General features: G+C 37.5%; 1 protein-coding gene and 1 pseudogene across 6 annotated transcripts; one reads left to right on the top strand and one right to left on the bottom strand.

Annotated features, from left to right (window-relative positions):
* The first annotated feature begins 85,348 nt into the window (after nt 1–85,348).
* On the top strand, nt 85,349–85,987 carry LOC123951520 (annotated as a pseudogene).
* A 53,986-nt stretch (nt 85,988–139,973) lies between these two features.
* On the bottom strand, nt 139,974–269,539 carry SNX13 (sorting nexin 13). Of its 6 annotated transcripts, none has more exons than XM_046020531.1 (27): nt 268,221–268,348; nt 246,680–246,810; nt 224,152–224,264; nt 220,278–220,380; nt 218,887–218,976; nt 217,928–218,049; nt 203,396–203,517; nt 203,208–203,309; nt 201,805–201,893; nt 196,341–196,424; nt 192,698–192,836; nt 192,233–192,321; nt 187,714–187,813; nt 186,341–186,534; nt 179,222–179,326; nt 178,466–178,598; nt 173,756–173,793; nt 169,302–169,371; nt 164,362–164,534; nt 159,124–159,231; nt 157,124–157,234; nt 153,082–153,243; nt 151,474–151,545; nt 148,895–149,040; nt 148,583–148,651; nt 146,790–146,902; nt 139,974–143,487 (listed from the first exon to the last, which is right to left on the bottom strand). In XM_046020531.1, exons 2-27 carry the CDS (start codon nt 246,701–246,703, stop codon nt 143,240–143,242), a joined length of 2,919 nt encoding a protein of 972 aa, XP_045876487.1. In that variant the 5' UTR covers nt 246,704–246,810; nt 268,221–268,348; the 3' UTR covers nt 139,974–143,239. The 6 variants fall into 6 exon arrangements, 5 of the variants coding, with proteins under 5 accessions (XP_045876487.1, XP_045876486.1, XP_045876482.1 ...); XM_046020530.1 differs by lacking the exon at nt 268,221–268,348 and adding an exon at nt 249,660–249,790; XM_046020526.1 differs by lacking the exon at nt 246,680–246,810 and having other exon boundaries at nt 268,221–269,536.
* Nucleotides 269,540–288,358: the final 18,819 nt, after the last annotated feature.

Genomic DNA, 288,358 nt, shown 5'->3' with positions numbered 1-288,358 from the left:
ATGCAGAACTTCTAAATGTTGACACATTTTATTACACAATATTAGAAAATCATGTTCACTGATAGCACCACTGATCTCATCAGAAAAGGTTTTAAAAACTGAGATGCTGTTAAGTTCATGGTGGCAGATACCTATTTTCCCAAATCCAGATTTTTTGTTTGAAAACTCAAACTCTGTAACTGGTAATAAATACTGTGTTTTTTTTTCCTTGAAGTCATTAGCTAATTTTCAAGGAAATGTATGCCGAATGTTTGGAAAGACAAAGCTTGTCACTCATTTTTTCAAGTAAAAACAGTGTTTAGTTCAACTTAAAATTCAAACATCACACAAGTGCTTTCTCTTGAGAGAAGAGATTTTCATATGCTTAAGTATTTATGCATACCTATTTCATTACATAAAATATTAAAAGGACATGTACTCAACAGGGACGATGAAAGTGATTATTTGCAGGGCTTCTCCAAGGACATTCTTAACTGAAACTACCATTTTTTGTTTTGTTTTGTCGCAACTGCAAGTCTGTGACAAATGTGATGATTCTTGGTACGGTTGGACGTCAGAGCCTTGATTCATGCTGGGTTACCAGTAGTTCCACCCACCAGCACACTGCTATCATCAATGCAAATGCAAATGAGGCAAAGGATACCCTAAAATTATGAAAACAGCTTTGACTTCCCAGACTCCCTGAGAGGGCCTCAGGAACATCCAGGTGTCTGCAGAAACACACTTGGAGTAGTAGTGCACTGGCCTTCTGTCCGTGTCAGTGCAGATGACATTCCCTAGAGGAAAGGAGGGAAGCTTACGTTCAAGACACTTTCCTTTTAAGTAAGTGACCAAAATATTTGAAATCTTACATTCCATGAGTGAGAACTTAGTTCCTTGGCCTTAGCTAGCTGCAGGGTGGATGAGGAAAAAGTAGTCTCTAACTAAGCAGCCATATTTTATGGAAGAGCGAGAGAACAGATTTGGGCACGTTAACAGTCACCACACTCACCCCATTCATCTCTGAGCGGGTCACGTGAAAGGACAGTCCTGCTAGAGGGCCTGCAGTCAATTGACGATAAAGGTACTTCTGCTTCGTGCCTGGCCACAGAGTGTAACGCTGGTCAGGGGGCCCCTGGAGATCAGGGGACAGGAGCAGAGGAGTGGCTGCAGTCATCAGTCCTGTGGCCAGATGGACGGAGCACCAGGAAAACCATCCTCAAGAGAGCTCCCAAGCATCAGTCAGGAGAGGATCACTACAGAAACACAGAAAAGGAAGCAGCAGTGAGAACAGAAGGACCCGTGAGGCAAAAAAAGAGGGCAGGTCATCTGCAGGTTTTGGTGAGCAGATTGCGGGGAATCCAGCAACCCCTGCACCGAGTTAAGAGCCCCGGCTTACAGCAGCATCCCTAATGGGGCTGGGCCAGAAACTGGCTGTTCTGTGACTCTTCTGTGACCTCACTTTGTCCCCAGGCTGGAGCAGTGGGGGAGCCTGGGTAGTTTTACGCTGTTTTCATGGCTCTACTTGATGGAAACCTATTCCTGTTTGGGAGCTGCGTCCAAGATTTTTATTTGTTCCCCTCTCAATAGCAACAAGAACAGCAGGCAAGAGCCAACTCTGCAGAAAATATGCTGTGCTGCAGAAAACAGACACGAACTTAGGGCACAAAGGTAAAGAAAACAGAGGTAAAGGTAACTCTGGTCACGGAGAACGAAATCCTGATTCCAGCAAGCATACTGGAAGCCAAGACGAAACTGACGTTGCAAAGCTCGGTAAAGGGGAAATACGGAACCGAAAGCTTTCAGCTGCTGTGCCTTATCTGATACGCCGGCAAATGTACACAAAGACAAATGGAAAGGACTGGAAGGTGTTCATTTTGAGATCAAATCCAGGTCAATCAAGAGACCACAGGTCCTTGACCTTCACTCCGTCAGCAGCCAACAGAAAGTCTATCAATACCTGATAGAAGGGGTTTATGACAAAACAGTTGTCCGAAAATCATCCTCATTCATGTTTTTCCCCACTACCTCCTTCAACCCTTCTGTTTTTCCCCCTGCTGTGAATCTCTGTCCTACAAAGGAAAGCAGTTTCTAAGCACATTATTTTGATATATTAGTTAAGGGACATAGAGACAAAAAATAAAAAGACTAGAAATGAAAGACATCAGAACCAAGGAGACGAGAAGGAAAATATTTGCCAACTTCAAGGGTTTCTGTATTCCCTGTGACTGGACATGAATTTAGAGTCCAAGACTTTTGGCAGCCTGTGCAAAAAGGCAAACATGATGTCTGACATGGTTCTCACTGTAAGAAAAGAGGAAGCAATACTGCTGTTGGCTCTCAGTTCTTGAATTTCTCCTCTGAGTCCTTTGATGAGGGCCAGTAAGTTACATAATGGACCTTCCCTTCAGTAACAGTTCTGTGATCCATGCGGATGGATGCCTATTTAAACATAAACCTTTGATTTAGGTTACTCATCTTTGGGCAGATTTTCCAAGAACCTATGAAAGTGTAACAAATGTCACATAAAATGAACTATGTGTGGCTTTTAAATTCTGCCAGTGGACCTCCAGGAAGTCTGACCCGGGAACACCTGTCAATGTTGGAAGGACCCATCTACCTTGGTCGGGAAAGGCTATCTCTGAATGAATCAGAAAGTCTAGTCACATCACAAATGTCCTGAGCCTCTAGGACAGATACTAGATTTTACATGATAGGCCTTAACATAAAGTTCTGACTCTGCACAGCAGTTCCTGTGCTATTGGTCACTTAACTTCTCGGTACTGCAATGCCCTCATTTTCACATGAGTCATAAGGCAGCTGCCGTTTTCTGAGGCCCTACTCTGTGCTGGCCACTATTTCATATCTGTTTTCCCAGCTGCTTAGAAGTTCCATGAGGGAAAAGACAGTATTTCTTATGCTCACTCTTGGATTTCCATCATCTAAAAACATAGGTCTGGCACATAGTGGAGGCTTAATAAAAAACTGTTTTAAATGACCAAATTCCCAGTGTCATAACAACCCTGCAAAGCAAGCATAATTCCTATTTTATGATTGAAGAACTCGAGGCTCAGCAAGTTTAAGTGATGTCCAGAAAGTCACAGAGCTGGTTAAAATAGAGTAGCCTCTCCAGCCCCCGAGCCTGCTTTAGTCCCACAAGGCTGCAGCAACGCAAATAGACCAGAGCATGTTCCAAGGCTCGTCTGGCTCAATCATGCAATGGTTCCCCACAACTGGTAGGCAGCCAAAACCCTTTAGCACAAGGGTGCCTGTTGCAGAAAGAGTTCCTGCTTAATGAAATTCCTCAGGGATTTTCACTACATCAAACCCAGTGGGCATGGTAGTGAATGGGGGAGGGATAAGAAGGAGACTTATTCCTCTATCCATGCCATGAGCTCCCTCCATCTCCCACCGCCCCCTTTCCCACTGGCTACCCAATACCTGCATGTGGCCCATACAGAGAAACTGGGGGGTCTGCAATGGCCTCTGCTGTTCTCCACAGGCACGAAGCAATGCATCCAGTACCAGACAGGAGGGGAAAAAGAACAGTGGAGGGAAAAAGAGCAGTAAATAGAGAGGCAAAGGCAACAGAGGGTTGGGAAAGAGACAGAGAAATGAGGTAGGAGACATCAGACCATGCCAGCACCAAGACTGCACTGTTAATAATAATCATAATAATAATGGTAACAACAATAATATTTATGGAACATTTACTACAGGCTATTACTTTGCTAAATGCATTGCATGTGTTATCGTTCATGTACTCACAAATATTCGAGAGACAAGATCCCTGACAAGTATCTGATTCATGTACTCACAAATATTCGAGAGACAAGATCCCTGACAAGGCTGACAGTATGAGTTAACAAAATATCTAGTAGGTGAGAAGGCAAGTGCCAAAGATGAAAATGAAGAGGGGAGAAGAATGGTGCTTGTCCGGTGGGAGCGAAGAGAAGCAGCTTTAGCTCGGTGTTCAGACATGGCCTTCTGAGAGGGGACATTTGAGAAAGACTACAGAGACAGCAGCAGCAGCTCTGCTCATGCTCAGGCATTTCTGGAACATTTTAAGGCCCCCAAAATATTTATTCTGTTTTGAGCCAGTTATGTCTTTTCTCATTTGTTTTTTCTATTCTCATCTCGTACTGTATTTTATGTCTGAGGCAGAAGGGATTATCAAGTGGGAGCCACCTGGATCATTTTGAGGGGTGTCGTCAGTTCCCTGTACCAAACGGAAAGGGACGACACGCTTATCCAAGTGGAGCAAACCTACCTGAAGTGTGGAAGTCTTGTCCTGAGAAGGAAAGACCAGCGGGTGGTAGTGTTCTTCTATATTTCCTCCCGCTGCTCTCACACAACTTAATACAGGCAGCTTCAGAACGTGACGGGGAAAGCAGAAGGCATTGCCTCAGACAGTCAATCCCACTTGATTACATCATGAAAAGATCATCTGAATCACCTTATTGCACTTGGAATCCTGTTCAAATGGTTGGAAGGCTTTGCATAAAATTGTGGGCTGGTTACCACATTAGCATAGTTCTGGGCCTTTCCCAAAAAAAATCACAGACACCACAGCACGTCCTCGCCACAGGAACAGTAGGCACTAGGGAGATTTGTGAGGACAGAGTGGGAAAGAGAGGGGGAAACTGACTCGTGCTTCCGCTGATTTTATTAAAGAGTACATTATTCAGGAGGCTGAAGAGAGCAAGTTGGACAGACAAGGCTGGAGAGCCTTGAAAACACTATGAAAACAAGGCAGGCCGACACCAAACAGCAGAGCATGAGACAGACAGAAAAGGTATCAATTTACATATACAAATATAAATATTGTAACATAGATGGATGGATGGAGAGAAGCACACACATTCATGCACAAATGAGCCCTAAAAAGAAATCCTTTGCTTACAAGTGCCTTTGAACCAGTAAATGAAAGAGTCGGTAAAGCAGGGAGTGGAAAACTCAGCAAGGAAGTACTGCAAGAGGAAGCTTCTCCCTGCCCTCCCCGGGGCGAAGCTGGCTCAGACCGGCTCAGGAGAGCTGGGGATACGCATCTCTTCCTCAGCCCACAGCTCCACTCAGGCCGTGAACAGAGTATTTACACCATGGAAATCACCAAATGCTCCGGATCAGTGTCAGGGCCTTGTGGGGTTTTATTCCCTCGCTGAGAGCATAGCCCAATGGGAGGGAGAGGCTGCTCTGGATAAACGGGGTTTTCTGTGTGACCACTCAGAGGCGAGAAGGAGAGAAGTCATTCCTTCATGCATAAAAATATGCAAAAAGTGTAAAACAAATACTCTGATGGTAAAGGTGTTCTAGGGAATAGAGTGCCAAAATATTTTAAGACAGGAGCATCCCATTTTGGTAAAGGAGATTCCAAAACTCTGGTTAAACACGGATTCTCTTGATTTCATGAAACAGAATGAGGATCAAGCAAGCCAGCTCTAGAAGCCTCACAAAACTTGGCTTACCCCGAGACTTACGTCATAAAGTCAAGGTCAGTTTTCCATCTTAAACTTAATTTTAAAGTCCCCTTTCATCCCAGAAGGTAGGAAAAGTGAAAAAAAATATGTATATAAGAAATCAGGTTAATCCAACAGTTTAGCCATATACATATCACTGTCTAAATTACCAATAAAACCAACAAATGCTCCCTAATTATCCTACTTATTCTCTCTCATCAAAGATCAAAGCTTTCATCAAAACTGGAAGACTAAAATGGAACAGCGTGGAGCGAAAGGACAAAGAACCACAAGAAAACAAATCTCCACGTTCCTAGCTCAGAAATTCGCAAGCTGACAGAATTCATGCAAGTCCTGAAGACATATTAAATCTGACATCGCTCACTACTGAAATTGTAAACTTTCTAATAAGTAACTTGGAGCAGGAGGAGAGTTTCTGTTTATCTGCCCTCATCTATGCGGAACACCAAAGGCCTTGCCTGTGTTCTTCCAGGCTGCTTCAACAAAATCCCTCTCCCGAATTCCTGTAACCCGAATAGTAACAAACTGATACCAAATAGGGAAAATGATAGTTCTTCACTGAGGGAGAGATTGCCTTTGTGGTATCTGCATTCATTCCTTCTGTAGGCATAGATTTCCTTGAGTTGTTAGTCAAAAGGCATTATTATAATACAGAATAATAGCTAAAAAAGAAAGTTTTAGGAGACAGATCTAGGTTGTTTTTTTTTTTCTTGCTCTACCACTCGCTAGCATTGTGACTTCGGACAAGGTCCTTAGAGGATTTATCTTCCCCCTCCGTATTAGTGGGGATAATAAAACCTAACTTCATAGCTGCAGGAAAGATGCAATGAGGGACTGTATGTTAAGCAATTGATTCAGGGCTTGGCCTAGAACAAACCCTCCATAAATGTCAGCTATTACAACTCTCTCAGTGAATCTCCTTCTAATCCTATCAGCAGATTAGCTGACACAGGTTGATGCCTGTGGATACTGAGCATTTCCAGCTCCCACCCTCACCTCCGCTACCCAGGCACACTTCTCCTCCTCAATGTCGTGTGGTCACTTGTTCATGTTCTCAAAACTGCAAATTCTAATCACACTTATTATTTTAATTAGGTATAATCAATTAAATTTTATGTAAACCAACACAATATGAGTGGAAAAAGACAGTTGTGTAACATTGCTATAAAAACTAAAATAGTAGCTTTCAAAATACTCAAAAGTGCAAGCTAGTAGGAAAAAGTACTGCTAATATATGAGGTATGGATGAGTTGACCAGGAATACTGGGTAATTTTTTTTTTTTAAATGCTTCAAAGACATATTCCAAAGGTTACTTAAAAAGTATTGCCAAATTAAAAAAAAAAAGTATTGCCAAATTATCCTTCCACATAAAAATGAGTAACTAGCAAGATACAATGGGAAAAAGATACTCTCTTCAACAAACGGTGTTAGGAAAACTGGACAGCTACATGCACAGAATGAAACTGGATGACTTTCTTTCACCATACACAAAAATAAACTCAAAACGGATGAAAGACCTAAATGTGAGACTGGAAACCATACAAATCCTAGATGAGAAGACAAGCAGTAACCTCTTTGACATCAGCCATAGCAACTTTTTTCTAGATGTCTCCTGAGGCAAGGAAATAAAGCAAAAATAAACTATTGAGACTACATCAAAATAAGAAATTTTTGCACACAAAGGAAACAATCAGCAAAATTAAAAACCAACTTTCAGAATGGGAGAAATTATTGCAAATGACATATCTGATAAAGGGTTAGCATCCAAAATATACAAAGAACTGATATAATTTAATACCTTCCCCCCAAAAAAACAATTAAAAAATGGGCAAAAGACATGAACAGGCATTTCCTCAAAGAAAACACCCAGACTGCCAACAGAAACATGAAAAGATGCTCACACACTCATTATTACAGAAATATGAATCAAAACCACAATGAAATATCACTTCACACCTGTCAGAATGCCTAACATCAACAACATAAGAAATGACAAGTATTTAGAGGATGTGGAGAAAAAGGAACCCACTTACACTTGGTAGGAATGCAAACTGATGTAGCCATTGTGGAAAACAGTATGGAGGTTCTTCAAAAAATTAAAAATAGAAATACTCTATGACCCAGTAATAACACTACTAGAAATTTACTTAAAAACAAACAAACAAACAAAAAACGGGGCACCTGAGTGGCTTAGTTGATTAAACATCTGACTTCTGCTCAGGTTATGATCTTGGTACTGGGATCGACCCCTGCATTGGGCTCCCCACTAAACAAGGAGTCTGCCTGTCCCTTTCTCTCTGCCCTTCCCCTTGCTCATGCTTTCTCTCTCTCTCTCAAATAAAAACTTCAAAAAATAATAAAATAAAATTTGTTTTAAAAAATACAAAAACACTAATTCAAAAGGATACATGCATCCCTATGTTTATTGCATCATTATTTTTAATAGCCAGACTATGGAAGCATACCAGGGGCCCATCAATAGATGAATGGATAAAGAAGATGTGGTAATATATAAACAAAGGAATATTATTCAGCCATAAAAAGAGTGAAATCTTGCCATTTGCAATGACATAGATGGAGCTAGAGTATAATGCTAAGCAAACTAAGTCACTCAGAGACAGACAATGATCTCACTTATATGTGGAACTTAAGAAACAAAGCAACTGAGCAAAGGGAAAAAAGAGAGAAGCAAACCAAGACACAGACTCTTAACTCTAGAGAACAAACTGATAGTTACCATAGAGGAGATGGGGGTGGGGGATGGATTAAACAGGTGATGACAATTATAGAATACACCTATCATGATAAAAAAATAATAAGATACAATAAGTATCATAAATCCTCCCTCCTCTTATACATGAATAAATAGAAATAGAGGGTACATTGAATGTGTGTGTGTGTGTGTGTGTGTGTGTACACGTACACAAATGTTGAATAAATGAATAAGGTGAAAGAATGTGATCAAGGTTTAGGAAAGAGGGACTACTAAGCAAACAGAGGAGACATGGTGTAACTTTCTTCTGTGCTCTAGTTCAAAGTCTTTAGGCAAGTCACATAACCTAAAATGGAGAGAAAAAAAAACCAAAAGTAAAAGGCATGGATTTGAATAAGAATCTTCCAGGGACCTTTCTGACCCAATGACTCTTGGTATAATAGGTTTTCAGATAATATAATGATGCACACACACACACACACACAAAGAGAAGCTTGGTGTCCTGTGCAGATGAAACTAGTGATCAGGGAATGGATATTCACAACAAGCTCCTCAATTTGCTGATATGAGTGCAACAAACACCCAAAGGATACTGGATCCCTGAGCAGGAATGACTGGGACAAAGCCAAAGCCCTGACCTAAACCTGCTATTGAGCCACAACATGGCCAGGCCACCTCACCTGTCTTGCTACTTCCATGCCATTATGGTGAATTTAAGGACTTCAAAGAGATCTAGACCTTTGACTCTGATCTAATTTACTTAGATGTATGTATATATGACTGGTGTTCAGCAAAAGCATTTATAATCTCAGTGTGAGCCAACATATCCCAGATACAGCAGCAACTCTTGGCCAATTTCTTCTTTGAGCCATCAAAAAATTAAAATTAAAATTTTGTAAAAATCACTCTAAGAGCCCACCTTTTTCTGTCTTTGCCTTGGTATAACCAACAGAAAGGAACGATGATTTTTCAAATGTTAGGTTACTGCCATTTGGTAGAGATTATCCTCTGGGCCCACTAACCAATGCCTCAAGGCACTGGGCATCCTACCAAAAAAAATGAGATTCAATACATTAAGATCAATTTGTTAATTTTTAATGAGGCCTCAAAATTCTCTAATAAACTACTTAATCATTTTAAGAATGTATTGCTGCTGCTTCACTATTCCTATCTCCTGTGCATGGAAAAGCTAACTTTCTTTTAATCATTTCCATTCTTCCTTTTATCCTTGAGCCTAAAATAATTCTCTGTTATTACCATCACCAACCAAAGCAGCCCATAAAACTGAAGATCAAATATAATGAAAGAGCATTAAACAGCATGGCAGGATTTTCAAAGCAACTAGATTCTTTGACTCTATTTACAAAAAAAAAAAAAAAAATGTTAATTCACAGTTTTAACACAGGGAGTTAATATAGTGTAAGTCTTCCTCTTTGGAAGTAATGCTTTAAATCGTGAAGAATTTTGCACACTATCACAGTTCCAATGAGTTAGATTATATTACAAAACCTTACTTGAATAGATACTTTTCTTAATCAGCTAAACTTTAGATGTTAGAGTGAAGTTTAGCAAAATAGAAACATAAACATTAGAGTGAAGTTTAGCAAAATGAGAGGGAAAGAGTTTTAAAGCACACTGTTGAAAAAGCGATCTGAGTTCATGAGGTCAACATGCCGTGGGTGCTTTGTTCACTGGGTGGTCCCACTGCTTTGCCCAGTGCCAGCCAGGCACATAAGAGGTGCTCAATAGATATCTTTTTTTAATAAATGCTTTAAAGGAGATTTATTCTTTCCTAACAGTCAAGAAAATATGCAGGAAGTAAAATGGAGAAAGAAACAGCACAGATGAAGGCAATACCAAACCTACAACTACTAAACATGAAACTACCAGACACGAAACCACACCTCCCCTGGAATAAAGCCAAGGCTTGCACATCTGATAAGAGTACACATGACCCACAGAATCAGAGTCAGGCTTGTTCTAGTTCATAGCAGCACCATCTTTCTAAACAGAGAAATACACATTCCTAGTCCAGAGAGGTCTATAACTTAAAGTGAGATGTAGCATTTTCATTAGCTATTGAACATTAAATATTTGGACAGTAAAATCTCTTTCTCTAAAAATCCAAAAAAAAAAAAAAAGGAAGGGAAAAAAAGCTAAAACTAGGCCTATTTCCACAGTAGCAAATATTTACAAAAGTATTTTCACTGAAAGAGCCATTTTAAGGAACAATGTGGGGCTCATGACAATAGTTCTCAAAATCGTCCCTGCTAGGATGTTTGCTCACAAAGACAGAGTCAACACCTACCCATTTGCTTGTTTCCTCTGCACCTAGAGTGGTAGAATAAGCAATGGAACTAGAAGTGGATTCAAATCCCAGCTCTACCTCTTTCCAAGCATAAAATGAAAGTCTGAGTCTAAGTTTCCTCCTCAGTAAATTAAAATAGCCCCTCCTTCATAGGGTATTATGATGATTCAGACCCAGGAACCTGGATTTCACACAAGCAGGTGAAATGGTGCTCACTCAGATTGTCTACGTAGATACTTTTCTGAAAAACACTGCCTTTATCCCAAACTTCTGGTCCAAAGGAGGAAACTGAGCCCCAAGTAGGATCAAATGACTTACTAAAAGACCTTGAATTACTTTGAGGAAGCCTTGGGAGCTGGGGTGGGGGCTACAAAGAACAGAAGGAGGAGTGCCAACAGCCGAGCAGCAGAAGGGTTCTTTGGCTTCCTATAGATAATGTAGAATCTATTTTCATAGAATCAACATACCATTTCCTTACCAATCCATACATACGATTATTTTTAAGTAAATTCTAGCAATGGAATTGCTAGATTGCAGAATATGCATTTTTGAAGGCTTTTTGATGTATATGTTTACCAAAACTGTTTTCTAGAAGACTATGCCAATTTATACTTCTACCAGCAGTAAGAAAGAAGAGGGGGTTCACTTCAACATTCCACCAAATAATGGCTCAGGACATAACAGAGTGCTTCCTGGGACTCCAGCTAGATGTGCAGTGTTCTGCAGTATCGTGTGCGGAATGTTACTTGGGCACAGCATTTTGGTTTTTTTTTTTTTTTTTTTAAAGATTTTATTTATTTATTTGACAGAGAGATTTCAAGTAGGCAGAGAGGCAGGCAGAGAGAGAGAGGAGGAAGCAGGCTCCCTGCTGAGCAGAGAGCCCGATGTGGGGCTCGATCCCAGGACCCTGGGACCATGACCTGAGCCGAAGGCAGAGGCTTTAACCCACTGAGCCACCCAGGCGCCCCATCAGCATTTTGGTTTTGATACAGACCAACAGTTGCATCTTGAGTTTAGATATATATATATTTTTTGTCAGTTGGTCACATCCTTAATCCTTGCTACCGATTTGGAATGAAACTAGATTACTTCTTAAGAACTGTGGTTTCATGTAAGATGAAACCACCAAATCTTGTTTCCAGGAGAAGCAAATTAAAAATGTTGATCTGGATGATAAGCCTTAGTCAGTTCTACCACGTGAGCCAGAAGAGAGCCCAAACTCAACATAAAAGCCAATGGAAATGGGAAAATAACCAATTCCAAAGCCTAAAATGCATGAGCCAAACATCAGAATTTAACCATTTTACATATTTATACCCAACGCTTGCCAGAGAGGGAAATGTTATGTTTATTCAGTCTGCTTGTGGTTTTTTGCCAATATCCATCACCCAAAATACAGCAATTCAGCATTTTCTGCAACTTCTATGTATAGCACTTGATATAGAACCATCCAAATCAGTGCTACTCAAACTCTGGCATGTACACAAATCACCCAGTGATCTGGTTAAAATGCAAATACTGATTCAGTATGTCTGGGAAGGTTCCTCACATCGTGCATTTCCAACAAACTTCTAGGTCACACTGAAGCTGCCGGTTCCTGAATCATACCCTGAATAGCAAGAATCAACACTAAATGCACTAAGGAAATATGAAAGACATCATCCGTCTATCCCTTAAACCAATGGTTGTACCCCAGTACACTAGTATGACTCTCTCCATGAAAAGCAAAGTGATAGCATTAGAGCAAGCTCTTGGACTTAAAACCACCCACATGAACCGCAGCCAGTATTATCAATAACCCAACAATGACTTACTGATGGACCTGTGTTTCCCATAAGAAATTGTTAATGCATGTGTTGGGGCAGTTAAAAAAAAAAAAAATCAGGAACCAATGCTTTAAGTGTTTGTCTGCAATGACATCAGAAATCTACTCATCTCTGTGCCTGTTCAGTCCATTCCAGAAGGGAAGCCCCTCAGGTTGGTATAAACACAACTCAGCAAAGTCAGCCACCACGTAACTGGGATGGAGCACAACATGAGATCATGGACCCTCCTACGTACTGACGTTCATGTGCAATGTAGAGTGTCTCTGGCTTTTCAAGTAGCACAGGGATATTTGGTCAGAAAGAAGCAATTTCCTAGTTAATGCAGTTGATAATTGAACCATCCAAAGTCATTTAAACAAAGAGTTCTAGAATTATCTTCAGTGATCCCAGGAGTCACATTAAATTCCCAAAACAAAATTAATTTTTTTTTAATTTATTTGACAGACAGAGATCACAAGTAGGCAGAGAGGCAGGAAGGGAGAGAGGGGGAAAGCAGGCACCCCGCTGAGCAGAGCCCGATGTGGGGCTCGATCCCATGACCCCGGGATCATGACCTGAGCTGAAGGCAGAGGCTTTAACCTACTGAGCCACTCAGGTGCCCCAAAATTAATTTTTAAGATAGGTATGTTTCAGCCAAGTTTTAGAAGAAAAGAGGATGTTACAAAACTGCCACAAGAAATGACAACAATTTTTTAAAACTATTATTTTAGGTATAGTTATTTAGTAACTTCTTAGAAGCATTGAACATTAGCAGATTATAGAAACAAACAAACCAAGTCACTAACTAAAGACATGCACTATTTCTACACAGGTTCACTGACGGATTCAATTTGCAAAGTGACATTAAACTGTAACCATGCAAGTGACAAAGTTCTATTTCCAATAATCAAAGAAAACTTGAAGCAGTAAATTTTACTAGATAACTTTACCAGATAACTAGATAATCAAATTTAGTATAGTATAGTATAGTTTCAAAGTGATATTTTTAAATATGAACTATGAACACTGTCATTAAAGTAATAACCACAGACAGCATGTGTTGCTATCATATGGTTGTACTTGAGAAGAGTTCCTTATCTCCAGGTTTGACCTCACATAGAATCCTTTCTAAAATGCCCCTTTAGGGTTCCTTTCTGAGCCTGTTGCATATTTTTTGGATTTCCTGAATGGAATGGAATCCTTTGAGAATGGTTTGCAATTCTGAAAACAGCCAAAAGTCATTTGAAACCAAAGATAATGAACAAGGCAGGACAACACTGTTTGGAGAAAACAAAAGTAACTGGGACTGATTTTCTTTTGTGGCCAGTAAATGGGTTCTGAGGACATCGTGAAGCTGGAGCTCCAGAAATGATTGGAGCCACAGAAATGTCATTCAAATAGCATCACATTGTGATGACTTGGAAAGCTAACACATATTTTAAAGGTTATTTTGTTGAAAATTGGCTCACTGTTTGTAATGTGGTGTCAACACATCCACAGGGGTCCACAGACGGATTTCAGTGGGTCATGAAATTCCTGCAATTGCATATAAAATGTGAGGCATGCATGCTCTTTGTGCTTTTTTTAATAGAAGAAAAATCTTTATGCTCTCAGATCTTCAAAAATTTTCATAACTGGCAAAAAGTCATGTTGGGACATTAGACAGATATGTGGGCTCGGGCTGTCCACTTACCTTAAGCAAGTTACATTGTCTAAGCTTCAGTTATCTCTCCTGTAAAATGGAGATAATACCTACCACAAAGATTGTCATGAGAGGGACACCCAGTTGGCTCAACTGTTTGTGTGTCTGCCTTTAGTTCAGGTCATGATCCTAGGGCTCTGGGATCAAGTCCATGTTGGGCTCCTTGCTCAGTGGGGAGCCTGCTTCTGCCGCTCTCCCTGCTTGTTCTCTCTCTCTCTCTCTCTCTTGTTCTGTGTCAAATAAAGAAATAAAAATCCTAAAAAAAAAAAAAAAAAAAGGTTTGTCATGAGAATTAAAGTGAACATAACGTGAGACACACAGTAATAACTTAATAAATGGTCATCTTATTGATATGTAATTATTTAGCAACCATGTGACAATCTCTCAAGTGTCCGAACATACAATATGGCCTCAACTCTATTTGTTCCATTACATCCTTCCCTCAAGGCTCAGAGGAAGATGGTATCATTTTCTACACCAAGCCCCCAATCTATCTTGTTCCTTTATTGTTCTTCTTGCATTTTATTTCCTGTTGCTTCCTCCAGCACCTTCCATTTCTCTGCCTCCACTCCTTCCTTCTCTCTAGTCCAGCTTGCCATTTTCACAAAATCCTCTCTTGATCTTCTAGCCATAATTTTATACCCCTTTTTCCTTTTCCTCTTTCTCTTTGACATGCGGTCTGCTCCCATAGTCCCAGTCCTTAACACTCAAATAACCATGATTCTGCACATGAATGAAAATGAACTCATTGAGGTCATCAGTGACATCCCCAGGAGCTGACTTCTGTGGCAAGAGCCAGTTGTGAAAAGAAGATGGTGAGCCGCTGGAATGAGGTACAGTGGACAGTGTCCAGGATACAGAGACAGAGATCTATTACATATCTCCCTGATAAAATATTCTCAACTCCCCAGTTTTATTTGTGGAACCAAGCCATGTCTATCTTAACTAGACTGTGTGATGTTCTTTGCCAACCAAACAGCATGACATGCACACCAGAGATGAACAGATATCCAGAAAGAGATGGCTTCAAAGGGTTCTAAATGACTTCAAGCAGTCTATTCTCAGTCCTCAGCCTCTGCAGTCTCTCATGGCATGTGGTGGTATCAGCTGTGTCTTCACCTCCATAACATTATTATCTCCCCTGTCATCTGGACACATCCGCTTGAATACAGTACCAACTAAGACTCACAATTTCAATAGCTAACTCTTGTCCCCCCACCCCAAAATTGTTCTTCTACCCCACCTTCTAGAGTTTCCATTTTGCATTGGTGTTATCACCCATCAAGTTTCCTACCATAAAAAAAATCTGACCCTAGGGAAGAGTTGCACATCACAGAAGAGGGATTCCAATAAGGAGTGACCAGCAGCATATCCCTGCCCCCAGCTAGCCCACATCCTCTCTCCTCAGCTTAATCCAAAACTGGCCCAGAAAAGTGACATTCCTTGGTGCATGCAAATGCAATCTTCTTACTTGGGGATTGGGTCTTGTCCTGAAGACCCAGGCATCTTGAGGCTGAGAGTAATTAAACTTAGAAAAGTTCCAACGATGGTGAGGGGGAAATCTCCAATATAATTAAAATCAGGGTTTTAACAGTGCTATACATAAATATTCTAATAATGCTATCCATGTTCATAAGCAAATTAGAGCTTCAAAAGACCATTTTATCTCATTCTATTTTATGTATCTGTTATATATATTCGTATATGCTAAATATGTATGAATATATTATCTACATATATCTATATGAAGTTATTTACTAGTCAAAGATTTATTGAGCAACTTCTACGCTCAAGTTATGTTTCTAGGCAAATGGAATTCCACAGATGACTAAAACACAATCTCTGTCCTAGGGAAGTTCATTACTAAAGGACACAAACATATAAGCAAATATTTGTGACAATATCAGCTACAGTAGCTAATCCCTGTGCACTTGCTATTTGCTAGACACCGCTAAGTGCTTTGCATGGATATTTTTACTTAATTGCTCATGATAATACTGTAGGTAGATACAATTATAGATGAAGAAACAGAGGCTCTAGAAACACTAAGTACCTTGTCCAAGCCTAAATTGGCAAAGGGTTCAAACCCACATCTGTCTAATCTGGAATGCAAACTCCGAACGAGCACATTTTCTGGCATCCAAAATGCCGGAGGAACAAAGTGACAAGGAGAATGCCAGGGTCAGGGAGGAAGTGGGGTTGATCTTACTCCACAGCCAGGCATGGCTTACAGAGAAAAGGGAAGTTGACTGAGTCCATACAGCCTAAGAAATAAGAGGAAGCAGGGAACTCCCAGTTATAAAAGAAATAAGTTACTAGGATAAAAAGTACAGCAAAAGAAATGCAGTCAATAATATTATAATAACTTTGTATGGTAGCAGATGGCAACTACACTTATCATGGTGAATATTTCATAATGTATATAGTTGTGAAATCACTATGTTGCACACACAAAAATAATATAATATTGTGTATCAACTATAATTTGGTATAAAAGAAGAAGAAGTAGTAGTAGTAGTAGGTAGCAGGGATCCTGCCAAAATCAGAGTCCAAGTTCTGGGAATTATTCTTATCAATCACCCCAAGCAGCTCAGATAAAAGATACAGTGGGCCCATGGTGACTCCCCTGCCACCCTTTGTAGTTCTCAGTTACGTTCACCAGAACTTAGACATTCTTTATCTGGGTTGTCATTTCTATTTGTCACTACAGTATGAGTCATGGTTGCCCCATAGTGCTCCTTGGAAAAGGAAATGCGGGCCACGCCCATTTCACACTGATCTGAAGCAGGGCAAGCAACAATCAAGGATAGTTATGTAACCCAAATCTCTACTCCCTTATACCTGCCTTATAAAACTGTACTTAGAGAAAATATAATTATCAGATATTTTGAGCTCTTTCAAAAGGGCATGATGAATACCTACTATCATTTGTGTACTTATCATAAACACGTTTTGTCCAATGACTTCTTATAAAAGGTGCTCCAAGTTCTTTATCCATTTAGACTTTCAAAAGCTGTTTCCTGAGGGTCTATCCTGTGCCTGGCACTGGTTTAGGCACTGGGGATATAGCTACGAACACACACACACACACACTAAATATCTGGCCTCAGAAAGCTTACATACTTGCAAGTATAGTTGGATAAAACATAAAAGTTTAGCTTAATAAAGGAACTAGTCCTAGCAACTAATTCCATGGTGTGGTAAAGAGGAAAAAATATATATAATTTTTCTTACAAACAGAACTTCAGAATGACTTGGTGAATGGATGACATTATTTCTAAATTATCAGTTTTTTGTATAAAAATAATAGACTTTTTACTTAAAGAAAAAGTCAAGCAATACAGAACATCACAGAAAAAGCAGTAAATCACCCCAATCCCTCTTCCCAGATTAACCCATCAGGGAACACTATTCCAGACATTCTGGGCAGCTGCAGAGATAGAAAGAATGCTATATGATTAGGATCACACTATACATATGATTTAAAAATATATAATTTTAAAAATTATAATGGAAATAAAAATAGAAATTGGAGTAAAAAGCTAAAGGAACTATTGAATTTCAAGTAAGTATTCTTATTGTTTTGTTTTGGGTTTTTTTTTTGAAGATTTATGAATTTATTTGAGAGAGAGTTGGGGGGAGGGGCAAGGGAGAGGGAGAGAATCTTCAGCAGACTCCATGCTGGGTACAGAGTTCACAACAGAGCTCTATCTCACAACCCTGAGATCATGACCTGAAACCAAGAGTCAGACGCTCAACCTACTGAGCCACCCAGGCACCCCTTAAGTGAGTGTTCTTAACGGACAGGAACACTAAAACATTCATCAAAGAAAAGGCTGAAAAACACAAAAGTTCATGGGGAAAAAAAAAAAGGGAAAAAAAAAATTCATGGGAGGCCAGAGGGAGGGATAATGGCTGAGGAAGGGAAATCAAGAGCAGTCCGTTCTCAGGGGACAGCCAATTCTCAGGCCCTAAACAGGCTTGAATTGGAGTCCAGTATTTTCAGATCTTGTAATTACTTAAGAAGATCCAGAAACATGGATTTTGTGTAAAACCTGATTTTTTAAAGGTTCCTTATATGACCTTTTAGAAGATTCATTATACGACTTTTAAAAAGTCATATTAAAAAATTGCTATCCATTGCCTTGCCTTACACTTCTGACTCTCTAACCTCAATGCAAAAACTAAGCAGTTTTAATGCCTTGTATTTTTCCATGTATTTGTCTCCACATTTCTAAAAATTGCCTGTCTGCTGGTATTTCTTGACTTACCAACTTTAAGTATAATCTATTCAATTCTTATTATGAAAGCTAACTATCAGTGTCCTTACCTCTCCCACCTTGTTTTTGTTTAAATTACCATGACTGCTTAAACTGTTCACTGTTAACCCAAGTGGTAATTATTTCATTCATGCACCACTTTTATTTTTCCAGAAAGCAACACTTCAGGAAAATTTGTTTTGCTTAGTTTTCTTCTATGTAACTGTATCTAATTCTTCCCTCACCCTCAAACCGCCTCTCAAAACATCTTCTAGGTAGTCAAATATATCAGTCTATCTGATCCCATGGTTACCACCTGGATATTTCCATCCTGAAGCACTCTTTTTCATACGCTGTGTACTGTTTTCTCTAGATATGTTTCTTTTTTTTTTTAAGATTTTATTTATTTATTTGACAGACAGAGATCACAAGTAGGCAGAGAGGCAGGCAGAGAGAAAGAGGAGGAAGCAGGCTTCTCTCTAAGCAGAGAGCCCAATGCGGGGCTCGATCCCAGGACCCTGGGATCACGACCTGAGCCGAAGGCAGAGGCTTTAACCCACTGAGCCACCCAGGCGCCCCATCTCTAGATATGTTTCTTAAAGCCTCAATAATGCCTCAGTAACCTTCTTGTGATGTAAGGAAAGAAAAAAATTATACTTTCTTAAGAATTATTATTTAAATAAATATTTTTAAATATTGGCAGCCTTTGTTCCATTAGAATTAAGTGAGGTGTTCTTGCTGTTGTGTTTGTGGTTTGTTTGTTTTTGCTGAAACAATTCTACTGGACCCTTCATCACTCTTTTTTTTTCCCCCCCATTTTATTTATTTTTTCAGCGTAACAGTATTCATTCTTTTTGCACAACACCCAGTGCTCCATGCAAAACGTGCCCTCCCCATTACCCACCACCTGTTCCCCCAACCTCCCACCCCCCCTTCATCACTCTTAATCATATCTAATGGTTCAGTTATAGTAAGAAACCACTCTCTGATTTCAATATTTTTCTCAAAGGTGGCTCATTTTAGGGATTCAGTTTTTTAAGAGAAAGAAGCAAATGCTTGATATTTATTTTATTTTCCATATGAGTTTTGCTTCCTTCATGTGCATAAGTATTTTTGATGTCTAAGGCTTTTTACAGCAGAGTTTAGCTCCCTGACATTCAGTTCAAACATTTTGCAAAGGTGGCTGTGTATATGTGTTTGTGTACCTTCTGAGGAACAGGCCTGTGGTTTTCATCAAATCAAATTCTTAGAGCAGTTCTTAATGCCAAGAGGCTAAAACCTCCGCTTTGTAGAATAGATGTGCTTGCGATTTAGAGAATCGAAATAATAAAGTTAGAAGGGACCAGAAGAAACCATCTGGCAGTTCAGCAATTAAACCATCCAAAAGATAGAGTGAATTACTGTTTCTGGAAGTGGCTCATCCATGACTAAAGGGCACAGTTTTCACCTGTCAGAACCACTAGGCTTCAAGTCTGCTCCCCGACCACAGAGCACGGTTAGGTTCTCTGATGGAGAAGACTCTATTGTTCTTATTACAAAGCTTACCAGGCCTCCTTACAGCTTAAGGTTGTTGAAAATGATTACGGGGAAACTGAACAGGGTCTGAAAAATGTGCCTAGTTCAATTTACCTTGGTTGATCTTAATAAAAGAAATCCACCAAATAGGTTCTTCTGTCAACCAACTCGGTGAGCACCCCCCATGACACAGGTCGCACAAGTTACAGCACGCACAGACAGGCATCTCTTAACTGCACCCAAAGCTGGGTTTCTCGGAAGTGTGTGAGATTGTGAAAAATGCCCTGAACAGGAGGCAGAATATTTGGAGTCAGTCTTGTTCTGCTTTAAATTCACCATGTCCCTCACATGTGATATGAGGGAATTTAAGAGTAAGGAACCAGTCATCTTTCTGAGTACTCACAGTGAGTCAGGAAATTCGATACAGATACAGGTACATAGATACAATTAAGTTCAGTTGTGTTGGTATGATCTATTATTATCTTCATTTTGCAGAATAAACACCAAAGGCTCAGAGAGATAAAATAACTTATTCAAGATTACATAAGTATCAAGTCACAGAGCTGAAATGCTAATGAACCCCTCATTTTTAAAAATTAATAAACTGTATATGAAAAGTTTCAGTTTCACAGCAATATTGAGTGGAAAGTACAAAGAATTCCCATCTACTCCCAGTCCACACTATCAACATCTCCCAACACTGTTTTTTTTTTTTTAAACACAAAAGCCAGGCATTCGTTGCACCCTCCCCCCTCATAATTCTAAGATTCTAAACCCATTCCGAACCCATTCACACAGCACCGAATGTGTTACAGGAACATCACACTTAAAAGGCCCCATTATTAATCTTTTTTAAGCAGATGTTTTTGTAAAGTGAATTATTGATAACATTAATAACATACCAACATTGAGATTAACTGAATGTAATTGTATCTATGTACCTGTATCTGTATCGAATTTCCTAACTCATTGTGAGTACTCAGAAAGATGACTGGTTCCTTACCCTTAGATTCCCTCATATCACGTGTGAGGGACATGGTGAATTTAAAGCAGAACAAGACTGACTCCAAATATTCTGCCTCCTGTTCAGGGCATTTTTCACAATCTCACACACTTCCGAGAAACCCAGCTTTGTGTGCAGTTAAGAGATGCCTGTCTGTGCATGTTATAACTTACGCGACAAGCAAAGGAAGGAAGACAGAGAGGCAAACCAAGACATAAGACTATTGACTACAGAGAAGAAACTGATGGTTACCAAAGAGGAGTGGGTGGGAGAAATGGGTAAAATCAGTGATGCAGATTAAAGAATACACTTATCAGGATGAAAAAAATAATAAAAGGAATGTTTGGTCAAGTCGTGGACTTAAAACTTCAAAAAGAGGGGCACCTGGCTGGCACAGCTGGTTGAGCATTCAACTCTTGGTTTCAGCTTGGATCATGATTTCATTATCTCAGGGTCATGAGATCGAGCCCTGTACCTGGCTCCCTGCTCTGTGTGGAGTCTGCTTGGGATTCTCTCTCCCTCTCCTTCCATCCCTCCCGCCCATGCCCTCTCTCTCCCTACCTCCTTCTCTCTCTCAAGTAAAAAAATATATATTAAAAAACAAAACTTCAAAATATAAAATGATTGGTAACTTTAGAAGATTCAGGTCGTTAATCTCTCAAGCTTCAGTTTCCTCACCTGTATTGCCCAGGGGGCCCATGAGAGCTAAAGACAAGGTACGTGAGTTGCTGAGCTTGGTGAGTTGGTACCTATGCAGTCTAGGTGCCTTGGAGGCTATCGTGGCTAATACTGTGTCTACTGCTGCAGAAGTCCGACTTCTCTCCTTTTTAAGCTGGAGGTAGCCAGAGTTGTATTGGTGGAAGGTGGTACCAGAGTGCCTGTAATCCTTCAGATAAAAAAAGAAAGAAAGGAAGAAAGAAAGAAAAGAAACATATGTAGATTCATCTTGACCTTCATTACATTTTTCCCTGAGAATTTACTTTCCTTTCTTGGAACAACAGTATTTCAAGTTAAAAAGAAAATCTATGTGAGGCTCCTCTGAGAAGCAGAGTGGCCTGGTCAGCCACAGCTTTGTATCTGAAACCCATGTTTCATTTATCAGCGTCCTATCTTTTCAAACACATTAAAATCACGTGGTAAGAATTCGATCTAATCTAAATGGGGAAATCCCAGGGCACCTGGGTGGCTCGTTAGGCATCTGCCTTTGGCTTGGGTCATGATCCTGGAGTCCTGGGATCGAGCCCCGCATTGGGCTTCCTGCTTGGCGGGAAGCCTGCTTCTCCCTCTCCCACTCCTCCTGCTATGTTCCCTCTCTTGTTGTGTCTCTCTCTGTCAAATAAATAAACACAATCTTTTACAATATTTTAAAAAAAAAATTTTTTTTTAAATGGGGAAATCCCGTAGGACAAGATTAAAAATAATAGAACCAAAATGTAGACTACTTGGGGCTCTATTATCACCTCAAGTGCTAACTGTGATCTAGAAATTCAGTCCATCTTTGCCCTATTTTCTTCATCAACAAAGTGGATTACCAATGTACCTATTAGAATCAGAGTACCTAAAATATAACAAATGGATTCTAGATGTCACTCAGTTTGACTTTTTTCCCCTCAAAACAAGGTTCAAAAACCCTGAAAGGAATTCCTAAGGAAGAAAATGCAACTAAGGTTTAATTTTTCTCCACAGAATTTTTAAAAATTCTGTCCACATTCCTAAGCATAGAAGAATGAGGTCTTAAACTGAAGTGTGGGAGCCAAGATCACCCAATGAGGCAGAACTAGGTCGAGAACCAAATTCCCTAACACCCAGCTCAGCACCCTTTCCAGTATGTAGAGCTGATTGACTTGCAAAATAGTTGTTAGAAGCTAAGGCTCATTCCCCCCTCCACCACCCCGCCCCAGACTATCTAGGGTCATTATGTTTGAGGCTGGAACAAAGTCCAGGAACACCAAATCCAGCTCCAGCAACTCACCCAGAAGCAGAAAATAAGGGGCTCTCTGCCAAGATTATGTAAGATCTCACCCCAAAGCAGTATCCCACTGACAGAGAAAGGCAGCAGTCAGAATCTTGGCATGTGGCCATGACGCTCAAAGATCAATCCCATTTTCAAATATGCCTAAAGTTGCTCAGGGAATTCTCCCCAGATGCTTAAATTCAGCAATGGAAAAAGTCTTTAAGTTACATGGAAGTAATTATTCTTACCCTCTTAGAAAATGTTGCCTTCTTTGAAATATGAATTAACATATACCCACTATAATTAAATTTCTCTGATGGACAATGAATGTAATTGGAATTTGGTTTTCCATTTGCTCTGTTTATCACTGGATATACTTACTCTGCTGAGTATTTCTCCAAATTGTCGTTTTTAAGCTGATTACACCAATTTCCTTTATAAAAGGAAATGTTTGGAAGGGGGAAAAGTTTTAATTTAAAATGGCTAGGAAGGAGGGGCATCCTGGATGTCTCAATCAGTTGAGCATCTGACTCTTGGTTTGGGCACAGGTCATGATCTCAGGGTTGTAGGATTGAGCTTCCACCCCATTGGGGCTCTGCACTCAGTGGGGAGTCTGCCTGAAGATTCTCTCCCTCTGCTCCTCTTCTGACAAGTGCTGGCTCTCTCTCTAAAAATCAATCATTTTTAAAAATGGTTAGAAGGGTTTGCATAGATCTAAACTTTAATCATCAATACTTATAATTATTCTATTTAATTTAACTAGTAATGTAAATGAGCAAATACCTTCCTAGTAGAATCCAAAAGAAACCTAAGTGCAATGAACTACACTCCAAGAAGCACTATTTCAACTTCTAAGCTAGCTATATGCTTTTCTCCCCTTTCTCTCCCTCCTTCCCTCTTCTCTTCATTCCCGTTGCCATCTCCATCACTGTCACCTCAAAGACTCAAAAAGAATTTTATCCTCTGAAAGACAGTGCCTTCCCACCTTAGGATTGTTTTAAATATGAACAACTCTATTATTAAATTTGATGGAAGTAAACTACAAAAAGATTCTTTTGTCATCACTATCATCAGTAATTTTCAAAATTTTACTAGTGCGTAAGGTTAGAATTGTGCAGGTACCTATTTTCAACAATTTGAGAAATTAAATTAAATTAAATTGTGTAGTATGGCTTTAAAAAGTGGACTGTCCCTCCCAAAGTCCAGAAAACTCCATGTGTCAGGATACTGTATTTTAAATCATAAGACCAGACTAATACAAAACACTCTAACCCAACAGCACAAGAATCTATGTTCTTCTTAAGTGTACATAGAGCATTCTCTAGGATAGTTGATATATTAGATCACAAAACAAGTCTTAACAGACTGAAGGTTGAAATCACATCAAGTACCTTTTCTTACCACAATGGTATGAAACTGTTAAACATCAATAACAGGAGGAAAGCTGGAAGATTCACAAGTACATTGAAATGAAACAACACACAATGAGTCAAAGGAGAAATCAACCAATGAGTCAAAGGAGAAATCAAAAGAAAAATTTTTTAAAAAGTCTAGAAACAAATGAAAATAAAGACATAGCATACCAAAACTTGTGGAATGTAGCAAAAGTATTTCTGAAAAAACTCTGTAGTGATAAACATTTACATTAAGAAAAAAGAAAGATCTCAGGTAAACAACTTAAACTTATACTTCAATGAACTAGAAATAGAGGAATAAACTAAGTTCAAAATTTGCAGAAAGACGGAAAAACAAAGATCAGAACAGAAATAAGTGAAAGAAAGACCAGAGAGACGTCTGGATGGCTCAGTCAGTTAGGTCTCCAACTTTTGCCCAGCTCAGGTCATGGTCTTAGGGTGGCAAGAAATGAGGACTGCACCAGGCTCCATGCTCAGCAGGGGGTCTGATAGAGACTCTCTCTCTCCCCCTCTACCCGCCCCCTCTCTCTCTCTCTCTCTCTCAAATAAATCTTTTTTAAAAATTTATTCTTTAAAAAAGACCAGGAAAACAACGACAACAACAAAAATCAATGAAACTAAGAGCTGCTTCTTTGGGAAAAAAATATCAAAATTAACAAACCCTTCACTAGGCTAAAGAAAAAGGAGAGAAGACTCAAATAAATAAGAAATCAAAGAGGAAACATTACAAATAATAACATGGAAACACAAAAATCATTAAGAAAGTCCTATGTACAATTACAGACCAACAAATTGGACACCCTAAAACAAATGTATAAACTCCTAGAAAAGAAAACCTATGGAATGGAAAAATGTATTTGTAAATCATCTACTGACAGGGATTAATATCAAAATACCTAAGGAACTCATACAACTCAAAAGCAAAAACAACCAGATTGAAAAACAGGCAGGATCTAAATACACATCTTCCCAAGGACATACAAATGCCCAAGAACATGGAAAGAAGCTCGAGGAGTGCCTGGGTGGCTCACTGGGTTAAGCTTCTGCCTTTGGCTCAGGTCATGATCTCAGGGTCCTGGGATGGAGCCCCACGTCAGGCTCTCTGCTCAGTGGGGAGCCTGCTTCCCCTCTCTCTCTGCCTGCCTGTCTACCTACCTGTGATTTCTCTGTCAAATAAATAAATAAATAATCTTTTAAAATTAAAAAAAAGGAAGCTCAAAATCATTAATTATTAGGGAAATGCAAATCAAAACCATAGTAAGATCACCTCATACTTGTTAGGATGGCTATTATCAAAAATCACAAGAGATAATAAATGCTGGTGAGGATGTGGGGAGAGAGGAACCCTGTACACTCCTGAACAGAGATCTGCACACCTATGTTCACTGCAGCACTATTTATAAGAGCCAAGACATGGAAACAACCTAAGTGTCTGTTGATGGATAAATGGATAAAGAAAATATAATGTGTATACACAGACATACATATACAATGGAATATTATTAAGCCATAAAAAAGATGGGAATCCTGTTATTTGCAGCAACATGGATGAACCTGCGAGGCATTAAGGTAAGTGACATAAGCCAGAAGTCAGACAGGGAAAGACAAATCCTGTACGGTATCACTTATACGTATAGATGCATGTCACTTACATCTAAAAAAGTTGAACTTACAGAAACAAAGAGTAGAATGGTGTGCCTGGGGCTGGGGGTGGGAAGAACAGAGATATTGATCAATGGATACAAACGTCCAGTTCTAAGATGAGTATGTTCTGGGGTTTAATGTACAGCATGGTGACCACAGTTAATAATACTGTACTGTATACTTGCAATTTGCTGAGAGTAAAGAAGCATTCTCACTATAAACAACAACAAAGTTACTAAGTAAGGTCATGGGTATGTCAGCTAACTTAGTTATTTCACAATGTGTATGCATATTATATTATATATTATATATTATGCATATTATATTATATCATTATGTCGTACGCTTTAGATACATACCATTTGCCAATTATACCTCAATAAAACTGGAAAAAGATGATTACTTGTGGAAAGTATTAGATGGAAACTAATGAGAATTCATTAGTTTAAATGACTGACATTCATTTACGTTTATAGCAGATAAGTCACTATGGCTGGGCCTCCCTTGTGAAAACTTTTCCACCTACATTTGATATTCATGAAAGAAGTCAGGCAGTTTGCCCGACTCTCGCCTTTTTTTTTTTTTCTCAGTAAGAATCAGCATGTTCTCTCTTTTATGCCCATTTGTATTTTCCCACTGGGGGTCTAGAATCATTGAGGCTGCTTCATTTTAAATCCCAGCTCCCTTGATAACTATCTATGCGCCTCAGCAACTCTCTCCTCCCCCAGGCCCTTCTGTACCACAGAGAGCCCAGCCAAGCCTTAAGCTGAACTAGGAAAGGCATGGGTGCAAAGCTGGGGTTCTTTGTTCTCTAAATTATACCAAAGGAAAACAATTCTCCCACATTATGGGGAGGCAGGCAAGAATCCCAGGAGTCTCTACATTTTTATAAAAACCCCACCCCAGTGAGACTAGAATGTATTGAATCCAGTACCCAAAACACATCACTGCTACACGCAACAATTCTACTCGCTCTTTTTTAAAAAACTTGCTAAACAAATCTGACTTACAATGACATCTGCTGGGAGCTTTGGGCACTGGAAGCAGGGAAGAAAGGCCAAATATCTGATATTAACAGCACGGCCCAGAGAGAAAGGAACTTTAACAGTGTCAAAAGTCACTGTCTTAAAAGATCTTTCAAATTGGGAACTGTATTGTGAAAAACAATAATAAAATAAAATAAACCTCAGGTGAACCCCTAATAAACACCAGATGTTGCGCTGTGAAACTAAACCCGAAACGTGAGTTAACATTCTTAAACAGTGTCATCCCGCTTTTCAACATCCTTCTAGAAAGAGAAGGATGAAACACATGGCATTCCTAGATGCACTTATGCTTCGGGGAGTTTTTCAGAGCAGAAGCTTCAACTTCTCAAAGCTGAAACTTCATATTCTTTCAAAAATATCAAAATACTAATTTAGCTTGATTATTCTTTATATTTAAGGGAAAGCTGCTACAAAGACATCCTCAAGTCTGTCTGAGCATCTTTCTCCTAACCTCAGGCTTGAATTCCAGTTGAGGGTGTGGCCAAGGTTTGGAGTAGAAGGACCACTGTGCTCATGAATCTTCCAGCAAGCCACTGACATGTCCAGCGGATTTATTTTCAAGGAGAGACGATGATGCATAAGTCAAGAGTTTCGCTCCCCAAGTAACCTGAGCTTTAAAGGAGCACACCGTTGGGGTGGAGTCTCTTAGCATTCCCTTCCCCGTGGATAGGATAGAATTATAGGAGTTCACAGATGAATCAGGAAGACGAAAGGCATTATTACATGGACAAGTTATAATTCTACTTAACCTCCACCACTAAGACATATTAACATTAGATTCAATTAACCTAAGTATTAAAGTCCAATCTCCAGCTGGCACTCAGTCAAAAGAGTCTTATAACCAGACAGAACCTTTCATTGTTCATTAAGGAAAATTCAAATTGATCTTACTGTATTTGAAATTATTTTTCCCTGTTTTGTTCCTAGTAATAATTGAGACCATTCTTTGACATTTTGATTAAAATGACTGCGGTGAGATTTAAACTAAGTGATTGGAGAGGGAATTAAAAGAAGAAATTTCTAAACTTATTAACATAGCACTCTTGGGTTTCCAAAGAGAATTTTATAAAAATTACAAGCGAAATTGGACAGATATTCTGAGAAAAAGCCCCTGAGTCATAAGAAAATCCCATCCCACGGTCTTTTACTCAGGCTTTAAAAGTTGGCACTTTGGATCTGTGATGTTCCGATAAGTCTACCTGTCAATTTCACTTTCATATTTAAGGACGTGAAGAAATAGTATTGAATCTAATAGAGTCTGAAGGCTTTGCTTCTAGCAAGATTCAAGTTATTCCCACATGATTGACATGGGGCCAAAAACATAAAGGATTAGTATATATTCTAAACTCCCTTTTTTTTTTTTTTCCATAAATTGAGCTCATTTTGAGGCAAGTCTCCATAAGAGCAAAGACCGTGTCCAGCTTCATTCGGTGCTGTATTCCCAATGCCTGCCCACAAATGTTTCTGGAAATGTACACGAAGACTATTCATATGAAGTAGCTACTTCCATACTTTCCAGTCACTTTGTAAACTTGGGACCTGACAAGTCTGCCTCTGAAAGCAAATTCTTCCAAGCCTTTTCTGACTCTCATTGCTTCTCCATCCTGCTCTAAGATCTCCATTCCAGCATTCCACCCCAGCTAGTGTGAGTCACTCTCAGATCACTCTGGTAGCAGAAGGAGTCCTCTGATTTTTACATATCCATCTGCTGCCTTGAGCCAAAGGCCTATGCTGACTGAATCCTTCAGCATCAGGACTCTGGGAGTGAAAGAACAGGGGTGAGGAGTGACGGGAGCCATTGAATGGGAGGGAAGACTAATGAAAGAGCCACTAAGCAAAGATTCCCTCATGAGGTAATTTTTGAAATGTTTCTTTAAAGATAAGTAGGGGCATGATGGGAGGAAGCCAGGATCTTTGTCTTTTGAACCTGTGCCAAATACTACTCTATATGTATAGAAACATTAAAAATTTTCAAATATTATGCATAATGGGAAAAAAGACAAGTAAAAGAGATTTACAGTCAAGGCATATGGGTGGCTCATTCAGCTGAACATCTGATTCTTGATTTCTGCTCACCTCATGATCTTAGAGTCGTGAGAATGAGTGCTATGTTGGACTCCACGCTCAGCAGAAAATATGACTGAGTTTCTCTCCCTCACCCTCTTCCTCTCCTTTGTTCACACACACTCTCTCTCTCTCTCAAATAAATAAATCTTTTTTTTTTTAAGATTTTATTTCATTTATTTGACAGAGAGAGAGATCACAAGTAGGCAGAGAGGCAGGCAGAGAGAGAGGGGGAAGCAGGCTCCCTGCGGAGCAGAGAGAGCCTGACACGGGGCTCGATCTCAGGAATAAATCTTTTTTTAAAGAACTTTATAGTTAATTATACTTGTTTTTCTTACCTGCTTATTCACAAACCTCAAATATCTGAGTGGTGGTCTGCTTGTTATACAAACAACAAACTAGTGTGACTATACACTCGCTAAGTTGAAAAAGTTTCTGCCCACGGACATAATAAAAAACTCATTAATGCTACATCTGGATGTTTCTGCTGACCATTTAAATAAGCAGACAATTTGATCAAAGTTATTTTGCAATTGTGGAAACAGTTGTTTTATGCCCTTTTCTAAATGATATGGCCCTTCCTCAAACAGAAATTGTCCAAATAATCTGCAAAGAAAATAACTTCCTTTTGGCAACTTCTATACATGCTTATCAGATCAGTCCTCCTATTCCCCAGCCAGCACCCTATAACAAGCCCTGTCTTCTTGCTTTGTATTATGCCACAGCCCTGACTTCCCACTTCTGAACACCCTACCAAAATAAAATGTTAGCACTTTACTCCTGTGAACACACAAAAACACTGCAATGGTTCCTAAGCTTCTGCAACTTCAAGCTACTTCCCAGACCTCAATCCATTCTGTGCAATTTTCCACTCCACTATGTTCCATTATATATGCTTTGCTTGATTAACACACTGTCCCTACCCTCGTCACTTCATTCATTCATTCAGCTCACTCAGAATTCTCTGTGCCCTCCTCCACTACCCACTCAGATTCCACCCAGACTTCAAGATTCTCCTTAAGATTCTCCTTAAGCTTCAAGATTCTCCTTAAGCACCCAGATTTCAAGATTCTCCTTAAGCTGTATACTTCAAATGTTAAAGATCTCTCTTGCCCTTCTCACTGGCATAAAGGATGATTACAAATGCCTACTCATCAAATGCAGAAGCCAATCATAAAACAGGGAAATGAATAGTTTTAATCATATTAATCAAATTAAAATAATCATATTAATCAAATTAATATGATTTCTGTTCAGGCAATCTAGCTTAAATTAGTACCCAAAAACAGGCAATCAGCACTTTTCCCTGTTAGTATAACTCAGATTCTCAAAATTAACTGCTTTTCAAACTTGATGAGAAGACCTACATAAAAATGGAGGTCTGGACTTCTCCCTAAGATCATGGTTCAGAGGGTCTGGATAAAACATAGTTTCAAGTAAGTAGCTCCACGGATATTTCTGACATCCACTCACATTCAGGACATTGCTTTTCCAAGGGAGATCCCAGCTCAGCGCCTATCAGTTGACACACGAATGACTCCACAAGGAATCAAAGAAGCCATACAAACTATAGGAAATTTGGGATTGATCTACAGATTAAACAAAAAAACAAAAAGCTTCGCCTTTACAAGCCAAATTCAGCAAACCCTACGTAAGTGATCCAGTAATTCAGAATAATTCCTGGGCTGCCAAATTTACACAAATTGTCAATTGGGGCCAGAGGTTCTCTACCATGACTGTGCCTAGAATAATGTGGAGACAAATGTAGGTATATATTGGGGCAGCTGGGTGGATCTTGATCTTAGCTCAGGTCTTAATCTCAGGGTTGTGAGTTCAAGCCCCACACTGGGCTCTCCAATGGGTATGGAACCTAGTTTTAAAAAATGTAGGTACGTATCAACCCACTGAATCAGGAACTCTGGGAATGGGACGTTGGGATGTATATTTTCTTAGATTTCCTGGCCATTCTTTGAAGCAAAAGATTTTGGGAAACTCTTAGGCATTCCAAATTAGTATCTTTATTTCCTTTAAACTAGTTAGATCTTGCCTTAAAAGAGCTGTCTGGTACATAAGTCTCATCCCCATTCCACTAGAGCTTCCGGATATGAGTTCTTCCCAACAGCATTCCAAAAATCCATATTTGGAGCATTAACAACATAAGGAAGTAATAACAGATTGCTGTGGAAAAAGACAAAAATTTGGTTTTGGTTAGCTGATATTCTTTCATCTTTACATTGGCCATTACAATAACTGCTTAACTAAGTCATTGGTATGGCATGAGTATTTGTATGTTGTTCTGAAATCTTTCCATTGGCCATGACTCTGGGATATATACCATTCCTCCTGCCTAGAGACAACCTTATGTTTTTGCTGTACAGAAGACCAAAACACACACACACACACACACACACACACACAGCTGACAGGTTAACTTTAGGTGCTTCATCGAGTAAATATCTTAACTGAATACTCAAATCATGAGCCATCCTCTCTTTAAATACACTTCAACACGGGTTTGTTTTTTTTTCAATTGCAAAAATCACCATTATGAAATTTTCCTTTGTATTGGAACACAGTAGATATTTTGATGTACATCAGTGAAAAAAGAGAGTGTTTGCCGGTTTGTATTTTGCCCCTATTATATAAAATTGGAAATGGAGATTGTGGCCTTGATGAAAACTTGGAAATTCCAGTAAGTAGAATTAGTCATACTTTTTGTGTACCAGGGTTAGATTTCAAACAGCAAGTAAAAGTTCCCTGAGCTACTAGTAGAAGCAAACATTCTCAAATTAAAATAAAAAAGAAGGACTACACATGCTTGCAAGAGCCCAAGAGAGGATGAGTAACATTTGACATTTGAAAGGCTGGAATGTGAGCAAACGGGCTTTCTCCCAGAGGAGAAACTTCTCACCGAGTACTTGGCCTGTTGTGGTATCTAGCTTTCTGTGAAACAGCAAGCCTAAAATCTTCAGGAAGAAGGCAAACTAATGAAACCATTTGGCTTAACTCCTCATAGCCTGGGAACCGCTGTAATCAAATCAAGAAACACTAACCAACGGAGTTTTAAATTATACCGTGGTCAGAGTAAGGGGATGGGCATCAACTGTAACAACTTGGTGACAAGCCTGGGGCTCCTCCAGCTGCCTCACCCACTTGCTCACTTGAGTGTCTTGGGACTTTTTCCCTCCACTCTTAAATAAATAAATAAATAAATAAATAATCTCATTGTTTGAGAGGTAATATTTGGATCTCCTTTGTTTTGTACATTGGGAGAGTTACCATTTTAACTGTAGCAAAATTTTTCATTATTAAAAAAAGAGCAAGTAGGTAAAAGGATGAGTGAGGCATCAAAAAATCCATGCTGTCACCCACATAATTCAGAGACAGACAGAGAGGCAGAGAGAGAAATAGGGTAGGTCTTGGAAGTCATAAATATTTAAGTAAAAGAAGATCTATACATGTTCCATACATTTTATAATGTCACAGAGCAGTGAAATATAAAATCATTCTGCTGCAGTATGATATTAAGTTTCTTAAATGCCAATGGCAAAATTTAGAGTATTTATGTGTTCTTCTTTCAAACCACCTATACACTCCAAATAATCTTTTTTGAAGCTGTCAAATCCCCTCACAATTCACACAGAAAATGCAAGTCTTAGTTACTTCTTCCAAATCCCTCACGATCAGATGAACACAAAAATAATAAGCTTTTAGTAAACCTGTGGCTAGGCCTGCTGCTTTGCCCTATCTGTCCAGTTTAGGTGACATTTGTATCCGTCCAGAAACTGGATAACAATGACTAATAACCCACCCAATCTAACCAGCTACCAGTGTCCAAGGAGTTTCATGGTGGCCTACTGTTCTTCGCATGCTTCTTACTCCAACCAATGGTCAGTCTATAATGTGTAGTTCTGCACAGACTCTTATATTAATTTGCTAGGGCTGCCATAACAAAGCACCAAACATAAGGTGGTTTAAACAACAGAAATGTATTGCCTCACAGTTGTGGAGGCTAGAAATCTGAGACCAAGGCATTGGCAGAGTTGGTTCCTTCTGAGCACTGTGACAGAAGGATTTCTTCTGGGCCTTTTTCCTTGCTATGTAGATTGCCCCTCTTCTCCTTATGTCTCTTCACAATATCTCCACTTTATATATACCTCTTTGTCCAAATTTTCCCTTTTGATCAGGTCACCAGTCATATTAGACTAGGGCCTATCCTAATGACTTCACTTTAACTTGATTCCTTCTGGAAAGAAGTTATCTCCAAATAAGAACACAAGCTGGTGTACTGGGGATTACAACTCTGGGGATTAAATTTGAGAGCCAAAATCCAACCCATAACAATCTACTCTCCAACATTACATGGTAAACACTAATGTCAGCAGTTAGGGGTGATCTGCACTGTGAGAAGTAAGGAAGGCAAACCCACTGGGCCATGTGTCATCTCAATCACACATTTTGAAAAAAGCTCATAAAATAATCCTTATAAGCAAGGATCCTGTAATGCTAAATAAAATTCATTGCAATCTGGTTGCTCATAAAACACCTTTCTCATAAATACATGTGAAGCGTTCTCTATTATATGAAATTATGAAAAAGTAAAACTAAAACCACAACAGGCAATTATCTGTAAATAAAACACCTTTGATTTTCTTTAATATTCTTCTGTGGAGGTAACTACCAAGCCTAATTCACCATTTTGAGCATTTAACAGTGAGACAACAATATAGTCTTGTCACCTCTATCAGAGTTCCCCAAATCCTCCATTCTTTCTGGCAGTCAAAAGCACAGATTCAACAACCAACAACATTCACATGTCCTTAGTGAGGACATTTTCCTCACAAAGAGTTGGACTACATTCCTGCTGAAAGAGCCCAACCCCAGGTCAAAGAGATTGGGTCACTTACTGTGCTTGATTATGCTACAGAGAACAAGACTGAAGTCTCCCCTAAGAAACATCTCACCTTGGGACAGAACTCAATTGAGCCTATGAGGAAAAGGATATATCCTTGCATAGACTACAGACTATAAGAGAAAGTCTTCCCTTTAAAACAAAAACAAACAAAACAAAAACACAGCCAACCCTAAAAAAACAAAACTCGAAGAGATAGACCTAGAATGCTCTGTTCGAAAAATGAAGTCAACACAAGTGTCCCAAGATTTCCAGATGCACAGTCCCAAACATCATTTAAAACACAAAGAATTCATCTTTAGCTGAGACCTCACAATGAAAATGTAATTGCTGCTACCTGAGTCTTGAGTCTGCTCTCCTTGGCTAATCCAATTAGAAATGTATAAAGTTAACCACATAAGTCATATAGGTTAAAAATGATCGAAATATTACAAATTTTATGTGACTCAACCTAATTCTTGGCTTCATTGATTGACTCAACCCTTCTATATATCCTTTATGAAGTGGCTTAAATTGCCGGGTCCCTATAATTGAAGTACATAAAGTCTGTAAGAGGAGAGTTTTTAATACAGTTAGGAAAAAACTACTTTTGGTTATAAGGAAGTAACAGGGTCTGAAATTATCCTTCCACTGTAAACAACCAGACAGCAGAACCAAAAATACGGGATAACTATTTTCAGACACTGGGCAACAAGCAACAGAGAACTGTGATCTCAGAAAGAAAAAAATAAATGAAGTGAGTCCCATGTTTGTCCAGACAACAGCCTAAAGGCAATTTCTGAAGTGCTCAGCAGGGAGCAGATATCCAAACTACAATCCCACCCAGTGGAAGTGACGGAGATCAGAATTCAAGAGGCCATGGCTGCTGTAATGCGCATGCTGGAATACCTACAAACAAAGGAGCTCTCCAGAGAAAGAGCTCTAGGAATCTGAATAGAATCTATGATGGAATAACAATATGCACTTATGTGCTATAAGGCAGGACAAAAAACAACATCAAAGGAAAGAAAATGTACTGAAGAGTTATAAGTTAAACAATTTCTGAAATTCACATAAGTCCAAGAAACTTCCCATAAGTACAGAGTACAGACACTTCATAGACTACATGGTAGTTTATACAGTAGAGACCACTGACGGGCCACACCTTAGAAGTGTGTTTAAATTAGTTCTCGTAAAAAGACTACTATAGATTTGCCTTTAAAAACTTTACAGAGGGGTGCCTGGGTGCCTCATATTAAGTGTTTGCCTTAGGCTCAGGTCATGATGCTGGGATCCTGGGATAGAGCCCTACACTGGGCTCCTTGCTCAGTTGGGAGTCTGCTTCTCCCCCTCCCTCTGCTGGCAGCTACACCTGCTTGTGCTTGCAATCTATCTCCTTCTCTCTCTCTCAAATAAATAAATAGAATCTTTAAAAAAAAAAAAAAAAAAACTCTTAAAAAAGACTCAAAGAGGTAAACCTGGTCTATAATCTGATCGAAACAAAAATTACTAGACATAAAAAGGCAGGAAAATATGAACCATAACTAAGAAAAAAAAATTAGTAGAAACAGATGAAAAATATCTGAAATCAAATTTTATTAGATGGGGGGCACCTGGGTGGCTCAGTGGTTTAAGCCTCTGCCTTCGGCTCAGGTCATGATCTCAGGGTCCTGGGATCGAGCCCCACATCGGGCTCTCTGCTCAGTGGGGAGCCTGTTTCTCCCTCTCTCTCTGCCTGACTCTCTGCCTACTTGTGACATCTCTCTCTGTCAAATAAATAAATAAAATATAAAAAAAAAATTTTATTAGATGGAATAAACAGCAGTTTAAACACTACTTGAGAAAAGATGAGTGAATTTGAAGATAGCAGTAGAAACTAATAAAAAGAATGGAGAAAAAATACTGGAAAAAAATGAATAGAACTTCAGTGATCTATGTTACAATATCAAGAGATTTAACGCAAATGTAATTGGAGTTCCTAAAGAAAAAGGAAGATGGAAAAAAAAAAAAAGAAAAAGGAAGATGAATGGAAAGAACATTTGAAGAAATAATGGTTGAAAATATTCCAAAATTGATAAAAAGCTATAAAGTCACAGATTTCAGAGGTTCAACAAACCCCAACAAGGAAAAATATAAATAAAATCACACTAAAGGACAACATAATCAAATTTTCTTTTTTTATTTTTAATATTTTACTTATTCATTTCATGGGAACAGAGAGAGAGAGCAGGGAGGAGGAGGTAGAAGGAGAATCTGAAGTAGACTGCACTGAGCACAGAGCCCAAAGTGGAGCTTAATCCCCCAACCAAGAGATCATGATCTGAGCCAAAACCAGGAGTTAGATGTTTACCCTACTGAGCCACCCAGGCACACCATCATAATCAAATTTCTTAAAACCATCAATAGCACTGGGTGTTGTGCAAAAAGAATGAATACTGTTACGCTGAAAAAATAAATAAAGTGGAAAAAAAAATGACAAAAAAAAAAAAACCATCAATAATGAGAAAATCTCTAAAAATAACCTGAGGGGAAAAGACACATTAAATACAAAGAACAAATATAAGAATACCACAGACATTTCATCAGAAACTATCAAGCTAGACAATAATAAAGGAGTACTGAAAGAATAAGCAAAAATATCCACAAGAAGCAAAAACTTAGATAAACAAGACTACAACAAACTTGAAAACTTTTTCTCATCAAAGGACAGAACTAACAGGGTGAAGAGGTAACCTACAAAATGTAGAAAATATATGCAAATTGCATATCTGATAAGGGTTTAATATCCATAATATATAAAGAAGTACAGCTCAACAATAAAAATCAAATAACTCAATTAAAAAATAAGAAAAGCCTTGAATAGACATTTCTCCAAAGATGACATATAAATGGCCAAAAGCATAAGAGCAGATGCTCAAATCCCTGCTGGTCAGAGAAATACAAATCCAAATCACAATGAGATATTACCTCAAACCCATTAGGATGGCTGTTACTCAACAAAACAAAACAAAAAGAAAGTAAGTGTTGGTGGGTATGTGAGAAAGTTGGACCCCTTGTGTCCTGTTGATAAGATTTTAAAATGATGCAATCAGTATGAAATACAATATGATAGTCCCTCAAAAAATAAATAAAATAAAAAAGAACTTCCATACGATCCACTAACCCTATCTCTGGGTATAAATCCAAATGAACTGAAATCAGGGTCTCAAAGAGAAATTTCCATTTGCACAATTATGTTCATAGCAGCATTATTTATAATAACCATGAGATATAAGCAACTCAAATGTCCACGGAAAAATAAATGAATAACCCAAAGGTGGTATACACGTACAGTAGGATAGGATACTATGCTCTCTCAAAAAAGGAAGGAAATTCTGCAATATGGTACAATATGGACAAACCTTAAGACTTTATGCTTGTAAACAAGCCAGCCACAAAAGGACAAACACTTTATGATTCAATTTATATAAGATATGTAAAGTGGTCAAATTCATAGAAATGGAAAGCAAAATTGGCGTGGGTCTAAGCGGAGAAGGAAAACAGGAAAGAGGAAACTCTTATTTCATGGGTATAGCATTTAAGATTTGCAAGATGAGAAAGTTCTGGAGATATGTTTTTGTAAAAATGTAAATATAATTAACATTGTTGAATTATACACTTAAAAATAGTTAGGACAGTAAATCTTATAACACGTATTTTTACCCAAAAAAAAGAAAATGTTTTAAAGAGTAAACAAATATTAATCTAGAATTCTACTCCCTGTGAAAATTTCTTTAAAAATTAAGGCCATATAATAAGGCTTTTCTTGAAAAACAAAAGCTGAGAGAATCAACACCTAACCTACAGACCTACAGTAAAGGAAACATTAAAAGACTGTTTTTCAGGCAGAAGCAAAATGACACCAGCAGAAACTGGGATCCAAACAAAGGAGAAGACTGGCAGAAACAGTAAATATATGGGTAAATAAAAAGCTCTTGTTTCTCATTTGTTAATTTTTGAAAAAATAATTGCCCATTTAAATAATTGCCCTTTAAAGCAAAAACAATAATAGTGTATTTTAGAGTCTTTAACACATGTAAAAATAAAGTTTATGACAACAGTAGCATCCAGGATGGGAAAGGGAAATAATAGTATACTAATAAAAGAGTCATAAATTACATGTGAAGAAATATAATATTACTTGAAATTCAACTGTGCTAAATTAAAAAGGTGTATTACAAGTCCCAGAAAAGTTTCTAAAAATATACAAGTGGTATAAGTAACAAGATAATGATAGTACAGAAAAAATTAAATTCTAAAACATGCTCAATTAATCCAAAAGAAGGCAGAAAAGTGGGGAAGAAGAACAGATAGTAAAGTTTAAAAAGCAAATAACAAAATGGTAAATTTAAAACCAGTCATATTGCCATTTATATTAAATGTAAATGATCTAAACACTAATTAAAAGGCAGAGATTATCAGGCTAGATAAAAAAGCAACAGTCAACTACATGGTACTAAGAAATTCCTTTAAAATATAAAGATATAGATGGTGTAAAATAAAAGGAGGGAAATAAAGCTACAATGCAGAACTACCTACAGGAAAACTGGAATTTCTGTATTAATATTAAAATGGCTGTCACTGGCTCCATTAGCCAAGTATCACCAAGGCTTTTGCCTCATTCTGTTTTATTAGTGTAATTTTGCATACTTACCTGCCTCTATTCATACAACTAGTTAGCCTGGCCCAGTCCCTAAACTTCTATGCTGAGTTTCTTATCTCCTGATGGATTTCACTTTGAATCAGAACACATGCCACTGCAGGGTCCTGTAAGGCCATTCTGCCTTGTCAGGGTCACATGTCTTCTTGGTTAAAAACAGAAGCAAGCCCACATTGAGTCAAAACCTCCATCTGTACCAAAGCATTCTTCTTCACTAACCCTGGTTATTGAGCTCTAGATCAAAATCCATGTGGCTTTCCCCTGGGTAGCATCTAAGTGCTGCCATACTGTGTAGAAAGAGGCTGCAGCAGGAATTAGCTTCTGCTTCCACCCCCACAGAAACACATGGAAGACACATGGAAAGACAGAAGGGCTCCATCCTTTGCCCAGGACTGCTCAAATTCTCTGCCCAGGAAAACTGACATCAGCATTAACTTTTGGAATGAACATTCTTTAAAACTAAGCTATTTCTATTATTGTGTCCACACTGGTGATCATGATTTACTTATGTCTGTATAGCATGTTGTATTTTTTTAATATTTTCAGATAGTTTACCCTTTCCGGAGTCCTCTTCAGATCAAGGCTATACAGACCGATTGCCAGGGTTTAAATACATAGTCTATCATATATTAGCTATGTAAACTTCAGCTAGTGATTTAAACTCTTTAAACTTCAGTTTTGTGGTAGGTGAGCAGACTTTCAATTAAAAGTAGAAAAATGAGGGGCACCTGGGTGGCTCAGTGGGTTAAAGCCTCTGCCTTCAGCTCGGGTCATGGTCCCAGGGTCCTGGGATCAAGCCCCATATCAGGCTCCCTGCTCAGTGGGGAGCTTGCTTCCTCCTCTCTCTCTCTCTGTCTGTCTCTCTGCCTACTTGTAATCTGTCTGTCAAACAAATAAATAAATTTTTTTTTAAAAAGTAGAAAAATGAAACCTAGAGGTATTATACAAGGTGCAAAACTCACAGACAGAATACATCATGGATTAGAACTCCAAGATTTTCCATGTATTTTGCATCACTTCTCACCACCTCCACTGCTACTACTCTAGCATCATCTCTTGCTTAATTTGTTGGGTAACTTTTGAAATGTCTGGCTATGATCTCTACCTCCTAATAGTCACAACTTTGTACAATCTAGTCCCCTTGAGTGTGTGCTGGACTTAATGACTTATTTCTAACAAATATAATGTTATAAAACTAGGGGATATCACTTTAGAAATTAGATCTTAAAAAACTATGACTTTCATTTCTTCCTCTCTCTCTCTCTCTCTTTCTCTCTCACTCTAACTCTTCTTACTTGTTTGCTCTCCTGGAGAGGATCATACGACCAAGGAACTGAGGGTGTTCCCTGACCAGTATCTAGAGAGGAATCGAAGACCACACAGTCCAACAACCCACAGGAAACTGACTTCCCTGTGAGTAAACTTGGAAATGAATCCTCTCCTAATCAAGCCTTGAATTGATCATTTGATTGCATTCTTATGAGAGACCCTAAGCCAGAAGACCCAACTTAGCCAAATTCTGACAAAGAGAAACTGTGAGATATTAAATATTTGTTATTTTAAGCTACCTGGGTTGGGGGTAACTTGTACACAGTATAACTAAGACACCTAAATTACTATAATAGCCTTATAATTGGTGTCTTACTTGTACTCTTAACTGTCCAGAGTACACTCAGACTTATCCTTTAAACAAGCCTGATCAAGTTATTCCCCAGCTCAAAATACTGCAATGGCTGTATTTTCTTTTTCTTTTCTTTTTTTTTTAAGATTTTATTTATTTATTTGACAGGGAGAGATCACAAGCAGCAGAGAGGCAGGCAGAGAGAGAGAGGAAGGGAAGCAGGCTCTCCGCTGAGCAGAGAGCCCGATGCGGGACTCGATCCCAGGACCCTGAGATCATGACCCGAGCCGAAGGCAGCGGCTCAACCCACTGAGCCACCCAGGCGCCCAATGGCTGTATTTTCTTTTAGAGTCAAAGTCTTTACATAACCTAAAAGATCCTACAATTCCCCTCTGTTCTAACCTCAAGGCCTTTTCTCACTCACTTGTGCCCCAGCCCCATAGGCCTCTGAGCTGTTCTTCACACATGCTGGGTATGTTCACACACTGGCCTTTGCATTGGCTATTGCCTTTCCCTGAAATGCTCTTCCCCCATATATCCGCACAACTAAGTCTTTTGCATCCTTCAAACATTTGATCAAATGTCACCCTCTCAGTGGAGGCCTAATCTATCATACTATAAATTGCCATATTATCTTCCACCTCATTCCTAATTTCTCTTTCCCCTTACTACCTTGTTCTAGCCATAGCACTCATCACCTAACATAGTGCATATTTTACTTATTATGTCTACGGGCTATTGGCTATTTCCTTCACAAAAATGCAGGCTCCAAGAGGGAATAAATACCTTTCTTCTGTTTTGCTGCAAATGAGTAATGAACTACACTGCTCTCAGTAATGATCTAGGAGCTCATTTCAGTACAAGGTCACTATAACCCCCCTTTAGCATGTAAAAATAGTGAATATGGACTCAAATCAGGTACATTACTCTTTATAATTACTCTTCATATAACATCATAATTTTCAAGCTATTTCAAGATTTTATAGTGCCAAAATTTATAGAGTCTATGGTGATATAAATCATGCTTGCTATAACTACCTCTCCAAGGGGATTTTATCACTGCACCAGAACTTCAGATTAAAAGGATAAAGGCGGCTTAAAAAACAAAAACACTGATATAAACTAAAAGCATGAATTACCATGCTTATTAATTTATTAATTTTATTATTAATTTTCCTTATTAGATGTATTAAGCAAAATAAAAGCTCACAAACTCCTATATGAGAACATGTGATAAAGAAATTAGTATTGGGGGCTGCCTTTATATTTATCTATAACTCAATTATTAAGCTCAAATTAAATTTCTTTGTTCAGGGGTGCCTGGGTGGCTCAGTGGATTAAGCCACTGCCTTCGGCTCAGGTCATGATCTCAGGGTCCTGGGATTGAGCCCCGCATCAGGCTCTCTGCTCCACAGGGAGCTGCTTCCTCCTCTCTCTCTGCCTGCCTCTCTGCCTGCTTGTGATCTCTCTCTCCGTCAAATAAATAAATAAAATCTTTAAAAAAAAAAAAATTTCTTTGTTCAGCTTCTATGAGTATAGATTACACCTTGATCCTAAAACCAGTATCCCTGGTAACAGAAGCAGGATTCAGCTTGACAGATATCCCCAAATAAAGGACTTTTTTATTCTGCTCATTTTCTTTCTAGTGGAAAGGCCTTCAGTGGCGAACAACCTGATTCCTAAAGCAACCTTTGTGTCCAAATAGGAGTTCTATATGCTGCCCCCAAGTATGCAAAGTACAATGATCCCCCGCCATGTGCATTAATAGGCTGCAAAGCTTAATAGTCCCAACTAAAGCAACAACTTTGTGCTTCGACACTTGAAACCTGGATGCCAAGTAACTACACCTCCACCTACTTTTTTTCCCCACTTAGGTGCACAGGCCTGCACACGTACATACATGCATACACACACACACACACACACACACACACACCTTGAAGAAATGTTCTTTACTGACACTCAACTCTCACAATTTAACAGCTGTGTGGTAAAAACAGAGAACAAAGGAAATTAATGTTGCATACTGGACTTTTTGAAGGCTCATGCAAATGCTTTCTGGGTCCAGCCATAGTAATTAAACATACACACACATACTCTCTCTCTCTCTCTCTCACACACACACACATCTCAAAGCATATTGTTTGACAAAATAAGTTGAAGGCTTGTCCCCAGAGAGAGCTATTCATGAAGGACATCAAATGAACACAGCATGAGTCAATAGACTCCAAACATTTCCTGGGATAAACAACTTGTGGGGTCCTGTGATGAGATCCAGGACACTGATCTGGGAACATACTGGCATGGCCAATGCCGCCAGCTCAGAGGACCATCAGAGGAATGAGTTACCTGGATGTGTGGGCAGATCTGCTCTGAGAGGCTTCTCTGAGTGCTGATTCACAAAGGTGAATCCACAGCAGCCGCCGGCCCTAGCAGTGAGGGAAGGGTAGACAGAAGATAAAAGGGGAAGCACAGGCATGAGGGATAGGAATAATCTCCATGTTATCCTTGCAAACAACAAATCATACCTAATTCCTTGAAAAAAAAAAAAACAAAAAAAAACACTCTCTGTAATTTGCCACAGCCTTGTCTCATTCTTTGACAGCAGACGCTCCTGAAGGGGACAGGAATTTCATGGTTCAGAGGGACATTCATCTATTCAAAAAACATTTACTGAGAGCCTACTATGTGTTAGGGGCAGGGAGCGTAGCAGGAAACAAGGCAGTCATCTTTCCTTGGTAAGCGGTAGGTGCAAATGCTGAAGCCAGTCAGCTTCGGTCCGAATCATGGCCTTCCCACTTACCAGCGGTGTGAGTTTTGGGAGATTGGCCTAATTCTTCTAAGCTTTAGTTTCCCCATTTATAAAATGAGGATTGAAATATTACTTATTTCCCAGGGCTATTGTGAGGAGCAAGCAATATAAATATCAAATGCTTTAGAAGACTGTCAGACCCAGTAGTAAATGTAAGCTTCTGTCAACTATTACTGCCACAACAGTCACTTTGCTAGGTGCTAGGTGTACAGAAGGGAACAAAGCACACGGTTCCCTGCCATTAGGAATTTTATGTTTTATTGGGAATGATAGGCAATAGACAAATAATCAAGTAAATATATAGTTGATCAGATAATAGCAAGTAATATGGATAAGAACTCACGAAATGAAATGAACATACACTGAGGATAAAAGAAGGAAAACATAATTAATACAAAGCACTTTCTTCTCTCTAACACACCAGACCCATAACCTAAAAAAGCAGAGCGGATTCATCCCACTCTGGCTTCTTTCTTTATACAGAAGCAAATCACCCCCTTGGAAGGCATCTCTGCTAAATCCTAGAGGCTTCTAAGAGTTGAGAGTATTTCTATTATTTATTTTCCCTTTGAAGATGATTATTTTTGTGCCTTTCAGCATCTCCAACTGTAAATCTACTTGGTATCCTAGCAATTTCAAGGACTCCAGCCTAAAAAGTAGTACGCAAATCAAAGAGTCAGACACAATTTTTTTCTTTTGACTTTACTCATGCTAAAAGGTTTGAAAACACTAGGATCAATGAACACTACATACACACATAGCCACACGCCCTTGAAAAGATACAAGATTGTATGTTACTCTGACTTTGCAAGAAAGAGTACACAAAGTGGATTCAAGTTGACAAGGAAAACCAAGATGCATTCTACATCTCATTGCTCTATCAATATAATTCTCAGAGATTGTATTTAAGTGATTTCCAAAATTATATTAATTATTCAGTGGAAGCCTGAAGGGCAAGGAGAACCTACCAGTCATAGTTTTATTTACCCTCAGCACCTGCTTGTTTGCTCAGGGTTTATTTAAACTCATAATCATGTCTCCTGCGATGGAGGATTTAGGTTGTTCTGCGGTCACATGTGGAAAATGTTACATATCCACATCAAATGTGAATGTGGTCTCCCTTAGTAGAAACTGATGCAGTAAACCATGTTGATCCTGTAGGCATATAAGATTTAACTCTACTGGGAGTCCTCAAAAAAAAAAAAAAAAAAAATTCCACAGAGAGGGAAGAGTTACTTACACCTTTAAGAGCCGTTTGTAATCACTGCTCATCAAAAACAAAAACAAAAAAAAAAAAAACCCAAAGAACAAAACTTAAAAAGCAAAAGAATAAAACATATTGATTTGCAATATTATTTTAGTCCAATAGGTTGTTTTCATTTATCCATCCAAGAACAATAAGAGAAACCCACAACATCTGTTAAAAACTGAGAATCTCTAAAAACCACAAAACAAGTAACAAAAGAGCAATAAATACATATCTATCAATAATTACTTTGAAATGTAAATGGACTAAATGTTCCCATCAAAAGACATTGGGTGGATTATAACAAAACAAAACAAAATAAAACAAAACAAAACAAGAAACACATAGGGCACATTAAAAAAAAAAAAGGCAAGATCTAACTATATGCTGCCTACAAGAGACTCATTTTTAGATCTAGACACCTGCAGACTGAAAGTGAGGGGATGGAGAAACATTAATCATACAAATGGATGTCAAAAAAAAAAAAAACCTGGGGTAGCCATGCTTACATGGGAAACACTAGGCTTTAAAACAAAAACTATAACAAAGGACAAAGAAGGACACTATAAATCAGTAAGAGGACAATCCAGCAAGAAGATAAAGGAACTGTAAATATTTATGCACCCAAAATGAGAGCACCCAAATACATAGTCAGTAACAAATATAAAGGAAATAATCAATAGTAATACAATTAATAGTTGGGGACTTTAATACCCCATTATATCAATGGACAGATCATCCAAAGAGAAGATCAACGAGGAAACAGTGGCTTTGAATGACAACTGGACCAGATGGATTTAACAGATAAATTCAGAATATTCCATCCTACCAAGAGCAGAATACACAATCTTTTTGAGTACATGAAACACTTTCCAAAAAGATCACATATTAGCCCACAAAACAAGTCTCAACAAAATCAAAAAGACTGAAGTCCTACCATGCATCTTTTGTGAACACAATGCTATGAAATTAGAAATTAATCATGAGAAAAAAATCTGGAAAGACCACAAATACATAGAGGTTAAATAACGTGCTACTAAACAATGAATCTGGAATTCAAAGAAGAAATAAAAAATTACAAGGAAACAAACAAAAATGAAAACAACATTCCAAAACCTTCAGGTTGTATGTAGCAAAGGCTGTTCTAAGAGGGAATGTTACAGCAATACAGGCCGACCTCAAAAAGCAAGAAAAATTTCAAACAACCTAATCTTACACCTAAAAGAGCTAGGAAAAGAAGGAAAAAACAAAACCCCAAACCAACAGAAGAAATGAAATAATAAAGATTACAGCATAAGTAAATGATATAGAACCAAGGGAAAACACACACACACACACACACACACACACACACACAATAAAACAGACCAATGAAACCAGGGACTGGTTCTTTGAAAAAGGCAACAAAATTGATATGCTTCTAGTCAGACAGAGAGAGAAAAGACCCAAATAAACAAAATCACAAATGAAGGAGGAGAAATAACAACTAGCATCACAGAAATACAATTTTAAGAGAAAATTGTATGCCAACAAATTGGACAACCTAGAAGAAATAGAAAAATTCCTAGAAACATAAACTACCAAAACTGAAGCAGAAAGAAATAGAAAATTCAAATAGACCAATTACCAGCAATGAAATTGAATCAGTAATCAAAAAACTTCCAATAAACAAAAGTCCAGGACCAGATGGCTTCACAGGTGAATTCTACCAAACACTTACTGAAGAGTTAGCCCAATTCTTGTCAAACCATGCAAAAAACAGAGGAGGAAGGAAAACTTTCAAATATGTTCTCTAAGGCCAGTGATCACCCTTATAACCAGTAAGTCACCACAAAAAAAAAAAAAAAAAAAAGGGTGGGGGGGAACCACAGGCCAATATCTTTCATGAACATATATGCAAAAATCCTCAGCAAAATGCTAGCAAACCAAACCCAACAATATGTTAAAAAAAAATCATTCAGCACAATCAAGAGGGATTTATTCCTGGGATGCAGAGGTAGTTCAATATTCACAAATCAGTCAATGATACATCACATCAATAAGAGAAAAGATAAAAACCATATGATCATTTCAATAGATGCAGAAAAAGCATTTGACAAAGTACCACATCCACTCATGATAAAAACTTTCAACAAAGTAGGTCTAGAGGGAGCATACTTCAACATAATAAAGGCCTTACATGAAAAACCCACAGCTAACAAATAATAGTAAAAAAATTAGATCTTTTCCCCTAAGGTCAGGAACAAGACAAGGATGTCCACTCTCACCACTTTCATTTGGCCTAGTACTGGAATCCTAGCCACAGCAATCAGACAACAAAAAGAAATAAAAGACATCCAAATTGGTAAAAAGTAGAACTTTCACTATTTGCAAATGGCATGATACTAAACATAGTATATAAAGACTCCACCAAAAAACTGCTAGAAGTGATAAATTCAGTAGTGTTGCAGGATACAAAATGAATATACAGAAACCCATTGCATTCCTATACAGTAATTATGAAGTAGCAGGAAGAGAAATTAAGAAAACAATTCCATTTACATTTGCACCAAAAATAATAAGACACCTAGGAATAAACCTAACCAAAGACATCAAATAAATACCTGTACTCTGAAAACTATAAAACATGAATGAAAGAACATCAAGACCGTGTCAAGAAACAGAAAGACATTCCATGTTCATGGACTAAAAGAACAAATACTGTTAAAATATCTGTATTACCCAAAGCAATCTAAACATTTAATACAACCCTTATCAAAATACCAAGAGCATTTTTCACAGAACTAGAAGAAACAATCCTAAAAATTTTTTTTTAATATTTTATTAATTTGACAGAGAGAAATCACAACTAGGCAGAGAGAGAGGAGGAAGCAGGCTGCCCGCGGAGCAGAGAGCTTGATGCGGGGCTCGATCCCAGAACCCTGGGATCATGACCTGCGCCGAAGGCAGAGGTTTAACCCACTGAGCCCCCCAGGCGCCCAACAATCCTAAAATTTATATGGAACCACCAAAGACCCCAAAGAGCCAAGGCAAGCTTGAAAACAAACAAACAAAAAAAAAAAAAAAAAAAGAGAGAGAGAGAGATAAAAAAGAAAGAAAGAAAAACTAGAGGTATCACAATTCCACACTTCCAAGTTAGATTACAAAGCCATAGTAATCAAAACAGTATGGCACTGACATAAAAATAGACATGCAGATCAAGAAAACATAATAGGAAACCCAGAAATAAACCCACAATTCATGATCCATTAACCTGCAACAACGGAGGCAAGAATATGTAATGTGAAAAGGTCTCTGCAACAAACGGAGTTGGGAAAACTGGACAGCTACATGCAAAAGAATAAAACGGAACCACTTCCTTTCACCACACACAAAATAAACTCAAAATGGATAAAAGACCTAAATGTGAGACTTGAATTCATAAAAATCCTAGATGAGAACACAAGCAATGATTTCTCTGACATTGGCTATAGCAGTTTCTTTCTAGGTATGTCTCCTGAGGCAAGAGAAATAAAAGCAAAAATGAACTGTCAGGACTACATTAAGATAAAACACTTCTTTACAGTGAAGGAAATAATCGACAAAACTAAAAGGCAACCTACTGAATGGGAGAATATATTTGCAAATGACATATGAGAAAAAAGGTTAATATCCAAGACATATAAAGAACTTTAACAACTTAACACCCCAAAAAACAAATAATCCAATTTAAAAATGGGCAGAAGAAAAGAATAGACATTCTTTCTTTCTTCAAAGAAGACAGGATGGCCAACAGACACATGAAAAGATGCTCAACATCACCCATCATCAGGGAAATGCAAATCAAAACCACAAATGAGATATCATCTCTCTCTGGCTAATATCAAAAACACAAGAAACAACAAGTGTTGGTAAGGATGTAGAGAAAAAGGAACCCTCTTGCATCATTGATGGGAATGCAAACTGGGGCAGCCTCTGTGGAAAACAGAATGGAGTTTCCTCAAAAAGCTAAAAATAGAACTATTCAATAATCCAGTAATTGTACTACTGAATACTCACTCAAAAAAATACAAAAACACTAATTCAAAGGGATACATGAACCCTTATGTTTATTGCAGCATTATTTACAAATCATGGAAGCAGCCCAAGTGTCCAATGACAGAGAACAGATAAAGAAGACTTGGCGTATATACATGCTGGATTATTAGTCAGCCATGAAAAAGAATGAAATCCTCCCATTTGCAACAAAATGGATGGATCTAGAGAGTACAATCCTAAGCAAATAAGTGAATTAAAGAAAGACAAACATCGTTATGATTTCACTCATGTGGAACTGAAAAAACAAAACCAACAAGCAAAGGAAAAGAGAGAGAGAGAGAAAAACCAAGAAACAGACTCTTAACTCTAGACATCAAACTGATGGTTGCCGGAGAGGAGGGGCAGGGGGACGGGTGAAACACATGAGGGGGATTAAGAGTACACTTACCATGATGAGCTCTGAGCAATGTACAGACTTGCTGAATCACTATCCTGTACATCTAAAACTAACATTTTATGTTAATTATACTGGAATTAAAATTCAAAACTTAAAAAAAAAAAAACACAGTGTAAATAAAGGTAAACCACACATGGAGGGAAAAAATAACAACTGAGAATCTCAAAGTTCCCTTTGTGTTGTTGGGACATGAGCAAAAAGGATTCATTCCTTGATACAAGGCAGTCCGCAGGGGCCTGTGACCCAAGTGGTCACACAGCATGCCTCACTCAAAAGGGCTCAGCAGTGGCATTTAATGTTCTTTGGTCACCAACTTGAATTTTTTTTTTTAATATTTTATTTATTTGACAGAGAAATCACAACTAGACAGAGAGGCAGGCAGAGAGTGAGGAGGAAGCAGGCTCCATGCGGAGCAGAGAGCCCGATGCGGGGCTTGATCCCAGGACCCTGGGATCATGACCTGAGCCGAAGGCAGAGGCTTTAACTCACTGAGCCACCCAGGTGCCCCCACCAACTTGAATTTCTTAAATTTAGCTTTTAATTTGCTCCAGGACTTGGAACCTCACCTCACATGCAGTCTCCAGGGGTTCCCATCCCTAACATGGGAGATGTTCCGCAGAAGGATGAATATCAGTCTCTTCCAGAATCACTGTTACCCTTTGCCAACCCCTGAATTAAAAACCCCATTGCTATCACCGCCCCCCGCCTAACTTCTTTGGAGTCTGGTTAAAGGAGCCATGGGGCAGCTGAGACAAGGGGAGCAGCAAAGGCCAAGGCTGCTGTGACTTACGTCGCCTGAGCCAACTGTGGGGGCAGGTGCGTTACTGACCCGTCTCAAGTAAGGACATAGTCATTAATGCTTCAGTACATCTGAGCCTAGCTGGGAGCGAGGCAAGACAGTCACACCAAGCACTTAGAAGACCCTTTCCCCAAAACCACAAACCCTGGGAGAACCTTGTGCTATTTATGTTTCCCTGACTATCACAACTGAGTTGAGGTAAAATCCAGCCAAGGAGAATTCAAAATGTTTCCCCAACACTTTCTAGTTAAATGCAAAGGCAGAGAATCAAAAAGGAAGGAGAAGGGTGTCAAACAATAAAAGGGAAAACAGAACAGTTCTAAAAGAGAAGTTTCCTCTTTCTCAAAGCTTGATGTTTGGACACCTCCTTCAGTTTACCTGGGGTAGGGGTAGGAGGGCCTCAGGGAAGGACGCTTCCTAAAAATCCAGATTCCCTCAGCGTCAAGCCCCCCAGAGGTCTGACTCCCCTGTGCGGAATCTGCATTGTCAAAGCAGTTTGCCTCAGCCACCCCTTTTCACCCCATCCCTCAAACTTTTTTTTTTTTTTCCATCCCTCAAACTTTTGACACAGGAAGGTCTTGGACCATACCTTGAGAAATATAATACAAAAAAACAAGGCTCCAAATTCCTAGCCTTTTTTTTTTTTTTTTTTAGAAGAACCACCGTTAAACTTCAACTCTTCTAAAATCCAACTAATGGTTCTTTAACACCTGTTGTGTGCTAAGGCCAAGTGTGGGAAGATGAATTGGTCCTTTTTGGTAGGATATCAGAGTTGAGGAAAGAAAAACAGCCAGGTAAACAACATCTGCCACACACTCTAAATGTGTACACGCTGTTGCCATTTGTGACGATGTGGATGGAACTAGAGGGTATCATGCTTAATGAAATAAGTCAATCAGAGAAAGACAACTATCATATGATCTCCCTGATATGAGGATGTAGAGATGCAACATGGGGGGTTAGGGGGATAGGAGAAGAATAAATGAAACAGGATGGGACTGGGAGGGAGACAAACCATAAGTGACTCTTAATCTCACAAAACAAACTGAGGGTTGCTGGGGGGAGGGGGGTTGGGAGAGGGGGAGGGGGGTTATGGACATTGGGGATGGTATGTGCTATGGTGAGTGCTGTGAAGTGTGTAAACCTGGCGATTCACAGACCTGTACCCCTGGGGATAAAAATACATTATATGTTTAAAAAAAATAAGAAATAAATAAAAAATTTAAATGTGTACACGCTGAAAATGTTGAACACTGTTGTTGATTTTACACCATGATACCACAGAGTAGAACAACCTATTTTCTCACGATGATAGCAGCTGCCACAGATGAAGTTCCCGCCACATGCCAAGCATGGAGATTGACACTTTTCAAACAGTAACTAGCCAACAAGCTTGCACAGTTAGTTTTCATGCCCACTCTTTACATGTTTGGAAACCGGCTCAGAGGATTTAAGTAACATGGTGTAAGATCTCGAAGTGAGTCAGGAGCAGAGGTGGGCTGTGGGTCTAAGATCTGCCTCATGCTAAAAATTGTTTCCCTTCTAGAGAAGCCACTCGTTACATTTTTTACTTTTTTTTTTTTTAGTTTACAGTGTATTTTCAATTACAATATTCTCATTTCAACAGTAAAACATATTTTTTTTAGTCCCCTCTTGCTGATGAGAAAACTGAATTTCTTAGAGGTTAAGGAAGATGCCCATGAAACATGACAGGTTGAACTTGAAACCATAACTTTATAAAATGGACGGTATTCCCGAGACACCGTATATAATTGATCACCTGAGTTATGCTTGGTTAAAACAAAGCAAAAAATGACCCAGAGTCTCTGTGGTCCACAAGCACAAGGGTTCAGTTCTTGCTCACGTGAATGTTGGTTGCAGACAGGTTTCGGCTGAGCTCCCCATCTCCTTCATTCCAGGACAACCCTTAAGCCGAGAAGCGAGTGCGGCTCTCTCCTGACAAAGGAGAGAAGCAATGGTGGCCAGTGTAAGCTTCTGTCCGGAAGTGACCACTTCTCATCTCAAAGGACAAAGCAAGTCACGTGGCCACGCTGCTGTTCGGGTACTACTGAGAAGTGTGATACTTTGTTTCTGAATCTAAGCACTTCTTTAACCAAATTTCTTTCAGGCCCTGAGGCAGCGTCATTCTCTGACACCTGCAGGAACATTCACTGTTAAATTTCATGGCCTCCAGACACAGGATATCAAAGACAGAGGATAAGAGGTGTGGCCAAGAGTTTCTCTAGAGCCTCACTAGTGTTAATCACGAGACAACAGGTTGAGGTTTGTGGGTTGCCCTCTGGCCGGGACAGAGGTACTGGCAGCCTCTTTGAGAACTTTGTGTTTGTACGTGTCTTTGCAGGGTTAGTACAGATAGTAGTACAGATAGTAGTATGAAACCAAGTACCGATAATTGCCTAAATCAGCACCTTTCAACACTAACTTCTGGGTGGGCAGCCAGTCCTAGAGGGCATCCTAAGTAATCCATCACTAATAACAAAGGAACAGAGCATTCAATAAATTGGCATTTTTAAGTAAACATGAATAAGCTTAAAGCTATTCTTTGAACACCAGCATGCTGATTCACTTGTACTCTGCTGTTTTCTTGAACAGGAAAGGATGGGTGGGGTTAGGCTACTTCCTAAAGAATTGTGTTTCACCATGATTATCCGCAAGGGTGTACATCACACCTGTGAACTTCAATTTACACATGTGTTGCGAAGGAAAAACAGGTTGAAAACCTCTTACCTAAACCACAACCACATTGATCACTTCTCTATCACTGCAAATAATTCCATGTGTGTTCTCGCTAGCTAAACCATAAGTATCCCAAGAACAAGAACTGTATTTCTCCTTTTCCTTGTCTCCTCCCGGCTTAGACTGATATGATTAGAAGAAATCATCACTTAGCACAAGTAGGAACTCTTTTCCCTATTAAGAGCCGCTGATGCACAAAAGGAAAACAACATAATGAGGAGAAGAGAGCCATGAAAAAATGTATTGGGATATGGAGAAACAGAACAGCACTTCATCCATTAATTTTCCAAGTTATAAACAGAGCTAAATGAAAAGGTGAGAATATCCCCTTCCTCTCATTGAGGTCCTGAAACAGAATGCACTTATGAACAATTACAGTAGAACTTATGGACTTGAGAATGAGCTGTAGCAAAGCTGATTCGGTCAGAAGAAATAAAGTTGGCAGCCTCTCATGATCTGCTTCTTTTCCCATCTTGAGGCAGCACTGGCGGCAGACAATAAGAACCCCACCCCCACCCCACCCCCAGTAATATTTGTGGTCAGGAATTCTGGGGAGCAAAGGAGTAAAAGGCTTCCACCATTCCTAACATCAGCCCCAAGCTGAAACTTCAAAAACAGAAGAAAGGAATTACTTGTTTAATGACCAGAATAAATCGTACCTCTCTTGATTTCAACTCAAGTGTTTTCAGGGCTACAAATTTACAAAAAGCTTGGGGATACAGAAAAAGCATAAGCATATTTTAGATATTCGGTTCCTTATTTAAAACATAAAATTGTGAGAAATCTGAGTTCCCATCAAGGATGGTAGCTACTCTTGAGCAAATGAGGAAACAAAAGGGCTTTCATCTACTTTAAAAAGTCAGACAAGCCTCTGAAATCCTCCTCAAAACAAAATCTTGATCTAGATCCTGCTATCATTTTTCCCTTTGAAGTCAGTAGGAATTAAATCTCAAAGATACACAAAGCAGGAAAATACCAGTATTCAGAGCTCTTACAGAAACAACCGAGCTTCAGACAGCCTTGACCAGGAACAGAAAGTAGATAAACGATTCAAACACAGACTCATTTCCGCAAGACATGGCCTTCTGTTTCATTTTTACATTTATTTATATGCTGTGTGATTGACTCTGTGAAATACGCGAATCAGATATAGCCCTGTCTTTTTTTTAAGTAAACAGTATCTCCAATGTTAAATCCTTCCTAAAGGCTTTGCCAACAGTAGCACCTCTAGTAAGTGAAAAGATATGTGTAATTGAAAAATAAGTATGATTTCTAGAGTAAAAAAGCTGTCTGATTCTCCCAAGAGAATCAATTTCATATAGATCATTGCAAGCAGGATCAATGCCTAAAATTCATTCAGAATGGCAGAGGGCTTAGTTTTCCTGGGAGGAAACGGATTCTCACCTTAAGAAGGACAGACCGCCACTTGAACGAAGGAAGAAACACTCATGCATTGGTGGGTACTTACACTAGGCGAAGCAACACTTTCCAATTTATTTCAATCAAGAAATATCCCCTTTTCTCTTTTAGCCTGTACCTTTCTGTCTCCTCTCTCGGAGTTTGGTTGTCATGGAAGCTAAACCCTGATTTATACCAGTTCTTTAAAAAAAAACTTTATGACCCTTTCCATAAATCATCAAACGAACTAGAAGTGAGGGTGGTTTGAGATACACAGAAGAGACATGGTTAGCTAACTGCTCCCTTTCCCCAGCTAGACCCTACACTGTGAAACTGCGCCTAAGGCTGGGACCAGGTGGGTCAGTCACAGGCAGTGGGACAGGGAAGGTCAGAATCACAGTGTGGAAGACGAGTGCTTGTAGGTGAAGCTCAGGGGTGTCCCACGCACCCTTCACTGTTACAGGCCCTACATGCACAGGAAACCGCTAATCCTCTCAGGCAGCCTGGTAGGCAAAGTAATCCCCTGCATTTTAGAGCTGAGGAGCCTAGAGTGTCGGTAAATTGCTTGCCCATGTTTGCTTGTTTTCTGACGACTTATCTCTTCACATTCAAATCCCCTATCATGAGCCACCATTTTTGTTCAAGATGCTATTTAAGAAGAATACCGCTGAAAAGATAAATAATAGACTGATCACAGCAGTTCCCTTAGGACTGGGGAGCAGGGAACCTGGAGAACAAGGGTGTGTGAGGATAGAGGAGAAAAGGAGACATACTCTTCACTTCATGCTCTTTTGTACGTTAAATATTTTTTTTGACCTTGTACAGTCAATCTTCCTTATTCATGAATTCCCTATTTGCAGATTTGCCTACTGGCTCAGATTCATTTGCAACACTAAAATCAATACGCAGGTGCGTTAGGAAGGGTTAAGAACTCTGCCTGTAAAATTAATCAATATTTTACCTTTTCTTTTTTACTTCCATTTCCAGTCTTAGTAGTTTTCCTTTTAAGACAAGTTTTGAAAAGAAACAGAATACCCCTGCCATGCTGTAACTATAGTACACAATGGCTCCAGCTGCTGGAGGCTGGGGGGTGGGGGCGGAATCCAGTCACCTGGGTGCCAAGATGGCGCCTCCCACTGGCTGCTTTCAGTGAGGCAAGGATACCAAGGCAGGCCCCGCTTCTGGGAGACAGGGAACTGCTCTGACAGCGACTCTGGTGATAGTACTTCCCCCATGGCCTTCCAGAACCTTCCTTAAATGGCATGGTCTCTGGGCACTTCCACGGACCTTCCCTCCCTCTCTCCTTGTCTCTGCATGACAACTGCTTCTCAATCTCAGACCTCATCCAGCTTCCTCCCCATTTCTCTCCTGAGGTGGCTGCCTAATATAAATCCTAGAATATTTAATCCCATCCTGGCTTCTGCTTCTCAAACAGCACTAACAAAGCAAATTTTAACTGTTTCTTCAAAGTTCCTGAGTTACAGGCAAAAAACTGGGGAGGCTACGCTGGGGGCTCTTCCCTCAGCCAGACTGGCTCACTGCCCACACAAGTCTACTTTCAAGACAGAAGGCCACCAAGATTTTGATTCAAGTCTTGGATAAATTACAGGTTACTGTACATTTCGGACTGCATGCTTAATTAAAACCTTTAAAAAGCACATGTAAATGAATGTTAAATCTACAAATGCCAAGGATCTATTCTACTGAGATCTATAAAGTACTCCAGATACCTCAAAAATACCAGTGAGTTTGAAAGGTCTTGGTAGCTCCCCTCTACCTGGATGCTCCTTCCTGTGTGTTCCACCTGGTGGATTTCCACTTCTTCTTTAAAGGCCAATTTAAGGGGCGCCTGGATAGCTCAATCCGTTAAAAATCTGCCTTCAGCTCAGGTCATGATCCCGGAGTCTCCGGAGTGACCCCCACATGGGACTCCCTGCTCGCAGGGAGTCTGCTTCTCCCTCTGCCCTTCACCCTACTGGTACTCTCTTGTGTTCTCTCTCTCTCCAATGGATAAATTTTTCTTTTTTAAATCTTACAAAAAAATAATAAAGGGCAACTTAAATTTTACCTCATGTAGGAAACCCACCTTGATTTCCTCTGGCCAAAATACCTCCCTGAACGCTGTGTTTCTTTAAGGATTTGTACCTGACTTTAATGAAATACCTACCAATTGGGACTTTTTCAGGTGCCAGTAATTAATGGCTGACTAAAAGTGGCTGAAACAATTGGGAAATTATTACCACGATCACCTCAAAGAACAAGAATGCTGGAGAAAGTCAGTGGTGTGGCTGTTCTTGCAGTTCTACAGTGTCAACGAAGACCAATGCCCTGTCCATCTGTCCCTCTGATCATCCCCAAGATTGTCATTCCAGCCTAACCACCTGCACCTAAAAAAACACAATCAGAGGCAGGAAGAGAAGGAGAGGCATTCTACCCACTTGTCTCTGGTATTTGATGAGTGAGGAAACCCTTTCCAGGAGTCCCCCCAAGATTCTGGCATCTGTCTCATTGGCCAGAATATGGTCACATGGCCATTCCAACCAATCCTAGCAGAGAGGACTGGGATTACATGATTGTTTAAGCCAATAATGATTCCTCTTTTGAATGGAGCATATCCTCTTTGAAGGTATCACTGTCTCCTACCCTAAATTTATCTTTTTTAAAATCAAGGCCCTGTTAGTAGGGGAAATAGAAAAAGCAGCTGCTGAGCAAAGAGCTCCAGGGTCTGGTTTACAACCAACTCCGAGGTGCTGGATGCCTTCACCACACTCTCAGGTTCTTGGAGGGGAGGAATGCTGTCTTGTTCTTTGCATCATCCGTAACTGACCCACAGTAGCATTCAGTAAATGAACATATGAAATGTTCCTTTGTTTGGTGAAAATAAATGCAGCCCATTTAAGAAAAACTATAAGAATGCTAGAAAAATATGCTTACAAAATAAAACACTAGATAAACCTTCCATCACCTCTCCTAAAAGATTAATAGGAATGCCACTGCAGTTGTACAGAGTCATAGACGGAGGCTAAAGAGGACAGAGAACCAAGATGAAGAGATGCCATGAACATTCTGACTCTAGTCCGTAGTTCCAAGTCCCAGATCCCTCAGCTCTCTGACTTCTCCAAATACGGGTTTAGTATCTCACTCAGGGACACAACTATTTAAATAGTGGCCACAGAATACATGACACCCTGAGAGGTGCTCATGCTAGATGAAAGGCCACAGACAATCACAACCAAAAGAGGGGGTCTTGATGTTCCATATGATCCACTACTCACCAGAAATTTCTGGAAGTTCTTGGACATCAGAGGTTATTAACTGACATTGAATCTTTCTGTGTCAGGTCCCCTGAAACAATTCTGATGACATTCACCTGGTAGTTGTCTCAGCAATTCCATGGTTAGGTTCTCAAAATGATAGGTCTTATGAATTAGGGGGACACAAAGGGAGGAAAGGGATACATAAGGACAGCCAAGTTTCTAGCTTGAGCAACTGAGAGGATGGGAAACGGGGACAGATCTGTAGAAAATCCTCTGCCTCTTTGCTCTGCCTGCAAAGAACCCATGCCTCTCTCACTTGGCTCAAGTCTGGGCTCCAAGGAACCTCCAAGGGAAAAGACTTCCCTGACTTCGCCTAAAATGTGAAAACCATCATCTCCCATCCCCTCACACTGCTTTATTTTTCTTCAAAAGGTGGCTGTCTCATTTACTCTTCTCCTATCCCCCTACCCCCCCATGTTGCTTCTCCATGTCCTCATATCAGGGAGATCATATGATAGTTGTCTTTCTCCGATTGACTTATTTCACTAAGCATGATACGCTCTAGTTCCATCCACGTCGTCGCAAATGGCATGATTTCATTTCTTTTGATGGCTGCATAGTATTCCATTGTGTATATATACCACATCTTCTTTATCCATTCATCTGTTGATGGACATCTAGGTTCTTTCCATAGTCTGGATTGGGAGAGGGGGAGCGGGCTATGGACATTGGGGAGGGGACACCAACCATAAGAGACTATGTACTCTGAAAAACAACCTGAGGGTTTTGAAGGGTCAGGGGTGGGAGGTTGGGGGAACAGGTGGTGGGTAATGGGGAGGGCACGTTTTGCATGGAGCACTGGGTGTTGTGCAAAAAGAATGAATACTGTTACACTGAAAAAATAAATAAAATGAAAAAAAAAAAAAAAAAAAGGTGGCTGTCCTCCACCACAAAAATGCAAGTTCCATGAAAGGAGGAACAGTATTTGTGTGGTTCACTCCTGAATGTCTGGAGCCCGATGTGTCTGACACAGTCGGGCACAAACTCAATGACAAGCTCAGTTTGAGAAATGTTGAATTTTAGGTTTCTGCAGGACCACCTACAGGACTTACTGGTAGTTCAGTGAAAAAAGAAAATAGGAATCTGCGGCTCCAAAGGAAAAGCTGGACTCCAGCCAGCAGTGGTGGAGTCGCCAGCATGGCAATGACCAGAGCTGAGAAGGGGGCGTAGTGAGTGGGGCCCTCCCAAGGGGAGACATGAGAGTGAAAAGAAAGCCAAGGATGGGTTCCCAGGACCGTGTGCATGTGAGGAAGAACAGGAAACAGAAGAGCGTGGAGAGCAATGGAAAGAGAACCATGAGGTGTTGATGCCATAAAAGCCAGAAGGGAGGGGCGCCTGGGTGGCTCAGTGGGTTAAGCCGCTGCCTTCGGCTTGGGTCTTGATCTCAGAGTCCTGAGATCGAGTCCCGCATCGGGCTCTCTGCTCGGCGGGGGGCCTGCTTCCCTCTCTCTCTCTGCCTACTTGTGATCTCTTTCTGTCAGGTAAATAAATAAAATCTTTAAAAAAAAAAAAAAAAGCCAGAAGGGAAACAGTTTCAAGATCTAGTTAACAAGGTCAAGAATACAGAAGAGCCCAGAGGGGAAGGAGAGAAAATGTTCTGTTTCTATAACCTCTCTTCTCTTTCTCTCTCTCTCTCTCTCTCTCTCTCTCTGTAAAAAATCTAATGAAAAAAGACAAGACTGGAGAAGCAAGGCATTTTTTTCCTTTAACCATAATGCCAAAGAACCAACAATTTCTTCACGAGGAAATTTGTTCTACTTCTCATTAAAGTTCCAGCCTAAGTATTACTATGTTTCACAAATAGACATCCACCCACAGATATGTGTAACACACACACACACACACACACACACACACACACATACACAGAAGGGGCAGAAGCAGCCTAAAACGATTAATCCTAATTAATCTATGTTCCAAGTCAAGAGCCATTTTAGTTCTTGGTCAGTGCTTCCAGGATCCCAGACAAAAAAGTCTGAAGGAAAAACCTGGATAACATTCCTGACTCCACAAGCCTCCCAAGGCCAGCATTCAGAGCGTCTGATTCATAACTCCCAGAAGATATGACCAATCCAGCACTTGTCTTTGCAAAAGCCAAAACTCTTTTCTCAGAGTGCATATCACGTGACCTCAGCTGCCCTGGAGCGGACAGGCTGGGAGCGCGGGGGGGGGGGGGGGGGGGGGGATACTAAAATATATCTCAGAGTTCACCAAGCCCAAGGGACACTGGGGAAGAACCAGACTTGCCCCTGAAAGCACAGCCTCCCATTTGGGGTGCAGAGAGGGAGTGAAGCCTGAGAGAATGAGGGCTGGCCAGAGCGGCTGCAGACCGAATCCCCTCCCCAGCAGAGGGCTTCCCCCAGACTTTGTTTCCCACTGGTGACCACGAGAAAGGAGAGAAGGGGACCATCATTTCGGCCTGTGACATACCTTCGGGTCCACAGCGGTTCTCAGGCGTGCTGCACCTAACGAGCCTTGTAAACTTGTCCAGAAAAAGGACCCAACTAGCAGGTCGTGTCTCAGCTCTCAGGGGATTCCAACGTGCAACCAAATTTAGAACTTTAATGCAACCGTCTGGCCTAGAAGCACGGCTAGGAGGATAGCCGCCAGACTCCGTTAGCCCAGACTCCCCAGAGGAGGTCGGTGGTCCGGGACAGTGCAGGGAGACGGCCGACCCCGAGGTCAGCTGTGCCAGCGGCCGCACTTCCGCCTGGCGCAGGACTTCCAGGAAGGAAACTGGACACTTCCGCGGGTGCTGCTGCGGGCAACCGAGCTCTCCCCAGCAGAACACAGAGTTTCCGATCCATTCCGAAGAGAGGTTTTGCGTTGTCGAGAAGGTGGTCACTGTTCTAGAAAGCCTTACCATTTAGAGTCGGCCCCCTACCAGCAGGACCGGCATCTTCGGGAGACTTAGTAGAAGCTCAGAATGGAAGACCCCACCCCAGACCGGCCCCAAACTCTAAACCCAGCTAGACGGCACAGAATGTATGGAAATTCTTACTGCTGCGTTAAAACAGACACAGGAGAGGAAGAAATACTCATAAACTGACAAGCCTTTGAGAAAGACTGGAGTAAAGAAGGAAAGAAACCAAAAACATACCTGTCAAAGAGGGGGAAAGTAATAAAGCCTTGGTTCATCTGAGACTGATTTTTGTTCATTTTAGTCTTGTTTTATGATTACAACTAAAAAGTAGCCAAATTTGGTAAGGATTTCTTAAAAGGTTCAGGAGCAAAACTGAATAAGCAACCAAAATCTTAAGTTTGGGGGGGAAAATAGGGATTTCTCTGAATCAGGAACCAAAGGCTATCAATCCAATAATTAGTTCGGTGCATCTAAAGGATTTTCCCCAGGTCCGCATTTTCTCAGGTTCAAAGTGATACATTTAAAGTGAATCATAATCACCATCTCCTCTTGCTCATAATATGACCATTCGAAGATCTTGAAATAAAGTATCCCATCACAATGGAAGTAGTTTCGAGGTGGACACGGGCTTCAGGATTATTTCACCACTAGGTGGCAATGTTGATCCAAAAATGATAGAACCAACGTAAAGCTCTGCACTGTACTTCCCCGCTGGTTTAAATTTGTCTTTCAAGAGTTAGAACATCTGAAAAAGTTAGAAATTGCATTACTATGCCGTGAAGACCAAGAACTGAAACGTGTGGACTTGGAAAATCATCAATGCAGAAACAACTGGAGGAGAAAACAAAGGGGCTGCGTGAGGTCATCTAACAGGCTGGGCCCAGGAATTCACTGAGCTCAAACAGAAGGGTTCTTGATCCTGCTAATGCCCCATGGAGACTACTCACCCTGTAGTACTGAATGCTAATATTTTCCCCTTACCTGATACCTTGAGAGGGCCCATAGGAAACACAGACCATGAGCTCCTACTGCAGGCAAGCAAATCACGCATCAGAATTTTTCTGACTTGTCCTATACCCGATTCTTAGTCTATTATCTTCAATGGCTGGCTTTTCCCTGTGGACTTCTCACTTCGCTGTGCCCTAGAACTTAGGACCTCTGTTCCCCTCTAGGAATCTGTGCTACTGACCTCTCAGCCTCACCTGGATGCCGTCTCCTGGGCCTTAGAAAAATTCGACCCTATCTCAGACGACGCTTGCATCCTCTCCACATCCCACTCCTGCCAAATCTTGCCTCAACTTAAAACTCCATACAAGATGTTACGAGCAAAGAATCATTGACTGTTGGCACTAGAAGTCAGGGTGTCATTACATCAGTCCTTTTCATTTTTCAAGAGAAAGTAAGGAGAGAGGGACAGCAATAATCTTACTATTCCACAAATTTCAGGCAAACGTGGATTTATTTTCTCATAATAAAGTTTCTGACATGGGCGGCTCTGCAGATAGTTGATTTGATGACTCAGCAACACTATCGGAGGAGCTGGGGGAGCTCCCTTCACTTTCTCTACTCTGTGTCTCCCCTTGCCCCCATGTTGGTTAAGATACCTTTGTGGTACCAAGAAAGCTGTCTCAGCCCCAGACACTTTAGCATCACACACTGAAGTCCAAAAGCCTCGGTTTCCCCTGCACAGCTCTGACCAAATATGAAGACCACCTTCACAGAAACCCACCAGCAGCTTTGCCTTCACAATCTGCTCGCCAGAATTGGGTCACCTGCCTAATCCTCTATGAGTCACTGCTGAGGGAATAGAAACACCATAGCTGACTTTTACGAATCAGAATCTGACTCACAAGGAGGAGGCGTGGGCACTGGAGAAAAAAAAATTAGGGTACTGCCAGCAGGTAAGAAATGGAAAGCGCATCTTGGGCCAGTCAACCAGCACAGACGGCCATATCAAAGGAGTGTAACCAGACACTAGAATATTCATGTACTTGGGAAATGCCAGAGATCAGAAAACAAGAACATCCAGGCAACTCAGAGTCACAGAAGACTCCTTTCCCATAGGGCATAAAGTCTCACCATGATTTTCACTGGTCAGTGGATAGGAAGCTCGTGGCCTCTATTCCTTCTCACATCACCTCCTCAGCATCAGCGTACTTGGAGGTATATGTGTCACTGTTCACTTGTCAAGCTACTCTGAGCAGCAGTTTCTCACAAAGAACCAAATAAGGATGGGAGGTGAAAGGTAAGCTCCTGATTTATCATATGTGGATTCACGCACAAAGACTGAGCAAGCATTATTCACTTATAAAATTTACATTCCATCAGTCTGTGATTATAAAAACTCCCCCCGCCCCCCGCAACTGAACTGAGAAGCATCAGGACTGAACAGAAGCCCTGCTGCAACGTTCTCTAATCCAGTGGTCCTCACACTTAGATGTGCGTCAAAGTATGTGGAGGGTGGTTGGAACACAGATGGCGGGGCTTCAACTCCTAGAGTTTCTGATGTAGGAGGACTGGGATAGGGCCCAGGAGTTTGCATTTCTAACAAGCTCCAGGAATGCCAGTGCTGCTGGCCCCAAGACCACACTTTAAGGACCACAGTTCTAGGCAAGTGTGAGAGACTCTGAAACTTCATGGAGGCTAGAATTGCCACAGTCTTTGCTGGAAACAATTTCTGGAAACTTCCTAAATCCTAAAGGCTGCCATATGAACTAGCTTGCTCACAGAGTTAATGTACTTTCAGTGTATTGCAAAGATATTTCATCTGTATCTGGGGGATCCTAAACCTTGGGTACTCTTCTAACTCACACACACACACACACACACACACACACAGGTATTCTTTATTAACTAAAGAAAATATTTACTGAATGTTTTATATGCCACACACTGTGCTAGGCTTTTCTAGAGGAAATAACATACATATAGGCCCTTCCCAAAAAGCTTTATATGACATCAGAGATCACAACCATGTTCACACTTGTAATTACACAGGTAACCACAGTGCAAGCTGGTGATGAAAGCCATGGGCGGGACGGGTTGGGGGTGGGGGGGTTGCAAAGAAAGATGGAATTTGGATGAAGAAATGACATTTTTAGCACAGGGGGATAAGAGAAGAGTTCAAGAAAAGATGTGATACCCAGGATGGACCTTCAAAAAAATGGGTCGAATTAGGACCCAGGCAAAGAGGCAAAGGCCATTTTGAAGTGTAAGCATGAGTCAAAGAACAAAAAATCATCAAGTGTATAAGAAAAGTAAGCAGCTCATTATTTCTGGGGTGAAGACGCCTGCAGATAAGTTAGGTAGAAAAGTGTTGGAAAGCCTTTCAATACCAGGGTAAGGGAGTGACTAAAAGTTTTAAAGCAGGGAACTGAGGAACTAAGGAACACTACCTGAGCAGTGGTACAGGAAGGACCCATGGCAGGGGGGAAGGACGTGGAGCTAGTTGGGAGCTAGCTACTTTTAAAATATAATCCAGACTCGGGGTGCCTGGGTGGCTCAGTCGGTTAAGCATCTGCCTTTGGCTCAGGTCATGATCTCCATGTTCTGAGATCGAGTCCTGCATCAGGCATCCTGCTCAGCAGGGAGTCTGCTTCTCTCTCTCCCTCTCACTCTGCCTTTCCCCACTGCTCATTCTCTCTCTCTCTCTCTCTCTCTCAAATTAATAATCCAGATACAAGATTAAATCAAGAGCTCAACTGGGGGTGCCTGGGTATCACAGCCCGTTAAGCCTCCGTCTCTTGGTTTAGGCTCAGGTCATGATCTCAGGGTAGTGAAAGCAAGCCCCACGTTGGGCTTCTTGTTCAGCACACAGAGTCTGCTTCAGTTTCCCTCTCCCTCTGCCCCTTCCCACAGCGTGCTTGCACGCATGCACTCTCTTTCTAAAATAAATAAATGAATAAATCTTTTTTTAAAAAAGTTCAATTGATAATTTCCCTTGAGATAGACAAAAAGTCATTCAATGCACCATATCTATTTTTAGATGAAAAAAATTCATGCAAAAAGTCTAAGTGATTCATACAAGCAAGCAAATCCAAGACTGCAATTCCTCTCTCACACACACACACCCACACACACAAAAGACATTTAATCAGGGCCATAATAACATAAAAAACACAACGTATCAGTAATTAAAACCTCATTGCATTCTAAAGGAAATCACATATGTAATGTACTTCTTTAAACATCAAGTCAAATGAACTAGTCGTGACTTTCTTTTTTAAAAAAAAAAGATTTTTATTCATGTGAGAGAATAAGAACACAACCAGGAGGAGTGGCAGGCAGAGGGAGAAGCAGGCTCCCTGCTGAGCAAAGAGTCTGATGCGGGGCTCCATCCCAGGACCCTGGGATCATGACCGGAGCCAAAGGCAGATGCTTAACCAACTGAGTCACCCAGGAGCCCCTAGTTCTGACATTCTTATGGTGACATTGCCATGAATCAGAAATTTCATACTGTCACTCTATAAGTAACTATATCTTTATTTTAGTAGCTAAATATTTATTTTAGCATATAATGAAAACAATATAGCTCATCAGGCCCAATAATTCATAAATTTTTAAAAAATATGTTTAGTTTCAAAAGACAAGCCAACTAAAGAAATTATTAAGTAGATATTAGTAGGATCATCCTATCAGATGCCAGCTGTTCCAGACCTCTGTTCATCAGATCTTTGACACCTCTGAGGGTATCAGACGTGCCCTAAAGCAATAGTTGGAAATGATCGTTTCATCTCCTACTGAGATGCAGATTACCGAAAACAGGGATTCCAACTGAGGACAGTGGAGGGCATTTTTTTATTAGAAACAAATGCTGCTGCATAACACCAACAGTCCACTGACCTTTGCCACCAAAAATTCCTCAAAATGAAAGCCCTTCGTTGGTCTTCTTATGAGAACATCCTGTGTATTAGTCAGTTAATAAAATACTATAGACTGGGGGTGCCTGGGTGGCTCAGTTGTTAAGTGTCTGTCTTCAGCTCGGGTCTTGATCCCAGGGTTCTGGAATCGAGCCCCGCATCGTGCTCCCTGCTCTGCGAGAAGCCTCCTTCTCTTTTTTCCACTCCCCCTGCTTGTGTTCCTTCTCTCACTGTGTCTCTCTCTGTCAAATAAATAAATAAAATATTTTAAACAAATACTATAGATTGGGTGGCTGAGGCAAAAGAAACTTTTTTCTTCTCACAGCTCTGGAGGCTGGAAGTCTGAGATCAGAAGCCAGTGCGGTGGGTTCTAGGGAAAGCTGTCTTCCTACTCAGACAGCCAGCTTCTCACTGTGTCCTCAAATGGCCTTTCCTTGGTGGGTGCATACAGAGCAAGAGCTCTCTCTCTCCTTTTCCTCATAAAGTCACCAATCCTGCTGGATTAGGATCCACATTTATGACCTCATTTGACCTCTGTTACCTCTTTAAAGGCTCGATCTCTAACACAGTCATGGGCAGCTGGGGTAGGACTTCAACATACAGATTTTTAGGGGACACGTTTCAGCCCAGAGCTTCTGACATAATAGCCCGGCTTTACTTTCTCAAGGACTCTGCCTGCCTTTCAACACACCCATGATTATCCACCACCTACCCAAATGAATCTGAGTACATTTTCCAGTTTACTTTTATCCACTTGGATAAAGTGAATGTAGGTGGAGAGAACTGTGCTTGGAGCCATGGGTCTCTAAATGCTCTCCGAAGAGATGTGAATCGACAGGAATTCTATGTGCCTTACAGGTGTGAATGATCTGGCCATGTTCCCCAACACTTATGTATCAGGGGCGGCCATGACGTTCAGAGAACACACGGAGATTTCCCATTTCTTCCTAGATTACAAACAAACCGTTCAAACTCAGTGAAATTTTGTTGACAATGGCAGTCACTGCAGCCTGTCCTCAGATGTCCATGCTACTCTGCCCCCATAAATTCAATCCATTGAAATTATTTTCTTGTTGAAGCAAGAAAAAACCACATCTTCCAACGTTCCATTGCATTCATGCCGTGCTCAGGTTTGGGGCTGTCTTGGCAATTTCACTTCTCTTTAATTATACCTTAGTCCTACTTAATTTATTCTCCAGCCTTTTTCTTTTTTTTTTTTTAAAGATTTTATTTATTTATTTGACAGAGAGAGATCACAAGTAGGCAGAGAGGCAGGCAGAGAGAGAATGAGAGGGAAGCAGGCTCCTCGTGGAGCAGAGAGCCCGATGCGGGACTCGATCCCAGGACCCTGAGATCATGACCTGAGCCGAAGGCAGCAGCTTAAACCACTGAGCCACCCAGGCGCCCTCTCCAGCCTTTTTCAAAGAGGGCATATTTCTCTGCTAATGTATAAGTAGTTCAGCACTGGCTGAAGGTTTAGGGGCCCACTAGTGTTGTTTGGGTGGTTTGCTGGATTTTAAGGTCAGATGGCTCTGCCCTTTGTTTCTATGACCTCAGAAGAATATCAAAAAAGGTGGACTGCTTTGAGCTCTAAGTCGCACAATACCCAACGAATAATGGCTTAAGCAAAAGAAAATAAATTATCTCATGTGCGCCTAAGATTCTTTGGGCCTCTTCCTTGTGGTACCCATAATCAATTCTGGCCTTAGATTCTCTTTTCATAGCTAAAAAATATTGCTTGAAGGCTGTTATATTGAAGTCACTATGCTGGGACTTTCTGGAACAAACACACACATAGGTCCTATCTAAAAGGTCTGATACGACAGAGCAGAGCAAACACAGAGACAGAGAACTTCACAGAATGATTACAGTAAGAACCATAAAAGAAGTGCAGATATCACGTTGGGAAAATAAAGGAGATGGAATAATCACTCTATTCAGGAGGACCAGAAAAGGATTCAAAGAAGTAATCACTGCATTGAACCCAGAAATCTGAGCAGGGTTTGGACATGGCGGTGGGGGGGGGGGGGGGTAGAGTAAAGGCCACTCCAGATGGAATACAGGACATGAGCCGATGAACATCACCAAAGAGGTGTTAGGGACTTTGGGAGAAAAAGCTCCTCAGTGACACAGGTATGCGAGTTGCCTGAAGGCAAGCAGGTATCCTAAGACAGTCAGAAAAAAGAAAAAGGTGACAAAAGTCTCCCCTAGAAGTTCTCTTCCCTCTTCCCACATGTCTCATAGCCAAATACTGTGTCCTGGGGCCACCCCTGCCATACGGGAGGCTGACAAAGTGATTAAAGCTCTTCCAGGCTCCACAGTGGAGTCAGAGCAGAGGTGTGTGAGGGACTATCAATGGACGATGACGTCTGTCACACCAAGTTACTTAACCTTTCTGGACCTCTACTTCCTTCTCTGAAAGTGGCAATAATGGCACTTTCCTGGGTCTGTTACATTGGTTAAATGAAACGCCAAGCCCCTGGATGGGCCAGCATCTGGTGTGTCCCTGGAACTCAGTATGTTCCTCTTGCCTCCTAATTCCTGCTCCTTGGCTGCATCTGGTTTCCAGGCTCTGCGAATATGGAGCAGGTGGAACATTTACAGCTACAACAGGTTAACTGAGAGGAAAAGTTATTTTGCTCTCACTACATAGGGAGTCTTTTTCTTATTTTAAAAGGATGCTCAAGGCTTTCCAGTCCTTTCCGTCCCTCAGAGATTTCCTATTGCAGGGCTCAAACCAGCATTGCCCCATATCCCCACGTCAACATCCCGCCCATCACCCTACCTCATCCCTGCTGGCCTTGGATATTTATTTATGGAAAACTTCACTCACTGAGGAGAATTATGCCAGGGAGTCTGAGAAGTAGAGGGAATGGAAGGGTGGGCTTGGAGTTGAAGATGTGAGCATGTCAGAACGAACCATAAGATGTGGATGGTTTCATTTCAAGATCAAGAAAGGGGTGAGGCTTTCCTGTTCTCTGCAGTAGCTTAGTAAGACTCCTTGTCCTGTCAAAACCCATGCCCGGGCTTTGCTAAAAGGCAGTCAAGTTACTTGCCATCAAGGAACCGAATTGGGCAAGATAATTAAAATATAAGCAGTAAATACTTTAAACTTAAGAAACCATGGGGCTTCTTGAAATGCTCTAGACAATAAAGTTATCTAGGGTCTTCATATGACTCTGGGGTCAAGGTAAAGTAGATTCCAAATGACAGACATTGAAGTCCCCACCTACCTTAAAGAATAGGAATGTAGGGGGGCGCCTGGGTGGCTCAGTGGATTAAGCCGCTGCCTTCAGCTCAGGTCATGGTCTCAGGGTCCTGGGATCGAGCCCCGCATCGGGCTCTCTGCTCCGCAGGGAGCCTGCGTCCCTTCCTCTCTCTCTGCCTTCCTCTCTGCCTACTTGTGATCTCTCTGTCAAATGAATAAATAAAAAAAATAAATAAATAAAAATAAAAAATAAATAAAAAAAAGAATAGGAATGTAGGTTAAATTTTATTTAAACAAAGAGAAGCATGACATCTCTTCCACCTTGTATTATGGAGTGAAATTAATACCCCCTTCCTTTTATACATAAGAGAATACCCCCTTTAGCCCCTATGGTATAATGATTCCACAGTCCTTAAGAAATACACAGAGGTGAACTAATACTTGGGACAGCCAAATTGCTGTCATTCGTCATTAAAAGGGAAAACTTTCAATGGGACCAAGTTCATAAAGAAAAGAATTATTGTTGACATTGGTTCATTCAAGGAGGGTTCAAGGGCATGGCACTTAAATTATAATAGATTAGCCCACACTTCCTCCTCATTGTGTAGTAGTGATTACATGGATGATGAAGCTTCTGTCTGTCATCAAAATTCAAGAAGATGAGTCTTCCTCTTTTTAATTAAAGTATGATTGGCATACATGATATAATTTTAAGTTTATAGCATTCCCCTTTGATATTTGTGTATTTTGAGAAATGATCACTACAGCAAGTCTAGTTAACATCTGTCTTTATACATAGTTATAGAATTATTATTTCTTACAGTAAGTACTTTTATAATCTACTCTCTTAGCAAGTTTCAAATATACAGGACAGTATTATTAACCATGGTCACCATGTTTTACATTATATCCCCAGGACTTACTTATTTTATAACTGGAAGTTAGTACCTTTTGACTCCCTTCACTCATTTCTCACCACTCTTGCACCTGTAGAAACCACCAATCTGTTCTTAGTATCTAGGAGCTTATTTTTTTGTTTTTGTTTTTGTTTTATGAGATTCTATATAAGCAAGATCATATAGCATTTGTCTTTCTCTGACTTATCTCACTTACCATAGTGACCTCAAGTTCCCTTTATGTTGTCGCAAATGGCATTATATTATTTTTCATGGCTGAGTAATATTCTATCATGTATAAATATAGAAACATAGATACATAGGTATCATATCTTTTTTATCCATTCATCCATTGTTGGACATTTAGGTTGTTTCCCTGACTTGGCTATTGTAAGTAATGTGTAGTAAGCAAGAGGGTATATATATCTTTTTGAATTACTGTTTTCATTTTCTTTGGATAAACATGCAGAAATGGAATTGCTAATCATATAATAGTTCTATTTTTAATTTTTTGAGAAACCTCCATACTGTTTTCCAAAGTGGATGCACCAATTTACATTCCCAGCAAGAATGCACAAAGTTCCTTTTTTTTCCCACATTCTTGACAACACTTATTTCTTATCTTTTCGATAATAGCCATTCTGACTGTTATGAGGTGATATCCTGTGTTTTATCTGCATTTCTCTGATGATTAGTGATGTTGAACATCTTTTCATGTACCTGTTGGCCATATGTATGTCTTCTTTGGAAAAATGTCTATTTCAGATCCTCTGCCCATTTTTTATTTGGATTATTGGGGGGTTGTTTTGCTATGGAGGTATATGAATTCTCGATAAACTTTGGATAGTGACCCTTCCAGATATGATTCCCAAATATTTTCTCCCATTCAGTAGTTGCCTTTTCGTTTTGTTGATGGTTTTCTTTGTGCAGAAGCTTTTTAGTTTGTATACTTTTGTTTTTGTTCCCTTTGCCTTTGGTTCCCTTTTGACTTTTCTTCCCTTTGCCTCAAATTTAAAAAATTATTGCCAAGACAGATGTCAAAGAGCTTACTACCTATGTTTTCTCCTAGAAATTTCATGGTTTTAGGCCTCACATTAAAGTCTTTAATCCATTTTGAGTTTATTTTTGCGTATGGTGTAAGATAGTGGCCCAGTTTCATTCCTTTGCCTGTGGCTCTCATGTCTTCCTCACACCATTTATTGAAAAGACTTTTCTTTCCACCATTGAATATTATTGGCTCCTTTGTCAAAGATTAATTGGCCATATATGGGGTTAATCTCTGGCCTCTCTATCCTGCCCATTAATCTATGTGCCTGTTTTATGCCTATACCATCCTGTTGTGGTTAGTATAGCTTTGCAATATCATTCAAAATCAGGGAACAGGGTATGTCCAGTTTTGTTCTTCCTTCTCAGGATTGCTTTGGCTATGCAGGGTCTTCAGTGATTTTATACAGATGTTAGGATTGTTCGTCATATTTCTGTGAAAAATGCTATTGGAATTTTGATAAAGATTGTATTGAATCTATAGATTGTTTTGAGTAGTACAAACATTTTAATGATGTTAATTCTCCCAATCCATGAACCGAGAATATCTTTCTATTTATTTGTGCCCTCTTCAACTTCTTTTATCTATGTCTTACAGTTTCTAGCATACATATTCTTAACCTCCTTTATTAAATTTATTCCCGTGCATTTTATTATTTTTATGCAATTATACATGGGATTGCTTTCTTAATTTCTCTTTCTGATAGTTTGTTATTAGTATATAGTAATGCAACAAATTTGTGTATATTGATTTTGTATTCTGCAACCTCACTGAATTTGTTTATTGGTTCTAAAAGTCTTTTGCTGTGGTCTTTATGGCTGTCCATATGTATTAGAAATACTGTGTCATCTTCAAATAGTAATAATTTTACTTCTTCTTTTCCAGTTTTTTGGATGCTTTTTTGTTTTTCTTTCTTTTACTTGCCTAATTGCTCCAAGTAGTACTTCCAATACTATGTTGAATAAAAATGTAAGAGTGGGCATACTTATTTTGCTCCTTATTTCAGAGGAAAAGCTTTTACTGTCCATTATTGAGTAAGATGTTAGCTTGGGGCTCATCATAAATGACCTTTATCGTGTTGAGGTATGTTTAGAACATACCTCAACACGATAAAGGTCATTATAATACCCTCTATGCCTTCTTTGTTAAGAGTTTTTATCATAAATGAATATTGAATTTTATCAAATGCACATTTCTCATCTTTTGAGATGGTCCTGATTTTTATCCTTCATTTTGTAAATGTTATGTATCATGTTGATTCGTTTGCAGATGTTGAACCATCCTTGCATCCCTGGAAGAAATCCCACTTGGTCACGATATGTGGTCCTTCTACTGCATTGCTGAATTTGGTTTGCTAATATTTTATTGAAGATTTTTACATCTATTTCCATCAGGGTTCTTGGCCTATAATTAACTTTTCTTGTGGTGTCCTTGTCTGGTTGTCATATTAGGGTAATGCTGGTAGAAGGATTGTTATTTATTCTTAAGTGTTTGTAGAATTCATTACTGAAGCCATGTAGTCCTGGACTTTCGTTGATTTTTGATTATTGATTCAATCTCCTTATTAGTAACGGGTCTGTTAGATTATCTATTTCTTCATGATTCAGTCTTGGAAGGGTGTATGTTTCTAGGAATTCATTTATTTCTTCTAGGCTGTTCAATTTATTGGCATATAATTGTTCATTGTGGTCTCTTATTGATTTCTGATTTTATTTACTTGAATCCTCTCTCTTTTTTTCTTGATGAGTCTAGCTAAAGGTTTGTCAATTTCATTTATCTGTTCAAAGACCCAGTTCTTAGTTTTATTGATCTTTTCTATTGCCTGTTTAGTCTCTACTTTTATTTAATTCTGCTCTGATCTTTATAATAAAAAAATTCTTTCCTCTTAACTTTGAGCTTTGCCTGTTCTTTTTCTAGTTCTTTGAGATGTAAAATTGGGTTCTTCATTTGAGATTATTCTTGTTTCTTGGGATAGGCACTTATGCCTATGAACTTCCCTCTTAGAACTGCTTCTACTGCATCCCGTAAGTTTGGGTATGTTGTATTTTCTTTTTTTTTTTAAGATTTTATTTATTTATTTGACAGACAGAGATCACAAGTAGGCAGAGAGGCAGGTAGAGAGAGCAGGGAAAGCAGGCTCCCTGCTGAGCAGAGAGCCCAATGCGGGGCTGGATTCCAGGACTCTGGGATCATGACCTGAGCTGAAAGCAGAGGCTTTAACCCACTGGGCTACCCAGGAGCCCCTGTATTTTCATTTTTATTTGTCTCAAGGTATTTTTTTCTCTTTTGATTTCTTCATTAACCCATCAATTGTTCAATAACATGTTATTTAATCTCTCATATTTGTGAATTTTCCAGTTTTATTCCTTAACTGATTTCCAGTTTCATACCATTGTGGTCAGAAATGATTGATATGATTTCAATCTTGATAAGATTTCAGTCTTCAAGAAGATAAGTCTTGATTCAGTTGCTAGGACTATCATTGTCTGTTTTTTCATAGTGAAATGCCGATTACAGATTCAGCTCCTGGCTGATTTGGAACAATGGCTACACATTAAAAAGAATTGCCTCCTTTGGAGAAATATGGGTGTCAGAGTAAATCTTTTTTGCTTAAGATGTATAGGTATGTTTTAAGGTTGTCTGTTGTATGTAACTCCATGTGTCTGTTGGTATATAACTCCAAGATCTTAACCTGGAATACTTTTATTTTGGAAAGCTCTCATTTAGCTCCATTGAAAGACAGTCCCCCACAGCTCTCACTCCTGGGTCCTCTGTAAATTTCTAGAGTTGATGAAAGCACTTGTAGGGTAGAAAAATAGCATAGGGAGTGTGGTTTAGAAAGTCATTTCTGGTATTATTCTTGGCACTAAGCACCACTGGTATGGTGGATGTTCATGGTAGAATCTCTCTGGCTTTTCTCATCCTATGCACTCAGACAAGTCTGGAATCATTGATCTAACATGTCAGACTCTGCACTGTGAGGTCATTAATTCTCATTAAAGAAGCTAGCCTTCCTGAGTAGTCCTCAAAAAAGGAAGTGTTTTAAGGTAGAAAAACGAGATTCTTCTCATGATCTAAAAGCACCTCTCTCCTCTGGGTTGATGGGGAAAAGTTATGATGTACAAGGAAAAGGCAAGTCTCTCCCACCTCCCCCACAAATTCTAGCCTATTACCCTTCATTACTTGACATCTATTCACACGTCCAAATATTCTCATTCCAGACCAGTCCAGGATCTTAAGAGAAGAAGAAAGACTGGCAGTCATCTTCCTTCCAAAACAATAACAATAAAGCATACATACATAGGGCTTGATTGTACAAACTTCTCCCACACATTGATCCTCCAACAGCCCTATAATATTGTTTCTTGTGATAGTGTCTATCATAAAATTCTTATATGCCCATGTTCTTGTATGCTAAGTCTCTAGCTATTTGGCATGAGACTGTCCCCCCTTTGTGAGGACAAAGGATGCACTTGACATCATCAGAATGTATAATAACCCAAGGCGTGGGACATTCTATTCACAAGCAGTAATTTATATAAAATAAAAGAAGGGAGGGGTGGAAAGTATGCAATTGCTTCAGTCTTTGTTTTGCTGTGTGTCATGAGAGCATTTCCAAACCCACATCTCAGAGACACAAATGAAAGGGAAAGGATTTATAACAGGATACCATCACTGCAGATCAACCTGCTTACAAAAGAAGGACACAATCACATTACCCTGGGAAGAGGGAGTAAGCAGACTGTGTACCTGGAACTTCACCGTGGGTGACTCTCTCCATGTCTACTGCCCAAGATCAGTCGGTGGAGGGAAGATTTTCACTATTCCATAAGTGAAACAAGGAAGAAAAAAACTTCTTCAACAAAAGGCTGAGAAAACAGTATGGGCAATGACTGATATTAATTAATATTTCTGACTATAAAAGGGACTTTGCTTAAAAAAAAAAAACCCTTCTACCTGATGGGCATCTTTTGGAATTCCAAAACTTCTACTCATTTCTTATAAAAAGAACCTACTAATTAATTTAGGGCCTGGCAAAAAAAAAAAGTCACATTTGAGCTTTAGCCTAAATTAGTTATAAGCTCTTACATTATTTTGCAAATGAGAAAACTAAGGCTGAGAAAGTCTAGAACCTTTACTTTCTTCACAACCCTCTCTATACATCAAGGCACACACAGAAATTGGTCATTTTGGCACATTTCTTCCTTTTATCATTGACAAAGTAATATTAAATTTCTTCACAATAATGCAAATTGACTTTGGATCCAGTAGAATATTCTTACATTATGTATTTCCAGATAAAGCTCTAATTTGCAAAAGGTATGTGCACTGTTAGAAGAATCCATGGGCTTGACTCCTACAAGGTGGCCCAGCCAAAAAGGGACAAAAGTATCACAAACATGAAAAGAGCATTAGGGTCTGATGCGGACCAGCACCCTCAGGAGTCCTACTTAGAATACCCATTCCACCGCCATACCCCTCACCCTGACCATCCACATATTGGAATGAGCTCTGCACGTATTTGGATATTTGAAACATAAATTATCCCCTCCCATAGGCCATGGGCCACTTGTCCAGTATGGAGATGATTTTGCCTATCCTGGTCACTGCAGAAGTCCTGGTGGCAGAGCCCCTACTGACAGTCTACAGAGATTTGATGGGGAGCCACGGAAGCTGGTGTAGCTGCCTGTGCTCACATCCTGGGATACTGTAGACTCTGGCACGTCTGCCCTCTGTGGTGGCCTGAACAAGCCTGCTAACAGGCAAAATTGCCCTGCCTCACGGGTTCAGCTACCCACACCCTGAGCGACCCCAAGGATGGAAGAGATCAATAATTTGAAGCACTTCTTGCAACTCATCAAGCACTGGGGTTGGGAGGCTCCATTTTATGACCCACAGGTAATAAGAGGTAATTTTACAATCAGTGATTCTGATTTCTAATCCCATCCTTTCCACTGCAACATCATGCCACAAAGCTACTGAGGGTGAAGGTTAAGGTCAAAAGAGTGACAGTCTTGTCACTCAATAACAGAAGAATTGGCAAGGAAGATGAAAAGCTGAGCCTCCTTACAAATGATATGGCTCATAGCACCAATCACATCAACGTCAGAAGCATCACAGCGTCCAGAGATGTGGTCCTGCAGCAGATACCAGACGGTCACAGCCTGAGGTAGGTTTCATCACTCTCATGCCTTAGGATAGAGAGAGGATATCAAGCAGATTATATTAAGTCCACGACCAGCTAGGATTTCCTTATCCACGCTACTTCAATCTTTTCTGGGTGTCTACAGTCCCACAGACTTTATTTGGTTAATTTCATTTGTCTGTAGTTCCGAGGGAGTCACCTTCAAGTATTCTGATCTGTGAAAGGCAGCGAGGGGTCACAGGATGGACTGAGCAAAGTCTTGAGGAGTAAACAGCAATCTTTCCCCTTGGAAGATACAGGTGAGATTTGCAGGTAGCTGTCACTGAGGGCCTCACATTCTCCCTCACAAGGACAACCCTCCACCGAAGTCAGCTTACGTCCCACCAGGCTCCTTCGTGCCCAGCTGAGCAATCTCTCGGAGCTGATCCCTTTCTCCAAGGGTAGGGTGTGAGGCTCCTGCCAGGTCCAGGAGGCCCTCGAGTCCCTTCACTTAGCTTCTCATCCATTCACTTTTAGAGTTTGTTGTGGTGGCTCATGCTGCTTGGTGTTTTTATTGTTGTTGTTATTCAAATATAATTCACATGTCATTAAAGTTCACCATTTTAAAGTACCCAATTGAGTGATTTTTTTAATATATCTACAAGGTTGTACAACCGTCACTCTCTAGTCCTAGAATTTTTCATTACCCTGATAGTAATCTCTTATCCGTGAGCAGTCCCTTCTCCCATCCCCTGGCAAAAAAACAGTTCATTGCCTGTCTTTATGGATTTACCTATTCTGGGCATTTCATATGAATAGAGTAATGCAATATGTGGCCTTTTATGTCTGGCTTCTTTCATTTATGAGCATGTTTCCAAGTTCACCCATACTGTAATATCATGATCAGTACTTTATTCGCTTTTATGGTTAATTAACATTCCACTATATAGATACACCACATTTTGTTTATCCATTTAACCATTAGTGGATATTTGAGTTGGTTCCACATTTTGGCTAAGATAAATAAGGCTGTTATGAATACTCATGTGTAAGCTTTTATGTAAATAAATGTTTTCTGGGGCCCTTGGGTGACTCAGTTGTTAAGCATCTGCTTTCAGCTCAGGTCATGATCCCAGTCTCCTGGGATGGAGCCCCGCATCGTGTTCCCTGCTCGGCGGGAGGCCTGCTTCTCCCTCGCCCCCTCAACCTGCTTGTGTTCCCTCTCTCGCTGTGTCTCTGTCAGATAAATAAAATCTTTTTTAAAAATTTTAAAAATAAATGTTTTCTGATTTGTTTTTTGTTTACAAAATCTTTTTTTAATGCCCTCAATTTGAAAGTTGAGATTAATACCTAATTTTAAATTAACACCTTAATTTGAAAGTTCTTTCAAATGGAAGCCTTTATTTTCTTTTTGAGGTTTTATTTATTTATTTTAAAGAGAAAGTGTGTGAGCAGGGGAAGGCTCAGACAGAGAGGGAAAGAATCTCAAGCAGACATCATGCTGAGTGCAGAGCCCATGCCTGGCTCACTCACAGGACCCTGAGATCATGACCTGAGTTGAAACAAAAAGTTGGACAGACCCTTAACCAACTGAGCCCACCCAGCTACCCCTAAATAGAAGGCTTTAGCTCTTACATTGTACTGTCTCTACGATTATTTTGCTTCTACTATGTATCAAGTCTCAGCATTGATTTTGTTTTCTTATTCTTAAGCATCTCTAGAAACCTAACCTTCCCAGGACAATGAGGTACTTGGTACCATGTAGGCATGCATAAGAGAAGTGTATTGATGTATTTCAAAAGAGTGTTAGACTATACTTAATAATGGTCCCTCAAAGTGACACTTATTTCCATTAAACTAACTTTCAATTCTCTATTTGGGGGAAATTAACTAACCAGATGCCAACTCCTACGTTTTAAATAGACTTCTCAAGAAAACATTTAAAAAAAAATATTTTTGATCTGCTCTACAATAATCATTACACAGCCCAGTACTGAGCCAAAAGTAAGTTCAAAATAAATAATTGTGAAATAAAAACATTAATGAATGAGCGAATAAATGGACTTTCAATAGCTAGGGGGATTAAAAACTACTTTGGCAACATTTCTTTAAAAAAATGTCAATCCAACACTGGAAATTTAAAAATTGGAAAATTGTGTATTCTAGAGTAGTATTTCTTAAAAGACAAAGTATTCAGGATGAAAGAATTTTGTTGTTTTCCAGATCAATTTTGGGGACACCTGGGTGGCTCAGTCATTAAGCGTCTGCCTTAGGCTCGGGTCATGATCCCAGTGTTCTGGGATTGCGCCCCGTCGGGCTCCCTGCTTGATGGGAAGCCTGCGTCTCCCTCTCACAGTCCCCCTGCTTCTGTTCCCTCTCATGTGTCTCTCTCTGTCAAATAAACAAATAAAATTAAAAAAGAAAGAAAGAAAGAAACCTCCCTTTAAAAAAAATAAAAGATCAGTTTTGCCAATCATATTTTATTGTTCATAGGAACAACAACAACTGGACAAGTCTGCTAATTCCAGCTGTAGTTCCTTTGCCTCCTGGACCAACTCGGGCTTTCGGATGGAAGTGCCAACACTCAGGCTAGGCCCAGCTCATTAGCAATGACACACAAAATGGAAGACAAAGAGGAAAGAGAGAAGATAAGGAGGGGAAACGAAGGCAGCTAGTCTGATGTTAGGCCATGTTCCAGTGTCCCAGAAGTGTTCAGTGTCAGCTTGTTCTCTTCTGAACTTCACCTCTACGTTGTTTGGTGGCATTGGACAAATCACTTCAATTTCTATTGCCTCAGTTTCTCTGTATATAAATTTGGGCTAACATTGCACACCCTTAACAAATCCAAATAGCATTTGAGGTAAAAAGTTGGAAAGGCTCAACCTGGGCCTATAAAGTGTATTTACAGCTCCCTAGAGCAAGGCAGGTTGGAGCTAAAAGTATCATTACTTCTGTAGTTAGAAAGTCAGAATCTATCCTCCATCATGTTTTAAGACTTTGAAAGAGCTCTTTGTTTTTCTGCCTAAGCTTTGGCCCACAGGGGGAAATATTCTGTCTTTCAAAAGGTTTCTTTCATAAACAGGTCATTCTTTTTAAGTGGGTTTCACTGACTATGTTTATTAACATGTAGTAACACTTAAGGGAGGTTTCATTTGGTACTGGGAATAAAGCAGTGTGGGCAGCCTGCCACCCCTTAGCCTAAAAAGAAATATTGTCTAGAACAAGGCCCGAGGCACTGAGAGAGGCCAACACCGGCGCAGGTTGCTGCTTGGGTCTTGCGTCACTCGAACCAAGCAGTGCAAACAATGATGGGTGTCCCAGAGAGCCCTCATCCCAGACAGCGGGTGGCCAGCAGGTGAAACCTTTCTTAGTCACTGAAATGATTTCACCGGAGAGAAATCTGTGTCAATAAAGGAGATGAAGATATTTGAGTTGATAAACAGCACCAAATTTAATTCAAGAAGCTGTCTTTCCGTGTTTCTTTCTGTCTCATGTGGTTGAACTTTCCCTCCGTTATGTAAGTTAAACATCTCCATTTTTAATGTATGTCATACCTGAGTCTGTTAACTCTTCCTGTTATTTTCCTCTGATTTCACATCTCACTACTTGGTTTTTTGTTTTTGTTTTTGTTTTAAGATCTTATTTATTTATTTGACAGAGAGAGAGAGATCACAAGTAGGCAGAGAGGCAGGCGGTCTAGGGAGGAGCAGGCTCCCTGCTGAGCAGAGAGCCTGATGGGGGCTCAATCCCAGGACCCGGAGATCATGACCTGACCTGAAGGCAGAGCCTTAACCCACTGAGCCACCCAGGTGCCCCTCACTACTTGTCTTAATTTGGTCATTTTACTCCCCCTCACAAAGAATAGAAATCCTTTTGGTGAAGGCCATCTTTAGAGATTTCTGGGCCTTAATAAATCTTACTGGAGGGTCACCCATTAAATTCCTTACAAAGATAAAATCAGGTTAGAATATACCTCCAGAGCAGTCTTGCTTAAAGACAGTGAGTCAGGAAAGGCAACTTGCTGCCCGAGAGGTGTATGGGAAAAGGAAGGCAAATTACACCGGCCTACATAGTGGCAGAAGGAATGAATGGAGGTGACCAGCTGAGGAAGACTTTTCTTTCCCTCCTCTCCACAGGGACTCTGCCTCTGAGTGCTCCCGAAGACCAGCAAAGCCTAGTGCCTGAAGCAAATGTTCTGCTTTAATGTAAGGGTACGTACTGCCTGACCTCTCAAGCTTTAACACCTTCAAGCTTCATTCCAGAATAAGGCAATTTTGCCCTGTCATATGTACTCAGAAACTGACAGAAGATTTATTATTAAGCCAGGAAATTAAACTCTGACCAATATTCGGGGCAACACCCTCCCAAGGCTTGATGAAGATCTTCAGAGGTCCTGAGCGTAAAGATAATGCTTCCACGCTGCACCCCCACCCCCCATACCATATGCATTATCACTTTTTTTAAAGATCTAAACCTGGAAGAAAAAGGAATTTCAGCAAAGCTCAGACTCTTACTATGATAATACTGCAGTGCATTTCCTGAAACATCATTATTTTTTTCTATTTGTCTGTGTCTCTATCTGCTGGTGATCTAAGCACATGCTCAGTGTGTCTCTTGGGGATTTTATCCCTGCCTCCGTCCCACCTGTGTACCCACCAAACGTTTTTCACTTGTTTGGTTTGGTTATTTGTGTCACATGTTTTTCCTTTGGGATGATCACGTTTAATGTGATCTTCTCTCTCTTGAAGGAACTGTGAAGAAGCAGGAGTAGGTTTTCTAATATTTTAAATATAGAATCAATGTATTCATTTAAGGCACACTTCTTGAGCACTCCAAGGAGAATACAGGAAGTCAACCACATTTACAAGGTTAATTAATGCTGGGGTCAAAGCCACATGTGGACAAGGACATGAAAGACAAGAAGTGAGCTTTGTGAACAAGGCATGTGACTATTCAAGATGTAGAGAAAAGTACCTTCAAGGGACTGTATTAGTCTATTCAAGCAGCTATAACAAAATGCCATAGTCTAGGTGGCTTAAAGAATGGATTTTTTTTTTTTTTTTTCTCACAGTTCCGAAGACTAGCAAGTCCAAGATTGAAGGCACAGGCCAGCTCAGGTCCTGGTAGGAGCCCTCTTCCTGGCTTGTAGATGGCTGTCGGCCTGCTGTATCTTCAGAGGGTGGAGAGAAAGAGGGATCTTTCTCAGGTCTCTAATTCTAAAGTCACTAATCCCATCAGAGGGATTCAAACCCTCACGACCTCACCTAAACTTAAATTACCTCCCCAAAGCCCAACATCCTATCATTATCACACTGGGAATTAGGACTTCAACATTAGAATTTGGAGGGAAAGCAAACATCAGTCGGTAACAGGGATGGAGACAGAGAAAACACAGAACATTGAGGGACTGAAAAGAGACCCACAAGACTCAACAATGAGGTATAAAATGGAGCTCCGGTAACAATGAAGCTGGCACCATGTTAGGAGTTGTCCTCAATGCTTTCACAGCAATTTTAATTTTTTCTGAGAGGAATAGTCAACAAAAGAAGAACTTTAGGCAAGGCACAACACAGTCACTTTTGAGTTTTACAGAAATCATCCTGACCAGGTGCCTGTGAGGGTAGATCAGAAGAGAGAAGTAAGCAAGGAAAACAGTTAGGATGTCACTAAACTATCTCAGTAGAGAGTTGGCTACTACTCTTTAAGAAAACTTTGTACCAATTTTTAAAACGTCACTGAGTCACCGTTGGTAGAGGAATTAGAAGAAAGGGACTTCTCTGAGCAACACAGCCCTGCAGACACATGGCTTAGAAAAGAGCCCCTATGTGACAAGAAAGATTGCCCTTCCTCCCACAAGAGGCCAACTTCTGCCAGGTGCAGGGCTGAGTCCTGGTTGCAGCCCACTGGCCCTCTTGCCCAGGCATCCTGGCACAGAATGCAAACCACGCCGATATATGGACAGTGATGGCGGTAAGAGAGAGAATAATGGGACTGGGTACCTGAAGGACTGTGGGAGACCAAGCTGCCTAGGATAACTCTGAGTCCCTCACTTGGATTTCTGAGTACAAGCTACTGAATCTAGACTTAGCACAGTGAACTTAAGGTGACTGAGACATCCAAATAGAATATAGTACAACCATCATATGTCCATCAGATATGATCTCCTTGTACTAGCCTGTAAGGTCTATGGGAACAAAGGTTGTATTGTATTTGGGGCTGCCAAGTATGGTTGTAGAGCATTCAACTCACAGAAGTATGAGTAGCAGCTCTAGAAGTGATTCTCAGTTCACACCACCGAGTGAATAAATAAGTCGAAGGAAGCTCAGGAGAGGACTCGGCATAAAAGCTTCTACCCCTCATGAAAGATCATTGAACCAAACCCCGATTTCTGATCTAGTCACACATACATTTCAGCCAGGGCTTGTGATGTGTGTCTTTTTACCAGACTGGACACTGGGAGGTAGACGGGGAAAATGGGGTAAAGGAAGCAAATACCATCAGGCTAGGGGAACGATAACATGATCAGATTGGTAATTTTACGAACACATTACGGTCAGCTGCCTAAAAATAGAGGGGATGGGCCGAGACAAGGAAAGACATGGGGCAGAAAAACGAGAAAGCAGAAGAGGGAGAAACACTCCTATCTGTTCCATAGTTTTCATTCCCATTTTCTTCTTGGAGTAAGGAACAAACCCCTGCGGAATGCCTCGCTAGTTCCTTACTTCCCTCTTTCCACCTCCCTACAGCTTCTTCCTCCCAAACATCAGCATTTTCCAGGGGAGGGAGGATGAGGTTCAGGGAACAGATACTAGAAATGAGAGTCAAATTGGGTGGGTGAGAGTATCTCCATGTTAAATGTCCACTGTCACTATCAACAGCTGCTGCCTTTAAAGAATGACATCCCAGGGGCACTTGGGTGGCTCAGTGGGTTAAGCCTCTGCCTTCAGCTCAGGTCATGATTTCAGGGTCCTGGGATCGAGCCCCACGTCAGGCTCTCTGCTCAGCAGGGAGCCTACCTCTCCCTTTCCCTCTGCCTGCTGCGCCCCTTGCTTGTGTTTCTCTCTCTCTCTCTCTCTCTCTCTCTCTCCGTGTGTGTCAAATAAATAAATCTTAAAAAAAAAAAAAAAAAGAATGACATCCTGTCACGTCAGCAATAACCGGGCTGGACCAAGGCATAAGAGAAATCAAATCACATGCTCTGATAATATCCCGTGTTTCTCTGGACCTCTGGCTTCTCACCACAAAAAGGAGGGGCAGTATATCTAAAAGAAGCAGTCTATATCGACTTCCTTGCTTCTGGCCATCTGGTCAATTTCCTGAAGCATCCGTTACTGAGGAAGAACACAACTTGCTGTTGTTTAACTACATTCACTGGCTGACACGTGGTGAGGTTTTAGTCATCCAAGACACATTCAGTTCCTTAGGGGGTGGGGCAAGGAGGATCACGATTATTGGATCACAAGGATCCAGAATCGCCAAAGCAAACTTGAAAAAGAACAACAAAGTTGGAGGTCTCACACTACTTGATTTTGAAACTTACTGCAAATAGAAATGTTCTTTTAGGATAAAAATTGAGTATGAGGGGCTCTATGGGCCTGCGATGGGAGCCTCTGGCAGAAATTGGTGGTTCATGAAGTTTAGGTTCAGTTTTCTTATAAAGGTTCAGTTTTCTTATAAACAGAGAAACGCAAATGCAGGGAGGGGACTTGGGGAAGTGAGTCACTTTTCGAGTTTTCTCACAAGAGGGCAGTGCTGCTTAAGAGTTGTAGCCTCTGCCCCGGAAAGGCGGTGGGGGCAGACTGGCGGCAGACCCCCAATGTTTATCCCAACTTCGGTATAACTGAAGATTTTTGTTGTGTTCCGGCCCGTGTTATAAGGAAAATTTTAGCAAAGGTTACCTTTTATCTTCCCAGAAATTGACAGAGTGATCCTGAAATAATAAATAACCACATATTCTCTTGCTTAGTGAATCTCTTTTGATGACCTGCACTTTACTGGCACTTTTTGGAGGTTGGAAAAGTACATGAGAGACACATAAGTGCTTAGTACACTCAGTAGTCTTGAGACATGGAACCTATCCTTAGGGGTTAGCTAGGATATATTTAACAGACCCATATTTTATGGAACTAATTTATTTTAAATTATATAAATCTTATAAACCATGTGGACCAAGAGAAATTACTAATTAAGCTTTATGGTTATAGTGACTGAAGTCTGAAGAATAAGATGTTTTCCAAAATGCTCTTTTTGGAAATGAATGCTTTAGTGTGCCTCTATTAATATGCACCAGCCAAGAATTTCTCACCCATAACTTACTACATAGATGTGTGTGTGTGTGTGTGTGTTCTGCCTCTTCTAATGAGATTAAACACAATTTCAGAACTATGAGATCAAATCTGGAACAGTCATTAAAAAATTGCCTATGTGGCCTTAATGTTCCCTCTAAATTCTTCTTGTCACAATAATCATATTTTCTGTTAAACCAAATTTGAGAGTAAATTTCCGAGAGCTATTTTAGTCAAATTGAAAGTTCATTCTTGAACAGAAGAGAAGGTACTCACTAGCAATTAACAATCCAAAATATAAGTTAAACTAAGAAAACAACTCCAGGGGCACCTGGCTACCTCAGTTAGAGAAACACGCAACTGTCAATCTCAGGGCGATAAGTTCGAGCCCCATGTTGGGTATACAGATTATTTAAATAAATAAATAAATCTTTTTTTAAAAAAAGAAAGAAAAGAGAAAACAACTCCATTTATAATAGAATCAAAAACAAAATATTTGGGAATAAATTTAACAAAAGAATTTTTTTTTAATTGCAAGGCTTATATACCAAAACTGCAAAATATTACCAGAAATTGAAAAAGACTTTACTAGATAAAAAATGTCCCAAGTTCATGGATCAGAAGATATTAAGATCTTCTGAATTTGTTAAGGTGGCAAAACTCCACAAATTCATCTTCAGATTCACCACAATTCCTATAAAAAACCTCAGCTGGCTTTTTTGCAGAAATTGACATGCTCATACTAAAATTCATATAGACATGCAAGGGATCCAGAATCGCCAAAGCAAACTTGAAAAAGAACAAAGTTGGAGGTCTCACACTACTTGATTTTGAAACTTACTACAAAGCTACAGTAATCAGGACTGTGTGGTTTTGGCATAAGGATAGACATATAGATTAATAGAACAAAATTGAGAACCCAGAAGTATAGCCATACATTATGATGTATTTTGATTGATTTGATTTTTGACAAGGGTCCTAAGGAAATTCAATGATGGAGGAAAAATGTTTTCAACAAATGGTGCTTGGACAACTGTTATCCACATTCAAAATAAAGAATTTGGACCCTATTTCACACCATATACAAAATTAATTAAAAATTGATTAAAATGTAAGAGGTAGAACAGTATACATGCTAAAAGAAAACATAGGTATACATCTCTGTGACCCTGAATTAGGCAATGGTTTCTTTTTTTTTTTTTAAGGCAATGGTTTCTAAGATCAAATAATAACATCAAAGCAGCATAAGGCAAGGCATGAAAGCAAAAAAAAAAAAAAAAGATGCATAAATAGACAATAAAATTCTTAAAAGTTTGTACTTCAAAGGGAACTATCGAGAAAGTGAGAGAGCAACCCACAGGAGAAAAATTCATATATGAGATACCTGATAAGGATCTAATGTCCGGGGCGCCTGGGTGGCTCAGTGGGTTAAAGCCTCTGCCTTCGGCTCAGGTCATGATCCCAGGGTCCTGGGATCGAGCCCCACATTGGGCTCTCTGCTCAGCGGGGAGCCTGCTTCCTCCTCTCTCTCTGCCTGCCTCTCTGCTCACTTGTGATCTCTGTCTGTCAAATAGATAAATAAAATCTTTAAAAAAAAAAAAAGGATCTAATGTCCATAACACATAAAGCACTCTTAGAACTCAACAATTAAAAGAGAAACAATCCAAATTTTGAATGGACAAAGGTTTTGAAGGGAGATTCCTCTAAAAATATACACAAATGACCAATAAGCACATGAAAAAATGCCCAACGTGATTAGTCATTAGGAAAATGAAAATCAAAACCACAAGATACACTTCAGATCCATTAAGATGGCTGTAATAATAATTTTAAAAAAAACAATAACAGGGATGGGGTGCCGCATGACCTCACCCCCCAGGGGTGAGGGGAGTAAGGGTCCCCTATCCCGTTCGATACTTTGCCCAGCTCTCTGCCAGCCGGTGTCAGCCTGAGCTCAGCCTTCTCATCACCAGTAGTTGAAGGAGAACCCACCCCACAGACCCTAACTGGTGAGAGGGGGCCCCCATCCCCTGTCTCCAGGAGGAACCAGATACTGTGGTAGCATTTGGAGATTTCAATATACAAGACAAAGTCCCTGTCCTTATGAAGTAAATACATTCTAGTGAGGGAGACAGGCCTCAGGAAAGCAAGTTGGAGGTGAAGTATATCACATTTTTTATGACATGAGAGTTGGGATGTGCTCCACATCAGAAGAAATCGAGAAGAGAAAGAAGACTGTCATTTTTTTTTTATGTCAGAGCAGACCAAAAGTGCATCAGTGTATGAGAAGGGAAAGAAATCTTAGTCAGAGATGCTGGTGTATCCATAACTGATCCTTTCAAGCATTATTTGGGAATGCTTCTTGAAAAAGATGTCACTATGCTTTGTATGATGCAAGCTTTGAAACCAAGGAATCCGGAAAAGAGCAGTTGGTGGGTGTTTTTTGGCTTGTGCTCAAACAAGTTCCAGACCTGAGGTGGCAGTTATGGCCCTGCCTCTGTCCTTGGACCTTCGAGTTGAGAGGAGTAAGAGTCTGAGAGACACAGAGACTGCTCTGTTCCTGGTGGGAGGAGCAGACCAGGGCACCAGAACTAGCTCCTCGGAAAAGCAAAGTGATCTATGCGAGCTCCAAGGAGACAATCAAAAAGAAATTTCAAGGCATAAAACACGAATGTCAAACAAATGGGCCAGAAGACCTCAATCAGGCTTGTGTTGCCAAAAAGCCAGGTGGCCTCTCCACTGTAGCTGTTGAAGGGTGCCCTATAGACCATCGTTCAGTGCCACACACTGAAAGCTTCCATGTCTAGTGTTATCTTTTTCCTGAAGAAGAAACATATCACAATATGTTTAGGCCAGGATCTCCCTGAAGGGCCTCCCTGTCTGGTCATGTGTTAGAGTAAATTAAACAGTTTATAAATAGTGGCAAATGGTCCTAAATAAATCTAAAATCTGAAGATGTATTGGTGTGAAATTACATTCTTACTGGCTGAATGCCTGTTTTGATGAGTTGGCTTTTAGGGTTTTTGTTAAACTCATGATTTTTAATAATGCAGTTCACAACTCAGCACAAGGCCGTATGAAGAGAATTACTGCATCTTTTTCACCTCAACAGAAACTTTGTTTATTTTGCTTAGAGAATGGGTCATAATGTTGTTATAATATTTTATTCTCTTTATTCTCCATTCTCTCTTGAGCTCACCTGTACAGTGGAATTAAACCTCCTCACCACATGTAGCAGCACGAATACACTAACTACAGTAAGATGAACTCAGGTCAGCTTTGAACTCCAGTGAATGTGTGACGAGACTGCCTCAGAGCAGTGTGTGTTCTCATCAAAGAGGGCACTTGTTGGGATGAGCACTGGGTGTTATCTGTAAGTAATGAATCGCTAAATTCTACTCCCCAAACCAATATCACACTATATGTCAACTAGCTAGAACTTAAAATAAAAACTTGAGACATTAAAAAAAGAAAGAAAGAAAGAAAGAAAAGAATTATGCACACTTCTCATCAGCATCGATCTTGCAAAGCACTGTTTCCAAGTTGGAGCTCAGGAAGCAGATCACGGCAGATGCTGCGAGTTCTCCACTCGCTAGTTGAGAGATTGTTCTGAGAGCGAGAAATAAAATTATGGTGTGTCCTCTTAGAAATAAAATTATGGAGTGTCCACAGGAGAATGCATAATACCTTGTAACAACTAATAATAATGCATATTAGGGCTCCATGGCAATACACTTTGTTAATAAAATTGATAACATGGTGTATTGACAAGCTGGGTTACCTATGACAGCTTTAACTGTGTCTCCTCCAGAATTGTGTTGCTTCCGTTACAATAAGGTGTAGAAGAGGAAGGACGTTAAGTATTTTTTACTCTGGGGCCTGGGAGAATTCTTAGTTTCCTAGAGCAGGTTGTGGGTGGTATGTGGAATGGGGAGCAGCGATAATGGTTGACACCCCCAGGAAGCCACCACCTGGTGACACTTGGATGTGATTGTCTTTAACATCACAGGCATAACACGTTGAACAATATAGAGATGCACACAGTGGAACTTAGAAGTACAGTATTGGCGTTAAGCACTAAAGGAAGTATTTTTAACTTAAAAAAAAAAAGTCAATAACAAATCTAGCAAGATGTATGTCTTACATACATGCTAGGAAACAGCGCAGGAGAAAGGACTTCTGGGGGATGCCCAACCCAGACGTATCTTTTTCTCTGTGTAAAGCTGGACAGATTGATCACATCTCTATATGTCCAGCATTTGGAAGGAGCAGTGTTGTCAAGGGCCTTGGCAGAGAGTCCCTCTTCCCACAGTTCCCTGACTGATAATCCTGCAAAGTAGCAGGGACCAGCACAAACAGTAGGTATAGATGAAGTCCGGCCGATGACATCTTCCTAATGAAAACCAAAAGGTGTTTCTGCCTTTCAACATCTCCACCCATCGTGAACCAGACCTCCAGGCCTTCCTGATTAAAGAAGTTTGGCCTGGTTGAAAGGGAAGCATAAGCCGCTGCCTTCGGCTCGGGTCATGATCTCAGGGTCCTGGGATCGAGTCCCGCATCGAGCTCTCTGCTCCGCAGGGAGCCTGCTTCCCTCTCACTCTCTCTGCCTGCCTCTCTGCCTACTTGTGATCTCTGTCATAAATAAATAAAATCTTAAAAAAAAAAAAAAAAAAAAAAAGAAAGGGAAGCATGGAAGCAAATTTGAAGACAATGCAGGGTCCAGTAGGACTAGGGAAGGAATGAGAATAAAGCAAGATGGAATCCCTCTCTTAGTCTCTATCCTAAATTTTAATGGTATTTTTTTTTATTAAAGCATAGCATGTATATGGAAAAGTACATAAGTCATGCAAGTAGTTTTGATGCATTTTCTCAAATCAAATATACCACATGACCACATGCTTTTCCAACACCCCACAAGCCCCTTTCATGCCTCATCCGTTACTAGTTCTCCTCCAAAGGCGACCACAGTTCTAGTTTCTACCGTGAGCTGTCCATTTTACCTTCCTTTGAAGGTTAAGCGGAGTCCTACACACTCGTATGTGTCTGCTTCTCTTTCTCCACATTACTTTAGTGAGATTCACCCTGTTCTTCTGCATGGCAAGTTGGTCTGTCATTGAATGAACGAACTACAATGAATGTCTTCCTCGTCTGAGCATTTGCTCACTTTGGAAGAACTGAAGGTGCTTGAGCTGACCTAGACTTTTGAAAATCAGAGAGGACTCCTTCTGAAATCACCAGAAGGAAGCAGCACTGCCCTAGCAGGCTTTGGCTCCAAAGTTGGTGGATCAAAGACACATTTCCTCTCGTGTTTGGTTTCAAGGGATTTCAATACACTGGGTCATGTCGTTCCAAATGTCTTCTTTCTCTCTTTAATGCTGATATAAGATATAGTAATATCCTTTCTCCAGCCAAGATACTGGTGAATTTTGCCAAGTTCCCTCTTTTATCCATGATGTAAGTTTATCCACGTTGCTAATTTAAAAAAACAAAACAAAACAAAACAAAACACAACTTTTGGCTTTGTTGATAGTCTCTATTATACATTGCTTTTCAATTTCATTAATTACTGCTCCTTAGTTCTGTTTTCTTCTCCTTGCTTGAGTTGGGTGTCTTTTCCTAACTTTTGAGATGGATGCTTTGATCATTGATTTTTAGCCTCCTTTTTGAATTTGTTTTCTAAGTTAAGCTTTTCTTTTCATTTTCAAAACCATCCCTCTGTACCCTGTGCTCTGTGGTGCTGGGACTTTTACTGAGCACACAACATTTCTCCTTCACCTGTGGGCAAGAGTGCAAACGGGGTAGCACGGTGGAGGAAGAAGGGCGTGGCTCTCTCCTGCCCCTCCCCCAGTCCGGAAGCATCGCCTGGCAACAGCCCTTCCTCCCTACCGGCAGCACGTGAGGATTCAGTTCAGCCTCATCATCATTCCTCAGCTCATCCTGACTCCGCAGAGGACCTCTTCCAAACTTCCTGGACTAAAACCCCAATCTCTTCCCTTGTCCTCTTAGCCCCAGGAGGCTGTTTCCTGCAGTTACCAGCTCTATGTTTCCTAAGTGTCCTTTTTTAGCTTCCTCTTGCTTAAATATACCTTATATTCATTTCTTTCTGCTAAAATCATTGATTTGGTTTGTCTTCTGACTCCATTCTGCCTGTAGTTGTCCGAAAGCACATGGAACAAAGAAGTGAAACCTATTCAAAAGTGGACACAAAATCTCATTTTCCCCTCTCCCCCAAATTGCTTTTCCTCCTCTGTCCTATATCTTGGTGGAGAAGCAACCAAGTCAAAAATCTAGGAGATTTTTCCTAATTATTCCCCCTCCCCTCTCCCCCCCTTTAGCCTCTGTAGCCAATCTGCCAAAAAATTCCATGGCTCCTGCCAGTTAAGTATCTGACTCTTGATTTCAGTCATGATGATGGTGGAGTCATGAGATGAAGCTCCGTGTGGGGCTCCGGGCTCAGTGTGGAATTGGCTTGAAATTCTCTCTCTCCCTCTCCCTCTGCTCCTGCCCACCATGTGCATGCTCACTCTCTATCTCTCTCTCTCTCAAATAAATGAATAAATATTTTTCTTTTTCCATTTATTTATTTATTTATTTAAGTTCCATTGCTTCTGACCCTTATGTATTTCCCTGGGATTTTCTTCCCTCCTTTCCATTTTCCCTGCCACCACTTTAATTCAGGCTTGAGTCATTTCTCACCAGGCCCATTTAACTAGTCTCCTAGCCTGCAGTTTTCCTACACACCGATCCCTATCCTGCTACCAAAATCATCTTCCAGAGAGGCAAAACTGCTGTCTCTTAAACATTTCAGGGGCTCCTGGCTGGCTCAGTCAGTTAAGTGTCTGACTCTTAATTTCAGCTCAGGTCATGATCTCTGGGTCGTGAGAGCAAGACCCAAGTCAGGCTCTGTGCTGAGTGGGCAGCCTGCTTGAGATTCTCTCTCGCCCCCTCCCCTGGCCCCTTCCACACCCCTCCACCCACACTCCTCTCTCTCTTAAAAAAAAAAAAAGAAGCCACTTTGGAGCCACCCATTGCTGCAGGGTAAAGCCCAAATGCTCAGTAATACACTGATCTTTTAGCCCTTTGTGGGCTGATCTTTGCCCATTCACCCAGCTTCGTCTGTCACAAATCCCCGCCTTCCAGGAGCACAGCTTGTCCCTCCTACCCAGTCCCCTGCACACACACACTGTCTCCCGGGATGCCTGCCTCATTGGGCTGTGAACATTTCAAGATGAAAAGATACAGCTTATCCATCACCACCCACACAACTTGGCAATGAGGGCATTCAGTAAGCTTCCATGAAATGAGAAAGCAACATTCCATGTTTCTATATAGTTTTCATATTCATACTTCTGGATATTTAGCTATACTAGTTGTGATGGTTAATTTTAGGTGTCAGCTTGACTAGGCTATAGTACCCAGATATTTGGTCAAATATCATTTTCAATATTTATGTGAGAATATTTTTTTAAGACTTCATTTATTCTTTTGACAGAGAGAGAGAGCGCGCGAGAGCACAAGCAGGGGGAGGGGCAGGCAGAGGGAGAATTAAGCTCTTCACTGAGCAAGGAGCCTGATGCGGAACTTGATCCCAGGACCCTGGGATCATGACTGAAGACAAGCTGAAGGCAGACACTTAACCAACTGAGCCACCAAGGCACCCCTATGTTAGAGTATTTTTTAGATGATATTAACATTTAAATCAGTAGACTTTGAGTAAAGCACGTTGCTCTCCATATGTGGGGTGGGCCTCATCCAATCCATAGACAACATTAATTTAAAAAACAAAAAAACAAAAAAAAAACGAACAAAAACAACAAAAAAACTCTTCCCAGAAAAGGAGAGAATTCTGCCAGCAGACTACCTCTGGACTCAAACCGCAAATTTTCTCTAGCTTGTTGACCTAGTCTGCAGAATTTCGACTTGAAACCCAGTCACGTGAGCAAAGTGAGCCAATCTCTTAAAATAAATCTCTCCTTACACACACACACACACACACACACACACACACACACACCTTGGGTTCTATTTCTCTGGAGAATACTAATACACTGGTTTTGTATTTGGGGTTTGTTTGCCATCATAAATACAACTAAATATTGATCATTTTCTCTCAAGGCATTATTTAGCATTAATATCTAGGACTATGTTTCAATTCAAAGGGATAAAAGCTGCAGTGGTTTTTAACAAATATTTTCTAATTTCCAACCAAAAAAGGTTATACCAATATATAATGCTTCAGTATTGTATAAATGTTATATTGGTTCCCACAGTGTTTTCCACATATTTCACATTTTAATTTATGATTATTTCTTCTCTAGGTAGACTGTGGCTCTGTACATTTATTTATTGGGTATGCTTCCTATTAAATACATTGTTTATATATCATTTGCCCAATTGTCCCTGGAGTTTCAGAAGTGTAATAGGATTTTTTCACTTCAACATTAGTTCGGACAGGATCATCACTGTAATCAACAGATCTAAATGCGTCCTGGTTCAAGACTGTGAGGAACCGTGCTTTCGTATGCGGGTCCGCCTCTATACAATTGTCAGGAACCCGGGCTGCAGAGGCTCAGCTATCTTTGCTCTGTAAACTCCAAAAGTTGCCCTGGGACACATCCCCATCCCAGTCAAGCAAGAAGAGAGAAAGAGAGGAATGTTCATGGAAGAACTGGTTTAGGCCCAGCCTGGAAATGGAGCTCTTATCTCCACCCTCAACCCATTTGGTAAACTCATCATTTGGCCAACTCAGTCAGAGGTTCTGGGAAATGCGGCGCAGCTGTGTACTTAGGAAAGCGAGGATAACACGGATTGTGGGGAGCAACCAGCAGTCAGGGCCACAGTGTGGAACCTGCTGGGCCCAGCGTTAAGAATGTGGACTCTGAAGTCAGACCCCCATCTGACTATCATATCAAGCAAGGTATTTAAACTTTCTGATTCTGAGTCTTTTCTTTTTTTTTTCCATTTTTCAAATCTGGCCATAAAGATAAGGACCTTGTAGGGCAGTTGTAAGGATTAAATTAGACAAGTATGTGCAAGTTCCTGGCAAACAGTACGTTTGTAATACATATAGGATTCCTTCCATAATTTTTTGTCATGTTTTTGGTGTGTGCTTATATTTTGATCTTTTTGTCATTTGCATTCATGTTCTTTGGTTTGGGGATGGATATAAAAATATGGGTTTTATGAAATTTTAAGTCCTCTTGCAATTTGCGATTTCTTGTAGTATTTCCAGGAGTTTCAAGCTGTAATTCCCCCATTGTTGAGGACAATGTCTGCTCTGTACCTTCAGTTTGCCTATGGTCTGAGTTTGTATTTTCTTCTTACGTTCTCCCGTACTGCAAGTTCTGGAACAGCCCCTAACCCTTTCCAGTGTCAAATTCCAAAAATCAAAACTGTGAAACAGGACGTGTGTCTTTCCTTCCAGCCTACTTTCTGTCAGTCTTTTCCTCCTTTTTTTCTTCCTTTGAGAGTTTCTTGTCTTCCCTGTCCCACTTCTGAGGGCCCTCTAGATCTCTCCTCCCCACCGACATTTACTCTCAGCAAAACAGCTCAATTACATAAAAAGCTGTCAGAGATTTAAGCAGTGATATGGGTCTTTGGTGGAAAACAATCACCTGGGGGCTGATTGAAATGTAAATCCTCAAAACTCTGATTCAGATGGTCTTGGTACAAATCTGCATTTTAACGAGGACCCTAGGTGACTTTAAAACAGATACTCCCACACTTAGAAAAAGTGGCTTAACTCCTTGCAGAGACATTTACACATAAGGATCCTAAACTACAGAGGAGAAAAAGCCACAATAACATAATTTCAGGCCCCTACCAATGAATAAGAAAGCTCTTCTGGAGAGAGTGTAGGTTTCCTGGCACCCTCAAAATTGCACGTATTTGTCTTTATACTTACTGGTACTGTAATCACCTTTTTCTCCTACAGGTAAAAATAAATACTCACCGGTCTGTGGTCTTATCAGAATCAAACCACCGGTTTTCCAATCAATTGCCCCATGAGCCGTGTGATTTAGTGTCTAAGAAGCCTAATGTGATACGTGATTAGACCTCTCTGACTGCTTTGTGAGGTGCTATTCTTACAGCCGAGGGGTGGGGGGCGGGTGGGGGAATCAAGTAGAAATAGCAAGTTCTATTTCTAACTGTGCCTCTCTCTGAAAGCTCCAACCACTTCAGTCATACTGTGGAGGGCTCTAATAATTTTTCTCATTCTTAAGATGTTGCTTTCACTGTGTTGCTTCTAAAAGAAAATGCAGATACTGACATAACACCCACTTTATTTCTCACCACAAAAGAATTCTATTTCCCCAACCTCTTTAGTGGGTTGAGTAGGTAAAAGAGAAAACCTTTTAGGACACACGGTGAGTGTGACGATGGACTTGTAAGGCCTCACAGGGTCAAGTGACAGGAGCGGCTTCGTGTAGTCCCTGCCGCCTTTCACCCCACTGATTGCCATTTCAAGCATCCCCCTACAGAGGCGTGATCTTCAAAGCACCGAGAGGAGAGAACAGTCATGTTAATAAAATTCCAGCGTGGACGAGAGTGCTCAGGGCACTGAGGCCTGTGCCTCTGACAGAGGAAAGAAAGACTGAAGGCCAAAATCCTACGGGACATAAATATTCTGCTAAGGACCTTCTAAGACATCTAGAACAGAATTATTAGTGGCTCCGTTTGATCATCAAATGAAACAGTGTCATCAATCAAGAAGATGAAAGACAGTTTTCATCCAGAGGACGGAAAAGTCTTCCAACATCTGGTCTGGGAAAGGTTCAGTGGCGTGAGTGTAATTCGGGTATCCTACTGGAAAGGGGGATTGAAGGATTTGCAGTAGGTGCTTGTCTTTTCTCAAGATACAGGGATTGATGACCAGATAGGATGGCTAATGACTCAACCAGAGTGCAGTATTATTCAGCCTGACTGGCAGAAATCCCTCTGAGGCTAGCCTTTGTCCCATGTTGTTCAAGTTATTAAATTAAATTAGAAAATAGCACCTACTTTTCCTTAAAAAGGAGTACCTGCATTTCCCTCCTCCCCACTCCACTTTTTTTTTTTAATTTAAATTGTGGCAAAATACACATAACATAAAATTTACCATCTTAACTGTTGTGAAGTGTGTAGTTCACAAGCATTAAATAAGTTACATTATCGGACCTCCCTGCCTCCACTTATTCTTAACTTAATTAAGCAAACTACTGCACTAATCCAGGACGAAAGAGAGGGTCCCGATAATTGTGAAAGATGGTGTCTCTGGCTCTATCTCCACCTGTCATCCTAGGACTAATAGAACCCTTGGAATGCCTTCCCTTACCCATTCCCCCCCCAAACACACGCACGCACGCACACAGGCACGCGTGTGCGCCCCACTATGTAATGACTTCTGGAGCCCCAGAGAAGTATCTGACAGTATGGTTACCACTTGTTCTGTGTTCTGTCACTGCCAGAACTGCTGGTAGCAGAGTTTCCAGCCCACCAAAGCAACGCCACAATGTTCCTTCCTCCTATCACACAGTTCCCCAAACACCGCACTTTCAAATCCCTAGCGGCTCAGTGAGATTTTCTGCAAAGGCTCTCCCTTTCTGTTCTGCTCAAAGCCCCTTCTCAGGAACTCAGCTCCATGGGCTGGGCCAGAGGAGACTCCAAAGGAGAGTTATCATGTTCTCCTCAGTTCCACCCTCCACTCCAAAGCCTGAGCCTTGTTCAAGACCAGGTCTGGGTCTCGAGTCTCTCATTAGTTAGGACAAGTACCTTTTTTCTCCTGCAAATAAGCACTTCAGAAACCTGCTGCCGCAACATTAAGCATCTCCAGACATGTCGAAAGCCAAGGAGATACAAGCTAAGGCTCAAACTTGGATCTCCACTCTACTTCCCTACCGTAGGCTGGCGGTCTCTGATCTGTAGGGATGTGCGTCTAGAGTTGCTCTAGAATTCAAGCTACACTGTCAGCATGGCTTGACACTCATAGTGACGTACTGGCTAGCCACGGAGAAAAGAAAGTGAACCCTTCCATGCTTTCCAGTTCTTAAATAAACAAAGACTTGGAAGAGTCACCATACCACATCACATCGAACTCTGAAGCTCGTACTCATTTCTCACTGCTGCTTGGCAAACTCCAACAACCACCAGAGTAAAAATAGTACGATGGAGAAGGTATAGAAAATGCTTATGTTGTCAAACTGGGTCATATTGCTCTCTTGCTACAGCAACAATAAAAATGCCTTATGCTTATTCAGACAGTGTGTGGATAGGCACAGTTTAATTTAGAGGTTCACAGCAACCATTGTCAAGTCTATAGGGTAAATACCATCACCTCCATTTTACAGATGAAAAGCTGTTCAGCAACAGTCTGAGGGAAAATGGCTGATGAGCAGCACAGCAAGGGCGATTGCCATCTCTTGAACCCTGTAAAATTATGACAACGTCTCAATGGGAAATGTGAGGAAAGGCAAATGGATCCCCAGATTATTCCACTCTTCTCGACCTCCCATTTCCCACCCACCTTGGCCAGCTCATTTCCAACACTGACAGTTTGCCCCAGCTATCCCTCACAGATGCAAGGCCTGAGGCATATTTATGAGCGTCACAGAGAATGAAGTCGGTGGAAGAATTTCAACAAAGGTATGAGCTTAGGTTTCTCCTCAAGAAGCTATTGAGATCTGACCAGTAAGTCCTCACTTCTGAAGAACAGCAACTTTCAGAATTAAAGCAACTGCAGTAACAGGCCATGTGAGAACTAGTGCAAACACAAGGAAGTAACATGGCGGGGGGGGGGCAATTTGTTTTTGAGACTTCTGGGCTGGAGCAAGACCAAGTCACCAAATTCTTCTAGTAGTTTTCTTTAATAATTTACTAGAAAACTCTAATTTGTAATGATAACAGAGGCTCTTGCCATCTGATACAATGTAAGAAAGCAGCCTGGATGAATCGTACGTGCTACCGAGCTGAAAAACCTGTTTAATGCAACAGCATAGACTCTCCATCCACATGCCCCGATGATAAGTGGGTCAGATTGTCCCCACTACTTAACTCTGCCATTTTAAACCAGGAAACTTTAAACCAGTTTTTACCTTACCATGTACTCTTTGCTTACTCAGCCATGTGGTCAGTGACTACCATCACCAAAGAGATGTAAAGAATGAAATTGACAAATCAATTTGTCATCTAATCCTGAACGACAGAATAATCCTGAAGGATACTGTTTAAAATCTTCTTATAGATTAGAAGAGAAAGAAATACAAATTGCAAGTTAATTATCAAATTATTAATAAATATTTCTAAAAGGAATAATCACACTATTTTAAATGCTGTTGAGATTTTAAAAAGCACTGTGAAAACAGCAAATTTGGTTTTGATGAAAACCTGACAGAACAATAATATCTTTGTGACAATGAAATTTTTTTTTAAACCGATCTGAGAAACATAAAAACATAATTGACATTGGCTGCACACAGTAAATTTATTGACTTACAGTTGATAGAAAAGTCATTTAGAGATGAGAGAATTGAATTTTATAGAGATAAGGGCCATAAAGAAGAAAGTTCTAGGAGTCATTTGTTAGGTAAAAAAAGGTAAAGTCCAAAAGAGTATATGTAGAATCCTACCTATTTGTAAGACAATACAAAGAATAGGAAAATATCTAGTTTTTTATGGTTGGAGTACCTGGGTGGCTCAGTCACTCAAGTGTTTGCCTCTGGCTCAGGTCATAAGCTCAGGGTTCTGAGATCGAGTCCCACATCTTGTGCCTTGCTCTTTGGGGAGTCTGCTTCTCCCTCTCCCTCTGCTATTCATCCAGCTCCTTTTCTCTCTCTCACTCTCTCTCTCTCTCTCAAATAAATAAAGTATTTAAAAAAAACAGAAAATATCTAGTTTTTGCTTATATGAGACACAGGAAATATAAATCAGTTAACAAAGGTAGTTACCAGTAGCAATAGGTAGGACTCCCCATTACGCTCTACCCCACAGGAGATAGGAAAAGAGCAAAACTATGCTGCAGGTAAATTGTTTTTTTAGTCTGACTTTTATACCAATCAATGTTTTACATATCCAATGAATACAATTAAATCAGAAATGATAGAAAAAGTAAACTCTAAAACTAAATATAATGAGAAACTAATAATCCTAAGTGTATATTTAATTAATAACATAATCATACACAGAAAATAAGTAATTCATGTATTAGAAAACAGTATTGTGGGATATATTCTGGAAACGAAATATATCCAAAACAAAAAAATCCAAAGTAATCTCAAACTACTTAGTAGTTTTGTCACTACTGGTGTTGTAATTCTGAAATACTGCAGGTTGGAGTAAAGGAGCAAATATAGCGTTGTTGTTAGGAACCAGTAGTTTCACTGTGAGAGAGAGGAAATATAAAATGGAATGGGACAAAGCAAGGAAAACTCATATGTTGTTGAATTAAATTGGAAATAACAATACAAATTATTCTTTTTTTTTTTTTTTTTAAATTATCCTGGCTCTATCCATTGAAAAGGCCTAGATCTTGATTTCTGTATACATTCTCCAGGAAAAGGGAAGCCAGGACCGTTTGGAGACATAATTGATTCCAGGGCTGGGATGAGCCTGGAACGACTCCAGCAAGGAAGCTCTCAAACTTTAACAGGACACTGGCTGTCGAAGGGGCACACACTGGCTAAACTAACTGGGAACGATGTCGGCGTCTAAAAGCCATGCTGGTCATGGATTTTAAAACATTGAACAGAGCGGTTCTGATGACACTCCTGGGCTCTTGAAAGGAGTCAGTGTCATAAAGAAAAGAGGGAGGCAGGGGGATTGTTCTAGATTGAGAAAGACGCAGAATGACCCAAGATTTGGAGAGGCAAGTATTTAAAGAACATGCCAACAGGCACAGAGGAATCAGCCCACCATAAAAACAAACAAACAAGCAAACAAAAAACCACAAATGCATCAAAGGAAAAAACATAAAACTTCTCAAGATTACCAAGTTGACACTAGTCTCCTCATGGTGGAAAAACAGCAATTTTTTTATAATTAACATACTAAAAAAGGTTGTGAAATATATTCCAATGTTAGCACTGTAAAAGTTGAGGATACATTTACCTTTGCTAGGGATGTTAGGCCTATGGCAAATGTCCAAATTTACTTCAGTTTTTTTTAGGGCCAGAAACATACAGGGGTGACCTAGTTACTTTTGTCTACCCCAGAGTACAAAGTGCTTTTCCTTCTGTGATGGCGTATGTGAGGCATAACAGTGGAAGAGTATCCACTCTTGAAGCTGATTGAAACTCAGACCAAAAAATGAAAAACAAAAACAAAAAAAACTACAAAGAACAAGTTGGGGATGATTTGAAAAAATTCAGTATGAACTTTATTAATTGACACCATTGAATTCATGTTGATCAAATCACTTCCCCCTTCTTAACTATAAGCCCAATTCAACTAATTTGTTGGGTTTTGTAGAATAATGTTCTCAGGATAGATAAATACTTAGGGATGAAGTACTGAAATTTTGCATTCTACTCTCAGTGGTTTGGGGAAAGGAAAATGTGTGAAAGATCTAGAACTGTGGTAAAATTTAATGAGCTTATGAAAGGAGTATAAGAGCATTTGTTTTACTCTTCCTCCAACTTTTCTGTGGGTAAAAACATTTTCATAAAAAAGAAAGAAAGAAATGGAGTCCCCCCCCCACAAAAAAAAAACCCTATAATGGCAATGGGTTAAAAAAAAAAAATTGACCTGGGTTAAAACAAAATGGTGAATCAATCAAATTTTTATTATAAACTTTCCATAGAAGAGAACTGATCCTAGTGAATATGATTTAATAAAAGAAAAATAGTAAGAAAAATCAGCAAGGGTTTCAGTATGCTAAATAAAAAAATTTTGATCAAGTAATGTAACTGAAAGACGTTTGTGAAAAGTCTCCAATGTTGGTCCAGTTCCATTAAAATGAAGGCATCAGCCATTTGCTAAGACAACTTCATTGTCAAATTGGGGGTGGGGAGGCCTCCAAACATGAACATATTAGTTTGGTCAACATGCTTGGTGGGGAAGAAATTTTATAAACTTATCCTGGGGATGTGGCAAATGCTATCTTTTAAAAATCTGTGCCTTGGGGAAATGGAATTGCTAGGTCAGGTGGCTATGGCCAGGCAATGAGTAAGAAATCAATTTGGGAGAAAGCAGAGGGTAGCCTGGAAGATGGGGCTCACCAGAAGTTACTGGAGAAAAGAGATGGTCATAGCCTTTCACTTAATTCCCTGGAAGAGAAAGTCAACATGGGTCAGCTGCCCGCCAATCTTCCACACACAATGTTTCAGGAATCCTGCTTACAAATCAGGTTTCATATGTTCAAGTACTATTCTCATTCAATCCTATGATCAGAGAGGGAGGGAGGAACCAGGATTCTCACTTTACAGACGAGGAAACTGAGGCTCTTAGAAGTTAAGAAACCTGTACCAAGCTGACAAAAGGAAGGGAGTCTCCATCCTGTTATCACTTTAATTGGAATATACTTTAAAATGTAAAGTTGGAGGCCTCAAGATCCTCAAGATAAAAAGGTCATCAACATTATTCTAGACTCTGCCTTCTGTGTACTGATACTGACTAAATTCAGGAGATAGGTCTTTCTGTAAAAAAAAAAAAATTGATTTGGGGGCTCCTGGGTGGCTCAGTGGGTTAAAGCCTCTGCCTTCAGCTCAGATCATGATCTCGGGGTCCTGGGATCGAGCCCTGCATCGGGCTCTCTGCTCAGCGGGGATCCTGCTTCCTCCTCTCTCTCTCTCTCTGCCTGCCTGCGCACCTGTGATCTCTGTCTGTCAAATAAATAAAATCTTTAAAAAAAAAAATTGATTTGTACTTTTATTTTCCCGTTGCCACCAAGAAGTGGAGAAACTGAGATTTTGTTTTGCTGTTAAACAATCGCTAATAAATACATAAATCAAGTAACCAATCATTATCATTGTCCAGAAAAGGACATACTCAGAACAATAGGTATCCTGCTGGCCTTTTGATAAATGATTCAATGATCTGATAAATGATTTAACTAACTTGGAAATTATGGGGGGGTCCATATGAACTCCACGACAGCTTTCTTATAGCTTAAGCTTAAATGAGAAGCCGCGAGAAATTTTCTGGCCTGGATCATAGTGCGCAGCTGTTTGTACTTAGGAATTACCCGCAGGTCACCCCATAGAACACAGGAGGAATCGAATAATGGCACTGAGTGATATCTGCTTACCGGTATCATTCCAATCACTTAACAACACAATTATTAAAAACCATGGTCTAGGAGCACCTGGGTGGCTCAGTGGATTAAGCCGCTGCCTTCGGCTCAGGTCATGATCTCAGGGTCTTGGGATCGAGCCCCACATCGGGCTCTCCGCTCCGCAGGGAGCCTGCTTCCTCCTCTCTCTCTGCCTGCCTCTCTGCCTACTTGTGATCTCTCTCTCTGTCAAATAAATAAATAAAATCTTAAAAAAAAAAAAAAAAAAAAAACAAAAAACCATGGTCTACCTTTCCCTGGGAGGTCAAAATGGAGAGATCATATCAGTTTCTACAGTTTGAACTAGATGCAGTGCATGGGCGTACGTGCGTGCGTGCGTGCGCGTATGTGTTTCCCGGGATGGGGAGGGCCTGGGGGAGTAGGAGGATGAGGGATGGGGGCACCATATGAAATGAAGTCTGTCACTTCAAAGGGCTGTTGGTGAGCAGATGGGCGGATTTCCAGGGAAGGTCCAGGGACAGTTTGCGCTGGAAGGGAGCGGGGGCTGGAAAATCAAAAGGAGACCTGACAATCACAGGTCCCTCCCAATCTCTACCTCTCAACTGAGATTATGATGTCAGGCATTTGAAAGGGAGTGCCGGATCTTAATAAGGTCAGGAGCAGCAGACTGGGTGAGTCCCTAACGGATCTCAATCAGCTAGTTTAATGACTGCCTGGTACAGAATACATTCCTGCACAAGAAACTCAGGTAGTTCCCAAAGCCCTTTAAAGTGTTGGAGGCAACCTGTTTTTCACAGGCTTCCACCAGCTCTTTTGAAGTATCTCCAGGAGCTAAACAGCCTTTTCAGAAGGGCTCATTTAGCAATGCTCATAAAGAGTGATGAATGCTCTCCAGATTGGCCCCATTTTTTCCTCCAGCGTTTCCATCCTGGTAGAGAGGGGACAACCTCCTGCCATTTTGCCCTGGGACAAGGTCACAGTCATGCAGTGATACGGTTTTTAAATATTTCGTGTGTATATATAAATATATATATTTATAACCCAGCTTCAGTACCTCACTCTTATAAGCCTGATCTTTTTTCTTGGTTTAAAGAGAGAGAGAGAGAGAGAGAGGACCATGTTTCTAGGTTTATTTAGATGGAATTTCCCATATGCGATTTTAGCAGAATCAAGTCTTTGAACAGCCTATCTTATGCAACTCTGCCGGTATGGCAAAGGGCCTGGTGGGGAGTGTTTCCTTACACATATCAAAGGCAAAGTGATCTAGTCATTGATTCTGTAAATTCACTTTGTTAATAGAAGCAATTCTTGATGGCCCTCTGTGTTCTGATTTCTTCCTTTTGAAAGACCCTAGCCCCTAATCAATCTCAGGGAGATCCACACTATTTATGAAAAATATTGACCAGTGTAAGTTACCTTAAATGTGGGCAGAAAGATTAAAAAGTCAGTCAAGTGTTGTGTTCATGTATGTCTTATAGATCCCATTTCTAAAATTTCATTTTTTATTGACTTCTACTGTCTTTCTTTAACTAAATACATTGAAAACATCTGCAAAATGCAGTCACAGTTTTGAGGCTCCTTGGAGTAAAGACCCTCTAGGCTAAAAAGAATCCTTTTTTTTTTTTTTTTTTTTTTTTTTTTAGCTATAATCACACTTGTATGAGTAATGTAAGCCACCATCACTCAGCTTGTGCTAAAAAATCTGGACAGCTTAGTTAAAAGTAGACTTTGCTCTGGATAATATGTGTGTTTTATTACATTTCATATCTCATCCTCCATGGTTCCGTGTGTCCATCAGCGTGGTTGCGCAAAATAACAAATCCACCTGGATAAAAGTTTAAGTCATGTTCTCTCTGCTTGGATACCTAGAAATGTGAGCTTATTTGATTTAATTACAAAAGAGCAAATCAGTAAAACACTATCACCAGAAAATTTCAAGCTATGCATGCTCAATAAATTTATCCGTTGAGTTGCCAGAAAACATGCCAAGCACTCTGGCAGAAAATTCAAATACCTGATTATATTTTATTAAAACTGAAGCAAAACCAATAGGGAAAACACATCAATCACGTGTAGTGAAACCCCAACAGGGATATGGCTCACATGATAATAAAGGTAGCTCCTGGAAAATGTTTAAGACTCATTATTTGAAAAACCAGGTCTTTAGAGACAACAGGGACTGGAAACAAATCAATTCGATTACAAAGGTTTCTACTTCTGAAATGCAAGTACTATTCACTTGGTATGATTCTTAGCAAAGAAAATCAGAATAATGAGAAAGCATTACCCGATAGGTGGGTGAGGTGGTGTGACGGGGGGAGGGGCTTGGCAGGGACCACGGGTCCAGCTGTGCAGGGCAGGTGTGGGGTGGCAGTGCTCCCAGCAGCGACAGTCTAAGCAGACCATCCTGTGGCAGAATTTTGGCTGTGCTTTACCTGTCATGGTTTCTGCCCAAGTTGTTTTTCCAGCTTTCCCATAGATGCTGTCAGCCTAGATATCCTTTTAACAGATTCCATTTCTGTTTAAGTTAGCCACGCTTTCATCATTGTTTGCAACCAAGAATCCTAAAAGTACAAAATATGATCCCGGAAGAGGAGGTATGGCAAATAAGGGAATGTGAAACATGGATTTGTGTGAGTGGAAAACAGGGAAGAAATAAATGAGAACCCAGCTCCTTTTCCTAGCTGGGAAATTGGCAACTTTTCTTGTGAAGTTGTGAAGCAGCTGACAAAACAGTCGAATTTTATATCTTGTGGTGCCAAGGCTGTTGTATAAAGAGAACTAGGAAAAATGTATGATATTGGAACATATTACATAGGACTATTTCTCAAAAAAAAAAAAAAAAAAGGAAAGGAAAGAAAGAAATCTGGGCAGATGGTAGCCTATTTGAAAGCAGAGAGCTTGAACGGGATTCAACTGTTGAATTCACCAAATTCTGGACTTCCTCTTATCGGAGTTAATACACTTCCTTAATGTTATGCCAGCTTGAGTTGTCAGCTACTTTCCGTCAAATCCATCTTAATGGTCCACCCAGACAAGCTGGGCCTCATCTGCTCTGGAGGAGAGCAAGCACATGCTCTGTGTCCTGTTGCCTACAGTGGGACCAACGAAAGCCTCTCTTACAGGTGGCTCTCTCTATACACAGAGAGTTAACTAAATTTTATCTTGATCTGGAGCATCTGAGTTGTTCAGTCAGTTGAGTAGCTGTCTCTGCTTGGGTTGTGATCCCAGGGTCCTGGGATTGAGTCCCTCATTGGGCTCTCTGCTCAGCAAGGAGTCTGCTTCTCCCTCTCTCCCTCCCCCACTTGTGCACGCTCTCTCTCTCTCTCTCTCTCTCAAATAAATAGATAAAATATTTTTAAATTAATTAATTAATTTTATCTTGATTCATGTTGAGAGGCCAGGCATTCACAGGCTGGATGGTCCAGGCACACACCACCCCCCGTATCACGACTCCTACTTGCTACCTCAGATTCTCCTGGCCCCACTTGTCTCTGGGACCCCTGGCCACTCGTTTGTCATTAGCTTCCCTGGCACAAGCCAGCAGTGACTTGCCTCACGCCTGCGGCACATGGCGCTTCACTGTTCCCAGGTTCTCTACTGCGGCTGAAGCATGAGAAGCCGGGGAACTTCTTAAGGATCAGTCGTGTGCACCCTGGGTGAATGGAGTAAATATCCCATGAAGAGTTCATATCTTGGGGGGTACATCTTCAGCCGATGGGAAACGGGTGCTGTCAGATAAACTTTTCTTTTCTCCCTCCCTCAGACTTTCCTAAAATGCAGTAGTTCACATGGCCTCTGAGGAAATGGCCCCATGAGGGGGAGCACTCAGGTGCTCTGGATAACCAGCACAGCCAGCCCTGAGATGCCCTCCCTGAGCGCACCCTCTCTCCCTCTCGGGCTCATTTCCTGCTTCCCTAGGTTTGAACTCTCTAATGATGAATTCAAACAGAAGCTTCTGCCGGCTCCATTTTCCACAGAATCTCGGTTGAAATGCACCCAATATTTAAAAATAATCCCTTTTCTCCAATCGCTCTCTTAGATCGCAGCCTTGGCCCCTAATTGGCCCCTAAGTTTAAAATGTCACTACATTGTACTCAGGGTGTATCTGTCAGCTTTATGTTGAAGGTTTACATCTATCCAATAATTTAGGGGACAGCCTGGGAACCAACATGCTATTTGTTTGGGTCTAGATCCCCAGAGAGGCATTTTGTCTGCCAACACTCCCCGCATGAAGCCTTGGTGAGCCCCTTACAACGCTGTACCCCACATACCCGTTAGCCACATGAAGACTTTGTACATGTGTACCAACTCTTGAAAAGCTCTTTACTCTTCATAAAACTTCTTTCCCAGTCTTGTATACACAAGACAATTTTGATGGATTTCCCTTAAGATTTCTGATATCTCCCCAACTCCAACCCAGTGAAAGACTCTGACCTTTGAAATTAATATTAGCCTTTGAAACCCACTTCCTGACAAACTTATTTTTCTTGAGGAAATATAAATACAGTTTGAATTGGACTTATAGTGACAGACTTTATCACTGGAGGACAGTAGGTGTTCTAGAACTTCTTAACCTTTTCTGATAGTTCAGGTAACACATCTGTAAGTGCCTCAACTATCACTTTCTCTCCTCAGTAACTTCTATTTCCCCAAGAGTATCAATGAGAAAAAAGGAAGTGACTAAAGTTTATTGTCCTTTGTGTTTTAATGTAGACACTTCCTGTCCTTAGGAGAAGCAAAGCCAGAGTTAAGGTAAAATCACTTATGTTTAAAAGGGATTTTCCAGGGGCACCTGGGTGGCTCAGTCAGTTAAGGGTGCAACTCTTGATTTTGGCTCAGGTGGGATGATCTCAGGGTCATTGGATAGAGCCCTGCGTGGGGCACCTCGCTCAGCACTGAGTCTGCTTAAGATTCTCTCTCTCCCTCTCTCTGCCCCTCCACCCACTCATACTCAAATAAATAAATAAATAAATACAATCATAAAAGAGAGAAGAGGTTTTCTGGGGTACCTGGCTGGTTCAGTTAAAAATGTTTGAGACTCTTGATCTGAGGGTCATGAGTTCAAGCCCCATGGTGGGTGTAGAGATTACTTAAATAAATCAATGTTTTTTTGTGTTTTTTTTTTTTAAATTTCTTTTCAGTGTAACAGAATTCATTGTTTATGCACTATACCCAGTGCTCCATGCAATACGTGCCCTCCATAATACCCACCACCTGGTTCCCCCAACCTCCCACCCCACCCCTTCAAAACCTCAGATTGTTTTTCAGAGTCCATAGTCTCTCATGGTTCATCTCCCCTTCCACTTTCCCTCAACTCCCTTCTCCTCTCCTTCTCCCCATGTCCTTCGTGTTATTTCTTATGCTCCACAAATAAGTGAAACCATATGATAATTGACTCTCTCTGCTTGACTTATTTCGCTCAGCATAATCTCTTCCAGTCCCGTCCATGTTGCTATGAAAGTTGGGTATTTATCCTTTCTGATGGAGGCATAATATTCCATAGTGTATATGGACCACATCTTCCTTATCCATTCGTCCGTTGAAGGGCATCTTGGTTCTTTCCACAGTTTGGCGACGGTGGCCATTGCTGCTATGAACATTGGGGTACAGATGGCCCTTCTTTTCACTACATCTGTATCTTCGACAAAGCAGGAAAAAATATACAGTGGAAAAAAGACAGTCTCTTCAATAAATCAATGTTTTAAAAACGAGAGAGAGAGAGAGAGATTTTCCATACTGGAAGCACATCAGTTAGTGTGGGAAAGACTTTCCGGGCCAAAGTTTGTGTCCGTGAGGCTCCAGTGGTCCTTCTGCCAGTGCACAATTTCCCAGAGCCAGTGCTCTGGGAAATCAGGATATATCTGACTGAAACCCGAGTAGTATGCCATTTTTGCCTCACCTTCCACGTTTCTGAGCCCAAATATCACCATCAGTGATATGTCAGCAGATCTGAATTTAGAGGAAGAATCAATATCGCATTCTTGAATGTCAGGGATTAACAAAGACATTGTTTTCTCCAACAAATATTTGGACCAAATGGCTTCTTTCTAGCCAATATGTTGATGCTCCAAGTTTCTGCTAGAAATCCGTTATCCCTAAATAGCAATTTCCGTCTCTTTACAGAAAATAATCAGATACAGAAAGGGTTTAATTACTTCTATAAGAAAACAAAACTCTGGTAATCAGTCCAAGAATTCAAGGCGTGGTATGACAAAATGCTTTTTTCAAAAATGATTGGCTCAAGTTAATGGTTCAGTTTTAAAAATTGAGAGGAAGAGACTTATAAAATAGAAGCTGCACATAAAAATGTTTTAAAAATCGGGATCCTGGGATATAGAGGGGCAGAAAAGCCCCCCAGATGAGGTTGGCTGTGCTCCCAGCCACTCACTCTGTATATTTTCCTGGGTCTGAGCAAAGTGGTGATCCTTAAGCCCCAGCTGCAAACCCCATCCTCAGAGCCTGCCTGCTTAGAAAGTAGACATCGGGCTCAGAGCACAGAGCTGGCAAGTTTCTGGAGAATACACCTTTCCTCTAAAGTGCATAACAACTCCTATTCCAGATCAGGCTGTTGGGAGGATTAAATAAAATTCAAACATGTAAAACAGTAGTCACAGAGCCTGGCACAAAGTAATTCTTCAATAAATTACAACTATATTATCATTATTGGTGGGGAAAATCACAATGTTTCATTTCAGAGAATGTCCTTATTTTTACTCTTTCCTGGTCCTCATTGTATAGTTTTGGTGTCATTTGCCTCACATTCTCTATTTATATGGAACTAAGTCAGCTTATTCTTTTCTTGTTTTTCAAAGAGAGCAACTAAAGCTAAATGTTTGGACTCAAGTCTTCTTGAGGGGCCAAAGCAGGGGCTATACTAGTCCTTAATAATGTAAGCGAATGTAGTGTTTCTCAATAGAGACACGGAAAATTTTGGAAACCTGTAGACACATTTTTGGTTGTCCCAATAGCTGAGGAACTATGGCTATTTAACGTGAGACCAGGGATGCTAGAAGTCCGGCACTACGAAAAATTGTCCCATATTCCTCCAAACATTCAAATACTTCTCCAGACACTGAAGTGGATGAAAAAAACACATGTTATTCCTGCTCACAAACATCTGAGCCTAGACCTTATGGCTGTTTTAGATAAAAACACAAAATATCTATGAACATACTGCTTTGAAAACCCAGAGACTCAGAACAGAGGTTATTTACCAACTGGAAGGGTGATATTTCACTATTTTAACAACTAATTGGTCTATTTTGAGACAACCATCCATCAGCCCTGCAAATGGGCCTGTGTACTTTTATTTTTAATTGAGGAAACAATGAGTCATCAAGATTCACTGAATACTTGGGGCACCTGGGTGGCTTAGTGGGTTAAAGCCTCTATCTTCAGCTCAGGTCATGATCCTGGGGTCCTGGGATCAAGCCAGGCTCGAGCTTTCTGCTCAGCGGGGAGCCTGCTTCTCCCTCTCTCTCTCTTTCTGCCTGCCTCTCTGCCTACTTGTGATCTCTCTCTATGTCAAATAAATAAATAAAATCTTTTTAAAAAAAGATTAACTGAACATTTTACAAGACGCGCAATAATAGAGCTGGCAAAATAGAGTAAGAAGAGAACTCTTTGTAAGAAGAGTTAAGAGAAAAGTTTGGAACAATAATATTGCCACTTCAAGTTCTTTTAAACCTTATAATCAGAAAGATCATCATATAGCACCAATGATCACAAATGGGGTAAGGTACCCCATGTTGGAGAAAGGTAATCTTCCCAGGTATGGGACAAAGGGGAAAAAATCTAGACAAAATAATGTATTGCCTTCCATTTAGGAATGATACTGGTATAGGGACACCTGGGTGGCTCATTCAGTTAAGAGTCTGACTCTTGATTTCAGCTCGGGTCATGATCTCAGGGTCATGAGATGGAGCCCCAAGTCGGGCTCAGCACTGGGCATGGGGCCTGCTTGAGATCCCCTCTCTCCTTCCCCCTCTGCCTTCCCCCACCTCGCCCCACTCTTGTGTACACGAGTGTGCATGCCTTCTCTCTCTCTTAAAAAAAAAAAAAGAATAATACTGGTTTAAGAATAAGCAATAAGAGCGCCTGGGTGGCTCAGTGGGTTAAGCCGCTGCCTTCGGCTCAGGTCATGATCTCAGGGTCCTGGGATCGAGTCCTGCATTGGGCTCTCTGCTCGGCAGGGAGCCTGCTTCCCTCTCTCTCTCTCTCTGCCTGCCTGCCTCTCTATCTACTTGTGATCTCTATCAAATAAATAAAATCTTTAAAAAAAAAAAAAAGAATAAGCAATAAAAGTGAAAGATGGCAAAATTCAGTGGTGTAACAAACAATGGTCAAGTGAACATGTATCCCATGTGACAATAAGGTCTTACACTTGGGTAAGAGTATTAAGGACAAAAAGTAATTGAGAAAAAGTAATTAACTTTTTAAAATTACCGACCATGGATATAAAAGAGTTGTCAATGTTTGAAATCTTTACAACTATTTAATAGGGAAAGTATTACCTTTACCAATACAGCAATGTATGTAAAGGGTAAAGTTGCAACTATAACTGCTTAGCGATGTGGTATTAAAAGAGAAACTGAGGCATATTAAAAATTTTAAGAGTTTGAGAAAAAATCCATTTGAATCAGGCAGCCTCCAATCTTGCTGAAGAAAGGAGTGCCAAGGAGCTGTACAAAATAAAAAATGTTTATAGGCAGAAGGGGGCGGGAAGAAGGAAGTTCTATGAAGCAAAAAACTGGTTGATTACCAGTTACTTTCCTTTTGGGGAATGTAGCTGTCTCTTGGGCAGACCACCTAACTGGTGCTGAACAGGTGATTCTTGATTGATTGCTTTAAGATTCTGTTTCTGAGAGACCTGAAACTGTTGGTAAGTCTCAATTAGGTGACCTGGGGCTTAGCCTAAGCAACTTCATTTCGGGCCCGTATCTTCTTTTTTTAGCAAAATAGGTTTATAGTCGCTTTAAAAGAAGGGACAGCAAATACTTTAGCAAGTCATATATTATTCCTTGACAATTAATTGCTAAGGACTGTAGTAAGAGACTTGCTAGATCAATAGATGCTACTTGGTCTATTTATAAAATAGTGACCCCTGGGGTGCCTGGGTGGCTCAGTGGGTTAAAGCCTCTGCCTTCGGCTCAGGTCATGATCTCAGGGTCCTGGGATTGAGTCCCACATCAGGCTCTCTGCTCAGCGGGGAGCCTGCTTCCCCCTCTCTCTCTGCCTGCCTCTCTGCCTACTTGTGATCTCTCTCTGTCAAATAAATAAATAAAATCTTTAAAAATAAATAAATAAAATAAAATAGTGACCCCTTAAATGACAGGTTATTCTGTAATATGTTCAATGATATGAAGAAGAGTTTGTATATTTTATCCTACAAAAGGAAGTAAGTTGACCCTCCAAAACACACTATTTGGGTTGGGTTTTTTGGGTTGGTTTTTTTTTTTTTTTTTTTGGCTTAATATTTGGTACTACTGTTGAATACTATCTTTGATTTTTATTTTATCTAATGAGATATTAAGCAATAAAAATGAAAATATAAAATTATATGAACCCCACTAAAATATACTGTAAAGCTTAAGTAAAGTCCTTAAAATGGAAGGAAATGAGATCATTAAAGTAAAAGAAAACTTAATGGCAGTTACTAGACAAATTTAAATAATTTTAATGTAAGCCTGCCCACAGAATTTCTAGAGTTTTTTTTTTTGCAGCAACTAGAAAATGATTGGTTTTAACCATTGATTTGAAAATAGACTTCCAACTGGATGCTATTAAAAAGATTTGAGGGGCGCCTGGGTGGCTCAGTGGGTTGGAGCCTCTGCCTTTCGCTCAGGTCATGGTCCCAGGGTCCTGGGATCGAGCCCCGCATCGGGCTCTCTGCTTGGCGGGGAGCCTTCTTCCTCCTCTCTCTCTCTCTCTCTCTCTCTCTCTCTCTCTCTGCCTGCCTCTCTGCCTACTTGTGATCTCTGTCTGTCGGATGTATGGATAAAATCTTAAAAAAATAAAAAATAAAAATAAAAATAAAAAGATTTGATAATGAAATTTAAAAATCTTATAACCTCCCTGATACCATTTTCTGTGATTTACCCATTTAAGAAAAGAAACGGAATATGTTCTCCAGTATTGCCAGAAGGAATTCACTGAACCAAAAACTGACTTGGAGAGTAAAGCATAATTTAACTAAAGTAACCACAAAAGAATTAGATCCATTAAGACTTTTTTATTTATTTCTACGGAAACATCTAAATTATTTACAGCATTTCTAAGTACATATTTGGTCAAAAAAGGATTCTCTGATCAAGTGAAGCTGTTGCAAAATATCAAAGCAACACTTAGTTTGTAAAGGAAGAGAAAGGTTACTCCAGTTTTTATAGAGTTACAATGAAATATTCAATTAACAGGGGCACATGGGTGGCTCAGTCGTTAAGCAGCTGCCTTCCACTGGGGTCATGATCCCAGGGTCCTAGGATCAAACCCCACTTTGGGCTCCCTGCTCAGTGGGAGGCCTGCTTCTCCCCCTCTCACGCTCCCCCTGCTTGTGTTCCCTCTCTCGCTATCTCTCTCTCTCTCTCTGTCAAATAAATAAATAAATAAGCCTTTACAAATATCAAATTAACAGACATACAGAAAATGCTGGGATATCAGTGACTTTTATTGCTGACTATTTTTAGAATGTTTTATGCTATTGTCATATTCTTTGCAATTTCTGAAGCAATAATGATAAGCACCTCAGCTGTGAAAGTTATATTTTGCCATTATTGGTCCTTGTGTTGTCTGTTGTTTTTGGTCTTGCTCTAATATCGGGGCCGGAAGTCCGGGTCCCACTGTTTCCCCAAAGCTTCTGGTACCTCTATTTCCTTTCCAGTGCCTCCTCTAACCCCCATGACTTGTCTAAGGTCATTGTCTTCAGGGCCTTTCATCCCCCCCCCCCCCCACCATGTGTTTTTCTCACAGATAAATACATCAAAAAAATATGACCTATACCCCATTATCACATGTGAAACTGGGCTACGGCATTTGGTCAAATTTGATAGCTTTGTTATGCAAATATTCTTCTATAGTACTCTGGGTTTATTTTTTACCCTTGTTCTATGGTTATTGAGAGAGGTCTATTCCAATCCCCAACTAGAATTGTGCATTTGTCTACTTTTGTCATCCATCTTGTCAATTTGGCTTCATGTATTTGAAGCTGGGGCTATTAGATGCATACAAATTAAACATTGTACTGATACTTTTGTCATAATGAAGTGTTCTTCTCTATTTCAAAAAATACTTTTACTGAAGGCCACTTGATCTGATCTAAGCATAAATCAGCCTTATTTTTCTCTTGGCTCAAGTTGACATGGTATATCTTTTTCATCTGTTTACTTTAATTCTTCCTTTTTCTTTGTATTTCTTGAACGTAATAAAATGTTTTATTTTTCAATCTAGTCTGACAATCCTTGACTTTTACTTGGATTCCATCTATATTTAAAATAACTTGTGTAGTTAAGTTTGATTTTTTCTTTGTTTCCTATTTGGTCCATTTGTCTTATGTTTCCTTTCTTCCTTTCTGCCTTCCTTTGTATTTGTCAAATATTTTTATCATTCCTTTTCCCAGCTCTTATTTTATTATATATTATTTGACTCTGTTCTTACCAGTTATCAGAGATTATAACATGTTTCACGGACATTACTTTTATTAGTTCCCAGACAGTTCAGGAAACTTACAACACTGTGACTCCATTATTCATTCACCTTCCTGTCTTTCGTGCTATAATCCTCATGTGTTTTCATTCTTCCTTCTTTGAGCCCTCACAATGTTACTCTTTCATGCTGTAACTAATTATTTAGATTTATCCGTGTATTAGCCATAACTCGCCAATCTTCCATGCATTCACCTGGGATGATTTTTCTTTCTGAAAATTCAGTTTAGCTTTTCTTCTTTTTTTTTTTTTTTAAATATATAGTCATCCCTCACCTACATTTTCTTTCTTTTTTTTTTTAAGATTTATTTATTTATTTATTTGCCAGACAGAGATCACAAGCAGGCAGAGAGGCAGGCAGAGAGAGAGAGGGGGAAGCAGGCTCCCCGCTGAGCAGAGAGCCCGATGTGGGGCTCGATCCCAGGACCCTGGGATCATGACCCGAGCCGAAGGCAGAGACTAACCCACTGAGCCACCCAGGCGCCCCTTAGCTTTTCTAGTATGAGTCTAGTGGTAGTGGCAAATTCTCTTTGTTTTATTGCACATACATTTGTCTTGTTTTTCTTTTACTCTTTAGAACAGAGTTTAGTTTTTTCCCCTTTTTTATTGAAGCATAATTGACATGCCATATTATATTAATTTCAGGTGTGCAATATAATGAATCAGCATTTCTATACATTGTTCAGTGCTCAGCCAGATAACAGTACCTGATCCTCTTTATCTGTTTCACCGAAAGCCCACTCACCTCCCCTCTGGCAACCACCAGTTTGTTGTCTGTGTTTTAGAGCCTGGCTTTTTGTTGGTCTCTTTTTGTTTGTTTGTTTTTGTTCTGCTTAAGTTTGACATATGAGTGAAATCATATGGTATTTGTTTTTCCTTGGCTGATTTATTTCACTCAGCGTTATACTCTCTGGGTCCATCCATGCTCTTCCAAACGACAAGATCTCGTTGCTGTTAATGCATTTTCTTTTTTTTTTTTTCCCATAGATTTTATTTATTCATTTGAGAGAGCTAGAGATAGCACGAGCAGGGGTGGGGGCAAAGGGAGAGGGAAAGGGACAAGCAGCAGGGAGCCTACCTGACACGGGCTCCACGCCAAGACCCTGATATCATGAGCTGAGCCGAAGTGAGATGTTTAACCAACCAACCAACCCAGCACCCCTTTTATGCATTTTCTTTATGTGTTCATCTATGGATGGACACTTGGGTTACTTCCATATTTGGCTATTATAACTAATGCCGCAATAAACTTAAGGGTGCACATATCTTTTTGAATACGTGTTTTCATTTTCTTTGGGTAAACACCCAGTAGTGGAATACTGAATCATGTGATAATTCTACTTTTAAATTTTAAAGAAACTCTCTACTGTTTTCCACAGTGGCTGCACCAGTTTGCATTCCCACCAACAAGGCATGAGGGTTCCTCTTTCTCCACATCCTTGCCAACACTTATCTCTTGTGTTGTTGATTTTAATCATTCTGACAGGTGTCAGGTGCTATCTCACAGTGGTTTTGATTTACATTTCCTGATGGCAAGTGGTGTTGAGCATCTTTTCATGTGTCTGTTGGCCATCTGTATGTCATCCCTGGAAAAATGCCTATTCAAATCCTCTGCCCATTTTAATTGGCTTATTTGTTTTCCGGGTGTTGAGTTGTATAAATTATTTATATTATTTTGGACATCAGCCCCTTATCAAATGGATCACTTGTGAGTCTCTCCCATTCAGTAGATTGTCTTTTTGTTTTGATGATGGTTTCTTTCACTGTGCAAAAGCTTCTTATTTTGGTGTAATCCTATAGTTTATTTTTGCTTTTGTTTCCTCTCCTTGATGAGACATATCTAGAAAAATGGTTCTTTTATTTTTAAGGTTTTATTTATTTATTTGACAGAGAGAGATAGCAAGAAAGGAAACACAAGAGGGGGAGAGGGAGAGGGAAAAGCAGGCTTCCCACTGAGCAGGGAGCCTGACGTGGGGCTCCATCCCAGGATCCTGGGAACATGACCTGAGCCAAAGCCATCTGCTTAAAGACTGAGCCACCCAAGTGCCCCTAGAGAAATGTTTCAATGACCGATGTCAAAGAAATTATTGCCCATGTTTTCTTCTAGAAATTTTATGGTTGCAGATCTCAGATTTAGGTCTTCAATCCATTTTGAGTTTATTTTTTCGCATGACATAAGAAAGTGGCCCAGTTTCATTCTTTTGCATGTAGCTAACCAGTTTTTCAAGCATTATTTATTGAAGAGACTGTCTTTTCCCCACTGAGTATTCTTGTCTCCTTTGTTGTAGATTAATTGACCATATATGCATAGTTTATAAACAAATTCTCTTTGTTTTATTTTGCAAATATCTTCATTTTTGAAAGACCTATCCACTGGATTTATAGTTCTAGGTTGGTGTTGCTTTCTTTTCTTTTCTTTTTTTTAAAGATTTTATTCATTTTTTGACCAGAGAGGAAGATCACAAGTAGGCAGAGAGGCAGGGAGAGAGAGGAGGGGAAGCAGGCTCCCTGCTGATGTAGGGCTCCATCCCACAACCTGAACCGAAGGCAGAGGCTTAACCCACTGAGCCACCCAGGCACCGGTATTGCTTTCTTTTAGGACTTTAAAGCTGTTATAATTTTTCTGACTTCTATTATTTCTATGAGAATTTGTCTCCTGTGAAGGTAATGTATTTTTTTCTGCTAGCTTCTTTAAACGTTTTCTCTTCATCTGTGGTTTTTAACAGTTTTACTAGAATGTGCTGAGGTATGATTTCTTTATATTTATCCTACTTGAGGTTTATAGAGATTTTCAGTATATGGCTTGATGTCTTTTATGTGTCTCAGAGAATTCTCATCATATTTCAAATATTTTCCAATATTTGCTTTTGTCCCATTCTAGTCTCTATTTTGGAGATTACTGCTACGTGTATATTAGACGTTTTCACTGGGTCATGTATCTTCCATTTTTTTCCCCTCTTCATCTGTATATTTTCTTCTAATTTATCTTTCTGTTCACAAATCCTGTGAGATATCTAATCTGTTAAACTCAGCCATAGAGTTATTTTTAGTACTTAAATTTTTATTTTATGTTCTAGAAATCTTAGTGTTTGATGAAATTCTTCATTTTATCTATTTTATTGAATAAGCTTCAGGATAGAGTCGTAACTTTTTCTACTCTAACAGTAATGTCCACCAGGACCCACAGATATGCTTCTTCACAGAGGGCTTCCTCAGCTCTGCCTGTTTCTCTCAGGCTATCATTGTCTTTTTGACGCTCATCCTTTAAACTGAGGTTCAGGACCTCAAGCTTTAATGGTGATCTAATAAAGGTATTTCCACTCAGGGTCAAATTCAAGATCCCATCTTGCCATGTGATAAGAAGAAATAATAATCAATACTTCAGGAAGCCTGAACAATAGCAAAGATTCTATTGTCTCAGGTTAATAAGGCTATCACAATGTCGATGATAATAATATTTGTAATTTGAAATTATATTCTTATCTACTTTTACATTAATCTGTTAAAAGGTAAATGACCACGGCGCCTGCTTAGGCTTCTGCTTCTCTGGTTTTACTGTCGCTCAGGCCCAGACAAGGGGAAAGCGCAGGGTCCCATTCACATAGCTTCAGTCTCCCAGGCTCTTCTGTATTTTCTCTCAGGAGGGCCCCACCCTTAGGTGAGTCAGCTGCCTTTGGCCAGAGTTTCAGATGGAAGTCAAGTCCCCAGCGAGGCAATATGAACCAGTCTTGGTGCTCCCAACTCCTTTTTTTTTTTTTTAAGATTTTATTTATTTATTTGACAGAGAGAGATCACAAGTAGGCAGAGAGGCAGGCAGAGAGAGAGGGGGAAGCAGGCTCCCCGCTGAGCAGAGAGCCCGAAGTAGGGCTCAATCCCAGGGCCCTGAGATCATGACCCGAGCGGAAGGCAGAGGCTTTAACCCACTGAGCCACCAAGGCGCCCCCCGACTCCTTTTGAGTGCAATTCAATGATGTAAGCAGATGCCTTTACCAAGGATCCCATGAACTTAGCCTGGCATTTTTCTGAAAGAGCGAGAATCTCTCTCTAAAAAGTAGGCCACCCTAAAAACTGAATACCCCCAGCTGGGCTTCCAGTTCATGTATCTCAACATTCCCATCCATGTGAAGGGCAGTCAAGCGGCCAGCTTGTGGAGGCTCAGTGTCTGGTACACAGAGATGCAACGTTCAAAGGAAAACCCCAAGAATCCTTTCACCATAAGCAGCTTCTGTCCAGCTGGGGTGTCCACATGTGTGTGTCAGTCTGAAAAGGCCCTCTGAAGTTCATCCTCACACTGCTTTTCTTTTCTTTAAGATATAAGCAGCAGCATTTTTTTTTAAAGATCTTATTAGTTTATCAGTCAGAGAAATAGAGAGAGCACAAGCAGGAGAGTGACAGGCAGAGGGAGAAGCCAGTTCTCCACTGAGCAGGGAGCCCGATGCGGGGTTTGATCCCAGGACCCTGGGATCATGACCTGAGCTGAAGGACGCTTAACCATTGAGCCACCCAGGCGCCCCTTCCCTGACGCTGTGCTTTGGAAGGAAAGTAGGACATGCCCAGCACTGTTAATGCCACTTAACACTTTGATTTTTCAGTGTTTTCTCTCTACGGTTTCTTTGGGTTTCTTCGTTGAGTCACTACCTCCAAGTGATAATTTGTTAGTCACTGAAATTGCTAAAAGCAAGTGATCAAATAGATAGTTGAACTCCTAGCATTAACCCTTCAAAACCTAGGAAGTGCTTATTTCCGCTTCCTCTCCCCAACCCAGGCATCGCCATCAGGTTCAGAAAAGAAAAAAAAAAAAAAAAAAAATGGATCCCGAAAGCTCTGAGTCAGCAGACTCTGAAAGCCAAAGTAGTCCCTTCGGGCAGATAAAAAGGAAAAGGTTCTAATAAGTGACTGGTATATGTATGCTTTTCTGAAAAAGTTTAATTTTCACTTTTATCAAGCTGTCCAATTACAAAGATAGAAGTGGTAATAAGCCAAAAAGTTATATTATGCACAAAATCCCTTGAAATTAAAGAGACTTTTTTGCTTATTTATGGATATCCCGAGAGAATTTTATTTTCTAGAGGGAGGAATATACCTCTAAAAAAAGAATATGGGGGCGCCTGGGTGGCTCAGTGGATTAAGCCGCTGCCTTCGGCTCAGGTCATGATCTCAGGGTTCTGGGATCGAGTCCCGCGTCGGGCTCTCTGCTCTGCGGGGAGCCTGCTTCCTCCTCTCTCTCTGCCTGCCTCTCTGCCTACTTGTGATCTCTCTCTCTGTCAAATAAATAAATAAAATCTTAAAAAAAAAATAAATAAAAAAATAAAAAAAAGAATATGGATTCATCTCAACAGTGGGTGAAGGCAGATATATGTGGAGAAAAAAAGTGTCAAATACACATCTTTATATTTAAATGTGCTATCATTTAGCAGGAGATTTCTGTCAGTCTGTTCCAGGTGTCTCCTTAATCCTTAGCAAGGGTCCATTTAGCTGTGAATAAAAAAGATTTGCTCTTTCCCACCATATGATTTCACTCATGTGTGGACTTTAAGACACAAAACAAATGAACAAAGGAAAAAGAGACCAAAAAACCAGACTCCTAAATATAGAGAACAAACTGGGGGTTACTGTAATGGAGGTGGGGGGAATGGGTAAATCAAGTGAAGGGGACTGAGACCACACTTATGATGAGCACTGAACAATGTAGAGAACTGCTGAATCACTACATTGTACACCTGAAACAAATATCACACTGTATGTTAATTATACTGGAATTTAAAAAATAATTTTAAATAAACATTTTTAAAAAAGGTTTGCTCTTTCTCATTATTTCTGTTTCTCAGAGAAATGTTCAGAACATATCTCTGAGAAACAGCTCATGTTTTCAGGACCAGCTCTCATGCCATAGGAAATAAAAACCAAAATGTTTGAAAGTAAAATTTCTTCCACCTAATTTATTTTCTAGATTAATTTATCTCTCACTCTGGGTTAGAATTGAGAATTCCAGTATCATGGAGACCTCTCCCAGAATATAAGCTGAAAATATTCTGTTGAATCCCTCGAGAATAGGAAAGCAATTATTGAAACATATAGTTTGGTTTTGAAAACTTTTAGTATTTCTGTCAGTGAACGTTTGTTGGGACATTTTCAGTGGGTGTTTATTACAAAGTATAATGAGGCTTATGGAACAGCTTGTAAATTGATTCTTGCCCCACTAGAATTCTTTGCAAAGACACAGTGACAAAAAACTAATAGTTTTTCTATAAATGAAAGAATTAACTTAAAAGTTTTAAACTCTCAAATACCACAACTTTTGTTTCCAAGAACCTGGATGCATGCAAGCATCCAGAAAGCACTTACAAAATGTTTTGACAATCGTGTTTCCTGCACCGCTAAAAATTTATGGAAGAAACCAACTGTTTATGTTCATCTATTTCCTTATTAGCTTTGCAATTCACAAAGAAAAAAGATAATGACATAAACAGCAATAAAAATTTTTGTGATCTATTGATTCGGGATATGTACTTTAGGATTAGGACTGTTTTCTTCAAATAAAACAGTGACTGTTTTTAAATTGTAGAAATCAGGGGCATCTGGGTGGCTCAGAAGGTTAAGTGTCTGCCTTCAGCTCTGGTGGTCTTGATCCCAGGCCTACGATTGAGCCCTGTTTCCAGCTCCCAGCTCAGCAGGGAGCCTGCTTCTGCCTCTGCCTACCCCTCTGCCTGCTTGTGCTCTGTCTCTCTGTCAAATAAATAAATAAAATCTTTAAAATATATATTTTTTAAAAAACTGTAGAAATCAAACCAAACCCAAACTGTTTTTCTTTCATTAAAGATGAAGTCTTTCCCCCTAAAACATGGAGGTCCCCAAAATACTGGTATCAGATTTATGAGATCTCACAAATTGACAGTGTTATCCCGTAAAATTGTAAATGACTCTGTCTTCATGTAGGTAGCTCAGAGTCATATAGTCTCTGGGAAGGTGTTCATCAAAATATAAAACAATGGGGGGGGGCACCTGGGTGGCTCAGTGGGTTAAAGCCTCTGCCTTCAACTCTGGTCATGATGGGATCCTCCGGAGTTGGTCTCTCTGCTCAGCAGGGAACCTGCTTCCCCCTCCCCCTGCCTGCCTCTCTGCCTACTTGTGATCTCTGTCTGTCAAATAAATAAATAAAATCTTTAATATATATATATGTGTGTGTGTGTGTACATATATATAAAACAATGGTTTTCTTGTGGCGATTCACAGACCTGTACCCCTGGGGCTAATAATACATTATATGTTAATAAAAAAATAAAATGGTTTTCTTGTTTCAAAGTGCGGGATGAATTCCACTCAAAACTTCAAATTATCCTTGATTATTTGAATAGTTTTTAAAAGAAGACAATTTTTTCTCAATATAGTCGAAGCATGTATTGGATCTCTGAAAAGGAAAGTTTTCCTCCTCGGGCCGCTCTGGGGGTCAGCTTCCAGCTCCTAGGAGCTCTCTGCTCCCCAACAGCGCCTCTGGGACCAGAATTGCAACAACCCCCTCTAGAGCTTTTTACTGAGCGAAACCGACTTACAAGAACCTATCTGTTGTGGCCGGATTTTCTGTACTTATCTCCCCCAGCGGCCAACACGTACCAGGCAGTGATGTTCACTTTTTAACTCAGTCTGTCTGGGGTAGAGCCTCCATTTTTGTATTTTCAAATATAAACTCAGCGTACGTATCCCAGTGATGTTTTGTGCAATGGAACAAAGCCTTCTGTGCCCTGCACCTCAACGGGGCGTGTCAAAACCTTAGCAACCAATGAGTGACTTCAGCCTCCTGAGATCACTCCTCCATGAAGTCAGGAGCCAGAACCGGGTCAGGACAATCAGCCTGAGAAACCAAGCCCGACCAGTAAGCAAGCGCTCCTCCTCTGGCGGGTCTCAAACCAGAGGTCGCTTAGAAAAGTTACTTCAGGGTCTCTCTCTAGCTTGCCTTAGAGAATCAGAATATTCTGGCCAAGAATCCAGGTTGTGGAGTTGACAGACTGCTTTTGAACTGTGGCTCTATCACTGGTCCATTTGGCTTTCTGCAAACCTCAGTTACTTTATCTAGTAAATGGAAATAATACTAACTTCCTAAGATTTTTTTGAATTGACATTTATTAACCGCTTTATTGGGATTAAATTCACATAGGATACAATTCACACATTTAAAGAACACAATTCCGTGCTTTTGAATATATTTCCAGCGTTGTGGAACCATCGCCTCTGATTTCAGGACATTTTCATCACCCCAAAAAGGAACTCCATACCCATTAGCAGTCACTCCTCTCCCTGTCTTCCCTTCACCCCTGATCACACTAATCTATTTGCTATTTCTGTAGCTTTCCCTACTGGGAACATTACACGTAAATGGAATCATATATCATGTGGACTTTTGTGTCTGTTTTCTTATATTTAGTGTGTTTTTAAGGTTTATCCATGTTATGGCATGTACCAATACTTACTCCTTGTTATTGCCAAATAGTATTGCATTGTATAAATGCCACATTTTGTTTATCCATTCATCAGGTAATGGACATTTGTGTTGTTTCCAGCTTCAGGCTATCATGAACAGTGCTGCTATATAAACATTTGTGAGCAAATGCTTCTGTGGACCTATGGTTTCATCTCTCTTGGGTACATACCTAGGAGTGGAATTGCTGGGTCATATGGTAACTCTATGTTTAACATTCTGAGGAACTGCCAAATTGCTTTCCAAAGTGACTGCACCATTTTACATTCCCACAGCAGTGGATCAGGGTTTGAATTTCCTCACATCCTGGTTTGTATTTTTTGTTAAAGTCATTCCTATGAATATAAAGCAGCATCCCACCGTGGATTGGATTTGTATTTTCCTAATGACAAACAATAATGTAGATTATCTTTTCCTGTGCTGTCGGCTACTTCTGTATCTTCTTAGGAAAAATGTCTCTTCAGATCCTTTGCCCATGTTTTAATTGAGTATTTTTTTTTTTTTAGTGAGTTATAAAGATTCTTTATATATTCTGGATACAAGTCTCTTATCAGATATATGATTTGCAAATATTTTCTCCCTATGGGTTGTCTTTTCACTCTCTTGATTGTGTTCTTTGAAACAAAATACTTCTAATTTTTTCCAGTTTTGTTGAAAAATAATTGGCCTACATCATTGCATCAGTTTAAGGTATATAGCATGATAGTTGGATTTACAGATCCTGTGAAATGATTACCACAATAGGTTCAGCCAATATCCATCTTCTCACTTATAAAATAAAAAGAAAGGAAAGAAGAAAAGAAAAAAGGAAAAAGGAACTCTCCTTGTGGTGAGAACTCTATGTATAGCAGTGTTAACTATAGCCATTATGTCCGTAGTACTTCCTCATCTGATAACTGGAAGTTTGTATCTCTTGACCACCTTCCTCCATTTCCCCCTCCCCCTTACTTGGCCTTGGGTAACCACACTTCTGATCTCGTTTTCTTTGAGTCTGGATTTTGTTGTTGTTGTTGTGGTTGGTTTTTTTTAGATTCCACACATAAGAAAACACTTTTAATTTTGATGAAGCCCAATTCATCGATTTTTTTTCCCTTTGGTTTCTTGTGTTTGGGGTACTGCTGCCCAATCCAAGGTCATGAAGATTTACTCCTATGTACTATGGAATTTCAATGAAGATCACCCAAGAGAATGTATACAAATTCTGAATGTGTAATTCTCAACACAAAGTAATTATAATAATTAATATTATCATTTAGAGAATTCTGGGTCCCTCCTTCTACTCCTACCTTGTTTCTCTGGTTTCTACCCAGTGCTTCTTTCCTGGATTTTCTTCTCAGTTGTACTAGCTATCTGGCTTTGATTTCACACTCTTCCTGATACATTGCTTCTGGAAAACTCATATAACACTTAATTTGAGTCAGACTCTTGCTGAATCCAGGTTCTGGACTGTCCATGACGGGGCATCAGACAACCAGAAGAGAATCCCCTGGAAAAATCCCTATCACATCTAACATCTACCACTGACTAAACACCGGCTGGGTAGCTTCCTCCTTATATTCTCTTTTCACTGGAATAACTGTGGGCGGGAAGTGTTCGCATCCAGATTTGACAATAGAGCTAGAGCAGTTTAGGAACTGCTCCAGCATTTCTCAATATAGTAATTGATGAGCTGAGATTTGAACGAACTGTGAAGCCTGTGGTCTTTCTTTCATGCCACCAAAGCTCAATCTTTCAGGGTAACAAGAAATGTTGAAGCAGAATTAGAACTTCCTTCTTTCATTATTAGCTTTAAACAGCATTAAAATATGAACAAGAATGTGCTAAGAGAATATGTCCAGGACTTGGAAGACATTTAAAAGAACTGAAATCAAGTTCACTGGTTCCAAAGACTTACAATATAAATGACAATGCAAAACACAAGCAAGCAAGGTCCCTACCCCGAAGTCAGGTAGGAAGAATGCCTCCATGAAGTCAACATTTTCCCTTCTGAACTGGTGTGTGATGTTCATGAAGGTTAAACACTGGCTTAACTTTTAGGAAACTTGAGCCTGATCCACATACTTAAGTCATTGTGCTTACAATTCAAATATCCAACCAGGGGACAGTTAGCAGTACTTTCTCAAAACGCTATCTGATTTACAGTAACTAAAAAACCCCGTTGACATACACAGTTTACAAGGTTCACTTCTTGTGTTGTACGTTCCATGTGTCTTGACAAACATAAGAACATGTGTCCACTATAACAGTATGGTGCAGAATTGCTTGACTGTCCCCAAATCACCTGTAAACCATGTACTGAAGTGAACGTATTAATATTGGTTCACTGGTTTTAACAAATATACCACAAAAATGCAAAAAGGTAAAAATAACAGAAACAAGGTGGGAGCACTGCGGAAACTTCCTGTATTCTGCTCAATTTTTCTGTAAATCTAAAAATGTTCTGAAAGATAAAGTCTCTTAATTACAAAAAAATTAAAAAAGGAAGGAAGGAAGGGAGGGAGGAAGGACAGACTTTGATGGAGTTAAGACTCATTGTGGCAAACCACAAAGACTCAAGTTCAAATCCTGTCAGTAACACAACCTAACTGGCGGGCTGTGAACTTGCTTTCTCTAGGTTTCAATCTCTTTACATTTAAGGTGCAGAAAATAAAATCTACTTCTAAAAGTGTCCTTTTATTTATTTATTTAGTTAGTTGCCAGGCACCGCCTGCGGCAGAATCCCCCAGCACGCGTGCGCAAGCCGAGATCCCACAGCATGTCTGCACCCTGACACGCATGCATGCCTGCTGCCCGCCGTGCTGCCTTTCCAAGCAGCTCTTCACCAGAACGTAAGAAGCAGCAAGTAACAGACTTACTCTCTCACCGTGCGATCCCACATTTTCACTTTAGAATATAGCACCGTTCCCTGAAGTGCTCTCTAAGAGTCCTAAACATAAAACCTGAAGGTTATGAAGCCAGGAACATGTGCATTCTTGGGCACACAGTAATAATCACGAGAATGAACATCTCTGGGGCAGCGATGATGGGCCAGGTACGACTCCAATCCTCCACCTGCAGAGGAACTGACTGAATCCTCACAACAGTCTCATGTTGCTGATACTACTAACTGCAAACCCACTATGCAGATGAGGAAACAGAGGCCCAAAGTCATGTAACTTGAAATTGATGATAGCCAAAACTGGAAACCACAGGCAACCTGACTTCATAGACTATGTATACTCTTAAACACTGAAATACTTTTTTTGTGAAAAATCATTTATTTATTTACTTACTTACTTACTTAATTTGTCAAAGAGAGACAATAAGAGAGGGAACACAAGCACACAAGCGGGGGGGGGGGGGGGGACAGTGGGAGAGAGAGAAGCAGGCTTTTTTTTTCTCAGGGAGCCCTACTCAGGGCTAGATCCCTGGGCCCTGGGATCACAAACTGGGCTGAAGGCAGAGGTTTAAGGACTGAGTCACCCAGGTGCACCAAAAAAACATTTAAAGCAAAAGATTTGGGAGGGGGAACCCTATACATATGTACATCAATAGGGGACTGACTGGGTGAAGAAATTCCGCAAACCATGAAACACAGTCGTGAAAAAGCATAAAGAAGCTGTCACTGAGCTGAAAGACAAGATATACAATGTGTATAATGTGCTGCCTCTAGTTAAAAATAAATGTTTTTATCAAATTGATTTGGGGGAGAGCTTTGTGCTTCTGGAGTTTAGCCTTCCTATAATTTGTAAACTGGTTCTTGGTAAATTTGTCTCCATGACTATAGCTCAATAGAAATAAATGAAATAAATTAAACTCATGTGGTTGAAGTTCTATCCCTTCATAGCGCCAACATGAGAGGGTGACTCTAAGAACCAGCTGAAGGAACAGAATCATTCATTTTTCTACCATGTCCTATGTCATGCTGCTCTAGCCATATATTAAAAAAAAAAAAAAAATCCCCCAAAGCAATTTGTAAGCTCCACAATAACTCAAGAAATAGAAATGACTCTGCCAAAGAAAGTGTAGACATCTTCCAGAAAGCCTATCTCCTAACAGGTGCAAAGTCTCAAAAGAAAAATAATTGACTAAACAAATGAAGGTTAACAGGAAATAATTCCCAAAAGAATGCCCACAGGAAGAGCTATGCTTGCCTGTGCTGGGGGGTGGGGGCGGGGCGTGGTTTACAGGTGCCCTAGATGTGCTCTCTTCTTCAGAGCCCATGGTACACCAAAGCTTTTCTGGGCAAGTGAGAAGAAGTTATTTCGGCTCCCTCTCTGAGCTCCATGCTCTCCCTTACATGAGTTCTAAATAATTGCCCTCTGACACGACAGTTTTATAGAAGTTTTGGGAAGGCCTCTCTTTGAGATGCTGCCCTCAGCATTGCTGTTTCTTTCAGATCACTAGGGCAATGTTATCTGAGCACGCTTCTAACCCAGACTCCCTCTTCCCCTGGTAAACATTTTCTTTCAGAGGGTTCGGAGGCCCTCTCCATACATCCATTATGTACCCAAAAGCACATGAATTCAAGAATGAGCAGAGCTGAGGCTCCAGCTGGTCCATGCCTCAGAATGATTTTGTCCATGACAGGGCCAGAGAGCTGGTGGGTTAGTGAATGACTAACTTTAGCCATGGAAGTCTTATTCCATTGTCCTTTTTCATTTTCTTCTCCCCTCAGTGAATATTGCCTCAGTCCATGAAATAGTGCAAGTCAATCACAAGTAGGAGCAGTAATCAGGAAGGGACAAGGCTCACTACACTTAATAAAGAATTGTCTTTCCCCACAATTACTCTTCAGCAGAGGGGATTAATTAATATTCTTTATTTAAAATTTTTTTCTTTCTTATTTTTTTATAAACATATAATGTATTTTTATCCCCAGGGGTACAGGTCTGTGAATCGCCAGGTTTAAACACTTCACAGCACTCACCATAGCACACACCCTCCCCAGTGTCCATAACCCCCCTCCCCCTCTCCCAACCCCCCCTCCCCCCAGCAACCCTCAGTTTGTTTTGTGAGATTAAGAGTCACTTATAGTTTGTCTCACTCCCAATCCCATCTTGTTTCATTTATTCTTCTCCTATCCCCCTAACCCCCCATGTTGCATCTCCACGTCCTTATATCAGGGAAATCATGATAGTTGTCTTTCTCCAATTAACTTATTTCACTAAGCATGATACCCTCTAGTTCCATCCATGTTGCCGCAAATGGCAAGATTTCATTTCTTTTGATGGCTGCATAGTATTCCATTGTGTATATATACCACCTCTTCTTTATCCATTCATCTGTTGATGGACATTTAGGTTCTTTCCATAGTTTGGCTATTGTAGACATTGCTGCTATAAACATTCGGGTGCACGTGCCCCTTCGAATCACTACGTTTGTATCTTTAGGGTAAATACCCAGTAGTGCAATTGCTGGGTCATAGGGTAGTTCTATTTTCAACATTTTGAGGAACCTCCATGCTGTTTTCCAGAGTGGTTGCACCAGCTTGCATTCCCACCAACAGTGGAGGAGGGTGCCCCTTTCTCCACATCCTCGCCACCATCTGTCATTTCCTGACTTGTTAATTTTAGTCATTCTGACTGGTGTGAGGTGATATCTCATTGTGGTTTTGATTTGTATTTCCCTGATGCCGAGTGACGTGGAGCACTTTTTCATGTGTCTGTTGGCCATCTGGATGTCTTCTTTGCAAAAATGTCTGTTTATGTCCTCTGCCCATTTCTTGATTGGATTGTTTGTTCTTTGGGTGTTCAGTTTGCTAAGTTCCTTATAGATTTTGGACACTAGCCCTTTATCTGATATGTCGTTTGCAAATATTTTCTCCCATTCTGTCAGTTGTCTTTTGGTTTTGTTAACTGTTTCCTTTGCTGTGCAAAAGCTTTTGATCTTGATGAAATCCCAATAGTTCATTTTGCCCTTGCTTCCCTTGCCTTTGGCGATGTTCCTAGGAAGGTGTTGCTGCAGCTGAGGTCAAAGAGGTTGCTGCCTGTGTTCTCCTCAAGGATTTTGATGGATTCCCTTCTCACATTGAGGTCCTTCATCCATTTTGAGTCTATTTTCATGTGTGGTGTAAGGAAGTGGTCCAATTTCATTTTTCTGCATGTGGCTGTCCAATTTTCCCAGCACCATTTATTGAAGAGGCTGTCTTTTTTCCATTGGACATTCTTTCCTGCTTTGTTGAAGATTAGTTGACCATAGAGTTAAGGGTTGATTTCTGGGCTGTCTATTCTGTTCCATTGATCTATGTGTCTGTTTTTGTGCCAGTACCATGCTGTCTTGATGACAGCTTTGTAACAGAGAGTGAAGTCCAGAATTGTGATGCCACCAACTTTGGCTTTCTTTTTCAATATTCCTTTGGCTATTCGAGGTCTTTTCTGGTTCCATATAAATTTTAGGATTATTTGTTCCATTTCTTTGAAAAAAATGGATGGTATTTTGATAGGGATTGCATTAAATGTGTAGATTGCTTTAGGTAGCATAGACATTTTCACAATATTTATTCTTCCAATCCAGGAGCATGAAACATTTTTCCATTTCTTTGTGTCTTCCTCAATTTCTTTCATGAGTACTTTATAGTTTTCTGCATATAGATTCTTAGCCTCTTTGGTTAGGTTTATTCCTAGGTATCTTATAGTTTTGGGTGCAATTATAAATGGGATTGACTCCTTAATTTCTCTTTCTTCTGTCTTGTTGTTGGTGTACAGAAATGCAACTGATTTCTGTGCATTGATTTTATATCCTGATACTTTACTGAATTCCTGTACAAGTTCTAGCAGTTTTGGAGTGGAGTCTTTTGGGTTTTCCACATATAGTATCATATCATCTGCGAAGAGTGATAGTTTGACTTCTTCTTTGCTGATTTGGATGCCTTTAATTTCCTTTTGTTGTCTGATTGCTGAGGCTAGGACTTCTAGTACTATGTTGAATAGCAGTGGTGATAATGGACATCCCTGCCGTGTTCCTGACCTTAATGGAAAAGCTTTCAGTTTTTCTCCATTGAGAATGATATTTGCAGTGGGTTTTCATAGATGGTTTTTATAATATTGAGGTATGTGTCCTCTATCCCTACACTTTGAAGAGTTGTGATCAGGAAGGGATACTGTACTTTGTCAAATGCTTTCTTGGCATCTATTGAGAGTATCATATGGTTCTTGTTCATTCTTTTATTAATGTGTTGTATCACACTGATTGATTTGCAGATGTTGAACCAACCTTGCAGCCCTGGAATAAATCCCACTTGGTCGTGGTGAATAATCCTTTTAATGTACTGTTGAATCCTATTGGCTAGTATTTTGGTGAGAATTTTTGCATCTGTGTTCATCAAGGATATTGGTCTGTAGTTCTCTTTTTTGATGGGATCCTTGTCTGGTTTTGGGATCAAGGTGATGCTTGCCTCATAAAATGAGTTTAGAAGTTTTCCTTCCATTTCTATTTTTTGGAACAGTTTCAGGGAATAGGAATTAGTTCTTCTTTAAATGTTTGGTAGAATTCCCCTGGGAAGCCATCTGGCCCTTGGCTTTTGTTTGGAGATTTTTGATGACTGTTTCAATCTCCTTACTTGTTATGCGTCTGTTCAGGTTTTCTATTTCTTCCTGGTTCAGTTGTGGTAGTTTATATGTCTCTAGGAATGCATCCATTTCTTCCAGATTGTCCAATTTGTTGGCGTAGAGTTGCTCATAGTATGTTCTTATAATTGTCTGTATTTCTTTGGTGTTAGTTGTGATCTCTCCTCTTTCATTCATGATTTTATTTATTTGGGTCCTTTCTCTTTTCTTTTTGATAAGTCTGGCCAGGGGTTTATCAATCTTATTAATTCTTTCAAAGAACCAGCTCCTAGTTTCTTTGATTTGTTCTATTGTTTTTTTTGGTTTCTATTTCATTGATTCTGCTCTGATCTTTATGATTTCTCTTCTCCTGCTGGGTTTAGGATTTTTTTCTTGTTCTTTCTCCAGCTCCTTTACGCGTAGGGTTAGGTTGTGTATTTGAGACCTTTCTTGTTTCTTGAGAAAGGCTTGTACCGCTATATATTTTTCCTCTCAGGACTGCCTTTGCTGTGTCCCACAGATTTTGAACCGTTGTGTTTTCATTATCATTTGTTTCCATGAATTTTTTCAATTCTTCTTTAATTTCCTGGTTGACCCATTCATTCTTTAGAAGGATGCTGTTTAGTCTCCATGTATTTGGGTTCTTTCCAAATTTCCTCTTGTAATTGAGTTCTAGCTTCAGAGCATTGTGGTCTGAAAATATGCAGGGAATGATCCCAATCTTTTGATACCGGTTGAGACCTGATTTGTGACCCAGGATATGATCTATTCTGGAGAATGTTCCATGTGCACTAGAGAAGAATGTGTATTCTGTGGCTTTGGGATGAAATGTTCTGAATATATCTGTGATGTCCATCAGGTCCAGTGTGTCATTTAAGGCCTTTATTTCCTTGTTGATCTTTTGCTTGGATGATCTGTCCATTTCAGTGAGGGGAGTGTTAAAGTCCCCTACTATTATTGTATTATTGTTGATGTGTTTCTTTGATTTTGTTATTCATTGGTTTATATAGTTGGCTGCTCCCACATTAGGGGCATAGATATTTAAAATTGTTAGATCTTCTTGTTGGACAGACCCTTGGAGTATGATATAGTGTCCTTCCTCATCTCTTATTATAGTCTTTTGCTTAAAATTTAATTGATATAAGGATTGCCACCCCAGGTTTCTTCTGATGCCCATTAGCATGGTAAATTGTTTTCCACCCCCTCACTTTAAATCTGGAGGTGTCTTTGTGTCTAACATAAGTTTCTTGTAGGCAACATAGAGATGGGTTTTGTTTTTTTATCCATTCTGATACCCTGTGTCTTTTGATTGGGGCATTTAGCCCATTAACATTCAGGGTAACTATTTGAATTTAGTGCCATTGTATTGCCTATAAGGGGACTGTTACTGTATATTGTCTCTGTTCCTTTCTGATCTACTACTTTTAGGCTCTCCCTTTGCTTAGAGGACCCCTTTCAATATTTCCTGTAGAGCTGGTTTGGTGTTTGCAAATTCTTTCAGTTTTTGTTTGTCCTCGAAGGTTTTTATCTCTCCTTCTATTTTGAATGATAGCCTAGGTGAATATAGTATTCTTGGCTGCATGTTTTCCTCGGTTAGTGCTCTGAATATATCATGCCAGCTCTTTCTGGCCTGCCAGGTCTCTAATATTTTTACCATTGTATGTTACAGACTTCTTTTCCCAGGCTGCTTTCAGGATTTTCTCTTTGTCACTAAGACTTGTAAATTTTACTATTAGGTGCCAGGGTGTGGACCTATTCCTGTTGATTTTGAGGGGGGTTCTTTGCACCTCCTGGATTTTGACGCTTGTTCCCTTTGCCATATTAGGGAAATTCTCTCCAATAATTCTCTCCAATATATTCTGCCCCCCTCTCTCTTTCTTCTTCTTCTGGAATCCCAATTATTCTAATGTTGTTTCGTCTTATTGTGTCACTTATCTCTCGAATTCTCCCCTTGTGGTCCAGTAGCTATTCGTCCCTCTTTTGCTCAGCTTCTTTATTCTCTGTCATTTGTTCTTCTATATCACTAATTCTTTCTTCTGCCTCATTTATCCTAGCAGTGAGAGCCTCCATTTTTTATTGAACCTCATTAATAGCTTTTTTTTATTTCAACTTGGTTAGATTTTAGTTCTTTTATTTCTCCAGAAAGGGTTTTTATATCTCCAGAGAGGTTTCTCTAATATCTTCCATGCCTTTTTCGAGCCTGGCTAGAACCTTCAGAATCGTCATCTCATGACGTCATCTCATCATCATGATCTCTAGATCTGACATATTACTGATGTCTGTATTGATTAGGTCCTTAGCCTTCGGTACTGTCTCTTGTTCTTTTTTTTGTGGTGAATTTTTCTGCCTTGTCATTTTGTCCAGATAAGAGTATATGAAGGAGCAAATAAAATACTAAAAGTGTGGCAAAGACCCCGGAAAAATGCACTTTAACCAAATCAGAAGAGACCCCAAATCGTTGGGGGGGGGGAGGAGAAAGGGGATAAAAAGAGGTTCAGGAAAAAAAAGAAAAAATTAAAAAAACAAAACAAGTAAAGAAAAAATATAAAAAAGAAAGAAAATATATATATATTATATAAACTAGTTTAAAAACGTTAAAAAAGGGTAAAAGTTTTAAAAAACTTAGCAGAAGAAAAAAAAATTGAAAAAAAATTATATTAACTGCAAGACTAAAGAATCATGAGGAGAAAGCCATGAGTTCCGTGCTTTGCTTTCTCCTCCTCTGGAATTCCGCTGCTGTCCTTGGTATTGAACCTGCTTTCCTTGGTAAGTGAACTTCGTCCTGGCTGGATTTTTTGTTGATCTTCTGGCGGAGGGGCCTGTTGTAGTGACTCTCAAGTGTCTTTGCCCGAGGCGGAATTGCACCGCCCTTACCGGGGGCAGGACTAAGTAATCCGCTTGGGTTCGCTTTCGGGACCTTTTGTTCCCTGAACGCTTTCCGTAGAGTTCTGGAGGACGGGAGTGAAAATGGCATCCTCCCAGTCTCCGGCCCGGAGTAGCCGAGAGGCCGGAACCCCACTCCTCAGTGCACCCCCAGAGAACAGCACCCAATCACTCCCGTATCCGCGGCCTCTGCCCGCGGTCCGAGCTTACCCAGCCTGCGACCGGTTCAAGGTAACCCCGAGCTGAGAGCTCAGTCCTCGGCTCTGTCTCTGCAGCCGGCTTCCCCGTTCTAATACCTGCGAGCTCTGTGACATTCCAACACCCCCGATCCTTCTGTGACCCTGCGGGACCTGGGGCCATGCTGACCCCGCGTGGGCTTCACCCGGGTTTAGCCTCTGGAGAAATGTCCCTCAGTGGAACAGACTTTTAAAAGTCCTGATTTTGTGCTCCATTGCTCCGCCGCTTGCTGGGAGCCGGCCCTTCCCCCCGCGGTCTATCTTCCCGTCGTTTTGGATTCACTTCTCCGCCAGTCCTACCTTTCAGAAAGTGGTTGATTTTCTGTTTCTAGAATTGCTGTTCTTCTTCTCTTCGATCTCCCGTTGGATTTGTAGGTGTTTGCAATGTTTAGATAAGCTATCTAGCTGATCTCCTGCTATCTGATGTAGTCTCAGCCTGCTACTTCTCCACCATCTTGACTCCTCCGATTAATTAATATTCTTAAAAACTGTTTTCTATGTGCCAACTTCAGACAAGTGTAGTTTTGGTGCAATGTGTGATACTGTTGTAATAGGAACCTAGACCTGGTCTCTAATCCTCAAAATATTATTAAGAACTTGACTATAGGTGTCATTTAAATTTCCTTTTGCCTCCTTGGAGGTAACACTGATCCTTCATATAAATTTTAGGTAAAATGGAAGTTAACTGTCTCCTATATGGACACCCAGGGATGAATGAGCTTCTGTACAATATTTCTGTGCTTTAGGACAAGAGCATGAAAATATCTTGATTTCCCTTTTCCAAAGTATGATTTTATTTTTCCTGCTTTGCTTTTCCTTGTAAACTGTATTGGACTGGTATCTGCCATACTAGGCTTGCTGGTCATACCTATGACCTCTCTCAGAAGTCTTGCCCCTGATGCCTGCTAAGAGGATCAGATGTAGGCAGCCATGCTCGATACCATAAAGCACTGCTAAAGATGAATGGACCTAAAGAATGGCTCTTGACCCAACGCCAACTTCTGACATGGTTTGTCCTAAAGTCTACACCCATTAGGAATGCCCTGAGCTGTATGTTGATTGGATGAATCAATCAAATCCTCTTTCCTGGATTGAACACAAGGAAAAAAAAAGAATGGGAATAAATCCAGAAATGTAGGATACATGTTAGTCAAACTAACATATAGGTTAACTGGAGTCTGAGAAAAAGCAAAAGAACAAGAAATAAGAATATATGAAGACAGTTTTCCAAAAATAATGGAATACATAAGACCACAGATCCAAGAAGCTCCGATAAGTGTTGTAAGTAAGCAAGAAAAAAATAAAATAAAAATAAAATGCATGCACACAGGCATATGCACACACAAAAATCTAGACACAATGCAGTTAAACTGCTCTAAAGCAAAGAAAATAATCTCGAAGGCAAAAGAAAAAAAATACAAAATATATAAAAAACAAAGAATTACATCAGACTTCTCATCCAATACCATGCAAGACCAACAACAGAGTGAGGTATTTTAAAAAATCATTAATTGACTTTATTTTTACTCAAATGTAGCACTCCATATACCCACCCACATTCCACTTCACCCTCCAAGTCTGCACCCAGTTTTCCCTATTATTAACACATATCTTGCATTAGTGTTAAACAACTGTTACAAATGCTTACTGTAACATAATAATTAATGTAGTTACAATTATTACATAATGTACATTATTAATATGTATTAATAATGTAAACTATGGACTACATGCATGTAATCCATACTTTACTTTAAGGTTAACTCTTTGTATTGTATTGACACAAGCTTAATGACACGTATCCACATTTGTTTTATTAAGAACAGTTTTGCCAGGGGCGCCTGGGTGGCTCAGTGGTTTAAGTCTCTGCCTTCGGCTCAGGTCATGATCTCAGGGTCCTGGGATCGAGCCTCGCATCGGGCTCTCTGCTCAGTGGGGAGCCTGTTTCTCCCTCTCTCTCTGCCTGCCTCTTTGCCTACTTGTGACCTCTCTGTCAAATAAATAAATAAAATATTAAAAAAAAAAAAAGTGGGGCGCCTGGGTGGCTCAGTGGGTTAAAGCCTCTGCTTTCAGCTCAGGTCATGATCCCAGGATTCTGGGATCGAGCCCCACATCGGGCTCTCTGCTCTGCGGAGAGCCTGCTTCCTCCTCTCTCTCTGACAGTCTCCCTGCCTACTTGAGATTTCTGTCTGCCAAATAAATAAATAAAATCTTAAAAAAAAAAAAAAAGAATAGTTTTGCCACCCTAAAAATTCCCTTTGTTTCACCTCCCTTCCCACTTCCCAAACCCCTGACAACCACTGATCTTTTCACAGTCATGGAGCATATTTAAAGTACTGGCAGGGAAAAAAGCAAAGTCAACACACAATATGCATAGTGAAAATAACTGTTCAAAAATTAAGGTGAAGTTATGACTTTTGTATACAACAAAAACTGAGAGAACTCAAGGGCAAAAGATGTGTGCCACCACGAATGTTAAATCAAAACTTTTCAGGCGTTAGTTTTATTACTAGATAATAAGCTGGGCTGCACAAATGAAAAGCACTGTAAATGGTAAAAATGAACCTAAGTATAAAAGATATTTTTCCTTGTTTTTAATAAATTTAGGAGATATATGACAAGGTAAAGTAATTAAGAGTTTAATTGTAGGGCTTATAATAAATGTAAAAATAAAATGTATAGCAAAACAACAATAAAGGAGGAATTAGAAAAATATTGTATGATTCCTATAGAATACACAAAATAATATATCATTTCAACACAGTTGTGACGATTTGAAGTTGTATATTTTAAACTTTAAAACATTAATTATCTAGAGAGATAAGTCTAAAAGTCACTAGGAAAGATCAAATGGATTCACAAAAAGTACTCAAACCAAAAGAAGAGGAAAGGGGGAATAGAGAATAAATGGGAAAAAAATAGAAAACTAGCAAAATAATAAATTTAAATTCAACAATATTAATAATTAAAGTAAATTTAAATGGTTTAAACACCCAGATTAAATGGTAGAGATAAAAATACAAACCAACCAACCAGCAACAAAAGAGTCAACTATGCCTGGTGAACAAGAAACCTCCTAAAACAGAAGTCAATACGCTAGGGCTCATGGGCTAAGTCTAGCCTGGAGTATGTTGTTTGTTTGTTTTTTAAGGCCATCCTTGTTAATATCAAAGTTGACATCAGAACAAAGAATATCAGGAGGGATAAAGAGAAGCATTAGGCAATGATAAGTCGGTCAGTTCATCACATAGACAAGTATCTTAAATATGTACGAACAAAGCTCAATAACATGAAGCAAAACCCAACAGAATTAAAAGGAAACAGAGTCACAACTGTAACTGAGACTTTAACACTTCTTTCTCAGTAATTGAAAGACAACGCAGGAAAAGAAAAAAAAAAAAAAACCAGTAAAGATGTAAGCCTGAACACTACAAAGAATTTGACGTAGCCAACAAAGATTGAATATTCTACTACCCCATAACAACAGAATATACATTTTTTTCAAGTACACATGAAAGATCCACCAAGATAGGTCACATGCTGGTCACAAAACAAATCCCAACGAAGTTAAAAAGAACAGAAAGTATATAAAGTGTGTTCTCTAACATAAGTGGAAAGAGACTAGAGAGCAATAGCCCATCTATGGGAAATCCCCAAATATTTAGAAATTAAATGTACTTCTAAGCAACCCATGGATCAATGAAGAAATCAAATAGAGGTATCTTTTGAACTTAATGAAATAAATAGAAAGCAATCCCAAATTTATGGGATGCAACTAAAGCATATTTAGAGGGAAATTTATAGTATCAAATGAATATATTAGGAAATCATCAAAGCTTCTACTTTAAGGAACTACAAAAGGAAGAGGAAATAAACTAAAATCAAGAAAAAGGGCAGATATAAAGATAAAAACATGAAAAAATTGAAAGCAGAAAAGCAACAGAGAATATCAACGAAGCCAAAAGTAGTTCTAATAAAATTAATTCAACTCTAGCCAACCTAATTATTAAAACAAGGTCTAAGTACTGTTCTTTTATATGATAACTTATGCATGCTTTTGTTTTTTATCTTGCATCCCAGCAATCTTGACTATTAATTTAGAAAATGACTTTTTCTACCTCACCTCCTTCAGACGAGATCGGGCGCGTTCAGGGTGGTATGGCCGTAGACTACCCCACCTCCTTCAACAAGCATTTGAGTTTCCTTAGAAACTAGCAAATGTATCCACTGGATTTTCTTTTTTTACTTTGACTCTGATACTTATTTGGTTCTTTTATTTTAAGTTTACATATTAAGTCCTAGTCTATTTATGCAATCAAGATAGGACTTTCATTAAATTTAAGAATTTATAACCTAATTTATCAATTACGGAGATAAGCAAAGGTACACAAGTCTACCAGCAAACACATTTGGAAAATATTTCATACTCATGTAGTAAAAGAATTTTATCCAACTCTTAAGCAATCTAGGAAACTCTGGAGGAGTTTAATGCTACATTTCTTTCCATTTTAGTACATATGTGTATTCAGTTTTTGACACAAAGGTCTTTTTCATATCTTCCTCTTGTTCATTACGGGTTTGTTTATTCTTAAAGAAATAAGGAAAAAAATTAGGGTACTCAATGTCCTTCAGGTTGCATAAGAAGTCATGAAGCTCCTAACAAGCCAAAACTAATCTTTCAAGCTGCAGTCCCATTCTATCAAACATGCATAGTCAATGATATAAGTTACAAGAAAAAAAAAAAAGGAAAATTCTAAGTCTCAACTCTTACCCTAACACCAAGTGATATTAATTTTAATTTTTTTAGATCTTTTTATGCATTCTCCCCTATATGATGGTTAAGCTGTATTTTTGTATTAGATATCCCAAAAGTACTTAAAAATGATCAATTTTTATGCCCAATTAATTTCCAGAAGTTGAGGCAATGAAGTGGGTGAATGCTAGCCACAGATACAGTATTACAAGCAGACAATTTGTAAAAAAGACTTTTTTGTTTCCAGTTACACGTACACACACACAACTAGCAGGCTCACTTTTACAACTGCAACCTGAATCAAAAATAAGGAACAAAACTTACCAGTTCATTGTTAACAGCGTTGTAAGGAGGGAGTTCAGAGACAAGGAATGCAAGAAGCCGCTTTCTTTCCAACAGGCGTGAAAACTTTTTCTTGAAAATTTTTTTAGCTTGTAGTACTATATGAATAAGACAAACAACATGGAGGATTCTACTAGAAGAAGGAACACCTGTGGACTGGAATGTGCACATCTTAGTCCCACAGGTGGGACCAGCTATTGGCCTGACTAAAACCTATTTCTGAAATGCCAGTAAGATATCAAGAATCCCGGGGTGCCTGGGTGGCTCAGTGGGTTAAGCCTCTGCCTTCGGCTCAGGTCATGATCTCGGTGTCCTGGGATCAAACCCCGCATTGGACTATCTGCTCAGCGGGAAGCCTGCTTCCCCCTCTCTCTGACTGCCTCTCTGCCTACTTGTGATCTCTCTCTCCATCAATTAAATAAATAAATCTTAAAAAAAAAAAAAGACATCAAGAATCCCCAAGACAGGCTGACAAACAAAAAAGACAGTTGACTGCTTGATAATCAGATCAAAAAGCAAAAACCAGCTTCCCAACATTGCTCCTATCAATGGAGAAATGAAGCCGCTGTGCACTTAATCAAAACCAGAACTGACTTGACCAAGACCCAGAAAAATAACCAGAGGGAAAGAGAAAACAGTCCGCAGGGGTAGATGCTCTAATTGTGGAATGAGGTTTATCCCTGAGGGCAAAGTCAGCGGATTAGGTGAGTCACCTGGGCATCTCAGTGGGGTCCTCACCTGTCAAAGGAAAACCCGCAAGAAACAAGAGCGTCTGGGGAAGGCATTGACTTGCAAAGATTGCAAAGGGAATTTTCAGGTTCTAGAAGGACTAGCTCACAAAATAAAAAGGACAACAGTTATTTGAAAGAAAAAGATCCCACGGTATCCATGTTAGCAAGTTAATAGCCTGGTCATGACAATTTTCTCATACAATCGTTCATCTCACATCTTCAAGAAAAAAACCTCGTTTTTCTCTTTCAGGTTGCAAAATCCCTTTCTTCCCCCTCCCTCCCCTCAACTATGGGATGCTTCCTTAAATAAGACAAGGTTAAATATTTGGTTTTACTGCCCCTCCCACCCTACCTTTCCCCTCCTTTTAAGGCAGAGTTAGGCATCCCCTTCACATTCTCCCTACAAGGCAAGCCACAGATTGGTTACACGTTTGCTTAGAGAGAAGAGACTGTCTTTATGAATGAGCATAAATCAGTGGTTCTCAATTGGTGGCAATCTTTCCCCAGATATCACTGTCTTGTGACATTCTTAATTATCATAACTGGGGCTGAAGCGTAGTGCTACAGATATTACCTAATGGGTAGAACCCAAGGGTGCTGCTAAACATCCCCTCATGCACAGGACAGCTCCCACAACATATTATGCAGCCTAAAATGTCAATAGCACTCCTGAGAAGGTATGGCACAAACTAGAAACAGACCACCACTGTTGAGATTTCATCCTGAGCACTTAACCCGTTGTGAAACTGGATAAAAGACTCAATCACTCTATGCCTGAATTCTCCCATCTATCCACTGGAGAACAGTATCTATACCTCAAAAAGCTGTTTGGAGTATTACTAAATAACGGTTATGGGAATCTTCACCGGAAATACACAAATCTATTCCTCCAGCTTCTTGGATTGCACGATACATCCATATCAACATCACTTGATCTTTTTTCCCTTTTATCTACATCTGAATTCTCCCCGCTGTTTCCACCTCTAGATGTAAAGGCTTCTACATGAGAATAAATCTTACTTTCGGTGCAAATCTCTATTACTACTAGCCATTTCTTGGGATCAAGGTATATAGTTGAGGAAAACAGAGTTAACATAGTGGGTAGGACTGCTGTCCCTTGAAAGGCCTCCTTACAAGGTTAGCCCTGGTTCTCAGGTATCTGAGAACTTAATTTCAGGCTTACTATGCCTAAATTGTTTGTACAAAATGCACAACTTATGCAGAACACGTGCTTTCCTTTGGAGAGTCCAGAATTTTGGTATATACCAGGCAAAGGGTGCCTAGAGGACCTGCCCCCACTCCCAATAAAAATCAGTCTTGAAGCCATTCCCCTGGTTGCCAACGGTTCATGTGGGGTAGGATTAAGTGCCCTTGGCTTAGGGCAGAATATAAGTGTCTCCTGTAAGGGTCCACTGGGAGGTTAACTTGGAAGCTCAGGAGCTTTCCCTCAGACTTTGCCCCACGAATCCTTCCCTTTTGATCTTGTTCTTTATCTTTTTGCTGTAATAAATCTTAGTGTTGAGTAGGACTTCAGGCTCTGAGTCTGTTAGCTCTCCTAGTGAATCACCAGGGGGTGGTCTTGGGGACTTCCAATACAAAAATCCTGTTTTTTCTTCCACCTGAAGCTATGTAAAAAGTCATTATTTACCCACTTAAAACATCATGTATCATACATTTCTCATACACTGTAGATGAGTTAATTTTCATTCTATTAAATTTATTTCTTGTGAAGCACTAGGTTCTCAGCTGCTGCAATTTTTCCTAGGCCACCACAGTATCTGCCAGTACATATGGGTCAATGTCTGGCACACATTTAAAAAACTGAACAACTGAACTGAATCACATTTCTCTCTCCCTTCTACACTTCCTAGTTAATATCCTCTTAACCACACTAGCAAGATCCTCAGCAAGTTATCTTTCCCTTTCCTCATGGGACATACTATATCACTCTTACTGAGTTCATTATTATGGTACATAGGTCCAAATTCAATTCTAGTATCTGCTATACAGCCATCTGTTAATTTTTCATGTTCTCCTTTTTCCTTCAAAGACTCAACTTTCCATTGGAATGACAGGCTGAAAATAAAACTTCAAATCCCAAATCCATTGTTTTATATTCTATCTAGAGTTTATTCCCTAATTAAAAATGTTTCGCCTTTTTTCCTCTCATCTAAGTTTTCAAATCATGTTCCTTGGGAACATTATCATCAAGCTATTAATAGGTGCTGATGACAAAAAATTCTGTGGTCTGGGAAGTTAGGTAAACAAAGTTAAAACAGAACTGATTTATTACAGAACTTTTCAGAAATTTTGATAGTATCATTTGGATTGTAAAAGAATATTTTAGGGTTTGGAATAGTACATAGATTTGCATAAGTTACATAGAAGTATAAAATTACTATCCAGAAACATCTTAAAGGAACCAATATTTTACAGGATGCACTTTGACAAATACTATGCCTGTCCATAGTAGGGTAAAAGTACTCACAGCTGAAGTCTGAGAAGTCTATGGATACAAATGCAAGACTATGACCAACCAGACATAGCCACATTGTGAGTACTGAATCTATTGCCTTTAGAACTAAAACATCTAAAATATCAGGCAGACTATGAATTAAAAATAGCATCAAATAAAAACTGTCAATGGACTATTTATTATAGCTCTTTCCCTCTATGGGAAAATGACTTCATAATTTTGTGTGATAGGTAAGTATGAAGTTTCTATAACATTGTGGTCGTACATTACTTGCCCCATAAATAGAAAAATTAAATTCAAGAAGTTGTCAGTAATCACTCAACAGGTCTTCTATCGAAATGGAACTTAAATTGCTTGATTTCTAAAATGAAAAGAAAGGAAAATACATACAGATGCTAAAAATAAGACCATTGAGCAAGCACTTTTTCAAGTAATAAGAATACATCACTACTAAATAAATTCAACAAAAAGGTTTGTTAATACTTTATTAGTATTTTCTAATGGACAGAACATAACGCAAACCAAATAAAAATTTTAATCTTTTTAGTTCAATAAAAATAACTGACATTCTGATTGTTTCTTCTTTGTTAAAGGAAAGTATTGACAGAATAGTTAGGCACACAGTTGACATTTACTGTACAATGATATGCACAAGTTATCTTTTAACAACTATAATTCTAAGATGTGCTCTTTATATTTTTCCCTTGTAATACAGGAGCCATGCTCCTATAAGCAAAATTTACTATTAACAAAAGAATTTTACAAGGAGTGACAAAAAAAGACTTTTAAAACAAGTCCTTAAATAAAAGGATGCAGCAACAACGGAATGTAAGTTGTTGGGTTAAGAAGACAGTTTAAACTAGATCTCAAAACATTAAAAATTCATTTATTTTACAATTACTCAAATACACATGCATTAAATGAAAATATTGCACAAAATTAAAGTTTTAGATTGTGAAATTTATATTGTTCTTCATTTTTTAAAAATTGATACACTTTCTGGTAGCACTTAACTGTTTTTTTCCAAACACCAGCAGCACAAACTTAAACTGAGCTAACAGAAATACTCAAGAAAGTTTTTAATTTTTTTCTTTAAAAAAAATTAAGGCTAACCAAGTGCATCCATTGGTCAATGGCACAATTTTTTCAGCAACTATTCAGAATACCCTAATCAGAGGAAATGCCCAGCTAAGCACTATATTTAAATCATACAATCAATTTTTAGGTGAATGAACTGTTGTTAGTAGTGATGGTTTCTAAATAGTTTATATGTTACCTGAAAAAATCAGAAAACCCAAAGAATGATTAATTTTGAAGGTTCTTGCCTGAAGGCACCACTGACTTAAAAACACATTCAAAAAATCAAATATCAGAAGACTTAAAGCCTCTTCAGGTATGTATTTATATATGCAACGAATGCATTAAATGTAATAACTTTATTAAACATAATACACTGTACTTGACTTATGAATTAAATATTTTACACACAGCTTAACCAAGTCATTCAAAAAGTATCTCTAATTTTAGCATGACCACAGCTCTCTCTGATGTAAAACACAGATGTGCAGAGAAGATGCACAGCTGTTTACATAGACTACCATTTGATATTTCTGCTTTTGAAATATAAACTCTTTAAACAAAAATTATTTTAAAAACCCATTTACTCATATAGTTTTTGGTATGATTGCAGTTACCTTGCAGGGCTGTTATGAAAAGTTGCTATTTTGCAGGACCTTTCTTTCTTCCCCTGGTTGATGGCCAGCATTCCTCACATTATCTAGAAATGCTTTTCATATGTACACACTAGGCTCTTAAATGAATTCTTGTTTACTCTTAGACTTATTTATGTCAAAAATATACTTGAAATGGGCAAGGGTATATTTGAAAATCATTGCACTTATGGCCATGCTGATGCTTCCTACAGACGTTTCACAAATCCTCACCTTCAAAGCCTGGGGCCTGGGGAGGGATCATGGCAGGGAGACACACTGGAAAGAAAAAATATTATTTCTTCCACCAGAGTCAATAAGGATATTTTCTCATTTGCAGGTTGCAATGAAAGGGGTTTCATTTTTGTAATTCTTTAGACATGCAACATGTACTGAAAGGCGCATACTCTGAGTATGCACAACAGCATTATTAATAAATATGATTATTACTATAAAGCTTTAAAGGAAGGCTTTATTCTGTTATGAGGCTTCACTTTCTAAGCAGGATCTCAGTGAAAACAAGACAGGAACATCTTGTTCCAATCTTAAAGCTCCCAAATAACTGGGATACCTATCCTCTATCCCTTTATCTTAAGCACCCAGACGTTCTTTTAATACCAGGGTCTTGGCTCAGTGGTCTGATAAGTAGCTTCACTATTTTAAGGTTGTAGTGTTAAATATTTTTAAAACAAAAAATGCTGACATATTCAAACCCTTAGTCAATGTAAGTATTTAAAACTATGCAGAAATCCTGCATACAAGGGATATGAAGATTTCCAAGATGGACAAACAGAGAATGAGAAAACTATAAGAAATGCAGAGGCTCCAGAACTGGAAAAGGTAATTTGTTGTTGTTGGTATAAAATTATTTCAGGGACTTAAATGTATACACCAGGGGTTTTGCCAACTTGCTTTATTTAGTAGAATTTTACATTATGCAAAATATAAATAAAGCATATTTTAAAAAATATTATAGTTCTGCTTTCATTATTTATTTTCATATATATACACAGTAATAGAATTAGGAATTTGTCTGTTTACATATGACTAATAAGCTCATTTAATCCTTTGATTTGCTACTTTTGCAATCACCTAAGGTATGTCTAGATCACACAATTTAAAATGGTCACATTGCAACTTTCAATAGTGCTGTTTTAAAATTTCCATGTTTTTAAAATAACAGAATGTATTTGGCAGTTCTTTCGAGATTATACTCCCTATTGTATAATCAGTAATCTCTTAAAGAAAACAGTAATAATTTTGAAACTTAAGTGAGATCGCCACTATATGCTTCTTTTTGCACACAGAATACCAAAAGAAAACTTATGATTGAGTACCATAAGAGCAAAATAGAGCCCAAAGCACGTAAGAATCAATTAAAATTTGTTTTATACGAATGAATAACAAATCCAATCAAATACTGGTTTTGATTGGTTTTATTTTATGTCACAAAACTGTAATTAGGATAAAAGGTTACTTCATACTTTAAGGGCATCCTGTCACTTTCCCCAGACCTGAAGCAGATGTTCCAAAGATCATTCACCTGGCTAATCCACATTATATCAAAATTCTGATAAAGATCTATGAAATTATTATGCAAAAAAAAAAAAATCCCTCCAGATCATACATTGCTCAGTCTCCCAAACAAATTAGCCAGTTTATCTGTGAACCACTGTTTTGTGCTTTTCTCAGCTCTCACGTATACACTCTGGCACTGTGTCATTGCTGGAGAATGCTGATTAGTTTGAAATGGAAGAGACCAACATCATTCTTGCTTGAGAAGGGGGCAGTATCATCTCAATGTTGCAAAGATATGCACCAAATCATTTAAGACACAGAAATCTCTCTTGGTAGTGGCTGGATTATAGATGAAGATGAGAAGAACCACAGTCTAATGGATGTATTAATAATCTATTTTGAGACAGTAAAAGACTGGTGCAATATGACAGTGTATGAGTTAAGCCCCAGAAGATCTGTCCATATTATTAGTCCTGGACAAAATGAACACCAGCTTCAGAGACTGGAGTGTCACCTTTTCTGTAAAGAAGGCGCTTGAGTAGTTTGAAGTTTCTGTTTATATTTCTGTATCTGCTTTGACCGTGAATGCAGTTTGTTGAAAAGTTCACGAAATTTATACTGTGGAAATAAGGTTTCCAAAAAGCCTTCCAAGAAGACATAAACCATTCTCCTATTTAACTGGTTGTGCTGAAACATTTCAAAAACACGAAGAATACCTTTCCGTGTTGTCTCAGCCCCGATAATGTGCTTCAGTTCATCTAAATGAAGAGGGGACAAATAAATATCATTCATTACTCATATAAAGGAAACACAAGGCCTAAACTATGCTCTAAGTTTAAAGTATGGGAAGTACACAGCAGGGGAATAAATAGGAGATACTCAGTTCATGTGTCGCACCTATGCATTCTGAGATTAAAATGTCCATGTCTGCATGCATCCATCCACTTATGTGATAACAGATACTGGGGATGAGATAGCACAGGAAAAAGAAGCAGGATCTAGACTCTGAAACCCCAAATTAGAGTTACAATCCTGTCCCTTAATACCTATATGATATTTACCCACCCTGAGTTTGTTTCCTTATCTGTAAAATGGAGATTTATATTAACCAAGCCCTTATAACTAAGAATTTGGAGAGCTTTAATGAACAAATGTGAAAAGGAATCTGCAAAGGCTAAAACATTATACAAATAGTTTTATGTGTCTAATGCTCAGTGAGAAATACTGTAAGGAAATGATGCATGAAAGGTGACTAATGATCTCAAAAAGTTTGCCATAGTGATCCGAAGGGGCACGTGTACCCGAATGTTTATAGCAGCAATGTCTACAATAGCCAGACTATGGAAAGAACCTAGATGTCCATCAACAGATGAATGGATAAAGAAGATGTGGTATATATACACAATGGAATACTATGCAGCCATCAAAAGAAATGAAATCATGCCATTTGCGACGACGTGGATGGAACTAGAGCGTATCATGCTTAGTGAAATAAGTCAATCGGAGAAAGACAACTATCATATGATCTCCCTGATATGAGGACATGGAGAAGCAACATGGGGGGGGTAGGGGGATAGGAGAAGAGTAAATGATACAAGATGGGATTGGGAGGGAGACAAACCATAAATGACTCTTAATCTCACAAAACAAACTGGGGGTTGCTGGGGGGAGGTGGGATTGGGAGAGGGGGAGCGGGCTATGGACATTGGGGAGGGGAGGCGAACCATAAGAGACTATGGACTCTGAAAAACAACCTGAGGGTTTTGAAGGGTCAGGGGTGGGAGGTTGGGGCAACCTGAGGGTTTTGAAGGGTCAGGGGTGGGAGGTTGGGGGAACAGGTGGTGGGTAATGGGGAGGGCACGTTTTGCATGGAGCACTGGGTGTTGTGCAAAAAGAATGAATACTGTTACACTGAAAAAATAAATAAAATGAGAAAAAGTTTGCAATAGTAACAGTGCCACTCAAATATCCCAAGTATAAAGATGTTTAGAGAGGAGAATTCCACATGGTATATAATCAAGACAGGTTCCCTTCAAGGAAGAGATGAATGAAGGAGACTTTGCTACCTAGGCAGGTTTGACAGGCACCAACAGATGACGGATTCGCTTCGGGAGAGAGAACAACAAGCAAATGAGAACTAGTGGGAAAAACAAAGCAGGTTCAAAAAAGGGGGCACTAGAGATTAGCTTTAAATTTTAAGATTCTTTTAAAAGAAAGTAGAGAGAAGAACAAAAACAAGTGCTATAGCTATCAGAGTGAGCCCAAGTGTGGAGTTTACTCCTAGGTGACGACATGAAGTTCTAACAGATCTCTGAAGAGCACACATGCAGGACTATCCTTAATTATTTATAATCAGGGCTCCACCAGCAGTAGATACTATTTAACTGCTTTTAAAAGAAACATGTGGGGCATCTGGGTGGCTCAGTGGGTTAAAACCTCTGCCTTCGGCTCAGGTCATAATCCCAGGGTCCTGGGATTGAGCCCCACTTCGGGCTCTCTGCTCAGCGGGGAGCCTGCTTCCCCTCTCTCTCTGCCTACTTGTGATCTCTGTCTCTCAAATAAATAAATAAAATCTTTACCAAAAAAAACAAACAAACACCAAAACCACACCCAACTTCCAAAAGATTTGTTTCTACCTAGGAGTACTATGTTAATTTAAAGCAAATGGCTTATGAATTTACTCAAAGCAGGAAAGGTATTATGCAATATAAACATATATACCTTTATAGTTAGCCTCATTTCCTTTAAGTCTTCACACAAGTGTCCCCTTCTCACACAACTGCACCTCACCTGACACCTCCCTCTTCCTGCAATAATAGCTAACATACTGATCTTTATTTGTCTGCCTTCTGTGTTTCCCTAATAGAATGTAAGCTCCAAGAAGGCAAAGATTAGTGCAAGGAAAGTGTCTTGCACATAACACACTCTCAGTAAATATTTACTGAATAAATGCATTAGTTTCTTTCAGCTATATAAATCAGTCTATAGCACCATCTGGTTTATGCTAACAGTATATTAAATAATACTTAATCTTAAGTTGTCATTTATTTTTATTTTTCTAAAATGATATTTCTATGATTTGATTTCTTTCTCCAAATGCAGTAGTATAGTCTGTAGGACAGAACTAATAGCCATGTGGCAAATTCCCAACTTAACTGACAGAAGAGAGATTTTAAAATCTATGAGGAAAATAGAGTTGTAAGAAAAACAAAATTATAGAAAAAGAAATAGATACTAAATGACATTAATGAACTTCTTAAATATTCCTTTTCTACTCTATATTCATAATTAAAATGTGGAAAAGAGATAGCTAAGTATTTTCAAAGATATTCATAACTAAAGAAGGGACCAAACAACTACCCAGCCACACAAAATTGCTTTTCATATTATAGAGGACTTCTTACTGAGAGAAGTTGAAAGGGGGACAAAGTAAGTCTAAGTAAGATAGCAGTCTTCTCAAGAAATAATTCAAATTAGACCAAAAGAATGCCACTTAAGTGTATTTTCTTTGAAATCATGTCTTAATTGAGATTAATAATGGACCAATTAGTTGTTTCTACATAAAGGGATTCTTTCAAAGAGTATGTTCTCTGAAGTAGAACAAATACACTTCCTAAAAACCTAACACTTCATTGTTCTTTTATTCTTCTGTCACATATTTTATCATCAACTTTATTCTCAAAATGGTTCAAGGTAGCAAATGAAGTGGTTAAAAGCACCACTTTTCTTTTCATGATTGAAAGCAGTGGCTTTCAAGTAGCTCAGCGTGGAGCAGAAGCCCAACAGTCGCTTCCTAGCTTGAAACCTGGGGTGGCTTACTTAACCTCTTTGAGCTTCTATTTGCTCACATACAAAGCTGTCATGTTAATAGCGCCTAAGTTCTTAATACTGTTATGAGAATGAAGAATATATGAGAACTGCGTAGCAACAGTGCCTGATACATGGTCAGCCATTAAATGGTAGTTACTAAAATCAGTAGGCAACTAAACCAGCATGCTTAATGCCAAAAATTCTGAAGAACTACAAAGTAATAAGATTTTTACCAAACCTGTTCACTCACCTGGCATAATTGAAAGTAATTTAGTTTTTCCTGCAACTCTTGTTCTCATTCGAATAGCTTTATCTCTGCATGGAACAGTCTCTGCTAAAATGCCATTTGGCCAAAAGGCATCTCTATTTAAGAAAATTAAATAAATTTTGTAAAAATTTACATTTTCTAATGATGTAAGTCAGTAAAATTGTTCCAATTTTCTACAGAAAACACGAATGTAAATAGAAACTGGAAACATTTCTGAAATTTTATAGAGGTATGACATTCAACAAAGAGTAACTAAGAGCAGGGTTTAATTTTAGGTATGAAAGGATATACATAATAAAAGTACAGATGAATTCTGCCCTGGAATACCTTACAAACACTAACAAATGAAAAAGATAGCAAAATGGCATATATATAGATGATTACATCACAGCCATTTAAACTCAAGTACGCCTCTGATCTCAACGAGATTGAACATCTGATCAAATACAACCCCACAATATCCTGAATTTGGATATCTTAGAGTTAATCTTCCTCAGTTCCCTTATAAAATTAAGCCAATACAAAACAAATCCTGCACCCACAACTTCCAATTAAAATGATTACAACATTCCTCTCACATATATGTCCTATTCTCCTTCACTTCCACAGCTTGCTTGATTCCAGTTCTCCAATTCACAGGTCAAAGGCAAGAACAGAACACACTAACTAAAGTTCCACCTGGGAATTTGGTCTGAGGGAGAGAGACTTCCCAGAACAGTTGTTCTTAACTTTGACTGAACATTAGAAAAACCTGGGAGCTTTAAAAAATCTTCATGTTCAGGCCTTCTACTGATTAAGTCAGACTGTTGCGATGGGACCCAAGCATCAGTACTTTTTAAAGCTCCCCAAGTGATTCCAACATACAGCCAAGACTGAGAATCACCACTCCACAGTAAACCAAACATCATTCACTGGCCCTGAAATAGAATGTACATGCCAGGACAGGTGGTCTGACTTTTGGCAATAGTACTGTATAGTGGAGAGAAACTCAGCTTCAGATTAAACTGTTGTTCCTCACTTTCCAGCATGTGAGGTTTTGGATAAGCCACTCAACTTCTCAGTCCTCAGTTTCCACATAACAAAATGGAGACCAATCCCTATCTCATAAAATAGGGTAAAATCAGAAAGTATGCATAAAGTAGTTGGCACAGTGCCAAGCAAATAATGTTCACTATCGATAGCTCCTTTCTTGTTTCTGTTACTTCAAAGTACATGATACCATGAATATTTAAGCCTTGTTTATCTTTCACTTTTAGAAAAAAAGAGGTTTTATTTCTTGATTATGCTGTGCTTTCCTTGAAGGGACTGCATTTTATCTCAGTCCCTGGTGACTGGCAAAACACTACACAGAGAGAAGGGGTTCAGAATATTTTTGTAGGATGAACATATGAATTGGAGTATCACTGCTCTTAATTTGTGTTCTTTTCAGAGGTTCGAACAGTTATAATAATTAGTCCATAGGCAGAGACTTTTTTTTTTTAGTTTTCATTTAAAATCAAGGATTTCAATAACTTTAAAGCCACATTACTGTAGTAAAATGTGAACATCTTAAAGATTATACTTTTATACTTTTCTATTCTGGTTTTAAAGAAAAAAAGATCAAAAGGCCCAGGGAACAAATGTTTTTTATAATTCTTACAGGTCTTTTCGCTCATCAATGATGATTAAAACCAACTTTATGGTCAGGAAGAAAAGAAAAGCAGTCAAGGTTAATTAATGATAACAATGCTAAACTCTGTACTACCTGAAAGAAGTGACTGTGTCTTAAGATATACCTGAAACGTTTCACTAAGTCGGCTACTTGCTCAGGTGAGGTCATCCAATCAACATGGTCAACTATTTTTCTGAAAGTGAAGAAATTTAAATAAGTAGGGTCAAAATTTTAGAAGGTGTGTAAAATAAGCACTCCTTTCATGAAGGAATTTAATCTGTATGTAAATTACCTGTGAAAGCAACAGACTGTTTTAATGATCTTAAAAGGCCCAGAGAAGAAAATTCTCCCATAAAAGTTGAACAATCTACTTCTAGAAGGAAACGTTTAAAAGCTAAGCAAGAACAGCTCTAAGGGATAAAAAAAGAATTGATACCTATTAATAGTATCACCATATGTGGCTCTAATAAGCTGCTGAAGTAGGTTTTTGATATTCCTTCGCAACCACTGATTTCTCTCTTTTAAGTCGAATACTTCATCCATAAGAAGCAGCATTACCCTAAGTGGAATATTGTCATCCACCTGAAAAAGTATGGAAAGAAATGAAATTAACATTTATTTGAGTTACTTATCTACTATGAGTGGCTTTCACAAAATGATTGGTACTCAACTTCAGAGATCAGAGAACAAATTATACTATAGTCTTCATAACCTAACATTCCATTCTAATTTTAAAAACATATGTTTTTAACAGTCATTCTGCAAGAATGAAGAATTTCACAACCCTACAGTTCCAAAGTAGTAGTGAAAAAACTTCTCAAAGTGGATCTATGATGTCTTAGGAAAAAATAATTTGGTTCTTTTACTTTTAGTAGAGTCTGTACTGCTTTGATAGGGCAAATGCTGGCCTCGTTTGCCGATTTTCTGGAGCATCTTTTTGAAAAGAACAAAATATTCTCAACATTTCTCCTTACTTAATAGAACAAAACACAATCTACACAGAATAACATGTTTTGCTTGGTTACTGCATTGTACATACTTAGGTATTTTCAGAAAAAAAGAAGCTAAAATAAAATCCAGTATATAGCTAAGTTATTACAAAGGGGATATTTCACTATACTTTTGAAATTTTCCTTTAACTTTTAACAAGTAAAAATGTGTACACTTTTATATGGGAATATTCAATTAATAATATAAAAAATTAAAGATAACTAGAAGAGCAAAAAAAATAAAAAGGTAAAAAAAGACAACTAGAAGGCTTTGATGTAAAAAATATATATATAAAGCAAAACAAATTTAGAAATACAATAAAACTGCATATAATTGCCAGTAATTTTATAATTCTCTCATCAATAAAATATTCTTTCCAATCATTTCTTCATCCATGTTGTAATTTAAATCTTAAGAAAACAGCATGAGTTTTTTATTTTTCATTGTCATACTGTAAAAACTGATTTTCTTAGTGTACCTTCCCTTTCACATATTGAAAACTCACACGTAAACCAAACAAGGAGTGGCTGGGGTTGGTGAGGGGTCTGGCACGGCAGGGCAGAGATCAAGTTCCCTCCAGAGGCAAAATAAATACTGCTCAATTTTATGACCAAGTGTATTCATTAGTTTGGTGCAACATGATAATTATGATGTTATGGATGTTATAACAGCATAACTCATAATAAAACATTCTAAAATATTCCTTAAAAAGGAAATAACATATTATCTTTGTTTAATAGTTTATTATAAGAAAGTCAATGAAAAACCGAAGGGAGATAATTATAACTTTTAAAAAAACTGCCTAATAGAACAGTATACAAAACCCAGACCCAAATATGATAACCTAATTTGTGACAAGGGAGAAACAGTACACTTGGGAAATGGGGGCCTTCTCAGTAAATGGTGCTTGGGTCAACTGCACTCACTCCATACACAAAAATCAATCCTAGATAAATGGGAAATCCAAATTTCGGCATGATAAAACAAAAAAGATTTTTAAAGAAAATCACAGGTGATCTTTGTGACCTTGTAGTAGGCAGATTATTTATATACTTTGCACAAAAGCACACCAACTAGAAGATATTCACAATGCACAAATACTTTTATCTGACAAAGAACCACTATTCAGATTATATAAAAGCACTCTTGTTAACTGAAAAAGACAAAGACAGCCAAGCCAACAGAAAAATAGAGGAAAGAGCTAGAGACACGAGACAAGACACCCAAATGGCCGACAAACATATGGAGAGGTTCAACATTTCCACAGTTAGGAGAAAAGGAAATCCACATGAGATACAACCAGACTGGCTAAAATTTAAAAGACATAACATATTAACTATTGGCAGGCTATGGAGCATTAAAATTCTCATGCATTGCTGGCAGCAGTGTAAGCAGCACAAACACTTTGGAAAACTACTTGATAGTATCTCTTAAAACTGAATTTATGAAGAATACCTTCTAACCAAAAAATTCCATTCCTGGGTACAGACCCAACAGAAATGTATACTTATTTTTTTAATCAAAAGACATGTACCAGAATGTTCACAGTACTATTCATATTAAAACTAATAAATTATACTATATTTACAAAACAGAGTACTATAAGTCCACAAGAATGAAGGAACTACAATCACACAAAACAACATGGAAAAGTATCACATGTTCAGCAAAAAAAAAAAAAAAAAAAAGCCAAATTTAAAGGAATACATACCTTACAGTTTGATTTATATAAAGTATAAAAGCAGGGTAGAAGTCAGGATAGTGATTATCCTTGGTGGGGGAGAGGATAGTGACAGGAAGAGAGCATTAGGGGCTTTCTGGGGTATTGGTTACATTCTGTTTCTTGCTACGAGTGCTGATTACATGGACACGTTCAGTTTGTAAGAATTCATCAAACTTAACACATATATACACATAGGTATATAATAATAGTTACACATATTATACTTCATTGAACAGTTAAAAAGCTCTACCAAGTATGATTTCAATTACAGTTGAATACTACCAAAAACAAAATTAACTCACAGTATCGTCAAGCTGAGCTGAGACCCGACAATGTTCAGGATCTGAGTCAGTCTTCGGAATTAAAGGAGGCACCTAACATTTAAAAAAACAAAACAAAACAAAAAAAAAAACAGAACAAAATAAACACACTATAGCAGACAGTGAAAGAACACAATACAATAATAAATCAAAATGAGTAAAAAGCATAATAACAGCATTTAATTTGATGTTTAGAATGACATAAACAAAGTTTATATAGTATTAAAAAGTATTAACAATCTACAATTAGAAACCCAATGTTAAAGTGTGATTACCTCATTACCAAAAGATTTTTTTCCTTAAAAAAATGGACTTTTGAGTTGGAAGGGGAGCTTACTTAGTCAAACCCCTATACTTTTGAAGAACTTAAATCTAAGAAAAGTTAAATGATTTAAAAACCAAAAGATAGTAGCACAGCCAGAGAACAGAATTCCAATCTTCTTTATTTTACCATAAGGAGCTTGACAGTAAGTTAATAGACTTAAGATACTAATTAACCTGTTTTAGATAATATAAGTTATGAGGAAAATGGAGAGACCAGTGTTAGCTGATAATCATATGAAAGCACAGCAACGACCATCAAGATCACCTATTATAACTCCATCATGTTGCTGTTAAGGAAAAAGGAACCAGGAAAAGCTCAGCTGCTTCTGTACAAAGTCATATGAATGGTTATCGGCAGAACTGGCATATTGCAAAATCCTCACTTTCAGTGTTAATGTACTCCCCATGATTAGAATCAAAGATAAAGCATCAGAGAAAGTATGAGAATAAGTAGAGAAGTATGGATTATACACACATTATTTTAGGCATTGTCTCTTATGGAAATTCTCTGTGTGTGTATTTTTATATATTTATATTGTTATATATGTAACTTGTATTCTATATATTTATATATATATATACACACACACACCCATACACTTTTACATTTCCTCTTCAAACAACCTAACATAGAAAACTCTTAACAGTACAGGTTTTCTTTTATAGTCTTGATTATAATTTTAAACAAATAGGTCAAAATTTTAGAAAGTGTAAATCAGAAAGTAACAAACTACTTGGTCTGCTACCTGTATTTGCTATGTAATGAAAAGGTTTCCTATGAAAACTCTTCTATATCACTCACTTGTATATCCAAGTAAAGGATGGCCGGAGAGGCGGATGATTGTGACTTTTCCTCCCTTTGATCTCCTAGCCACTTGGTCAGGTGAAGCAGGAGATAATAGTTTTTATGTTTCCTGATGAATACTAGTATAGCCAATTTGCCCAACAGCACTTGCTTTTGTTTTAAAATTAAACGGCATTATAAAATAAAAATGGCATAACAGAATATAACAGTACAAAGGATGTTTGTTATGTTAACTGGCTTTCAAAATTCTACCACAGCAAAGCCTGAGGAGTGACTCAATTTTATAGGATCCATTTCTGTTAAGAATTCATTCTCTTTAGTTTTTTTATTCTTTATAAGACTGTGTCTAGAGAGCTTTGGACTTCTAAAAAGAAATAAGATAAATCTAAAGCAGAAGCTCAATAAATCTTAGTTGACTTAAAAATAGTTTGCTGTAGATATTACTGAAAACATCTTCTTACCTTGAAAAATGATTGCTTTATGTCTTGACCTAATCTTTCTGACATTTTGCCCATGTTGTCTGACATTTTAGTCATTCCCTCTGCCAAGCTATCAGGAAGGGATTTAACTGCATTTGAAACATTCCTCATAGAATTTCGAAGTGGATTTACAAAAGTGTCCATCTAAGAGGAAAAGATATTACACCATGACTTCAATGTATCAGACCTGTTATTTAACTGAGAAGCCTGGGAAAATACAGAGTGCAACACACATGAAAAATGGAGTAATTTTCTAGTCTATAATACCTCACTGCATTTTGAAAGTACACAACTACAGTCTTCAAAATGTCTTGTCTTAAAATTGTATCTTCACACATAAACGAATGATTAAAAAACTGAGGTAATAAGGCTATTGCTAGAAAATATAACCTTTAGCTTATATAAAAATAAAATATACTGCTAGCGATTATAAGGTTTGCCTGCCTTATTGAAGAAATAAGTTAAACAAATAAGATTTAAAAAGCAAAACATTTTCTAAAACATAAATTGGTGCAAATGTTATTAGCCGTAACATATTTCTGCTACAATGCAAGGCAGTAATAACGTAAGTATTTTGAGGAGACACTGAAAAATAAACATGCAGATAAAATAAGCAGAAATCTCAAGTAACTAACAACTAAAACTCATTGTTTTAAATAACTTTTTGCTTACATGCTCAGAATCTACAGAAGGACTGTGGAATCCTTTAGTAAGAACAGAAAAACTATAAAAAGAAATATCATCAGAAATATAAAAAGGAATAATCTCCAGAGGGATAGGAAGCATTAAAATTGACATTCTGACTGCACAAATGTCAGATAATTTCCATTAAGAAAGGGAGAAACATCTAGAAATCAAAATAGTCTGCATATGGAACTCTGAGAATTTTAATAGACAGAAACAAAGAAAAAAAGGAACACAAAATCAGTCATAAAAAACTACAAGAATATGTTCCAGAAAGTATGAGTCTCATAAGAACTAATGCAGAAACAAATTATGTTCCCTGCCAAAAAAAAAAAAGAAAAAAGAAAAAAAAGTAAAAGAAACTGAACTCCACTATTTCAGAAACATAGCATAATGTTAAGAGATGGTACCAAGTAGATAAAACTTCACTCTAATATGGTTTCATGGTTTCCATTAACAAAAACTAGAAATAAGGTTAAATAAGTACTATAATAAAAAACAAGTGAATTTGAAGATAGCTGTAAAATAACTGGGAGTTTTAGTTACTCTTTGATTAAGCTGAGTCAATAGAGCTCTAGGTATCCTTGATGGAATATGCAACATTTAGAAGGGACATTGCCAGAACAGAAGAATTCAGAGGAGATCCAAAGGACAAAAACAAGGATGACGAAGGGTCTGAAAAACTGCTGCTGGTACACAGATACAGAGATAAAAAAGTTAAAAAGATGAAGCTATCTCAGTGTGTGCATGTGCACTTGTGTGTAAAATTACGTGTGTGTGTGTGTGTGTGTGTGTGTGTAGCCTCACACTAGACATGGGGCTAAACTCTCACTGATCTTTTAAAATAACAGAACCTAAATCTGTATCATTAATTGGTTAATAATTATAAATAGTTGCCTGTGCACTATCCTAGACCTACAGAATCCATTTCTTTTCCTTTTCCTTCTTGTACTTTGTTTGCTTGTCCATTTCTGAGGGTAAAGCCCAAGCATATGTACTAAGGACAGGGAATGGGTGAACTAGAGGGATGAAAAAACCTCTACAGGTGATTCTGTTGCCTAATCCTAAAAAAAGCAGAATTTCAGAAGCATAAAGACAGAGTCCATACTATATGACAAGATTTCCACAAACAAGATTTTTCTTAAAACATGTGCTTAAAACAAAACAAAAAAAAATTGTAAATTACCAAGCAGAGGAATGAATTATGCATCACCAGCATAAGTGTACACTTGCCCTGACTTACCAAAGATGTTTTCCCTTATCACTTTAATTATGTGTATCAGTAACAACACAATGTAATTTTAACTTAAATTTAGGTCTTATGTATAGCTTAAAAAAATGCCTCACATCATGATATAAAATTGGATAGAAAGAAATTGTGAATAAAGGAAGACTGTTAGTTACTCTTCCCCGTAATTGCCCATATATTTTGAAAGGCTAGACAAATCATGTGACCAGGTTAATATACTATAAAGTATTATCAAGCTCTGATAACCACTGATAAAATATTTGCAGATGATTTCTCTAATACCTATTTAATATCCAGTGAAACATAATTAAGAAAAAATATTAAATTATAATTTAGCCAAAAAGGAAATGTAGCTGAAAATTCTTGATGTGCATAGAAATTATTTTGCCAATCTAAAAGAGGTCAAGATGACCTTGGTAATAACCAATATGATTTACAAAAAACATATATTACTATGCACATCCAGAAAGATTCAGAAGGAAATCTAGATTCCAGTGGTAATATTTTTAAAAAGCAATATACAGCTGTTTGTATATATAAAGCATATATGTACTTTACACACACACAACTACTATAGTCGACAAAAAGAAACTGTACATTCGACGTTAACATTTACCTCAAAAAAGTTGTTACTGATTTATTAGTTTATCTTAAAATTGATACAATCTTGAGAGAACACAATGTAAATATCAAAAAGATGGAACACTAGAAGGCATCTCTATTGACAAAGCATTTAGAGTTGAAATTTAAACTCAATCATTTCAATCATGGAATACAAAGAAAATACCACCACACTGTCCTCCCACCATTATGAGGCACATAATATGGAACTTGTTATTAAAACCCTCCACTTAAACATGTTAACTCAGATGTTAAAAATCTAAAACCCTAGAGTAATCATACAAAGCTCTTATGTTTAGTTCGTTCTTACTCTGTACCAGTAAGTTAATTCTTACTTATTTTATACCAATTCCTTAATACTTTTTTTTCAATTAGTCTTTTCGCGGGGGAGTGGCAGGGAAGTCACTTTTTGTATTTAATTTTCATTTTGAAATAATCTTAGACTTTTGAAAAGTTACAAAAATATACAGAGTTCCTACACACTATCCACCCAGCCCTCCCAACTGATGTTACTGCTCCTGCTATTACTGCCACTACTACTAGGAGGCAACATTTATTCTGAGTTAATGGAAGTGCCAGGTGCTGCCATACACGGACTATTACATTTAATTTGTACAATGCTGTAAAATGAGGATTAATATCTTCATTTCTTGGGAAAACTAAAGGACCAAAAGATGAAGTAACATGTTGCAGGTCACACCTAATAAATGGCAGAGCACGGATTTTTTTTTTAAACCAAAGACTAATTCCAAAGTCTGTGTTCTCACTCATTAAACTATCCTGCCCAATTTGAGCACTCTGTCATTTATTTTCTTAATCTACCACCTAATTCCAAGTTTAGGACCTATATCCCTAAAGAAATTTTAAGTAACAAAGGTTTCACTCAAGGGGCATAAATACTTTCAGGAACATAACCTATTTAACATTTTTCTTATTCACACTTCAAGTAAAAGACCTTTCCTCCCAGTAAGAAATAGCTCCTTCTCAAGTTACTGGAAAGCTTGTGACTTATCTTAGGCAAATCTTCCTCACTGCATTACTTCAAAAATTCTTTTTTCTTTCTTTTAAGCTCCTGTTAGATTTTAATCTACACGTAAAAATAGGAGTTTATACTTATTAGATCTGCTTATCAATAGTAGACTTAATAACTATAGAAGAGAAACAAGCCAAGAAGCATTTAATAAACTTTTATGGTTTTAAAAGATACAAATATAAATTTATTTTCTTTTATTTAAAAAAAATGTATGAACGGGCATCTGGGTGGCTTTGGCCTTTGGCTCAAGTCATAATCTTGGGGTTCTGGAATGGAGTACCATGTCAGGCTCCCTGCTCAGCAGGCAGTCTGCTTCTCCCTCTCCCTCTATTCTCTCTCTCTCTCATATACACACTCTCTCTCAAGGAAGTAAAATCTTTCCAAAAAAATGTACGAAAAGAGATCTATAAAGAAAACCAATGCAATGGTCTGCTTACCTTGCGAGCAAAATCTCCTTTTCCTTTACTGTAGGCTTTGTTCTCAAGGAAATCATACACATAGTGAGCCAAAGCTGGTGATGCTTTCATCATTTCAGGAGTTAAAAGTAACTAATGGGGGGGGAAAAAAAAACTTACATAGATATGGTATTGGAAATTCACTCCCATCTGTAGTTTTATCTGCTAGAAAATTAAGCATGTACAGAATTTTAATTTTGTATTTAAAAAAAATTACACAGTTTATAAATAAAGTCATCAATAATTCTACAACCATTAACAGTTTGGTGTATATTCTTCCCAGCTGCTTTTTTGACTTTCAGTGCATCTAATGTGACAGTTGTCCAAATGTATTTGCTACAGTAGTCCCCTTTCTGGGGGGATATATTCCAAACCACCCCCACCCAGTGGATTCCTGAAAACAAAGATAGTATCGAACCCTACATATACTGGTTTTTCCTACACATACATACCTGTGATGAAGTTTCATTTATAAATTAGGGACATAAGGGATTAACAACAATAATAGAACAATTATAACAATATGCTATAATAAAAGTACATGCAATATTCTGTGAATGTGTTCTCTCTCTCAAAATATCTTACTGTTCTGTATTCACCCTTTTTGTGATGATAAGAGATAAAATGCCTACGTAATTAGATGAGGTGAGGTGAATGACATATGCATTGTGACACAGCAACAGACCACTACTGACCCGACAATTTATCAGAAGGACAATCACTTGCTTCTGGACCATGGCCATGGCTGACTGTGGGTAAGTAAAACCACAGAAAGCAAAACCACAGGTAAGGTGGAGACTACTACAGTCCATTTTCAGGTTTTATAGATTATACAATGAAGATCCACTCAACTGTTATGTTATTCACATCCTAACTCTAAAGTTTTGTAGTCCACTGAGTCTTTGCTGAAACTACTCAACTCTGCTATAGCAAAATGTAATAACTATACTAGGTACTAATAAACTAAATGGATGGCTGTGTTCCCAAACTCAATAAAACATATGGTGAACTAGATTTGGTCTGTACTCTGCAATTTGCTGACCCCTAAGAGGGTGGAGTGGGGGTGGGGGGCTAAATAATGGAATATTATATACCTGGGCTAAAGCCAGGTCTACAAGATGAAAAACCTTTACAAATCATTCATTAGTATAAAAAACTATAAATTGATATTATTATTATATCTGGCATCTGGGTACGCAGGTCTAAAACAAAGTTTTTCCTGGAATAATTACTTTGCGGGTCAAGTTTTGTTATTCCACAGCAGAAATCTACATACCTAGGATACTACACGTAAGAAACAGTCCCTTGGATCTATTCTTCTTTTATTTATTTATTTATTTATTTATTTTTAATATTTTATTTAATTGACAGAGAGAAATCACAACTAGGCAGAGAGGCAGGCAGAGAGAGAGGAGGAAGCAGGCTCCCCGCGGAGCAGAGAGCCCGATGTGGGGCTCGATCCCAGGACCCTGGGATCATGACCTGAGCTGAAGGCAAAGGCTTTAACCCACTGAGCCACCCAGGCACCCCGGATCTATTCTTCTTTTGAATTATCCTGTAATTTAAAAGTCTTAGACTCATTGTGGCCCATAGGAAGCCTTTATCAGGAAATGAAAATCTGCTAGCTTTGGATACGCCGTGAAGAGCTACTACCTACCGAATTGGAAACATTTATCTGTTTAGTGTACCATAAAACACCTAGACTTTACGTGATGTGGAAGAGATATGTGTATCTGTGATATGTGTACCTGTGTGTGTGTTTTCATCTAAACCTGAAGTGACAAAATCCCTAGCACTGAGTGTCCCTTTAAGTTAGTCAATAAACAGAGAATACTCATAAATTACTGAACAGATGTGACATGCTAACGAAGTGTGGTTACTATCCCACTATTATATTAAAACATTCCTTAATAAAGAAATCTACTGTATCTGTATGATATATTAAAACAAAAATCTATGGGTAATAACAAACATGGATTTACCTGCAAATATGCATTTAAATCCTTTTTTCTTTTTTCTAAAAAATCTCTATCCATATTATTAAAAGTCTTTTTACCAGGAAGCTTCAATATGTTTGACAGATTTTCAAACTAGAAGATAAAATACATTCAATAATTTTAGTTTTTACAAAAATAGAAAAGCATTTTCCAAGAAATAATTCCTCTATATATCAAAAGCATCGTTAATAGATTATTTTGTAATATATTTTATTATATTAATCAAAAATCAGAGTATTTCCAAACATAGTTCTAATGCTACTTATTTATAAAGGAGTGTTTTCAATCAAGAATGACAAATATGTATAACTGGTAAACAAGGATGATGTCCACATGGGGTTTCATTTTAATACTCTTAATTTTGTTCAAATTTATCAACAGTAAAAGGCTTTAAAATATTTTCCTTAACACTTTGACTTGTGAATAAAGTATTAGCAAATATCTTTTTAATGAACAAAGTATTAGCAAATATATTTTTAATGATCAAAGGCCCATGAGTTCCTGGCTTAAGAAATCTAAAAAGGAAATCTTTTTTAATATTGATGACTATCAATCAGTTAATCATTGTAACAGCTAATCATTAAAAACAGAAAAAGCAAATTTCAAAATAGAGATTACAGTTTTATTACAACTCTGCATATAAACAATATAGTACAACATTGACATTTCTTCACCCACGAAACATAAGAAAAATAAACTCAGAGATTATTAAGGGAAAAAACCCTAAAAGCCATTAGTATATTTTGCATCTTTGTAAGGCCACAAACACCAAGTAAGTCTATATGCTCTAGGTCTAGTATTTACAGACTTAACATTTGGATGTACCTTCAAAGGTCCACATATATAGTAATGTGCTGTACCCTGCTAAAACACAGGTTTTAACTACACCAGCTACTAATAGTCATTTAGCTAGTGACTGTGGCTGGCTGAAAGCCTAGTAACTGAAACTTCAAGCAGCCTTCCTGTTTTTCCCATGTGATACACATCCTAAACTGAAACAAGCTTTCTAAAACCATCCTGTGTTTAAAAACATCAACAATAATGGCTCTGTAAAGAAAATTCATTCCTGGTGCACAGATTAAAGAGGAAATGAATGAAAAGGCGTAGGTTAATTTTCATCTCCAAACTGGAAGATTCTGAAAAATTATTAAACAGAATAGCAAATTCAATGGTTGCCTGGAGCTATAATGTGAATAAATTCAATGTATATTACACGTGAAAGGTAAAGGCAGTTCTTTTGCCTCAGCAAAGGCAAGAAAAACAAAAAAGGATAGTTGCAATTTACAGGGAAAATGTTATGCTGTAGCGATATTCACAAATTTGGTTGCTCACAAAAGTATTAGAATGGGCCTTCACTGAATATCAAATGTCCAGTGGAGAGTTCCTGGTTTTATGAATTAATTAAAAAAGAATCCTACCTTATGGAAATAAATTATTTTTTTCAAGGTGTCCTAAAGTTATTTAATTTGTTGGAATATTACTTTTCTATATCATCTTAAACTCCTGACTTAACTTTACAGAATACATTCTTTATTCTGCTAATACAAAGATGTTATGGACTGAAAGGTATTGCTCCAACATCATATGTTGAATCCTTAACCTCTAGTACTTCAGAATGAAGCTGTATTTGTGGATACATCCTGTAGAGAGGGGATTAATTAAGACAAAAGCCCCCAGAGTGGGCCCTTATCTAATCTGACTGGTATCCTTATGAGAGGAGGAAATCTGAACACACAAAGACACCAAGGATGTGAGCACACAAAGAAAAGGCCATGTGAAGCCAAAGAGAGAAGGGCATCCACAGGGAAAGCTAAGCAGAGATGGCTCAGGAGAAACCAAATTCACCAATACCTTGATCTTGGACTTACACGTTCCTGAATTGAAAGAAAATTATTTTTATTGTTTAACCCACTCAGTCTGTGATATTTTGTTATGGTAGCGCTAGCAAATTAACACATCAAAGGAAAATAGCAGTTTGTAATAAAACCAACAATTTATTTCAGAAACTTTAAAATATTAAACTTTGTTAATTAAAAAAATTAAATGTCAAAAAAGTTATCTTCTTACAGCCTAGATTATCAAACTCCTTTTAAAATTATCTGTAACAGAAGCATAAATGACTGACAGTTTTCTCAAATACTGTTACTATGAAAGGAAAAAATGGTGAAATTTATACTCTATATTAAACTCATTACAAGCTTGGTATTTTATTTTTTTTTTAAAGATTTTATTTATTTATTTGACAGAGACAGAGATCACAAGTAGGCAGAGAGGCAGGCAGAGAGAGAGGAGGAAGCAGGCTCCCCGCGGAGCAGAGAGCCCGATGCGGGGCTCGATCCCAGGACCCTGAGATCATGACCTGAGCCGAAGGCAGCGGCTTAATCCACTGAGCCACCCAGGCGCCCCACAAGCTTGGTATTTTAAAGATTTTATAAGTACAAGTAAAAGGTAGCCTATTCCTTGAAAGGATAATATAATTCCCTCTGCCAAAAGCTCTAGAAATTTTTTTTAAAGCATGTAAAAAAAATTAGAAATTTACCTGAACATAAGAACTAACATAAATTAAAACAAAGAGTATTTCATGTTCGCAAAGAACTCAAATATTATATATAAATCATAGACATTCCAAACTCAAAGATTTTATCTTTCTACACTAAATATGTCAGGTTTAGATTCCTAAGGCACTACTGGAAATTCAAAAAGCATGCCGAAAATTTTATGTTAGAAGGATTCAAAATTGGTTTACAGCCAGGCACATATAAACCAGGCACATAGCCAGGTATGTGTATGCACCTTAGTGCATACTTTATATTTTCTAAATCACTACTATTTTATCAGCGCTAATATATAATTGCCCCAATATAACAGTAATGCACAGTGTTCTACCAGAATATAAGCTCCTGGAAGCAAGGACTTGGTCTGTCTTGTTCACTGTTATATCCCCAGCATGAGAACAGTACCAAGCCAGAGAAAAAACTTCATACATATTTGTTAAACAAATAAATGCGTAGTTCAGGTGATTTCTAAAATAATGTCACATTTAAATTTTTTAATTATTTTCTTTCACTTTTACAAATCTTTATCCATAAAATATCAAATGAGGCTAAAAAATCTTTAAAGAGCATAAATGATTTCATATATTTAGACTGGAAAAAGTTTACATCACAAAGTTAAATAAACAAAACCTGTTTTTAAAAAACGTTAACACTTCAAGAGCTCTATGGAGGGAAACTTGTGTCACTTGTGTCAACAGTTGTACTGTTACCAACCAATGCATTACTATTGAGTCACTGCATTTTTCTTCTGCTATTTTATGAGATTTAAATTTCAAAATACAGGTAAAGCAGAGCTAAAAGGCAAATAGCCTGAGTTTTATTTACAAATGCTTACTTAGCATTTTGCTTAAAGCTACATTTTCACTCACAAACTTTCCTTTTTTAAATTCATAAGCTCTGTGAGCAATCTAAACACTTAAGTAATCACAAGCTACAGAACTTGATAGGAAACACAAAGTCAAAAGCACTGTGCCTGTACTGAGCCCTCTCAAAAATGAATTCACTTTATTAATTTCATTTAATTTTTGATGCTATATTCAAAACAAAATTTCTCTCTGAACTGTTCTATTAATAAAGTGCTTTTAAATTGTGTTCTTCACTTATATTTGTCAATATGTAAACATGATATTTACTTTCCTAGACAATTTCACATTATACCAACTTCCCATTGATTTGGAAGTAAATAGAACTACTTCTTAGCAATTCAAATTATCTTAAAGTTTGTCTTTTTTGATTAAAGTGTGAGGATGGGGAGAAAGATATACAAGCTATGAGAATTTAGCATATAAAAAGGCAATATTTTAAAAATTCAAGCAGTTATTTCTTCAATGTGGCACAGAAAATTCTTTCACCTCTGCAAAAAATCAAGCTAAACATGAAGAAACAAATCAAGAAACATGCTGATCTATTCAACAACAAAAACAGAACAGGCATGTCTAAAGTTATTTATTTCCTTGTGAATATAATTCAGAAAAGTCTTTTACTTTTTTTTTTTTTTGAAGATTTTATTTTTTATTTATTTGAGAGGGAGAGAGAGAAACAGAGAGAGAGAGAGCATGAGATGGGAGAAGGTTAGAGGGAGAAGCAGACTCCCATGAAGCTGGGAACCTGATGTGGGCCTCAATCCCAGGACTTGCAGGACTCAATCCCAGGACTGCGGGATCATGACCCGAGCCAAATGCAGTTGCTTAACCAACTGAGCTATCCAGGTGCCCTCAAAATAGTCTTTTTTATATGGGCTTCTGGAGTTCTGGAGCCAATACTAATCTGTTTTTAACCACTTTTAAGCCATTAATCCTTTATCTCACTCTATTCACAGAATACTTCAATAAGATTATCATGGTATCAACCATATTTTTTCCACTATCTTAACTGAAAAAGGTATTTTCTGATTAGTCAAATAATACAATGTCATTTCAGAGCTTCTGTCCATTCAAATGTCACTATTAATTATTATTTTTACTGGATTAATACAGTTGCATATTTAAAGACCTTGAATGAAATAAAAGATTTTCAAAAGTTAAAATAAATTTTACAGATCACATATTCCAATTCATCTGGTGATGATCTACTTTTTCAAAGTTAAAGTAAAGAAAAAAAAGTATTTAATAAAAAAGTAAAACAGAAATAATTTGTTTGCATATGTTATCTTTAAGGGTCTATATACTTCTATATAACAAAAGGGTTCTATTTAGTAAGAATTAAAAACATTATTTGGTTACTGTTAAACTTAATTTAGGTTGTGGTTTATAAAACAACTTGATGGATCAAGGTCTTAACTGTTACACTGTGGGGATAAGGATGCCATTTATAATAACTAGAGCTCTGAATTATACTGCCGAAAACACAAAGTGCCATATAGTGATCCTCCCTATTTTAAACCAAACCCAAACACATCTGCAAAGCAATATACACACACACTCAGAAATATACATTCATTTTAATTTTCCAAGGTAGACCACTGATATTTTGTCACTGGTCTACAATGCTTGGAAATGGTTAAAGATTGGTTTATTGCCTAAATGCTTGTAATAGTTCTGGCATTATAGTGATTACACAAAAATGCTTACCTTACTTTTGTTTTGGTCAGTATCCTCAGAACTATTTAGAATCAAACATCAAAATCAGGAAACAATGTAAAGCATACAAACTTTAAAAACCTCATTACCTGTTCAGTGATCCTCATATGGAAGTCATGAAAGTCACTATAACGACGATAGGTTTTCCACATCTCCTCACTGTTAAGATTGCGTCGGTGTACAGTGATAGCATATAATGCATATGTCTTGCCATGATCATTACAAACGCCTGCCACAGCATATGGGTCATAGTCAGCATATACTAGTCATTTAAAACAAAATGAAGAGGAACAAAACACACAAAAAGTAGGAAGATGAAGAACAAAAACAAACAAAAGAACATGAAATGAAGAAGAATTTGAAATGACAGACTGAGACAAAAGGATGTCACCAAAGGATAGATTCCCATCCTCTGTACTCACATTGATAAGATTTTATACACAATAACTCCATCATAAGTTTATGATGACACTACCAACCACACAGTGATATCTAATTTAGACTCTCTTCCTCAAGAGCTTGTACATATTCTTAGTTACAATACCACACTACTACCTATTATGGTATTATTCTTTAAATAGAGGAAAAGTAACAGAAACAAAATAATCTTTCATAGTAGCCTTCACCATTCAGCTGTATTTCAATTAAAATCTCTTCAACTAAACAGAAAGCAAAAGCCAAGGAATAAGATTTTATGCAGTCTTTCGACAAGTCCCTTCATTGTTTATAATATTCAAAAACTTACAAGTGTAATTCATTGTTTTTTTTTTCATTGTTTTTTGTTTCATTGTTTTGTTGTTTGTTTCTTTTTTTTTTTTTTAATTCTACAAAGAAAGAGAAATCACAAGTAGGCAGAGAGTCAGGCAGAGGGAGCAGGGAAGCAGACTCCCTGCTGAGCAGATGCAGGGCTCCATCCCAGGACCCTGAGATCATGACCTGGGCCAAAAGCAGAGGCTTTACCCACTGAGCTACCCAGCCACCCCCTGGAGATTTTTTTTAAAGGCATTTTCCTATGGACTTGTCACAAACCTCTCAAGTGTGACAAGTCCATAGGAAAATGCCTTTAAAATCTAAACCTGTTCCCATTGTGTATTAAGAGATGTACTTTGAATAATTTTCATTTCCTTTTCTATTTTTCCATTTTCTTACCTCCTCCTAGTGTTGTATTCTATTCTAGATCATTTCTTCAGGTCTCTAGCAGTTTACTGAGTCTCCACTCATCTACATCTGGTCTATTTCTTAATCCAACCACTGACCTCAATTTCAATCACAGTATTTCTTTCTATGACTGCATTTGTTTTTTTTAATAGTGTTGCATTCTTGTCTTAGGTTTTATCCTATGACTACTTTTAACATCCTCTCAGGCTAGGAGACCTTGTGGTACAAATCACTTGAAGATGGCTGACTCTAGATAGGCTTTCAATTTCTTGTGGATGACAGATACCTTTTCCAGGCATGATCTTGACATTCTTTCTTTTTTCCCCAGACACTAGGTTGTTTTCGCATTCCTCTTTCATATCAAATACCCTTTGTTAATATGGGTTTCATGTGAGGGGTTGGGTTCCAACTTCCTATGGCCTTAGTCCATACTGCCTCTTCGGAACTTGAGGAACATGAAAATGCCATCAAAATCAAGACAGCAGTGTTTATGCTCCTGTGAGCTCCTTGGCCTCAACTCCACTTCACTTCCCTAAATTTATTTTTCCTCTTGGTCTGGCACCTGTAGCTTTCTCCCTTTAGCTATTTTTATTTTACTGTTTTCACCCTTTCTATGTGCAGAAGGCAGGATTTACCATAGCACTTTTTAGACTACCATTCTGACCACAAGCATAAATTGCTCTTCTGGTTTTTTTTTTTTTAAGATTTTATTTATTTGACAGACAGAGATCACAAGCGGGCAGAGAGGCAGGCAGAGAGAGAGGTGGGGAAGCAGGCTCCCTGCTGAGCAGAGAGCCTGATGCAGGGCTCGATCCCAGGACCCTGAGATCATGACCTGAGCCGAAGGCAGAGAATTAAACCCACTGGGCCACCCAGGCACCCCAATAAATTGCTCGTGTAATAATAGATTACACTGATCCATAGTTGTGTGTGTGTGGGGGGGGGAATGGCCAAGTTTTGGAGCTAAATATTTTGTGTTTTGTGTATAATTAGGCAAAGAAGGGTTTGCATATCTTAGCAATCTTAGTAAATTATTTTAATAACATAAAAGCTTAAAAAAAGGCTAAAAATCTATACTGGCAAATGCAATTGAGACAGAAGCCTCTTTGAAGCTTTCATCAAAATTATTTTAAGATTTGTACTTTCTAAAAAAAAAAATTTTGTACTTTCTACTCAAAATTGTCCTTCATTCCCATTTAATATCAGTGTGCCTGATTCGACAAAACATAACACTAGGGACAGACTTTGGTCACCTGGCTCTAAGGCTATAACTATAAATAACACTATTTAATAGTCACTGTTCAGTTCACTTCTTCCAGTCATCCTTCTCTCAGAGACCGATGCAGAACACAATGCATAAAACTTTCATCATGTTAGAGAACCACCGCCACTCAAAACAGTTAGTGTGACAAGAGAGTAGTTTTATCTGTTGTGTTCAAGAAAGGTTTGGGGAAAGAAAATAGAAAGCAGTAGCCAATTAGGCAGCAAATCATAACCAATCAGAAGCTAACAAGAACAAGAAGAATGGGGAGAAATGTGGGGAAGAATGTAAGAAAGCTTTCTAAAAAAGAATTATCAGCTATATCTATCATAAATCAATAGGCAGAAGAGCTAGTGACTAGGGTACACACAAAACAGCATAAAGAGGTTGTGCAGAAGATAAAAAGGTAATCTTTTAAAATAGATAATGAGGTCGCATATATTGATTATGAGATGATGGTGAGATATTATTGTGGAAATATTCTGTTTTCATTAGGACAATGTTACTCATATATATACTCAGGTGATATAAACTATTTGTCACTAATCCATACTCGGATAAGGAAGAGGCCCAGAATATAAATCAAACTTCTACTAAGAACATTGCTTAATTTAGCTAATATTTTTTAAAGCAAGATTTCACAAAGAACGGAAGCAGTATGCAAGATTCCAAGGACCACTCCTTGAGAAGCCCTTCACTAGACTCTAAGTTCTACTCCCTGTAATAAAGATGTTAAGAATATAAAATCTAGACTCTCTGGAGTCCAACTGGTAAAATATTTACTGAACAAACGTATATAATGTCCACTCATATGTAATTACTAATGTTACTGTAGTAATTAATGAGTCCCATGACAACCCTATGAGATAAATATTACTATTACATTTTATGGATAAGTACAAGTAAATTGAAGTACAGAGAAGTTAAGGAACTTGTTCAAGTTCACCCAACTATTAAGTGGCAGAGCTGGGGTTTAAACTCCCAGAAATGGACAAAGTGATGCTCTTAAAACCCTATTATGCTGCCTCTTAGTATTTATACATAAGTTTGTCTGACAGAAATAATAATTTATTAAAAATGCTTAGTACAGTGCTTTCACACATTTTAACAAGCTAATAAATATTTGTTGAATCAATGGACAAAGCAGCTAGAAAAATCACAACTTTCAGAGAAAAGAAAGATCTACATAAGAAATATGGACATGAGGGGCGCCTGGGTGGCTCAGCGGGTTAAAGCCTCTGCCTTCAGCTCAGGTCATGATCCCAGGGTCCTGGGATCGAGCCCCGCATCGGGCTCTCTGCTTGGCTGGGAGCCTGCTTCCTCCTCTCTCTCTCTCTGCCTGCCTCTCTGCCTACTTGTAATCTCTATCTGTCAAATAAATAAATCTTTAAAAAAAAAAAAAAAAAGAAATATGGACATGAGTGTCTTCCTTGAGACAAAGTTTAAGGTCTTTAAGAAAGAAATAAAAGGACAAATACTAAACAATTGCAGTTTAGCAAAGACTTTAATGTTTAGAAGACAAACCAACAAAGAAAAGAGAGATTCTTAAAAAGATTTTTAAAATTTCATGAAGAAAAAGTAAAACAACTTTAACAAAAGCTAGAAAAGCAACAAAACCTCTCGTTTTATTGAGAAAGTTGCTATCTAATGACCTTTACAAGCACAGTAATGTATGCACCAACTAACTGTAAAGGATGAAAAAACAACTTAGACAGCAATTATAAATAACTTATTTCAGAAATATGGCAGGGAACACAATGCAAAATGAGACTCCAGCACCAGTGGGAAGCAAAAGAAAACAGATCTTTTTAAAAAATGCAAATTATCTTTTAAACTGTACTTCCACTACAAAATCTCCTTTTAGTTAAAACCTCAAATATAAGCACAAAACTGACCTGAGATACCTCAGTATGGTAATATTCCAAATGTAATCTGACAGATACACTCCTATAATCTAGTAATAGTGAGAGGCGGGATAAGTAAACTATCATTAATTACTACTCATGGCATTATCTAATTACCCAATGGCAATGATGGAAATTGATTTTTTTCTTACTTGACTAAACATTTTGCATGTATGCTGACTGAGTCACAACATTTTAGAGGTTTCTTACCTCATCCAAGCATTTCTTAAGCTTCTGTGAACTCCTATACCAACATTTCATTAACCCACGTACCCTAGTTTGACTTTGCATGTATAAAAAAGGTAGAGCTAAAACCTGCCCCAACCAATTTAATAAGAATTATGCAGATAATTATCAGCAAGACGCAAACAAGAAGAAGAAAAGATTAGGTTTCAAGAGTTTATTAGCAATGACAAAATGCTTAGAGTTTAAGTTTTTCAAATGTTAACAGCAACAACCTTAGAGAAAGAAGATACACAAGTACATCATACACATAGTATCACTGAACACAATAAAGAGCATGTATCAAGCCATATACACAAATAAAAATAACAGAATTTAATGAAAAACATGCTGCATAAAAAAATGTAACTTAAAAATGACTACAGATGAGAAAAATGGTTTGTAAAAATAAATGTGGAAAATAATCCAAGAGTAACAATAATTAATAATTTTTGAGTAATAATTATACCACAAAGTCTCTTACCAGTGTCTGAAATGTAAGCATGAAGTTGTACTGAGTCATCAGAAGATACATTTGAAAGGTCATCTAAAGACTTGGAAAAGAAAAAAAAAAGTTTAATTTTATAGGGAAAAAAGTGTTAAAGCATCTTGTATCATATATGCCTTACTCATCTTATCCCACATAAACTTTATATTGTTTGCATTCCTCTCCCAACAAAAATCCTCTCTATTTATACTAACAGGAGAGAGAAAATCCAGAATTAAAAAACTATAAAACAAAGTATTTCAGAAATCAACTTAGTCGATTATTTCTTCCTTCATTGCTTTTCCATATAATGACATTTGTTACTTCTCAATTATATTCAATACATGGCAAGGAAAAAAATATGGATAAAAATAATTAGACATGTTCTTAAGTTAACATTTCAATTTTTTTAATGTTGACCTACACTAGAGCTAGTTCTGTATTATTTAACATTTTAGTTAATTTAGAAATGATTTTAGATTCCTTATCTATAAAATGAGTACCAACACATGACAGGGTTACATAAGGATTAAATAAAAAGACATGTAAAATATTTAGTAAGACTATCTAACACAAAAAAATGTTGCCTGTTATGATTTCTTATTCCATGAAGTGATTCCAGAGTCTAAAACAGATTTTAAATAATTTTCAAAAATAGTTCCACAGACAAAAAATTATTAGAGTGACCCAAAATGAATCTTTATTCAACTATGGCCTTTGGGTTTAAATTTAAGACATTTTTGCCTCATATACACATACCCACACATACCTAGAAGGGCACATAATCACATAATGTTGTACAGAAAGAGTTAGTGAGTCAAATATATTTCAAATACTAATAATAACACAATATTATATACTTGGAATCACTAAGAGGGTAAATCTTAAATATTCTCAATACAAAAAGAAATGGTTATTAATTATGTGATATGATGGAGCGGTTAGCTAACCCTAAGGTGGTAACCATTTTGTAGTATCAAACCAGTATGTTGTACCTCTTCAACTTATGTAATATTTTATGTCAATTATATCTCAATAAAGCTAGAAAAAAAAAATAAACAACAAAAAAGAGTTCATTTGAAATTGCTCTCCTCAGAAAGGAATGCTTGCAAGTCTGGCCCTTGGATGACATGTGGGAATTCAGAATTAGGATAGGTTCCCCCCATTCCTTAACTGCTAAGAGTTCACTGTACCTAATAACTGTTTATACTGAACACCTGCTTTCCTTCTGGGAGTCTGCAATTTTAGTATGTACTAACTAGAGGTTTGTCTACGTGACTTGCCGTCAATGAAAACTCTGGTCACTTAGTCTCAGATGAGCTTTCCTGGTAGCAACATTTCACATGTGTTGTCAAATTCATTTCTGGAGGAATTAAGTTTGCCTAATGTAACTTTCATGGGAGAGGATTCTTGGAAACTTGTACCTGGTTTCCTCTGGACTTTGCTGCATGGCCTTTTCCCTGTGCTGATTTTGCTTTCTATTCTTTTTCTCTAATAAATCCTTTCTGTATGAGTCAGACTATGCTAAGGCCTATGAGTCCTCTAATAATCACTGAACATCAAAATGGTCTTGCGGACCTCTGACACACAGACATTATATGATTCACACGTTTCTTACACTCTAAAAACCACAGGATTTGAATGAACTTTGGGACCTAACATAATATTGTCAGTATTACTAGAAGAGTCATTTAAAGGACTTAAATGCAGCCATATATGACATAAAGCCATTTAAATTAAGGCAACTACATTCTCAAAAGAAAGTCAAAAGGTTTACTACTTAGACGGTTCATTAGGAGAAGCAAAATATGGTAACAACATATAGATAATCCAATATTTCCCTGGTCAAGTCAAGTGGACGAATCATTAAATTAAAATGGGTCTAGTCCAGGTTTCACCAGTGACACCCAATGAGACTTTAGCCAAATCAATTCTTACTTGTACCTCAATTTTCTCAATGGTACAACAGTATAATACTTGCTCTACAACTTTGTCAGTTTACAAAATGAATTATAATGCTCTGAAAAGAGAGTGCACTTATTTTTAAGTGGTCATATGACCTGTAATAAAACGTCTTGATAGAAACACAACCTTTGTTTTAATACTACTTTTATGTGAAAGATAGAAGCCTCAAGAAAATAGAATATTCTACAAAATTTAGATTGTTATCGATTATGATCTTCTAATTATAAGCTATCACAGAGAATATAAAACAATTGGGGTTTTTTTTTTTTAAGATTTTATTTATTTATTTGACAGAGAGAAGATCACAAGTAGGCAGAGAGGCAGGCAGAGAGAGAGAGGAGGAAGAAGGCTCCCTGAGGAGCAGAGAGCCGGATGCGGGGCTCGATCCCAGGATCCCGAGATCATGACCTGAGCCGAAGGCAGAGGCTTAATCCACTGAGCCACCCAGGCGCCCCAAAAACAATTGTTTTTTAAGAAGTATTTTTGTTATTATTATTAACCCTCTTCTGTAGTAACATTTCAACAGCAAAACAGTATTTATTGCTTTAAACCTTACGATCTTATGCTATGCAACACAAATTGTTAGAAAACTTTGTACCTGTATGTCTTTTTAGCACACTTAAACAATATTATTTTCATTTAATATGATGAAAAAATCCAATGAAACATCTCTTAAACATTAGTCACAGATATAAGGCAAATGTAAATATGAAGTAGACTGTAAAATTACAATTAGTGAAATAATTTCAACTGCATTCTGATTTTGAATAAGTATTACTTAGTAAAAGAAAAATGTTATTTCAAAACAAGTAGACTAATGCTGTCCTGAAATAAAATATAATTTTTATAAAGTATTCCTTCGGTTAAGATTCTTGGACTGCTTGCAAAAAAAAGAATTTTTTTTTAGCATCATGCTGAAACAAAAAAGGAAAGTTCAGATTTACTGTGATAATCCATACAACAATGACTGCAGTGCTAGAAATGCTTGAAATTTACCTGCCAGTCCCAAATAAAAAATGAGTAAATCCCCACATTAAATATCTTCTTTGCTTACTATATTGGAAAAAACTATTATGACCTATTTTACAATCTTAAAACAAAACTATTTTTTAAATGTAGCTATTCACTAAAATTTGTCTATATATTAAAAGAGAAAGAATTTGAAAGACTCCAGCTACTTAAAACCTTGAATTTAATAGATTCATGTGAGTAACAAAATACTGCAAATCACTGACCTCAAGTGTGACCTTTGTCGATCGAGAGAGACTGTGTGGTTTATATTTCTATGTGACAAAGGAATCGCTCTTATTTGAAAAAGCATTTATTCCAGATATGGAATAAAGAAAAAAAAAGTATTTGTTACTAGTGTTCAAACAGTTGTACAAGCACTACAAGTGTGACTACTTGAAATTTCGAATGAATGAAGTTTCATCACACTTGAAAACTTTCATTATAAATGAACATTATTGCTAATACTTTCTTCATGCTCTAGCAATTATTCCTTTTTGTTATAAGGTTACAGAATATAAAGAATAAATGGTAATGATACCAAATTTAGGATTTAGGAAAATATTTCAAATGTTACATCATATCTGACACAACACTACGGCTGACTGCTTCAGTGTTTTGTTACAGGCTGTACTTTGTAGAGTAATATAACACTCAATAAGGTTATTTTTTGAAATATAGTTATACAGAATACAACATAAGATAATGGACCTATAGACCATTTAGCTTTTACAAAAAGTGAAAGAAAAAGTAATGTAAATAGAATAAGAACAAAGCAAACAATCTCTCCCTAACCCCCTACAAACTCTAGACTGAAACTTTCATAGAACATATTTCTTCCTAGCAGCATTTTATGAAATAACTTATTCATTACAAGGATGGATATACAAAAGAACTGAAATGTTCACTATTTCACACTTCACTGTCAATGTATAAAAATGACAGCTTATGTTCTAAAAATGTATCATTCTTAAATTTGTAATCATAAAATAATGTTGCTTAATTTACTCTAAGGCCTTAAGCTTAAAAAAATTTTTTACAACAACCAGAACTGGTTATAGTGCATACGTTAAGAAATATCTGGGAGTTTTCAGATATCCTAATTTTATATTTCCTTTCTACATACAAAAAGAAAGACCTAATTTCAACGTAAACATTTGTATATCACAAGTTTACTATCCAACATAGTACTAACCAAAAAGTCATTTCAAAATACTACATATTGGGATTGAAAATAATGAAGTCACCTTTTTTTTTTTTTTACCAAATACAACTGAATTATGCAGGTGTAACTTAAGCCCATTTTTTAAAAATAAAAATAAATTGCAGAGACGCTTATTATGTTAATTTAACATTTAAAGTAAATAACTTCTTATTATATTAAAGGATGATCTGAGAGCTTCTAATATTTACTTATGTATATTTAGTTTTATATTTTCAAGTCACTGTGATAATTAAGTACCCATAATACTACTTACCAAATTTATGCTTCCAGTAGGAGACCCATTAAAAGACTCTGTGGGAGGAGAAATTCAAGTTAGTATATAGAAAAAAACTTTTGAAAGAGTTGTTTTACCTAAGGTTCCAACACCAAGAATGAAAAGTCACCCAAGCAAAGACATAATGAAACAGCAAAGGAAACTGTGGTATACTACTCCCCAAACACCTGCTCCCTTAAGCCTCATGTTTTTGTGAGCCACATATTTCAGAGGGGGAAAAAAAAAAAAAAAAAAAAAAAAATATATATATATATATATATATATATATATATACCTGAGTTGCTCCTACAAAACACACACCAAAAATAGACGTTCATGTACAGGAGAGCAATCATTAAATATTTTATTCTTATTGTGTCACATGAAGTTTTCTGATAAAACAAACACGAAGAAAACACTGCAGAGTGAAGTTCATTAGGAAATGTCAAGGTGTTTTTGTTAGTTCTGTCTCACTGGATTAAGAAATAATACAACTAAAATTTTTCTTTCATGTGAAGAATAAATAGATTAGTTTGTATACATAATATACCTATTATGTCCACTTATTCTTGGTAGATTTGGCTCAAAAACATTACAACCTTAGATTTGTAGATCAATATAAAACCAATAGAAAAAGATACATAAACTCCATATGCACTGCCATTTAATTAAAAAAACTAAAAATTATTTTTAGAAAGTAATGTTAAAGAGCCAAGCCGATTACACATTATTAAAATTAACGTCTTTTCCTTCGGTGTTTTATTCTATATATAAGTACACAAAGCTACCAATTAAGATGTCCCTCACTTAAAAACAGAAATGAATATATGGTGAAGCAGTAAACATATACAGCTTAACGTTAATGTATGGCTTCCAGAATTTAAGAGATTATTTATGAATCTAGATATCTAAATGGGTCTTCAAATCAGTTTCTATTACTTTTAGAAAGAAGCAGTTCGTGCTGCTTTCCAGCTTCAACAACTCTAAATGCTCAAGAACATTTCTTGGTCCCTCAGACCTAGGGTCACAAAACTAAACAGGAAATTCCACCTAGGATTACCCCCTCATTAACAGCAAAGTGATAATTAAAATGAGCAAACAGTTCTCTATCCACCTTATTCAATTATATACCTCTTACTTCCTTCTATAGTCTGCTCACCTCTTAAATCTTTCTACCAAAGACAAATCAAGTTAAAAGAGCAATCAGAAGGAAAACAAGGTGTAATTTATTTTTGTGATCAACAATAAGAAGATCCAGAAATAGAGTCTAAAATCAATCAAGGCCCACACTTAGTCAAGAATTTGATAACTGCCTATGAACATTAGAAAACAAAAGAAAGTATGATTTGATATGGCAAGAAAAATGTGAGTAAAATTAAACCAGAGAGCATTATTTAAATATTTTTAATATTTAATTATTAAATATTTATATTAATATGGTTAATCAATCAACATGGTTTTAATGAATGAGAAATACCAACTTTAAAAGTATTTAAGAACTAACTTAAAAAAGCAATACAAAGAGAAAGAGAAGGAAAAAAGGGGAGGAGAAAGAACACACATAATTACAAAAGCCATTTAGCTACCTACCTACCTACTGAAGTTTGATTAAATAGGAATGAAATTCCTTCCCCAGAAGGGGTAAAAAAAAAAACCAACCCACTGAAGGATACAATCACACATAATAAGACTTGGCCCGTTCATTTTAGGCTCACCTGTAGCCTCCATTTTTTAAAAAAAATTATCTATATAGTTAAAAACTAGATCAGACAATTATTTTAAAAATGTCTAAAAAATAAATTGTCAAGAACTTTTTTTTTTTAATTTTATTTATTTGAGAGAGAGAGAGAGAGAGAAAACGAGTGGGGGGCAGGGCACAGAAGGAGAGGGAGAAGCAGGCTCTCCATTGAGCAGGGAGCCCGACACAAGGCTTGATCCCAGGACCCTGGGATCATGACCTGAGTCGAAGGCAGATGCTTAACAGAGTAAGCGACCCAGGCACCCCAAGAAACTTAATTTTAAAGATGAAAACTGATTTTATAAAAGAAAATGTGGGGAAGGCCTATTTTTGATTAAACAATCTTATAATAACAAGAAAATCATAAGCATTACTATTTGAAAAAATCCCAGCAACTGCCTAAAACCTAAACACCAGCAAAGGCAACAAACCTGACATTTATTTATACCCATAATTCTACATACTTTTTTCAAATGGTTTCAAGAAAAGGAGTTTATACCCATCATTCTATATATTTATACCTATCATTCTACATACTTTTTTCAAATGGTTTCAAGAAAAGGAGTTAGACAATTTCTTAGTTATAAGGATTATAAAAGGTCACAAAAAAGGACAAAAAATATTAAAAAGCAATGTCCTAGAAAGATAAAAGATACATTAATGTATATGATTCCGAACTTGAATCAATAATTCCAATGTAAAGGATGACTCAGTAGCTGATACATAAGAGAAGTACATTTACTTCAGATCAAGACAAGTTGCAGAAAAAAAATTTTAATGTACTTTATGCTTTAAGTAAGTTTTGGGAAGTTTCTGATAAAAAAATTGGTTCCATTAGTTGCACAGAAGACAACGAACTAGATTGTCTAGAAAGATACAAATAAAAGTTAAAGTCAATTTACAAGACTTTGATAGAGTTCTTATACTATAGGAACAAAAACTACTGCCACAGAAAGCAATGCTACTATCATCATTTTAAACTATAGATTACTTAGAAGTTCAAACAATTGGCTGATTATGATTTAAGTTATCTCCTCTCATTCTGGGTCATATATAACACTAAGAAATCTCTAGAGTATATATATATATATATATATATATATATATATATATATAAACATAGTGTGTATATATATATATAAAACATAGTGTGTGTATATATATATACTATATAATACTAAGAAATCTCTAGATGAAATGAAAACAAAATATTTATATATTTATTTATATATTTTTTATATATAGTACACTACTTGCAAATTTCATAGCAGCTCTGTAAAAGATTTTTCAATAGAAACAGTAAATACAGATAACCCTGTACGATAAACTTGAGTTACACTGAATTTTACTCAGCACCCACAGAAGCACTCTTTAAAAAAAAAACAAACTTCTTTAATTATGCAATCAAATCCAGTTAATGGAACATTATTCCAGGTTTATAAATTAAACCAGAAAGAGTATTAATTTAAAAACTCAAAATATTAGATCAACAACCAATATAGAAGTTATTAAAACTCAAATGCAAACTCCTGTAACTGGATTTCTTAGATTATTTAAAAAGTAAACTCTTATTAATACAGACCAGGGAAAGGAGGAGGGAGAGGGGATGAGAAGAGTAGGAACCTGCTGTAACAGAGATTATTTTTTAAAACAATGCTAACTGGGGTGCCTGGGTGTCTCAGTGGTTAAGTACTTGCCTGCCTTCTGCTCAGGTCATAATCCCAGGGTCCTGGGACAGAGCCCCACATTGGGCTCCCTGCTCAGTGGGAAGCCTGCTTCCCCCTTTCCCACTTCCCCTGCTTGTGTTCCCTCTCTCACCGTATCTCTCTCTATCAAATAAATAGATAGACAGGTGGGTAGATAGATAGATAAAAATAAAGCAATGCTAACTACTTAACAGATCTATTCTATCTCCAACTCAAAGTAGTCCTGCCCATAGAGCCTATTCATAAATGATTAACATTACTCTCAAAATAATTAGTGAACTCTTGCCCACTTACTTTTTATTTCCATTGCTTATTTGAACATACCAGGAAGTTTATCACACCTTACATATTCTATTAGTTTTATAAGTACTTCTGAATTGGATCACCAGTAAAATGGTCATTGGACTTCATAATATGCAGGCCTGTGCTCTAAAGGCTGCCTCTCCCACTGTTTTAAATAACTGCTTTTATACTACTAATAAAAATTGATGTTTTAGTTTATAAATCATTCTCCTATACATAATTTCCTTTAAATCCAACAATGCTATAACAACAACTCTGAGGTAAGATATTACTATGACAAAATTATTATTCCAGATTTACAACTGAGAAAAATTAGACTTAAATTAAGTGTTTTGTCAACATCACTATACGTACTAAGTAGTAGAAGGGCAGTAAAATCTAAATATTCTGATTCTCAAAGCCTGCTTTCTTCATTATATCATACTGATAATATCCTCATTTGAAAACAACTGAAAGATTGGAATAAGTCACTCATGTAGTTTCTTCCACCTTATACTATGCAGGATTTGGAAAACAGTATTATAAAAGAGAAAAAAATTATTTTTTTTAAAAAACAGTGCTTTATATAGTTTATGGTACATTCTCAGGATCATGGCTTGTTATCTCATTTAATCTTCTCAATAATCCCGCTGTTAGTCATGAATATTATTAGTTACTAGCAAAACGGAAAATACCATAAAAAATATTTGAGTGACAAAACTCAAGAAAACATTCTTCTTATGACTTCAAGGCTTTTATAGTTATGTTTTAATCTGTTACTAAATTTTCAGCCTTTTAATTTAGTGTAGCAACTAAACTTCGTCATTCATTTATAGAGTTTTAAATATTTTACAATTTATATTGGGCTTCAAGGCATTTTTTACCTTGCTTGAAACACTTTTGGTCAACAGTATATAGGAACAGATTTATGTATACGCATGTGTGTGCGTGCACACACACACACGTGCACATATGCCACCTTACCTCCATCGCCATCATCTGATCCTCTGAAACTAGGATCTTTTAACATATCCAGCTCAGCTAACATGCGCACATAAAGTGCATTCTGTCTGAAGGAAGGATAAAATCTTTCATCTCGTAGCATCAATTCATAAACCTTGTTGAAATAAATCAAGATATTTCATCATTAATACAGATAATGCACTAATTTTCATTAATAAGATTTCAACAAAAGCTAGATGAGGTCTTGCTATAATCAATCACAGGTTCCATATTTATAAGGTGCCAGCAATAAGCCTACATCACAACTAACGATTTCTCAACTAATTTCAAAATTAACAACCCCTCTAGTACCTAAGTACATTGAAAATGGTCCCACTGCAAGGCAAGTCACACAACAGGTTATAGGTAATGTTCCAGGAACTAGTGTTCTCTAAAAAACAAGTCTACATAAAGGCTCCAGGAACACAGTAAAATAAATTTATGTCAGGCCATTTATACATCATCATTAACTCATGAAATTCTATGACTATATATCTGGCCCTTTAGTCAGATTTAAATAACAACCCAAATAAGGATTTCCTCATTTGTCATTTAAATAAACAAACAAAAGACTGGCCTACTTTTTTTCTTTTTAATGAGAAGTGTTAGTCAGTTAACTTATCTTTTTAGTTACCATTATACTTTTATGTTTCAATAACCTTTTAAAAAAATCAATTACATGCATATAAAAACACATTTTCATAAGAAACATATAATGACAAATGTTATATATAATACCTTCCTTTGAATGTCATCAAAGATTTCAGGGGTTGGATCTTCATGATTCAAAGTATCTGCTAATTTTGCTACCAAATAATCATCAACAGTAACTCTTGGAGATGCCTAACAGAGAAAAACAAAATAATGACCTTTTTGAGTTTCTAAATACAACTTAATTCTTACAGTAGAAGAATTATATAATGGATGAACCATATTATTGAAAGCAATCGGTTAAAAAAAAAAATCCTTGGTTGTAAACAACACCTTGACATTTAAGAAGGCTGAAACAAAAACAAAACCTTCTTGTCATAATGTAGTATAAAGTACACTGGGAGACAAACATGGATTTAAATCTTGACATTTGCTGAATTAGTTACCTCTCAATAGGATTCATTTCCTCAATCTGTAAAATGGAGATAATACTGCCTATGGTTATTATATAACCATATTAATATTTCACCATATTAAAAGAGATTTATCTGGGCACCTGAGTGGCTCAGTAGGTTAAACAGCTGCCTTCAGCATGATCCCAGAGTCCTGGGACTGAGCCCTGAGTCAGCTACTTGAGTCAGCTTGCCCCCCCCTCCTCCGCCTGTTCCCCTATTCACGTTCTCCCTCCCTCTGTCTACCTCAAGTAAATAAAATCTTAAAAAAATAAATATTCTAGTTTTAAAAAGCAAGCAAGTGGGGTGCCTGGGTAGCTCAGTCCTTCAACATCTTCCTTTGGTTCAGGTCATGATCCCAGACCTGGGATGGAGTCCCAATCAGCCTCCTTGCTCAGTGGGCAGCCTGCTTCTCCCTCTGCCAGCCACTCCCCTCTGCTTTCTCTCTCTGACAAATAAGTAAACAAAATCTTAAAACAACAACAAAAAAAGGGACAGGCTAATGTGTGTTCATTTGTGTAGTATGCCCAAGCTAATTCACTTAATAGCCACTACTTTTAACTGACCAGTGAGGTCTTTTGGGGAGATGAAAAAAACTTTTTACTGACTTAAAATTATTTGCAAAATTCAGTTTCCAAATTTGCTTTTATATCCCCTTCTCCACCAAGATCAATCCCAAAACATTTTTTCCACATCATGCAGTCAGTATGCTTTATTTTGGTTATTTACTCTCCCTAATCCAGGTATAAGGCTCCTTCCATCTGTCATTAAAATGATTTAGTCCTTCACCCTCTTCTATTGGCAATCTCTGAGTAATGCTGATGTTGGTACCATAATCATTCTCATTTTCATTATCTGAACTTTTAGAAAACATGATTACAATATTCATAATGTTAAAAATTTAAAAGTCCCTGGGGCGCCTGGGTGGCTCAGTGGTTTAAGCCGCTGCCTTCAGCTCAGGTCATGATCTCAGGGTTCTGGGATCGAGTCCCACATCCGGCTCTCTGCTCGGCAGGGAGCCTGCTTCCCTCTCTCTCTCTCTGACTGCCTCTCTGCCTACTTGTGATCTCTCTCTGTCAAAATAAATAAATAAAATCTTTAAAAAAAAAAATTTTAAAGTCCCATCACAATACAAAGCACAGGATACGAAAAGCAAAAGATGAATAGTTACATTCATGATAACAATGCACTTAAGCCGTACATGGAGTGCTACACAATGGAGAATTCATTACTGTCAAGAGTAAATACTGACTGCCAATAGTAGAAGGTAAAGGAAAAAAACAGCAATGACTACTAAAGGAGAGAAATCCACGCCACAGTCATCTGACACTAAAATGCTGCCTTCAGCACTGAATTCTGGAATAATGTATGGGTTTTGCATTTTTTCTCAAATCTTCTCCATCCACTGCTAAAATGTGGGACTTACAGTATCTTAGGGAAGGGCTTTCCAAGACTTAGGATGTATTTCAAAGCTTTAAAAAAATATTAACTTCAAAAACATAACAAACTCACAGTTAATTTCTCACTGGAAATAATGAAAGTCAGAAAACAATGAAATGCTATCTTTAAAATGCTCAAAAAAACCTGACTTAATAACTAATAAAAATAATTAATTTTTATTTTTCCAGTATTAACTGTAATCCATTCAACTGGACTACATATAACAGAGCTGACTCTAGAGCCTACTTTAAAAATTAACATAGAGGGGCGCCTGGGTGGCTCAGTGGGTTAAAGCCTCTGCCTTTGGCTCGGGTCATGATCTCGGGGTCCTGGGATCGAGCCCCACATCGGACTCTCCGCTCCGCAGGGAGCCTGCTTCCTCCTCTCTCTGCCTGCCTCTCTGCCTAGTTGTGATTTCTCTCTGTCAAATAAATAAAATACTTAAAAAAAAAAATTAGAAAGACTTAGATATACACCCTATAGCTGTGTTTTTAAATAGCAGAAACTCTTGAATGTGTTCAGGTAGAAATATGAACAGCAATATTCAGAGCAAAAGTACAACAGAAAAGAAAGGGAAACAAACCAAACTGCTCATAAATATTTTTGAAGGTAGGGGCGCCTGGGTGGCTCAGTGGGTTAAAGCCTCTGCCTTCGGTTCAGGTCATGATCCTGGGGTCCTGGGATCAACCCCCCCATCGGGCTCTCTGCTTAGCAGGGAGCTTGCTTCCCCCTCTGTCTCTGCCTGCCTCTCTGCCTACTTGTGATCTCTGTCTGTCAAATAAATAAATAAAATCTTTAAAAAATATTTTTGAAGGTAAACGAACTCTTGGACTTCAGTGCAAATGAATTACACTTCTATAAATCAACATGTATAAAATTCAATATAATAATCAGGGGAATAAAAGCAAGGCATATAGTCCATTCCATTTATATAAAGGTTTAAAAAAAGCTAAGCAAGATATTGCTTTAGAAAAAATGTATATAGTAAAATGGTATTGGAAAGCATGTGAATAATTACAGAAAACTGGGTTCATCAAGAAATAAGAAAACAGGCAAATGAGACAGGTAAAACAGGTGAAGAATATACTAAGGATCTTCAAAAGCACGGTACATGTTCTATTTCTTTAGCCAGATGGGATATACAAATGTGTCTGTTACATTCTTCAGAATATGCACTCTTTTAAAAGTATGATATATTTCATTTGGCAAAAATATAAGCAAATGGAGCATTTGCTCCATGAGCAAATTTCAAATAAAATTCACACTTAAAATTCAAAGACAAGGGCACCTTGTCTTAGCTTAGCCAGTTAAGCATTTGCCTATGGCTCAGGTCATGATCCCAGGTTCCTGGGACTGAGTCCCACACCAGACTCCCTGCTCAGGGGAGTGTGCTTCTCCCTCTCCTCCCTGTTCACGTTCTCTTTCACTCTCTCTCTTGCTCTCTCCCTCTCTAATAAATAAAAACAAAATCTTATTTTAAAAAGTTCAAATACAATTTCTGTGCTAGTATGTATAAATTCGAAGGTACTATATAGCATAGCCGTTACAAACACTGGAGTATGAGGAATCTTGAGGATTGCTGTGTCCATATTCATGAGCAATACTGGTTTGTAGTTTCCATGATGTCTCTGTCTGGTGTTGGTATCAGAATGACAGTTTCGTCTTGCCATTTGCAACAACGTGGGTGGAACTAGAGGGTATTATGCTGAGCGAAATAAGTCAATCAGAGAAAGACAACTATCATATGATCTCCCTGATATGAGGAAGAGGAGATGCAAAGTGGAGGGCTTGGGGGTAGGAAAAGAATAAATGAAACAAGATGGGGTCGGGAGGTAGACAAACCATAAGAGACTCTTAACCTAACAAAACAAAGGCTTGCCAGGGGCTAGGGAGAAGGTGGTGGGATTATGGACACTGGGGAGGGTATGTGCTATGGTTAGTGCTGTGAAGTGTGTAAACCTGGCGATTCACAGATCTGTACCCCTGGGGCTAATAATACATTGTATGTTAATTAAAAAATTTAAAAAAAAACAACAAAAAAAACCAGAAAGCAAAAAAAAAAAAAAAAGAAAGAAAAAGGAATGAGTTTTGCAATCTGTGTCTTCCAAAACATTTGCCCATATCATCTAAGTTGTCTAATTTGTAGTGTAAAGTTGTTTATAATATTTGCATTTAGTCTTTTTGATTTCCATAGGGTTGATGATGATGCCTTCTGTCTGATTCATGATTTTGGTACCTGTGACTTTTTTTTTTTTCTTGGCCAAGATGGCTAAAGGTTTGCCAATTTTAAAGAATCAACTTTTGCTTATATTGATTTTCATTACAGTTTTTCTGTTTTCCATTTCATGGATATCCATTCTGATCTTTCCCACTTCCTTCCTTCAGTTTTCCTTGAATTTATTTTGCTATTCCTCTTCTAGCTTAAGGTGAAAATGTAAATTGCTGTTTCAAGATCTTTCTTCTAACTAGGCATTTAAAGTGACATATTTCTCTATAAACACTGTGGTAATTGCATCCCATAAATTTTGATACACTGTGTTCTCGTTTTCATTCAATTCAAAATACCTCCTAATTTCCTTCTGATTTCTTTTGACCCAGAGACTATTTTGAAATGTGTTACTTTTTAAGAATTTATAATTTCTCAAAACTCCTTCTGTTAATTACTAATTAATTCTACTATGATAAAAGGACATACTTTTGTATGACTTCAACACTTCTAAATTCAGAGTTGTTTTATGGCCTAGCAAAGAGTCTATCTAACCTAGACAATGTTTCATGTAAGCTTGAAAATAATGTGTATTCTCTGCTGTTCTTAGGGAAAGTATTCTATAGATATGCAGGTTTTATACTGGTTTATAGTGTTCTGTAGTGGTTTATAGTGTTCTATAGTGGTTTATAGTGTTCTATAGTGTTCTTCTTTACTGTGTATCTTTGGTCATAGTCTATCTAATTGTTCTATCACTACTGAAGTCTTCAATATCCACCTGTTGTTGAATTGTCTATTTCTCTCTTCAGTTCTGTCAGGTTTTGTCCTATGTATGTGGAGGTTTTGCTGTTGTGTTTATAACTGTTTTTTTAACGGTAAATCAAGGATCAATTGACCTTTTTATCATTATAAAATGTTTTTTCTCTTAATAATTTTTGTTTTAAAATCTATTGTCTAATATTAGATAGCTACTCCAGCTCTGTTTTGGTTACTGTATGTATCGTTTATCTTTTTCCATTCTTATACTTTCAATCTTTTGTATCTTTGAATCTAGAGTATGTGTGACTTTGAGTCTTGACTTTGTCACTAGTATTTGCATGACCTTGGCAAAGTTAATTCAATTTTCTAAACATGGGCTTTTTTACCTATAACACAAGAATAGTAATATACAAAAAGATTGTTATCAAGATTAAATGAGACAAGGTTTGCAAGTAGTTCTGCCTAATATGAGTAATGAATATTCAGAAGTATTACAAAAATTATTACTGATATACGTTCGTTAGATTACTCTTTTCTGCCCATGGATGCTGCTGAGTAAGCATCATTAAAGTCTCCCCTCCCACCACCATCATGCCTGAGATAGGGTCTCCCAAAGAGCCTGAACAGATGCAGAAGCTCTTTATTGGAGGTCTGAGCTTTGAAACCGATGAGAGTCTGAGGAGCCATTCTGAGCAATGCGGAACACTTACGGACTGTGTGGTAATGAAAGCTCCAAACACCAAGTGCTCCAGAAGCTTTGGGTTTGTCACATATGCCCCTGTGGAAGAGGTGGGTGCAGCCATGAATGCAAGGCCACACAACGTGGATGGAAGAGTTGTGGAACCAAAGAGGGCTGTCTCAAGAGAAGATTTCAAAAACCTGGTGCCCACTTAACTATGAAATAGATTTTTGTTGGTGACATCAAAGACGACACGAAAGAATATCATCTAAGAGATTACTTTTGAACAATAAGGGAAAAATCAAAGAAACTGAGATCATGACTTACTGAGGCAGTGTGTACCCATCCCTCAGAACAATGTACTGACCAAACACGCTTGAACATGTACCAGCAATAGGCCTCTGGGGGATGATATACATCCTTGAAGCCCAAGCACCTGGGAATGCCTAGCCTGCTTCTTTTTTCTGTTATCTCCCCTTCTCCAGAGATCACCCGTAGTTAATTAGATGATTCCTTTAAATGGTTTACTCAATCACAGATCCTATACTGCTTGATCAGGCATATCATGCTTGCTTGTTGATTGTTATCCGTATCTAATAAGTATGGGACTGAGGAGTTGTTGTTCTTGGCAGTCTTCTCATTTGCCCACCTCTGCTCCTGTTCTCTTGAAGCTGACTTGTTTGTGCCCCATTCTTCTCCCGCGCACCTTTGGAAAGTGGCAAGTGGCCGCTGAAAAGCGGCAGCAGTGGCAAAAAGAGGAGTTCTGCTTTGTAACATTTGATGACTATGACTCTGTAGATAAGACTGTTATTCAAAAATACCATACTTTGAATGGCCACAACTGTGAAGAACGGAAAGCCCTATCTAAGCAAGAGATGGCTAGTGTTTCATCCACACAAAGAGGTCTAAGTGGTTCTGGAAACTGCTGGTGGTCATGGAGGTGGCTTTAGTGGGAATGACAACTTTGGTCATGGAGGGAACTTCAGTGGTCGAGGTGGTTTTTGGTGGCAGTTGAGGCGGTGGTGGATAAAGTGGCAGTTGGGATGGCTATCACAGATTTGGTAATGATAGAAGCAACTTTGGAGGTGGCAGAAGCTGTAATGATTTTGGCAATTACAAAAATCAATCCTCCAATTTTGGACCCATGAAAGGAGCAAATTTTGGAGGCAGAAGTTCTAGCCCCTATGGTGGTAGAGGCCAATACTTTGCTAAACCACAAAACCAAGGTGGCTATGGTGGTTCCAGCAGCAGGAATAGCTATGGCAGTGGCAGAAGGTTTTAATTACTGCCAGGAAACAGCTTAGCAGGAGAGGCAAGCCAGAGAGGTGATAGGGAAGCCACAGGTCACAACAGATTTGTGAACTGAGCCAAACACAGGGGTAGCAGGGCCTAACTGCTTCAAAGAAGACATGTTTTAGACAATACTCATCTGTATATACAAAAAGTTCAAGGACTGTATTTGTGACTAATTGTATAACAGGTTATCTTAGTTTCTGTTCTGTGGAAAGTGTAAAGCAAAGGGTTTTAATGTAGTTTTTTTTGCATCCTTGCTGTTGATTGCTAAATGTAATAGTCTGATCATGATGCTGAATAAATGTGTCTTTAAAAAATATATTATTACTAATGTTACTACCAAAGAAGATAAAAAAAACTAATCAAAACAGACTCACCTTTTCTGATAAATACTGTTCATATATTCCAACAGCAGCTGCTCTTAAGAGACCTTTGGTTTGGTTTGTTTGATGTTTTCCATCTTTCTGACGACTTAATAAAACTTCCAGTTGCTGTTGGGCTGTAACTCGGTATCCTTCCACTGTCATCCAGAAGAAGAGATGTGCTTGACCTCCAGTTTGCTGCATGTAATCTATGAAACAAAATCCATAACAACATAGATATTAATGTCACATATTTTTGGATGCATGTAGCCATACAAGTAAAGAAGGATTAAAGTTTCAAATACTTAAAACTCTACATTTTCAAACTGTTAAGCAAATGCTTAAGATGAAGAATGCTTACATCACAAATTGGTTAGGTTAAAAAGACCATAGTTATGTAGAAAACACAAATGGATGCACGCCTTTTTTTTTAAATCTCATTTTTCATGATAAAATTTCTAGGAGATAAAATTACTACAGAAGGCTTCATCAGAAAGAAACTACTTCAGGAACATTTGGCTTCTGTTCTCAATAAAGATTACTGATTATAATGTTAATATTCTTACAAATATTAAAAGTAAGGATTAGGATCTCAATAAGCCACGCATTTATGTTTTTAGTCATGAAAATAAAGAATCAGGGAGGTTTACTGAAAATGTCCTCCAGATAAAAAGCAGTTTTGATGTATCCTTGACCCTTGAACAATGCGGGTTAGATCAGGGGCACAACTCACCATGGACTCAAAAATCCATGTATAATTCCTGACTCACCAAAACCATAACTACTAATATTCGACTGTTGACTGGAAGCCTTCCCAATTATATAAACAATTAACACATACAATATTCTGTATGTACTATATTCTTAAAGTAAGCTAGAGAAGAAAATGTTAAGAGAATCATAAGGAAAACACATTTGTAATACTATACTGTATTTATCGAATACAATCTTTATAAATAAGTGAATCTGCACAGTTCAAATCCATGTTGTTCAAAGGTCAAATATAATATTAACAAAATTTGTAAATATTTATATGTATTAAAATGTTAAAAAACAAAGACCTATTCATGCACAAAATGATACAAACGTTAAAAACAATGTCTGCTGCTGATAAGGAACTCTTTCTCGAATAATTTAAATTCATACAATCTGCTAGAATTTAAATGAGCTATTTAACAAATGCATTTAGTTATAATAAGCATTTCTTTCCTTCTAAAAAAATAAATCTCTACCTCTATGATTTCCAAAAAAGGGAATACTTCAGAGAATGGGGAGTGGAGGAAAGATATATTTGGTATGCCTAATATCAGATATTTAAAGTTTAGTAATATTTACAATTATTAAAAATGTTGAGGGCTGTTTTATTTTCATAAAACGGATTTACCCACCCATAAAAAATTGTAGTGCAACATTGTCTACAAGAATGCTGTCCAAGGGGACTGTGCAAAGTTTCCCAAAGTTTGCTGCCAGTTTCACAGTATTTATTTCCTAAGAGAAAAGTAAATGCAGGTCAATATTTCATCTACTCATGCATTAGGTTAAAGATCTTTACATAGATATAAAAATGTTAAACTAAAATGGAATACAAATAAAGTTTTTTCTTTTCTTTCTCCTTCATGTGAGTTCCCAACAGTCCCAGCCTAGAGAATTTCCTAATTAAGAGCTGCTTAGTAAATACGCATTAAAAGTATGATAAGCAGGGCGCCTGGGTGGCTCCGTGGGTTAAAGCCTCTGCCTTTGGCTCAGGTCATGATCCCAGGGTCCTGGGATGGAGCCCTGCATCGGGCTCTCTGCTCAGCAGGGAGTCTACTCCTCCCCACTCCCCCCCCACCCCCGCCCCGCCTGCCTCTCTGCCTGCTTGTGATCTCTGTCTGTCAAATAAATAAATAAAATCTTTAAAAAAGTATGATAAGCATTCACTTCTTTCATTATAAAATAATTCTGAATTACTAGAATTTCAAATATTCTCTATTTCTACATATTCCAAATGAAAATGAACATTTTAGGAGCTAAAGGGGATGTCTGGAATGCTTACAATGTCCAAGAATAAATAAATCCCAACATATTCAAGTACAGACTGAAGTCTATTCACTGAGAAAACAGAAAATATCCCAAAAGAGTCATTTTTCTCCTGAGAGAGTAAAAACTCCACCATCTTTCATTAAAAATATGCTTCTTCTCAGACTACCTAAACAGTAAATTAAATTTAGTTTTCAAAATCATAAAGCAAGGTAACTACCTACACATGAAAAAACACAGAAAAACAAAACAAAACATGGGTTCAAAATTTAGACAGTCTAGAGATGCCTGGGTGGCTCAGTTAGTTAAGTATCTGTCTTCAGTTCAAGTCATAATCCCAGGGTCCTGGGATCGAACCCCACATTGGGCTCCCTGCTCAGTAAGGAGACTGCTTCTCCCTCTGCCTGCCACTCCTCCTGCTTGTGCTCTCTCTTCTCTCTGACAAATAAATAAAATCTTCAAAAAAAATTTATAGAGAATCCACATGTCAAGCACTGTGCTATGTACTTTATATACATTATTCTCCACAACAATCCTATTGGATAAATATCACCCACCTCACTTAACAGATAAAAAAAAGCTGAAATCAAAAAGACTGCCTATGATTACAGAGCTGCCAAGAATGACTCGATGTTTTCAAAGCCTGCAGCCTCTTCCATAAAACCCTAATGTTTCTGTGTCCCCAGTTTCTCTGTATTCCTAAATCCCTATCTCACAATCCTCTATTTAAAAAAGATCAGAGGCACCTGGGTGGCTCAGTCAGTTAAGGTTTCCCTTCAGCTCAAGTCATGATCCCAGGGTCCTGGGATTGAGTCCCCTGTCGGGCTCCTTGCTCAGTGGGGAGCCTGCTTCTCTCTCTACCTCTGCTCCCCTGAACCCCGCTCATGTGCTCTATCTCCCTCTTGCTCTGTTCTCTGTCAAATAAATTAATAAAATATTTTTTTAAAAAAAAGGAAAAGAAAGATCAGAAGGTTTTTCTGAAAGTTAGGGTGTCTTAATTAGGGGCAGATACTAAATTAGATGTAGTTAATACATACTGGAGAAGAAAAAGAACTTGAGAAAAGGGGAAAACTTCCTCTCTAATTAGCATTTCCCTTCATATAAATACTGTATAATAATAGATAACTGACTTAAAATGTCTAGCATAAAGCAACCTGGTGCCAGCACATGTTTTCTCCTAATTCTTCTTTCTTCAAACTTACCACCTCTTTCTTTCCCCAAAGCAGCTCCACATGTGAGATGCAGAAGAGTATTCATAGTAACTTTATTTGTAATAAAAAAGATAAACAACCTTCTAAGAATTCAAGATGAGTAGCACGGTTAAAAAACTTGATCTCTATGAAGATTCTGACTTTTCTTTCCAAGTGAACTAATTAAAAAGGTAAAGCTTGAGACTCAAAAAAGCACTGACGGGCTTCAAAACAAGGTATCTAAATTTTAAAGGGATCTGCTATCAAAAGGTGTCTAAACATTGGGGCGCCTGGGTGGCTCAGTCAGTTGAGCATCCAACTCTTGATTTCAGCTCAAGACATTTACTCTGGGTCCTGGAAGCAATTCTTTTGTTGGGCTCCACACTCTGGGGAATCTGCTTGAAGATTTTTTCTCTCCCTCTCTCTCTCAGCCCCTCCCCCTGCTCCCACTCATGTGCTCTCTTGCTCTAAAAATAAATATTCTTCTATACTGAATGTGCATGGGTATATAATTTTAAAATAGTTAACTGAAACAAAGACATATATACACATAAACTCAGCTATTAGACAAATGCAGGCCTCAAGTAATATTAGTTATAATTAATCCAGCAACTAAACTCAATATTTATAAAAATCAGTCTTCTATTCCTTAAGAAATTTAAAATTTAAATACATTTTAAAATTACAAGCCCAGAGAGTCACAATAAATTTCCAAAAGAGAAAACCAGAAAAAAAAAAAAAATTGACTATACTGAAAACTAAGGTAGTAAAAAAAGCTTTTTTCTGTTTCCAAGGCCCAAATCTCTGCTCTTGTCCAAACAGCTACCTATAATCACTGTTTCTAATTCATCTCTCTCCATTTTCTCCTGGACCAGTTCCAAGAAGGGTTTCTCTCCACTACTCCAAAATGCTATTATCAGATCACCAATATTCGCCTGGTGGCAAATCAAATGGTCAATTTTAAGTCTTCACCTTACTCAACTTACTAGCAGCCTGAGACATACCTGATCTCTTACTTCCTCAAAAACTTTCTATAATTGGCTTCTGGAATATTATACTCCTAGGTTTTCCTTCAATTTCACCAGTCACTTCTCTGTTTCTTTAGGTAGGTCTTCCACTTTGTCTTAAACTCTAGTAACTATACTGCCTCTGGACTAAGTTCTTGATTATCTTTTAACTTACACTCACTGTCTTAGGTAAGTCCATCTAGTGTCTTTACTTTAAATAAACATCTAATAATCCTGAGGACCCTCAAAGTTTAGGTCCATCACCAACCTTCCCCTTGAACTACAGTGCTTACCAGCTAGCAGGTCTATATGACTGTCAAATAAGGATCTCAAACTAAAACATCCAAAATTTGATTGTCTCTTCTAAATCTCCTCTTTCCTGTATTATCTATTTTAGTAAATAGCAACACCGTTCATACAGTCAGGCCAGAAATTCTAGGAATCCTCCTTGAGTCCTTTTTTTTTTCCCCTCACTCCATATTTAATCTATTAGCAAATCTGTTAGTACTACATCCAGTTTCTAATTACTTCCCACAATCTGCAGACATCTCATACTGGACTAAACCAATCATCTCCTAAATGATCTTTTGGTCTCCATTCTTATTCCCGCCAACTCTACCACAATTTCTAAACATTACAAAGACCCCAAGTGATTATTTTACCTCATAAGTCAGGTCATGTCACTTGCCACCACAAATCTCCAATGGATTCCCATCACAATTAGAATTTTTTAAAAATCGGGGCACCTGGGTGGCTCAGTGAGTTAAGCCTCTGCCTTTGGCTCAGGTCATGATCTCAGGGTCCTAGGATTGAGCCCTGCATCCGACTATCTGCTCAGGAGGGAGCCTGCTTCCCCCTCTCTCTCTGCCTGCCTCTCTGCCTACTTGTGATCTCTCTCTCTCTGTCAAATAAATAAATAAAAATCTTTAAAAAAAAAAAGAATTTTTAAAAAATCTTACTATGGTAAATAAAACCATGTATGATATAATCCCTAAGGTTCCTCTCCAATTTTGTTACTACTATCATCCCTTCTCATTCATTCCATACCAGCCATGCTGACCTACTCTAACTCACCAAACATCTTCCTATCTCAGGGCCTCTGCATATGATTTCACCACTGCCTGAAAGATTCTTTATTAAAAAAAAAAAATTCTCAACACTTTCTCATTATTCTATCAGATTTCTCTAAGCTCAAATGTAACCAAATCACTCAGCATCTATCTAAAACATTCTTAGACATTCTCTCTTTGTCTTACTTGTTAGTTTTTATATTTACTTATTTTTAACACGTTTTTTTAACATTATACAATAATTTATATATTGGTTTATTTTTTGACTCTTCAACTAAAATACAAGTTCTATGAAGAGAGAGCTTCTTGCCTATTAGGTCCATCTAAAATGGCATTCAATGTATAAAACTATATAAGTGTTGAATTTTTAATAAAAAATGAAAAGATGAATAAATAAACCAATAAATAAAATCTTTAATTGCTGTAGCATTTTTCAGGAAATGTTTTAATCTCTTCAGTTTTAACAAATACTTATAATACTATAATGTATAAGAGAAATTTTTTCTGCAAGTCCTTTTGTGGAGGGCCGCACTAGTTAATAATTCACATCTTGTCATTTGCTAGACATTTAAGTGAATATAAAGTATTTAAAACTAAACATTAATTTTAAATTTTACTTACTTTGCCTGACTGCAATCGCTGTATTCTTGAGTCACATACTTTCTTTACAAATAGTAAGCTATTTATTTGATTCTTGATAGTGTTGATATCTAAATACAAACAAATTGATTATGAGCTAGTGGTAATGTTATTTATGAAATACTTTAAACATGTATGTACTGTAATTTAACCTGAACAGAGCAAACACTTAAATAAAAGAAACAATCTGAAATTTTATAGTGAAATTATTTAATTAAAATTAAACCATGCCTATTATTTTTACATTAGAGATAATTACAGTATCAACAGCCTCACATTCAGAAAATTATAATGCTTTTATTCTTAACACACATTAACATAATAAGATTTAGATAAGGTGAAAATAACAATAGCATAAAATGACATTTGGGTAAATTAAAGTTTTGTTTAAAGACAAGAGTAATGATTAAAGAAGTACACATTTCTGTACTTAAATGAATAACTTACCATCACCAACTGTATCTAGAGATCGAAGATATTGTAATTCTTCTGCTGCCTTATCTCTGACTGCTTCTAACTCTCCAATATTGTCACTCAATTTAATAATGTTCATAAAGGCCTCATAGTTGCAATTAGAATCACGGATCTGAAAATAAAAGTTTAAAAAACAGGTGGGAAAAGAACTCAGTAAGGAAAAAAAGAAAAAGGAAAAATCTTCAGGGTCTACCACATGCTAGGTAGGCACAATCTTATACCAAGTGTTTATGCAGTGCTTTTAAGAAAACAAAATTAAAACCTCTATACTCATGGTCCCAAAGAAAGGCAAAGGAGTAGAAGATGAGATTAGTGGCAGTGGAAGGCCAATCTGGTAGGGTACAGTACATGTGGTAGCTTCCATTCTGAGTGGAATGAAAAGTTATTGGAGGGTTTTAAACAGAAGAGAGGTGTTCTCTGACCTAAACTGAACAGAATCAATGTGATAACATAATCAACTGTTTGTTTTTTTTTTCCCTAGCCACGTGCTGTTTAAGAACAGGAATGGGAGTTGAGAGTTGAGTTGAATTTAACCAGAGTGTGGCTTCATCAAAAATATAACAAAATGGGACACAAAAAGTACTCGAGGATATTATAAAGTGACTAGCTGCTGTGACTGCCAATAAAACTTAAGTAAAGGAGTAAGGGAAGAGATGAAAAGGCAGCAGACTTGGGATACTGTACATTCTCTATAAGGGGTTGAAGAACTGGGGACTGCATAAGTCCAGAACTGGGGAAAAACTAGCTAATAAGCACACGAAAAGATCTCAATATAATTGAGTCATCATGCATATTCAAGTTAACCACAACAAAACAGCAATGCCAAATGCTCATCAGAATGCAGAGAGATGGGGGCTCTCAACTGGTGCTAGGGAAGTGCAAAATCAGAACAAAACTTGAGAAGACTACTCGGCAATTTCTTTCACTTTATGTAAATTTTATTTCAATGATTAAAAAAAAGGTAGGTTATTAAAGACATGATTTTTCTAAGAACACATTAAGAAACAATTAAGCAGCTGTCCATTTATCTGCTCTAGTTGAAAATAAGAATATGAGGTAATCTATTCCACAGTAAGAGAGAAGACTCACTCTTAATTAGTTCGTATTTTAAAAAAAATACACATTTAGAGATGAATAATGCAAATCCATCTATATTGTTTTTAGAAATGACTTAAAAACTATCGTTGGATAACACTAACGTATTATGGAATGAAGATATGTTACTACTAGACTGCTCTAAACTTTTCCGTTCAAATAGAAATTAACCATATGGTTAGATATTAATGTAACTGAACTAAGAATAAGAACTGAGCTCATTTTAATATTTATAATATCTATGGGATACAAGGTTTTCCACAAAATTAATGTCAAAAGACTAAACAAGACAACAAAGTAGGCTAAAGGTCCTTTACTAATAAACTTTGCTCTTTTAAATATATTCTCTGATTCTATACTGCAAAATGAAATAAGGACCAATTCCTGTTCATTAAACAGAAAAAAGACCCAAGCATCATACACAATAGTAGTATTAATCCAACTTTAGGGAGAACAAGTAAACACATGGTGGTTTGAAATTCTTTTAGAGCATATTTTAAATTCTACCCCCTCAAATGTTTACACCATGTATTTAATTATATAGTTAATATAAATTCAGCAAAAGAAAAATTGAAAGCTGAAGAAAAATATATAGGAAAAAAATTATTCCTAATCCCAGGAGTCAGAGATAACCTTAACATTCTATACCTTTTCTGTACCACAAATAAGATTAAACAGTACTATATCTTGATTAAGTTTAGTATAAAACATCCATTTTATTGCGTTCTAAAAAACATTTCCTAATACCATTTACCCTTATTTTATTACTGAAATGTTTTTGAATTTTACCTCTTTACCTAGTTTTTAAAAAATTACTTTATTATATAACCAATACTTCCTATAAAGTGAAATATATAAATGAGAAAAAAGTTAAAACATTCATAATCTTTCATAATCCTACATAATCTTATTAAGATTTCAAACAGTATATATACTATCAGAATTATATAGTCATTAATAAGAATATAATTACTTATATATTTGTTTTTTAAAAAGCATTCTTTACACACACATCACCTCTGATTATCCTTTTCATATAAAAAATATAAACATCTTGGGTGCCTGAGTGACTCAGTTGGTTAAGTGTCTGCCTTCTGTCAGGACATGATCCTATGATCCTGGGGTCCCTCAGATCAAGTCCCACAACAGGCTTCCTACTTAGTGGGGAGTCTGCTACTCCCTCTGCCCCTCCCTCCCCTTATGATCTTGCTCTCTCACACTCTCTCTCAAGTAAATAAAATCTTTAAAAAAAATATATATATATATATTAGCATTTTTTCATTATTCAAGATACACTATTATCATTCTTTTTAATGGCTTCACGTATTCTATTTTATCAATATGCCATAACTTATTAAACTAATCTTCCATGTAGAACACTTAAACTGCTTTCAATTTTTTAGTTTTAAAAGCAATGTTGCCATTAATGTCCTTAAATATAAATTGTTTCAAACTTACTTATTATTACTTAAGAATAAATTTCATGAGTACAACTCCTAACCAAAGGATAAGCATTTTTAAAAAATTTTAACTAGGCAGATATGCATGCTTTTAAAGCTTTCATAGAGCCCAACAGGACACTAAAAAAATTGACAAAGGAAACGAAGAACCAGTTGTATGGCCTCCAAAAAAGGCTCTAGGAATACAAAGCTAATAAAACAATTTCTGCCTGCAGGTAACCCACAATCTGGTGGGAGAGACAAAAACTGCTGCAGTAACAACACCAAAACAATGTCAAGTTTGATAATGACTACTAGAAACAAAGAACAATAAAGTAATTCTTTCCTAAGAAAGCTAGACTGAGTTAATAGAAGACAACTGAAGAAATTCTATTTCAAGAAAATGAATCAAAGATCTAGAGGCATGTATCAAAGAACTCCCAGCAAGAGCCCATTTACAACTCTTTCTTAACTATGAGTTTACTGAGGAAAAGCATATATAATCAAACACAAAAATAATTAGACCCAGTAAACTTAGTAAGCACTAACCCTTTAATATGTCTGACAGATGAGAACACTATGACTTACAGAAAACTACCTACTTACACACACACTAAGCAACGTACAGAAACAAATCTAGAGCACACTTCCTCCCATTCTTAGTCCAGTGTTCCTTTTACCATACTTTCCTCCATTATATGGTATAAAAATGTAAAGTACATGCTATTTAAGTAGTTCAGACCACAAGCTCTGTTTAAAAGCAAATAGCAACTTTTTAAAATACTCATCATCTATACACTCAGGTAGTAAAATATCCTTTTCTTTTTAATTTAAATAAGTAGTAACAACACCAAAATTGTAACAGGATTATCTTATTAACAAACTTCTTAAAAAGAATTTGGCTAGCACATTCAACATATTAGCAAACAGAAATACTAGAAATATAAAGATTATGTTTAAACATATTTTTACCCTAATTTCTTTAATAAATTATTTCTTGATCATCCTGCTCTCTAAGTACTGTTTCTAAATTTCAAAAAAACTGTTTTAAAAACAGAGTCATAATTTTAGAAAGTACATACCATCCATATGATATATTGATTAATATAATCAGGATCACTGAGTTGATTTATTAATGGAAGAAGAATTCCTCGTGCAAGAATTTCCTGGACAAAAATTGTAAAAAACAAAAACAAATTTAACCTAATATATTTATCAAATCACTAGCATAATGTAAATAACACAATGCTGTTACTTAAGAAAGGTATGATACATGTAAAACCCGATAACCAACACAATCTTATAAAAAGATGAACTAATACACCTCAGTTAAAGTAAGCGAGATGAAGCTACCTATACCAACCTGGATATATCTCCACAATGACATCTAGATTTGAGTGGAAAAAAGCAAAAGGGTAGCTCTAGTATGTTAGCATTTACATCAATTTTTAAAAGGCAAAACATGGCACCATATGTGTTTATGAATCCTTATGTCTATATTAAAAGTATAAAAGCAAAAAACAAAAGAAAAAGATACACACCAATTTTAGAACAGTAGTTACCTTCAAGAGAGGAACAGAGCTACTATAGTAAAACATTAACATTGGTTAAATTTGGGTAGTTGGCACATAAATGACTACTGTATTATTCTCTGTACTTGTCTGTGTTTAAAATCTTTCCTAATAGAAAATAAAATAGTATGTTAATTATTCATCTTTCTCTAGAACAGATCCTCCCATTTTTTATAGCTGTTTATGTTCCTATCTACTAAAATCCTGTTCTTCCTCCCAGGACTGACTACAGAATAAAATCTCCAACCAAATCAGCCTCGATCATTTCAGCTGAGTATTTTTGTATTTTCATTTTTAAAATATACCCATGCCCTGAATTTATGGGATTTGTCACTTATCATCCTCTATGTAATTGTCAAGTTTTCTACTTCTCTAGACCGCTACCACTATCTAGAAATGTGCTGCATATGAATAACACCTGTCAAGTGATCTACTGATTTGTCAATCTTCAAAACTATTTACTCAAGGTCATATTCTTCAACATGGCAGGCATTACATAAATAGTAAAGGGATGGAAATGAAGAGTTTAGTGCTGATTCTATTAATACCACAACTTCACCCATTATTAATCTTTATTCTTTTATGCACGCTGATACATAAATCTATGAAATACCATTTCTAAAGAAAACTGGAAAGACTAAGTAACTGTACCTTTAATAGGATATTTTACTTTTCTAATTAAAGGGCCAATTTATTCCTTTTATCAAGATCTCTAACTTATCTGGTACATTTTCTGATATAATCTCATAAAAGGCAGCCTTCACTTTATTTTTCCTTTAGAGAGATACTTTATATAAACTCTACTTTTGTAAGCTGTGTAAGTCTCTGAAAACTATTACCAATGATGAATTAACATTTCCAAAAAGCACTCATGAAGGTTCCAGTAACTTTTTAAAAAAATATTTACTTTCTTTTCTTCATATCTTTTAAGTAATCTCTACACCCAATGTGGGGCTCAACCTCACAACCCCAGATTAAGAGTAGCATGTTTTACCAAGAGGTGCCAGGTACCTCTTATTATTTTTTACTTTTACTAATTAATTTATTTTTTCAGTAATCTCTACATCAAATGTGGGACGGTTCTATTAACTTTTAGAAGAATCTTCTGAGACAGCTTACAATCTCAAATTATAGAATTGTTTAGGGGTAACTGGGTGGCTCAATTGTCAGCCATCTGCCTTCAGCTCAGGTCATGATCCGATGATACGAGGGTCCTGGGATCAAGCCCTGCATCAGGTTGCCTGCCCAGTGGGAAGCCTGCTTCTCCTTCTCCCACTCCTCCTGCTTGTATTCCCTCTCTCACTGTCTCTCTCTTAAAGTAAATAAATAAAATCTTTTTTAAAAGGTGGAGGAGGGGGGCGCCTGGGAGGTTCAGTGGGTTAAAGCCTCTGCCTTCGGCTCAGGTCATGATCCCAGTGTCCTGGGATCAAGCCCCATGTCGGACTCTCTGCTCTATAGGGAGCCTGCTTCCTCCTCTCTCTCTGCCTGCCTCTCTGCCTACTTGTGATCTCTGTCTGTCAAATAAATAAATAAAATCTTTAAAAAATAAATAAATAAATAAAAAATAAAAGGTGGAGGAGGAGGAATTGTTTATTCTTTCAAGATTAGTTTTAGTCTCCAACTTCTTAAAAATTATATTATTTACATAATTCTTTCCTTCAAATTCTCTCTGGCCACATATGTTCAAATTTAAAAATGTGCTTTGTAAGGAGAAAATTCATAAACAAAACTATGTTTCTTGAAAGTTTCTTTTCAAAGTAAGAAAAAAAAGCACGTGGGGAATAACTATGAATAAATTTAGTGCTTCTCATTAGTCAATGCAATTAGTCAGTCTGTCTTAGAAAATTACATTGATCTTCTAATTTGCCTCATGAAAGGGTTTGGTTAGTCAAGATGCAATCACATGACTCAACAATTTCTATACAGGTTCTAGTGAGAGCTCTAAATATTCCAAAATAAGTAGCCATTTCCATGTAATATCTACCTTAAGACAAGCACCAGCTTGTCAAATAGGAAGGCTTAAAAGCTACAAAGTCACTGAGGCCATGAATCTTTAAATAAAAAAAGCGTGGTAATAGAAAGCAAGACAATAGCAATTACTGTAGTCAAATGCTACGATTTGTACAATTCCTATAAAAGATCCATATAAAGGAAAGAAGAACTTTTTTTTAAAGATTTTATTTATTTATTTGACAGACAGAGAGAGATCACAAGTAGGCAGAGAGGCAGGCAGAGAGAGGAGGAAGCAGGCTCTCTGCCGAGCAGAGAGCCCGATGTGGGGCTCGATCCCAGGACTCTGGGATCATGACCCCAGCCGAAGGCAGAGGCTTTAACCCACTGAGCCACCCAGGCGCCCCGAAGTAAGAACTCTTTAACCTGTTATTTAATCTGAACAAAACCATCTTTAGGAAAACTTAAATTACCAACAAAAGAAAACAGATAAAGAATTACCAAGTTAAAGCCTGATTTGCTGAATGCAGGACTCTGTGATTACACACAATCAGATTCAACCATAAAGACAGACCAATCTATAGCAAAACATATTTGCTCTTTAAATAACCCTACTTGGTTTGAATGATAACCTCATGTAACAAGGCAGATCTTCATTCATGTCTCCTAAGAATCAGCTTCATCTTCAGGAGCTGCAGTAATATGTGCACCTTCAGCAAGAAGGGCAAAAAGTTTCCCCTCATTAAAACTAATTCTCTGATGGGGTATGTGCTATGTGCCAAGCACTGTGATAACCACGAGGTACATGATGATGATACAGATAGGGCCTGTGTCCTAATGGGCCTTAGAGTACTACCAGGAAGGGGGAAGACATCAAGTAAGTAAATTATAATATTGAAATATGGTAAATGCTTTGAAGGAAAAAAAATAGTGTACTTACCTACAGCAATAGGGAATTATGAAGGGACTTTAGACTGGGTGGTCAGGGGAGGCATTTCTGAAGAAGTGGGATATGAGGGGTGAATACAACTTAGCCAAGAGAATATGGGGAATCATTTTGACCAGGAAAAAAAAAAAAAGAGTATGAGGTGGGCCCTACAGTGGGGAGAAAATGGCACTTCTGGAGAAGACAGCATAGTTGGAATACAGTGACAGCATGGCACAAAGACCAGAAAGGTAAACAAAGTCCTTGTAAACCTCTGGAAGAACTTGAGATGGGAAATAATTGCTGGATGGTCACAGCCTTTACTAGGATGGAGAGGAGACTAAAAGGCAAGACAGGACATAGAAACAAGAGTAAGATTTCCATTTTGAACATTTTAAGTTTAAAAGGGCTGTGAGCCAATCGAATGGCAGTTTCAGTGAGCAGCTAGTCAGAGGCACCTAAAGTTCAGAAGGAAAGTCTGTACTACAGATAAAAATTGGAAAGTTATTTAAAGTTATTTAAAAATTGGAAATTTTTTAATTTAAAATTTAAATTTAATTTAAAAAATTTAAATTTAAATTAAATTTTAAAAAACTTAAAAAATTGGAAAGGTATTTAAAGCCACAGGAATGGGTGAGCAAAAAGAGGGCTCAGGCCTAAAGAACTTGTAAATTTGAAAGTTAAATACAAAAGGAGTTAAAACATATAAAAATGACTAAAAAGGAGACCAAAGGAAGAGAAAAATCAGGACAGCAATGACATGGAACCCAAGCAAAGACAAAATTTCAAGAGGGAAAAGTTTGCCAGCCATGTGAAAGTTGCTGAGACACTGCCCAGTAGTGGCTGTCTACAGAACCAGGTAGACAAAGATTCTGCTGCCAAACAAATACTCAACACAAATGAGTACAGTAACTGATTAGCAGTGTCTTCCTTCAGTGGTAGATGTGAATCTAGTGATAGACATGTCAGGTATTTACCACCCTTAATAATGACTAGCCCAAATAATTGGTCTTAACAATACATCATTTATCAGATATTTCCCATTAAAACCAAGCATTTACTATTCAATTCATAGCACCACTACCCTACTTAAGAAGTGTACTGAACTCAGGTAGGTACTAAGAAATTGTTGGTATTGCTTAAATAATAACATACGAGTATAAAAGCACACCTCAGGAATCTATTTTGCTGGATGGTAGACAAAAAGATCCTAAGCTTTCATTTTCATATAAATTAGACACTCTGATCTTACCCATTCAAACAGCATAATGGTTGTACCTAGCTAGCTAGCATTTCTCAGTCATAACCAGCAATCAAAAGTATTATTCCTTTACCTCTGTACATAGAATTTTTTTAAAAAGATTTGTTTGTTTATTTGTTTATTTGACACAAAGAGAGAGGACAAGCAGAGGGAGAGGAAGAAGCAGACTCCCTGCTGAGCAGAGAGCCTGGTGCAGGACCTGATCCCAGCACCCTGAGATCATGACCTGAGCTGAAGGCAGCTGCTTAACTGAGCCACCAAGGTGCCCCTCTATATAGAATTTTACACTGATGTTTATATTGGGGGAATAAAAAGTCCAAGACTGGTCTCATCTACTTTAACTCATTTTCTAATTATAAGAAGCAGAATCATAGCTGCCTAGTTTTTTTTTTAAGTTTCTATCCAGAAGTGTTATTTTAATTAACCTAATTCCAGTAAGTTTATAGGTAAAGCTATATTAAACAAAATTTAAAAGTATCTTTGCTATAACCCCAAATCCCCGTACTGAACTCTAAGTCAAATAGTTCTCAAAGTATTGTCCAGGGATCTCGGAGGGATGGAAGGAGACAAGCACAGAGTGATATTTTCAAAAAGGAACATGATGGTGTGATGATAAAAATCAAGTAATGGAATGTGTGCCTGTATAGTCTTTTATTTCAAAATTTCTTAGTTTTAATTTATAATACAGTAAATGTTGATAAATAAAGCCCATGTGAACAAAAGCACTTTGAGGTCCTCAATAATTTTTAAGAATTTAACGGGTCCTGAAACCAAATATTTTGAGAATTACTATACAAAGTTTCTTTATAGCCATTTATTTGGTATGAGTTTAAGCTTACCCTGACAAAGTATCGCATGATCTTGTTCTGGAAATCTCCAGGAGGTAGCAATAAATATAATAAGACCTCACACAAATCCCTTAGGAATCCTAGAAATGAAAAAGCTAGCTATAACAACATTAGAAAATAAAATCTCCACCGATTTGTGATTAAAAAAACACATAACGGCAGAAATAAGTAGTTTCCCAATTATAGCAGCTTATTATTTTAATAATTAATTAGTACAAATCAGTATTGATTAATTTTTTTCATTATTCTCCAAACAGTAACAATTCATTAATCAATATTGTTTTTTATTCTGCTCAGTTTTACTGTGTTTTTTGAATCACTGAGAAACTTCGATTATCAAAGTGTTTTCTCCCAAAACAGTTATGGTTGTACCACGTATTCTACACTTCTACTACACATTATCTTTGCGTACTTACAAGCTATTTGCATATTTTAAGATATACCTGTAATCCTTCTTTCAAGAAAGAACCTCCACTATCCTGGTAGGTAATAAGAAAAGAAAAAGAATATGCTTTTCTACTTTACTACTTCCTCAATTTACATGAAAGTACTACAAATCACTGTAACTATTTCTTATACTTAGCTATTATTTCATGCCAGTGTTAATGAAATGACAATTAAAAATTCAACTGTAATGTAAATATAAAGAAAAGAAGAAAAAGGAGAGGAAGAGCACAATTTAAAAATTGAAGAGAACAATTTCCACAACTAGAACAACTTCTCTGTAGTTCATATGCTGACACTTCCTGGAAATAGAATTATATAGCTGATCCTGTTAATACAAAATGTGCCAAGTAGCAAAGACTCTTTCTGAGAGGCTACAAAACTAGGAAAAGATAACCTCCTCAGCGAAAGCTTATCCAGTCTAACCTCTCACAAAGAAAAGACAAGTCCATTCTACTCCATAAAATATATTTGAAACCATTATATTCATTCTCTTAGAATGACTCTTGAAATAGTCATTTTTAGACTAGACTATAGACTATACAATAGAAATAGTATACAATAGAAATTGTATACTCTTGAAATAGAATAGATAAATTCAAGGAGAAGATAAATTACTATATATCCTAAAAAGTAAATTTACAGTAATAAATTGTTCGTGCCTGCTCTATTTTAAAAGAAGAGAGTAATCTTTAATTACCATCTTTAAATTTTAAAGAAATTTTAAAAAATTTTAATTTTTAATTTTAAATTTTAAAAAAGAAAAAAATCTGAAAACTACTTTTAAGAGTTAAAAAATAAGATGAATAGTGACAACGTCTATACTATGCCACCCATCCTGTAAAAATAATTTCACCCTTTACCCGTATTTTGTTCCCTGGCTCTGCTAACTTGTCTCTAACCAATATGAACAGTTACTATCCTACAAAGAGTTAAACTGAGAAGAAAACCTTCTTCATCTTTGGGAGAAGTGCACACTAGATCACGGCAAACGTCCTTCTCCATTTCAACTTCAACTTCAAAGAAAGTATCCACCAGATCTTCTGCTGTACCTGCACAAAGAAAAGAATAAGACATAAAGAATGATAAAGACATATTTTAAATAAAGTCCTAATTTTCAAGGGAATAAAGGTATTACCTTTTGCTTGATCATCTTTCTCCGTTATCTTCTGTTGAGCCTTTCTGAATACTCGTAGGTGTGTGCCAAAATCATCTACAATACGTGTAGTAAAATAAGGCTGCCAGTCTATTTCTTTTGACCTTATAAAAAACACATTAGATAAAAGCATTATATAAATGTTTTTTTATTAAAAAGTTGAAGTAAGTTAATTTTAATGACATTAAATAACACTATTACCAGAGAGATTGAATTTATTTACACTGAGATTTTGTTTACTTAATTTCTATTACATTTTAGTCTTCCCTTTCACAAGACCCAAAGTGTATCAAATCTACTTGACCAAGTCTTTGAACAATATTATTTGAAGTATTTTATGTGCCAAGGCTTTAAAATACTACCTAAGTGCTTAAAATACAAAGAAAAACTTCTTTCAGTTCAATCTAAAATTCTGACCCCAAGTATATCATGTATTTCTCACCCAGACAGAAGAGTACATTAGGGATTCCGAATGGTTTTGCTTCCTTTTAGAAGAGCATTTGAGACACTTCTTGGTTCCTTCTGAACCCTTTCTGAATTCTCTACATTCTTCTTAGTTATACAGCCCAATTCTGAACCAAATACCTTTGGTATGAGTCTAAGTGGTTGAAGTGCACTTCAACACTTGACCATTTGGAATAATAGGTCTTAAAGAATGATACAAAATATCACAATACTCATGAAAAAGGTGATTATTAATTTTATTAAGTTACCTATTTACTCTACCTTAAAAGTAACAAATCTCAAGAAACACTGCTAAGTTAGTGCATCAGTGAAATAGTAACAAATAAAACAGATAAGCCAGAAGCAGTTTACACCTCTCGTTGGATTGGTATTTTTAAATAAGTATTTTTTTTTTGGTGAATTTTCCTTAAATTAGCACTCAAATTAATTTACCTTTTTAGGAACATACCAAACAGATAAAAGAATCTATTTATTCATGAAGATGCTGGGCAGCAGAGGAGCAAAGAAAAAGTATACTATAATTCACTGTTATTTACCCAAATATATGTAATAAAGAAGCTAGTGAAGAAATTAACTTGATTACTGTCTCATTTTGAGAGAAAACGTAAAGGTGTTAATGGCTTTGAAGACTATAACAGATGCTCAAATAAAAAGACAAGTTATTAACACTCATCTTTTTTTAAATACACAACTATAATTTTGTTACACACATGGGAAGAAAGAGTAAATTATTAAGTACATGAACACAAAAACAAAAACATTAAAGAGGTAACCTGTACTCAGGGATCTGGGAAGGGGTTAACATTACTTAAAATACTACAAGAGCCATCATATATATGCATATATTAACTTTGGTAACAATACTTGGACTCAACATAAAACCAAAAAGAAAATTTAAACCTGGCAGTCTCTAGAGTCTCCTTTTCACTTATTAAAAAAAACAAAAAGAAAAAAACCACAATCTGTATAAGCATCTTTCAAAAGTTTTTACATGAATTATTGGTAAAAAATCATCCACATCTAAAAATTTTATAACAGAATTCAGTTGGTATAGACCATTGCTCATTTTATCCATAAAAGGGTCATTCTAACAAATTTAGAAGAAAGCTGAATATATAATCTTTCATATTATATCTGTTTTGTTTCATGGTATAATGTTACTTATGTAATTTATTGAAGTTTTCAAACAAAATAAAATTTACTAATTTTAGAAGGCATTTTAAACCCATTTCAACTCATTACAGAGGATATAACATTGACAATAAGTGAAAATAAACAAGCAATGCAAATACATAAAATTTATTTTAAATTTAAAATAGGGATTTCTACTTTCAATACACAAATATGTTTGAGTGTGGAAAAAACCAGGAACAGTATTCTGTATCTCCACCTAAGATCATTATTTTCCCTTTGCTTGACTCACTTCCACTGAATATGTGCAAATTTAATATAAGTCTCAACTCAAAGGAACTTTTTTAGGATAGGAAGGTAAGAACAACAGTAGTACATTGCTTCCCTTTGTAAATCAGGAAAACATCTACTAACAATTTCTAGTAGTATTTGTCTTAACAAAATTTGAAAATATTCTCATGACAGTGAAGTACTTTCTAAAATTAGAGTGTACTGATAAATACATACTAAATGGAACATGAATATAAAAAACAATTAAAAAGTCATTCAATTTACATAATAGCTACACTTTCTTCTATTGATCCATATGTAGTTTTCTAGTAGAGCTCTTAGTATCAATTATTCTTTTTTTTTTTTTTAAAGATTTTATTTATTTATTTGACAGAGATTTCAAGTAGGCAGAGAGGCAGGCAGAGAGAGAGGAGGAAGCAGGCTCCCTGCTGAGCAGAGAACCCGATGCGGGGCTCGATCCCAGGACCCTGGGATCATGACCTGAGCCGAAGGCAGAGGCTTTAACCCACTGAGCCACCCAGGCGCCCCATTAATTATTCTTAAATTATGCCTATAGTCAAGACTTTGCCAAAAAAAAAAAAAAAAAAAAAAAAAAAAAAAAAAAATTATTTATTTATTTATTTATTTATTTGAGAGAGAGAGAGCATATGCTAGCACTAGATTGGGGGTAAGGGAAAGGAAGAGGGGGAGAGAGAATCAAAACCAGCCTCCACATCCAGTGCAGAGCTAAAGGCGGGGCCCACTCTCATGACCTGAGCTGAAATCAAGAGTGGGATACTCAACTAACTGAGCCATCCAAGTACCCTTATGGTCAAGGCTCTTTTTCACTTTGTTTAAAGTATTCCCCCACATGATTCCTATTCTAATAAAAGCACCTAGATTATTACAATAAATCCTATTACCTACACTTTCATATTATTACTATTATAAGCTTTCCTTTCCTGAACTTAAATATAGGAGAGCATTATTTCCTATATGACCAAGAGAATCAGGAATATTTTCAACCCCATCTTGAAAACCTAAATTTCATAGTAGGCCCTTGAAGCTTATGTATCTTGACAGAACAGTTTCAAGAATTACAGAAGTTAACTACGGATGCAAACAAGTAAGGAAGTTTTATTAAAGTACAAGAGCAAAAACCAAACAAGTATACCTCTCTGAACACATATTTCCTTATCTCAATCCCCAATGCCAGCATTCTATTCTTGCCCTTTTACTTTAAATGGTCTCCCACATCCGCCTTTGTCTCCTCTCCATTCTGTTTTCCATAGAGCAGCCAGAGTGATTTTTTAAATATACAAATAAGATAGTACAAGAGATTCAAAAACTGTTCAAAACTCCCCATCGATATTCAGGCTAAGCATGACTACTTTCTCTAAGATCTTGCATACCCAGGAGGACCATGCTTACTTCCGCATCACCATCTCTTCCACATTCTTCTTTGCTTTTTGTTCTACTGACTTAGAGGCTTTAATTCCATTTCTTCTCAGAGCCTTTGGACAGCCTAATCCCTCTGCCAAGTTTGCTCACCCCTGCCCACTCTTCACATACTTCCCTGCTCTCCCCCACACTGACTTGACAATTCCCACTTACTTCAGAGTTCATCTAAAATGTCTATTCCACATGGCAGCCTTCAATGCCCCTCGGCTTTCTCTCTCTCTGCCATATTCCTTCAGACTAGGTATGGATCTCCAGTTATACATTCTCATAGCACCAAATTTGTCACATTTCACAGCACTTTCAACCTACAGTTAAATAATTTAACTGGTGAGATAAATTCAACTACTCAACTGCTGATAAAAATCTCAGGAAGCAAGAGACTTCGTTTTATTCTGTGCTCATTTTATTCACAGTAGTATCTCCCATGGCTAAATAATGTACTGAACATTGGAGACACTCAATCCATAGAGATTTACTGATTCCTTTTTCAGGGTCAAAACACTGTTAATAGGTGTCTCCTGGAGAAAGGCAACATGAGGTGCTTATGAGACTCTTTACTCCTTTAAGTCCTGAAATAGAACATAAAGTGAGGTGCTCCTTTTGCCTTTCTAAATCCTTAAGCTATTTAATGCTAATACCAAAAAAATCCAATGAATACCCCAAACACGTGGGCTGACAATGAGATTATATAAATTGCTTCACTGGTGCCATCTTTGTAAGCACTGTACAACTCATCACCAGTAATGCAAAAAATACACCAAAATCAACTAAGGATTTCTGTAAAAGAGCACTGAATTGGCATATATATGTCTCTAATTCAAGTAAAACATTCACCATTTCATTTGTTGTGAAATTCAGCAAATCACCTCACTTCCCAGGGTTTGTTCTCTTTAAGGACACTTAGAACTTTAAGAATCCATGATTCTTAAACCATTCTGAACACCCATATAAGCATGTGTAATACACACACACACACACACACACACACACACACACAGAGTACGTGGGAAACTGGTAACTGGTGAGTAAATCAAAATATTTGATCAAAAGAGAGAGTCATGAATATATTTCATTTTAACTTAAATTATATAAATCTTTCAATATAAGACTAAGACCTTTTATTTCACTAAGGTTTTGCCAAGAGATATTAATGTGGCTTTTGTTTTTAATAAAACATTACAACACTGCAACAGTTATTGTGTCCAGTTTCTTTTAAATGGCATGACAACTAACAACACTTCTGAACAAATCTGAATGCAGTGTCCTTTAAGACTTTTCCACCAATATTTCATTAGTTGTCTTCTGCAAACCTGAATCAACTGCAATCTATCTATCAACTAGCTTGAGTAAAATTCCAAAGCAAATGCCTTAGTTTTTACAGAAACGACCTTGCCATTCTCACACTTCCTCCAACTACATAGGAGTAAATTAAGTGATGATTATAACAAAAAAGTAAAACTGGGATACATGAGTTCAGAAACAAATACAATTTTCTTTTTTAACATGCTTGATTACCTATCTCTAATAAATCACACATGTTCAGCTCACATCAGGGACCAAGTGCATCAGATTTTCTAGGGACAGGACCCCGGCATAGAAGTGGACAGAAGTACTAGAAAGTGGTGTCCTCGCCTAGCTTTAATGCTACGGGCATGGGTCAGTATGTCTTCGAAAAGGAATGGAGAATTCTGGCTAACTAAAGTAAGTTAAGAAAATTGCTACTACAGTAGTCCAGAATTGGGACCGTGCCAAAAACAACTTAAAATTTTGTTCATGATAACCAGACACAAAAGGAGAAGTTAATTAAGTGATATGTTATAATTTAAAAGTATTAAATAAGGCAGCTACACTTAAATCTTAACGAATGTCTCTGAAATGGGAGAAAGAAAGGATTTAGGAATAAGCAAAAGAAGTGAATGAGCATGGTATATGCAAGGGTCATCATGAGTAGACTTGCCTGACTAGAGAAGTGGGTTAGTTGGGTTTGGCAGTAAAGGTAATCTTCACATTCTTGGCAGAATAATTTCCTGGAAAAGGTCTTTACTATCAAAATGATACAAATAAAAACTGATTTTCCCACAGGAACAATCCTATAATAAATGTTACGTTCCTGATGCCACACTATTTTTTCTCAGAAAGGACTATTAAGACCTTATTTGAAAATAGTAAAAAGGGGACTATATACTGCATACTGTGTATAAGTGTGTATATATGTCTTCTATGTAAAAAAAAATTGTAAATAAAAAAATTGTAAATAAAAAAAATTGAAAATAGTAAAAAGGGGACTATACACTGCATACTGTGTATAAGTGTGTATATATGTCTTCTATGTAAAAAAAAAAATTGTAAATAAAAAAAATTGTAAGCTATCGAGCTGATCTCCTGCTACCTGATGTAGTCTCAGCCTGCTACTTCTCCGCCATCTTGGAGAGGGGGAGGGGGCTATGGACATTGGGGAGGGGAGGCGAACCATAAGAGACTATGGACTCTGAAAAACAACCTGAGGGTTTTGAAGGGTCAGGGGTGGGAGGTTGGGGGAACAGGTGGTGGGTAATAGGGAGGGCACGTTTTGCATGGAGCACTGGGTGTTGTGCAAAAACAATGAATACTGTTATGCTGAAAAAAATAAATAAAATGGAAAAAAATAGGAATTTAAAAAAAATTATAAATAAAAAAATTGTAAATAAAAAAATTGAAAATAGTAAAAAGGGGACTATATACTGCATACTGTGTATAAGTGTGTATATATGTCTTCTATGTAAAAAAAACTTGGCATTTTTGAAAAAAAAAACTTTACTGTAGTAGAATTCCTAGTTTTTCTGTATAGATTTTAACAAGCAAGCATCTTTGAGAAGATTTTAAGGAGAGTTTTATTCCAGTAGAGGGTTTTTGATCAACTGATCTACAGCTATTTTTTGCTGAAAGCAGGTGGTGTCCTAAAGAAGAATCCCTTCTTCCTTGAGCCACCGAATCAGGCAATAACTTACCCCTCATAATTCCCTTTTATAAAGGATATACTCTTCATAATACATAAACCTTTACTTGCTTCCATCCTTCAGGAGCCCTTGAAGGAATACTTTGCTATCATGTCAAAAACTTCAGCATGAAATTCAATTTTGAGCAGATTTTTAAGGCACACAATTGTAAACTTGCTTCTAAACCCATTAAAAGAATTGCCCTTCTTCCAATCTCAATTTACTCATAATACATGTTACTATAACCACTTCACTACAGCACCTTTGTTTCCCTTTTAAAATTACTTTAAAAAATCAAATTATAAGGTTAAGTATAAAAGAAGGTAACATTTTTTTCACAACATTCCTGAACTTAAATGAAATTTATTGTTACTCTCTACCATAATCCTCAAATATGTGTAGAAAATTCCTCTTTTATAAGAACTAAATTAGCAACCGCAGAAGGAAACAAGTCTCATTGCTGCTCCCTTCACTGGCTGCACCTCTTCCCAGCTGGAGGGGAAAAAAAAGTGGGACAGCAAAATGTGCACATCTCTTTTCTAGTTCCACCTTCAGTGACTTCCTGACAATAGCTTAAAATCAACCATGGTGGGGAAATTTAAAGTAGACTTCTGAAACTACAAATATATTGTTTTCCCTATTCTATAAAGAATAGCAGTCATCTGGATAATCAAATAAAAATTTCTAAGTTTTCACTGATAGAAGACTTAAGCATCAAAAAAGGATTAGTTTACTAAATGTCCTTTATGTCTAAAATCAAGCATTCTTTCTGATCATATAGAAATATAAAGAGGTATAAAAACTTTATTATGATCCTATTCTAAGACTTCCTACTAGTAAAATAATAGATTAGAAAAGTACCTTAATTCCTAAGTAAATTAAATCTAATTACCAACATTAGACACTATAATAAATAACTCTCCAAATGGTATTCAAAATGTAAGGTTTTACGGAGTATATGAGCCCATGTTTTGAGGACAGGGTATGACTGGCAAAATAAAAACAAACCAAGATTAGTACTGACCTCACCAGGGAGTCTTAGTATTTTAGAACTTCAACGGATCTGAAATAATTACAAGTTGCTATCATTACAGCTCCAGACTTAAATTACTTATTCTAGATTATATAGCTAGTGAGATCAAGGCTTTGTTTAAAAAAAATAATAAATCAGGGCTCTTAATTTTCAATTCAATGTTTTCTTTACCTTAATAAGAACACAAAACTTCCTGACTCTTAAAGTTACAAACAAATTGGAAGAAATGGAGAAACATTTTAGGTGTGCAGTTTTATATAACCACACTAAAGGAAATGGTATTTAGTGAAATGTATCACTATGTAAGAAGTCTAATTCTACATCCTGTGGCCCAATGCTTCAAAGATGTTAAAGATTCAGATATTCTAAAGGATGTGGATCTCTGAATATAATGAAGAACTTAGAGAAACACCTGTGAAGCACACTCACCTATTTTAGAGGTTGAGTGTAAAGAACACAGAGTTGGAAGTCTTAAACAGGAAAGGAAAAAAATAAATAACCTGGGGCTAGGTATACATCCTCCTAGGTATAATGATAAATATTAAAAAAATTAAAGTAATGCTGTTAACTATTTTAATAAACAAGATTTCTAGTAAAATGTACCTGACAAATGAAACATTCCTAGACTTAATAGTGAAATATATTAAAATTCTGTGGAAAAAAAGTAACATGTAAATCATAAACAGGAACTCAATCAACAAGAATTTATTGACTACTCACTAATTCGTCATGTACAAAACACTATATTAAGCATTATTTTCCAGATCACTTTCTGAAGACATAAAGGGACAGTGGCTGCCTATACAAAATACATCATCTATAGTTGTAAAAAAATTATTCTTATATGTTCCTAAGAACATAAAAATATGGAGAAACAGGAAAATTTATTTTAAAAAAAGCCATCCTAGAGATCTTTATTGCTCATTAGAAAATGTTTCTGTCTGTCGGTGGCTCTAAAAGTAAAGTAATACATTCTCATTTCGTGAAGTGTAATTTCCTTCTTTTGACTTTCAGCATCAGTTATAATCAGCCATAAATCCACAATCTAAAGACCAGTTAATATTTTAGTGTATTTCCTATCCATCTCTTTGCTATGCATACATACTGACAGTTTTTTTTTTTTAAAGATTTTATTTATTTATTTGACAGAGAGAGATCACAAGTAGACAGAGAGGCAGGCAGAGAGAGAGAAAGGGAAGCAGGCTCGCTGCTGAGCAGAGAGCCCGATGCAGGACTCCCATACTGACAGTTTTTTACACAGCCAAAATCATATACTATATTACATGATTTTTATTCTAAAATATTTCCTATTTGTGGGGCGCCTGGGTGGCTCAGTGGGTTAAAGCCTCTGCCTTCGGCTCAGGTCATGATCCCAGGGTCCTGGGATCAAGCCCCGCATCGGGCTCTCTGCTCAGCCAGGAGCCTGCTTCCCTTCCTCTCTCTCTGCCTGCCTCTCTGCCTACTTGTGATCTCTCTGTCACTCAACTAAATAAATAAAATCTTTAAAAAAATAAAATAAAATAAAATATTTCCTATTTGTTTAACAACACTTCCTAAATATTTTTTTTAAGATTTTTTAAAAAATTTATTTATTTGACAGGCAGAGATCATAAGTAGGCAGACAGAGAGAGAGAGGGGAAAGCAGACCCACTGAGCCACCCAGGTGCCCCAACAACACTTCCTAAATATTTTAATAATTACAAAACTATTTCAGGGTTCAGAAAACTTCTCTCTAATGGGTCAAAGAGGGGCGCCTGGGTGGCTCAGTGGGTTGAGCCGCTGCCTTCGGCTCGGGTCATGATCTAAGGGTCCTGGGATCAAGTCCCGCATTGGGCTCTCTGCTCAGCAGCGAGCCTGCTTCCCTCTCTCTCTCTCTGCCTGCCTCTCTGTCTACTTGTGATCTCTCTCTGTCAAATAAATAAATAAAATCTTAAAAAAAAAAAAAAAAAAGTCTAATGGGTCAAAGAGCAACTATTTCAGGCTTTGCAGATGACACTGTCTGGGATCACAACTAGTCAATTCTACCGCTGTAGTACAAAAGCAGCCATGGACAAAATGCAAACAAATCAGTGTGACTGTCCAATAAAATTGTATTTTCAAAACCTGACTATCATACATTCCATTTAATAATAAAATTACAAATAACCTAATTTAAAAATGGGGAAAAGATCTGAATACACATCCTCTAAAGAAGCTATACAAATGACTTGTAAGCATATGAAAAGATGCTCAATATCATTACCTATTAGGAAGATGCAAATCAAAACCATAATGAAATATCACTTCACACCTACTAGGATGCTGTAATCTAAAAGACAGACAAAATCATGGGCACCTGGCTGGTTCAGTCAGTAGAACATGTGACTCTCGATCTCAAAGTCGTGAGTTCAAGCCCCACATGGGTTACAGAGAGTACTTAAATAAATAAAACTTGAAGAAAAAAACAACAGGCAAAACCACGTATAAGCAAGGATACGGAGAAAATGGAACCCTCATACAGTGCTGGTGAGAATATGCAGCCACTTTGGAAAACAATTTGCAGTTCCTCAAAAGTTAAAGAGTTACCACATGACATAGAAATTCTACTCCTATATATTCAAGAGAAATGAAAACACACGTCCACAGAAAAACTTGTATATGAATGTTCATAGTAGCATTCTTCATAATATCCAGAAAGTAGAAACAATCCCTATGTCCACATGTCCATGGATAAACAAAATGTAGTTTATGCCCATACAGTGAAATATTATTCAGCATTAGGAAAGAATAAGTAATAACATTTGCTACAACATGGATAAACCTTGAAAACATTGTACTAAGTGAAAGATGCCAGTCATAAAAGAACATAGACAGTATTATTCTCCTCATATAAAATGTCCAGAATTGGCAAAACCAGAGAGAAATAAAGTAGATAAGTGGTTGACTAGAGCTAGAAACTTTGGGGGGAAATGAAGGGAGTAAATGAAAGTAGATACAAGGTTTCTTGTGGAATCATTAAAATGTTCTTAAATTGACTGTGATGAAGGTGCAGGATTCTATAAATATATTAAAAGCCACCAACTTTAAGTGGGTAAACTATGTGCTATATGAATTATATAACTATACAATTAACAACCCCTGATCTATTCTACACATGCAAAAACATTAACTTACTGTCCCTTCTTTTTAATACTTAATGGTTCCTAATTGTTTTTGTTGTATTGTAGTAAATATGACAATAATCACCTTTCTAGTTAAAGTCAGGGGTTTTTTTTTGTTTATTTATTTATTTATTTATTTGACAGAGAGAGAGGTCACAAGTAGGCAGAGAAGCAGGCAGAGAGAGAGGGAGAAACAGGCTCCCCACTGAGCAGATAGCCCGATGCGGGGCTCGATCCCAAGACCCTGAGATCATGACCTGAACCGAAGGCAGAGGCTTAAACCACTGAGCCACCCAGGCACCCCAAGTCAGTTTTAAGCTAAGTTTTCAAAAGGCAAAGAATGTAAAATGGCAAAAGAGCTTTACTGTTGCAAATGTCCATTATTTGAGTTGTGCCTGCCTTTTGGACAAATCTAAACACATGATCTATTGGTTCTATAGTAAAATGGTTAGTGAGAAAAATGGTTAAATTTTCAAAACATATCCCCCCTTGTTCTGGAAAGAATGCTATCATTAGTATTACAACCACTGAATCCTGGAATCTACCTACTCATACCTCCTCTGCCATGGGAAAACCCTTTAGGAAGAACACAGTGGCATTAGAATATATCTACTTTCTGCTAATCTTGGGGTTAAGGGGAACATAGAGCAACACAGCTGCCACATTTCACACCTCTTAAAGCAATAAGGTTCCTTGATCACTTGTATCTCCTTACTGCTTCTACCACACTAACCTTATTCCCCTTCTCAGAACTTTGTTCTTTCCTAACATGTCCTTCATCCCTCTGTCTATCCCACTATTCATTCTTGAAGACCAGTTTTAACCTCAATCCACATGAGGTCTTCAATCAGTTACTCTGGTTCATTCTACCTCTAGATAAAAACTGCTCTCAGTATCACACAAATGACTACTTTCTCTCCACTGTATGTGCTTTAACATAGTCTCTATCTGCTCCTTCCCCCACAAAACAGAACAAACTAAGACAGGCTCAAAGAAACTGTGTGTATATATCCTAGGAAGGTAATAAACAACAAAAATTAACAGTAATAACCAAGTTAACACTCACTCATTTGCTATGTACTAGATCCTGTAGTGTTAGACATGCACTACTCTAGATTAACATTACAAGAGCCTAATGGAATAATTATCCCATTTTACTGATGCAGAGACTGAGACATAGAAAGACAAGTAACTTGCTCAATATACCACTTACTGGTTAACAAATACTTCAGGAAATGCTTTTTGGACATCATCTCATTTAACTCTCACAAGTTTGCTACAAGTATTACTATTATTATTTTACACATGTTAAGAAATTTTAAGTATAATGTAACTCAATGGTACAGGTAGAATTATAATACAATCTCCCAGGACTCAGTCTTGTACATAATATGTTATTTCAAGGAGAAATAAAATACACAAGTTATCTCAGATTCAATCCCTAAAGCTCCAGCCTAGTTCACAGCCAGGCTCTACCACAGGGAAGTCAAGGTTTCCATCCCCGAATTGCTACTAGAGTAACAAGTACTAATGTTAACACAAGGTGTTATCATTATAAAGTACTCTCTGACATGTGATGTCATTTAACCCTGATAATCTGATAAGTAGATATGGGTTATCACCATACTCTTTTAAGAATTTATGTGTTTTGCCCATTCAAGACCATACAGCGTAATAAATAAAAGCACTAAAGCTCAAAAATGAGGACTTCAGACTCTAAATATCTCCTTGCCTCCTATTATGTCTCAAAATTAGCATTTCATTTTATGCTGATACTCTGATTGTTTCCTCATTATCATTTTAAGCCTGAAAACAGCCTCAAAAGCAACTTTGTTATTATCAACCTCTGTGAATGAGTAAACTAAGGCTCAAAAGAAGTTATTAATTTGTCCAAAATCTTAAGGCAAATGAGAAAGCAAAGATATAAATGCAGTTCAGCTGAGGATGGAAGAAACTCGACTCTTCCTGCAATCACCTAAGTATTCAGCTTGATAGCATACAATATTACAAAACGGGAAAAACCAAAAACAAACAATTTACTACATGAAGTGTAAAGAAAAAGTGATTTGGGGGAATCAAAACAGGGAAAGCACTGCTATGAAAGGTAAAAAAAAAAAAAAGTGGGGAAACTAAGATGAAAAATCTGAGATCATAATATATCTGGTATGGAATGGAGGAAAGAACACTAGACTGCTAAGAACAATCTGATTCTAATTCTTACGCTGACCCAATTCACCAGATAATTCTACACTGATCATTTAATCTTTCTGGACCTTAGCTTCCTCATCTCTTGTGAAATTTTAAGTGTCAGAGGACATTAAAAACTTAAATTTCTAAATTCCCTCACAGTTTTCAAAATATTTTCACAATTATTATTTTCATTACATTCCAGTGATCAGGGATTTTGTTTTTTCCACTGGAGTATCTGCAGCATCTGGTTGGTACAAAGGAAGCACAAAATATTAGTTGAACGGATAGATGAATCTGATACCAATAATAACCCTGTGAGGAACACAAAACAGGGCAGATATTACTATGCTTATATCACATATGAGCAAAACCAAGATTCAAAAAGTTCAAAATACACGCTCATAGTTCCATAGCTAAGTAGTAGAGCAGGATGCAAACCGAAGTCTCCCAATTACTAGTTCAAAGTTCTTTCCAGGTTTAAAATCTGTTATATTTCAATATATACTTAGGCAGTCAGACACATCTGTAATGAACCCCTATTCCCACCTTTCCAAAGGGGGAAAAAACAGTCATTAGGATGATGTTACTATAAAAAGTAGCAAATGACTGACTCAGAAGAGTTGACTGAATGAATACCTAATACTCAATAATGTTATATATATATGAAATAAAGAAGATTAAGTCCTATTTTTGAAGTTTGATTATTCTTTATTTTCTGTGTTCTACAGCGACTCTACACTGCAAACGTCTGCTGTTAATACTAAGGGAGAAGGCACTCAAATCTACCTCTACAAGTAAGGTTATTATCCAAACCATAAACATTACTGCAGGCCTCCGCAATGACCTGAGGTTGAGGAACTAACCTCCTACTCCAAAGCTTAGGATTAACTGAGTTACAGATGAAAAGTCCTGACAGGGCAGCCTGAGCTAGAAACATCTATGTGCACAGAGATAAAAATGCAGTAAAAGCCCCAGGGCAAAGCTCTACTCTCCAAGATTCTTGAAAGTACAAGACTGTATTTCAAGAATCTAAGTAGGGAAGAAAAGAGGCTTGGCTGAAAAATAACACAGTCAGATTTAAAAATGTTTTCATGGCCATGGCATGCAGCTTCCTGCCTTGAGGCTATAGGCTAGTAGGAAAATCTTTTAATAATAATAAAAAAAAAAATCAAATTCAACTAAACATAAAATCCTTTCTTTCAAAAATAAGTCACTTCTGTATATGAAATGGCCACCCAAAAAAAATCAAGTAGTTTAAATACAATGATACAGACCAAAATATTTTTGTCATAGAGGAGGCAGTATGTAAGTGGGTTTTTTAAAGTAAGAATTTTAGTATATCTCACAAAAATTTCTTAAAGCAAACTCATAAAAATACACTCCCTTCTGAAAATAAATAAGCTGAATATTCTCCAGTGATTTATGCTCCTTTGGTTTCCTCTCCACTGAGACTTCTATAAGGTATGTGCTAAAAGTAAGAGTTGTTTTACTGAAACTATTTCCATGGCACTCAAATGAAACAGAGTATCTGGGTAAGAGGTTAAAAAAAAAGTATTCTCAATAAGTGAGTTGAAAGTCACATGACTGGACCCTGAGGAAGACACTGACATTCAGACTGAGAGAACAGGGTTTAATAAAGATAAACATTCTGTAAATGTAAAGGTTAAATTTAAAGAATTACAGGTTTTTAGAGCTCTAGTTCTATAATCTGTTATCTCAAAATCATCTACTGTTCGACTCACCTTTTAGTAATTACTACTAATTAATAATTTCCCCCTCCCACTTAAAAGTCATTTTCCTTACTGGTATAAACAATATTATTTAACTTTTTCTGTACCAGTGACCTTACCTAGTAGCAAACTGAATGAGTGCATTTTGAAGAGTCTGCCTAATTTCAAGAAGAAAAGATTCATCATCACTTAGTGTATAATACCAATACTGGACATAATCCCTCAAGGAAAACTGGATAACCTAAAACAAAAATATTGGGGAAAAACACAACTTTTTAGGATTTAAAAAGTATGAGCAGCAAACTAAAACCTAAAAGGATTATTTACCAACTTATATATACTCTCTACATACTCAATTGTGATACCAAAGAACTGCCTTTATTACAAAAGGATCAATATACTAAAAATCCATTTCAAAAAATTTTAAATTATTTTGGTGTCCCAAGTCACCCACTACCCAAGTTCACTTAAATCTAATACCTTTGATACTGCCAATAGTATCAGCAAAATTGATTTAATACAATCAGTCAATTCAGCAAATGATACAACTTGATGTATATTATTTTTGAAAATCAGATAAACTAAATATGGGTTTAACTATAAAAGAAATGTTAGAATTTTAAAGAACACATTATAATAATCATATAATCACACACCAATGAAAAATATCTGGAGAGAGTAATTTTTTTAATTCAATTTTTTAATATTTTTTAATCAAATCAGGTATAACCATTAAAAAACTATAGTACGAATTGTCTGATTTGCCAAAACACTAAGCCTATTCATCAGCTAAAGAGCATTTTAACTTTGAAATAATTCGAAACATTATTAAATACGTCAGAGAAAACTTTTCTATTAAATGCAAGTTCGAACAAGAGGCTTTAATATTATATAAACCACTTCATTATAAATGATTTCATAAATAAGGCAGCTTCCTTAAGTACAGAATCCAAGAACAGCATTATAATGACTTTCCAACATATTACATAAATAGCAAAAATTATTTCCTAGTATTTTCAAAAGAAATACACCTTATAGCACAAGATAAGGAATTCAAATACCACATACGAAAACTCACTTGCTGGAGAGGTTCATCAATTATATTGGCACCTGTCAATCTTCTATCAATCTTTATAGTCCTGGCTTCTCGTTTCATTTCTTCTAAGCACTTAAAGGAAATCACAACATTTTACTGCATAGTTCTCTTATTTAAAGTCTATATAGTTACTTCTAACTTGCAACTTCCCTGCCATCTTCAAGTCAGTCAATAACCTTATTTCTCAAAGCTCTGTACAAACCAAACACTATTTCTCAAGTTAATGCAGCTAGACACCCAGAAAAAAAAAGCCTATTGTTATCCTCAAAAATTTTGTAAAATCAGCAATATTATTTAGAATGTGAGAAAACAGAAAATGTAAGATACACTGTTGCTGTATTTCAGTGAAACTTTAAAATCATAAATTCGTGTTTCAGGTGAATCAAATTAATAATTGTCTTTATTAAACTCTCCTCCTCTTCTCCCTTCCCCCTCCCAGCCCAAAACAGTATACAAAGTGCCAAATAAATATATTTTAATTAATTTTATTTAGGGACAATTTTTAGCAACAAAAGAAAATGAATTTCTCTATTTCTCTGTAGTGTTCAGTAAGTTCAGTGGCCTGGAAATAAAGTGAGAAGTAGTGGGACATTCTTTAATTAAAAATACAAACAAAAAACAAAAATAAAACAAAAAAACAAACCATGAATACATATATAAAACATATCCTTCAAATTATAACATGCAACTTCCAAGGATAGGGTGAAATTCTTTTATTTAAGCAATATAAAGTTATACTATATATTTCTATCTCTGCATCTCCTACATCTTAGCACATAATGAACAAGTTATTAACTGTAAAGTTAAGATACTGATATCAACGCCAGATTACTTTGTCTCTCTTCATACAAGATTAAACAAACCATCCCAATACCACAAGAACTGAAGACAATGCAAATCTGAAGCCTACCTACAGTACTAAATTCCAATTTTACAGATTATGATATTTAAAAATGGAAAAAATACCAACACTCAAGATGATATCAATATAATTGGGCCTAAATTACTAAAATTATAGATACTGAATAGCCTAACTGAAAGCTGTATTTTTCAAGTCAGTTAAAAAATAATACCCATTTTCTTTTCTCTGGTTTCTATGCAATTTATTTCATTCCATATTTTGAAATCTTATGTCATAATAGTAGGAAGAGGCCCCAAAATTTGCATTTCCACTCTGAACATCTAACACTACAAAAGTTTTCAAAGTAATCTTTTAAGACACATTTTCTAAGCATGATTAGAAAGTGTCCCGTAAGTTTATAGTGAGTGTTAGTGACCTGTAGGAACATATGTCAAGCCATATTCAGATGATCACAGTACCATCATTTCACAGAACAAGACTGTGAGGTTTTACCTTCCTTTACCCTATTTACCTTAGGAATCCCAGTTGACGTTGGAGGAAGAAATGAGTGTTCACACTGTTCTAGGTACTTCTCTGAGTTTGTTTTTCCAAAGAGGAGAGTAACCACAAAGCCCCTGGGGAAGAAAAAACTCAATTACAGAAACAAAAACAAAATTCTTTTATAACTTAACATATCTATTAACCAAAGATATTTTTCAGATTTAATAGATGGTTTATCACTCACTAAAAAAATCAGTTTTTACTTCGGCAAGGCAAGCAATTGACAGTTTGTTATGTTCTGAAGTTTAAAACAATGATAAGCATTTTGTGAATTTATACAAGAATGCCTTTCAAAGTTTTTATATAAATATATTTTATATAAATATATTTCACATATTTCATAATATTTCATATATTTCATAAAGAATCCCAGGCAAAAAAAATCAGCCCTCGCTAAATAAGTAGGCTCACTAACCAACGATAAAGACAAATGAGATCTAAATCTATAGCTAAAATCACACACTTCCATAGTTCTATTAACTAATTAATGTCAGATAGTAATGTAATTTGCGATTATGGAAAGAAAATAAATTAAGGCCAAAGAAGGGAAAAAAAGACATAGCTTATAATTAGACTGGAATTTAAAAATACATATAAATACATCCCAAAGGCTGATTATTTTTAAAACAATTATAGAGTTGAGGCAAGATAAAAACTGGCTTAGAACTGTTTTACTCTAAGTATTGACTAAATGTTATCAATATTTTATATATTCAAAATTTACCAATTAAATCTAAGCACCACTAAGAAGATAGGAAATCCATAACAGAAAAACATCAAATTCTAACTTTATAATAATCTTATAATAATCTTACAACAATTCAACTGCTGTCGTAACAAGAAGGGAACTATGAAAAATTAGATATGGGTCAGCCTCAACTACTAAAAGGAAGATTCTCAAAGTCCCCTGCTTTTTGTGGCTATCTGCTGCTCTTCAGTAAAAGCACCAGAAAAGCTGAAAGATGATTTGAGAAAACAAAGTCAAATTAGCCCATGTCATCAATTTTTTGTTTCTTTTTTAAAAAGCTGGCCTCAGAATTGTCAATAAATTTCACCTGTCTTGCATCTGATACTATTACTAAGACTCAAGATGGCCCCATATTTCAGTTTTATCTAGTGATAAGCTGATTTACAGACATAAGTAAATGCTTATACTATGTATTTCTAAAATTATCATGAGAAACACAGATAAAGTATTAACCTTTGTCCAAAGAATGATAATAGGAGAGTAAGCTAACAGTCTAAACTTACAAAGCACCTGTTTTAGCCTTGAGGTTTAAGTAAAAACAGGTGCTACAAATGAATGCATCACCCAACCTAACAGAATGCCATTAAATAACCCATAAAACAGTATCAAAAGTATGCACCCAAAAAACAAATAAAAAAACACATAATACAAAAATCTCTAAGTGATTTTCCTTCCAAAAGTTATCTTTTACTAGAAAATATGGAATCAGCTTTATCAGCAAAACATATATATTATCAACATCGTAGATGGTTAACTGCCGAATTTTTTTTAAAGGTGGTTTCCATAAGAAAATGTATTAATTCCTCTCAAACTAAATTTTGCATTTTATGCATTTTATAGAAGTAAAAAAAAAAAGTATCTTCAAAAATTCAGACAATAAAACACATTAAAACCAAGAAATGATTTTATGAAATGCAATTATTTTACTTGAGATTGCTATTTAGAAGTCTACATTGTTCTTCAAATTCATAAGGCATTAAACTATACTAAGTTACACTAAAGAAAAAACAATCATGCTTTCTAATTACAGCCAAAATAGGAAAGATTTAATTCAGGAACTGGATACTCATTGACCACAACTGAGTAATCTAAAAATAACTAATTAATCCCCTGATCATTGAAGATAATTCTGGGAGGCTTTCTAGAACTCAACTTGAAGTCCCCTTACTACTGCAGTGAATTTCACTGAGATTTACAATCTGGAACAGAACATCAGATCAGAACATTTATGATATAACACCAAACTGGAATTTCAGACCCTATCATGTGACTCTTAATTTTATCTAAAGAGTTTTTAGTGACCCTAGCACATCATCCAATATCCCGCCTTATTTAAAAACTTTTACAGAACTTTATAAGTATCTGAAAACGATTGTGCTTACTCCTTGGTAAACCTGCACACTCAGAAAAGGAGCAGGTAGGTTGTCATGACTTTGAAGTACATGGACTCAGCACTCTTCCCTCTTCCAAACCCTGATGCGGAGCACTTCAGTGTGTGACAGATGACTCTCCACCCTCCAGTCTCCAAGGCTTCCTACAGCTCCTACTGACAAAGAAAAGCTACAATTTCCTCCCTCTCTGAAATACTGGGAAATAGCCTGAAATCATTCGCCTTCACTTTTGCCAAAGGCTTATTCATCAAAGAGAAGATATCACTCATTTTCAGAGAAACATCTCCAAAAAACAGTCTCCTCTCTAGTCAATGAAAGCAGCCATGACTCCGACTCTATGGGGAAGAAGTGCAAGCACACAGCTATGCGACGATTCTGCTCCAGTCTTCATTTGTGACAAAGGAGTGTAATTTAGGAAGCCCAGGGGGCTGCAGATCTATAGTCTTCAATTGTCTTTATAGTCAATAAAGATAATCAAAATTCCAAATTATCTGATTCCTATAGCTTATTTCTAATTGTTTCAATATGCAATACCATACCCAATACCTACCTACATACAATACACACCTAATACCATACCATACCTAAGCAATTATAATGAAAATGTTAAATATAAATTATATGCAGTTTTAGGAATAGTCCTTGAGTAGAGCTTGATTTGATTCTCATTTGTCCCACAAACAGTGGGTGCAGTCCTTCTAAAATGGCCACACAGAACTTCCAAACCCTATCGTGAAAGAGGTGGGAGGTGGTTAAGTACATTGAGAAATCACTCCTTGAGTGTCTTATACAGTCTTTCAGGCCACAGTTTTTACATTCGATTCAATTTAGCTAAGTTGTTCTCTAAACCTATAGGTTAAATAACTCCTCCAAATATCTGGGGCCTCAAAAGATTTTTTTAAATAGAATCCAAAGGTATTCATTCCAAAAATAATTACACAAACATATCTTATATATAATACATACACGCACACAAACACATGCATATATATAAATATAAAAAGTAACAACAAAATACTCAGCTCAGTTAAGGTACTTGGTTTGAGTAAGTAACAATCCTCTAACTCTCTTTTCTATACTTTTCTTAGATATAATTCATATCTGATACCAAATGCTCTGCACAGGAAGCTATACTAAATCATGACTGAAACTTCTCTTGCAAAGGTTTATCAACTCAATGTAAAACATAATCAAATAAACAATGAAGAGAAAAATGGCAAAATCAGGTGTTTGAATTTTCTATAACAACATGACAGCATTCACTAAGAAATAATTAATATTATTGTATGAAGTCTAGTCAATGAAACAGTATCTTCTACTATACTACGTAAAACCTGATGAATCATCTCAATTTAACTTACCAATTATCCTGTTAATATTGTAATAAATAAAAATTTTCAGCCTTAAAAGGCAGCAACACCAAAAGGAAAAAAAAATCTTTAAAAGCTTTCAAATTATACAAAAAAGTTTTGTGACTATCCATATTCCTGGTACAAATCACAATTGCCACCAGTTTTAGTACTGGATATCTTAATTTACTTAACTTAGGTAAAAAACAATTTGCAAAAATAGCACTCACAAATAAATCATACTACCATTTCTCATGGTCATTTTTTTCTTACTTATTGAGGTCTCATGGTCATTTGTTTCAATTTCTAACAAGAGTATAACATTTAAATTGTAAGACTGTCATTGAGAATACTTACCCTCCCACAAAGCAGAGGATATAAAAAGCCAAATAAAATATTACAAAGGGTCCAAAGGTTATTAGAGAAAGGACAATGCCAAGGCTTCCCCATCCCCATATGGATAGACTGGTCTGAAATAAAGCAAAGAAAAAAATTTTTTAAACAAATGTCCATATACATTAGAAAAGAACCAACAAAACCGTTACATAGTTTTACATTTCTCCTTTTAAACATATATGGTTACTGTTTCAGTAATTGTTACATATTTACTTTTGAAAATGTTAACTACAATCTTAGAGATTTATCTACAAGAAACAATATAGAAAATCTATATGCAGAATGGGCTTTAAGTACATCAGCGATGACTTTTTAAAAACATAGTGACAATGAAATCCACAGCAAGCGATCATTACACAAATTGTTGAATGATACGCTGGGATAGAAATGGTTAAAAAAAAGTATTTATAAAAACATTTATGTAGACTACAAAGTTGTACTTGCTTAGAATATTTCATTTTAAAACTAAGTTCCAACATAACTACAGCATAACAAGACATTTTTTAAAAATTAAAATTTTAAGGTAAGAAATCCACATCTCAATGAAAATTGTTTCTTTTACTCAAATTGTGTGCAGTCATTTGTAAAATGATAATTGCAAACTTCCAACTTTCAATTACTAAAATATACCATGAGCTCAAGAAACATCTCCAAAAATTCTGTCCTTAAAAATAGACAAAAAACCCTATTTTGTTTAGAATTATATTGTATTATTTAAAATACTCCTTTTGTTGAAAGCAAACTGGATTTTAGCAATTTAAGTAATTATGAATAAATAAACATATTCAATTCACAAGCTCCTACATCCCATTTGCCTTGTACTGTGAGGTCCACAAAGGAAGCATTTGTCCCATTCCTGCCATCAAGGAGCACAGAGAAGAATGTCTTATAGGAATGAAACAATTAGACACTGAACCAAAAGAAAATAATAGAAAGCACTATAAGATGTTAAAGTGAACAAAATTAATGACACAAAACTATGGAATAGACAATAAGTTCTATGGATTAAGAGAGAAAGGAGAGTTTTATTTATTCACTCATTCTCCAGTCATCAACTGTTTTCTATGTGCTATAAGCTCAAGGTGCTGGGGAAACCACAAGGGAAAAAACATATCCTCATAAGGCTACATTCTAATAAGGAGAGAAAGATAGGCACACTCTGATAAATTTATGGCCTTCTGTTAAGTTTACATTCCAGGGGAAAAAATAATAAATTTATATAGTTATATCAGATGGGGTAAGTGCTATGGAGAAAAATTAATTATATATGGTTGCTATGTGCATATATATAAACATATAAAACTATAACTATATAAGAAGCTTTCAACTAGATAACATATGAAGAAAAATCTTAGAATTTATTTAAGGAGAATTTATAATAATGAGTCTTCCTACCCCAAGTAATATTTTTCCATTGATTCATATTCTCTTTTATGTCACTCTGGGGAAGCTTTTTAAAATTTCTTCTTTTATTTAAAGCTGGTGCAATTTTTGTTCATTTGTATTTTTATTATTCTTTTTCCTCATCCTTGCCACTTTTTTTTTTTCTATTTGACAAAGAGAAGATCACATGCAGGCAGAAAGGCAGACAGAGCAGAGGAAGCAGGCTTCCTGCTGAGCAGAGAGCCCGATGCGGGGCTCGATCCCAGGACCCTGAGATCATGACCGAGTCGAAGGCAGAGGCTTAAACCCACTGAGCCACCCAGGCACCCCCCTTGCCACTTTTTAACCAGAGGACAGAATGCCCCGCTGATGAAGTTTCTGCTATGCCCTCATGATCTCCTCCCTGAATCAGCTAGGGATACTATTTCACCTACAGAAGTGGTCTCTGAACCACTGCTTCCTGAAAGTAAGCAGGAAGATTTAGAATAAAATACAGAGCAGTCCAATCCCTCTGACAATACTTCAGCTGAACATCCGTGTACCTAGATTCATATTACAGTCCTGCCAGATGCCCAGCTATGGAAAGCAGATGCTATTTCTCAAGATTCCCTCAAAACCTTATCCACTAACTTCCCTGCAAAGAGTTCTCATAAACTCTCAGGGAAACTGAAACCAGACTATGACCCAGATATTTTATTCAAACTACTTTCTCGAATGAGGTCTGACCTAATATTTGCAATATTATTCTTTCTCTACAAAGTTAGATTTATGCTTGCTAGCCAGTTTTTCAAAGCTAAACAACATAGATATATTTAGATATATTAAGAGGATTTAAAAATGAAACCAACCAGCTACCTCTGTACATAAAGGAAGGGAGCATAATAAATGTAGTATTTCTTCTCCTGTTTGAATCCTACCTCTCACAATTAAAACAATTTTCAGAGAAGAATCACAATTAGTTAACATGGGGAAGATTATTAAATGCAGCAGTTACTTAACATGGGGAGATGCTCAAATGCCTAAAACACAAGTTTTCACAATCTTATTGCCTCTCATTTGAAAATGGTAGCAAAAATGATCAAAACAAATTTTTATTCATTCATTCAACAAATACTTGTCAATACCTACTACAATGTGCCAGGTACTAATGATTTAATGTGAACAAAACAGACATTACTGTCTATTAAAAAAAAAAAAATCTACAAAAGATCCTTTAACTTTGAGAGGAATTTTTATTTTCTATAGACTAATAAAATTACACAGATTCAATTAAGTAAGTCAGGTGTTCATTTGCTTTGCAGTTAATCTTTTACAATAGTTAACTTCAAATTTTAAACTGTTCATTGAAATACCAGAGTAGTGAATTGTACAAAACTAGAAAGTTTTATAGTGTTTATACACACACACACACATATAAAATTGGCTTATTATATGGTGAAATTAAGGAATACAATTGAACTTAAAACCATATAAAAATTGAGCTCTAATTATTTCCTAATATGATACAAGATGATAAAATTCAGGATCATTTGGGACCATATCAGGAACTTTCTACAAACTCAAACAGGTATTAATTACCTCAAGAGCTGACCTAACACAGAAGCCAAAAAATAGAAATAAATCTCTATTACAGTGATTTACATTAAAATAATACTTGATATATTATAACTTTCTTCTCTAAATACAATAATCAATGCTAAAATACTCTTGCTATCTGATTCTCTAGAACCACTGACCCACCAATGGGAACTGGAAGAAACCTTCAAGATCATCTACTCCAGTACTTCTCAAACTTCAAGGATCTTAAATGCAGACTCTTAAAAACACAGACTCTTTAAAAACTCTTAAGATGCTGATCCATTATATCTGAGATTCTTTCACTTCCAACAAGTTATCAGAACTGTTTAGAACTTAAAACTAAATGTTTATAATTCCACTCTAAGTCCACAAAACCTTATTCACAAACTCTAAAACCTAAAAAGTTTTGAGAACCAAAACTGTACAAAACATTCTACAAACTCCACTTCGTTTATTTCCCTGAACAACTTACTTAAGTAATCAAGAAGTTAGGACAGCATAGTGCCCAAATAATATGGACTCTGGAGTTAGACTGAGTGCAAATCTTACCTTTACTCTTTATTAGATGGCTAACCACTACACACCTTCATTTCCTCACCTATTTCATGTGTCTGTTCTGGGGAGTAAATAAATGAATCCAATGTCTAGTGGTCACTCTCATTCTTAGTTTAGCAAGAAAGAAACTAAGACACAGAGAAGCTTAAAAAAAAACTGCCTGAGGTTATGCAAGCTAATAAATTAAGAGTGGGATTTGATCCTAGGCAAATCCCAACTCCTTATTAAACCTTAAAATTTGTCACTGACAACAACCTGAAGTTAAATCACATTAAGAAAAAAAAAGCTAAAATCATTTTAAAATCAAATATTATTCAGTTTTTTTAATATGCTTCCCAAGAAATCAGTCAGAAAATGACTTGTAATGAATGTAATAAATCCCTGGCATGAATATGAAGTATGTAATTTTTATTATTAGAGAATCAATTTAACAATCGTATACCCTACATCAACAATGGAAAGTATTTCACTTTCAAAGGGTATCAATTTATTAGGATGTCCTGACACCTATATGTATCAGTTTGGCCTTGAGCGCAGGGACACAGAGAAATAAAAAATGACCCCTGCTGCCAAGATGCTTAAGAACCAAAAAAGGATAATACAAAGGATCATATATACCTCCTGACAAAAGAAACCGAGTAGAAATAATTTACCTTGTAATATTTTATGCCTGTTAAGTCCTACTGACATTTATCTTACTCGACTCTCATCACATACTTTTATGATAGGGAAGGTAGCATAATACGGTACTAAAAATAAAAAGTTAGAAATTATAGGTTCCAGTTTGCCACTAACATTGTATAACTTCTGCAAAATCACTCATTGATCCAGAATTCCCATTGAGCAGGCTCTCAAGTCGGGTCTAGCTGTAGCAGATTGGTTAAGTAACTGTCCTCATAATGACACAGCTATTTTGATGCAAAGCCAGACGGAGAGTCTCCTGGCTGCAGGTGGAGAATGGAGCTAAGGGGAAACAGGTATTTTAGATCACATAAAAAAAACATTGTCAGAGCTCCCACAAAATTAACATGGACTCTGATGTCTCAACAGAATGGGTCAACCATACTCAAGAGTTATAATGACCTGGTGTATGTGAAAACATTATGTGGCATAGGGCAGCCAGACAGATAAGGCTAAGAATCTTCAAACCGGTATTACTTCAGTGCCAACTTGGGTCACAAAAATCATACGAGTTAACAAAAATAAGCACTCAAAAGAAGAGTGGCCTTACTGCAACTATGAATTGTTTTCCTCCCATTTTATTCCACTTAAAATATGTTGGAAGTTCTGCTCCAAGTAATTTCAATGGCATGTACTCCTGACATGGAACCTCTCATTCAACATTATATAATTTAACCAAAGCCTGGTACAAAGAAGCTGCTCACTAAAAATGGAAATATTTAATTTACTAACTAGAGAAATGAAATGAAGGGAATGGAAAAAGAAGGGAGGGGAGAAAAGGAGAGGACGGGGGAAAGGGGAAATTGCAAGACAAGGAAAAGGTCTAGGCAAAGTGAAAAAGGAAAGAACCCTAATTTGAAGTGTTCCTCTACCCCACACCTTATAGCTTTAGGCAGAGCTATACCTTCCTTCCAGCACAACTGACATCAAATTCCTACCCAAAAACAACAACAACAACAACAACAAAAACCCCAAAACTGGACCTTGTTCTTCCATGAGACTGATGGACCAAAAAACCCGTACTTTTGGCTGTCTCAACATATGCTGACAGCAACCCACATCCATTACTTCCTTTATGGGGAGGAAGCCACAGAACAGCAGCCACACAGGGATCATCAGTACATTTGCTGGGGCAACTTGTCCCAAATCCCTCTTTTCATACTCTAAAGACAAGGGAATAAAGATCCTCTTCTACTCACTCCTATTTAAGATACCTAGCATGTTCTTGGGAGGATGATTAAAGACTAGTGTGATAGGGAGTTTTCAATTCAGTTCTTGAGCCAGGAAAGATAAGAGAGGCTGTGGAAAGGGTAGATACCCCAGTCAATGACCCTGGTTTCCAAGATGGCTAACTGCCCAGCTGGCAAAAATAACAGCCACTAGATACCTGGAGAGTCTCTCCTACCTCTCCCAACTGGGGGTGTATATTTTTAGTTCTTTGATAATAAACCCTTCTCCCTTACAAGAGAAGTATTGTTCAACTGTCATATATTTTGAAGAATGAATTATGTACATATATAGAGATGACCACCTGTACAAACCCTTCACTTTTTATTAGAGCAGTAGTTATAAAAGGTCACAGACTACTACAGAAGTACAAACAATTAGGACTCTTAGCATCTAATGACAAATATAAGCTACAAAAAATTTTTCAAACTAGATTCTATCAGTTGCAAAATACCTATACCCAGTTTGAAAACAATAGCAGGAACATTCATAATTTGTATTTATTTATTCAGGATACAAACTAAGCTAAGCTGCCAACCTCCTTCTTATTCCCACAGCGCATACACTGGGAATCACTGAATTGGGGCTTGAAGGAACTACTACTGTATTGGGGGGGGGGGGGAGATGGTATTTATTCAACATTTTCTCTTATACAGGAAAAATCATAAAAGTATCTAAAATATGGATGGGACAGTATAGCAAAGAACAGTCCTGACAGGCTTCCAATAAATACGCAAAGCCTCAAATTGAAAAACTGCTTTACCAAGGTTTCCTGAATTTCTAATAGAAGGTCTAGTAAATACACAAGGCTGAATTAAATTAACCAAAAGAGCTTTCCAGAGACGACATATTTCTAGCTATACAAATTGTTTTGGAGTCTACATATATAATAAATAAATCAATAAATTAAAGATGCCTTTTAAATAATAAATAAGGCTCCACTCTCCATCAAAAAGAAAGAAAATAGATTCTTTTCCTAATGTTCCCATTTGAAATGGGAAAGTCTATTTTTGTTTATGAATGAGACTGATACATATGAAATGAAAGTCTACCTTTGTTTATGAATGATACTGATATATGTGTATATCTTTATGAATGAGACTGATCTATATGTGTGTATATACATATACATATGACACATATATAAATACATATATAAATATGTGTTTGTATATATATGAGACACACAAAAAGGAAAAATAGTCCCTTAAAAATAATTGATTAAAGCAAAAATTTTAAAGCTACAAAGAGTAAGACAGTTAAATTTCTAATTACATGCTATTAGAATCCACTGAGATATCAGAACAGAAAATACCAATCTTGCGTATTTTAAAAATTATATTTTTTGTATCAACATATTTACCCATAATTATTTTAAAAATTTAATTACATACTAGTAAAAGTATGTATAGCTATAATTCAGCTAATAAAGGGACAGAATTATAAATATGCACACATTTGCTTATTTCTTTTTTACTGTAAGGATATAGGAAAGCTTTTTCTTAATATTTTATTTATTTATTTGACACAGAGAGAGAGAGACAGCGAGAGAGGGAACACAAGCAGGGGGCATGGGAGAGGGAGAAGCAGGCTTCCCGCCGAGCAGGGAGCCCAGTGCAGGGCTGGATCTCAGGACTCTGGGATCACCATCTAATACCAAGGCAGACGCCCAACCACTGAGCCATCCAGGCGCCCCTAGGGAAACTTTTTAAACTGATCAATGAGGAATGAAGAAAATGGGGGTAGAGGAGACAGGGATAAGAATTAGACATCTGAAAACACCTTGTTGTATAGATCTGATTTTGTGACAGTATAAATATTTTACATATTAAAAGAATTTAAGGGGCGCCTGGGTGGCTCAGTTGGTTGGGCCACTACCTTCAGCTCAGGTCTTGATCCCGGAGTCCCGGGGTTGAGTCCCACATCAGGCTCCTACCTAGCTCTGCAGGGAGTCTGCTTCTCCCTCTCACCTTCTCCCCTCTCATGCTCTCTCTCAAATAAATACATAAAATCTTAAAAAAAAAAAAAAAAAAAAAAGAGGAAGAAGAAGAATTTAAAAAGTATTCTCTAAAAATGAAAAGCAAAGTAAAACAAATCTAACTATATACTAAGAATGTGGAATAACCACACAAAGAAACTATTTTAAGTCATTTTAAAATATAGTAATTTAACTGTGGCTCATTAGTGATATATATTCTAAAAACAACCACAACAAAAAATATTACTTCTGTAAAAACTAATGTTGACAGTTCCACTGAAGTGAACCAGGGCTATTGAAGCAATGGCTGATTTCAAGGAAATGAGTTTAAAAATGGGCCTGCAGCAACTTTACATACCAGAAAGCCACTGAAGGCTACTGAGGATAAGTCAAAGGACTCAAGCAAACAACCTGAAAAGGCTCCAGCTGTCTAAGGATGGAATCACTAAAAATAATAACTACAGTGGACTGGAGCATTTCAAATACTTGAACTCATGAAATCATGAAGACTTTTTTTCTTTTTTAATCACCTTTAAAGGGTGCAACTGTGTTTGAAGACTGGTAGAGAATTGGGCATTTATCAGGGTAATCGGAAAGTTTATGAAAATTAAGTTTCTCTTTAAGGAAATATTCTATATAATAAAGAAGAAATGATAGAACTAGAATAGTACCATATTGCAATCCTTAATATGTCAGAGATCTAGCAGAGGAGGGAGGGAGGAAGGAAATACAAACCAGACATTATACACCTCTTCAAACAAAAATATACACCACCATCTATGAAAGAGTCTTGGGTGGGAGGGGGGTGGCATGTGGGGGGAAGGAGGGAGGGGAGGTAATCAAACCTGAATCTGATTTTAAGAAATGCAGAAGACTGGGAAACGGTTACAATATACCAGGAAGATGAACTGTTACAATATACTAGGAAGATGAACTTAAAAAAAAAAAAAAAAAATATATATATATATATATATATAGAGAGAGAGAGAGAGAGAGAGAGAGACTGTGAGAAACACTAAAGGGCAAAAAATACCCAGTTCCTTCAACAAATGAAGGGCCAGGGAAAAATAGAGTAAGAAAAGGGGGACCAGGGAGAGAGAAGGAGGGTTTGGGAAAAACTACAGGTTACAACTACAATATGTAGAGCTTATCCTACTTAATTTTCACAGAAATACAGTAGGAAAGGAGAAAGAAGGATGAAAAGAGAAAGAAGGAAAAGGAGACAAATTGGTAGTTTTTTAAAAAAAATCTTTTTTATTTATTTATCTGAGAGTGAGAAAGAGCAGGCACAAGTGGAAGGAGGGGCAGAGGGAGAGGGGGAGGAGGGGCAGAGGACGCTCCCCACTGAGCAAGGAACCCTATGCGGGGCTTCCATCCCAGGACCCTGGTATCATGATCCAAGCCTAAGGCAGAAGCTTAACTGACTGAGCTACGACTGAGCTATGCAGGTGCCCCAAATTGGTAGTTCTTAATACTTTCTGGATACTTAATGACATGAAGTTATTGCTTAATTTTTTGCAGTAAAATAATATTATGGTTATGTTTTAACAAAGAGAATCTTTATGTTTTACAGACACATAATGAATTATTTACAGATTAAATCAAGTATCTAGAATATACTTCAAAAATAATTCTGCAAGTAGAGAATGGGGGAAAAGTAAAAAAGGATGTAGATGAAATGCAAGTGGCCAAGAGCTGATCAATGTCTAAGCTGTGCATGAGGAGAGGAAATTCATTAATCTTTCTACTTTTAATGTTTGAAATGCTTTAAAAAACTGTTTAAATATATACACTAATCGGGACACCTGGGGGCTTAGTTGGTTAAGCGTCTGCCTTAGGCTCGGGTCATGATCCCAGGGTCCTGGGATGGAGACCCTCATCAGGCTCCCTGCTCAGCAGAGTTTGCTTCTCCCTCTGCCTGCCACTCCCCATTAGTGCTCACACACTTTCACTCTCTCTGACAAATAAACAAATAAAATCTTTAAAAAAAAAAAAAAAAAAAGGGAACCAAGAGACAGGTTAAGTAAGTAATGAGTTCTAATATTTTACTTTGTGTGTGGTTATGTGCACATTTTATGTAAGAACTACTGTTCTTCAAAATAATTATTTTGGGGGGTTTCATATGATTCTATAACTATTAAGTAGCTAAATAGCTATTGGGTCTTATTTACACAAAAATGAATCAGTTTCTGCCCTCAACATGCTCACAAACTAAATAAGTAAAATATACATGTAATGATACATAAAAAATGTCATATGTGTCACAATAAAAAGATTTAAAAGATTTACAAAATGTTTAGGAATGCAGAAAAAATAAAGCCTCCAGAGCTTATAAACATATTCAAACTCCTCTGAAATTGTCTTCCATAACCAATTGTGCAGTTAAGGAAATCAATCTCTTTTCTTTACAGTTACTCACTTTTTCCCATCAAAATGGTACTCTCTAAAACTGATTATAAATTTTATGTATTAAAGTCCTGGTGATTTCCAATAATAAAAACTCCAAGTGAACAAAGATTCACAAATGCTAAGACTATTCAAGAGTGTGCCACAGAGAAAGTACTGTTGGATTTAAATGTAGGACAGAGAATATCATTTGTTTACTGACCTTACGCCCAATACTCAAGGCTATTTATATTTTTACATCTAAATATATTTAAAGATTCCACTTATAAATGGGAACAAAGTAAGCTGTGATGGATAAATGCATTATTTAAGAATTCCCAGGGTGCCTGGGTGGCTCAGTTAGTTGAGTGACTACCTTCAGCTCAAGTTATGATCCTGGAGTCCTGGGATGGAGTCCCACATCAGGCTGCCTGCTCAGCGGGGAGTCTGCTTCTCCCACTGACCTCTCCCCTCACATGCTCTCTCTTTCTCTCAATAAATAAATACAATCTTAAAAAAAAAAAAAAGATTAAAAAAAAACCCAATTTCCAAAAAAACTACATGTAATCAAAGATATTCTTTTCAACAAATGGTACTGGAAAAAAAACAAACATCTACATGCAAAAAAAGTGAAATCTAAGACAACAGATCTCCAACTGTCATAAGAACTAACTCAAAATAGATTACAGACGAAAGTAAAAGACAAAACTTTAATACTCCATAAAGATAACACATAGGAGACAAACTGTAAGACCTTGAGTAGAGTGATGCCTTTTTAGGTACAATACCACTACAGAGTAAGAGAAGGGTGAGTGAGGAAGGGAGAAGAAGGGTCCTGGGAAAGCTCTTCTAATTTATTTATTTATTTATTTATTTTAATTTTATTTGTCAGAGAGAAGGAGAGAGAGAGAGAGCACACAGGCAGGCAGAGGTGGAGAGAGAAGCAGGCTCCCCGCTAAGCAGAGAGCCCGATGCGGGGCTCGATCCCAGGACCCTGGGATCATGACCCGAGCCGAAGGCAGCGGCTTAACCCACTGAGCCACCCAGGCGTCCCTTCTAATTTATTTAAAAAAAAAAAAAAAAAAAAAAAAAAAAAGCTACTTGGGTGCCTGGGTGGCTCAACTGGTTAAACATCCGACTCTTGATTTTGGCTCAGGTCATGCTCTCAGGGTTGTAAGATAGAACCCTGCATTGGGCCATCCATTAAATAACTAATTGATAAGTTGCACTTCATTAAAATTAAAAACGCCTACTCACAGAAAGACATTATCACAATAAGTAAAAGATCAGCCACAGACTAGGAGAAAATATTTGCACAAGACACATCTGATAAAGGAATTATCCAAAATATACAAATAACTCTTGAAACTCAAAGGTAAGAAAACAAGCAATCCTAATTTAAAGAGTTTAACAGACACCTCACTGAAGAAGATATACTGAGAGCAAATAAGCATATGAGAAGATAACCGACATATGTCATTAGGGAGATGTAAATGAAAACCACAATGTGGGCACCTGGGTGGCTCCGATGGTTAAGCAACTGCCTTCAGGGGCACCTGGGTAGCTCAGTGGGTTAAAGTCTGCCTTCGGCTCAGATCATGATCCAAGGTTCCTGGGATCAAGCCCCACATCAGGCTCTCTGCTCAGCAGGGAGCCCGCTTCCCCCTCTTTCTGCCTGCCTCTCTGCCTACTTGTGATCTCTGTCAAATAAATAAATAAAATCTTTAAAAAAAAAAAAAAAAGGCAACTGCCTTCAGCTCAGGTCATGATTCCAGAGTCTTGGGATCGAGTCCTACGTTGGGCTCCCAGCACCATGGAGAGTCTGCTTCTCCTCTGATCTCCTCCCCTCTCATACTCTCTCTCAAATAAATAAAGAAAATCTAAAAAAAAAAAAAAAATCCACAGTGAGATACCACTACACATCTATTAGAATGGCCAATATCCAGAATACTGACAAGGATGTGGAACAACAGAAATCTCATACAATGCTGGTGGAAATAAATAAAATGGCATTCTGGAAGACAATTTAGTAATTTCTTTTAAAACTAAATATATTCTTACCATATGATCCAGCAATAAAACTAAATATATTCTTACCATATGATCCAGCAATCATTCTCTTTAACATATACCCAAAGGGACTGAAAACATCTCCACACAAAAACCAGCACATAGGGACGCCTGGGTGGCTCAGCTGGTTGGACGACTCCCGGAGTCTCGGGATCGAGTCCCGCATCGGACTCCCAGCTCCACGGGGAGTCTGCTTCTCCCTCTGACCTTCTCCTTGCTCATGCTCTCTCTCGAATAAATAAATAAAATCTTTAAAAAAAAAAAAAAAACAGCACATAGATGTTTATAGGAGTTTATTAAAAACTGCCTAAACTTAGAGGCAACTAAGATGTCCTAAAGTAGGTGAGTGTATAAATAAACTATGGTACATCCAGACAATGGATTATTATTCAGCACTAAAAAGAAATGAGCTATCTAGCCATGAAAAGATATGGAGAACCTTAAATGCATATTACAAAGTAAAAGAAGCTAGTCTAAAAAGGTTACATAGGGCATGATTCCAACTATGTAACATTATGGAAAAGGCACAACTATGGAGACAATAAAAAGATCAGTGGTTAGTGGGGAGTGAAAAGGGTAAGATGGGGAGATGAACAGGTTGGAGTACAGAAAATTTTTAAGAGACTGAAAATATCCTGCATGATGGATGAATATAGGTTATTAAACTTCTGCTCAAACCCACCAAATATACACCACCACAAGGGTAAACCCCAATGTAAACTGTGGATTTGGGGTGTTTATCATGTGTCAATATAAGTTCAGCCTCAACAACAACAAAAAAAAATCTACCATTTCTGTAGCTGATACAGAAGGGAGACTATGCATATATGGGAGGAGAGGATAAATGGAAAATCTCCGTATGTTCCTCTAAATTTTGTGGTAATTGAAAACTGATCCCCAAAGTCTTTTAAAAACCACATACAAATAATCACAAGTACAAAAAGATTTTACAAAGGGAGAAAATGATAACAAGTTGGCACCAGTCATAAACTATAATAAACTGACAGTCAACCTTACCAATGTCCAAAAGAATGCTAAATGTCAAGCAGCTCAAAAGTCATTCACCTTCTAATAAAATGCAAAAAAAAACAAAACAAAAAAGCCATAAAATTATTTTTATATGGTATTAAAATTAACTGTTTAGAATCATTTCATGAATTTCATAATCTCTCACCTTATAGTAGGGGAAATTAGGCATCAACCATTCTGATACAGAAAACCCTAAGAGATACTACAAACATATAAAATAGGTATCACATAATTATGGAAAATTATTAAATGATCAAAATTTTGATATAATACATTAGCACATACATCAACTAATTGCACTTAGACTCCCCTCTCTACTCAAAGAAAATCACACTTCCTTTATTCAGGGGCACCTTGTGTATAAATACCTCTCAAATTCTAATCTGATATCACATACCTATCAAAAGCCAATGAGATCAAGAATTACCAAATTTTAACATTTTGTGCCACTTCTTTAAATGTCATTTTAATTGTAAATTCTAATTTTTACGCAAGTGTAGCTTATTTACAAGTGAAAGCTGTTGCTAAAACGTGCATAGTCAAAACACCCAAACTTCCACTTTTAAGAATCCATAGGCCTCCCTCCCACAAAGAACAAACAGAAAAGCCAAAGGTCACTTCCAATAAATCTCCTATTTTCCCATCGAATTAGTAGGAGACATCCTATAAAAATTCTTTACTTTGACTCAAAAAAAATAAATAAAAATAAATAAATAAATAAATAAATAAAGATAATACAGTAAGCCCTAACAAATTACACTCGGTTAATTTAGTAAATCAGGTGTTCTGAACTTGAAACTGACAGAAACATTTATGTGGGTTGCATTCTTGGGGCAAAACAACAAAGCAGAGTAGGGGAGGGGTAGGGGAAGGTGAGAAGAAAGAGACAGAAACAAAGAGACAGTGAGACAGGAGAGGGAGGGTGTTTTAATTCTGTACTTAAATATGCAGGAATAATAAGAAAAATATGTTCCCTAACTGATAATGGTGCTCAGAATCAAGATCTCAGCAAATAAGGAACTGAAGGTACAAGAATTCACTGTCAGGGGTGCCTGGGTGGCTCCGTGGTTAAGCGTCTGCCTTCAGCTCAGGTCATGATCCAGCGCTCTGGGATGGAGCCCCACATCAGGCTCCCTGCTCCGCAGTAAGCCTGCTTCTCCCTCTCCCCCTTCCCCCTATTGTAGTGCCTCTCTCATCATCTCTCTCTCTGACAAAGAAATAAATAAAATCTTAAAAAAAAAAAAAATTCACTGTGAGGATACTTAACTGCAGATTGTGTAAATCTCAGCCCATTTGACTTCATGACCCAATTATTATTCAATCTTCCAAACCAAGGGACTGACTGAGCCTGTCTCTTTTTTGCCACTACAGTCTTCTGTGGCTTTCTTACCCTCATATGCAATAGAACTAAACACATCTCAAATATCTCAGTAGGTGATGCTGGTTGATCTTCTCTAGAAAGAGTTTAAGTTTTGAGAAAGGGATCAAAAACTGGTGTGTTTTATTTGGCTAACATAGTATTTTTTTTTTATTCTGAGTTAATATTTAAAACATCACATACTTATCAGAATTTCTGGTTTTTCTTAAAAAATGAAAAATTTGGGTACCTGGATGGCTCAGTGGGTTAAGCCTCTGCCTTTGGCTCAGATCATGGTCTCAGGGTCCTCTGATGGAGGATCAAGGATCCTCTGATCGAGGATACAGGCGGGCTCTCTGCTCAGCAGGGAGCCTGCTTCCCTGTCTCTCTCTGCCTGCCTCTCTGCCTACTTGTGATTTCTCTGTCAAATAAATAAATAAATAAATCTTAAAAAAAAAAAAAAAAGAAAGAAAGAAAAATTTGGGGGCACCTGGGTGGCTCAATTGGTTAGATATCTGCCTCCAGCTCAGGTCAACATCCTGGGGTCCTGGGATCCGCCCAGCAGCAGGCTTTCTGCTCAGCGGGGAGCCTGCTTTTCTCCTCCCTCTGCTGGTCTTCCTGCTTGTGTTCTCTCGCTCTCTCTCCGCCCAATAAATAAATAAGATCTTTTTAAAAAAAATGAAAAATCTGGAATCAGTGGGATTATATTCCTGCAAGGCAACAATGAGATAAAAGTGAATGGCAACAACCACCATGAAAATGAGCCAGAAACAGCAGTTCAGTACTGCCACAGTACCTACAGTTGCTAAAAGGTTTATTTGATTCTAAGTCCAAGATATAATTCATCATCATAACTTCACAGCTGTTTTAAAGGTGCAAAATACTGGGGCACCTGGATGGCTCAGTGGGTTAAACCTCTGCCTTCGGCTCAGGTCAAGACCTCAGGGTCCTGGGATCGAGCCCCGCTTCGGGCTCTCTGCTCTGTGGGGAGCCTGCTTCCTCCTCTCTCTCTCTCTGCCTGCCTCTCCACCTACTTGAGATCTCTGTCTGTCAAATAAATAAATAATATGTTAAAAAAAAAAAAAGATGCAAAATACTGGTCTACAACTATGTCACTATCAAAAGTGGGAAAACAAAAGATAAACAAAGAGTAATGTGTTTTAAAAATAGCAGATAGCCTATTACTTACTTGAAGCAAAGGTATAAAGACATATATATATGATGCTTACTTCATGAAGGGATCTGAATTCACACACCTGAGTTAGGCCTTTCTTTTTCCCTAGTTTAGTCTGACAACAAACACTTTAAAAAAGAATAAACTAACAGCCTCAAGAAGAATCCAATGGATGAAAAAGGGAAGGAAGAAAATTAAGAAAGCACAAATAGAGACTACAATGAGGAATCTCTGAAATCTGTTTTTGTGGGGGTTTTTAATATTTTATTTATTTATTTATTTGACAGCGAGAGAGGGAACATAAGCAGGGACAGTGGGTGAGGGAGAAGCAGGCTTCCCACTAAGCGGGGAGCCTGATGCAGGGCTCCATCTCAGGACCCTGGAATCATGATCTCAGCTGAAGGCAGACGCTTAACAACTGAGCCACGCAGGAACCCAAATCTCTGAAAGCTGTTAAAATGGTTAATAATAAAAGGAAATAAAAGAGATCAAGGAAGGGACGCCTGGGTGGCTCCGTTGGTGAAGCGGCTGCCTTCAGCTCAGGTCATGATCCCAGCATCCTGGGATCGAGTCCCACATCGGGCTCCTTGCTCGGCAGGGAGACTGCTTCTCTCTCTGTCTCTGCCTGCCACTCTGCCTGTGGTCACTCCCTCTCTCTCTCTGACAAATCAATAAATAAAATCTTTTAAAAATAAATAAATAAGAGATCAAGGAAAATTAGTACTGCTTTGCAAGTATACCCTTGATTATCTTTGGTGGGGGGCATCTTGAGTTTCTAAAACTTACATTGAACTGCATACTTAACACTTCTGCCTAAATTTCTCTTGGGTAACTCAAATTAATCATGTCCAAAAATAAACTCATTACATACCCTAAGTATCTCCTATATTCCCCGACTTAAAAAGAACATCAGTGTCTATCCACTAACTGAAAAGATAAATCTCAAAGTTATCTTGGACTGTCCCCTCTTGGAACTATCACATCCAACTAATTATGTTTTATATCCTAAATATCTCTTGAGGCTTCCCCTCTTCACCACTAAAGCCTTAGACAAAACCTTTATTATAGCCTACAAGACTACAATTCCTGCCTCCCCCCTATTCTATCCTTCTTACTGCCAAAATGACCTTTGAAAAGATTCTGAAATACCTAGTTAGCCCTAGTTACAACTTGTTCTCTTGTGTCTATCCTCTAGTATGGTTACCTTTCCTCTTCAGCAAGAATCTCTATCAAGTTTCCTTCAAGAACCAGCTCAAACTTATATATTCCATCAAGTAAGTCCTCTCAGCAGACAGAAAGTTCAGTCCTTGGGGGTGCTTGGGTGGCTCAGTCCTTAAGCAGCTGCCTTTGGCTCAGGTCATGATTCCAGTGACCTGGGATCACGCCCCGCAGCAAGCTCCCTGCTCAACAGAAAGCCTGCTTCTCCCTCTCCCATTTCCCCTGCTTGTGTTCCCTCTCTCGCTGTGTCTCTCTGTCAAATAAATAAAATCTTTAAAAAAAAGAAAAAAGAAAGAAAGAAAAGAAAGTTCAGTCCTTGCATTCTCTGTCTCCACAGCACTATTTAAAATTCTACAGAGTTATTTATGTATATCTGCCTTTTCTAGACTGGAAACTTCCTTCATTCATTGATCAAACATTTACTGAAGGGATGCCTAGGTGGCTCAGTTGGTTACACATCTGCCTTACGCTCAGGTCATGATCCCAGGGTCCTGAGATCGAGACCCACGTCAGGCTCCTGCTCAGTGGAAGAGTCTGCTTCTTCCCTTCACTCTGCACTTTACCCAATCCCCTCAACTTGTGCTCTCTCCCTCTCTCTTGCTCACTCTCTCTTAGATAAATAAAATCTTTAAAAGAAACTTTACTGAGGTCTATCATATGCCCACCACAGCCAGGCTCTGCGATTTAAAAGATAAGCATGGTTCAGGGTCTCAAGAAGCTCAGTGTCTTGTGGAAGAGAATCACATATATAAAAATATATAACAATAAATAAAATGATAGGCATCCATCAGCTATTACAAGGCATTAAGAAAGAACATGTAATGTGACCCACCAAGAAGGGGAGAAAGGACAGCAAATCAGAGAATTATCCCAGTAAAGTGATACCTAAGACCAGTCTCAGAGAGTAACAGGACATAGCCAGATGAAGAACAGAGAAACTGAAAAAGAGAAGACAACAGAAGTAGACACTGAAGAAAGAAAACACTTCCATGGGAAAGCCAATGAAGGTCGTTTTTAAAAAGCAGGTTGTGAGAAGCATATGGGATATACAAGTTTAAACCATCCTATCAACTACCTACACAAGTTGAAACAGGCAAACCTGGAGGCAGAAAAACCTAAGAAGGGCAATTATGTCATATTATCTAAAAGCCAGAACTAGGGCAAAGGTAGTGGGCATGGACAAAGTCTATAAACTGGAGAAGTATCTAGATGACTCAACCAATAGATGTTGTGATTATCTGCATGGAGCATGAGAAAAAGCCATCATCATAGCTTTTTAAGCTTGAGTAATAAGTGACTGAACAAGCTCATCACCCCAAACAACACATGGGAAAACAAGGGTAGGGGACAGTGTGTTTATTGTTTTGTTTTGTGGATGAAGGAGTCAAGTTCACTACAGGGCATGTTAAGGGTAATATACAAGATATCCAGTGAAGGTAGCCAGCAAGCAACTGGATATAGTAATATAAGTTATTTTCAAGGGATTACTCTGGCTAGAGATACAGAATTTACAGTTACAAACAGTCATCTTACAAAATGGAATAAGTCAGATCAAGAAGAGATCAGCAAGTCAAGAATGACATACTGAAATATTTTAAGGGGCAGAAAAAGAAAAACAAAGTCCAGGAAGACAACTGAGAAGGCATGCTTAGAAAGGTACAGAAAGAATCAGGAACGGGTGGAGTCCCAGAAGCTATAAGAATAGTATCTCCCTAATAAAGACGGAATCATCAATATCCAAAAGCTAGAGAATAGTTCAGTAACATAAAAACTAGTAAACATCCAGGGGATGTAACAACTAGAAGGTAACTAATGATTTTACTGAGAGCAGCATCAACAGAGTAGCAGCACAGAACCCTACTGCAGTAGGTTTAGCAATTAATGGGAAGAGATTTGTAGGTATGTCAGACTCTAGGGAAAGATACAGTAAAAAGAGTCAGGTGAGATAAATGTGACTCAATGAGCAGTAGATGACAGGATCAAAGGTACAAAGAGAGCTGAACCTCTATTTAAATTGCAAGAGGGACAACTGTTTACAAAATTTAAATAAAGTTTCTCTTAGGGCAGGGGAATGTATCAAGTTCAACTTCATCTCTCCACATCCAGCAAAATTCCTGGAATGTAATACAACTCAAAGAGTCTGTGATATGCATGACTACATGAATGAATTCAGGAGGAGATCCCTTTTGTAATATAATAAACAATCTGAAAAATAAAGGGATGGGGGGTAAAAAGAAATATCCCCTAGAAGTATGTATCTAGAAGTGAAAACTTAAGAGTTATGACTTCAAAGATTATTTCCAATTAATGAGCTTAGCAATGCACAAATGTATAGGGTATGATGTCCCATGCTAAGATCTGTTCAGTCTTTGTCATCCAAATATAAACTTATTTAGGAGTTTATAAAACTAGTTTTTCTTTGAAATATAAAACCAGTCATTGTTACATCTGTAAAAGGCAGGTTTCATCTGCTTATCCTTTCTATCCCCCCAAGAATCATACTATATCTACTTCTCCCTCCCCCAAACTCACCCTGGTCTAGACCAGGCATATGTACGCCTAACATAAAGGAAGCCAACTAACTTTAACAGACAATGTATACCTTGTGATACCTGACTCCATCAATGATCTCAGCTAGGATCTCTCTCAGTAACTTGAAAAGGTACAAACTATAGCCAACCAATGGTGGGCAATGAACCTGAAAAAAACACGTCCATTCTAGGGCTGGGGTGGCCATTTTAAGGGACAAGAGGCCAGTAAGTAAGCATGGAAGCCAACTGAGAGAAAAACTGAAAATGACACAAATACATTCTGAAAAGCTGAGATGAGAGACTTTGTAGTTAACTTGTAAGAGAGAAAGTGGGAGGGAAGGAGGGAGAAAGGGGTTGGAGAGAAGGAGGGAGGGAGGGAAGGAAGAGAGGAAGAGAAACAGAAAGAGTCGACCTTAATCAGCTTTTTAGTTCCCATAGGACCAGGTGCATTCCACTTTACTTCCCTGAATTCTCCTTTTTAGTTGAGGTAATGGAGGTATACTTCCGTTCCTTACAATCAAGATTCCCAACTGGAAAGTCCCAAATAAGATTAGAAAAATGCCAGGAACACAAGAAGCCCTTTTTGTTCTTCGGTCACTAAATAGGCACTACACACTTTAACACAGAAGTAGTTGGGAATTCTGGCTTCTCGTCATAGCTCTGCTCTAAGATATCATGCAAATCTGGGCAATCAAAATGTCTCTCAACTTTTGTTTACTCACTTCAAAAACACAGAACTGTATTACAGACCTCCTATACAAAAATGGCTTAAAAATTAACTTAACGATGATTGTGTGAGGGGTGTGTTCATGTGGACACATACAACAAATTCAAAGATATATACACTTAGAGCACCGCTTTTAAAGTCTCTTGTGAATTTTTCTAACTACATGAAAGATCTAAACTTGGGAGTATAAAATGGCTTTCTCCTAAGATCCCGGAAATCCATAAAGCAGCACCTAGCACAAACATAGTAACTATGTCTAATTATGAAACTTCCTTTCAAGACAAGCAAGGTACTCACCTGATATACTGCTTTCCTTCTTGGACTTTGCTCAAAAATGCCTGCCTACCATACCTTAAATAGTCTTCTGAGGGATTCCTTAAGAAAAGAGTACCATGCTCTAATTCAAATAAATGACCCCTACCATGTCAGACCACAGACAGCTAGACAGATTAGAAATCCACAGCTAGGTGGATTTCTATAGCTGGTTTAATGTTCTGTGACATGGCCTGGCAGAAAAGCTCTATCAAACAACACAGATAACTTAGAGAAAATGATAACTCTCATCTGACAAATAAGATCTTCTCTTAAGACTGTCAGTTGGTGCTAAGAGGGATAAAAGCAGTAGTAAAACAGTAACAGAAAGTCAAGTATAATAGCAAAGCACTAGCACAGGGATTAACAAAATAGGAGTCTAATGCTAATGATGGTCACAAGATAACCAGGTAGCTAACCATGCAGGGCAGCCATGTCTGTTCTATTGTGAAGCATGGATATGTAATAAAGCTCTTATTTTATTGATCTCATCATGTATCTTTGTAATTCAATTCTTGTCACCTGAGGTAATTCCAGAATCCCTCTGTACTTTGCATGTTAAAAAAAAAAAAAAAGCCTAACATACCTAATACTTTTCATAAAGCTAAATAAATACATTCTGTGTACCTCTTAGTAGATCTCTAGCTTCTAAGACTAAAGCAATAATAGTAATACTAATAACAACCACCACCACCACCTTCAGATTCTTTCCTCAAGGACTATAAATATAGGTTTATACCTAATTGGGGTATTTACTTGGGGTAAGAAGTTTTCTCTGTTAACAGGAATACTCAATTAAGTCTTCTTCCAGAGTTGACATTCGCTTAACCTTTTTTTTTCTTTCTTGAAAAAGAGATAATTTACTGAAGACCATTTTATTATGATTAAAACCATGTAAAAAGTGAAATACTGGAAAAAACCAACAGACTTCAATAATCAGAGGGGGTCATTTTTCAGTCCAGCTAAATCAACATCAGTCTTACCTCAAAAACTTAGATTTGATGACTACTTAACCTATTTTAAGCATTTACTTAAAATTTACTAAAAAATCCACCTGCCAAGTAATACAAGGCTCTGTTTTAATAAAGACAAAGTGATGCAATGGTCCCAAATTTTTGAGATAAAAGAAAAAACAAACTGTCAAGCCCTGCCAATTGATCCCCAAAACACAAGTGGAATACACAGAAATTTGACCTGCATTTCAGTCCATTAAAACCTATAAATAACTTCTTGAAAGTACCCAAGACTATTTGTGTTGCTATGTCTTGTTTGATTATTTTCATGTCATTCTGATATATAAATGGTAATAAATAAACTGACATTTACTTTAGACTTCTAAAATCATTCTCATAGGTTCTAAGAACATAAATATTATAAGGGAAAAGAAATGAAGAAGTACAATTTCAACTCAGTTTGAATGAAAAGAACAAACCAAAATCAAATGCAATAAACCACTGGGAAAAAAAGACAGATAAACATGGTTTAAAATCTATTACGTAAGACATATCAAGTGAGAGCTCATGCCTTTAAAAAACAAAACAAAACAAAACTCATCTTTGGCTCATTTTCTTTTTTAAGTCACCATGATCTTACCACAGTGGAGTAGAGGGGAAGCAAAGAACAAATAAACAGAACTAGGGGATAGGTAAAATGGTAAGGCCCCACATGAAAGTTACCATATGATCCAGAAATTTCACTTCTAGATATATACCCCCAAAGGACTGAAAACTCAAATACATGCACATATATTTTCATAGTGCCATTATCCATGGAAGTGGCCCAAACGTCCCTCAACAAATGAAAGGATAAACAAATTATGGTATCCACATGCAATACAGTAGTATTCCGCCATAAGAAAGAAATGAGGTACTGTTACATGCGACAACATGGGTACACTGTGCTAAATGAAAGAAGCCAGACACACAAGGTCAAATATTGTATGATTCCATTTATATGAAATATCCAGAACAGAGAAATCCACAGAGACAGAATACAGAATGACAGTGAGGGAACAGGAAGACAATGGAGAGCAACTATAATGAATACAGTCTTCTTTTTGAGGTGATGAAAATGTTTTGGAACTAGACAGAGGTGGTGGTTGCACAAGATTGTGATTGTACTAAATGCCAATGGATTGTTCACTTTAAAAATGGTTAATCTGTTATGTCAATTTCAATTTCACCTCAATTTTTTTAAAACTTAAAAAAAAAAAAAAAAAACTGGGCCAGTTGTTAGAAGATACAATTTCTAGACCCCGGTTCTAGGCCAGCTACTTATAGCTGACCTCTCTGAGCCTCAATTTCTTCATCTGTAAACAGGTTGGAAACAGATGATATCCAAGGTTCCTCTCATTTAACTCGTGTTCTATATCTGCAGCTCTGAATTTTTAAAGAATTGTATCATATAGGAATTTACCTGAAAAACAAAGCATGAAGTACTTGTTAATGTTCTCAACAACAGTTGTGCAGCAAAGTCATTAGAAAGTTTAACAAAACTGCTTCTCATAATGACTTTAAATGGAAGTGGACATAAACATTAAAAGTCAATTCAATGAAGGCAATTCTGCAAAGAGTAAAACTAATGTGTTCTAAGATTAGTTTTCTAGCAGTCAACTATATTCAAAGGCAGAAACTAGAGAATCTAACCACAATTATAAACAAATAAAAAATAGGTGAAAGATAATCTAGAAGACAGGTTGGATTAAATTAACTCCGAATTTAACTCTAAATCAAAGAGTATCAATTCTTTTGGGCTTTGCAAAGGAGGTACTGAGTACCATAAAGCCTGAGATCACTTTATGTTGGTTTTCTATATTTCTGATTTAGACTTAATCCACATACACTATAAATCAAATAAGCCATAAAAATTAAAGAGACTAGTATTCTTACTCCTACTTTTATAAGGTGGCAGAAAACAGCAAAGACAAAAAAGCAAAGCCAAAGGTTTCCTCAGGAAGCAGCTCTGGAGGACACCTGGGTGGTTCAATCGGTTAAGCATCTGCCTTTGGCTCAGGTCATGGTCCCAGGGTCCTAGGATGTAGCCCCACATCAGGCTCTGTATTCTCTCTCTCTCTCAGGCAAATAAATAAATAAAAATCTTTTTAAAAGGGGGGGGGGGCGCCTGGGTGGCTCAGTGGGTTAAGCCTCTGCCTTCGGCTCAGGTCATGATCTCAGGGTCCTGGGATCGAGCCCCACATCAGGCTCTCTGCTCAGTAGGGAGCCTGCTTCTCCCTCTCTCTCTGTCTGCCTCTCTGCCTACTTGTGATATCTGTCAAATAAATGAATAAAATCTTTAAAAAAAAAAAAAAAAGGAAGCAACTTTGGATACATTCCAACATAACAAGTGTTGACCTGATATACCAGAAGTTCCCACCATACAGTAGAGTAGAAATTTTAAGCCAAAAGATGTCAGCTGTCATAGCCAAAGAAAAATCTTAACATTCCTATGAATCATCTGAATCTGTATTGTTAAAACTAAACTGTGAGATATAACTACAGATGACTGAGACAAGTAACTTGTGCAGTTTTTAAATAAATATCAACTGACTTTTAGGAAAATGGGTACCATTCATACCCACCTAAACATCAGGAAAGTCAAAGAATGAAATCCAAAAAGAGAAAGGAAAAGGAGCACTCTTTAGCATAATTGTGCTTAATTTACACCTTGCTAAGTACATCTGCAAACTATGAATACAAAAGAAATAAAAATGCATGTCATAACCCAGCTGTTACAAGCACCCTTTTGATGTACCCTAAGCCCCATGACCTATCACAGGCTTCATCTACTTCATGTCATAGCCTCAAAAAATTACTTTTAGTTTCCTAATTTAAACACATACAAAATAAGGTCACTGTATGCAAAATCATCTAATTAAACAAAGCATAAAAGCTTTAATCATGACATATATTTCGCTTAGTAAAAGCGCATGGGTTTTAATCACTAGTTAACATGATACACTATAATTACGCAAAAAGTCTTGTTTTCCACTTAGCATACAATTTTCTTATCTCTACATCAAGCTGTTATTAAATTTACTACATAACTACTTACCTTATTTTGACCAAAAATACACTGAAAATTTTTAGAATGTTTTGAATGAACTTTTCATTCAAAACTAATTTCATAGTACATATGCATAACTAGGGTGGCTCTTTCATACTGCAAGTATTATACTTTGAAAAGCTTTAATTTTAAAAGAAGAATAAATTTGCTGCACTCTGTTGACAGGGAGGTCTGATGATCACATTTTCCAAGTTTAACCATGCAAGAAAATCAAGTTACGTGTCAAATTAATAAAATGAGCTGCAATTAACCCATTTATTCTTGCAACAAATTTGAATCAGTTTAACAACTATAAATTTCTAGGTCCATTATACCTTAATCTAAACTGAGTAAGGTTTCTTTGTGAAGCTCACTTCGACCTTGACTCTCTGTACTTAAAATTCTAATGTATAAATAAGGGAAGTGTGTCAATATAATATATAAAGTTCTTTTTCACTACTTCTAAGTCTACTCCAATTCTTATGCAGTGGAGAAAAAATAAAACCCATCAAGAGCTGCTCACAAATCTGAAACTGGACAATTACAATTGTTCCTAAAAAGCATCAGGAGTAAAAGAAAGAGTAAGTGTCAGGTACAGCAGAGTGCCAAATGCACATGAGCAGCAGAGTGAGTGCACAGAACTATGCTATGCAGAAAGGACCAACCCTTGACACTCCAAAGCTGCAACCTGCCAGTGTCAGAACAAACAGACCAGGCCTGTAACGACTACCCAGGGAACCTGTGGAACAACAGCCCAGAACTCTGGGTCCTTCCCCGGATCGTGTTCAATTAATCCAAACCCTATAACAAAGAGAAGGATACAAAGCTAGTGTTTCCTATGATGTTCAACCCATCAAGGTCGAAACTGATGCCTAAGAACCATTTACCAAATTACCAACTATCACCCACTGCGGGGAAGAGATGAATGTATTTTCCACATGAAGTCTGAACCCACTATGCCCTGTTGTTTTTGGTCACTACCAAGATAAATGTATTCAGTTATCAGTACTCTCCTGAACACTATTAACCACTATATTGTTCTTGCTTTTTCCTCCATTATCCAACTTCCCATTGCTTCCCTCCTATCCAAAGCTTTCCTCTAGGTTTACTGCATTCCATGGTAAAACAAACAAACAAAAACTTCACTGTTTGCTTTAAGTAAAAGTTGCTACTCCAGTGACCCTCTCAAAGGCTGCCTATTTTTTCATTTATCATTTACTTACTCCAACTTTTTGATGCAGGGTCATGGTCCCAATCATAACTCCCAGTCAGTTTCCTGTAAGAACTTCTGTTCCTGTACAGTTCCTGCACCTTGCAACTACCTGGGGGTGATTTTAAAGGCCCACTGCCCAGGTTACACCACCTACAAATTAAATCAGAACAGCTGGGGATGAGAGCTAGCTATTTGGATTTCCGAGGTGTAGCAAATTAAGGAAGAGCATTAGCAGTTTGTTAAGTTCCCCAAGTGATTTCAACAAGGTCACAGGTAGGAACTACTAATCTCCATGGCACTCTTAACTGTTCATTCAAAACTCCTCATACATGGTACACAACATTCTTCTCTATCCCAAGTACTATATAACCTTGAATCATTTAATATACATATGGATAATCCATCTATCAGTCTACTTTTAACAGCATTAATATTCCACCTTTGCCAGCTTTTAGTGCAACTCCACTTTAGCCACTCTAAGACCACACTCTAGACTTCATCATCATCTTGTCTTCTCTGAATGGCAAATGTGAAAATTAATTATCTTATTCTCTGACTACAATCTTCCAGCTCTAAATTAGTTATACCAACTGTATCTATTTTTGTCATTTAGAATTCCAGACACTTGATTCTTCTATCTTCTCCTTATTTAGCCCACTTCTGTATCCATTTCCCTATCTAGATTGGACTCCACAGCTCACCGTCTCAACTACTCTCTTGCCAGTATCCTCATTTACCACATTATGATGAAATTGCTTGTTTATTTTCTGATATATATACCATATGCTATAAGTCTCATGGGACATAAACTGTGTATGTTTTGTTCATTGATATATTCTTGGTGCCAACTGTAACATTTGGCTCACGCAGTATGCTCTCAAGAATATATATTGAACACACAGTACCCTATCAATCATCAAATCAGTGTTACATAAATCAAGATTTATAGTTTATACTTTATACAAGATTTTATAATCAGTAATAATCTTCAACAGTTTATCTTCCTTTCTGATCATGAACTGGTATCTTAATACTTAGGTTCCACTTATCCTCGGTTTCTGTGCCAAATCAATTCACTAACCAACTGCTATCTATAGGGTAGAGAAAAGATAACAGCATAAAGTATACTAACAAAGAAAAATCACTGAAAAAATTAGATAAACAATTTAGAAACTTACTGAAGTAGGAAAAGGTAATTCACATCACTACCTTGACACTTGTTTTTACAAATTTATTGAAAATTCTCACGTGTTTAAATATAGAGAAAGGTATAGAAGTAAATACTTTTTCTTTTAAATAGAAAAGGCAAACAATTCTTTCACTTACTAATAAATATGCTTCTGCACTGGTTTGCTTTTCAAAAATCATGTTATAGTGCAAATAATACTTCAATATTTTTAGATTGCACTTACCACTTTTCCTACAAAGACACACCATATTCTTAATTGATGTTATTAGAATTCAATTAACAATTAACTTAAAATATTAAAATACACTATCACTAACATTTATTTCTAGCAAGCTCTGATCATAAAGGCTGTTATAACATTTGTACTCCTCTAAGCAAAAAAAAAAAATGAAACATCCTTAAGATGCAAGGCATAATAGTTGGTCAAATTATGGTAATAATGAGGACCTAGTTTAACACACACATGTCCTTTAAAATAGATTTGATGTGAAAAATCTTTAAAAAAAAAAAAACAGTATTGGTATATTGCCAAGGCCTAATTAAGTATTTATTAAGAATTTTAAAACACTTAGTAGGAAGTATGACATTAAGAAGGTGGAGGTGATGAAGGCAGACATTGCTGCAAGTAACTGTAAAGAGGCAGCAGGACCATTAACAGAGATGATCCTCAAGAGTAACACAAAGTTAAGAATCCTGGACTTAAAGTGATGCTGAAAACTAGCCAGTCTTATAAAGGATCTCCAAAGTTAAGACCACAGACTCAAAATGTGCTAGGAGAAAAAAAAAAAAATGGAAAAGCACCACAATTATCACGAGCCAGGAATTTAGTGAGGGGAAGTAAGCAGATTACAGGGGCAAGGAGGGCAAGGCTGGAAATACAGGGTGTCTCTGCTTCAGGAGGATTCCTCCTCCTCCAGGGGTGTGACTAACCATGAAGAACACTCACAGCAGAGCAACTGAAGACAGGAACACTGCAGAATTTCAGGTCACTGTAGTTAGCTTCCCCACTAAAGAGCATAGTGGTTGTTAATTATCCAACACTGCACAACATAAACCCCACTCTTCGTCACCCTCAAATCTCAGTAAAGTCTTCTATAAATACATATACACCATCTATATGTATTACTGAATTCACAAAAAGAATTTTTTTAATTCAAGTTGGAGAAAACTGCAATGACTTAATTTCAGTTCTATTATCTATTTGGTCTTACTTATGCAATATGAGTAATACTATCTCCTGAAGATAACTACAAAAAAATGCACAGCAAAATTTAAATACCTTGTGACACCAAAAGCACAATCAACCAAAGAAAAGTAGATAAATTGGCTTACATCAAAATCAGAAAATTTTGCACTCAAATGATACCTTCAAGAAAATGAAAAAAGCCAAAGCACAGAAGGGGAGAAAATATTTGTAAATTAAAATATGTGATAACGAACCTCTACATATAATACGTAAAGAACCATTAGAACTGAGTAAAAAGTAGACAACCCAATTTTTAAACGAGCATGAGATTCAAATACACATTTGCTCCAATGCAGATAAATGGTCATGAAAAGCACATGAAAAGATGTTCAATATCATTAAGCATAAGGGAAATACAAATCAAAACCACTATGAGATAACACTTCTCACCCACCAGACAGCTATAATCAAAAAGAGATACAACAATATCAAGGATGTGGAAACTAGAAACTTCCTATTTTAAAAACTACCACTTGCTAGCTAAACAACAAAAAAGAGGAACTAAATAAGCAAATCAGGCTAAACACACAGAAAAATGGAACATAATTCAGAACAAAAAAAATTTCTAAGGAATAAATATCTAAAAAATTACAGTGAAGAAAGAGTATGACCTTTAATGCAGTGGCTCTCAGCCAGGGACAACTCTGCTCCCCAGGAAAACTTTAACAACATATGGAGCCATTTTTGGTTATCAAAAGGTGTTTTGAGGGGAGCGGGTAAGAGGAGCAGGTACTATCACAGAGGCCAAGGATGTTCTGTATACTCTACACAGCATCCTAATGCACAAGACAACCACTCGTACAACAATGAGGGCAGAAAGGATGAGAAAGAGGGAAAAGAGGAGAAGGAAAAGAAGATGAAGAGATTACCTATTCTGGTTTAAAGATATTAACAATGATATTGGTGGAACAGATTCTGGTTCAAACTGGGGAAATTTTAATATAATGAATATTCAATGGTAATAGGAAATTACTTGTAATTTTATTAGGTGTGACAATAATGCTGCAGTTATACTTTTTTAAATTCTCATTTAATGAAATCCTTATCAAAATACAACATTTTTAACAGAACTAGAACAAACAATTCTAAAATTTGTATGGAACCACAAAAGACCCTAAATAGCCAAAGCAATCTTCAAAAACAAAAGCAAAGCTGCAGGCATCACAATTCTGGACTGCAAGTTATATTACAAAGCTGCAGTAATCAAAACAGAAACAGACATATAGGTCAACAGAACCGAACAGAAAACCCAGATATAAGCCCACAACTATATGGTCAACTAATCTTCAACAAAGCAAGAAAGAATATCCAATGGGAAAAAGATGGTCTCTTCAACAAACTGTGTTGGGAAAACTGCACAGTAACAGGTAAAAGAAAGAAACTGGACCGCTCTTACATCATGCACAAAAAAAATTCAAAATGGATGAAAGACCTAAATGTGAGACAGGAAACCATCAAAATTCTGTAAGAGAAAAAAAGAAGTAATCTCTTTGACATTGGCCGTGGCAATTTTTTTCTAGTTATGTCTCCTGAGGCATAGGAAACAAAAGCAAAAAAAACTACTGGGACTACATCAAAATAAAAAGCTTCTGCACAGAGAAGGAAACAATCAACAAAACTAAAATACAACCTATGGGATGGGAGAAGATGCCTGCAAATGACACCACTGATAAAAGGTTAGTACACAAAATATACAAAGAATTTACACAACTTGGTGCTTGGAGCCTGGGTGGCTTAGTTGATTGATAGATTCTGCTCAGGTCATGATCCAGAGTTCCTAGATGGAGCCAAGGCAGGCTCCCAACTCGTGGAGAGACTGCTTCTCCCTCTCCCTCTGCTCCTCATCCCACTCATGCTTTCTCTCACTCACTCTCTCAAATAAATAAATAAAATATTTAATAAAAAAAAAAGAAGATTTACATAACTCAACACCCAAAAAACAAATAATCAAATCTAAAAGTGGGCAGAAAACATGTACAGATATTTCACCAAAGAAGCCATCCGGATAGCCAACAGACACAGGAAAGGATGTTCATGATCACTTAACATCAGGGAAATGCAAATCAAAACTACAATGAGCTATCACCTCACACCTGTCAGAATAGTTAAAATCAACAACATAAGAAACATGTGTTGGAGAGGATGTGTAGAAAAAGGAATCCTTGTACACTGCTGGTGGGAATGCAAAGTGGTGCAGCCACTCTGAAAAATAGTATGGAGGTTTCTCAAAAAGTTAAAAACAGAACTACCCTATAGCCCAGCAATCACACTACTGGGTATTTACCCGAAGAATACAAGAACACTAATTTAAAGGGATACATGCATCCCTACATTTATCGCAGCATTATTTACAACAGCCACGATATGAAAGCACCCCAAGTGTCCACTGACTGATTAATGGATAAAGATGTAGAGTGTGTGCATATATAATACATGGAATATTATCCAGACATGAAATCTTGCCATTTGCAATGACATGGATGGCACTAGAGAGTATTATGCTAAGCGAAATAAGTCAGAGAAAGACAAATACTATATGATTTCACTCATATGTGTTATTTAAGAAAAAAACAAAGGGGAAACGGGGGTTGACATCAAGAAACAGAGACCCTCAATTATAGAGAACTGATGGTTACAAAGGGAAGGTGGGTAGGGAGATAGGTTAAATAGGTGATAGGGCTTAAGGAGTACACTTATAGTGATGAGTACCAAGTAATGTATAGAATTGTTGAATCACCATATTGTACATCCGAAATTGATATAACACTGTGTGCTAACTACATTGGAATTAAAATAAAAACCTGAAAGCTAAAAAAAAAAATCTATACTCTTGGGAGATTATGAGAGTATTCTGAGAAATGACCTAATATCTGCAGTTTACTTTAAAATGATTCAGCTATAATGCAACAAAAATAACAGAGTCAGAAATGAAGAAATATGACAAAATGTTAATACAGGTTCTTGGTATATGGGTGTTAAAGGCAATATTTTTCAAGGTTCCAGTATGTTTGAAAAACTGCACTTTAAAAAATTGATTAAAATTATATAATTCATATATTTCTGTAAATAGTTTAATTTAAAAAGATTCTTTCTGAATAATGGAGAGTGTTTTTTATTCATTACATTTCTTGCAACAACAATGAAAATGTTTTAATGGGAAAGAGGGCATTATTCCACTATATTCTTCAAGACCAAAAAGAAAACATCAAAAAAAAAAAAAAATTAAAATCTTGAATGTCCAGGTTTCTCAGTAATTTTTTTCCTATTCCATAAATACCTTGTTCTCTTTAGATCCTGTAACACTAAAATAAAATGTATTGTTCTAATATTAGACAGTACTGCACATGACTTTTTTTTTTTAAAGATTTTATTTATTTATTTGACAGACAGAGATCACAAGCAGGCAGAGAGGCAGGCAGAGAGGGGCAGAGAGAGGGGCGGGGAAAGCAGGCTTCCTGCTGAACAGAGAACCCGAAGTCGGGCTCTATCCCAGATCCCAGGACTCTGGGATCATGGCCCAAGCCAAAGGCAGAGGCTTTAAACCGCTGAGCCACCCAGGTGCCCCTGCACTTGGCACTTCTAACCCAACAATTAGGCATTGTTCACCTACTCTTTTTGGGCCACGTTATACTACATAAAGATCCTCAAACATCAAGACCATTCCCTGGGGCACCTGGGTGGCTCAGTGGGTGGAGCGTGGAACTCTTGATTTTGACTCAGATCATGACCTCAGGGTCTTGAGATCGAGCCCTACCCGGCTCGGCCTGGATCTTACAGGAGATACTCTCTCTCTGCCCTTGCCCTGGCTTGGGCATGAGCACATGCATGCTCTCTAAATAAATAAATAAATAAAATCTTAAAAAAAAAAAAAATCAAGACCATTCTCTATCATTACCTCATTCTGAAAAATAAGCCTAGTTACATGGCAATATAAAGGCATATTAAGTACCTTTAACAAAAGTGAATTATAAAGAATGAATTTACTTAATATGCCTGAAGATTTCCATTTACAAAAGTGTTCCTCTACTAAAGTTCACAAAACTTTTACCACAGCAGTTCACAGGTGCAAAAGCAAGACAAACAGGCCATATTCATAAATGGCTCCTCTTCTCCCGCATTCATACATGTCTATAACAAGAAAAAAGTTTCAATATTCAAACTCAGCTTTTGCTTTTCCCCATCATATATCATCCAAGAGTAAATTGAAACAACACAAGCCTATCACAGTAGACACCTAGATCTTCAATGCAAAGCCTAGCAATGAATTACCACCAACCTTCTACCTTTTTTTTTTTCTTATAAAAAGGAGCATCCTCTAAAACAATAGTAGGAGCCACCATTTACTAAGTGCTTAGTATTGGCTAGGACCTTTGCTAACCACTTTATATATATTTAATTCTCACAACAACTCTGACATGTTATATTACTAATGCTATTCTACAGATGAGGAAACAGCTAAATCATAGAACTGGGCCATGAACTGAGCTTGGTTTATTTAAAATGCAAGCATGTTTTGAACCATTATTTTACACTGACTCTCAAATAGACTTTTTAAAAAGGAAAGTCAGGAGGGGATGGGCAAGATTATACAGACAATATCTGAAAAATCAAATAAAAGTGATTTACTGAGATTCAAAAATTCACTTTGTCAGAAAAACCTGAAGTAACTAAACTGACACTAACATCTTAATCCCATGGTACTCTAAAACTCTGATGTAGATTTTCTAAGTAATAGTATTCAGGTAACTTTTAGGGTATGGTTCTAGAGTTGGCACAGATACACATAAATTTCTTTCACATTCCTGACGGCTGTACAGTAACAACTCAATATCAAAACAATGACCCTGAAAGTACTACAAGATCCTTTTAACTCACAATAAAAAAACAAAGCCCAACAGTGTTCATTAGCTCAGAGATCATGAGTCTTTTTAGTAAGATAAATTCAGACAAGAGGCATACCAACATAAAAAAAAAAAATTATACTGCACTGTATTGCTTTAAGTGTATACATACCGTTTTATTTGTTCACCTCTTAAATTAACAATAGAAAAATATTTTTATACCCATTCGTGGTGTGTAAAAATTAAAGTTAAATACTCTATCATCGCCTACTTAATTTCTTTGCAAGAGGGAGGAAAGGGTAAAGGTTGGGGGAAAAGCCCTGAGAAGGCAAGCTGCAAGCTTAGAGAGAGGAGAATAATAAAAGAGGTAAGGGAAAGTAATCAACACATCTACAAAGCCTTAACAACAAAAGGAAAAAATAAGTATAGAAAGGAAAATAAAGACAGATACAGATTCACCCACAAAGGACTTTGATGGCATAATCTCCAGCTAAGTAAAATGTTTTTATAATAGGAACACCCCCTCCTTGTGTATAACAGTTTTATTATTGCATGAATGCAGAAAGGCAGCTGTCATATGGAGGGACTGAAGTAATTTATATGCTTAATATCCATATTTAAACTTATAAGCACAAATTTTATTTGTAGTAACACAGCCCTCAGTCCTTTTCTTAACTCACTGCACGATACTACTACTACTAATCATGACACTATGTCTATTTTTTAAACAAAGGATCTTTACATTCCTTGCCTATTCCCTATTAAAGGAACAAACCAACAGAAGAACTTCTATAAATTCAAAGCTACTTTACATAAAACTTTATCAAACTGACAAGAATCATAATACTTTCCAAAACAGAAAACTACGTTAACACGGGCATTTTTAAAGCGCTATATGAAACTGTACTACAACTTTTTCATTTCACTCACCTACAGTAAAAGCTTTAATACAGAAGAGATAAATTAGTCGAAAGTTCTAGTTATGACCAATTCTATTACATGGGTATCACCTCTCAATTTCCTCCTAAAATTGTCTAAATCTAGCTCTCAATGTAATACATAAGTTAGAAAGTTAGTAAAAACTGAGACAGGGAAAAATTAGATCATCTGGGTCAAAGAGAATTTCTTTGCTTTTTTTTTTTAAGATTTTATTTATTTACTTATCAGAGAGAGAGGGAGCGCAAGCAGAGGAAGGGAGCAGCAGGCAGAGCTGGGAGAGGGAGAAGTGGACCCCCTGATGAGCAAAAAGCCCAAGATGGGGATTCAATCCCAGGACCCTGGGATCATGACCTGAGCTAAAAGCAAATGCTTAACAGACTGAGCCACCCAGGCATCCCCAATTTGACATTTTAAAATCTCTACCATGAAACAAAGAACAAAAAAAACAACTTCAAACACTAAATTCTAAGCCATGAAAATAAACTACTTGCTATTTACATCTGAAAAAATAAGAATAGAACCTAGTATTTACTGAGTATTACTGTGGGAAACATTATTCACAGGATTTAATGTGTCATTTCACTTAATACTTACAACAACACTATGGCGTAAATACCATTAATTTACAGTCATGCAGATGAGAAAACTAAGGTTCAAAAAAAGGTTAATAACTTTCCAAAATCAAAATGCTCTGAAGTGACAAAACTTTGATTCAAATCCAAATAATCTGACACCACCCATTGCTCTTAATCATCAGCATACACTCCTCAGAAATTGGAAATGTTCAATTGTGATTAGAAAATACGTATATGCATGTATACAAAGATTTATGCATAGGTAGAAAGGAGAGATGATTAGCACTTTGCGCCCCAGAATAAAGACAATCACACTAAATTTTGCATTAGTGCCTTTACTTGATTGACTATTCTGAGTTATCCGACATTAATTTGCTGAACTTTAGTTCATAAAACACAATTTTAATAAATTATAAAATACTCTCAAGCCTGAATGATTTTTCTAAAATTTTTATGTAATCAAGACACCACTCTTTTAAAATAGGTTATTTCAGATGTTTTTTTCTCTTTGTTGTTAAACTCTTCAAGCTGCCTCCAACCTCCCCCTACCCCATTTTCTCTTATTCTGCTAACCTTTACCAGAATTAGACTATCCCAAAGGGTTAGGTGTTGAGCATTTAGGTGCTACACAAGAAAATGTGTCAGATATTAGTGATTAACATCGGGTATAAAAATAGCTGATTATATTAATAACTGCAGTCTGATTAAGTACCCTGAGAAAAATATGCCATCTCAAATTAACTCAAGAAGAGATAACAAGAACAAATGTAAAGTACAATATTATGACTTAAACACTGGATAACACATATCTTAAAATCAGACCAGTTACTTCCCAAAATTTATGTAGTAACTAAAATGAGATGTTTAACTCTTCTATTAACACTGCACAACTTCAATCAGTTTTATAATTTCCAAGCCTCAAATGATGGTGCATCCAAAAGCCTTTCTCCACACATCCATGCTGTCACACAACTCTAGCCTTAAAAGTCACAATGCAGGGTGCCTGGGTGGCTCAGTGGGTTAAAGCCTCTGCCTTCGGCTCAGGTCATGATCCCAGAGTCCTGGGATGGAGCCCCCCATTGGCTCTCTGCTCCGCGGGGAGCCTGCTTCCTCCTCTCTGCCTAGTTGTGATTTCTGTCAAATAAATAAAAAAACATAAAAAAAAAAATGTCACAATGCAAAGAATCACACACTCTCTACAGAGCCAAACCATAGCCAGGCTAAAAATAAAAATAGCTCCAGAGTTCCAGGAGCAAAACCAATTCAGTTAGTTTAAGCACAGTAACATCGAAGGACTCTCCAATCATGCAGATCTATGGTGAAAAGCAAAACCAGGATACACCCTGTGGGTTTCACACATGCATAAGAATAAAAAGATTCCTCGGGAAATTGGGAGAAAACAACGCAATAAGCCAAGAACAGTAAATTATTCCAATTAATGTACATGAAGTGTCTGGTACTAACTTAAAGATCATAAACCAGTTAATTTTCACAGCAGAACATAGAATTGTTTCAATGAACTTTGTGGTACATATCATTTCTAAATTTATAATGGGATTGTAGATGGCTGAAATGATCTAACAATGTTCTGTCTCTAACAATGACACCAAGAGGCCTAGTCAAGAGAGTAAGGTAGCAGCTGCCCTCCTTGAAAATGTACCCCAAATTTCCAACTTTCTGAAATCCATAACCAAATTTTTACTCATACTTGCAAAGTTTCAAGATAGCATTAAAGGGGACACCTGGGTGGCTCAGTGGGTTGAGCCTCTGCCTTCAGCTTGGGTCATGATCTCAGGGTCCTGGGATGGAGCCCCACATCAGGCTGTCTGCTCGGCAGGGAGCCTGCTTCCCCTCTCTCTCTGACTGTCTTTCTGCCTACTTGTAATCTCTGTCAAATAAATAAATAAAATCTTAAAAAAAAAAAAAAAAGAGAGAGCATTAAAGGTTATACAAACTGTGAAACACTCAACAAAACACCACAAAAATCAGATTTATTATACTGCTAGAAACAAAGCTTTACCTAGCACAGGAATACAAATTTTAAGTAGTACACATAAAATCATAATAAAAATCAAGTATTAAGAGATACAAGATAAAATTTAAGTTGTTCTTGCATTTGTAATTGGTCATATGAAAATGACATCAATCTAACCAGATTTTTACCTGTAAGAAAAATTAAGACAAAATACATTCTAACAAAAAGACTGGTGTTCAACTTTTTTTGGTCAAACTTGTGTTTTGTGATCCCAAACACAATATTCAACCACGGTGTCCTATTAAAAAATGTCTAATGGACACTAATAATAACCAATCCTTGAAAGGTAATTAATGTGCTGGCATAAATTTATGGTAGACAATTTTTGTCTTAAATTATTTTTCACTTGTACGTTAATCTTACTACAAAGAATATTTAACATTCATCCCCTCAACAGATATTTAGTGAGGACATTAGATGTTAAGCTCTATTCCAGGTACTGGGAACACAACTGTGAGCTCCATCTTCAGGAGTTCACATTCAGTTGGGAAGAAACACAAAATAAACATATAAATGAATATATAATAGATGAGGGTAGAGCTAAGCATTACTTTTATCAGGGTAATGGAATTCAGCTGGATCCTTCAGTAGACTATGGTAGACCCCTTAAGGAGATTTTATTAAAGAGTCTTTTCCAAAAAAAACCAAACAAAACAAAAAAACAAAGAACATGACAAATTCACAATTTTTTTACCTCTCTTTTCTCATTTTTTAAAAAATTTATTATGAATTAGCTTAGAGCAAATACAGACAGAAGAGATGGGCTGACTCTTCAATAACAAAGAAACTCATTTTACAGCTACCACCTCATCCAAACTGGTAGTTTTAACTGGAGTTATAAAGCTAATGCAAGTAATTACCTTTTAATTACATACTCCAACCTTTTCTTCCGCTTGATTTTTCATCCTTTAATTATGTTATCTGTTTTATTTCGACAAAAGACCTCAAGGCTTCAGGTGAATGAATGACAAACTGGCACAAGGTAGCTCTGATAGTGAATTTTCTGAGGGCAGGTTTCAGATCTGACTCACTCCTTCAGCACCAGAACTCAGGTGCCTACCACACAATAGATGTATTTATGTTTGGTGAACAAATTAAACTGCAAAAATTAATCTCTGATACAAGTTATAACCAAAGCTTTATGAAAATTATCCTAAACAACACCTTTTCCTTTCAAGAATTTATCAGGGTTAATTAAAAGATTTATTTCCCCACAAATATTTAAGGACATGTAGAAATGACTGCTAACCCTCAAATAAAGTGAACTTTATCAAAATATTTTCTCTTTCAAAAATTCTTTGGAATCAGTTTACCAACTACATAGGAAACTAATCTCATTACTAGTTTGCAAGACATACTCTTTGTCAACTTTTTTTTCTTCTTTTCACTTCTTTTAATCTATTCTCGGCCTCCCCTATATCTACACAAATAGCCAGGGGGCACCCTCTTTCTCTGGGAATCCATCCATCCATCCACCCACTAAGAAGCAAATGAGCCATAAAGCTAGATGGAGCCTAAGACTTGGATTCATACCAATGCAAGGCATATTGCGGGGGGGGGGGGGGGGGGGGGCAACCTGATGTATTAATCACAAATATTTGTATAATGATTGAAAATTTACAGAGTTGTACTATCATTTTATCTGATCTTCACAACAATATGAGAGCAGCAAGGAAGTGCTACTACTATCCAATTTTACAAAGAAGGGAACTAAGACTGAAAAATTTCAAACAACTTCCCTAATGTCACATCATAAATAAGTGAAGTTGGGACTCATCCTTATACCACGTAACAACAGGTTATTGTCTGTTGCCACACTACTGTGGTACATGTAATTTGTTGACAGACATGAGGATGCATCACCACCATGAGTCCAGCCTGTTTATTCACTCAATTTTAAACCCTTTTTTAATGGTCAAATAGTTTACTATTTTAAAGCTGTCCACTTGCTTTAATTCAAAGTTCTCTCTCTCCTTCCAAATATTTAAAGTGCTGTAGTATCAAAATTAAACCTGAGAAACAGAAAGTCAATTTTAGATTACCATCGATAGAGAGGGCACTTAATGGTCTGTAAAACCACAAAATTTCAAAACACGTTTAAAAAGCCATACCCTAAGAACCTCACTCAGGAATGCCATAAAGTCACTTAGCTTCACCACCAAATGGCTAGCTACTTAGTGACCAGTGCTGAAAACTTCCCCATGATAGAACCTATTTTCTTCCTCTTCCAAAAGCTCATGTTCGCTCCTTTTCCATTATTACTCAGCTAACAGCCTGGTTGATTCCACCTGAAGCAAACATCCTCTCATAACCTTTTTCTTCTCCCTTTAAGAGATTTCTCTTCATTCCACAGTAACACTAGAAATGAGACTAAATGTAGGTAAGCATGAGCACATCTAACAAGACTAGATTAATACATAAAACAACCCATGTCATCTGCGAAAAGCTATATATATATGTTGGCAATTACCGCATGAAAAGATCAAAAGCAAATACATTTTCCAGTGGCCTTATGACATACAACAATACCTTTAATTATTATTATTATTTTTTAAGATTTTACTTATTTGTCATAGAGAGAGAGAGAGAGAGAGAGAGCAAGTGAGCACACACACAAGCAGGGGGAGAGCAGAAGTAAGCAGGCTCCCCACTGAGCAAGGAGCCCAAGGTGGAACTCTATCCCAGGACCCTGGAATCCTGAGCTGAGCTGAAGGCAGCCGCTAACCCGACTGAGCCACTCATGTGCCCAATAAGCATACAGTAGACTAGTTAAGAAAACAATTTTTTATCAATGTCTATGGAAAAGTGGTCAATAAACTTTGAAACAACCCATCCAAATACCAGAGTCTCTGTATTAGAGTTCTCAGAGAGAAACAGAACCAATAGGAAGTACTGATTTTTTTTAAGGAGATTTATTATGAAATGCTGTTTCACATGATTATGGGGGCTGAGAAGTACCACAATCTGCCATCCAAAAGCTGGAGACCCAGTAAAATTAGTGGTAATTCAGTCCAAAGGCCTAAGAACCAGGGACCAAAGATTTAAATCCCAATCCAAGGAAAAGAGATAAAATGAGATGTGATGTTCCAGCTCTTGGGAGGGGGGGGGGATCCTCCTTCTGCCACCTACAGTTCTATTCAGGCCCTCAAGGGATTAGAGAGTGGTCACCCATAATAGGAAGAGCAATCTACTTTAGAGAGCGCACTGATTCAAATGTTAATCTCAGCCTCATCCAGATACACTCTAACAGACACACCTAGAAATAATTGTTTAATCTGGGCACCGCACGACCAGTTAAGCTGACAAATAAAATTACCATCACATGATTAAACAACTCTGTACTATAATGTAAACTCTATCACCTTTAAGAGCAAATCACCTATCAAAACACTATAAAATCCCGAAAGGAAAAACCTATTGACTTCCTTTGTGCAAATATCTTCAAAAAGTATTTTTAACACAAAATTTTATTCCCTCAACAACTATTAACCTGAGACTTCTAAAGCGCTACAGAGTGCACCTTTTCCCACCTATATCTTATTTGTTAACCACGAAAGCTACAATTAGCTTTAGTATATAAAAACCAATAAATCTGGGTGGCAGTGACTTAATACAAATATAAAACATTTTTATCTAACACCTCACATCTGCGCACAACCCAAACTATTAAGCTTAAACAGCTACAATGTTTTACTCCGTATTTTTAAAAGCACAAGACCAATGTCCACAGGCTGGTAACTGGTTGTTAGCAAAAAACAACCTCCAGCATATACCACAGCTCAGGTTTAAATTCAACATATTTTCCTATATCTTCTTTTTTTTTCCTTAAGATTTTATTTATTTATTTGACAGAGAGAGACCACAAGTAGGCAGAGAGGGAGGCAGAGAGAGAGAAAGAGAGAGGAGGAAGCAGGCTCCTGGCCGAGCAGAGAGCCCGACATGGAACTCGATCCCAGGACCCTGAGATCATGACCAGAGCTGAAGGCAGAGGCTTAACCCACTGAGCCACCCAGGCACCCCGTATCCTATATCTTCTATACCTTTAGTACTCTGTAATAATAAATGCTCAGACTCATAACCCTAAAAGCTTTTGAAAAAAAAGTTTAAAAATGTGGTTAATGACAATTCATTGTTAAATACCTCTTTATATCCTAATGTATTTCATTACATTCTAATCCTATGAAAATTCAGATTAACTGAAATAAATCCTCAAGTAAACATCCCATACCCTAATTCTGATATATGTAAATTTATGCTTCTTTTTTAAAAGAGGGGAGTGGAGGGCAAATAGGCATTAAACAAATAATTTTCAAGTACACTATGACAAAGAGGAGTAACATTATGAGTAGAAAGTCCTGGGGCGCCTGAGTAGCTCAGTGGGTTAAGCCTCTGCCTTCCACTCAGGTCATGATCTCAGAGTCCTGGGATGGAGCTGAGCTCCGCATCATCCGGCTCTCTGCTCTGCAGGGAGCCCGCTCCCCCCACCCCAACCATCCCATCTGCCTCTCTGCCTACTTGTGATCTCTGTCTGTCAAATAAATAAATTAAGTCTTTAAAAAAAAAAAATAAGCAGAAGTACTAACAGGGGCAAAGACAGTAGAAGGGGAAAAAGATTAACTAGACATTTATTATTATTATTAAATCTATAATTTATAGATTAACAGACAAACCAGTCATACTTATTTGGAAAATGCAAAAGACACACAGATATGGTTAGCAAGTCTTCTAAATATGTCATTTGTACTGATAATGAATATAATACAAATTGAAGCCAAGAAGTTTAAATCGAAAACTATGTTAACCTCCCTTTAGGGAAACAAACCAAAAAAAAAAAAAAAAAAAAAAAAGGCAAGAGTACATACTGGGGCTGTACTTTCAATTCACATTAATCTACCATCACAGGCTTCAAAGTTCAACATACATATCAATTTGCTCAACTAGGTAATTTTTTCTATTAACTTGAGATGGTCCTTAATTGGCCACTGGCATAGGTTCTGAAAGGTTTCAAAGATCTATTTTGACAAAATGCAAAACTAAAGTTTCATATGAATGTTTATCACTACTATTACTATTATGTATCTATATACCTGGCATCCTCATCCTGGTTAAAAAAAACAAAAACAAAAAGTAAACCTAAAAATAGTTTACTGATGATTATCAGCTACAAAAGAAAATTAATGATGCATTCATTCCATACTGAGTCACAAAAACAGCACACAATCTGGAATAAAAGGACCTAGGTGTGACTCCTGGTTCCACCACCTGTTAAATAATTTTAAGCCAACTATTTTAACTCTCAGTCTTCTCATCTGGCTATTGAAGACTGTGTCTCCCACCTCAATGCTGAGATATCAAAGAACCAAGCAGACAGTACCACTCACCACTTTCTGAGCACAGAGTCTGCTCACTGAACAAGAGATTCTTTTGCACATAGTTCATCATTATATATTTTAAGGTCTAACATGAATTAAATCACTTCCCCTAATATCTCCTGATCTATGTTGGAACAAAGAGAAGCAGTCAAACGGAGTCCCACACTACTAATTTTTTAGTAACAATTACTGAGTAAAATTTTAAATCTAATGTATTTCAAAACAGACTATTTCTGAGCCTTAAAAACAAAAGGCTAAAGGTAAAACAAAAAGTCTTTCTCAAGTAATAATTCTCAGTTTATCTACTAACAATATTCGGGCAAAAAGTTGTGTGTTATAAAATCTATTAAGAGAGGAGAAAATTACTCACTGAAAGCTATACAGTCAGAAATACTAGGTCAGGAGATGGGACTCAAGTTTCACATTTGCCACTAATAAATGTTGACCTTGGACCAGTCTCTGGGCTTCAGTTTTCTCATCTATAAAATAACTACTAAAAACCAAAGATAAAATCCAAGTACCATTTAATCTGGGCCTTCCTTCCGGAAGGTCGACTGTAGTAGTTAACAGAATGGACTCGGCAGGGACTGACTGCCAAGGTGGGAAACCTGGCTCAGCCACTTACAAGCTGTGCACCAATCAACACACACAAAGCACTAAAGTACATCTTACTACCATCAATGACGTACTGCTTAAAATATTTCACTGAAACACAAAACCACTTTACAATACAGTGGCTTAAAAGGTACAGTCCTGCCAAATCAAGACACTAGCATTTTGGTAGCAGACACTGAGCTCATGTGATAGCATTAGAACTCTTTAAACCATGCTAACCTAAGCCAAGTTTCATCAGAAGATCATGTCATAAAATATCAGACATTAAAGACTCCACTGAAACTTATTGTAAGGCTAATTATTCTCGCCAAAATATCACACTGAAGGTAAAAATAGAATTTCTGCTACTTAGGACTTTTTTTGAACCTAATAGTGCTAATAACAACAGAAACTTAAGCTACATCACAATTTCTGAAAATTAAATAAACTCCAGGAATGAAAAATATGTGGAATTTAGAAATATTAAGTGAACTACAAACTACAAGAAATAAGGATTTCATGAATTAATATCAACCAGTATTTACCAGATAAATCATTTTCCAAAGCTCTGTGTGCAGATCAAGTGCAAATACCAAAATGTGAACTTCCTCAGAAGTTCAACAAATTGGAAAGGCAAGTAAATCCTTTTTCATCACTTTTTAACACAACAAAAGCCACTCATCTACAAACGTTTTTATTTCCTTTGGCCCAGATAGGAATACTTCCTGTTGCCCATTAAAATTGTTTCCTATCCTTAACTCAGCCCACAAAGATACCCAAACTAGTCCCTGACAACTGACATCGGAACCTTCAAAGGACTTCAAGCGAGTAGCTTCTAAGATATTTCCTCAAATCCACAAGCTGCAGAATTTATCTTCAGTGACGCCTACACCAGCATATACCAGTACACATAACTGTGTTAACTTGGGTCAAGTCTCTAATTAGACCAATTTAGTTCTTCCCCTTAAAGTACTGCTAGTAAAGGCAAACTCTACTTCTTCAAAAAGTCTGGGTTGTTTTTGGTTTTTTTTGCAATGGACATGAAGCACTAGAAAAGGGAAACTGATTGGCTAGTCATAGTTGCCCTACTTCCATTTCAGGTCCAAGTTTAAAAAACAAAACTGTTCCACAAAGGGTACCAAGGGAGCCTTAAGCAAATCAAGACTGTAGGTGCTAAACTGAACTTCCCGATTCCTACGACTTAAAAAGGTGACAGGGTGTGAGGGGGGAGGGAGGACGGTGATATAACTGGGCTATTCAAGTGTCGCTTGAGAAAAAAGGTCCACTTCACTAAGTAGGCAAAGTAGGGGGTGGGTAAAAACCGGTCTGGCCAAGTGACAAACCCAGGATGCTGACCGAGCTTGGAAGTGGAGGGCCCTGGAGGCCAGGGACCGGAGAAGGGAGATCTCGAGCAAACCGTAGGGGAACAGGAACCAGCAGCAACGCAGAGAGACCAACGCTGCCACAGAGCAGCGTGTAAGGGGACACCACGAAGGAAGCGATGAGTTAGGTAGCGACAGCAGGAGGATGACCAGTGCCACGGGCGACCGGCAAGTGGCAACTGCGAAAGAGGAGACACAGCAGCTGGAGGTGGTGGGACTCTGTTGAGTCAGCACAGCTCCTATTCAGGGGGCACTTGTAGGATCCCCGCTGCTCCTCCGGCCCCGGGGCCTTCTACAGAGGGTCAGGCCCGCGGGCGGGAGAAATGATGTTCTCGGAAGAGCTGGCGCCGGCCCCTTCCCCATTTCACAGGTAAACACTGGCCGCCGTCGCCGCTTACCTCTGTTAACATTATTACACCCCGGGGAAGTGAGCTCCTCCCTAGCCTCGCCGCATGGCAACAGCCGTAGCAGCAACGAAAACTGCCCGAGCCGCCGCCAACGGCCGGAACAGCTCCTTCAGTCTTCTCCCGGGCGGCGGCTTTACTCGGCTTCGCTGGCTTCCCCCCGGCCCGGTTGCTCGCGACGGACGCGCCGCCATCTTGGAAGAGCGACGTCCGCGTCTCTCTGCGACGTGCGCTCCCATTGGTGGGCGCAGGAGCCGCCGGCCACTCGTGACCGTCTCCATGGCGCCGGCGCGTGGGGAAGTGAAGGCGGAAGCCGCGGGGTCCACTCGGACACCGCGGTGAGGCCTCCAAAGCTGGGTTCCCAAACCCACCTGGGACTGCCGGGAGTGGAGAGCGGGCCCAACGCAGGGGCAGTACGGGAGGCGGCGCGCGCACTAGCGGCGCTCGCTCGTCCTCCACCGCACACCGGGGTAGGCCGCCTCTGGGGTGGAGCGAGACCGGCAGAGACCGAGCCTTCGACTGATGGTGCTGCGCACCTCGCGCCTCTCGGGGACAAGGCGGCCGATGTCCTGTAGAAAAACTTCCCTCTCGCATTTCCTTTGCCCACCGGCAACCGAAGAGCTGGGTCGGCGCCCTCCGCGAATGGAGTTAAATATGATCTGAAACTGCTCCCCACGCAGTCCCTGTCTTCGGGAACTTTGACAGAAACTTTCCTTTGTCTTTACCAGTCGTCAGCGAACCCTCTTCTGGGGTGCGCGACAGGTTGTAGAATTGATACAGGCATATCAGCTTTACCCACGATCCTAGCCGTTCGGACTGTCGCAGATTAGGTGATTGGCCACCACCTGCATAACAATGAGGGCTTAGTTTCGCTGCTTCTAAGAGACCTGGAAAAAAAGGGAGGGGGGGGAGCCGCTTTTGCTTTTTAACTGCCATCTCTACAGCTCTCCTGGCGTCTTGATATATTATGTTTCTGTATCAGGGTGTGCAGATTTCAGCAGCTGCCTGTATACATAGTGCCAACTTAAAATGGAACTGAACTCTGGCACTCTGTGCATAGGAGCCCCTGAGACTGACACCATTCTGAATCTACCACTAGATGGGTTGCAGTGTGTGGAATTGGAGGCTGCCACTTCTACCTGCGTTTGAGTGAAAGTAGTTTACCTGAACCTGCTGTGAAAGTGTGTTACTCTGTTGTGTGTTAGAAACTAGTTTACAAGAAAATTTGAAGATTTTCAGATATGAAATGCAGAACCCTTCCATCTCTTTTTGACACGGGTACAAAGGCATTTGGGGAAACTAACGCCAATAGTTCATTCCCCTTTCCAGAATCTCATTCCCCACACCTCTACTCCTTTCCCTAACAATGTTACTATTTTATAAAATGAAATTTACTTAACACATTACTGTTATATTCTCGAAATATTAAGTGAAGGCATTACAGACTTGTGTTACTACTATTCTGTTGTGTCCTCACCAAGAAAACAAAATTGTTCATTTAGATAGAAGAACACTCTTTTTACTGAATTCAGCTAATGGAGGCAAAGCAGTTTTGTTTTGATCTCCATCTGATACATAATTTCCATATTACTGGCTGGGCAGAATTCTGACCTCTGCAACACAATAAAATGTGTTACTGGTATTGACAGATTAAGCCATGAATAGGAAATACTACTGGAAAATACTATCTGGACTAAGATGTTAAGGGAAACTAAGATACTAGAGACAACAAGGAAGCTGGAAAAAGATACTGTTCCAACCTGTAAGTAAGAAAACAGAGGAGACATTAATATTTAAGATACCAGCTGATGAATTAAAATTGTAATTTAGGCGTTTAGTATTGAGTATTTAACTTTTTGCACATATTTTCTCATTCCAGGAGTGATACATTTTCACCTGTTCTAAAGGTGGTAAAGTAAGTGTAGACATAACGTGAGGTTTGTTGGTAGAACAAACCTGTAATATGACCTGAACGTGTTTTTAACATTTAAGAGTTTATCTGTAGACCTAGGAGCAAGCCAAAATCACTAGCTCCTAGTTTTCTTAGCCAGATCCCTTTCTGTGACCTAAAAAACCTTATGCTAGCTAGCATCTCAAGTCCCTCCTCACATCCACCTCTCTGACCTCATTTCTACTAAGCACTTTGTGCCAGCTCTTCTGCTCCTATAACAGCAAGGCATGTTCTTGTCTTGGGGTCTTTGCACTGACTGTACTCCATCTAGAAAGATCTTTCCACCAAATACTTGCATGGCTAGACCCCTTACCACTGTCCCATCTTTGCTCAAATGTCACCTTTTCCAAAGAAACCTACTCTGTCGCATTTAAAATGTTGCCTATCCTCATCCCCTTTCCCTTGCTTCAGTTTTCTTCATAACTCTTAAGCCTTCTAATGTAATTACTGTTTTTCTTTCTTACTGTCTGTCTTCTCGCCATTGGAGCATAAGCTCCACAAGGTCAGGGATTTTTTTTGTTCTGTTCTGGTTTTTTGTTCTGTTGTGATGTTTCCTCAGCACCAAGAATACTAAGAATATTGCATGGAACATAGTAGGCACTCAATAAGAATTTCTTAAGTGAATGGGTAAATCATTTTCTGAAAGATCTCAAAAGGAAAAACTTTAATTAAAGTTAATTTAAAACAAAATCTTTGGTGTTGGAAGGTTAATTTTTTAAAAATCAGCCACTGCGTGTTCTTGCAGTTATGGGGAGAATTACTTTTATTGTCACTGGACTGCAGGAGAAAAGTGTATGACAAAAATGTGAGCTATACCTTTATTATTAGTGGTGGTAATGAGGTGAGGGATAAGGATAAAAAATGTTAAAAACAAGCATTACATTTACCTTGGGCATGAGTTAAAATTAACATGCTGGCAAGCGAAGCAACAAACTGAATATGGTATGCCATTTCAGTGAGTTATGGAAATTGAGGAATTGTATAGTTGAGAAACAATGTTTACAGAATCAGCTAGCTTAAAATAAGCACCTAATTTGGTACAGATTACCGTTGCATTCCATGTGGTCTTGAAAATACCCTATCAGTTGTTACAAAGGAAACCTGGAACCAGCTGATCTGAAATGCCGGCTGCTTTGGCTATCAATCAGAAATTCAAAACATAACAATCCGTCTTAAGAAACACATGATAAGGATATTTACGTGGCTGTTCTTGCAAAAAGTTTGATTCCGCAACAGCAGTATCCAATCTGTCCAATTAACACAGGAAGGGATGACGAAAAGAGGTCAGAGGCAAAAATCAAGTGCGTGACCCTTTTAAAGATTTTTATTTATTTATTTGACAGATAGAGATCACAAGTAGGCAGAGAGGCAGGCAGAGAGGAGGAAGCAAGCTCCCTGCTGAGCAGAGAGCCCAATGCGCGGCTCCATCCCAGAGCTGGGATCCCAGAGTCCTGGGATCCCAGAGTCCTGGGATCATGACCTGAGACAAAGGCAGAGGCCTTAACCCACTGAGCCACCCAGGCACCCCTGTGTGACCCTTTTAAATAGGCCAATGCCAGTGATCTCTCAACCTCCAAGCAGCAATTTGGAATACCTAGTTTGTCTACTTTTTCATTTTAAAAACAGATTTAAAAAACTCTCCTACATACTCAGATTGTTACAAATTAGCTACAATTCCTTTTGAGAAACTGGGAACAGACCGCATCAACCTTCCAAGCAAACACATCTATCACACAGTTGTTCTATTTTAATCTTTTGGGTTTTTAAGCTATTTCATTAACTCCAGTTTTTTCATAATACCATTATCATCAGTGTCAACTACCACTGCTACTGAACTAAAGAGTACTATGCATTCATTAACAATGCCCAATATCAAAGCCAGCGAATCAGTATTGAGGTAATGCATTGCCAACAAAGGAGACACATTCTAAGAACAGACAACAGCAGGATATCCTGATTCTTTGTTACAGCTTTGGTAGGGCCACAGTAAGCAGAAATCTCAGGGCATTTAAGAGTCATCTGAAGTCTAGCTTCAAATAGCCCAGCTTGTGCTTTTTTCTCTTGCATAGTATTTTTTGAGGAAATACTTAGGCAACTCAAGCCTAAGAAACTGAAACAGAGATAACATGAAGCTTTGCTAACAATAGATGCAGCCATAGCAGAATAATAATGCTCACATTTCAGAAGTATGAAGAGATCACTGGCAACCTCAGTCAATATTTATTGAAACAAATATTTTTTCATCACAAAAATTAGACCTACGGCACTTTTCAAACATTTAATTCTCAGTTATGAGTACAGGCCAGGTGCTATGGGAGGTATTTTGCAGATATTATGCTTAACAATTGAAGAAGGCTACCATAGTAGATCTTATTACCCTTTGAGGCCATGACAGATTTAATGAGTGGCCCCAAGTCACCAGTCAAAGGTATAAACTATCAACAACATTTATCACTGTTGATGTTGACTTCAGTCAACCTGACTGAGGCAGTGTTTGTCAGATTTCTCTGCTACAAAGTTCCTGTTTTTCCCCTTTCCATACTACTACACTCCTTGGAAGGAAGTCACTGTTAGCAGCCCACACACAAGGAGCCCAGAATTAAGCTCCTTCTCGTTGAGGGCGGAATATCTACTTAAATTATTTGGAATTATTTTGCATGGGAAATGTGTCTCTTCTCCATTTTTTATCAATTCAATCATTTATTTATATGAGTTTGGAATCACAGATATTTGTTTTGTACTCCGGTTTAAATCCAACACTTTTGTATTTTGTGGCTCAAATTGTCCCGGCTTTGGGAATTCTTAGTTGCCCTATGTCCTCTTAATATACTCATATCAATGTGGGATAGTTTTTTGCTTTTTTGAGGACTCCCTTTCTACAGGATACCCTACATACTATAAAATGCTCCAGGGTCATTATACACTAGTTCTAGAATCAGCCATTTCTCTAAGGAATTTCCATTCCTTTATTGAAGATTAGAAAACAAGATCTAGGCACCAAGTGTGTTCTTTGCTACTTAGGGTGTCCTTTCTTTTCATCCCTTGCAACTCATAAAGCAAGGAAATATGTGTGTGTACATTAATCAATATATACATGCATCTATACATATTTCTGTGTGTAACCATCTGATTTAAGCTAAACACGAGTTCATACTGATGTCTCCTAACTCTAACCCATTAACAGTGAATTATTCTAGCCTTCTCCCTTTGCTTATCTGTAAATTCCCACTCCAACAGTGGGAAACCTAGTTCCTACCGCTTGCCATCCGTTTATTTAATTGTTTAATCTCAGTATACGTGCATAGCATTATCAGAATTGTTAACCCTTGGGCAACAACCTAATCAACTAGAATACAGTGTCTAGACACAATTCCTCTTGCCTTTAATCTTACTAATTTCAGTTATTTCCAAAGTTGCTTAGTTCAGCTACCTTTCCCCCTACTTCCTTCAGTGATGTAGTTTCACACACTTGTAATACATGTAGATTCTCTTGTAGCTCGCTACTCTCTTTTTGAGATTCCCGCAACCTCCCCAATGATTTGATTTTTTTCTCATTTGGACATACTAAGTTTCACTCTTTGTGCTTTTTGACAACTACTTAACGTCATATCAAACAGAATAGCTTCACAGGCCTAAAACATAAAAGAAAAATACGTAATGAAATTTCTTTTAGATTTTTATCTATAGACCCAAACAACTGATGATTTTACAGAAGAAACTTCACTTGGATATAGAGATACCAATAAAGATAAACACATATATATTTCATATACTAAATATATAATTCTCTGTAATATCTAATATTAAGTTTTTGCCATATGCCAGCCTCTGTTCTAAGTGCTTCACAACAATGATATAAAGTTAAATAATGAAATGTTATTATTCACATTTTACAAATGATGGAACTGAGGCCCAGAGAATTACATTTTTTAGCTCAAGTTTATACAACCAGTAGTAAAGTTCATATTTAATGAAAAAATTAAATATATACACATATGTATGTATGCGTGTATATGTGTATACCCCATATAGTTATATAATTTAGAATTATATGTATGCATAAACTATCTTCAAGTATATTAAATTAGTTAACTTTAAAAATTAAACATTTTTAATAATCATGTCCCCAGTTTCTTACGTGAATCATAAGAACTATAACTAGCCTTTGACCTCCTGTTTTTGCCATCAGCCAAAGGAGGAAATGAGAAAAGGAATCACTGCTCATGGACAGAACCTAATATGTCCCCATATTTAAGGCTTACCTCAGCTAGTTCCATTTTTACAAGTAAGGGTGAAATCAGAGACTGCTATTATGTTGGGCCCTACTTTACTGACCTAACAAGTAAGGTGAAAAAATAAGATTATCCTAAAAATTACTATTGTTTTAAAATGGCAATATATTATGTTTATTGGCACAAAGTTAATTTGACCTGCCTTCACTCTTGCCTGTATGATAATCTTTCTGTTTTAAATAAAGATTTCAAATTTATGGGGCACCTGGGTGGCTTGGTTGGTTAAATGTCTGCCTTTGGCTCAGGCCATGATCCCTGGGATCAAGCTCAGCGTCAGGGGAATCTGATTCTCCCTATCTCTCTACCCTCCCCCTTGCTTGTGCTCTCTCTCTCAAATAAATAAAATCTTTTTTAAACGTTTCAGGGTGCCTGGGTGGCTCAGTCAGTTAAGCATCTGCCTTCGGCTCAGGTCATGATCCCAGACTCCTAGTATCAAACCTCACACCAGACTCCCAGCTTGGCAAGGAGTCTGTTTCTCTCTCTGCCCCTCACCTCACTCATGCTTTCACTCTCTCTCTCTTTCAAATAAATAATAAAATTTTTAAAAATATTTTTTAAATGTTCAAATTTAAACCTGTTAGTAATACATATACACACAATTAAGTTGAAAAGATATTAGACATATACCCCTTCATATTGGCTGTGGAAGAAAATGAATAACAGCCTGAGAAGATTTACACTATGATCCCATCTTCACTATTAAATAGGATTAAACTTTGGAAATGAAACTCTATCTTTGTCAAGTTTAGTGTCTTCTTCTGCAAACTTAGGTTAAACATATAACTAGATTAATACTAATATACTAATATACTGTGTACACAGTGTTATTTGAAATGTTGGGCAATGTCTTGTGGTTCAAGATCAAATGCTTTTTAAGGTTTTTTCAAGGTTAAAATTTATGATACCAAATAAGTTGCAGTTCATTTTCCTATCACTTTACTTCAACAAGCTTATTCATCATCACCTTTTTCAAAAACCTTGCTTCAGAGCAGAGGCACACTCTGTGAATGGTAATGAACTCCTTGAATTACCACCTTTCTACTTAAAATGAGAGACCTCCTACCTTATAACAGCCATGCGTGTAAATATCCACAAACAGAGAAATCAGCAAACATGTCAAAAAAAGTTCTTGCTCTATAAAAAACAAAGCAAGTAGACAAATAAAAGGAATGTGAAATCAGGCTATTTATTCTTGAAATCTATAGGATATTCACCTAATTTTGTTGGATAAGATTTATCCTGTTCACTAAATCAGCAAAATGCAGAGGGCTTCACATTTGATTTTTAAAAATAGATGTCCTTTTTGGGTTTTCCTGTTGCTGGGGAAGTGTTCTTTCTGTTGCTAACAGAGCTAAATGTTCTGCTTTGAATGGGAAATGCTTGTTTTTATTGGGAGGAGTAGCAGAAGGATGAATGAAGGACCAACCCCCCCCCCTGCCCCCGCCACGTTAACTGTGTTTCTCTAAGTGAAATGTCTGCCTTCTGGGTAAAGGCATATGATTGGTTATTTACCAGAGAATCCTTTAATAGAATCATGAAATTTGTCTATTTGTTTACACATTACTTTATTCACTAAAGCTTAAATGGTCTATTAAAATAGTAAAGTTTTCAGGGTTATAGAATTTATATCAAGACATTTATTACCACTGAACTTTCAGTGGTTGGAAGGTACACAGAAGACATTTATCATTTTCACATTTTTGCCTAGTGTAATTTAGCTTCAGAAAAAGGGGCAAGGGAAGAAATAAATGAGATGTGGTTTTCCTGTCAAGTCTTAGGGTCACATAATGAAAATACAAGCCATTTTGCTTTTCATCTCTATATATTATTGTTTGTACTGTTTAGAGCAGGAAACTGATGGAGGAGATACCACAGACGAGCCAATACGTACAAAATGTTACTTTAGTATACACTATGCTTAAAACTGCATGAAAAAAAAAAATGACCATTCTGGCAGTCCTCAGCTTAAGAATGACAGAATCATTTTTAATGTAATTTTGTTACCCCGAAGTTAAATTTTATACTATCACTATCTTAATTGTGTTGTACTACTCCGTGAAAGTCTGGTGATTCCCTAAGCAAGAGTTTTTACTTTGTTTCAAGCTGCGTCTGATTAATTCATCAAATGTGTTCTTCATGGTTCTGCCGAAATTTTAGTTACACTGAAACTCTATGATGTGAAAATATAATTGAGTTTCTGTCTTCCAAATTTTATTTTTGTCTTTAGAAGCAAGTTGTTAATCTATGAACCATCAGCTTTTGGGAAGAAGGGAATATTTCATAACATCTCTCTAAATCTTCTATGGCAGATGATGATGTGTTGACCTAATCATTTCATTTTCCTCTGGGCATTAGGAAAGATGAAAAATCCTGCCTATCTAGGTGGGGTCATGTAACTAGCTCAAGTCAATGGAATGTAGCAATCCTGCTCTGTCTCCACTTTCCAAGGTGAACTTTGGATGCTACTGGTGGAGATAACAGACTCTTGAGATGAAAAGAACCATACAGGACAACCCATCTACTAGATTCTAAAAGAAAAACCTTAGGACTTTCATGAGTGACAAGTTCTTTTATTGTGGGTTGTTGTTACCACACCTAGGAATATATGTCCCAAACAAAACACTTTTTAACTCTACTTACTGAGAGTAGAAATTGTCTAACCTGAGAAATTCTCACTTTCTCTTCTGCCCCCAGCTTCCAATCCATCTGGTCTACTCAGAAAATAAAGCCAGGGAAGTTAATGGAAGAGGGAAAAGAGTGAATAAGAGACAGACATGAGTCAGAATGAAGAGAAGGTTGCTCCTAAAATACTGAGAGCCTTCCCAGAGAGTTCTGGAAGCCATTATCCGAGGATGAGGAAAATTGGGAACTAAAGAGGTGGTACAGTCAGCTGTTTGGCTCAGGCATTGCATCAAAGAATGACTTTGGTGAATTGGACTATGGGGCAAGTTTTGCCTGGGGATATCTTCAGGCACTCCTTACCCTGACAGGAGTCTCCCACAGTGAAAGTTCACTGAGAAACAGGGAAACGAATGTTAGTACACACCTCCTCTGTGCCAGGTGCTTTATGTACCTTGTAACCTTCGACCTTCATGGTAAGTACTATTAGCCCCATTTTTAAAATGAGGAAATTGAGGCTCAAAAGTTGATCGAATTTGTCTCAGAGTTCTCTGTTAATACATAGCATATCAATTTGAATCTAGACTTTTCTGATTTGAAATTTACTCTTTTTTCTACTATACCACCCACAAACTCAGCTGTAGATCTAGGAGTTAATATATGCTTTGAATGTCAAAAACAAAATGAAACAAAACAACCTGCCTGTTTTTCTCAAGCAACTTCTAATTTTTTGTTTCTTTGTTTGTTTGTTTATATAAGATTTTATTTATTTTTCTGACAGAGAGATAGAGAGCACAAGCAGGCAGAGTAGCAGGCAGAGGGAGAGGGAGAAGCAGGCTCCCCACTGAGTAAGGAGCGTGATGCCGGACTTGATCCCAGGACCTGGGATCATGACCTGAGCCGAAGGCAGACATTTAACCGCCTGAGCCACCCAGGCACCCCTGTTTTCTGGCTTTGTTTGTTTGTAGTCTAGATCTCATGAGAATCTCTTGAAATAAACTGTAATTAATATAACAATATCTTGTTTTTCCAGTTTGCATACTCCCCCTCACCCATATAAGAGGAGACAAGGGTATGAACCCTATAGAGTATTATCCAATTTCTTCTGTTAACTTGTCAAAATCTAACCATAGTTCTAGTCTAATGTAAACACATTTTTTCTCTCCTGATAGTAAAAGTGAGTTTCACATTTTTATTGAATTTTTCTCATTGATTGACATGAATTATACATTCAGCTAATCTCTCCAAGCCCACTTGAGGCCTTTTTATCATTGACAGCATATAATTGTTATGTCTGTCTCATACCCATTGGCCTCTGTCTCCCACCATGCTTATGCTGTAATCTGAAAGTATCCAGTCCATTTCTTTCACTCTGCCTCCCTTTCCAAGTGCAGTGCCAGACTGAAGCTGTGTCCGTTCTATTCTCCTTCATACCTCACCCTCAGAGACCTGTGCTTTTCTGTTCTCCTAGACCACTTGCATCCCCTCTCCTTATCTGTGTCTGACACTGGTAAGTCTACCATTAATCAACAACACTTCTCTCTCCTTAGGCTGATCCCTAGTCCCTAAAGTAGCCCTGTGTCCACAGTCGCAGGCTTCCTCTGAGCCTCACTCCAATTGAAAGGGAAGACCTGTGATCGGTAACAGGTAAGTCCCAGTAAGAGCAAAACACAAGGGACGAACTGTGCATTACCTTCAGCAGCAGGCCTACTTTGCTGCAGCACGTGGACATTTACAACAACGTACACCCAGAGTTGATTTGCCAGGTCCCATTTTTGACAGTGCAGATGCCAAACGTAAGTTCATTTTCTTTCTTTCTTTCTTTCTTTCTTTCTTTCTTTCTTTCTTTCTTTCTTTCTTTCTTTCTTTTTTAAGATTTTATTTATTTATTTGACAGACAGAGATCCTAAATAGGAAGAGAGGCAGGTAGAGAGAGATGGAGAAGCAGACTCCTTACTGAGCAGAGAGCCTGATGCGGGACTCAAACACAGGACCCAGGGATCATGACCTGAGCCAAAGGCAGAGGCTTTTTTTTTTTTTTTTTTTTTTTTTTTTTTTTTTAAGATTTTATTTATTTATTTGACAGAGAGAGATCACAAGTAGGCAGAGACGCAGGCAGAGAGAGAGGCAGAGAGAGAGGAGGAAGCAGGCTCCCCGCGGAGCAGAGAGCCCGATGCGGGGCTCGATCCCAGGACCTTGAGATCATGACCTGAGCCGAAGGCAGCAGCTCAATCCACTGAGCCACCCAGGCATCCCGTAAGTTCATTTTCAGTCATTTCTGATATTTCTGCTATGCTCCAAATTATCTTTCCCTTATTTATTAGTCTCATTCATTACCCCTTTTCTTTTAAACCAATTCCTTGGAAACATGTTCGGAACACTGTATCTCATCTAAGCATATGCTTTGCTTTGCTTATTTTAAGAAAGACACTACAATGTTTGCTAACTAAAACTAGTAGGTTTTTACAATAACATAAGGTTTAACAGTAACACGTTGTACTCAACATCAAAGGCAAAATAATTACTAAATGACATAATTACTATCTAGTTTTCAATATAACTTATTCAGCAATTACTCTCATTTATCCATTTCATTTATTGATTTAAAGCACATGAGAGCTTTGAGTTGCCAGAAAGCTACTAAGCAGATGCTTTTCCATCCAGTGCTAAATAGGTATAAACAAAGTAAAATATCAAAAGTGTTTCTCACTGTTATTTTCCTTCATTCCTACATTTTGGCCAAATTACATTCTCGGAAAGAGCAGTAAATCTGAGATAAACAGTGTATTCCTAGTGTTCATTGTCCCACTTGGTCAAGTATAGTTTTTTAGCTGATTATGAAAGATTCTGATCAAGTTTATAACGTGATGAAATAAATGGAAGTGAGATTTTAGTCACACACATCAATGAAGGAACAGAAAAGGCTTGTGGAGATCTGCTTTGGTTTCCTTTTCTAACTAAAATCTAAAGCTTATAGAAATTACACTTTTTTAAGTGTGATAAAATAAGCACTCAATCAGACCCTAATAAAAGAGAAAATGAATTTAAAAGTCAGAAGTGGTGAATAATCTAAAATTTGTCAAACTATAAAGGAAAGCCATTCAAATTTGAGATTGTCTAATACAGAATATTCACCCTGCTCTATTTATTGAGTATATTGTTTTAGAGAAATCATAGGGATGCCAAAGCAGACCTTAATTTCACATATTAGCTTTCTATTTTACAGTAACTTCAAGTTACTGTACTTCATGAAAGTCTTGCAAACCATCAGTAATGGTATGCTGGAGCTGATTCAAATGGAATCATGCATGAGCGACAGTGGTTAAAATTCTTGGAATTTTACTAGCCAATTTTTAGATAGAATCATTTTTAAAAATTCAAGTGTGTAAACTTATAATTGGATAAATTATGTATAACACAAAGCTCATAAATACTCAAAAATCTCTACTTCGTAATTTTTTACTACTCCTTACTATTATCTATGTTTTCAAAGTCATTTATGTTTATTTTGTGGCAAAACTATTATGGAATAGTGTGCTACTTCACATCTCTCAACTCTTTGTTCATTGACATCCCAGAGATAACTTAAAACCAGCTGTGGAGGGAATATTTATACCAAGGAAATTGAAAAATACTACAAAATCAAGACCTGGGTTACTGTTTTGCTCATTTTCTAGAGTTAAGGAAGCAATCAAGAACATGTTAATAATTCATATTAAACCTAAAATGTGTGATGACCAACTGTTACTTTTTTAATTTTATAATTTTTTTAAAAAGATTTTATTTATTTATTTGACAGAGAGAGAGAGAGAACACAACTAGGCAGAGAGGCAGTAGAGAGAGAGGGGAAATAGGCTTCCTGCTGAGCAGAGAGCCCGATGCAGGGCTCAATCCCAGGATCCTGAGATCATGACCTGAGCTGAAGGCAGAGGCATAACCCACTGAGACACCCAGGCACCCCATCCAACTGTTACCTTCTGAATCACACACACACACACACACACACGCACACGCACACACGCACACCCTTACACACACAAAATTGAGAAACTACTCTTCTATCATTCCAAAACTATATCCAATTCAGCAAAGAAGTTGCTCACACTATTGACAAATGAATGAAATTCTGACATCTTACTTGTTAAAGAAAAAGAAAATATCAACCAGTGTTCATTCACCAAACACTTTTCTGTCAATTGCAATCACAGTTTAGTGAGGATATAAGAATTCAACAAAAATAAAAAAAAAATTTAGAAAAGAATTAATTGGCTATATGCAAGTAATAACAATATTAAACTTTGTATCATTTTTAGTAAATTGTGTGCCACTCATTTTTGTATCAGTAAAGTACATGATAAATTTACATGCATCTATAAATATATGCATATGTTTTTCCTCCAAAGAACCAGTTTACCAGCTTGCCACTGTCCAGCAGTGACACTCTCTAACCCCCTTCACACAGTCTCAGTTTTCCCATTGGTTGTCAGCTTATTTCCCTTCTCCTCCAGATTCTTGATGCTGGGACCCAGGGATGTTGGTTATAGTGCTTAAGGTGATCCATCCTCTCTTACTTACAGACTCTGCCTCCCTTGCCACAGAGGTGGACATGGAACTTGCACTTGATTAATTTGAGCAATGGTGATTTGGAATTGACAAGTGATATAAGCAGGTATAGGGTCCCTTTCTGGCTTTGATACTGTGGATGCCCAGGATTGGTGTTTTTCCTGGGGTTGCTAAGCAGGATCTGCTGGCGGGTATGTTCTCTACCACATAATAAGGCATCTCTGCAGAGCAGGAGAAAATGACATTAAGGGGTGCCTGGGGGCTCAGTCGGTTATGCATCTGCCTTCAGCTCAGGTCACAATCGACCCCTGCATCAGGCTCCCTGCTCAGCGAGAGGCCGCCTTCTCCCTCTCCTTCTGCCTGCTGCTCCCCCTGCTTGTGCTCTCTCTCTGTGTCAAAGAAATAAATAAAATCCTTTAAAAAAAGAAAGAAAATGACATTAATATGTCAAGAGAAGTAGAGACAAGCAGAAACGAGCTGCAGAAAGAATATATTCTGGTGATACTGAGTTTCCAGATCCTGTTCTTCCTAGATATATTACTTCCTGTTGCCATTTCTTCATTTCTGTGAATTATTCAGTATTTTCCTAGATACATGAACCAATACATTTATCTTTCCCTTACTATAAACTGGTTTTCTCTTCATTTGTAATATTAGAGCCCTAACGAATACAAATCCCTGTGCAGTAAATGGGCAGGCTTCGGTAAGTCTGCAAACTGCCTGGAATTTTATGCAAGATTTCGTGTTTGTGTTTAAGTGCCTTTTGCATGCGCCACCCCCCTCCCCCAAATAGGGTTTATAGCTTGGCTCAGATTCAAAAAAAGACCTGTAAACCCACAAAAGCTGACTTAAATTAATGTGAATCAAAATAAAGTAAGCACATAGCTTGCTTGTCAGAATTTGCTCAGAATATATCATACCAAGGTGGCTACATTCGCCTGAGTATGGAATGGAATCTGTCTTTGCCTGATGTTTTTAACCTAGATTTTAAGGCTTTCTAAGAGCTTTAACCAAAGACACTTATTTTTCATTTCATTCCTCCCTTGTTACTTTCTTCACTTACCAGTCTATTTGTATATGTGTGATACCGTTAGCATACTTCTCCAGGGAGTAAAATGCAAGACACTTGTTATTCATTTGATGTGTGAAACATCAAGGAAGATGAACATCTAATAAGAAGCTAGTATCTATATTCTATACAAACCTTTAAACATGACTTTTATCTACTTTTAGAAATAACTTTCCAGGAAGTAATATTGTGCATGAAATTCAAATTTGATAAATGTATCTCAGATGTTTTAAGGTTACTTTCAAAAAGAATTCTGGGTTAAGAAGCCAGTGAAATTAAGCTACAGGGCAGAAAGAATCTTTATTGGGACAAATTAAAACTGGGCTCAATATAAATGAGAAAATAGTAAAATATAAGAAATGCATCTTGTTCTCTTGTGATGCTAGCTATCAAGTGGAAAATAATTGTGTTTGATAAAAAGCAAAATAAAGTGTTCCCAATACTATACATTCAATACCTTTACTTCAGAAAAAGCTAAAGCAATTTCATAGGATGATTTTTGTCTAAAAAAGTAATTTATTGCTTGGATAAGCATGACACAGAAGGCTGTGCAGGCCCCACTCTCCTAACTGAAGCAATATTCTGTCAGCCTTTGTAAGAGTTTTGGTTGATTGTACCTATTGCACTCAAAGAAATTATTTAAATCTCATTTAAAATATAGTGGATGCAATAAAGTAATATAGTCAAGATTTCTTTGAAAATAAATTTGGTTTGAAAATTAAAATGTGGTACTCTGAAGCTTCTAAAAACTGAAAACATTTTATCATCAGAGTCAGTAGACAACAATATAAATATCCTGTCAAGGCTGAAGTGAATCGTGTTTAAGGCTTATACTGAAAACAACTAGACCAAGATATCAGGTTTAATTGGTAAGCCTAGTAATGAGAGCGCAGGAGCTAAAACTATCAAATTAACTGGCCCACTTCCAGAGACAATCTTACTACATTTAAACTTTACTTTCAGATGAAATTTAGTGTTGCTTCTTTAAATCATATTAACCCTTAAGTTACCCATGAGAATGATTAATCGATGCATAGAAAGAAATTCTATCCTTGGTTCTAAGGCTACAGTATGTTATATCTATTTAATGAGTAGTTGAGCTAGTCTGCTCTTTAAGGCTACCTCATGTTCTTGGAGTCTAGAATTATCTTCACAAATATTTCTTATGCAATTGACTCTAATATTAACCCAAATATGTGTACAAATAGATTGATAAGTAAGCATGATGTGGAAAGTTTTGAAGGCTCTGATCACCAAAGAGAAACAATATTTTGTCACTCCATAATATACAACTAAAAGAAAGGTTTGGGCACAATAAGATTAAGGGATTGGCCCCGGGGTGTTCCTGACCATGGAACTCAGATTTTCATCACAACTCACTTATAGGAGAAGTGCAAATTCACATGGCTGTAGGTGTTGAACTCCAAGAATACAAAGTTAGAGATAAAACAATCTGTTTGGGGGACAGAAAACATGTGACTCATTATTCTTTATCATCTACTTATTAATATTATTTATTTATTCCATAAGATGCCTTAAACTGACATTGAAAGTAGTAACTTATCCCAAACTAAGCAATAATCATGAGCAATTCCCAAAGCGACTGTCCCTCCGACCAATGAGATGGACTGAGAGCCTGCAAGTGGGGATAAGGTCATCTAAATGTTGCCCCAGTTCAAGCTGAAGGACATAGGATGACAAAGATTTAGCCTATTATGTCTATTTTTTTAAAATTCCACAGTCCATTTCAGGTTCAAAATTCCATCCCTTCTTTTCCCAAAAGTTTCACTTCTATCCTTCACCCCAGACATTAATACCATCTTTTATACCTCCCTCCAAATTTGAAAGTAGCTAAGAGATTAAAAAGAATAAAGCCAGTTCGTGCTGAGAGGAAAAATATGGGTCTCAGAGTCGGTTTGAGGTAGGTATAGAATATTTAAAATCATAGTGTAAACCCCTTAGCAAAAGTAAGAGTATTTTTTCGCTTTTTTAAAAATGTTTATTTTGCGGGACGCCTGGGTGGCTCAGTTGGTTAAGCAGCTGCCTTCAGCTCAGGTCATGATCCCAGCGTACCGGTATTGAGTCCCACATTGGGCTCCTTCCTTGGCAGGGAGCCTGCTTCTCCCTCTGCCTGCCTCTCTGTCTGCCTGTGCTCGCTCCCTCTCTCTCTCTCTCTCTGACAAATAAATAAATTTAAAAATCTTTAAAAAATGTTTATTTTGCATAATTTTGTTTATTAGACAGGTGATTGATCTCTGATGATAAAATAATTATGAAAACACCAGGAATTGACAAGTGAATTAGATTGCTTGCCATAGTCAATATGGCTACGGTTGAAAATAGGACGTGGGGTGAGAAAGAGAAAGGGTGGAAAATTTACAATTTCTGTAGGTCATCATGGTTTTTCCAGTCAGTCACTATTGATAAAAGTCAATTTTGAGTTAGTTTAAAAAGAAAAGATTAATAGATAGTGCTATAGGATGTAATTTTATATAACTTAACAGTAAATGTTTTATTAACTCTCTAGATAAAGATAACTGTCAGGAAAGATACCAGTGATGGAACACTTTTTATAATGTAATACTTATATTGTATGCAGTCATTGGTTTGTAGATCTTTCTCCTCTACTAAATTAAGCTCTTTGAAGGATAGAAGACTCTCTTTGTATCCACGGGTGCTACACAAAATGGGACTCAAATTTTTATGCAGTTGATTTATTTACTTACCTTATATTTTTATGGAGCATATACTCAAATGAGAGTTATATTCAAATCATTTTTGAAGCTTTTTATAGAGCAGATGTTCAGGAATCAGACACAAACTTATAGATGTTTAAAAAGCTCTGCAAGGAACAACATATCAGATAAAGAGCTAGTATCCAAAACCTATAAAGAACTTATCAAACTCAACACCCAAAGAACAAATAATCCAATCAAGAAATGGGCAGAGGACATTAACAGACATTTCTGCAAAGTAGACATCCAGATGGCCAACAGACACATGAAAAAGTGCTCCACGTCACTCAACATCAGGAAATACAAATCAAAACCACAATGAGTTACCACCTCACACCAGTCAGAATGGCTATAATTAACAAGTCAGGAAATGACAGATATTGGCAAGGATGCAGAGAAAGGGGAACCCTCCTACACTGTTGGTGGGAATGCAAGCTGGTGCAACCACTCTGGAAAGCAGCATGGAGGTTCCTCAAAAAGTTGAAAGTAGAGCTACCCTATGACCCAGCAATCGCACTACCAGGTATTTACCCTAAAGATACACTGTAGTGATCCGAAGGGGCACGTGCACCTGAATGTTTATAGCAGCAATGTTCACAATAGCCAAACTATGGACAGAACCTAGATGTCCATCAACAGATGAATGAATAGAGAAGATGTGGTATATATATACAATGGAATTCTATGCAGCCATCAAAAGAAATGAAATCTTGCCATTTGCGATGAAGTGGATGGAACTAGGGGGTATTATGCTTAGCAAAATAAGTCAATCAGAGAAAGACAATTATCATATGATTTCCCTGATACGAGGAAGTGGAAATGCAACGTGGGGGGTTTGGGGGGGTAGGAAAAGAATAAATGAAACAAGATGGGATCGGGAGGGAGACAAATCATAAGAGACTCTTAATCTCACAAAACAAACAAACTTGCTGGGGGGACGGGTGTAGGGAGAGGGAGGTGAGGTTATGGACATTGGATTGGGGAAGGTATGTGCTAAGGTGACTGCTGCGAAGTGTATAAACCTGGTGATTCACAGACCTGTACCCCTGGGGCTAATAATACATTATATGTTAATTTAAAAATTTAAAAATTAAAAAAAAAAAAAAAAGGCTCTGTAAGGGGGTGCCTGGGTTGTTCATTCAGTTAAGCATCTGGCTTTGGCTCAGGTCATGATCCCTGGGTCCTGGATTGGAGCCCTACATCTCTGCTCAATGGGGAGCCTTCTTCTCCTTCTCCCTCTGCCTGTCGCTCCCCCACCCTGCTTTGTGCCCTCTCTCTCTTTGTCAAATAAATAAATAAAATCTTTATAAAAAAATAAAAATAGGAGCGCCTGAGTGGCTCAGTGGGTTAAGCCTCTGCCTTCGGCTCGGGTCATGATCTCAGGGTTCTGGGATTGATCCCTACATCAGGCTCTCTGCTCAGCAGGGAGCCTGCTTCCCCCACCACCCGCCTCCGCCTACTTGTAATCTCTCTCTCTCTGTCAAATAAATAAATAAAATCTTTAAAAAAATTTTTTTTAAAAATAAAAAGCTCTGCAAATTGATACACTTTTCTGTAATATGTTGAGAATACAGAGAACCACCAAAGTCAGGAATAAGGCAAGGATGTCTATTAACTCCACTAGTGTTAACCTTGGAGTAGAGGTATTCAGGAATTCAATTATATAAGAGAGAATAAGCAGAAGTATAAGAATTGAAAAAAGAGTAAAACTATATTCAATGACATATTTATGTATAGCTAGAACATAGAAGAGAATCAGTTCTAACACAAATAAGAAAAACCATCTAATAAGGTAGCAGTTATTAAATTACATTAGCATATAAAAACCAATAGCTTTCACAGATAGAAACATAACCACTTAAAATCAATAATTGGGGGTGCCTGGGTGGCTCAGTCAGTTGAGCAATCGATTCTTGGTTTCAGCTCAGGTCATGAGCTCAGGGACATGGGATCGTGTTCCGTGTTGCTCTCCACCTTCAGTGTGGAGTTGCCTTGCGGTTCTCTCCCTCTCCTCCATCCCCCTCTGCTGCTCATGTGCTCTCTCTTTCTCTCTCTAAAAAAATAAATAAATATTTTTAAAAATCTATACTTGATGAAAAATATTTATTATTGTTATTACAACAAAAAGATAAATGCTTAAGAATAATCATAACAGAAAATATACTAAGCCTATGTAAGGAAAACCTTAAAATACTCTTAAATTCAAGAAGTAGACCTGAAGAAAGGGAAAGGCATCCCTTATTTTTTGATAAAACAACTCAATATCATGAGGATGTGAATTCTCTCCAAGTTAATATACAAATTTAATGTGATCCCTATTAATATTATTAATAAAAATACTCTGAAGTTATTTTTTGTTTCTGTTTTTGTTTTGGTGAAAATAGGTTGACTTTAAAGTTCATATGGGAAGATAAACATTCAAGAATATCTAGGAAAACACTAAATAAAGAAAATGTAATGAGTAAGGACTTGCGCTTTTCTGTATATACTGTTTATACTGTATTTGTCACGTGGACTCTTGTGTTGCCTGCCATCTTTATTATTACTGCACAATTGACTCTTCTCAAATAATGACTCCAGTTAGAGCCAAGCCCAGTGCTTCTTTCAACTTTGTATTTTGGACTGCCAGCCTGACTTCTTCAGCTGCTTACCTGGCAAAGAGGTCACTCTTTTTAGTGAACACATTCTGGTGCAATCCTGTCTTCCATCTTTTTGGTCCTTGTTTATACTGAGATAGCTAAACCCATGTCACGTAGCCCTTAATCATTAAATCACTTTTCACTGTGCTGTGGTAGAAATAACAGTGCTTACCTCTATCGGCTCTTCTCTTTCTGGAAACGGCATGCATTCTACTTCTTTGCCCACCTCTTCATTAGGTGGTACTATTTTAGGTCATTTCCTAG

The sequence above is a fragment of the Meles meles genome, chromosome 10 (assembly GCF_922984935.1).
Source record: "Meles meles chromosome 10, mMelMel3.1 paternal haplotype, whole genome shotgun sequence".
Taxonomy (NCBI): Eukaryota; Metazoa; Chordata; class Mammalia; order Carnivora; family Mustelidae; genus Meles; species Meles meles.
Note: the sequence above shows the minus strand (reverse complement) of the source record. Positions and strands in the feature narration are given on the sequence as shown.

Excerpts from the sequence above, each read along its gene's own strand:
- SNX13 (XM_046020526.1), bottom strand. The coding sequence starts at position 268,820 with ATGCGAGAGGGAAGTTTTTCTACAGGACATCGGCCGCCTTGTCCCCGA. Across the intron at positions 203,310-203,395 it reads GAAAGATGATCAAGCAAAAG|GTACAGCAGAAGATCTGGTG; the intron begins GTAATACCTTTA and ends TTCTTTGTGCAG. Across the intron at positions 146,903-148,582 it reads GACTTAGTGAAACGTTTCAG|AGATGCCTTTTGGCCAAATG; the intron begins GTATATCTTAAG and ends TTTCTTAAATAG.